This window comes from Salmo trutta, chromosome 4, assembly GCF_901001165.1.
Source record: "Salmo trutta chromosome 4, fSalTru1.1, whole genome shotgun sequence".
NCBI lineage: Eukaryota > Metazoa > Chordata > Actinopteri > Salmoniformes > Salmonidae > Salmo > Salmo trutta.
This window is the reverse complement of record NC_042960.1, coordinates 51,246,189-51,468,013: the sequence shown is the minus strand read 5'-3', so window position 1 is coordinate 51,468,013 and position 221,825 is coordinate 51,246,189. Positions and strand designations below refer to the sequence as shown.

General features: G+C 43.8%; 7 protein-coding genes across 20 annotated transcripts; 3 read left to right on the top strand and 4 right to left on the bottom strand.

The window, feature by feature from the left end:
* Positions 1 to 24,425: 24,425 nt before the first annotated feature.
* Positions 24,426 to 32,671, bottom strand: LOC115192558 (leupaxin). The gene is made up of 9 exons (XM_029751202.1): positions 32,580 to 32,671; positions 26,994 to 27,085; positions 26,823 to 26,890; positions 26,579 to 26,681; positions 25,883 to 26,164; positions 25,566 to 25,739; positions 25,348 to 25,429; positions 25,061 to 25,209; positions 24,426 to 24,862 (listed from the first exon to the last, which is right to left on the bottom strand). Exons 1-9 carry the CDS (start codon positions 32,590 to 32,592, stop codon positions 24,596 to 24,598), a joined length of 1,230 nt encoding a protein of 409 aa, XP_029607062.1. The 5' UTR covers positions 32,593 to 32,671; the 3' UTR covers positions 24,426 to 24,595.
* A 9,019-nt stretch (positions 32,672 to 41,690) lies between these two features.
* On the top strand, positions 41,691 to 80,964 carry LOC115192555 (F-BAR domain only protein 1). 6 transcript variants are annotated; one of them, XM_029751191.1, is made up of 27 exons: positions 41,691 to 41,828; positions 56,648 to 56,698; positions 65,729 to 65,820; positions 67,213 to 67,287; positions 67,851 to 67,992; positions 69,996 to 70,148; positions 70,744 to 70,848; positions 71,506 to 71,604; positions 71,804 to 71,900; positions 72,005 to 72,122; positions 72,356 to 72,380; positions 73,165 to 73,225; positions 73,593 to 73,759; positions 74,023 to 74,047; positions 74,169 to 74,225; positions 75,581 to 75,632; positions 75,875 to 76,002; positions 76,138 to 77,151; positions 77,338 to 77,444; positions 77,564 to 77,732; positions 77,839 to 77,953; positions 78,063 to 78,218; positions 78,718 to 78,850; positions 78,987 to 79,183; positions 79,379 to 79,443; positions 79,988 to 80,155; positions 80,283 to 80,964. In XM_029751191.1, exons 2-27 carry the CDS (start codon positions 56,672 to 56,674, stop codon positions 80,309 to 80,311), a joined length of 3,576 nt encoding a protein of 1,191 aa, XP_029607051.1. In that variant the 5' UTR covers positions 41,691 to 41,828; positions 56,648 to 56,671; the 3' UTR covers positions 80,312 to 80,964. The 6 variants fall into 6 exon arrangements, with proteins under 6 accessions (XP_029607051.1, XP_029607052.1, XP_029607048.1 ...); XM_029751192.1 differs by having other exon boundaries at positions 77,311 to 77,444; positions 77,564 to 77,678; XM_029751188.1 differs by having other exon boundaries at positions 77,311 to 77,444.
* A 4-nt stretch (positions 80,965 to 80,968) lies between these two features.
* LOC115192557 (DNA-binding protein RFX2) lies at positions 80,969 to 147,753 on the bottom strand. 7 transcript variants are annotated; one of them, XM_029751194.1, is made up of 18 exons: positions 147,625 to 147,753; positions 125,917 to 126,029; positions 118,920 to 119,009; positions 118,387 to 118,469; positions 98,110 to 98,377; positions 95,141 to 95,215; positions 93,622 to 93,803; positions 93,335 to 93,454; positions 92,866 to 93,050; positions 92,482 to 92,600; positions 89,513 to 89,625; positions 89,225 to 89,376; positions 89,025 to 89,122; positions 88,759 to 88,908; positions 88,389 to 88,597; positions 83,803 to 83,956; positions 83,555 to 83,597; positions 80,969 to 83,447 (listed from the first exon to the last, which is right to left on the bottom strand). In XM_029751194.1, the coding sequence occupies exons 2-18, from the start codon at positions 126,019 to 126,021 to the stop codon at positions 83,332 to 83,334; spliced, it is 2,262 nt and encodes a 753-aa protein (XP_029607054.1). In that variant the 5' UTR covers positions 126,022 to 126,029; positions 147,625 to 147,753; the 3' UTR covers positions 80,969 to 83,331. The 7 variants fall into 7 exon arrangements, with proteins under 7 accessions (XP_029607054.1, XP_029607055.1, XP_029607060.1 ...); XM_029751195.1 differs by having other exon boundaries at positions 92,866 to 92,987; positions 147,625 to 147,751; XM_029751200.1 differs by having other exon boundaries at positions 147,573 to 147,713.
* An 864-nt stretch (positions 147,754 to 148,617) lies between these two features.
* LOC115192554 (long-chain-fatty-acid--CoA ligase ACSBG2) lies at positions 148,618 to 188,438 on the top strand. Of its 3 annotated transcripts, none has more exons than XM_029751186.1 (15): positions 148,618 to 148,759; positions 166,016 to 166,148; positions 167,477 to 167,589; positions 173,790 to 174,058; positions 175,262 to 175,350; positions 180,286 to 180,406; positions 180,516 to 180,596; positions 180,746 to 180,895; positions 182,565 to 182,741; positions 183,416 to 183,597; positions 183,892 to 184,134; positions 184,348 to 184,565; positions 184,740 to 184,879; positions 186,113 to 186,359; positions 187,304 to 188,438. In XM_029751186.1, the coding sequence occupies exons 2-15, from the start codon at positions 166,039 to 166,041 to the stop codon at positions 187,420 to 187,422; spliced, it is 2,259 nt and encodes a 752-aa protein (XP_029607046.1). In that variant the 5' UTR covers positions 148,618 to 148,759; positions 166,016 to 166,038; the 3' UTR covers positions 187,423 to 188,438. The 3 variants fall into 3 exon arrangements, with proteins under 3 accessions (XP_029607046.1, XP_029607045.1, XP_029607047.1); XM_029751185.1 differs by lacking the exon at positions 148,618 to 148,759 and adding an exon at positions 159,798 to 159,938; XM_029751187.1 differs by lacking the exons at positions 148,618 to 148,759; positions 166,016 to 166,148; positions 167,477 to 167,589 and adding an exon at positions 168,301 to 168,324.
* Positions 188,439 to 193,798: 5,360 nt separating this feature from the next.
* Positions 193,799 to 211,066, bottom strand: LOC115192553 (protein ENL). The gene is made up of 12 exons (XM_029751184.1): positions 210,865 to 211,066; positions 208,226 to 208,406; positions 206,314 to 206,396; positions 205,395 to 205,538; positions 204,471 to 204,596; positions 202,113 to 202,431; positions 201,689 to 202,072; positions 201,330 to 201,438; positions 200,869 to 200,968; positions 198,359 to 198,427; positions 198,009 to 198,080; positions 193,799 to 197,870 (listed from the first exon to the last, which is right to left on the bottom strand). The coding sequence occupies exons 1-12, from the start codon at positions 210,874 to 210,876 to the stop codon at positions 197,742 to 197,744; spliced, it is 1,728 nt and encodes a 575-aa protein (XP_029607044.1). The 5' UTR covers positions 210,877 to 211,066; the 3' UTR covers positions 193,799 to 197,741.
* Positions 211,067 to 212,827: 1,761 nt separating this feature from the next.
* Positions 212,828 to 216,716, top strand: LOC115192552 (uncharacterized protein K02A2.6-like; the record flags this gene model as incomplete). The annotated part of the gene is made up of 1 exon (XM_029751182.1): positions 212,828 to 216,716. A coding segment is annotated over exon 1 (3,816 nt), but the record flags the coding sequence as incomplete, so codon positions are not given.
* Positions 216,717 to 218,459: 1,743 nt separating this feature from the next.
* LOC115193043 (alkaline ceramidase 1-like) lies at positions 218,460 to 221,472 on the bottom strand. The gene is made up of 7 exons (XM_029752030.1): positions 221,469 to 221,472; positions 220,476 to 220,544; positions 220,424 to 220,440; positions 220,139 to 220,248; positions 219,786 to 219,992; positions 219,283 to 219,387; positions 218,460 to 218,881 (listed from the first exon to the last, which is right to left on the bottom strand). Exons 1-7 carry the CDS (start codon positions 221,470 to 221,472, stop codon positions 218,704 to 218,706), a joined length of 690 nt encoding a protein of 229 aa, XP_029607890.1. The 3' UTR covers positions 218,460 to 218,703.
* Positions 221,473 to 221,825: the final 353 nt, after the last annotated feature.

The following is a 221,825-nucleotide window of genomic DNA, read 5'->3' as shown; positions in this document are numbered from 1 at the left end:
CTCCTGTCTCCTCTCCATTATCCACTTGTCTCTGGACGCCTGGTCTGTGTTTGACTTTGACTGTCCTCATAGTTCTACTGGAGCCTACACATGTAACACATTCTCTGTTTGTTCTGGGGTTGTTGGTTAAATGTCTTTCATCTCTTTCTATGTTCACATTGTGGACTCGTGATTGTTTCATCTAAGAGCTGGTCCCACATCAGTATACTATGGGTTTGATTTATGGTTCTGTTAACCTGACAGTATTGGTATGAAAACATTTTCAAAGTACAATAATTTCATGAATCATTGCATGTAGGTTGTTTATATACAGTGGGCTCCAAAAGTATTGGGACAGTGACAATTTTTGTTTCGTTTTGGCTCTGTACTCCAGCACTTTGAATTTGAAATGATACAATGACTATGAGGTTATTAAAGTGCAGACTGTCAGCTTTAATTTGAGGGTATTTTCATCCATATCAGGTGAACCATCTAGAAATTGCAGCACCTTTGTACATAGTCCCTAGTACCAAAAGTATTGGGACAAATTCATATGTGTATGAAAGTAGTCAAAGTGGAGTATTTGGTCCCATGTTCCTAGCACGCAATGATTACAGTGGTGTAAAGTATTTAAGTAAAAATACTTTAAAGTACTACTTAAGTCACTACTATTTATATTTTTGACGACTCTTACTTTTACTTCATTACATTCCGAATTAAAATAATACACTTTTTACTCCATACATTTTCCCTGACACCCAAAAGTGCTCCTTACATTTTGAATGCTTAGCAGAACAAGAAAATGGTCCAATTCATGCACTTACTGTATCAAGAGAACATCCCTGGTCATCCCTACTGCCTCTGATCACTAAACACACATGTTTCATTTGTAATTGATGTCTAAGTGTTGGTGTGCCCCTGGCTATCCATACAATTTCGTTTTTTAAATGGTGCCTTCTGGTTTGCTTAATATAAGGAATAAAAAATGATGATAATTAAGTATATTTTAGGAATTACATTTACTTTTGATACTTAAGTATATTTAAAACCAAATACTATTAGACTTTTACTCAAGTAGTATTTTACTGGGTTACTTTTACTTGAGCCATTTTCTATTGAGGTATCTTTACTTTTATTCAAATATGACAATTGGGTACTTTTTCCGCCACTGTGATTAGATCCAATTTGTGACTCTTTTACGCCCTAAAATTATTTTATTTTGTCAACAACAAAAAAATACGTTTGTGACTCTACAAACTTGATGGATGCATTTGCTGTTTGTTTTGGATGGGTTTCAGGTTATTTTGTGCTCAATAGAAATGAATGGTAAATAATGTATTGTGTCATTCTGGAGTCACCTTTATTGTAAATACGAGTAGAATATGTTTCTAAACACTTCTACATTCATGTGGATTCTACCATGACTCGTGAATATTGATGAGTGAGAAAGTTACAGGCATAAATATCACACCCCCTCCCCCCCAAAAAAACACACAAGACATGCTATCCTCTCACCATTTCAATAACAGGAGGAGTTAGCATTTTTGGGGGGGTTATGATATTTATGCCTGTAACTTTCTCACTCATCATTATTCAAGATTTATTCAGGATTTACCGTAATCATGGTAGCATCCACATGTATGTAGAAGTGTTTACAAACATATTCTATTCTTATTTACAATAAAAGTTACTCCAAAATGACATAGTATATAATTAAACTTTCATTTCTATTGGGCACAAAATAATCTGAAACACAACCAAAACAAAAGCAAATGCCTCCACCAAATTTGTAAAGTCAAAATGGGACCAAATACTAAACTTTTTACTACTTTAGTGCACACACTGTACATTATATGTGAATTTGTCCCAATATTATGTTGCAATGCAGACCCAGTTACCTGCTTCAACCACACATTGTGAAAGGCTTCTCTTTGAATGAGGCTGGTTGACATCCTTGGCTGGTTAGAGAAGGCTTATGAACGGCTGCATGCAGGAGATTCCTGGACAGGGACCAGGTGGACTTATAGCATATATAGACCAGATACAGGCAGCATAAGAAAATACTTAAAAGTTAATGTTCTGTTTGAAAACCACAGAAAGCGCTCACTGCTGAAAATAGATGTCTGGGGACGTGTTAGTAAGACACAGGCACAGAGAGAGGGAGGGAGAGAGAGAGGGTGAAGGAGAGAGCACAGGGTGGCAGCGGGCATAGAGAGAGAAAGTAAGTGAGACTGAACTCATATTCTGTGCATGTGCATATTGTTTCCATTCCATTCATAAGATATCTTTATAGTTTGGAAACTTATACAATAAGTCCATGATTGGACCTGTCATTGGTGATATGCACTTTCAATGTCAATTTTCTGACATTGATCACTTACTGCAGCATAATATCTTTCTATAACAAATAGGATGTGCATGAGTATGATGGACAAAGAGAAAGAGAGCACTAACACAGGTCCTGGTAATGTATCCAGGTATTGCCTGCTGGCCCACAGGTCTTGTGTACACATGTCCTTGTGGCTTCTTGACAGCCGGCCTGGTGTTCTGTAGAAGGCTATGGCCACAAAGCTGAGGTATTAGCTCTCAGTCGCTCTCTCTGCCTGTGCCTCTCTTTTGAATTGGTGAGTCATGAGAGAGTTACAGCCCCACCATATAAAATAGGACACTTTCATGTCCATTGTAACTGTTTTACAGTGTATGTTGGTGTTCATCATGTGAAGAGAGACCCCTAGTGGCAGGATATAGAAGAGAGGTGATACCGATCACACTATATTTACATTTTAGTCATTTAACAGATGCTAATATCCAGAGTGAATTATAGTAGTGAGTTCATACATTTTCAGTACAAGGTGTCCCCCCTCTTCTCTCTATGTTCAGCCTGCTGCAATATCTTCCTGCTTTGTGGACTAATATTGACTCTGAGTCGCTGATAAAACATTTTTATTGTGGTTTCGCTTTCTGGATGTCCTGGGGTAGCGGGGGGCAAAGGGCTTTGTTGTGGGGAAGTGGGGGAGGGGAGGTGTCATATGGAGGTCAGTTGATCCAGAGGAACTCTCCAACATACACTACCGTTAAAAAGTTTGGGGTCACTTATAAATGTCCTTGTTTTTGAAAGAAAATACAATTTTTTTATCCATTAAAATAACATCAAATTGATCAAAAATACAGTGTAGACATTGTCAATGTTGTAAATGACTATTGTAGCTGGAAACGGCTGATTTTTAATGGAACATCTACTTAGATGTTGAGACTGGTGTTTTGCGGGTACTATTTAATGAAGCTGCCATTTCAGGACTTGTGAAGCGTCTGTTTCTCAAACTAGACACTCTAATGTACTTGTCCTCTTGCTCAGTTGTGCAGTGGGGCCTCCCACTCCTCTTTCTATTCCGGTTAGAGCCAGTTTGCGCTGTTCTGTGAAGAGAGTAGTACACAGCGTTGTACGAGATCTTCAATTTCTCGCATGGAATAGCCTTCATTCCTCAGAACAAGAATAGACTGACGATTTTCAGAAGAAAGTTCTTTGTTTCTGGCCATTTTGAGCCTGTAATCGAACCCACAAATGCTGATGCTCCAGATACTCAACTAGTCTAAAGGAGGCCAGCTGTATTGCTTCTTTAATCAGGACAACAGTTTTCAGCTGTGCTAACATAATTGCAAAAGGGTTTTCTAATGATCAATTAGCCTTTTGAAATGATAAACTTGGATTAGCTAACACAGCGCACCATTGGAACACAGGAGTGATGGTTGCTGATAATGGGCTTCTGTACGCATATGTAGATATTCCATAACAAATCTGCCGTTTCCAGCTACAATTGTCATTTACAACGTCTACACTGTATTTTTGATCAATTTGATGTTATTGTAATGGACAAAACATGTGCTTTTCTTTCAAAAACAAGGACATTTCTAAGTGACCCCAAACTTTTGAAAGGTAGTGTATATAATGGTCTCCAGGCAGTGATGGATAATAGGGAGGAGCGATACAGTACTGTATAGAAACCGACTGTTATCCTATCTACCGCTAGATCTGTGTTCAATGTCTGTGTTCTTCCTGTCCCTATGACTGGTTCTGTGTTTGTGGAGCACAGAGACTGAAACAGTGTTTTGGACAACATAGTCAAGAGGAGGAGGTTAACTACTGTACATCCGGATGCTCAGGGGTAGTGTGTGTGTGTGTTTTCCATTGTTTCTGCTGCAGGGTCACCCCTGGCATGTAAACACATGCAGTAATGGTCTCTGATCTCTGAGCTATCTCTCAGAGATCAGAAGGAGTGAGAGGACAGAAAAGATTGGAGAGCGAGATAGAGGGATAGGGGTGACAGTCAGCGGTTGTTTTGCTGCTTGGAATCTGTTCTCTTGTCGTTTTGGATTATACAGATAGAGTAGAAAATTAGAATAATGTAAGTTTCCATTGTGGAAAATGAATAATGTTTATCTTACTCTCTATCTCTCACTCCCTCGCATGCTCTCTCTCTCACACACACAAACATATTGTCACGATCGTCGTTTAAATAACTAGACCAAGGCGCAGTGTGAGTAGAGTTCCACATCTTTTATTACTCGTGAAACTTCAAAAAACAACAAAGATCTAACGATCGTGCAAAACGTAGCGCACATAAGCACTCACACAAAACAATATCCCACAACGCAGGTGGGAAAAGGGACACACTAAGTATGATCCCCAATTAGAGGCAACGATATTCAGCTGCCTCCAATTGGGAACCATACTCACATACTAACATAGAACTATAATAACTAGAAACCCCCCCTAGTCACGCTCTGACCTATTACACCATAGAGAACCCCGAGGGCTCTCTATGGTCAGGGCGTGACACATATTAATATTCTCTTTACATGTATGGACCCCTGCGTTTGTCTTCTGAAGCACATTGAGCACTGACATCAAAGGACTGACTGGCTGGCATACTCACTCATTCTCTGATCCAATGATGTATTGTGTCTTCCCATTGATTCAAGGCCATGTGAGTTATTGTATGATGTATTTTCGGAGCCCCCTGCTAGCCTTCCCCTCCATACTCTGTACCCCTGAGAAGGCATGAGAGGAGGAGATGGGAATGACTGGAGTTTCTCCTGCTGATAAGTACATCTATCTGCATTTGAATTTTAAAAGAATCAGAGAAGGATAATGTAGGATTACAGCAGCCATTGTGACAGGACTGTAGAGCTCAGAGCCAGACAAAGGATGCTGTGGGTATCATAATATTATGTAAATAACAGGTATGGCATTGTTGCCAGTCAACAATCCATTCACATTTGCAATTCTAGTCCATCAGACAGCTTATCCTGGTTGGAGTGACTGTGAAACCAACCTGCCAAACCACTGCTTCAAGGTCATGGCTAGAAGGGATCCAGCTTTTGTCAAATTAAGTTGAAATGTTTTAGCTAACCCTAACCCTAACTCTTAGTCATAACCTTAACCTAATTATACTAACCTGCTATGTAAATGTTCCTAACCTGCTGCTTGAATTCTCCTAACCTGCTACGAAAAGTAAAATCTGATGTTAATTTGACCAAAGCTGGATCCCTTCTAACCCTGACCCTGCGTCAGGGCTCATAGAGAAACACACAAACACCCTGCACTATGATGTCATACAGGGTGGGTAATTATTAAATTGCAGTGGTAAATGCATTCCTTGGACTTTGTCGCCATGTTAAAACACTTTAAAATGAAAAAAACATGACAAACAATATTTGTTTTTATTGTATCTGTTATTTTATAAGAAATCATGTAAGTCCTTTAAACAGCAAATATATATTTGTAAGCATTATAAAAACTACTGGGGGCCAGCAAATTGGCTTGTCCCTCTGGTGATTTGTAGAGGTGTAGTGACATGTTATGGGCATGTAGAGATATATATGTATTATTTTGAATGCTAGACAGGGCCATTAAATGTACACAGGGAGCTAACATTAATGATGCACATGTCCATCTCTCATGGCTCAAAGTGGAGGAGAGATTGACTTCATCACTACTTGTGTAAGAAGTGTAGACAAACTGAACGCACCGAGCTGTCTGTTAAAACTACTAGCACACAGCTCGTACACCCATGCATACCCCACAAGACATGCCACCAGAAGTCTCTTCACAATCCTCAAGTCCAGAACAGACTATGGGAGGTGCACAGCATTACATAGAGCCATGACCACATGGAACTCTATTCCACATCAGGTAACTGATGCAAGCAGTAGAATCAGATTTAAAAAACAGATAAAAATACACCTTATGGAACAGCGGGGACTGTGAAGAGACACACACAAAGGTACAGACACACGCATACACACACAAATGCTAGCACACGCACTCTACACACACATACATTGTAAAATAGTTTTATGGTGGTATTATACATTTTGTATTGTAGGTATGTAGTGGTGTAATAATGTTATGTGATGTACTGTTTTATATTTTGTTTTATATGTAATGTAAGTGCCTTAATGTGTTTGGACCCCAGGAAGAGCAGCAGCAGCTAATGGGGATCCCTAATAAATACAAATACAAAAGTGGCAAACTGTTATCCGGGGAGGGGTCTACAGTATATTAAGGACAATTATTAGCTAATCAGACCCTATTAATAAGTCATACATTTGAGGATTCCATTGATACAGTAATTTGGTGTGTCTCAGTCCAAAGTGTCACTGGGTGTTAGTCAATTTAAATGAAGGGAGATAACATTGTGAGCAAAATTATGATTCATACTGTATCACTTTAGTAACTTATATTGAAAGGATTTATGAGCTTAGATTTGAGCATTTGTGGCCTCCATATCAGAAAATGTACCTAAAATTGGTCATACCTACTGGAGGCACAATGTTATTATAATGGTAAAAAAAAGATTTAAAGTCATTAAGCAAGCATATTGATTTAGAATGGCGAGATGTACCCAACTAGATTTAAATATAGATTTTCTTATAGGAACATGAAGTACGTTTTTCTCCAAATGCCATGCCAAAATGCCATCATAATTCAAGAACAACCCGGGTCCTACTGGTCCCCAGACCCCACTGCATACTGGTTGTAGGATCAGTCTTTCTTTAGACTCAGTCTTCTTTAGACTGGAGATCTGGACATGAACTTACTTTGAAGATTGCTATTTCATTTAGTTATTTTGAAGAAGATTAAATTGCAAGCAGCTTGTATTTTGTACTGTTGTACAAAATATGGATCAAAGTTGAATTCAGTAAGCATATGAACCAATAAGGATATTATCTTAATCAAAGAAATGGATTCTGTGGGCTCAAATGTGGGCTTGTTTCTTGGAGACGATACTCAGATATAGCTGGCCGTCCCATGTTGTACGGTGTTTTTGTGCTCTACCTTTTCCTTCTGTCTGTAGTGTGAGCAGACCAGGGACAGGAGCCATGAGTCCAGTGCTCTGCCCAGAGAAACAAAGCCTGTCCTGTGTTGGAGCTGCAGCAAGCTGTGTGTGGCTGCTAGTGTTTTCATCAGGGGTGAAACCTTAACCGTGTTTATCCTGCGTTCATCCACAGTTTATTTAGTATTTGTCTAGAACGTCTCAGACTGACTCACCGACTCTGGGGTGGTACTGTGGCTGTGCCTTATAACATCATTCAGAATATGACTTTATTCTATTATATGGGTGGTTGTGTGTCTGTTCTGAATACTCGTTGTTCATTATTATTGAATTAACACCCATCAATTATATCAATCATAGCTGTATGTCAACCTTGACCAGGACCAACTCTTTGTTGTCAGTTGCTGAACACCTCCTAGTTCAGGCTTTCAGTAGTTCATAGTCTGGACAAGTCAGTCTGTCATTACATTATAAGATGTTGGAGGAGGTCTGGTAATCGTCAGATCCCATCAAGACATCTATCCTTGAGTGCTGCCTGTCCAACCTGACCGACACTGTATGTCGCTGGGTCTTCCTGGACTGTAGCGCTGGGAGCAACATGCAGCCTGTAACCTTATACCAAACTAACTCACAACCCACCCAGATACAGGCAGAAGAGGGCAAACTTTTCAACTCTGCCACCTTGACTGATAGCGAGCGCAGTATGGAGGCTTCACAGATAACGCTCCTCAGTGATTAATAAGGTCTAGAGAAATGCAAGGATGGAGCGTGAGGCCGTGGGAGAGATTGACTAAGAAGTTTCTAGGGAAATTAATTTGAAAGGCCCTTGTCTATGTATGTCAAGTTGTTGCAGTAATGCAGAGCGACTTCTCTGTTTCCTTTCCATCATTATTTTTATGGTCTTCCCTCTTTTATTTTCCAAATCCCTCTCTTGTCTTGTTTTCCATTCCTTGATCAAAGCGAGGGACTCAGAGTGGCACAGACTCTGTGTCTGTCTCCCACAACCCAGAGGACCCTGGTCCATTTGTCATGGTAGTAAATCCCCTGAATGACATAACTAAATCCACTGATGGACTGAAAGAGAGGAGAAAATATGGAGGAAAGTAGGAGAGAACGAAAGGTGGAGGAAAGGAGGAAAGGTCTGCTCAGTGAAGCTGAGCCTGGCCCGGTCTCCCCAACCCCTCCTCATGTGTATAGTCAGCCTGCTTCCTTGTCCAGACTGCACGCCTCTCTGGTCGTCTCTACAGCCTCTCCTCACTCACACTTGACTTGTTCTCCTGCTTGACTTAGAGCAGAAGTACTGTCAACGGGGCCTGTCAGGAAGCCACCTCAGAGCAAACAGAGCAGAAACACATGAAACAGCCAGGCCTTTATGAGTGAACTGTAACATACACACACGCACAGAACAGAGAGGTCTTCCAGGAAAAGAGTAGAAGTCATTTTCTGCTTCTTCAGCTGATCCCAAACATGTGTCGAGGTTTACACTGTAATCTACTGTACCCATAAGAAAAGAAAATACACCTCGCTCTCCTTTCATTTTTGTATTTTTTATTGTCCTGTCAGGATCCATGTTTGTACTGCTGGATGTTGTGACTGTGTCTCTTTGGCCGTGTGTGTGTGTGTGTGTGTGTGTGTGTGTGTGTGTGTGTGTGTGTGTGTGTGTGTGTGTGTGTGAGTGTATGTGTGTATGTTTATATATACAGTATGCCTCTCATCTACTGGCACTGCACTGTATCTACAAGACTCACCAGGTGTACTCTAATACTGTATGTGTTGGGTAAGGACACTATATACTTCCTCAGCTCTATAGCTCAGTCCCTTGTGGCTCCAGCCTAGCACATCAATAATACTAATGCTGACAGCCCCTAGTCCCCACCAGGCCTCTTGACCTCCTCGTAGAAGATTAATGGTTGCTGATCTCGCAGGTATGTTCAACCTCGCCCCAAGCGGAGTCAGACCCAGACCAAACCCAGACCAGACCCAGACAGCGGGCATGGTGTGACGGTTAATGCCCCACCAGGGAAACCTATTAGTAGGAATGTGGCTCCTGTGGGTAGCAAAGCCAAGCTCCATCCATCACCTGACACCTGATGGACACACATCACCTCAATGCAATGCTGTAGAGAGGAAGAGAGGGCCGAGCCAACAGGCCAGCCGTGAGGTTCAGGTCCTGACCACTGTGAGTGGAGTGGAGTTTGTTGGAGTCTGGACTGCCTGTTGAGGTATACACAGGGTTTGTTTTAGTGGTGTGGGTGAGAGGGAAGGACCACGGAGGGTTAAAACACATATTACACGCCGGGAGGTTAAAAACTCAGCAGCAGCACGCACAGCAGGTCGCCGACTTGATTTATGAGTGAGGGCTGAGCACAGAACTACCTACTGCGGCGAGGAACTGGACCTTGATTGAAAATCACATCGGCTCCAATATTACAGCAACTCACTCACTGGAAACGCTTGGCGATGATTGTCACATTTTTACATTTCAGTTTTCATGTTGAAGCTGCCAAAATATTATTTCATGAGTAATTTCGGCACACGCCGCGATACAGAGCCCGCTGTCCAGCTGAATTGAATTTCTTCTATGTCAGTGAGTGGCGTGTCGAGTCCATAAAAGGTCCTTCACAAGGCCTACTGCTCCCACTCTCACTGCTCTAACTCGCTCTCCTATCATGATTCTAGAAGTGCAGCCATTTCAGTTCACCCGGGTTATATTGCGAAACCTCTGAGGATTGTGTTTGTGTTAGATGTGTTGTGGGCAACTGGGCATGTCAGAACTGGTATCAGTGGTTAGTTTGCAGTTGATCATGTATCTCCAAGGTCTAAATGAGGCATGGCTGGTTGACAGGCATGTGAGTACAGATAGATAGACAGTGGGCAGATAACACTGTGGGGATGCAGGCTGTGCTTTGACACCCACTCATAGTGTTCGCAGACCATATCATACCACCAACCCGCTCCAGATGTGTAAAACATGATCCCTGCTCAATTAGTGGTTAAAGAGCATTATCATTTAGTTGGCAAGACATTTCTGTAACTTTAATGGTAGATGGCTTATCTAAATGATAACAATGGCACACTTTGTTTATATCAAGGCCCTCCAGGTACCAACATCATGTGTAAAAGCACCGAAACATAAATTAGTAAGAGAAGTTGAAGGGGAAGATAGAGATAGCAGAACAAATATATTGTACACAGAGAGATAATACTTAAATTAGATTACCATAGTCGGTACAGCCACCTGGTTTCTTCACGCATCGCGCCGACAGAAACAAGCATCTCTCTGGTAAGAAGAAGGGTGGGGGTGTATGCCTTATGATTAACGACACGTGGTGTGATCATAACAACATACAGGAACTCAAGTTATTTTGTTCACCTGACTTAGAATTCCTCAAAATCAAATGCTGACCGCATTATCTACCAAGAGAATTCTCTTCAATTATAATCACAGTCGTGTATATCCCCCGCCAAGCAGACACATCGACGGCCCTGAAAGAACTTCATTTGACTCTATGTAAACTGGAAACCACATATCCTGAGGCTGCATATATTGTAGCCGGGGATTTTAACAAGGCTAATCTGAAAACAAGGCTCCCCAAATTCTATCAGCATATCGGTTGTGCTACCAGGGCGGGCAAAACCCTAGACCACTGTTATTCTAACTTCCGCAACACATATATGGCCCTCCGCGGCCCACCCTTTGGAAAAGCTGACCACGACTCCATTTTGTTGCTCCCAGCCTATAGACAGAAGCTACAACAGGAAGCTCCCGCCCTCAGGTCTGTTCAACGCTGGTCCGACCAATCGGATTCCACGCTTCAAGATTGCTTCGATCATGTGGACTGGGATATGTTCCGCATTGCTGCGAACAACAACATTGACGAACACGCTGACTCGGTGTGCGAGTTCATTAACAAGTGCATCGGTGATGTGGTACCAACAGCGTCTATTAAAACATTCCCCAACCAGAAACCGTGGATTGATGGCAGCATTCGCGCAAAACTGTACACGCGAACCACTGCTTTTAATCAGGGCAAAGTGACCGGAAACATGACCGAATACAAACAGTGTAGCTATTCCCTCCGCAAGGCAATCAAACAAGCTAAGCGTCAGTACAGAGACAAAGTGGAGTCGCAATTCAATGGCTCAGACACGAGAGGTATGTGGCAGGGTCTACAGTCAATCACGGACTACAAAAGAAAAATCAGCCCCGTCGCGGATCACGATGCCTTGCTCCCAGACAGACTAAACAAGTTTTTTGCTTGCTTTGAGGACAATACATTGCCACTAACACGGCCCGCTACCAAAACCTGCGGGCTCTCCTTCACTGCAGCCAACGTGAGTAAAACATTTAAACGTGTTAACCCTCGCCAAGCTGCAGGCCCAGACGGCATCCCCGGCCGCGTCCTCAGAGCATGCGCAGACCAGCTGGCTGGTGTGTTTACAGACATATTCAATCAGTCCTCATCCCAGTCTCCTGTCCCCACATGCTTCTCCAGAGGGTAGTGAGGTCTGCACAACTACCTGCTCTCCAGGACACCTACACCACCCGATGTCACATGAAGGCCAAAAAGATCAGCAAGGACAGCAACCACCCGAGCCACTGCCTGTTCACCCTGCTAACATCCAGAAGGCGAGGTCAATACAGCTGCATCAAAGCTGGGACCGAGAGACTGAAAAACAGCTTCTATCTCAAGGCTCAATGGGAAAATTTATGTAATCAATTTATCACTTGCCACTTTATATTATTTATATTAGATAATGTTTACATAACCTACATTATATCTCCTATGTATATACTGTACGCTATACCATCTACTGCATCTTGCCATCTTGATGTATTAGATGTATCACTAGCCACTTTAAACAATGCCACTTTATATAATGTTTTCATAACCTACATTACTCATCTCATATGTATATACTGTACTCTATGCCATCCTGATGTAATGTATCACTAGCCACCTTAAACAATGCCGCTTTATATGTTTTCATACCCTACAATACTCATCTCATATGTATATACTGTACTCCATACCATCTATTACATCTTGCCTACGCCGTTCGGCCATCACTCATTTATATATTTGTATGTACATATTCGTATTCATTCCTTTACACTTGTGTGTACAAGGTAGTTGTTGTGGAATTGGTAGATATTACTGCATGGTCGGAACTAGAAGCATAAGCATTTCGCTACACTTGCATTAACACCTGCTAACCATGTGTATGTAACAAATACATTTGATTTGATTTGCAGGTCGCTCTTGATTGAAGACACAGAGACAGTCGTGTGTCTCTGGTTTTCTCAGTACTATGCAAGTCTCTATTTGTTTGATAATGTCACAATGTTTACATACAGACAGACATAAATTCAATATATCTGCATTATTGGAGGAGATCTTTACAAATGTGGTTCTTATTTTCTGCTATTATCATTGGACATGTCCACACCACATGTCCACATTTTGTTTTGAAGACGCTGGATTCTGAGACTAAATGAGCCGCAGAGTCCGTCATTTGAGATTTAATCCACTTTAAGCCCCGACAGAGACTTCTCTGTTTGGTGGAAAAATTGCAGAGCCCAACCACCAGTTACCATCCAGGGAGAGAGGGAAAAAGATGGAGTGATGGTATCACGTTTCAGGAGAAGACCCAGATGCAGACAGTGTCGAAGTAACAAAAGTTGATTACTAGAACAGGGGGCAAGCAAAACAACAGGTCAAGGACAGGCAGAGGTCAGTAATCCAGATCAGAGTCCATAAGGTACAGAATGGCAGGTAGTCTCGAGGTCAGGATAGGCAGAATGGTCAAAATCGTGAAAACTAGAAAACAGGAACTAGAAAAAGACAGGAGCAAGGGGAAAAATGCTAGTAGGCTTGACGAACAAAACTAACTGGCAACCGACAAATAGAGAACACAGGTGTAAATACACTGGGGATAATGGGGAAGATGGGATGAAGGGGGGTGGAGACAAGAACAAAGACAGGTGAAACAGATCAGGGTGTGAGAAGATGGAGCCGACAGAGATGGTCGCCTCGCTTCGAGTTCTTAGGAAACTATGCAGTATTTAGTTTTTTAATGTATTATTTCTTACATTGCTACCCCAGGAAATATTAAGTCTTATTACATACAGCCGGGAAGAACCATTGGATATAAGAGCCACGTCAATTTACTAACATTACGACCAGGAATATGACTTTCTTGAAGCGGATCCTCATTTCAGACCACCACCCAAGACAATGGATCTAATCCTAGTAGCCGACCAAAAACAACGGCGCCGCAGAAGGGGCAGACGGAGCGGCCTCCTGGTCAGGCTCCATAGACATGCACATCACATCGCCCAACGCTCCCGAGTATACTACTTGCAAATGTCCAGTCTCATGACAACAAGGTAGACGCAATTCGAGCAAGGGTTGCCTTCCAGAGAGATATCAGAGATTGTAACATTCTCTGTTTCACGGAAACATGGCTCTCTCGGGATATGTTGTCGGAATCGGTTCAGCCACCGTGCTTCTCCATGCATCGAGCCGACAGAGATAAACACCTCTCTGGGAAGAGGAAGAGCGACGGTGTATGCTTTATGATTAACGACACATGGTGTAATCACAACAACATACAGAAACTCAAGACTAGTCAGAAACTACACTTGAGTCAGAAACTCAAGTTTACCTGACCTATAATTCCTTACAATCAAATGCCTTCCAAAAGACTTCTCGTCAGTTATAGTCACAGCTGTGTACATTCCCCCTCAAACAGACACCAAAACGGCCCTCAAGGAACTTCACTGGACTCTATGTAAACTGGAAACCATATATCCTGAGGCTGCATTTATTGTAGCTGGGGATTTTAACAAAGCAAATTTGAGAATAAGGCTACCTAAATTCTATCAGCATATTGATTGCACCACGCGCAGGGGTAATACTCTCGACCACTGCTACTCTAACTTCCACAATGCTTACAAAGCCCTCCCCCGCCCTCCCTTTTGCAAATCCGACCACAACGCCATCTTGCTCCTACCGTCTTATAGGCAGAGACTCAAACAAGATGTACCAGTGACGAGAACCATTCAACGTTGGTATGACCAATCGGAAGCCACGCTTCAAGATTGTTTTGATCTCGCGGACTGGAATATGTTCCGGTCAGCCTCAGAGAACAACATCGACCTATACGCTGGCTTGGTGAGTGAGTTTATAAAGAAGTGCATTGGAGATGTTGTACCCACTGTGACTATTAAAACCTACCCTAACCAGAAACCGTGGATGGATGGCGGCATTTGCGCAAAACTGAAAGAGCTCTCCACCGCATTTATCCATGGAAAGTGGTCTGGAAATATGGCTGAATATAAACAGTGTAGTTATTCCCTCCGCAAGGCAATCAAACAAGCGAAATGCCAGAACAGGTACAAGATGGAGTCGCAATTCAATGGCTCAGACACGAGACGTATGTGGCAGGGTGTGACAGATGGAGATTTAAAAAAAAATTACAACAATCCAAGAGTTCCTGCTTTTCTTGACTTTGTCTGTTGCTATGTTTCTGTCTGTCTGTCTGTCTGTCTGTCTGTCTGTCTGTCTGTCTGTCTGTCTGTCTGTCTGTCTGTCTGTCTGTCTGTCTGTCTGTCTGTCTGTCTGTCTGTCTGTCTGTCTGTCTGTCTGCCTGCCTGCCTGCCTGCCTGCCTGCCTGCCTGCCTGCCTGCCTGCCTGTCTGTCTGTCTGTCTGTCTGTCTGTCTGAAAGGATGGTAAGGATGGAACTGGATCTGGTGTCAGGCAAACAGTGTGTGAAGTTGAACTTAAGGTTGTGAAGCTCAATATGTGACTGCTTCGGTCTTTGGCAGTCTGCCGCAATTGTAACTTTGGGGGGAAAACAAGTAGATATGAAAGTATCTTATTTCGTTATGAAAGCCTTGAAATAGTTGAACAAATTATACAACATTTATACCATTATTTTTAGATAGCCATGTCTCTTCATCAGATCTTGGATCTGGAAAACTCTATGGGTCTATAGAAGAAGCACCATATATGAGCATGTTACATAAACATTACATAAATGTCTCTAATCTGTATAATTATAGTAATCAAAGAGGTCATCCTTGTGATGAAAGCTATGCATGGAGTTTTGAATTACAGTCCAGTAAATCACTATTATCCTTTAAAAAAAAAACTTGTCCTTCACCAGGTGCAGTTTTCCCACAGACAGACGGACAGGCAGGGCTATCTCACTGTAAGGAATATGAGGATTAGTGATTAGGAAAATCCCTTCCCAATAATTTTGTTTGGAAACATAGCTGAAGTGTCTTTCAGCACATTACTGTAAACCTGGATTGTCTCAGTGAAATCTAATGGGCGTTGGGTCAAACACAAGCTGAGGTGCTGGAAACGGGATGTCTGCTAATGAAATTACTGTAAGTATGTGGTGGGATATGTGTGTGTCTGTGTGTCTGTGTGTCTGTGTGTCTGTGTGTCTGTGTGTGTGTGCGTGCGTGCATGTGTGTGTGGTATAGCCTAGTGTTTTCTATGGCAGGCCTGCTAAAGGAAGGCTAACCCTGTGGTCTCCTCCTGCAGTGTCTGTGATTTATCACCCAGCCGCCCCTGTGCCTCGTTTGGCCTCCCCAAACCCAGGAGGCCATTCAACTCTCTGTCAGCAGGGTCGTTATGTGGTTAACCATCCCTCTTTAAAACAAATCTCATAATGATCTCGTCTCAACCCACTGCAGGGTCTATACCCTCCCTTAACAGCCGGTCCCAACCCCAGCTTCAACCCTAGCCCCAGCCCGAAGCCCCAACCCTGGCCCAGCCCCAGCCCGAAGCCCCAACCCTGGCCCAGCCCCAGAGCGAAGCCCCAACCCTAGCCCAGCTGCAGCCGCAGCCCCAACCCCAGACCCAGTCCGAATCCCCAACCCTGGCCCAACCCCCAACCCGAAGCCCCAGCCCTGGCCCCGCCGCAGCCCCAACCCCAGACCCAGTCCAAAGCCCCAACCCTGGCCCAGCCCCAACCCAAAGCCCCTGCCCTGGCCCAGTCCAAAGCCCCAACCCTGGCCCAGCTGCAGCCCCAACCCCAGACCTAGTCCAAAGTCCCAACCCTGGCCCAGCTCCAGCCGAAGCCCCAACCCTGGCTCTGGCCCATCCCCAGCCCGAAGCATCAACCCTGGCTCTGGCCCATCCCCAGCCCGAAGCACCATCCCTGGCCCAGCCGCAGCCCCAACCCCAGTCCCAGTCCGATGCCCAACCCTGGCCCCGCCCCAGTCCGAAGCCCCAACCCTGGCCCAGCCGCAGCCCTACACTACAGTAGCCTAACCCTACAGTAGCCTAGGTTATGGCTAGGGTTAGGGTTGAGTCGGGGAGGGAACATGAAGCTTAGGTTTGAGTTAGGGTAAGGGTTAGGGTTAGGGTTGAGCCGGGGTGTTAATCCTAGCTTCATTTACACATCCGGCTTAACCCTAACCCTAGCCCTGAACCTGACCTTAACCCTAACCTTAGCCCTAGCCTTATTTCCAACCCTATTTAAACCCTAGCCCCATCCTCATCTTTACTTGAGTCATAGCTTCAGCCTTTTCCCCAGTCATGATCCAAAACATACACAAGTATAGTTACACATACGTAGCAATATTCTCATAGAGTCCTCAAACCCACTCACATAAATGGTAAAAATAACTATTTATCTTCTTGACATTGAAAGCCATCAAACAGAAGTGGTTAATTGTTCTATAAATCTTTCTCATATCTCCTGATTTTAGTCAGTGTCTGTTCAATGTGGTCAGTCCTTGTTGGGCCTGGCATCGGACTCGGCAGCTCTCTCTTTCTCTCTCTCTCTCTCTCTCGCTCTCTCTCTCTCTCTCTCTCTCGCTCTCTCTCTCTCTCTCTCTCTCTCTCTCTCTCTCTCTCTCTCTCTCTCATTTCTCTCATGTTTTTTGGTCTCTCACTCTGTCGCTCTTTCACTCGCTCACTCTCATTGGGAGAGCCTGGGTGAAGGGGAACATGTTAAGACTTTTGGCAGCAGATGTGAGAGAGATGAGACCATGGTGGAAAAAGCATCCAATTGTCATGCTTGAGTAAAAGTAAAGATGCCTTAATAGAAAATGACGAAAGTGAAAGTGAAAGTCACCCAGAAAAATACTACTAGAGTAAAAGTCTAAAAGTATTTGGATTTAAATATACTTAAATATCGAAAGTAAATGTAATTGCAAAAATATATTAGCCAACGTACAATCATTGGATAACAAAATAGACGAGCTACGATCACGAATATCCTACCAATGGGACATTAAAAACTGTAATATCTTATGTTTCACCGAGTCGTGGCTGAACGACGACACGGATAACATACAGCTGGTGGGGTTTACGCTGCATCAGCAAGATAGAACAGCTGCCGCTGGTAAGACAAGGGGTGGTGGTCTGTGTATATTTGTAAACAACAGCTGGTGCACAAACTCTAATTGTAAGGAAGTCTCGAGGTTTTGCTCGCCTGAGGTAGAGTATCTCATGATAAGCTGTAGACCACACTATTTACCGAGAGAGTTTTCATCTATATTTTTCGTAGTTGTCTATTTACCACCACAAACCGATGCTGGCACTAAGACTGCACTCAATGAGCTGTATAAGGCCATAAGCAAACAGGATACGCTCATCCAGAGGCGGCGCTCCTAGTGGCCAGGGACTTTAATGCAGGGAAACTTAAATCCGTTTTACCTCATTTCTACCAGCATGTTAAATGTGCAACCAGAGGAAAATAAACTCTAGACCACCTCTACTCCACACACAGAGACGCGTACAAAGCTCTTCCTCGCCCTCCATTTGGCAAATCTGTCCATAATTCTATTCTCCTGATTCCCGCTTACAAGCAAAAACTGAAGTAGGAAGCACCAGTGACTCAGTCAATAAAGAAGTGGTCAGATGACGCAGATGCCAAGCTACAGGACTGTTTTGCTAGCACAGACTGGAATATGTTCCGGGATTCTTCCGATGGCATTGAGGAGTGCACCACATCAGTCACTGTCTTCATCAATAAGTGCATCAATGACGTCGTCCCCACAGTGACCATACGTACATACCCCAACCAGAAGCCATGGATTAGAGGCAACATCCACACTGAGCTAAAGGCTAGAACTGCCGCTTTCAAGGAGCGGGAAGCTAACCCGGATGCTTATAAGAAATCCCGCTATGCCCTCCGACGAACCATCAAACAGGCAAAGCGTCAATACAGGACTAAGATTGAATCGTACTAGACCGGGTCTGATGCTTGTCTGATGTGGCAGGGCTTGCAAACTATTACAGACTACAAAGGGAAGCACAGCCGTGAGCTGCCCAGTGACACGAGCCTACCAGGTGAGCTAAGTTACTTCTATGTCGCTTTGAGGCAAACAACACTGAAGCAGGCATGAGAGCATCAGCTGCTCCGGATGACTTTAGGGCCAGACGGATTATCAGGACGTGTACTCTGAGCATGCGCTGACCAACTGGCAAGTGTCTTCACTGACATTTTCAACCTCTCCCTGACTGAGTCTGTAATTCCAACATGTTTCAAGCAGACCACCATAACCTAAATGACTACTGACCCGTAGCACTCACGTCTGTAGCTGTGAAGTACTTTGAAAAGCTGGTCATGGCTCACATCAACACCATCTTCCCAGAAACCCTAGACCCACTACAATTTGCATACCATCCCAACAGATCCACAGATGATGCAATCTTTATTTCACTCCACACTGCACTTTCCCACCTGGACAAAAGGAACACCTACGTGAGAATGATATTCATTGACTACAGCTCAGCATTCAACGCCATATTGCCCTCAAAGCTCATCACTTAGCTAAGGACCCTGGGACCAAACACCTCCCTTTGCCACTGGATCCTGGACTTCCTGACGGGCCGCCCCCAGGTGGTAAGGGTAGGTAACAACACATCTCCCACGTTGATCCTAAACACGGTGGACCATCAGGGGTGCGTGCTCAGTCCCCTCCTGTACTCCCTGTTCACCCATGACTGCATGGCCAGGCACAACTCCAACACCATCTTTAAGTTTGCCGACGACACAACAGTGGTAGGCCTGATCACTGACAACGATGAGCCAGCCTATAGGGAGGAGGTTAGAGACCTGGCCGTGTGGTGCCAGGATAACAGCCTCTCCCTCAACGTGATCAAGACAGAGGAGATGATTGTGGACTACAGGAAAAGGAGGACAGAGCACACCCCCATTCTCATCGACGGGGCTGTAGTGGAGCAGGTTGAGAGCTTCAAGTTCCTTGGTGTCCACATCACCAACAAACTATCATGGTCCAAACACACCAAGACAGTCGTGAAGAGGGCACGACAATGCCTATTCCCCCTCAGGAGACTGAAAAGATTTGGCATGGGTCCTCAGACCCTCAAAAAGGTATACAGGTGCACAATCGAGAGCATTCTGACTGGTTGCATCACTGCCTGGTATGGTAACTGCTCGGCCTCCAACCGCAAGGCACTACAGAGGGTAGTGTGTACGGCCCAGTGCATAGCTGGGGCCAAGCATCCTGCCATCCAGGACTTCTTTAACAGGCGGTGTCAGAGGAAGAACCTAAAAATTGTCAAAGACTCCAGCAACCCTTTTCATAGACTGTTCTCTCTGCTACCGCACGGCAAGCTGTACCGGAGTGCCAAGTCTGAGTCCAAAAGGCTTCTTAACAGCTTCTACTCCCAAGCCATACGACTCCTGAACAGCTAGCCTAGGTAGCCTAATGGTTAGAGCGTTGGACTAGTAACCGAAAGGTTACAAGATTAAATGAGTGATCCGACAAGGTAAAAATCTCTCGTTCTACCCCTGAACAAGGCAGTTAACCCACTGTCCTAGACCGTCATTGAAAATAAGGACTTGTTCTTAACTGACTTGCCTATTTAAATAAAGATAAAAAAATAAAATGGCTATGCAGACTATTTGCATTGTCCCCACCCCCTCTTTTACGCCACTCTCTGTTTATTGTCTATGCATAGTCACTTTAACCTGTGTTCCCCCACATATTGACTCTGTACCAGTACCTCCTGTATATAGCCTCGCTACTGTTATTTTACTGCTCATCTTTAATAATTTGTTATTTTTCTTAAAACTGAACTTGTAAGTAAGCATTTCACTGTAAGGTGTTGTACTCCTGTTGTACTCGGCGCACATGAGAAATACATTATATTTTTTTGGGGTGTCGGAAAATGTATGAAGTAAAAAATACATTATTTTCTGTAGAAATGTATTGAAGTAAAAGTAGTCAAAAATATAAATAGTAAATTACAGATTCCCCAAAAAACTACTATGTACAACTCATTAACGAATGTTCAAAAAGTGTGTGTTCATATTTATTTGTGTGTATGCATGTGTGCACATGTGTTAGTGTGTGTATGCGTCAGTGTTTATGAGTATGTCAGCCTGCGTTTACTATTGGTGTTAGACAGTAAGAGCGGAGAGCAGGTCGAGGAGGCTCAGCCAAGGACAACAGGAAGTGCCTGAGGACAGAGGAGCCAGTCATTAATCAGGTGTGATACCTGCACCCTCCGCCAGCCCAGCCAGGGCAGCAGGACTGGGCCAAGTCAAACACAGCCAGCCCACAGCCCAGAGGGACCAGGACTGGACCGGCCCCAGCGTGAATACACTGGCCTAATTAACTTTTCTGCTCCTAAGTCACCGTCTGTGTTACTATGGAAGTAATTAGAGGGGTGTTAAAATTGTCAGTTTTCTCTCCACTTAAAAAACAAATCCATTCACACCTTCAGGAACACTGACCCCTCATATATGGACATATAGAGTCTGACGTATATATAGCACCAAGGAAGGACCACCTTGTAAACCAATATCCTCATTGCCTAACCTGGCTGTAGTCAAATTAAATTATTTTCCCAGTGTAAGATAATGTGAGGTAATGTTTTAACACTTAGGGACTTTGAAACAGACATGGACCATTGCGTCTCGTTAAAACAGCCCACGTTTGTTGAACTGAATATCTTTACAGGCTTTTTTCTCTGTTTGGTCAGTTAGAATAACAGATTACTCTGCATTGCCAGCGCCTAGTTTCAAGCTGAGCACTGAAGCTGTGCTAATTCGGTTATTTATGAAAGTCAGTGATGCTGACCAGTGAAACCATGGATACTAACCTATTTGTGGTGGAAAAGTGCACCAGGGTCATTATTGTAGTTGGCAACATATTTCTTTTTTTTTTTGCTCCCCAATTAATCATGACTGTCTCTCACTGCAGGCTACTAATTCCATAACAATGATGCTCACACAGACACACATAGAGGATCAATTGTGGTGAAAAAGCCTTAGTAAATTGAGGACTCGTCACTCGTCTTTGTGAGCCTGTCTTCCACCATTTTGTCGGTTTCAAATTTGCCTGCGTCCACAACCCTCATATGTTCATCAATACTTTGGGGCCTGGCAGAAGGGCATTTCTTCTGAATGTGGTGTATATTTCAGGTCTATAATGTGTTAATGAATGACCCTTGTATCTGTTTGGGTTCAGAGAGTTTGTTTTCTCTCGTTTTCTCAAGTGTGTTAATGTCTGTTGTGTCTGTCTCTCCACTCAGCTAAGCTCTCATCACCATAATGGACTCCTCTTTAATAAACAGAATGAAGCTGTCATCTACATCTGTGAATATCGGTCTGCTGGCTGTCAAACTGATTAACTGAGATGTATTAGACAGTTATTGGCTAAAACGTTGATTGAGGGTAGATATCAACTCTGGGTTTACGAGGTAGAAGGCCACCCTCGCCTGGTTGTGACCCACAGTGGGACTGTGCCTCTCTGCGTACCCCCTACCCCGAGTGGGGTGACACAGGGGCCACAGGCAGCTTGTGGCAAGGGTAGGGTTTCAGTGTCACACAGGGGTAACTCTCCATATTGCCCTCCTCCTCACCCTCTGGCCTTCTCCAGCCTCCAGCCCCGAGCTCATAGGCCTTTCCATGCCCCAATGCACTCCTTCTCCAGCCTCCAGCCCCGAGCTCATAGGCCTTTCCATGCCCCAATGCACTCCACGGGTCTCTGTTACCCTGTTACACAGCAGTAAATGTCACCTGAGTTACATTCCCCCCAGCACCCACAGACAGCCCTTTATTCACCGCCTTTTATAAGAGCCACAACTCACATTTCATGTTCGCTGGGTTTATTATGTGCCAAGAACCTTTTCCTCCCCTCAGTTGAATCACTCCCCTTGAAGTATGTAAAGTGCTTGTGTATTTTTGGCCTGTTTTGTTTTATATCTTGATTCGTTTTCTGTTTTAATGTGGTTTGAGACTGTCTTCATTGCTGTATGGTCAAGAAGACCTTACACACCACAGCCAGGATTAGTGTCAGTGTGTATGTCGGAGGTACTTCAAATTTAGGCTGACCAATATGAGCTTACAGCTACGAAAAGCTTTTATACAGGAAACAGTGTGTTAAACAAGGCTTAGAAATCATGTGAGAGAGCGGTACATTAACGAACAGAGCAGAGGGCTTGGCCAGGCAGAGTAGTATGTTGTGACACCAACCCACGTTAGTCCAGGGTAGGAGACCAGGAGACTTGATCTAATGTGCTGATGACAACATGATTTATCCCCTTCTCAATGTCCAGTCACACACAGCCTGCACACAGCCAGTAGTCCTATACATCAACAGAAAAGTGGCTACTTTGTAGGGCCCTAGTATTACACCACATTACAACCTTGCTGTGTGCCTACAGTTACCGTAAGTGGTATGGGTTGGTGCTCACTTCTGTTGTTAAAGCTTCTCCTGGAACCTTCACTATTTGTTTCAACACCCTACTCGATCTCTCATAGACTGCAATAGACGGGTCAATGTTGAGAATTGTTCTAAACCTGACACGTACAGTAACTTGGTTCCAGAGAGAATATGCCAATGTAAACTGTCAGAGCCATAGAGAAGTCTCTTGATGAACTACAGTTGGAAAGCAGTCTTGGCTCTGCCAGCATGGATCACCCCTCTGCCAACCCATGGCACTGAGGACATCTTTATGGAACCCATGGATTTTCCTCCAGGAAAAACTCAACTGGATTTGGTTGATTGCTGTTATTCTTTCTCCATCTTTAAATGCTTTGTGATCATGATGAATTCATTTAAACCCAATTTAGGCGATATTGATACACCTTAAGCGATCCAAAGTTCCAGATGTAGAATTTGATTTCATGTTTCAGACATTAGAAATAATCTTTTCATGATCTGCTCTATTATGTGGTTACATTTCAATGAGGCATTCAGATGGTAACTCTTTTCCTTGGTAAGCCTATTCCAAACAAACACTCCTGTTCATTCCCATGAATACGTGATTATACACTGAGTGTACAAAACATAATATTGAGTTGCACACCCTTTTCCCCACAGAACAGCCTCAATTTGTCGGGGCATGTACTCTACAAGGTGTCGAAAGCGTTCCTCAGGGATGCTGGCCCATGTTGACTCCAATGCTTACCACAGTTGTTGGATGTTGTTTGGTGGAAGACCATTCTTGATACACACGGGAAACTGTTGAGCGTGAAAAACCCAGCAGCATTGATGTTATTGACACAAACCAGTGCACCTGGCACCTTCTACCAGACCCTGTTCAAAAGGCACCTAAATATTGTTTCTTGCCCATTCACCCTCTGAATAGCACACATACACAATACATGTCTCAATTGTCTCAAGGCTTAAAAATCCTTCTTTAACCCATATCCTCCCCTTCATCTACACTGATTGAATTGGATTTAACAGGTGACTTCAATAAGGGATCATAGCTTTTACCTGAATTCACCTGGTCAGTCTATGTCATGGAAAGAGCAGAAGTTCTTAATGTTTTGTACACTCAGTGTATGTCCACATGCAACACAGGACACAAAAATATTTTTCAATTCTTATGCGGATATTGCCTTCATGATCTGTGTGGGATTTTCCACATACTTTGTAAGTATGACTTTTTTCAGGTTAATTGATTACCTTATATATGAACTGGGTACAATTAGGAGATTTGTATAATTTGTATAAACTGTTTCAATATTCAAATTCAATCTCCAGCTGTCCTATGAACGTGTCTGGAGACAGACAGGCAGGCAGCGTTTCTCAGCCAGTCGAAATCATGAATCAGCTTTGTGTCGGGACTATATCTAGATGAAATAGTATGAATAAATTTATCAATATACATTTTTTTATTAAAATATGTCAATCATTATTTGATTATGTTGGTAACCCATTGTATAAAAGTGACAATGCCCTCGAAGCATGGTTTGCCCGCACTCGAACCAGTGCCAATATATCCTCCAAACACTGGCATCTCGGACATTATCACTTGAATAAGTCTCACACAAACAGTTTGGTGTGGCAGGCTGAGCAGTAGGGTTTCCCTTCCTGCTCCTTGAACACCCCCTGGCTGAGTTTACGCAGACAGAAGGCACACACAAAGTGCTCAGGGTGGAACTTGCGCTCCAAAGCAGAGATGCAGCGGCCAGAGATGGGCTCTCCACAGCCCCCACACAGTGTACCCTGTCGGGAGTGGAAGTGCAGAGAGCACAGGGGACGACCATCCAGCTCCAGGAAACAACCATCGTTGAAGGGCTTCAGACAGTCCTGGAGGGATGGAGAGAAGGAGAAAGAGAGCACTTATTCTATCTACTTGATATAGTAGGCTTACTCTTTATTGGAGGTTGAGTAGGATTCTGATAATATCAGCACAATGTATTGTGGCTGTTGGCTGTTCAAAGTTTATTGTCTGAGAAATGGTAGAATTTTCTAAGCCATGTGTGTGATCTGTGGTGAGCGACTCACTGAGCAGACGAAGCAGTTGGGATGCCAGGTGCCGTTGGCTGCAGTCAGGTAGTTCTCTCTCACAGGGTCTCCACAACCAGTGCACTTTGGAGCAAAGAGATGGTAAAAGTCTCTGTGGCAGTATGGCTTCCCGTCATTCTCCAGAAAACCTATGGCACATCAAAGGACACACACGCAAAGAGAGGAGTGTTCTCAGTCACACTGTGGTCTAGATCATAGGTTACCCTATAGGGAACAGTAGTAGTTGTGGTGCCATCTGTCAGGCAGATAGATGTGTGCTCCTTCACCTTCAACCCCAAAGAGCTCCCCACAATGGGAACAGAAGAAGTGCTCAGGGTGCCAGGTGCGGTCCATCGCTGTCAGGATGTTCTGAGAGAGAGGACAAAGAGCCCAGCATGCAGTGAGGTAAACCCAACGACAACAGATCTATAGAGGTGATGAGTTGGTTTTGTGCAGTGTTAAATAATGGTGATAATACAGTCCAATCCAAAGAGAAGGAGTGTACCTGCAGAATGGGGCCCTTGCAGTAACCACAGCGAGGTGAGAAGAGATGCTGGTAGTCTTTCTCACAGTAGGCCTTCCCCTCCCTCTCAAAGAAGCCACTAGTCCCCAGCTCAGCCTGACACTCCACACATACAAAGTGTTCTGGGTGCCACACCTGGCCCAGGGCTTTGATCATCTGCCGAATAAAATAAAGTGGTAAGAAGAAAAATATACTTTGTTTCATGTACTGGCCATGGTACTTTTGACTGATCATCTTCGCCTATACTGTTATTTTGAAATCAAGCTTTTGTCTGGTTTTTGACAGCTCAAGCTGTTTACCTTTCCCACAATGACCTTGGCACAGGAAGCACAGTGGCCCTTCGCCACCGTTCGTACACCCATCTTCTCCATATCAGAGCTCAGGCCTCCCAGAAGGTCATCTATCGCGTCCGTTTTTTTCTGCGTTGATGCCTTGCGCTCCAGATCAGAAGTCTTAGGGCTGTCGGTGCTCTCCTGTTTCGCTTGTGTGTCCTCCTTTTCTTTCTTTTCTCCAACCTGGTTCTTTTTGACTGACTTCTGGACAAGTGGTGGTGGGGTTGAGGGAGGAGGAGGGTCTGGGAGCTAAAGATGAGAAAAAACTGTGTGTCCTCAAGACAGAATCTAAAACATGTTTTTAACAGTGGTATATCTCAAAATTCTATTCATTTTGGAGGCACTAGTAGTACTAAAGCTTCCAATATTTATTTAGTTTGCTAATACTGCCCTCTGCTGTCAGATCAAGTCAACTTCATTGAAAGACAGGGAATTGTATTTGCTTGATTCTACCCATCCTCTCTCCTTGCCTCCTTCTCAAAACCCATTGGATGAGAAGCCGTTGGATGGGAAGCTCAGAGGTCCCTCCCCTCTGACCTTCTCATACAATGGGTTTTGAGGGGGCGAGGAGAGAGGACACAAGGAATCAAGGAAATGCATTTGAGATTCTCCTACAGTCATCCTCTGCTCATGCTCTGACCGACATGATAGATGCTTCCTCACCCCCATCTCCAGGCCAAACAGCAAATCCTCCATTATGGAGTCCAGCTCTCTGGTAGCAGAGCAAGGACTCAGCAGACCGGCATCCACTGGAGCTGGTAACTCACTGACAAACACACAGAGAAAACCACAGATGAGCACTGCTATGCAATGGACAATGATACATCTCAGTCTCAGTACTATCTGTATGGTCTGACCCAGGGTCATAATGTATGGCTATCTGTGAGCAGACCTACCAGTGGCTCACCTGTATACATTGGTGCTATCTGTCTCATCTTTCTTTGGAGGGAGACCAACAGGACAAACCTTTGAGACCTGTGGGAAATTCCACATAAAGCATAGAGCTAAAAGACATATCCAGTTGTAATAGTCGGACAAAAGACTAAACAACAACTGCTAGAGGTGATTTTGTCATTACCTGTCCATATGTGTTGGCTGTATCACTTTCTTTCTCCTGAGGAGCTGACTCTGGACCAGCTAAGTTGAAAGATAGCTCTTCTAGGATAAGATCTATAAAACACATATATGCTGTGGTATGGTATGGTACTACAGTATCAACCAGAATAAGCACTTCTAACAGACTTCCTCTGAGATGAGTTACAATGCCTCACTTTGTTCTCCGTTTGCCTATTGCGAGGTGCACCCATTGACCTGATGTGGTTGTTTCCAGTGGTGTAAAGTACTTAATTAAAAATACTTTACTGTACCTCAAGTATTTTTGGGGGTATCTGTACTTTACGTTACTATTTTTGATTACTTTTACTTTTACACCACAACATTGCTAAAGAAAATAATGTACTTTTTACTCCATACATTTTCCCTGACACCTAAAAGTACTAGTTACATTTTGAATGCTTAGCAGGAAAGGAAAATGCTCCAATTGTCACACCCTGACCTTAGAGAGCCTTTTCATTTCTCTATTTGGTTAGGTCAGGGTGTGATTTGGGTGGGCATTCTAGTTTTTCTATTTCTATTTCTTTGTTGGCCGGGTATGGTTCCCAATCAGAGGCAGCTGTCTATCGTTGTCTCTGATTTTGGATCATACTTAGGCATCCTTTTTTCCCACCTTAGTTTGTGGGATCTTGTTTTTGGTACTGGGCTGTATGCCCTACTGAACGTTACGTTTTCGTTTGTATTTGTTTTGTTTTGTTTCGGTGTTCATTTAATACATTTAAAATGTACGCCTACCACGCTGCACCTTGGTCCAATCCTTCAATCAACGAACGTAACACCAATTCACACACTTATCAAGAGAACATCCCTGGTCATCTCTACTGCCTCTGATCTGGCGGAGTCACTAAACACAAAGACTTCGCTTGTAAATTATGTCTGAGTGTTTGAGTGGCTATCTGTAAATTAAAAGAACATGAAAAATGTGCCGTCTGATTTGCTTAACCAAATAGACTTTTACTCAAGTAGTATTTTACTGGGTCACTTTTCCTTGAGTTATTTTCTATTCTAAGGTATCTTTACTTTTACTCAAGTATGACAATTGGGGACTTTTACCACCACTGATTGTTTCATACAGTGCTGCTTCCTGAGGATATGATATAAGAGACGTTACAGACAAGATCCTCAAAGCAGAAGTGAAACTTTTGAAACTGATGCAGTCTATGACTAACAAACAGTCTTATTCTGACTTTTAACTCACATGCTGACGGTAGCCTATGAAAGGGAACATTTTATATAACTATTGTATTGTGCTCATTTTAAGAGGAAGTTTAACATAAGTCAGAAATACACTGGTGGAGATTTAGCACAAATCCATGATTTGTTTCTTTTTTCAAAGTAAAAATAAAACGTATATTAAGTACCTTCAGAAAGTATTCATGTATGGAATCGCCGCCAAAGGTGTTTCTACAAAGTATTGACTCAGGAGTGTGAATACCTATATAAATAAGTATTCAAGAGCATTGCACACCTGGATTGTACAATATTTGCCCATTATTGTTTTTTAAGTTGATTGTTGATCATTGCTAGACAGCCATTTTCAAGTCTTGCCTTAGATTTTCAAGCCGATTTAATTAAAAACTGTAACTGGGTCACTCAGGAACATTCTATGTCGTCTTGTTAAGCAATTCCAGTGTAGATTTGGCCTTGCGTTTCGATACACCATCCAAAGCCTAATTAATAACTTCACCATGCTCAAACGGATATTCAGTGTCTGCTTTTTTTATTTTTACACATCTACCAAACGGTGTCCTTCGTTGCTAGGCATTGAAAAACCTCCCTGGTCTTTGTGGTTGAATCTGTGCTTGAAATTCACTACTCAATTGAGGGACCTTACAGATAATTGTATGTGTGTGGTACAGAGATGGGGTAGTCATTCAAAAGTCTAGGCCCTGTCAAAGCCGGGGGGTTCTACTAAGTTATATGGAATTGTTTTAAGAAGGTCATACCAAGGATCATTTTGCTATTTGGTTTTGAATTTTAAGACACATTGCAATATGAAAAAAAGTTTTGGGGGCAAATTTTTTTTGGGGGGCCTTACTGCAATTAGCCCATACAAACGCATTGAACAACATATTCACTGCATGGAATAACATATAGTCACCCCCAAAAAATCTAAACTAAGTTTGTTCTGAAGTGCCCTATATCTGAGCAATTGGGAAACATTTTTTATTTTTTTTAACATGTATTTAACCCCTTATTTTTGGCACTAAACAGTCTCCACGTATACTTCCATTCATTTTTTCAACTGGTACTGGGGGACCTTTAGACGAGTCTTGTGAACACATGTACTGTCACGGTTGTCGTATGATGAAGAAGCGGACCAAAGCGCAGCGTGTGTATCGTTCCACATTTTCTTTATTAAACTGTGAAACTATGCAATACATACAAAATAAACTACAGAACAAAAACAACAAACCTTGACGAAGGGGTGAAACATACACTAATTCAAAAACAATCTCCCACAAACCCAGGTGGGAAAAACAACTACTTAAGTATGATCTCCAATTAGAGACAACGATGACCAGCTGCCTCTAATTGGAGATCATCCCAAAAAATCCCAACATAGAAATACAAAAACTAGAACATAACAACGTAGAAAATCTAAACTAGAAAAAAAACTGTCACGCCCTGACCTACTCTACCATAGACAATAACAGCTTTCTATGGTCAGGACGTGACATGTGCAGTTGAAGTCGGAAGTTTACATACACCTTAGCCAAATACATTTTCCACAATTCCTGACATTTAATCCCAGTAAAAATTCCCTGTTTTAGGTCAGTTAGGATCACCACTTTATTTTAAGAATGTGAAATGTCAGAGTAATAGTAGAGAGAATGATTTATTTCAGCTTTTATTTCTTTCATCACATTCCCAGTGGGTCAGAAGTTTACATACACTCAATTAGTATTTGGTAGCATTGCCTTTAAATTGTTTAATTTGGGTCAAACGTTTCGGGTAGACTTCCACAAGCTTCACACAATAAGTTGGGTGAATTTTGGCCCATTCCTCCTGACAGAGCTGGTGTATCTGAGTCAGGTTTGTAGGCCTCCTTGCTCGCACACGCTTTTTTAGTTCTGCCCACAAATTTTCTATAGGATTGAGGTCAGGGCTTTGTGATGGCCACTCCAATACCTTGACTTGTTGTCATTAAGCCATTTGCCACAACTTTGGAAGTATGCTTGGGGTCATTGTCCATTTGGAAAACCCGTTTGCGACCAAGCTTTAACTTCCTGACTGATGTCTTGAGATGTTGCTTCAATATACCCACATAATTTTCTCACCTTATGATGCCATCTATTTTGTGAAGTGCACCAGTCCCTCCTGCAGCAAAGCACCCCCACAACATGATGCTGCCACCCCCGTGCTTCACGGTTGGGATGGTGTTCTTCGGCTTGCAAGATTCCCCTTTTTTCCTCCAAATATAACGATGGTCATTATGGCCAAATAGTTCTATTTTTGTTTCATCAAACCAGAGGACATTTCACCAAAAAGTACAATCTTTGTCCCCATGTGCAATTGCAAACCATAGTCTGGCTCTTTTATGGTAGTTTTGGAGCAGTGGCTTCTTCCTTGCTGAGCGGCCTTTCAGGTTATGTCAATATAGGACTTGTTTTACATTTGCATTTTAGTCATTTAGCAGACGCTCTTATCCAGAGCGAGTTACAGTAGTGAATGCATACATTTGATACATTTCATGCATTTTTTATTATTTGTATTTTTTTTGTACTGGCCCCCCGTGGGAATCGAACCCACAACCCTGGCGTTGCACACACCATGCTCTACCAACTGAGCCACAGGGAAGGCCATGTTTTACTCTGGATATAGATACATTTGTACCTGTTTACTCCTGCATCTTCACAAGGTCCTTTGCTGTTGTTCTGGGATTGATTTGCACTTTTCGCACCGAAGTACGTTCATCTCTAGGAGACAGAATGCGTCTCCTTCCGGAGCAGTATGACGACTGCGTGGTCCCATGGTGTTTATACTATTGTTTGTACAGACGAACGTGGTACCTTCAGGCATTTTGGAAATTGCTCCCAAGGATGAACCAGACTTGTGGAGGGCTACAATTTTGTTTCTGAGGTCTTGGCTGATTTCTTTTGATTTTCCCATGATGTCAAGCAAAGAGGCACTGAGTTTGAAGGTTGGCCTTGAACTACATCCACAGGTACACTTCCAATTGACTCAAATGATGTCAATTAGCCTATCAGAAGCTTCTAAATCCATGACATCCTTTTCTGGAATTTTCCAACCTGTTTAATGGCACAGTCAACCGAGTGTATGTGAACTTATGAATTATAAGTGAAATAATCTGTCTGTAAACAATTGTTGGAAAAATTACTTGTGTCATGCACAAAGTAGATGTCCTAACCGACTTGCCAAAACAATAGTTTGTTAACAAGAAATTTGTGGAGTGGTTGAAAAACAAGTTTTAATGACTCCAACCTAAGTGTATGTAATCTTCTGACTTCAACTGTACGTGTTCGTGAGAGCCTGACCTTTCCACAGAGGGGTCATATTAGTGTGTAGCCCAAACTGTTCGGACGCTACAGACAGAAGTTGGCAGATCATCTGTACTGACTTCAGACAAGTTCCAAGACGCTTGTGGGGGGTCGTAGAGCAAATCGGAGAACACCATCGTGTTTTTCAGTCTCATCGTTCCATAGAGGGATCATAGTTTGCAAGCCAAACCGTTTGGACGCTACAGACAATTATGTGAGAAGACCGATTTTCAGGGTGTCTCATGATTTGACAAACAACGCTCTAGCTCTGTCACTTTTCACCACAGATGCAGAAGTGCGACATAGGCGGTGGATTGAGACACATCCTCTGCAAAAACAAATATGTTTTGTTTAAACTGATCGATTTACATGGGGAGTTTTGTATTGTGCTAATTAGATTTACCCGGAAGCGCAGACATTAACCTTAGGGTTAACCACTATTATTGTACACAGAATGAGTCTATGCAACTTATTATGCGATTTGTTAAGCACATTTTTACTCCTGAACTAATTTAGGCTCGCCATAACAAAGGGGTTGAATATTTATTGACTCAAGACAATTCAGGTTTACATTTTTTATTAATTTCAAAATCTCAATTGAATCAATTTTTAATTCAAGCTGTAAAACAACATGTGGAAAAAGTAAAGCGTTGTGAATACTTTGTGAAGCCACTGTATATCCCTATCCACTGGATTTCTCACTAATTGAATGTGGTTGGTACTAGGTGACTTCAGTCAACAACCTCAACAATCCATCTGTCTATCAACAGAGAACTTTCTTTGCGATTCCCCGTGAATTTACATCAACAGTCATGTCTACAACAATACATTTTATACAGATATGATATACACTATAATATCGATTAGCATGCCCAATGTAATACACGCTTCATTCACCACACACAACAAAACATGTACATTTTCATGAGTATATCATTTTTATATTTTATTCGTGCTCAAATCTATTGATGTGTGTATTTCCTTTATAGTTTGATCTATTGTTTTTTGTTTTATAACACAACAGCAGCAGAGGAAAAAAGTATACTCACCCAGCTCATCCATGCTTGCTCAATGTACTTATCAATGTGTATGAGCCTACATGTTCGGTTGTACGTGTGTGTGTGTGTGTGTGTGTTGGGTTACTGGCAGTTACTGTGGTAACCAGCCCACTTTAATCAGGTCAAAACTGTCATTTCCTTTTGTCAGTTTTTTTTGCAAACTTGAATTTCTCTTGGTGCACTGCTACCTTCCTGATGACACAGACTACATTCTAAGACATTTTCTACTCATATTCTTGAAACATATGATCTGGTGAATAGTTTAACACATTTCATTTGGTTTATTTGATGAGTTAAAAACATAATACAACCTCACAAGTGAATACAAATGTCACAAAAGGTGCCGTGTTGAATTGACCAAACTGCAGCGGGTATGTGGATACTCATTCTTTAATGGCAAAAAAGAAAAGCATCCACAGGAAAAACAGAACAATAAACAGTACTCACGACTAGACAGTGTAGCAGGCTCAATAAACGCAGTGCTCACAAACAATTACCCACAAACACACAGACAAACACACCCTACTAATATAGGACTCCCAATCAAAGGCAACTCAACACACCTGCCTTCAATTGGGAGTCCAATCCCAATTAACTCTACATAGAAAACCAACCTAGAACCTATACCCACAACTAACTAACTAAACCTAGAAATACATAAACACAGAGCAGTGCCCAAACCCCCAGGAATACATAAATAAAACAACCTACTACCTACACCACCACCCCAAACCATATAAAACAAATACCCTCTGCCACATCCTGACCAAACTCCAACAACAAATAACCCTTAACTGGTCAGGATGTGACAGCAAAGCACATGTTGTATGTACACAAATGTTTTATCAATAGCTATCTCCTAAACGCTGATAGTATATGGGTTAACGGGTCAACTATAAATCTGAAAGATTAGAGGGCATACTCGCCTCCAAAAAAAATGGGCTAGGGGTAGATTAAAAAGTTTATTTGACTTTTTTTCAAATAGGAAAGACCAGAGCCATGTACAGGGCACTCAAAAGTATTCAGACCCGTTGACTTTTTCCACATTTTTTTACGTAGCTGTCTTATTCTAAAATTGATTAAATTCAAATTTTTCAACCTACACACAATACCCCATAATGAGAAAGCGAAAACAGGTTTTTCAAAATTCTTGCAAATGTATTAAAAATAAAAAACAGAAATACCTTATTTACGTAAGTATTCAGACCCTTTGCTATGAGACTCGAAATTGAGCTCAGGTGCATCCTTTTCCCATTGATCATCCTTGAGCTGTTTCTACAACTGGATTGAAGTCCATCTGTGGTCAATTCAATTGGTTGGATATGATTTGGAAAGGCACACACCTATCTATACAAGGTCCCAAAATTGGCAGTGCATGTTAGAGCAAAAACCAAGCCATGAGGTCAAAGGAATTGTCCGTAGAGGTTCGAGACAGGATTGTGTTGAGGCACAGATTTGGGGAAGGGTACCAAAACATTTCTGCAGCATTGAAGGTCCCAAAGAACACAGTGGCCTCTATCATTCTTAAATGGAAGAAGTTTGGAACAACCAGGACTCTTCCTAGTGCTGGCCGCCTGGAAAAATTGAGCAATTCGGGGAGAAGGGCCTTGGTCAGGGAGGTGATCAAGAAACAGATGGTCACTCTGACAGAGCTCCAGAGTTCCTCTGTGGAGATGGGAGAACCTTCCAGAAGGACAACCATCTCTGCAGCACTCCCCCAATTAGGCCTTTATGGTAAAGTAGCCAGACGGAAGCCACTTCTCAGTAAAAGGCACATGACAGCCCGCTTGGAGTTTGCCAAAAAGCACCTACAGTGGGGGAAAAAAGTATTTGATCCCCTGCTGATTTTGAATGTTTGCCCACTTACAAAGAAATGATCAGTCTATAATTTTAATAGTAGGTTTATTTGAACAGTGAGAGACAGAATAACAACAAAGAAATCCAGAAAAACGCATGTCAAAAATGTTATAAAATGATTTGCATATGTAGTCATCAGACATTTCAGTTCACAGCTCTGCTGTGTTGTGTCTTGGGATCTTCTGTAATTTTGCTTAATAGCTCTGACTTTGCAGATGACTACTTTATTGATTAAAAGTGTACTCACTATGCCTGTGATAATATGTGGTTGTCCTACCTAGCTATCTTAAGATGAATGCACTAACTGTAAGTCACACTGGATAACAACAACTGCTAAATGAGAAAAATGTAAAAATGTAAATGTAGGTGTCAAAGGATGGGGGAAATCATTTAAACTGTCATATTTTGACACAAATAAATTATATGGTATTACAATAACTATAGTGGCCAGTGTAAAGTTAACATTGAGATATCTTGTATCATTGGCCTCTTTCCTGTTGTTCATGCCAGGGCTGGTGGACCAGAATAGTGACCCTCTGACCATGGCGTCGGCATCTACTCCAAAAGCCGTCGGATGACAGTGGCACATGGAGATAGACGCGCGGCGGAGAAAGTCTTGAGTGCATCTAGGGTCATGCCTGCAGACCTAGGGTCAGCTGAAGAACCTGGGCTTCTCTTTGCACTCTGAGCTCGTCCACTACCTACTGCTGAGGTAAGACCTCAGGCCAGACCTCAGACCAGACTGATGGTGGCACTGGTAACAAATGGCACACAATATTTATGGCTCATCTTTATTACACAACAATAACATTGGAGTAATGTTATGTTGGCTGTTATTAATTTTTGCTAAATTTCTTCCCCCTCTCTTCTCTTCAGCTATTTTTCTAAAGTGTTTGCCAAATGCTCAGGTAAAGAGATTTCCCCCATAACATACAGTTTACAGTTTCATTCATGTGAATATGTACTGTATGTGTAAGCCTGTTGTTTGAATGGTCCACTAGGAAGTATGAAAGGGGACATGGCTGCCTTGCTGACATCAAGAGAATCTCTGCATCACTACGTCCTATTGGTCCACACTCACCGGCAACAGTGCCCCTTCCCACACACCCTCCAGTCTGGCACTGCCATGGAGAAGTAGGCAGCTGGCACAGAGGCGAGCCAGTCAAAGGGAGAGGCAGTGAAGCAGAGAAAGGGCCCAAAGCACTTCCCACCTCTGGAGGAGTGCCTCTCCCCATGTACTCAGGGGAAGGAAATAAGAGAACCCTCGGATGTGTTAGAGGCAGAACTGTGTCTGGGAAGGAGGACATCGGCTCTCACGGCAACCTAGTCAGAGTGGCTGTGAATAAGAAGGGGTGACATGAGAGGGGGACGGAGGCAATGTGGAGGGAGATATTACCCCTTCAGGTTCAACTAATTCCTCCTTTGGCCATCTCTCCTTCCAGTTCTCTGCTGCCAATGACTAGAACGAACTACAAAAATCTCTGAAACTGGAAACACTTATCTCCCTCACTAGCTTTAAGCACCAGCTGTCAGAGCAGCTCACAGATCACTGCACCTGCACATAGCCCATCCATAATTTAGCCCAAACAACTACCTCTTCCCCTATTGTATTTATTTATTTTGCTCCTTTGCACCCCATTATTTCTATTTCTACTTTCTTCCACTACAAATCTACCATTCCAGTGTTTTACTTGCTATATTGTATTTACTTCGCCACCATGGCCTTTTTTGCCTTTACCACCCTTATCTTACCTCATTTGCTCACATTGTATATAGACTTATTTTTCTACTGTTTTATTGACTGTATGTTTGTTTTACTCCATGTGTAACTCTGTGTTGTTGTATGTGTCGAACGGCTTTGCTTTATCTTGGCCAGCTCACAATTTTAAATGAGAACTTGTTCTCAACTTGCCTACCTGGTTAAATAAAGGTGAAATACATTTTTTTTTTAAATTGGTTCAAAGGGAGGAGAGGAGTGAAGGAGCTCAAGAAGGAGAGCGTCACGGGGAGGCGTTGTCTTACTGTGAGGAGGACCAGGGGTTGTGATGGCGCAAGGCCCATGGTGACCCAAGAGGAGGCACAACAACCAGGATTTTTTGGGGACAATTTTGAAACACAATACAACCACACATGTGGATATAGTACAATGCCATTAAAATCATATAAGATGACACAAAAAAAGAAAGAATATGTATTTCCATTGTGGTCCTCATGAAATTACATGAAAACAAAATATACACAAGATTATAACATGAAAACAAAATACATCTCAAATACATCTCATCAGTAGGGAGGAAACCGTAAAATGAATCAAATAGATTACCATGTAATGTTCATTGAAAACAAGTATACTTTCTTTAAGCCTGTGCAGTTTTAAAGCATTTTGCCTATAAATCATTTCTTAAGGTTTATCTTAAAACTCCCTAGCGTAGGGGTGGCGAGGAGACGGTGGACCGGACAACCATCAACTCTGGAGAGAGCAACTCAACAGGTTCATTAATAAGAAATGTTATTGTCACGGCTCTCTCCGGAACTTTCATTACGTACACCTGGCCCCTATTCCCAGTGATTAGTAATTGTATAAGTGTGCCCTTGGTTTACCAGTGTCCTGTTGATTATTGTTCCAATGTCCGTTGGTGCGTGTGAGTACCTTTGCTGTGTTGTTTTGGCTTTCGTTCCATTGTGGATTGTGCAGATGATTACGGGTCTCGTCCCGTGTGATAATCATTGTGTGCTTGTTATTTATTCAAGGTTCTCCTCACTCTTTTGTTTTGGGTTTCTACCCTGTGTTTTGTATAGTGTTTGTTTGGTCTTCTATACAAATACTTTTTGAGATCAACTGAGACTAACCAAAGAGTTTATCAAATGAAACAACTCCTGTTTAATTTACGTTTTGAAAAAAAAGGGGGAAAAAAAGAAAATTTGGCAAATCAATGACTACTTTTGAAACTGTCGATGAAAACCTGAATGCTTTGTGAACAATGCTACATAGTTCTTTAGAAAAAAATAAAATAACAATACATTTCAAATGAAAATAAAAAGATAACCCTATAAGTAAAAAGTTGACTCTAAAAAGTGCCTTTACACGGCACGCTGTAATTTGGGTATAATAAAAAACCCTATTACACATTCCTGAACCTGTCTCCCGAATCATTCATACCGACGTGACAATTATCTAGAATTTCCTGATTAGTTCTGAAATGCCAGTGTTGAGTCAATACCACTATGTTGTTTGGTCATATCCAGGAAACGAGAATACACAGGAAGCTTCAGCGGCAGGAAGTGACACAATGCCAGCAGAGTCCTTGCAGTCATAGCAGGATTGGTAAAGTTGAATAGTTTGCTTCATGCACAACTCCTTGCATGTATTTGTTGTTCACCCTTCACCCAGCAGGTTTTAATGACACTATTTATTTAATCATCCAAGAAGGAAATAAAATGTGAATGAAAATGTTGAAAAAATGAATGACCACTTTGTTGCACTTCATAGTGATGTAACTGTAGTACAGTTGTGGCCAAAAGTTTTGAGAATGACACAAATATTAATTTCCACAAAGTTTGCTGCTTCAGTGTCTATAGATATTTTTGTCAGATGTTACTATGGAATACTGAAGTATAATTATAAGCATTTCATAAGTGTCAAAGGCTTTTATTGACAATGACATGAAGTTGATGCAAAGAGTCAGTATTTGCAGTGTTCACCCTTCTTTTTCAATACCTCTGCAATCCGCCCTGGCATGCCGTCAATTAACTTCTGGGCCGGATCCTGACTGATGGCAGACCATTCTTGCATAATCAATGCTTGGAGTTTGTCAGAATGTGTGGGTTTTTGTTTGTCCACCCGCCTCTTGAGGATTGACCACAAGTTCTCAATGGGATTAAGGTCTGGGGAGTTTCCTGGCCATGAACCCAAAATATTGATGTTTTGTTCCCCGAGCCACTTAGTTATCACGTTTGCCTTATGGCAAGGTGCTTCATCATGCTGGGAAATGCATTGTTCGTCACCAAACTGTTCCTGGATGGTTGGGAGAAGTTGTTCTCTGAGGATGTGTTGGTACCATTCTTTATTCATGGCTGTGTTCTAAGGCAAAATTGTGAGTGAGCCAGCTCCCTTGGCTGAGAAGCAACCCCACACATGAATGGTCTCAGGATACTTTACTGTTGGCATGACACAGGACTGATGGTAGCGCTCACCTTGTCTTCTCTGGACAAGCTTTTTTCCAGATGCCCCAAACAATCGGAAAGGGGATTCATCAGAGAAAATGACTTTACCCCAGTCCTCAGCAGTCCAATCCCTGTACCTTTTGCAGAATATCAGTCTGTCTCTGATGTTTTTCCTGGAGAGAAGTGGCTTCTTTGCTGCCCTTGACACCAGGCCATCCTCCAAAAGTTTTCACCTCACTGTGCGTGCAGATGCACTCACACCTGCCTGCTGCCATTCCTGAGCAAGCTCTGTACTGGTGGTGCCCCGAACCCGCAGCTGAATGAACTTTAGGAGATTGTCCTGGCGCTTGCTGGACTTTCTTGGGTGCCCTGAAGCCTTCTTCATAACAATTGAACTGCTCTCCTTGAAGTTCTTGATGATCCGATAAATGGTCGATTTAGGTGCAATCTTACTAGCAGCAATATCCTTGCCTGTGAAGCCCTTTTTGTGTAAAGCAGTGATGACGGCATGTGTTTCCTTGCAGGTAACCATGGTTTTCAGAGGAAGAACAATGATTCCAAGCACCACCGTCCATTTGAAGCTTCCAGTCTGTTATTCGAACTCAATCAGCATGAACTCAATCCAGCCTTGTCCTCATCAACACTCACACCTGTGTTAACGAGTGAATCACTGACATGATGTCAGCTGGTCCTTTTGTGGCAGGGCTGAAATGCAGTGGAAATGTTTTGGGGGGATTCAGTTAATTTGCATGGCAAAGAGGGACTTTGCAATTAATTGCAATTCATCTGATCACTCTTCATAACATTCTGGAGTATATGTAAATTGCCATCATACAAACTGAGGCAGCAGACTTTGTGAAAATGTATATTTGTGTCATTCTCAAAACTTTTGGCCACGACTGTACAAGGGAGAAGCATATGGGCATATGGGGGGGGGGCGGGGGGGCATAGGAAAGCAGTTCAGTCGAAGGCAGAGAGAGATACTGTAGGTCAGGGACAAGAAGGAGTTGGCTTTTGATAGCAACAGGTGGCTTTTGAAGGTGTTTTCTCACACTTCCTTGATTTTCCAGATTGGATTATTTGACAAAAAACATTAAATGGATTTTCAAGTCAAAGATGCTGGGATGAAAGTCATGAAAGTGAACATAGTTCAAAGGATTCCTATCAGCACACACTGTGCAATAAATGAAATTAATTTTCTTTCATTTGGTTTGGATTTTGTAGAGGAGCCAGCCGACAATGTTCCTCAGATTGTTAGCAAAAAAAGTTTTGTGCATTATCACTTAATTTATTTATATCTTTTTATTGTCCTCCTAATTTTATTTTACCATAAAAATATCACCAAAATCAACCTCGCCTTGTGAGTTTGACGGCTGTGGGAAAGTCTTCTCCTCTCGGCAGTACCTCAGTGTCCAGCAGCATAGCTGAAGATGACCACTCACTATCTACTTATTACAGTCATCGCAAGGTAAAATACACTAAACTCCATTCTAGCTTATCGCACCTTTCGTTCAGCATCATATGAAGTACCAGCACTTCCACCGGAGGACACTCACCTGTTCTTACACTCCCTGTAGGGCCCTGTGTTTCTTCAGTCACATGGTCAAGACGAACTCTGGCTTTTGTCTTGAGATCAGAGGGACATCTGTGAGTTCTGTGCCCAGGTGTTCCACACCAATAGTCGCTTTCTCATCCACTGCCGCAGAGAGAAGCCTGTTCAGTGAGTGTTCTCTGTCATAGCAACAGCACTCAAGGACTATTTTTCAGTTTCTTTTATACTGAAAGTATACTCTAAACTTGTTTGATATATGTGTTGTGGTCCTTATGAGTGCCCCTCTGTCTATCCCGTTGCCTCACCCCTCTTCCTCTCTCCCTCTCTACCAGGTGTGAGGTGTGTGGCTCCACCTGCTGTCAGAAGGCCTCACTTCAACTGGCACATGAAAAAGAACAACATTGACGACAGCTACAAGTTCCCCTGCAAGGTCTGTGGCCGGTACTTGGAGAAGAGTTACAACCTGACCGCTCACCACCGCAAGGTCTGTGGCCGGTACTTGGAGAAGAGTTACAACCTGACCGCTCACCACCGCAAGGTCTGTGGCCGGTACTTGGAGAAGAGTCACAACCGCAAAAGCCACCCTAACTCTGACTAGACCTTGAGCTTAACCATCACACCCCCGACACTGAATCACCCCTCACTGCTACCCTAGACCCAGCACAGCAGTGACACCACAGCCACAGCCAACTGATTTATCCTTGGAGTGACATGAAACAATGAGGCTGTATTTTGCTCCACTTTTACACCTGTAGATATGTGTGGCATGTCAGTGTCCCTTTATTGACTGTAAATAATAGTCCTTTGGTCTTTTGTGACCCAAGTGGCCAGCAGGTCAGTTTCTCTATGCTGTCCATGGACAATGTTCATACTGAAGTCAATCAGTCTCTTTCATTCTTATATGTGTTTTGGTAAAGAAGGGTAATGATTTTTATTTAAATAAGCAAGTCAGTTAAGAACAAAATCTTATTTTCAATGACAGTGGGTTGACTGCCTTGTTCAGAAGAACAGATTTTTACCTTGTAAGGTCAGGGATTTGATCTTCCAACCTTTTGGTTACTAGTCCAACTGTCTAACCACTAGGCTACCTGCCACCCCAGGAAGACTACCTTTTGGTTTTGCATTTGTATACATATTTTACTATGCAGCTTTATTTATGAGGAAAGTATGTCGAAGGGAGGGGGAAAATAAAATGTTTGTTACATTTTGTTCTATGACCTTGCACGACCTTGAAAGACAAATGACATTACACATTTTATCTATGAGGAAATGTGAATATATTATTATACACCCTTTAATCTGGCTTTCAATACGTCCGTTTTATTGATGGAAGCCCACGTTGGCCAACACAGCCGTGTACAAACAGGTGGGCGTTATGTTTAGAATAATATTTTTTTATCCAATTGGCGCATAGAAATTGTCGAGGACCCGCCTCCAAATGGTTGCTATGCCTACAACATCGCGCTCTAGGCTTGATTGACAAGTATGTCAACCAATAGGGACAGATGGGTGGGAATTTGCGCGCACACTGAAAACTGCCTAGAGATATTGTACCTCTGCCTACTATCAAATCACTTTGGGCATTATACAACTGTGGCTGGAGCTGGACAGGTGAATGACTGAAGATGGAAAATGTACTATAAAGGTTTTCCAGAAAAAAAATACAGGTAATGAACTATTATTTAGGCTGGGTCCTGTAAAATAGCTTGCTTTGTAACTAGCGCGGGGAACTGCATAATGCCTTGCCGTCTTCAGCAGCATGACAGAAGACAATGTAGAATTCAAGCTTGCACGCTATCAGTAGCAGACAACTGACAACGTTTTGACCTAAGCTTGCTGCCAACCTTTAGCTGGATATTGGTAATGTTATATTATTAAATGATCAGAAATATAGATTAAGGTGTACTTGTTATATTTGCTAAGTAGACCGTTTGATGGCTAATTATGGAAAACTACTCAGGGTTAAGTGCCATGCTCAAGGGCACATCGACAGATTCCGGTGACTGGCTCAACGCTCTTAACCGCTAGGCTAGGCTACTTGCCGCCTCATCAAATGTATTATATTTAAAGGTAGCGAAATTAGAGACTCGGCTAATCGAATGCTTTGACAATGTTTATTTTGATCATGAGAAACTTGTTTGATGATGTTGCTGGTTGGAAGAACTAAAAGTCACCTCTGACTGTCACTGTTTTGGTGTTTTTCAGGGGGGTTAACATTTTATTAGTATTTTTTTTACTGTGTGTGTGTGTGTGTGTGTGTGTGTGTGTGTGTGTGTGTGTGTGTGTGTGTGTGTGTGTGTGTGTGTGTGTGTGTGTGTGAGAGAGAGCGAGAGTATATCCCTTATATTCATCTTGGTAGAATCATATCCTCCTGGGATAGTCCAAAATTTCAACAGCAATCAATGACCTCAGAGAGACTTATCTAATGACCATGATGTTGATAAAAGGTCTATAAAGTTACTGTGACTTAAAAACTGTTACAGAAATTGCCAGGTTTTCTATTTAGCATTGTATGGAATACCCCGTGTAACATTTTTTATTTTAAATAATCAAGATAGTGGATGTAAAATTCCACATTGACACCTGTTCTCCAATTGTGTTTTAACCTTCTCAAAGTAATATATATATATATATATATATATATATATATATATATATATATATATATATATATATATATATAATGCCATTAGCTCTTATTCTAATGCAACTAGGCTTATATGAAAATGCTGTAGGAGAGGTTGATGAATGCACACTTGATGTTGTTTCTTTATTCAGATTGCAATCTACATGGTTTTCTAAACAGAGAAGAGACAAGTTTCTTGATCGGTGTTGAAAAAGTAATATAAGTACTGATATTGAGAGTAAAGTAATATAAGTACTGATATTGAGAGTAAAGTAATATAAGTACTGATATTGAGAGTAAAGTAATATAAGTACTGATATTGAGAGGTGAAGAAAAGCCTCCCTTATGTCTTGATCAAGTGAAGCCGTCTACTCTGCTGGTGCTGAGTGGTGAGAGAGCGTAGTGATTCATGGATGTGTGGGTGGGACTGGGAATGAAGACATGTGAGGTGGAGGAGTTTCAATTAGATTAAGAAATATATACCAACTTCATGGCCTCTTCCCAGTTGACTTCATGAGTAGTTGAGTATTTAGTTATGTATTCCGCAAAGCATTTTATCTTTCAAAAAAGCATGTTTATTTATGAGTTGCACTCTGAAAGCTTAACCTACCTTTCTGTCTCATCTCTATTAACTTTTCATTATGGAGAGGCAGATATTCACCTGATAATCATAGTGGGAAATATGGGTAGGTTGAGGTCCAGTTTCTAATCAGGTACCTATTGAAGCCAGCTCAACATCCCTTAACTCAGAACCTCTGCATCTGAAATCATAACCATCCAGTCGTTCTGGAGGGGTGAGCTGAGGTTGTGTGGTGCTTGCTGCTGCTGGTCCCAGTAGGTAGGCCCTTACTGCTGGAGATCACACTGAGCTTAACAGTGGAGGCTTTTACCCCCGCCAGGCCTGTTGATCTGGGGCCAGGCAGGCACCTTAGCAGCCTCTCTCTACCCGCTGCCATCATCAGGTCCCTGCTAGCTCTCCTCCCAGAACAGAGACACATCTGTAGCATGCCACAATTACAGCACATTTTTCACCGTCAGACACTATCCACATCACTCAGCCTTGCCTCGGCCCCTAAAAGGCTGCGATGTGGGGAGCTGCAAGGAGGGAGAGAAGAAAGGCAAGGCCAGGGGGAATAAGAGTCCTACTTTGCATTTAGATTAGAATTGACTGTCTCGCTCTGTATTTTGCTGTTGATTAGCCTAAAGCCTGATCAGAGCCTTCCTGCAGAGCCCGCCACCTCAGCCTGCGAGGAGAATACCATATCAATATAGGGGGGCTAACTCCGCTCTGCAATCAGAGCACTCAATTCAATCATTTTATGGCGCTGGGGAAAATAAGCTTATCACTTGATCCTTAACTAGAATCCTTAGTTGCTACATACATTTTAGAACTTATAAATTAATCATATATATACCCATTGATTCTTTAAGAATATAACTTCTAAATGCCTCATGAACTTTGTTCAACTGTCGTACCCCATCAGAACCCCAAAATGTAAGCTTGTTTTATGCCAATGTTTGTAAACAACGTAAATGTAAACAAACACTGTATAGCCTCAAAACATGGTGAAAATTATACATTTGATCAGTCCTTAGTATTTGGTATTTTATGAGGATCCCCATTAGCTGTTGCAATAGCAGCAGCTACTCTTTCTGGGGTCCATAGCTTTGTCTATGAATTTGAGAGTGGTTACATTTCCCCAACTCCTATCTTTTTAGTGAAATGGGGAGAACGCTTTATTGTTTCAATTAAGGATTCTAGCTTTAAGGATTTTCAGTCCTCATGATTTAGCTGGCTCCCTCTGCCCTCACAGCTGGCCCATACAGTATAGTATGGTGCTACTGTTGTTGGTGGTGAATTAATTATGGAGATCCCCTGCCTGTAATGTAAGCTACAGAGCTGCTGGCCGTGGACTCCCTGGATCTTGCCAAGCAGGGCAGTGCCTGAGCCTGTGTAGCCGGTGGCCATGCTACTAAGCATAGGGTCTCTAGCAGATGGATCTCTCTGGCCACGAGTATCCACCGTGGGGCTGGCTGCAGGAACAGACCTCTCTATGTTGGGTTACGGGTTCACTTCAAGCTGTGATAAGTGGAGCTCAATAATAGACTTTCCCAGGTCGAAATGCATCACAGGTTGTTGACATAGTGACTGACTACTGTGACGTTAGATCTATTTTGTGGAATTCCAAATAATATGGGATGTTTGTGTTGCAGTAGGAAAGGAGGAGATTTCGGATGTTGTTCAGCACCTTGTGTTACCATTCATGTTTCTAATCTGGGTCACTCAAAAGCACATGGTGACCCAAAAGGGAACCATGCTGAAGGAGATGAGATGGTGCCTCTTATTTTTTTTTTCTGGTCTCTGTTTTGTCATCTCAATTAGCAGCTGGACTATGGAAATGTATTCTTACCTAATCGATTTGTATGATGTTTTGAATGTTTTGTTATGCCATGTTCAGACATCCATTCTGAATGGACTGCCAGTGCTCACCATGCTGTCATGCTCTACTCAGTGCTGGGTCTGTGCTGGAAGTGATGCTTGGCAGGCTGGCTCCTTGTCATAGACTGTACTGTACTGGACTGCACCGTATGTTACAGGGAAAACAACACATTCAGCTCCAAACAATGAGGTGCATGGAGGAGAGCATACTCAGGTTCTGCCTGATTATTCTTCTGCTGCCTGGGTAGAGGAGGGAGAGAACATTTGACACTACCAGAGGTTTGTTCATATGTACAGCTTGATGGTGTTGACGTCCAAATTGATGCAGCAACAGCACATTACATCAAGCCAGTGAATAGGGAAATCAATGATTGCATGTAGGCTACGTTTAATTGCAATTCTGATGAACATGGGCCTTTGTGCTGAGACTGTTCTGATTAACATAGGCTTTGTTGAGAGTGCCATCCTGGCTTCATTAGGGAATGCATCGGCGACATTGTCCCCACAGTGACGGTTCGCTTCTTCCCAAATCAATCTGGATTAACACTGAGGTTGGCACTAAGCCAAAGGACAGGGCTACTGCACACAGGGCTAACCCAGACAACCCTTACGCAGGGGCCCCATCTAAATCAACGATGCTGCAGTGGAGCGGGTCGAGAGCTTCAAGTTCCTCTGTGTCTAAATCACGAAAGACTTGAAATGGTACACACACAAGTGCACAGTCGTGAAGAAGGTGCCTCCTCCCCTCAGGAGGTTGAAAAGGTTTGGTATGGGCCCTCCAAATCCTCAAAGTTCTACAGTTGCACCATTGAGACCATCTTGACTGGCTGCATCACTGCTTGGTATGGCAACAGCACCGCCCTCGATCGCATGGCGCTACAGAGGGTGGTGCAGACAGCCCAGTACATCACTGGGGCCGAGCTCCCTGCCATCCAGGACCTTTCATATCAGGCTGTTTTGAAAGAAGGCCCGGAAAATTGTTAGACTCCAGCCACCCAAGCCATAGACTGTTGTCTCTGCTTCCGCACGGCAAGCGATACTGACATCAGTCACTGGTTTCATCAATAAGTGCATCGATGACGTTGTCCCCACAGTGACCATACGTACATACCCCAACCAGAATCCATGGATTACATGCAACATCCGCACTGATCTAAAGGGTAGAGCTGCCGCTTTCAAGGAGCGGGACTCTAACCCTGAAGTTTATAAGAAATCCTGCTATGCCCTCCGACGAACCATCAAACAGGCAAAGAGTCAATACAGGACTAAGATTTGAATCGCAGTACACCTGCTGTGGCAGGGCTTGCAAACTGTTACAGACTACAAAGGGAAGCACAGCCGCGAGCTGCCCAGTGACGCAAGCCTACCAGACGAGCTAAATTACTTCTATACTCGCTTCAAGGCAAGTAACACTGAAGCATGCATGAGAGCATCAGCTGTTCCGGATGACTGTGTGATCACGCTCTCCATAGCCAATGTGAGTAAGACTTTTTAAACAGGTCAATATTGACAATGCCACAGGGCCAGATGTATTACCAGGACGTGTACTCTGAGCATGCGCTTACCTCATCACTAAGTTAAGGACCCTGGGACTAAACATCTCCCTCTGCAACTGGATCCTGGACTTCCTGACGGGCTGCCCCCAGGTGGTAAGGGTAGGTAACAACACATCCGCCATGCTGATCCTCAACACTGGGACCCCTCAGGTGCGTGATCAGTCCCCTCCTGTACTCCCTGTTCACTCACACCCAGACAGCCGGGGCACGACAAAGCCTATTCCCCCTGAGGAGACTGAAAAGATTTGTCATGGTTCTACAGCTGCACCATTAAGAGCATCCTGACTGGTTGCATCACTGCCTGGTGTATGGCAACTTCTCGGCCTCTGACCGCAAGGCACTACAGAGGGTAGTGCAAAAGGCCCAGTACGTAACTGGGGTCAAGCTTTGTGCCATCCAGGACATCTTACCAGGCGGTGTCAGAGGAAGAACCTAAAAATTGTCAGACTCCAGCCACACTAGTCATAGACTGTTCTCTCTGCTACCGCACAGCAAGCTGTACCGGAGCGCTCCCCTTAAGCTGCTGCTACTCCCTGTTTATTATCTATGCATAGTTACTTTAACTCTACCTACATGTCCATATTACCTTGACTAACCGGTGACCCTGCACATTGACTCTGTACTGGTACCCACTGTATATAGTAGAGGTCAACCGATTAATCAGAATGGCCAATTTAATTAGGGCCGATTTTCAAGTTTTCATAACAATCGGAAATCGGTATTTTTGGACGCCGACAATAATAATATTTTGTTTCACCTTTATTTAACTAGGCAAGTCAGTTAAGAACACATTCTTATTTTCAATGACGGCCTAGGAACGGTGGGTTAACTGCCTTGTTCAGGGGCAGAACGACAGATTTATACCTTGTCAGCTCAGGGATTCAATCTTGCAACCTTACGGTGACTAGTCCAACGCTCTAACCACCTGCTTTACATTGCACTCCACGAGGAGCCTGCCTGTTACGCGAATGCAGTAAGAAGCCAAGGTAAGTTGCTAGCTAGCATTAAACTTATCTTATAAAAAAACAATCAATCATAATCACTAGTTAACTACACATGATTGATGATATTACCAGTTTATCTTGCCTGTCCTGCGTTGCATATAATCGCTTAGGTACACGTTGCTCCAACCATAAACATCAATGCCTTTCTTAAAATCAATACACAAGTATATATTTCTAAACCTGCATATTTAGTTAATATTGCCTGCTAACATGAATTTATTTTAACTAGGAAAAATGTGTCACTTCTCTTGCAACAGAGTCAGGGTATATGCAGCAGTTTGGGCCGCCTGGCTCGTTGCGAACTGTGAAGACTATTTCTTCCTAACAAAGACAGCCGACTTCGCCAAACGGGAGATGATTTAACAAAAGCGCATTTGCGAAAAAAGCACAATCGTTGCACGACTGTACCTAACCATAAACATCAATGCCTTTCTTAAAATCAATACACAGAAGTATATATTTCTAAAATTTCTATATATTTCTAAAATAAATCCAGGTTAGCAGGCAATATTAACCAGGTGAAATTGTGTTACTTCTCTTGCTTTCATTGCACGCAGAGTCAGGGTGTATGCAACAGTTTGGGCCGCCTGGCTCGTTGCGAACTAATTAGCCAGAATTTTACGTAATTATGACATAACATTGAAGGTTGTGCAATGTAACAGGAATATTTAGACTTAGGGATGCCACCCGTTAGATAAAATTTCACTGAAAGGAAAAACGTTTTGTTTTCGAGATGATAGTTTCCGGATTCGACCATATTAATGACCTAAGGCTTGTATTTCTGTGTGTTTATTATATTATAATTAATTCTATGATTTGATAGAGCAGTCTGACTGAGTGGTGGTAGGCAGCAGTAGGCTCGTAAGCATTCATTCAAACAGCACTTTCGTGCGTTTTGCCAGCAGTTTTTCGCTGTGCTTCAAGCATTGCGCTGTTTATGACTTCAAGCCTATCAACTCCCAAGATTAGGCTGGTGTAACCGATGTGAATGGCTAGCTAGTTAGTGTAACAGTGTAGGTTCCGTCCCTCTCTTCGCCCCAACCTGGGCTCGAACCAGGGACCCTTGCACACATCAACAACTGACACCCCACAAAGCATCGTTACTCATCGCGCCACAAAAGCCGCGGCCCTTGCAACGCAAGGGGAAACCCTACTTCAAGTCTCAGAGCGAGTGGCGTCACTGATTGAAACGCTATTAGCGCGCACCACCGCTAACTAACTAGCCATTTCACATCGGTTACACTCACCCCCCCTTTGACCTCCTCCTTTTTTCCGCAGCAACCAATGATCCGGGTCAACAGCATCAATGTAATAGTGTAGGTTCCGTCCCTCTCTTCGCCCCAACCCGGGCTCGAACCAGGGACCCTTGCACACATCAACAACTGACACCCCACGAAGCATCGTTACCCATCGCGCCACAAAAGCCGCGGCCCTTGCAACGCAAGGGGAAACCCTACTTCAAGTCTCAGAGCGAGTGACGTCACTGATTGAAACGCTATTAGTGCGCACCACCGCTAACTAACTAGCCATTTCACATCGGTTACATTAGCGGGGTGTGCGCTAATAGCGTTTCAAACGTCATTCGCTCTGAGACTTGGAGTAGTTGTTCCCCTTGCTCTGCATGGGTAACGCTGCTTCGAGGGTGGCTGTTGTCGATGTGTTCCTGGTTCGAGCCCAGGTAGGAGTGAGGAGAGGGACGGAAGCTATACTGTTACACTGGCAATACTAAAGTGCCTATAAGAACATCCAATAGTCAAAGGAATATGAAATACAAATCGTATAGAGAAAAATAGTCCTATAATAACTACAACCTAAAACTTCTTACCTGGGAATATTGAAGACTCATGTTAAAAGGAACAACCAGCTTTCATATGTTATCATGTTCTGAGCAAGGAACTTAAACGTTAGCTTTCTTACATGGCACATATTGCACTTTTACTTTCTTCTCCAACACTTTTTTTTGTTGCAATATTTAAACCAAATTGAACATGTTTCATTATTTATTTGAGGCTAAATTGATTTTATTGATGTATTATATTAAGTTAAAATAAGTGTTCATTCAGTATGGTTGTAATTGTCATTATTACAAATAAATAAATAAAATCGTCCGATTAATCGGCATCGGCTTTTTTTGGTGTCCTCCAATAATCGGTATCGGTATCTGCGTTGAAAAATCATAATCGGTCGACCTCCAGTATATAGCTTCGCTATTGTTATTTTACTGCTGCTGTTTTAATTATTTGTTACTTTTCTATTTTTTGACTTAACCAACAATGCAGTTAAGAAAAATAAGCGTTAAGGGCTTGTAAGTAAGCATTTCACTAAGGTCTACACCTGTTGTATTCGACGCATGTGACAAATAAAAATGTGATTTGGTGCATCAAGTCTGACACCAACAGGCTCCTGAACAGCTTCTATCCCCAAGCCATGAGACTGCTAAATAGCTTAAGGAATGGCTACACAGACTGAGTTGACCCTGGTATTAAGTTTTTGTTTATTTTTGCACTGTCTCTATGCACACTCGCAGGACTCCACACACACATACACTTAATTTGCTCACACACATTTACATTTAAGTCATTTAGCAGACGCTCTTATCCAGAGCGACTTACAAATTGGTGCATTCACCTTATGATATCCAGATTGGTGCATTCACCTTATGATATCCTGATTGGTGCATTCACCTTATGATATCCAGATTGGTGCATTCACCTTATGATATCCAGATTGGTGCATTCACCTTATGATATCCAGTGCATAACATGCACACATTTATACTGACTCTATGCACACACACTCACATACAATCATCATATGCACTACTGCTACTTTGTTTATCATATATCCTAATAACTAGTCACCTTACCCCTATACATATCTACCTCTGTCACGCCAGTATCCCTGCACATTGTAAATATGGTACTGGAACTGACCATGTATGTAGTTTCTTACTTTCTTGTGTTCTTATGTTTATTTCTTGTGTGTTTTTACAGCCAGCTCCACGTGGCCAGATGTACCAGCCACTGTTGGGTGACTCACAGACATGGCTCTGGAAGCATCGTCATTGGCAGTTGGGCAGGGAGGGTAGTGGGTACTGCAAAATGGGTCTAACGGGGGAATTCTCTCCTCCTGTCCCTGCCAAATCAGGTTTGATGAAGGACAGAGCAACAGATTCTGCAGTGCAGTAGCTACTCTCCCTGTCGCTGTCCTTGGAAAACGCCTACAGCTGCGACAGTTTGGCAAAACGAATCATAGATGTGTTACACCTGAGATTGGGGATTTAGCTATAGGTCACTGCTTTTAGAGCTCTACTCCTACATCAGTCTGCCATTTAGTGTAGGAGAGTGTTGATTGGTGGTAGCACTTTTCTCATTTCTCTTCCATTTGTCTTGTTCCCCTCTTCTCAGTTTGTTCTGTCTAAAAGCCTTAGGCCTGTCTGTTCTTTTACATGTCTCGTTTCACTATCCACCCACCCTTTCTTTCTGTTCCTCTCCCACCTCACTGCCTCTGCCAGTGACAGATGGGACTGTTAATAGCCTAGCAGACCGTATTCACTCGATTCTTGGCCGAGTCAATACTTTGACCCATTTTCTCTCTTCTCCAAGATGGAGGAGGCGGATATCTGGGGTTGTCATTAAGTCAGTGAAGGTGGGAGTTGGACAATTTCCCCCCCAGCCTCATGCCTTAACAGAGATGAGCTGAAGGAGGGTGGTGTGGGGATATAAGGACCAGGCAGGGAGCTTCTGCTGAACTGTCAACCCAGAGAGAAGCATCTGCCAGTAGCCCCACTTCAATTCCCTCAACCACGGGGAAGAGAGAGGGAGGCTCAATATGGGTGTAGAGATGCCATTTATTTGCTGCCAAAACAAGAGGATGGGGACAGTTTATTGGGGGGGGGGACTGGAAGGGGCTTTTTTTTTTAAGCCCTCATTTTTTCTGGTAGTCCATCTGGTTCTTGACAGTATGTGTTTGTTGGCTCTTTCTATGGCATTAGCCTGCAGCCTGGGCTCTAGGTGCTGATGTTGTCTTCTCCACTGCTGTGTGCTGCTGATAGCGTAACGTTGCCCTGGCTGTGGTCTTCCACTGAGCCACCACTAGCCTGTCTGACACTCTCACAATCAGCAGGGGAAAGGGCAGGAGCCTAGCCTAGCCTAGCCAAGCCAAGCCCAGCCAAGCCCAGACCAGACCAGACCAGTCCAGGGTGGAGGCAGCACAATGTTTTACTGTTTCAAACTCACTAATGCTAATCTGGTGAGCCAGAAAGGAACTAGGCCTACTAGCCCTTATGTGCTATTTGAATTATTCCTTATCAGTCCACCCACCTCTGAGCTGTGTAACATGTAGAAGGCTGTTTGCTCGCTCTAACTCTCTCTCTGACCCTCTGTGTGAGACTCAGTGAGTCAGCTTGTACCAAGTGGTTCCACCACAGTACCTTCTACATCAGCCCACCATGCTCAGCTCCTGTGGAATATTAATTATCAGAGGAATCCCAATGCACAACACTGTTCTAATCTTTGTTTACCAAAAAAAAGAAAAGGCGATAAATACGATGTTGCCAGCCAAATTGACCAGGAGGGAAAAAAATACTGTAGGCAGGCTATTAGCATGTTCACCCACCACAATGTGAGCTGGAGGCAGTATGCGTTATGAAAACATACTTAATTGTTTGAAACCTGAGTGTTCTATTTCATATTATGAGGCACGACTTGCCTTGCTTGAAAATCCGACCATAGAAACATGGAGGCAATTCTGTTATAAAGACTAAATAGGAGGCGCATGAGTTTCAAGTTTGGGGAAGCATGCAATTTATCCTAACATTTCTAACCATCTGCATGCCAGTTGTATAAACTGCCTCAATTTTGCTGGACCCCAGGAAGAGTAATGGGGATCCATAATACATACAAATACAGTGCATTCTGAAAGTATTCAGACCCATTGACTTTTTCAACATTTTGTTATGTTACAGCCTTATTCTAAAATGTATTAAATTGTTTGTTTTTTCTTCATCAATCTACACACAATACCCCATAATAAATATTCAGACCCTTTGAAGCTTTGAAGCGCTTTTGGCAGCAATTACAGCCTTGAGTCATGGGTATGACGCTACAAGCTTGGCACACCTGTATTTGGGGAGTTTCTCCCATTCTTCTCTGCATATCCTCTCAAGCTCTGTCAGGTTGGATGGGGAGCATCGCTGCACAGCTATTTTCAGGTCTCTCCAGAGATGTTCCTTTGGGTTCAAGTCCGGGCTCTGGCTGGGCCACTCAAGGACATTCAAAGACTTGTCCCGAAGCCACTTCTGGATTGTCTTGGCTGTGTGCTTAGGGTCGTTGTCCTGTTGGAACGTGAACCTTCACCCCAGTCTGAGGTCCTGTGTGCTCTAGAGCAGGTTTTCATCAAGGATCTCCCTGTACTTTGCTTCATTCATGCTTCAATCCTGACTAGTCTCCCAGTCCATGCTCCTGAAAAACATCCCCACAGCATGATGCTGCCACCACCATGCTTCACCGTAGGGATGGTGCCAGGTTTCCTCCAGACGTGACGCTTGGCATTCAGGCCAAAGAGTTCAATCTTGGTTTTATCAGACCAGAGAATCTTGTTTCTCATGGTCTGAGAGTCCTTTAGGTGCCTTTTGGCAAACTCCAAGCGGGCTGTCATGTGCCTTTTACTGAGGAGTGGCTTCCGTCTGGCCACTCTACCATAAAGGCCTGATTGGTGGAGTGCTGCAGAGAGAGTTGTCTTTCTGGAAAGTTCTCCCATCTCTACAGAGGAACTCTAGAGCTATTTCAGAGTGACCATCAGGTTCTTGGTCACGTCGCTGACCAAGGCCCTTCTCCCCTGATTGCTCAGTTCGATTACAGGCTCAAAATGGCCAGAAACAAAGAACTTTCTTCTGAAACTCGTCAGTCTATTCTTGTTCTGAGAAATGAAGGCTATTCCATGCGAGGAATTGCCAAGAAGCTGAAGATCTCGTAAAACGCTGTGTACTACTCTTCACAGAACAGCGCAAACTGGCTCTAACCAGAATAGAAAGAGAAATTGGAGGCCCCGGTGCACAACTGAGCAAGAGGACAAGTACATTAGTGTCTAGGTTGAGAAACAGACACCTCAAGTCCTCAACTGGCAACTTCATTAAATAGTACCCGCAAAACACCAGTCTCAACGTCAACAGTGAAGAGACGACTCCGGGATGCTGACCTGCAGATCCTCCTCTGGTCGCTCTCAAAGCCACACTTTTTCTTTTCTAAAACATCCAATTTTGTTGTTTTCTAGGTCCACAATAATGCTTAAACCACAACAGGAGACCACTTTTGATGTCTGGGAAAAATGTAAGAAATGTTAATTTGTGAGTGTAGTTAGCCTTTAATTCTAGTGCACCTGCACCTAGCACTGTTTGATTAGTGTGTTTCTGTAACACATTTGCAAAACGAATACCCACTGGATTGATGCAAGTAATCATATCATTCTGGTAGGCATACGCTACTTTGTAGCTAGTTAACATTTAATTGAGTAGGTTTTTGAGAAAGCCTTTCCATCTACCAGAAAACGGTTATAGCCTGTCATATCTGGATGTTTTACTTCATATTATGAGACCTGCTTTAACTTGCTTCTAAGAAGCCAAGCCAAAATCCGACCATAGAAATGTTGAGGGAAATATTTATAAACACTCCTGTTCTATTGGTTTTCAAATCAACTTTATTTCATAGCCTTTTTTATTTTTTTTAAACCCCTTTTTCTCCCCAGTTTCGTGGTATCCAATTGGTAGTTAGTCTTGTCCCATCGCTGCAACTCCCGTACGGACTCGGGAGAGCCATGAGTCCTCCGAAACACGACCCTGCCAAGCCGCACTGCTTCTTGACACAATGCTCGCTTAACCCGGAAGCCAGCCGCACTAATGTGTCGGAGGAAACGGCGTACACCTGACGACCGTGTCAGTGAGCATTGCGGCACGCTGACACGTAAAATAAAAAAATATATTCCTGTGTATAGCCTCCACTACACCACTGATGATTCTAGCCCCACACCAATCTCTCCTCTCAGCAACTATGTGTGAAGCCTGGCACTTTATGCTTACCACTCACCACCACCAGCCAGTGATCCAGCTACACAGCCAAACAGATCCCTCTGTCTAACTGATTCCACCTCTCCTCTATCACCCTGGGTTAGTGTTGGAGAGCAGAGTGGGTACTTGGTAGCTGGCTGCTGTATCTCACTTTCAGCCCTAAGCTGTGCTGCCAAACGAGAACCCTCCAGGGGCCCCATGCTGAGTTAATTAATTGTGTGTGTGTGTGTGTGTGTGTGTACGCGTGCCCCCCTGTCCAACAGCAGGTTGTCCTGCCTGAGCTAGGGTCAGCCACTCCTCTGTGCCAGCAGAGAGAAAGCCCTGCCGTCAGCACAATGTAACACATCCAGGCAGGGACCATACCATCCCCTCTTACCCTCTCCTCGCAGCAAAATAACAGGGAACCTACAGCCTTCCCTGGAGAAACGCTGCAACTGCAGAGTCACACACTTTCTACACTCATACATCTTTGCTATGTGCTTGGAAGGCTACTATTATTCATGATGAGCAGATAGCTAGGAGCTAATTGAGCAGGAATGAAATCCCCCACAGTGGAAGGCAGTGTGGATGGGTGGAGAAACGCTCTAGGGGGTGAGGGGGTCAGGGGGTGTATGTTCAGCTGTTGCTATGTTTCCTCCTGCCTCCAGTCAATTGAAGTCTGCTCTGCCAGAACAGAAGCCCATGGTCACAAATCTCACTTCATAGTCAGAAAAGAGACCATGGTTCTTGTTGAGTCACTGTGTTGTAGAGGCTCTTTGCGTGTGTCATCACCTTAGTAGACCTGCTGCTGTCAATCGCTCCAGGCCCAGTCTGGGAGGTGACTCTGGGCGGGGAGGTGGTTGAATTTGAGGTATGGCTAGGCCCTCAGCTCTTTACTGCACACATGGCCAGAGTGAGTGAGCAGGAGAGATCTTTATTCATCTTGATCGGGAACACTCTCCTTGGTGGCTGTGTCAGATGAGTCTCTCTCCCCCTCCCTCCCCTGTGTCAGATGAGTCTCTCTCTCCCCCTCCCTCCCCTGTGTCAGATCAGTCTCTCTCCCCCTCCCTCCCCTGTGTCAGATCAGTCTCTCTCCCCCTCCCTCCCCTGAGTCAGATCAGTCTCTCTCCCCCTCCCTCCCCTGTGTCAGATCAGTCTCTCTCCCCTTCCCTCCCCTGTGTCAGATCAGTCTCTCTCTCTCCCCCTCCCTCCCCTGTGTCAGATCAGTCTCTCTCCCCCTCCCTCCCCTGAGTCAGATCAGTCTCTCTCCCCCTCCCTCCCCTGTGTCAGATCAGTCTCTCTCCCCTTCCCTCCCCTGTGTCAGATCAGTCTCTCTCTCTCCCCCTCCCTCCCCTGTGTCAGATCAGTCTCTCCACCTCTTTTGAAGTGAACTATTAAACAAACCCTGGCTGACCCCTCAGGACACTCTGGCCTTCATTAAACTAAAGGTGTCTATTGTCTACTTGCTTACGCCAGCTTGTTTTTAATAAGACCGCCTCAGAAGTTTCCACTTTATTCTTTGTACAGTAAAGTGTCACTGTGTCTGTTTTTGGGGCTGAGAGGTGGCTTTTCATGTAGCCCAATACATTGTTACAGTACCTGTACAAAGGGAGATTCAGCCCACAGCAAGAGCAAGAGATCCATAGCAATTCAGCACAGGGAAAACAACAATCCATTTGTAGAGGTGTGTCATTATTGGTGTGAATGTTGGTTCAGTGCCACTGGCTGACTCTGGTCACTGATAGGGGAGAGCAGGGGGCTGTAGCCTTGTTTCTGTCCCATCTGTAACGGTTTTTTTCTTCTCTCACTTTATTGCAGATCCCTATAAAACTCTGAGTGAAGATGGCATTCTTTAAAAACAACTTCTGGGTGAGTCTATTTGATGTATCATTATGTTCTATGAGGATCATTGGCAGCTCAACATGGAGAGGTGAAAACTGACAGTCAGATTGCATTATGCCGATTTGTTTTGGGGGGCATTATTCATGAATACACTAGACCCTTTTACTGCTCATTTCTATGCAGATTGCAGAAGCTAGTAAAAACCCAAACACTCACAGTCTGTATGTGACACTGACAGTAGAAATAATGGGCCTACCCTTCAGATAATGATGCACAACTCTTCTGTAGATGAAGGACACCGATGCATGTAGGTTGACTGGCCAATTCGGTCCGTTCCCTGATTCACACATGAGTCATGATGCCTTACTTTCAGAGTTAATATTCTGTGAATGATACTGAACCACCACCATACAGCACAACATGTTGCATTCTACCAATCTGTCTCCTGAGTGATCTATCTATCTGAATCATAGAGCGGAGGCTGCCTAGTCTCCTTGGTGATGGTGGGAGTAGGGGCACAGGGTTCATTCCTGACACACAGATCAACACAGATCACATCTTTACAATGCCTGGAAAAGGAACCGACAGGAACCACATCAATAAGTTATAGCAGTCCTATAACCTGTACAATAACGGTACATAATAAGCATGACAGCAATGTAACCATGACTGTAGCCCCGCTAGACTGATAGGAGAGACCGGAAAATACATTAGTCAGCTGCTCCAAGGGGGACTATGCCTGTGTTCTGCTCTGCTCTGCACACCTGGCTGAGCTATTTCAGGTGTGTCCTAGTTGTAATACACCACCACTGCCCGCTCACCGTGAAAGGGGAAGGATATTTTGGGAAGGACGCTGTGGCAAAAAGTAAAAGTAACAATTGAGTCAAAGAGGAAACTATACCAGCCATCCATTTAATTCAAGGAAATTAGGTTCCTATCCTTGGTGGAGGGTTTTTATAGGTCGCAACATTTTGAGACTCTAAAGTTGTTTGTGTTGTTGAGGGATATCTGATTATGAAAGTATGTGCTTGTTTGTGTGTGTACATGAAGCCTCTCTCTGTGGTGGATCCCCTCTGTCCTCATTTTGTGGAGTTGTTGTGTTACTGACTGTGACAGAGGCAGAGTTGAGTGTGTTGTTGTGAGGAGCAGAGCGTGCTGGGTTGTCTTGTCTGTTCTGCCTGCCTGCTGGCTGACCAGCAGCAAGTCATGTGATCCTGGCTGCCTTTGTGTGGCTGCAGGCAGCAGGGCCTCCATGCCTATGGAGGGGAGCGGAGACCTCCATTGTGTGGAACGAAGGTTGGTCAAAGGTGCTTCCCTCCAACTCAAACCAGGAGGGATGCAACTCTCTCTGACAGTCTAACACCATTCTGTGTCTACAGGCGGCACTGTGTGACTTCCATATTTTCCATGTAGATAATGATGTTGGCTTCTCTTCCTAGTCTTAATTAGTCAACAGAGGGAAGGATGAGGAACAGCCATCTGTTATGATTAGGTGCATTCTTAATGAAGTCCTTCCTCACTCCAAGTCCTCCCTCCTTTCAGATGGAAGAAGGATGTGTACAGTTTGGGTGTAATGCTCCGTTCAGTGTTTTCATCCCAACCAGTGGCGACCCGTCATTTAGGGCACCTGTTTTGAGCCCCACCTGTTTGGCATTAATACGTGTCACATATCAGTTTGCAAACAATGTAAAAAAACGAAAACATTTGAGTTAATAAAGCCACATACAAACATGGTCTCTTTGCTTTTTTGAGTAAGGCGGCTCCAAAATGCAGGTGTTTCAGCCTAGCTCAGTGCTTTCTGTGGTGGAGGGGCAGCCAGCGGAAATACAGAGCGTAGGGGTTGGTAATCTTCTCTAGTTGCGCTGCGATTGGCTCAGTGTTCTGTCACTCATGGGGACACTACATCACCGCAAAATCTACAGGGAGAGCTTGAAAGTTCAAGCCCCTTGGGTGCTGCCATAGATTTACATTAGATGTGCCCATCCAAGAAAGCTCAAGGTCATTGGCCACAGATAAAATGATGTCAAATCCCATATCTACCGTAGCTTTGATTGGACTGATCATGTCAACATCGTACTTTCAAAATCATAGCTTTCAAGCTAGACAAGCAGTCATGAATCACGTGGACAATCTACTGGCAAATCCTTGTCATATGAAGAGAAATTGTAGATAAAATGTATCGGTGCTTATCGGCCATTGAACATAAACATTACACAACAAGTTGGAAATTGCATATTCAACAATGAGTGGTTTGGAATCAGTAGTTAACTGCAAGCGTTGCAAAGCAATGGGGGGGGTGAGCGAGTTCCGACTGGGGAAAAATTAGTTTTGAACGGTCATCCAACTTGGAATTCCAAGTCGGGAACTCTGGCCTCTTTCTAGAGCTCCGACCTGAAGATCACTGACGTCATGATTCAACCTTGTTTTTTCCCAGAGTTCCCCAAGAAGGGCCGTAATACCACCTTCCTGTTCAAGGGAGCACAGCATAACTGAGTCCAAAAATGTCTTGTATACTGCTGCATAAATAATGTAATATGCCAGGGAGATATGTATACTGTCGCTAAGAAAGTAATACTAAGTGTATGTTGTGTAGTAAGCTGTTTGTAGCCCATGTGCCTCACCCTAATAATTTGGTCTCTTTCTCCCTCATAACTTAGCCTACTGTTCTGACTTGGTGGTGCACATGTAGCCTATAGCCTGTTTTAGACAATATTCAATGATGCGACATTTCTAAGAGCTTTTATTGTCTGCTTATATGCCCCTTTATTTATCCTACAGTTCTGACTTGGTGTACAGGGAGAATACTGTAGGAACGGCCCATGTTCGGAATTGTGTCGCTGTACATTTCAAAAGTGCTGAACAAATCGTTATATTGACTACGGCCTTCTTCGCTCGCTCATTGTCTTAATCGATATTACGGTTTGCCTCTTATGCGCTCATCGTTCCCTTATGCCATAGTTTGTACATCTCAATTGTCAGTAGAAACCACATTTTGTTTAAGCAAGTCAGCCATTTCAGCTATGTTTTTTTTAAAAGGCAGTAAATGAGTCTGAATGAACTGTTTTGCTGCCAGACAAGGCTCCGCTGATGGCCACGTGTAGCGGTGGTAAGGATTCACTGGCATGCATTAAAAAAATCAAAATAATAATTGAGTTTGCCCCACCAAGATTTACATGCTATAATTGCCACTGATCCCAATACAGGCATGTTAATGCCCCTGATATCTAATTCCCCTTTGAAATGGCTGAATGGGTGCTCTCGCATTGAACACCATGAATCCTCTAATTTCTCATTTTTACCGAAGAACGGTCAATTCAGTCCGTTGCTCCAGAGTCTAGACCACTAATGCACTACCATTAGGAATTCTAGCAGGATTGTGTGTTGGATGAATCATCCATGTCTTTTTATATAGTTCTCTGCTAGGCCTCATCAAGGCACACTGTCCATCTGTTCCAGGAAATGGGCCCTGCTCTCCTAGGTGAATTATACCCAACCAATCATTCATCAGCAGAATGAACCCAGTGTTGCCTCTGCTCTTCCCTCGTCAATTTGTGCCTGGCTGTGTCTCTGGGACTCACTGGGCTCTAAGGTCCGGAGCGGACGGATGTAAACCCAGTGGCTGTGACAGATGGGCAGGAATGTTACCAGAGGACCCACTATCTCTCTCGCTCTCTCTCTCTCTATATCTGGAACTGTTATTTGCTCTGCTAAATTAGACGAATGGCAGCAGGATAGTGGATTACTGTACTGTTACATAGAGACATTTCAGGGAATTTGCCTTCAGGTTCCCGAGGCCAGATGCAAATGTTCTGGTGATGGTAATAAAAGCATAAGTGTGGACTGCGGTGTGTTTGGGTGTGTGTGCATTGTGTTCAGTCTCTGTCATGGGTTAGTCCTGAGCTCCGGGTCTCACGTGTTCCACTGGGCTCAATTCCCTCACCTGCGGCCCAACGGGGCACTGAAGCCATTAATCAGTGTGGGGACAGGGACAGGGACCGGTGTGGGCGCTGTGATCTGATCTCAGCATTAAGTGATGTCCAGAGTAGTTCTACACAGGGATACTGCTGGTCTCTCCCAGGCGCTATTGACCAGGTATTAACTAGTGTAGGTGATGGGCTGTTATGTTGACTCAGTGAGCCAGTCCTTTAGATGTGGAAGTGGTGTGCTGAGATACTAGGGGGTGCTTCTGACACTCTTCCGTGGGATTGCCCGTAAGCACAAAACCTCAATGAGTCAGCTAGACGGTCTCTTTCCACGGATACTAACCTGGGTCTATCCAACTATGTTATCATTGTCATACCATATAGGCCTACTATGTCATGTCATTCCACATATTATATACAACTCTGAAAATAGGATAGGAAATGTATAGCACTTTCACATCGGCTGACGTAAAAAGGGCTTTATAAATACATTTGATTGATTTGAAATGTCCTTCACTAGCCAGGCCTGGTGGAGTTGTTGATCAATGGATTGGAAGGCAGGGTTGTTTATTCTGCTGACCTGTGAGAGAGGAACAGACTTTCTGTTCTGTTACTGTGTGCCAGGTTTCACATGTGCCCCCCCCCCCCCTCGCATCACAGTACAAGAATGTCCTGCGACACCGGATCCCCTCACTAAGACACTGCTACTCGCTGCTACTCTGGCCACAGAACCTGCTGCCCATAGTGCAGCGCTACACTGGTGTTCAACCACAACTCCTCTTGTAACTGGCCAAGGAGTGAACCATATTCCCATCCAGGTTACTGGTCAGGGACCGAATCCCAGGTCTCTACTGTAGCGAGCCCCCTCCATTCTCTCTGAGAGGTAACCACACTTACCTAATTAAGCCGGACACGCTCTAGCAGGGGGATCCAGAAACGGCTTCTTTATTTAACCACGCCAGTTCCCAATGATGCCTGATTTCCAGCACACCGTTTAAAGGAGCGTCCCAGGCCTCGTCTGTACAGTAATTAGCTTTGTTCATGCCTGAGGGGGAAAGCCAGGGATACTTCTAATTTGAATCAAGTGAGAGTCGTTAGCTGGCTGCGCTGCACAGTACAAAGATGAAATGGGGCAGCAAGTCTTGGTTGGCTAACTGCAGTGGGCAGGCAGGGAGGGAGAGGGGGGGGGGGGGGAGGCTGCTGGATGTGGGAGCACCGCTCACTGGGTGAGAGTTTAGGGTGTTATGGAAGGAGTGAGTGAGCAGACCCCCTCCCCCAACCCAAACCTCCCAAGGGGCACCGTGCTCCTCAGGAGAAACGGATGGGTCTGGGGAAGTGTTAAACAACGACTGTAGCTAATACCTGTAAAACATGAACCTGGGCATTACCTGACTGGACTGACAGACGATGCTGCTCTGTGTTGCGTGGAGTGCTAATGAATCTCAGCCATGGTGAGAAAGCTGAGTTGTCTGGTTGCCTCCACACAGACCCTCTGTCGCTCCTCTCGTCTCCCACAGATCACATTGTCATTGTAATGAGCTCTCTCTTGCAGGAGCAAAACTTTCTTAGGGGGGCTGCATAAATCAGACCGAAAAATAACTGTCAATGACCGCTGGTCATGGTGTGGAATATGAAACAGGTCTGTGTGATGAATGATCTCAGATGGAACATGATGGGTTCAGCTATAATTCATCATTCTAGTCATGGATTTAACTCTTAGGACATCTTTGGTTTATACGTTTCTTTTAGGGTGTGATACTGACACACCTCGAAACACACACACACACACACACACTAACAAAAACATCACACAAACAAACACGTCTGTCACATTAATGAAAGAGCTGTCATACTTCTCGCCCACTGTGTCTGTTACCTGAGGAACATGCCACTTCGATACAGCTACGACTTTGTCGTACCAGGGTGGGAGAATTAACAGCTGGTTACGAGAATTAGGTTAAGGTTAGAAAAAGGGTTAGGGTTAGCAAACATTTTCTCCTAACCTGCTTCAAAAAGTCACTTGTATTGTGTTTTTAGGGAGTCCTGATGTAGATAGCCTTTTTCTCCTTTCAGGAAACACAACGGCATTATAGGAGTTGTTCATAAAGCCTAGACACCATATTAAATGTACCTCTTGTTTTCATTAGCTGATAAAATAATGTTCATACTAATTTCTAAAGCACAAATGTGTCCATAATTGTCAGCTTCGACTGAGACCAGAGATGGGAATTAGGCCTCAATCTTTAGGCTATTTTGTTTCTGTGAAATAAGCCTTTATTGCCTAGCTGACGAAGGCCTTGGTGTGTTTTTAGCTCCTTTCACAGAGAAGTTATTTGGCACTTGAACCGACTTGAACAGTAGTAGCTTTATGTATAGTTTGTTTGGTTCCTTTTCTGAAATCCACCTGTCACTCATCATTACATTCACTGCATGGATAACTGCTTGGGACCTGGTGATTTGAATATCCTTGTTGCTTTGTTTTCAACTTTAATTTGGCTATTTGCTAATATGTTTTAATGATCACCAATGCCTTATATGATAATACTGTTGGCTATGTTTTAGATTTGTGTGTGGCATTCACATGGGGGACACAGCACCTAGTCAGAGAGGTTAGCATAGTGAAGGGAAATATATACCTGCTTTGTGTTTAGGGCTGAGCAGGGCAGGTCACCTTCCTCTGGGTGCAGATGGGAGAGAGGGGTGGACAAAGACTATGGCATAATTTCACTTCCATAGAGAAGGAACTGCATGTAGTGGTGGAAAAAGTACCCAATTGTCATACTTGAGTACAAGTATAGATACCTTTTTAATAGAAAGTTACTCAAGAAACAGTAAAATACTACTTGAGTAAAAGTCTATTTGGTTGTAAATATACTTCGGTATTAAAAGTACATGTAATTGCTAAAATATACTTAAGTATCAAAAGTAAAAGTATAAAGTATAAATCATTTCAAATTCCTTCTATTAAGCACAGCAGACGGCACCATTTCCTAGTTTTTTTTCATTTACGTATAGCCAGGGTCCCACTCCAACACTCAGACATAACTTACAAAAGATGCTGTTGTGTTTAGTGAGTCTGGCAGATCAGAGGCAGTAGGGATGACCACGTGTTCTCTTGATAACTGCATAAATTGGATAATTTTCCTGTCCTGCTAAGCATTCAACATGTAATGAGTACTTTTGGGTAAAAGGTACATTATTTTCTTTAGGAACGTAGTGAAGTAAAAGTGGTCAAAAATATGAATAGTAAAGTACAGATACCCCAAAAAAACGACTTAAGTATTTTTACTTAAGTACTTTACACCACTGACTGCATGTCTGTAGTTAACTAATCAAATGGGTTTCAACCAGGGATGAAAGTAGATGTAATTTCTTCCTGGTACGGGACCTCTATGTATTACATATAGAATCCATATTAATTCAATAGGATCTCTGTGGGCCTAGTCGTAAACATTTGAAATGTAACTTGTGGCATAAACACAACCAGTCATGACGTTTTCATCTGGTTTTATAAAACAATCACTTCAAAGGGCTCCTTTACTAGGCTACCCGTGCACGTTCATCCACTCACAACATATCTTCTAAACAGTGGTGAACAGAAACAGACATCTGTTACACAAAACACCAGGAAGTGTAATGACATTCAGCGATTGTCATTAGGCCAGAATTGAAGTGTCCATTACTGTCCGCACGCGTCTCTGTGTCGCCCACACTTCTCTGCCTTGGCAAAATGTCAGTGTTCTCGTCAAACCACATCCCATTTTGGAGCTCTACCACCTGTTTTTCATGCCTCTGACATGCGGTAATGATAAACAGTTGCGTAATAGCCCACCGTTTTCTTGACATTTTGTTTTAATTATTGTGATAGGTTCATGTTTTACGGGTACCGTGTACCTCCACTATTTATTTTGCTGGGACAGCGTACCAGACCGTACCGCCTAACATTTAACCCTTGATTTGAATCCAAATTCATTGAACCCTACTGAGGCCATCAGCCCATCACCACTCTCCTGCCTGAGTAGACCGACGTCTCAAAGCAACGATTGTGTTTGTCTGTTTGTTTGGTGTCTGTGTGTTTGGTGTTTGTGTGTGTTTGGTGTCTAACTGAGGGTGGTTGTGGTGTTGGCCTGCTCCTAGCTTCTCTCTGGGAACCTTGGCATTCCAGCCATTACCCTGCTACTTGGGAAAAGTGTGTCTCTCTAGCAGGGTATTTGTAGTGTTGAGGTGCAGCCGCCTGCCAGTCAGGACAGGCTACACAACGGCCCCGCTGTTGACATCAAAGTGGGGGCTTCAAGGAACAGGCTATTTTTAACGCTGCCTCTGTTAACTCTGCTGTTATGTGATGACTCTTTTGTTGTTGTATTGTCTGTAGGAAGGGAATCCTGATTTTAAACTTCTAGTTCACATTGCCTTCCTTATGCCAGTCTTGACAAAATCTGCACAAGGCTGCTAAGGTGCTTGAAGACAAAAGGAGAAAGCTTCTGCACACTTTGGGTCAATGCAAATTCTGATTTAATGCTATTATAGAACAATGGATCTGAAATTTGCATCGACCCTGTGGAAGGACTTCTCCAACCTATGAAAATGACATTTCTGAAGAACAACTCTGCTTGCAGTCGGCCTGTCTATGAAACATGTATTTTTGTTTCCTTAAACCAGTGTCATGATTGCTTGTGGTTCCCCACTGAGCGAAACAAGAAGACGGCCACAGTATTAAAGGTCATGGAAGAAAACAACATGAGTTGTGTTTGTCATCACCAGCTCCCAGGCATACTTCTGTTGGAGAGAGAAAGGCATTTCTGTTTTCTCCAACCCTATGTCAACCTTACTTCTGGTTGCTTAACAACAAGAGAAACATCCACATCCACAATATTTAAAGGTCATGATGAAAGAAAACAGTATTTGTTTTGTTTGTTCAGTGCCACTATGCTCCAAGGGTCCTCAATGAATAAGTAACAGAGAAGTGTTGAGTGAATTTAAATAAGAAAAACATCTATTTCCTGGGGTCATAGGTTTGTCTGACATCGCCTGCTATTTGTCACATCTTTCATATTGAGGAATCTATAAATCCCATAGAGATGCAGTACAATCTAATTCTGCGGCTCACCTAAGGTGTTGTCTGTGCTTTTTGCAGGGGGAGAAGAATGCAGGTTTTGACGTGTTGTACCACAACATGAAGCATGGCCAGATTGCTACCAAGGAGCTGGCAGAGTTTGTCCGTGAGAGGTGAGGTGGGGTTTGGGCTGGGATGTTTCAGAGAGGTGGGACATGAGTGACGTGGGAGTGATGTTTCTTAATCAGTTTATCTTTCAACTCATCCATCCATTTGAAAAAGTAATTTTTCTAAACGTTCATAAATGTTTTGAAGTTTGCCTTTTTAAAAAGACTGATTCCAATACTGGCTCCAGGGCCTTGTCGTTTCCTTTCATAGTCATGTCTTAGTGCAGAGGAACGAACCATCAGTCTCCCCTGCCTTCTAATATACATAACTGGGCTGTATTTCAACTCAGACCAGCACATGGGAGTGTTAAGAGACACACACACACACACACACACACACACACTCTCTCACGCAATACAAGACACGGCCCTCAAGACAAGGAGCTCCCTGTCTTACTATTCAAATATACATACACACACACACACACACACACACACACACACACACTTGCAGTAGCTGTGTTTTTGCCTGTTATCTGGGCACTCAGCTCTGGTAACATGTCAGTCTGAATAATCCTCCTCCTGGATTGTTTGCCCAGAAGTCGTCTGTCTTTATTCAGTCTGTTAATGAGTGAATTAGCTGGAAGTTGAACACTCATTGTAGTATTTAATCCTGGGCCTTACAGGGCTTTTCTCCCCAGAGGGGAAGACAACAACCTGCACTGTCAGACCAATGTCATAGTCTTGACTTTTATTCATAAGATCCGAACCACTGCACATTCCCCACAGAAGGGAGACAACAAAGTGTCAGTCAGGACATGAAACAAGACATTGCAGGGAAGCTGTGTTTCCCTCATGACAGACAGAGTAACCAACTCATTGAGCTGATTGATTCCCCAGTGCAGCTCTTTCTCAGTCTGGATGTTCTATGTATCTAAAAGTGAAATGTGATGTATTCTAATCCTTTAGGCCTAGCTACTCCTCTTCAAGGTGTACTACTGCTCCATAAAGAGATGTCTCTGTTGCCGGAGGCCTGTGAAACTGGGTGGGAGGGGGTTGTTACCCCCCAGATATACTGATCTACTTTCTTCTCCGTGGGTGCTACAGATGGTTATTACAGTTGTATGTTCCTCCTGCAGAAATGAGGCCATTTTATTATTTCCATTTGGGTCAGGGCAACATTTACAGAGTATTGAAGCTAAATATTTATTTTCACTTTGCCTGGTTGTTTATGCCTTTAGGTTTGTGCTTTATTATGCTCTGTACATGGTAATATGACATTATGCTAGTAAGATATGCCGTTGTTTTGTGTGAGGCGGAAGGGGACGAGTTTAGATTTATCTGTAGTTGGATGCAGGATTTCCAATGCTGAGACTGCATAGACCATCACTCTACCTGGTTTGTTACTTACCAGCCACGGGCTCATAAGGAATATCTGGATCTATCTGTGGTTCTCAGGGCTGCCATCGAGGAGACCTACTCCAAGTCCATGAGCAAACTGGCCAAAATGGCATGCAATGGAAGCCCACTAGGGTGAGTATAGTAGAAAACTCTTGCCATCAACATCTCAGTTTAAAATGAAATCAACTGTTTCATATGCTGGCAGGGTGCCTAGAGGATTTACAGTAGTTTGTCTGTATGGTTCGATTCTCTTGGCCAGGGTCTATGGTTTACTGGGTCATAGCAGGCCAGGGTCTATGGTTTACCGGGTCATAGCAGGCCAGGGTCTATGGTTTACCGGGTCATAGCAGGCCAGGGTCTATGGTTTACCGGGTCATAGCAGGCCAGGGTCTATGGTTTACCGGGTCATAGCAGGCCAGGGTCTATGGTTTACCGGGTCATAGCAGGCCAGGGTCTATGGTTTACCGGGTCATAGCAGGCCAGGGTCTATGGTTTACCGGGTCATAGCAGGCCAGGGTCTATGGTTTGTTTGACTCTAGAAATGCACCATAAAGATTAATTTTAATGTCATATTACCGTTCAAGCAAAATGTATGAAATCGCATCTGTTAATGTATGTGATTATTAGATTTTAAAAACACGATGTTGGTGTTAGGACCTTGTACTGTAGGTGACATATTGCTCTGTGTCCCTCAGGACGTTTGCTCCTATGTGGGACTTGTTCCGGGTGTCATCAGACAAGCTGGCTCTCTGCCACCTGGAGCTGATGCGTAAGATGAATGACCTCATCCGGGACATCAACAAGTATGGTGACGAGCAGGTCAAAGTTCACCGCAAGGTAACACTAATCACCATATCTTTCCATGATCACGACCCCGCTATCCCCCACATCATTCACTATATTATACACTGCTCAAAAAAATAAAGGGAACACTTAAACAACACAATGTAACTCCAAGTCAATCACACTTCTGTGAAATCAAACTGTCCACTTAGGAAGCAACACTGATTGACAATAAATTGCACATGCTGTTGTGCAAATGGAATAGACAACAGGTGGAAATTATAGGCAATTAGCAAGACACCCCCAATAAAGGAGTGGTTCTGCAGGTGGGGACCACAGACCACTTCTCAGTTCCTATGCTTCCTGGCTGATGTTTTGGTCACTTTTGAATGCTGGCGGTGCTTTCACTCTAGTGGTAGCATGAGACGGAGTCTACAACCCACACAAGTGGCTCAGGTAGTGCAGCTCATCCAGGATGGCACATCAATGCGAGCTGTGGCAAGAAGGTTTGCTGTGTCTGTCAGCGTAGTGTCCAGAGCATGGAGGCGCTACCAGGAGACAGGCCAGTACATCAGGAGACGTGGAGGAGGCCGTAGGAGGGCAACAACCCAGCAGCAGGACCGCTACCTCCGCCTTTGTGCAAGGAGGAGCAGGAGGAGCACTGCCAGAGCCCTGCAAAATGACCTCCAGCAGGCCACAAATGTGCATGTGTCTGTTTCTGACCGTTTGAGCAGACTCCATGAGGGTGGTATGGGGGCCCGATGTCCACAAGTGGGGGTTGTGCTTACAGCCCAACACCGTGCAGGACGTTTGGCATTTGCCAGAGAACACCAAGATTGGCAAATTCGCCACTGGCGCCCTGTGCTCTTCACAGATGAAAGAAGGTTCACACTGAGCATGTGACAGACGTGACATAGTCTGGAGACGCCGTGGAGAACGTTCTGCTGCCTGCAACATCCTCCGGCATGACCGGTTTGGCAGTGGGCCAGTCATGGTGTGGGGTGGAATTTCTTTGGGGGGCCGCACAGCCCTCCATGTGCTCGCCAGAGGTAGCCTGACTGCCATTAGGTACCGAGATGAGATCCTCAGACCCCTTGTGAGACCATATGCTGGTGCGGTTGGCCCTGGGTTCCTCCTAATGCAAGACAATGCTAGACCTCATGTGGCTGGAGTGTGTCAGCAGTTCCTGCAAGAGGAAGGCATTAATGCTATGGACTGGCCCGCCCGTTCCCCAGACCTGAATCTAATTGAGCACATCTGGGACATCATGTCTCGCTCCATCCACCAACGCCACGTTGCACCACAGACTGTCCAGGAGTTGGCGGATGCTTTAGTCCAGGTCTGGGAGGAGATCCCTCAGGCGACCATCCGCCACCTCATCAGGAGCATGCCCAGGCGTTGTAGGGAGGTCATACAGGCACGTGGAGGCCACACACACTACTGAGCCTCCTTTTGACTTGTTTTAAGGACATTACATCAAAGTTGGATCAGCCTGTAGTGTGGTTTTCCACTTTAATTTTGAGTGTGACTCCAAATCCAGACCTCCATGGGTTGATAAATTGGATTTCCATTGATTATTTTTGTGTGATTTTGTTGTCAGCACATTCAACTATGTAAAGAAAAAAGTATTTAATAAGATTATTTCATTCATTCAGATCTAGGATGTGTTATTTTAGTGTTCCCTTTATTTTTTTGAGCAGTATATTATAAACTGGGTAGTTTGAGCCCTGAATGAGGATTGGCTGAAAGCCATGGTATGTCAGACCGTATACAACGGGTATGAGAGAACATCCATTTTTTTCTGCTCTAATTATGTTGGTAACCAGTTTATAATAGCAATGAGGCACCTCAGGGGTTTGTGGTATATGGCCAATTTATTTACCACGGCTAAGGGCTGTATCCAGGCACTCCACGTTGCGTCGTGCAAAGAACTGCCCTTAGCCGTGGTATATTGGCAGTATACCACACCCACTCGGGCCTAATTGCTTAAATATATAATGATATATATCATATATAATGACCATTTTAATAATATGTGCATGGTGTGTTTCTCACAGACCAAGGAGGAGCAGGTGGGGACCCTGGAGGCTGTTCAGGCCGTCCAGGTGCAGAGTGGTCACCTCCAGAAGTCCAGGGAGGGATACCACGCCAAGTGTATTGAGCTGGACAGACTGAGGAAAGAGGGAGCTCCCCAGAAAGAACTGGAGAAGGTCTGTCACTAGGCATCAATGAACACATTCGGTATAATACAGTATAGCTGTATAGACTGCTATGTGAGCACAGGGTGCTTTACGGTGCTTTACGTTGCTTTACGCTGCTTTACGTTGCTTTATGTTGCTTTACGGTGCTTTACGTTGCTTTACGGTGCTTTACGTTGCTTTACGTTGCTTTACGTTGCTTTACGTTGCTTTACGGTGCTTTACGGTGCTTTACGTTGCTTTACGTTGCTTTACGTTGCTTTACGTTGCTTTACGGTGCTTTACGGTGCTTTACGGTGCTTTACGGTGCTTTACGTTGCTTTACGTTGCTTTACGTTGCTTTATGGTGCTTTACGGTGCTTTACGGTGCTTTACGGTGCTTTACGGTGCTTTACGTTGCTTTACGGTGCTTTACGGTGCTTTACGTTGCTTTACGGTGCTTTACGGTGCTTTACGAGTAGTTGCTGAAAGTACACTGACTAAGACAGTTGAACAAGGTTGTGATTATTCTAGCAGATAATTTGTTCTCAATGATGACTCACCAGGATGAATAAAGGTTCCAGTAATGACTGGAGGAAGTCTATAATCGGCCCCTCTCTCTCACTAGGCGGAGATGAAGTCTAAGAAATCTGCAGAGTCGTTTGCTGTGTGTATAGAGAAGTATAACCGCGTGGGAGGAGACTTCGAGCAGAAGATGAGCGAATCAGCCCAGGTCAGTCAGTCCACTGGGCCTGGGGCGGGTTACTTAGACTCACTGGAGGAACCAGACATGTTATATCACGGTGGCCCAATCCTGGGGTTCCCTTAAGTTAACAAACTGTTTTTGTTCACAATGAACACGTCTCCATGGCTACCTGCACAGTTTCCAAGGAAACCCTCAACAAACCCAATGAACGGTGCTATATTTGGTTTTTAAATGATGACTGGAATCCTGGTGACCAATTACCTGTTAATAGCTCCAATGGGAGATCTGTCCCTGATAATGAGTGAGGAGGAGAGAGCTCGGTGGGGTTTCATGAAGACTACAGCCCAGAGCATGATGGGGGAAATGACCTGTTCTTTCAAGCTATTACTCTAGCCCACATGCAGTGTTGTGATTAGTACCTGGGGTTATTACCTGGGATGGGACCTCTATTATACTCCACTGCTCTGGTCTGTACCTGGTTCTCTTCCTGTACAGTTTCCTCTGGTCTTTGTCTTTGGGTTCTTTTGGTTTATTTCTTACCACTTAACTGCACTTTGTGGTAGTTTGCGCTAGCATTTTGTGGGTATTTTGAGTAGCATTTTGTTATGCTTTGGGGTAGTTTGCTATAATTGGGACCCATCTTGGTGTCCGAACACCATCGTTGTGTTCTCGTCCTCTGTACAGAAGTTCCAGGACATTGAGGAGGCCCACCTGAGGCAGATGAAACAGCTGATCAAGGGATACTCCCACTCCATAGAGGACACCCACGTCCAGGTGGGACAGGTAGGTCACCCAGACACTGACCCAGGCCAGGAGAGCCTGTCTGGAGGGATTTAACTGACCTCTTTGAGGGGTCGTCTCCTGCTACACTCAAACTGAACCACAGTCAAACTCCACACACCGAGCACATCCACAACAAGCTCTCCAGTCCAAATCCCTATCTCTTCTCTGACTGCAACGAGCCCCTCTCTCCTCTGTTCAGGTCCATGAGGAGTTCAAACAGAACGTGGAGAACATCGGCATAGATAACCTCATCCAGAGGTTTGCAGAGCAGAAGGGCACAGGGAAGGACAAACCAGGTACACCACACAAACAGCATAAACAGATGGTTTGATCCCAGCATGTGTACGCGTGAGCGTGTGTCCCATTTGTCCTCACTGTGGTGTGTCCCTATATGTGGCAGCCCTGGTGGGGTTTGAGGAGTACATGACAGCTTTAGTACCGGAGGGGAGTAAGAAGAGTCGAGGAAAAGCCTTCAGGATTCCTGGACTGGGCAAGAGGGACAAAGAGCCAGACTCAACGTGAGCATACACACACACACACACACACACACAGACATGTGCGCGTACAACACAGACCGAGACAGAAACCAAGCTATTTTTACCAAGAAGCCGAGATAACAGGGAAATTACTGGAGCGATGTCGTCACGGACACGCAGATGATAAATCCCAATTACCCTCACTTTCTTTTGTCAGCTCCATCTGTGATACTATCTTGTCACTTAGCTACATTCACCTTTGTTTCTTTTTGCAGGGATTCAGCTGTGACGGAGACACCAGTGAGTATATGCTAATTCACAGTGGCTCAACAACCATCAAATCAATTACCGTTCTTCCATTATCAGTTGTACATCCCTGGTGGTGGTGAATTAAACAGCATATCAATGTGCCCCGCTGCCAACTTAGTGTACAGACACATCAATGCTGTGTGTGTCTGTACTGTCTGTGTGTGTCTGTACAGTCTGTGTGTCTGTACAGTGTGTGTGTGTGTGTCTGTACAGTATGTGTGTGTGTCTGTACAGTATGTGTGTGTGTCTGTACAGTGTGTGTGTGTGTCTGTACAGTATGTGTGTGTGTGTCTGTACAGTATGTGTGTGTCTGTACAGTCTGTGTGTCTGTACAGTATGTGCGTGTGTATGAGCAAGGGAGAGTAATCATGTGTGACGATGGCATGTTTGGTTGTCTATTTTTATTATTTTGACCAGTGGAGGAAAAAGTCCCCAATTGTCATACTTGAGTAAAAGTAAAGATACCTTAATAGAAAATGATTCAAGTAAAAATACAGTAAAATACTATTTGAGTAAAAGTATTTGGTTTTAAATATACTTAAGTATCAAAGGTAAAAGTAGACATCATTTTAAACTCCTCACATTAAGCAAACCAGTAAACTGAGACCCACCATTTATCCAGGTCCTAGTTTTCACACTGTTCCTAAAGTGATCTAACACTCCCAATGACAACATCACAGGGTGAAGAGTTGTTTTGGCACTTTAAGCTTATCAAACACTAGGAGAAAGTATTTATGTTTGTATCCAACATGGGTATTCTCTATTCTGCAAACAGAACTCTCCCCTAGAGGTGGATGAGGAGGGGTTTGTAATCCGAGCAGACGTCAATCAGAATGATATCCTTTGCAGTAACACTGACTATCAGACGAGAGGCTGTCTACTGTATTGTAGTAATAATTCCCTTGGACAGACCTCTTTATCTTCATAATGAAAACAAGGCTTCCTGCCACTGTGTAAGTGAGTATTCTATCTTTATAAAGCAGTCTAGACGGTCTCTTATGAGATGAGTAGAACATTAAGTCTCCCTGTCCCCTGAGAGACATTTAAATAGACTGAAATGCTCTGAGTCCATTATCAGTGAATGAGGCTGGACAAATGAAACCCTGACACTCCCAAAGTTGTCCAAGGCTCTTCCCCGTCCATTTTAGTCAGTCCACTGTCCACCCTCCGTCAGGCCACTTTTCCTTGACTCTCTGTCCGCACGCTGCTCGATGGAGGACAACTTCTACTCCAGCGACTCTGACTTTGACGACGAGGAGCCCAAGAAGTTCCACATCCAGATCCGTCCGGTGGGCAGCAGCAACTCTGCTGCTACAGAGATGGAGCTGAAGGCCACCGTGGGGGCCCTCACACTGCCCCCCAACAGAGGGGTATGACGGGGGGAAGGAGTGGGTACAGGACCAGAGGGGAGGAATGGGATGAAATATGTTGTGGATTTTCACATGGTGTGGTATCAAGTCTTGAGCATTTCTGAGCTTCCCTTTTCATAAATCTTATCTGTTTATTAAGCCATGTTTTTTTCCCCTGCTATTGTCTCTCCAAGTTGTTGCAATAACAGCAGGATGTAAACATTCTAAATTGTTTAGATATTGCCAGACGGTGTAATTAACAACTCTGCTCTCTCTTGTTCCAGGTGTCAATCAAACGTCATCTCTCCAGTAAGTTCCATTAAAACCGGCTTCTTGTTAAAAATAGCTGGGTTTCTGTCTGTCTCTGTCTGTATGTTTTACGCATTTCTCTGTGTGTGTGGTCCTCTGACTCCTCTTGTCCTCTCCACAGGAAACAGCAGTACTACAGGACGTTCAGAGGGGGAGGGAGAGGGCGCCACCCACAGGGGTAAGTAGTTAGCACTCTCCACTGTTTCTGCAGCATCAGTAGTACACTCTCCACTGTTTCTGCAGCATCAGTAGTACTCTCTCCACTGTTTCTGCAGCATCAGTAGTACTCTCTCCACTGTTTCTGCAGCATCAGTAGTACACTCTCCACTGTTTCTGCAGCATCAGTAGTACTCTCTCCACTGTTTCTGCAGCATCAGTAGTACTCTCTCCACTGTTTCTGCAGCATCAGTAGTACTCTCTCCACTGTTTCTGCAGCATCAGTAGTACTCTCTCCACTGTTTCTGCAGCATCAGTAGTACTCTCTCCACTGTTTCTGCAGCATCAGTAGTACTCTCTCCACTGTTTCTGCAGCATCAGTAGTACTCTCTCCACTGTTTCTGCAGCATCAGTAGTACTCTCTCCACTGTTTCTGCAGCATCAGTAGTACTCTCTCCACTGTTTCTGCAGCATCAGTAGTACTCTCTCCACTGTTTCTGCAGCATCAGTAGTACACTCTCCACTGTTTCTGCAGCATCAGTAGTACTCTCTCCACTGTTTCTGCAGCATCAGTAGTACTCTCTCCACTGTTTCTGCAGCATCAGTAGTACTCTCTCCACTGTTTCTGCAGCATCAGTAGTACACTCTCCACTGCCCCTTACCATGTACTTTATCATTTCCCTATATTCTATCAGTGGTAGGTCATAACTGTTTGTTTCATATGGTATTCATGCATAGCATACTATTACTCCACCTTTAATGTTAGTGATACAGCCTCTTTCATCCAGGCTGGATCACAACCGGCCGTGATCGGGAGTCCCACAGGGCGGCGCACAATGGGCCCAGCGTCGTCCGGGTTTGGCCGGGCTAGGCCGTTATTGTAAATAAGAATTTGTTCTTAACTGACTTGCCTAGTTAAATAAAAGAAATAAAAATGTTACTCCCAGTCTGAAGTGATGTGAATGTGATTTACCGTGTTGCTTCTGGATAGGCTTAACAGTGCGTATCCGTCCCGCGATAAATGGTCGAGGTGGCTGACCTTGGCTGAATGACACTGTCTATTTGTCACGCTCAGGTCTGTCTGGAGCATGGTTTATTAGTGAGGGAGTAGCAGCCTGGGATGCTACAGTAGGAGGCTATTTGTGGGGGAAATGAGTAGACTGGATTAATGATGAGTCTTGATTAAAACCGTAGCATAAAGCGCTGGGCTGATGTTGCTTAGAGAAGCCAGGCTAATGGCTGGTGTTTATCTTTATGGAAGGTAATGGGTATTCCCTTACGGCTGCTCTCCATCAGCACTCTAGCTAATCACATCTCTCCCTGATTGGGGAGCAGTCCCAAATTAAACTTCAGTGTGTGTGTGTGTGTGTGTTGCAGAGGGAGAGCAGGACGGCCTATGCAGATCCACCTCCAGTCCAGATCCCAGTAGGTGAGTGATTGTCAGTCACTCTCCAGTCCTCCTCTCTCTGTCGTACGTAGCTGTGAGGTGGAGAGATGCTGTGGGAGAAGAAGACAGCAGGAGATCTGATGACAGTACTGCATCACCTGACATTATCTCTGGCTATGCTTTTTATTCGCTCCTGGTAATGTATTATCTCCCTCTCTTGCTCCCTCGCTCCCTCACTGTCTCTTTCCCTTTCTCATTTCATCTGTCTCTCACCCACTCTCTAGGTTGAGTTCTACTGCGTCAGGCTCGGACAGTCTCTTTGGACCTCCTCTGGAGTCGGCCTTCAAGTCAAAAAGCTTTGCTGGCAGAGATCAGCTACAGAGAGCAGAGAGTGTCTTTGGTGCTTCTGAATGTAAATACGGTTTAAAGTATTATGATGTATAAGTGATAGGGAAAGAAGTTTTTCCAGTCAGTAAAACTCCTGATCTTATGTGTGATACATACTGTTTTAGGTAGTAGAATGATCGTCTCCCCTTGTTCCCTCCAGATGCTGCATTCTCCTCTGACTCCTCCTCTCCAGAGAACATAGAGGACTCAGGGCTGGACTCACCTTCCCATCAGCCCCTGGGCCCCTCCCCTGAGCCGGCTGGTTGGGCAGCGTGGTCGTCAGCAAGTCAGAGTAAAGAACCAGCAGGACTGGGCAGGCCAGAAGACCCCTTCCTCACTGTCTTTAGAGACCCCTCCCCGGAACGCAGCCCCCACCCCCAGGACAACCCTGCCAGTATCTGGGCAGCTGCTCCACGATCCTCTCGCCCCCCTCCAGACATGGACCCCTCAGCCCTCTGCTTCCCGGCCTTCTCCCAGTCTCTGGCCCCTCCAGAGCTGGACCCGGCCCTGTGGAGCTGTAAACACATCCCTCCTGAAGACCCCTTCCTGGCTGCCTTCGAGAGGACCGTCACCCAGGAGACCCTGCCCCCCCCTGACGCCTGGGCCCCCCCACGCCCGCGCCCCTCCAGAGATGGAAGGGGGATAGAGGTACAGGGCGACCCCTTTTCCAGCTCCCTCAGTGACAGTAAAACCCTCCCCACCCCCTCCTCCTGCTCTCGCAAGGACAGGGACAGGAAACGGGACCGTAGTGCCCCGCCCCCAGAATCACCTGACGACCCATTCGCCATCACTATGATTGGCAGCCCCACCCACCAGTCAGCCCTAGCTGCCGCGACAGGAATCCTGACCCACATCGTCAGCAGTAGTAGGCTGACCCTCAACTCCAACTCCCTCCCCTTATCCCATCCTAAGAAGGAGCTGGTGCACTGGAACTCTGTCCACAACCCCTTCAGTGAGGGGACCTCGGCTGGGTCTCTGGCCCTGGGTGGAGTGGTCCGGGAGGGAGGGAGGAAGCACCGTGAGTCGCGCAGCGAAAGCGAGCCACGCAGGAGCGGCCTGCCTCTCACACGGCATTCTGGGCCACAGGAGGACCTGTGTTTTTCTACTGATAAAGACCAGAACTGCCTGGACCTGAACACATCACAGCCGCCCTGCAACATGGCCTCACACAAGGGTATGAATGTTTCTCACTACACTATTGGCCTCAGATGTCTATGCACTAGCTATATTTTGAGACTGGATTTTCTAAATATATTTTCCCAAATGTACAACTATATTTCAGTCTATTCAAAACCCCACGCTGTCTTTTAGACAACTTCCTCTTGTCTTGCAGGTTGTAATATTGGTAATGTTCCTCTAGGTTCGAAGCATAGCTTCAGGCAGGACAGTGCAGAGCTGCTGGTGGCAGCCCCTCCCAGACCAGCCAGAGCCAAGAGGTCCTCAGGCAGACTGAGTGGCTGTGAGAGAGTGAGTGTCTTCAGGAAAATCAACCGGACTACAGAAGCTCTGGTCTGGTCTCCCAGACCTGTGCATTTTACAGCTGTAAGCCTGTAGACAACTACTTACTTTTTCCTGTGTGTCTTCAGTCCAGGTCAGTGTGCTCGTCTCCTCAGCCGGACCCCAGCCCAGACCTCACCTCGTCCTCCTCCTCCAGCCCCAGTGAGTGGGGGGCACAGACACGCGCCCCGAGCCCTGCTAGAGGTGGGCAGCCCTCACCCCTCTCCCATCTGCACCAAGACCATGCGCCCCTACACAGTTAGTCTGAACACAACACTTTTTAAGATACTCAATAGCATAAAGCTCTTATGAATAAGGACATTGTGCCTTGAACTTGTCATAGACATAGCTATTCTTCCCACAGTGCATCTGTCTCGCGGACCGAGCCCGATCTCCCTGAGCACCCAAGAATTATGGCCTGTGGCTGCAGCCATCACAGAATACATCAATGCTTACTTCAAAGGTGGACAACACAACCGGTCAGCATACATAAGCCCTCTGTACACCAGGTCCAATGTTATTACCTATTATACACAGGCCTGCTGAAAGCTAAGTGTGTGTGTGTGTGTGTGTGTTTCTCTTCCCCAGCTGTCTGGTGAAGATCACAGGAGATCTCACCATGTCTTTTCCTGCTGGAATCACTCGTATCTTCACCGCTAACCCAAACGCCCCGGTCCTCAGCTTTCGATTGGTCAACATCTCCCGGGTTAACCACTTTCTGCCCAATCAGAAGCTGCTTTACAGGTAGCTTAATATGAGCTATGGGATTGGTTGTGAGGTTACGATATATATAGGCAGGTTGTGTGACAGTGTCACACAAATTATGCGCGCACATTGCAAGGGTAGAAGGCTGTGTTATGATTCTGAGTGATCCAATAGCTAGCAACAATGACAAGACGCTGCCATGTGGGGAATCATAGGTGGCTTGTTTCAGATAGTTTATCTGCTTCTCGATACCATGTCTTGTTTTGAGGTGTTTTGGCTTTAACCAGATCTGACAATACGGCTATAATTTGCTAACTAACAACTGTAACAAAGTGCTTATTGTGCAAATGTGTTTTCAATTAACATTTAGAGAAATATAGTTTACATGTCAATAATCCTATGATTCGAAGCCAACCCAGTCTGTTTTGCCCCGAAGATGCACACGCATTGGTTTTGTTGCTAAACAACACACCTGTCTACAGATTGCTGAAATGGTAAGACAGATGTCTCATTCTCCGGTTTGTGTTATTCTCCACAGTGACCCCTCTCAGAGTGACCCAGACACCAGGGACTTCTGGTTCAACATGCAGGCACTGAACCTTTACCTGCAGAGAGAGGCTGAGCTCAACCCCCTGGCCTCCTACTATAACGTGGCCCTACTCAAATACCAGGTGACTGATGAAGTACAGTGGTACTCTCTTACTCTCTATCATCTGAAGTTACACAAAAGTATTCTTCAAGATACACATTTTCCTCCGTCTTCCAAATGACAGCATCAACAAACTCTCCCAACTCTGTTCCTCTCAGGTGTCGTCCCAAGACCCTGGTCGTGCTCCCCTCCTGCTGTCAGCAGAGTGCCAGCGTAGTGGCACGGTGACCCGTGTAGCGCTGGACTACCACTGCTGCCCGGCCACCGCCCCCTCCACCCAGCTCACTGCTGTGCAGGTGCTGCTGCCCCTCGACCACACCGCCACAGACCTGCAATGCCAGCCCCCAGCCGCCTGGTGAGTTAGGGTGGGAGTGGGAGGAGGGAATGAAAGGGGGGATGTATGGTGGGCGGAGGGATAGAGTTAGTGACGGTAGGAGAAAGGACGGACTGAAGGTCAGGGAGAAGGTGAGGACAGACTGGGAAAGAGGGGGAGAAAGAGAGAAGAGTGGGAACTGGGTTGGCCCCACTGACCCTTTGTCTGCCTTCCCAGGAATGCTGAGGAACGACAGCTACTGTGGAAACTACCCAACCTCTCTCCTACCAACCACAGCAAAGGTTACTTGTCTGTCTACAGTACATCCACACCCATCTCACTCAATGGCCACATATCAGTCCTATTCTAGCTATATCAATTATAGTTAAGGAAATATAAATGCAGTATAACGTTCTTTATTCCAAGTCTGGCCCTTGACTACATAATTGCATTGAGTGCCACCCACTTCTCTATTTTAATATGCAGCCTCTTATGAAGGTATCATTATCTTAAATATCAAGATTAGCATATGAAAGCTGAGCGTGAGTGGAAGATGGGTCAGTGATAAAATAAAGGCGAATTGGCAGGGATTATCTTTTTTTATTTTTTTTTATTTTAGTCATTAAGCAGACGCTCTTATCCAGAGCAACTTATAATTAGTGCATTCATTAAGATGGCTAGGTGAGACAACACATCACAATCGTATAAAGTAGATTTTCCCTCAAAGTATTTCTGTCAGTGCAGGTGGGAAAAGACAAGTGCCTTTTTTTAAATAAGCCAGTGTTATTAACTTGCTCCTGTTAGTGGAGGGGAACTGAAGAATGTGTAAATTATTGGTTGTTCCAGGCTCTGGCACGCTGTGTGCCAGCTGGCAGTGCCTGGAGGTTCCTCGTGGACCTCCCCCCAGCCTGGCAGTCCAGTTTGTGGGCTCCGGGGCCTCTCTGTCGGGCATGGATGTGGAGCTGGTGGGCAGTCGCTACCGTATGTCCCTGGTCAAGAAGAGATTTGCCACAGGTACAGTAACACCATATGTTACTAAGCCTGGCCAATAAGATAGTGTGTGGGCCTTGGAGTTTCACAAAAGATTGTATGGAAAAAAATGAATAATGGGTTTCACCACATGTTTGTGTCTCCTTGGCAGGGAAGTACATGGCAGGCTGCTCCTTGTGAGGAGCAGTAGGAGTGCCCAGGCCATCGATAGGAGTTCCTGGAGTACACATTGCACTTTTAGCCCTCTGGGCCATACTGACCTCCTTCCCCAGGAGGTAGAGGACAGACAGACTGGGATGGGTTTGACATTGGGACCAGACACCGTGCTCACTCATTCTCCTGGCTTTGGAGGAGAATGTGCACTTAACATGTGTATGCTGACCTTGCTGCTAAAAAGGATCAAGCTCGTTTTCAGAACTAGCCTTTTCTTTTTCAGCTCTGCGTTGTATACGCAATCCTTGCCCTTTCCCAGGGGAGTGTACCCTTCTTTTTTTCTTGTATTGAATCTTGTTTGTTGTGTTTGCATTGTGTTCTGTGTGCCTTTTTATATCAGGAGTTTGAAAACTGGATGTAAGAAGTTGGTTTTATTGAAGAGAAAGAATTGTGTGTATGAATATAAACATACTACGTACATGTCTTGAACAGAATTTCCATGGAAACTTGAATTTAATGTAAATATATAAGGAATATTTCTGCACATATAGACTGAATCATTGTGAGTGGTTACAGTATTAACACTTCATTGGCCAGGAAGACTCATTTGAAAAAGCTGTTTTTCCAAAATATACACATTTCATTTGACTTTCTAATTAATAAATGAACGTGGCCAAAAACAGATGGTTTCCACCAATTTATTACACACTATGCAGTTTGTTACAGACTGTATGCCCTTAAGCTAGGTAAAGTGTAGTCAAGAATGTTTAAAAATACATAAAAATAAGGGTTCAATATACTTGTAAGAAGAACCAGATTTAGTTCAATAAAAAATAATCCTCAGCCAAAAGTCTAAACAGCATTACAAAAAACATAGAAATTAATTTCCAAAGCACTTAAAAGGCAAAGTACTGTGACAGGCACGAGTTACAAAGAGCTCAGGATTCTCAAGCTACTACAAACTCTGAGGGGGGAAAGTAAAATTCAACCAAAAGTGTTTAGAAAAAAAAGTTCATGTCAATCAGTAATTAAATCAGTTATATTTATTCATAAATAGAAATGGAGATTCTCTCAATATGGACACGTGACTGACGTTTCATAGGTTAATTGGGCACTTACACCCCAAATATCAACATTGTTACAGTTAAATATTGTTGTGTTGACCATAAGACATAGAAAATGATCAAAACAAGACAAAACGTCTGCGTCACACACACACATCAGTCCCAGCCACTAAATAATCAAAGCAAGGAGGACATCCCCTTTTAAAAGCACAAACAGTACAGTATGGGAAGATAGAAATGATTGGGGAAAGACCAAGTGCTGGATTCAATCTGTATTGCGGGAGATCCGCGTTTAAAAATGTAAAGGTCATTTCCGTTTACCATGAATGCAGTCTTTGAACGTTGCCTTTCAATTTCAATCTTCCACGATACATGTGTGATCCAGCCCCATGTGAACCCAAAGGCCATTGATAAACACTTTCTACATCATATTAAGAAATATATTTATGTATGAATGTTTAACAGTTTGTTGGTTTTGCACAATCAGTCCTCCTACAGTACAATTGTACGGCTATAAAATATGTAATCATCTTTAGAGAAACCGGCTCGAGCCGTTTTACACTTTCATATATCGAGCAATAAACTAAACATGGATCAGGATATTCTGAATATTTCCCTCTCCAATCAAAATGGAACGAGTCCATTTGAGTAACGGTACCATTAAGGGGGTGAGTCACAGTATCTGAACTCAGAGCATCAGTTGAACTGAACAGATGCAATTAGGAGTTTCCTTTTAAGGGTTTTGCTTCGGAGGTCCAACGCTCTTTCACGTTTTGGTAAATACATACTATTTTACATCCCTTAAGAAATTCGACATGGCCCAGTTTGGGCCAGACATACGGCTCCACAAAATGGATGCCAGACAGCTCCAGTTAACCCAGAAGGTAGATCATTATATATATATATATGTGTATACAATCTGGTGGTTTCCTGAACAGTCTACCACTCTCCTTTCTGTCCTTAAAACATCAATCTAAAGGTCTCATCAATATAGATGCAACTGGCTTGTCCTAGACTCTGGGGTGTGACATCTAGAAACACCCCCAAAGTTCTAGAGTCATGGATCAATGAGACCAGCATTGTGTGCATCCTGAAATTGAGTACAATTTGGAGATATATATATATATATATACACACACACACACATGGAGAAGGATACTTGAGAATGGGGGAGTTGGTAGAGTTAACAGTGGCTACTCTTTTATAGTTGCCTCATAAGAACAGAGCAGAGCATAGAAAAGGAGGAGGTAACTAATCATCTCATACGGCCAGGGTGTTAGAGGTCCCTGCCATCCCATCAACTATGAGACTAGGGTCTTTTTTTCTGCATCAGGCAGAGCCACGGGACAGAGCCACGGGAGTGGCCGCGCTGGTGGGAGAGGGACAAGTCCTTTGGGTCAGTTGGTTGCATCAATGTGCGTTGAGGCAACACGTATAGAATAATCCTATTACACCTACAGGTTTAAAGGTGCTTTAGAATGTCTGAGGTTCTGAAACAATACATTCATACTGCGGTAGAGGCACAGCTGAGGGAGGAGATAGACATCTGTAGTAGTGGTGGTTAAAGAGTTAGCATCTAAGGCACTGGAATTACACTATGGCACAGCTAATAAAGGATAAACACACCACTCATACAAAGTTACATGTATCCATGGGTACATGGGTACTGCACAAAGTCATCCTTATTCACAGTTGCAAAACAGGAAAAAAAACAAAGACATTTGAACTGTATACCCCTGTCAGGTCAAACCAGACCCCCTTGGTGAGCATTCATTGTTTTCCCTGGGATAAAGAGTCCCCCTTTAAATACACTAACTAAGAGGAGTGGTTGGGTAGGAGCTGAGCCTGCTGCTCTTCTCTATATACACTGAACACACTCGCTGTGTAGCAGGCTGGGCTAGCGGCTCTTAGTGTGCTGACAGGACCAGGAGAGCCCAGAGCTCAGCAGGGCTCCTGAGAGAGGGTTACGGGCCTCATCTGGTCTCAGATCTCCTGCAGCGAGTGGTTGATTTCGATCCTCTCCCTTTTCACGGCCGGCTCGTTGGGCCCCCGGCCCTCGTCACTGCCCATGTCACTCATGTCGTCTGAGAAGGACGGGTCTGAGATAGGAACAGAGGTTAACAAAAAGGTAAGGTCTAGATTTATACCACATTGAGACATATGGGACAACAAGTCAAACACTAGGAGCCAGGGAGAGTAGACCAACCTTTATCCATGAGCATGGGTAGCATCGAGTTTAGGTCACTGAACTGTGTTTCAGAAGAAAGGAGAAATTGTATTAGTAATGGGCTAATACAGATTTACATGCTGTCAACAGGCCATTTACCTCATAACCAGAAACTCTCACCATACAACCTGGTGTGCGATAAAATATGCATAATTATTTCACAAAATTTTGCAGGAGTTCCACAGGATAGCTCAAGGAAACTGGTACATGAAAGGCTGCCCACTCACCTCTCCCATGACAGCGATGGGTGTCTCTCCGGTTGCCTGGGCGACGCGGTGCTCCACCAGGTAGAACATGTACTCGTCGTAGAGCAGCCTGATGAGATGGAAGGAACCGAAACTAGCGGCACTACGCAGGGTCAGGTCCCTGATCACCATGGAGCTGGGGGAAAGGAGGAGGGGAGAGAGGGAGGAGGCAATCAGAGAGAAATTACATTAACACAGACCCACTGAGCTTCAATCTGCCAAAGCCACATGAAGCTAACCACCACAATTCATCAGCCTGAAAATACTACCACACCTTAGTGACGCCAACATAAAGTGTCTTAATAGGGCATTAGGACACCACGAGCCAGAACAGCTTCAATGCACCCTGGCATAGATTTTACAAGTGCTGGAACTCAATTGGAGGGATGCGACAATTCTTCCACGAGAAATACCATCATTTGGTGTATTGTTGATGGAAAACGCTGTCTCAGGCACCACTACAGTGTTAAGTGTTCAATTGGGTTGAGATCTGGTGACTGAGACACAGACCCTTTAAATCCCCTATGCTCATTTGAGACCCCTCTTTCAAAGTCTCTGAGATTTCTTCTAGCCATGCTAGCCAAAATACTTTTTGTACATGACCCTAAGCATGATGGGATGTGCATTGCTTAATTAACTTAGAACCACAACTGTGTGGAAACAACTGCTTTCAAAAATACTTATTTTGGCAGTTACACACACAGAGAGACTGCCTACGGAAAGTATTAAGACCCCTTGACTTTACATATTTGTTACGTTAAATACATTAAAATTATGGATTAAATAAAATATTTTCCTCAGCAATCTACACACAATACCCTTTAATGACAAAGTGAAAAGCTTGGCCCTTTGCGATGAGACTCGAAATTGAGCTCAGATACATCCTGTTTCCATTGAGCATCCATCTACAACTTGATTGGAGTCCACCTGTGGTAAATTCAATTGATTGGACATGATTTGGAAAGGCACACACCTGTGTGTAAGGTCCCACAGTTGACAATGCATGTCAGAGCAAAAACCAAGCCATGAGGTCAAAGGAATTGTTCGTAGAGCTCCGAGACAGGATAGTGTTGAGGCACAGATCTGGGCAAGGGTACCAAAAAATGTCTGCAGCATTGAAGGTCCCCAAGAACACAGTGGCCTCCATCATTCTAAAATGGAAGACGTTTGGAACCACCAAGACTCTTCCTTGAGCTAGCCGCCTGGACAAACTGAGCAATCGGGGGAGAAGGGCCTTGGTCAAGGAGGTCACCAAGAACCCGATGGTCACTCTGACAGAGCTCCAGAGTTCCTCTGTGGAGATGGGAGAACCTTCCAGAAGGACAACCATCTCTCCAACAATCAGGCCTTAATGTTAGAGTGCCCAGATGGAAGCAACTCCTCAGTAAAAAGGCACATAACAGCCTGCTTGGAGTTTGCCAAAGGGCACCTAAAGACTCTCAGACCATGAGAAACAATATTCACTGGTCTGATGAAACCAAGATTTGACTCTTTGGCCTCAATACCAAGTGTCATGTCTGGAGGAAACCTGGCACCATCCCTACGGTGAAGCATGGTGGTGGCAGCATTATGCCGTGAGGATGTTTTTCAGAGGCAGGGACTGGGAGACTAGTCAGGATCGAGGGAAAGATGAACGGAGCAAAGTACAGAGATCTTTGATGAAACCCTGCTCCAGAGTGCTCAGGACCTCAGACGGGGGTGAAGGTTCACCTTCCAACAGGCCAAATACCTTAAGCACACAGCCAAGACAACGCAGGTGTAGCTTCGGGACAAGTCTCTAAAAGTCCTTGAGTAGCCCAGCCAGAGCCCGGACTTGAACTTGATCGAACATCTCTTGAGAGACCTGAAAATAGTTGTGCAGCGACACTCTCCATCCAATTTGTCAGAGCTTGAGAGGATCTGCAGAGAAGAATGGGAGAAACTCCCCAAATACAGGTGTGCCAAGGTGTGAAAAGACTCAATGCTGTAATCGCTGCGAAAGGTGCTTCAACAAAATACTGAGTAAAGGGTCTGAATACTTATGTAAATGTAATACTTCAGTTTTTATTTTTTATAAATGAGCAAAAATGTCTAAACCTGTTTTTGATTTGTCATTATGGGGTATGGTGTGTAGATTGAGGGGGAAAAGACAATTTAATCAATTGTAGAATAAGGAAGTAACGTAGGCACACAGTGGCCTCATACATACAGTACCAGTATTATTCTACATTGTAGAATAATAGTGAAGACATCAAAACTATGAAATAATACACATGGAATCATGTAGTAACCAAAAAAAGTGTTAAACAAATCAAAACATATTTTATATTTGAGATTCTATAAAGTAGCCACCCCTTTTCGCCATGATGACAGCTTTGCACACTCTTGACATTCTCTCAACCAGCTTTATGAGGTAGTCACCTGGAATGCATTTCAATTAACAGGTATGCCTTGTTAAAAGTTAATTTGTGGAATTTCTTTCCTTAATGAAATCAGTTGTGTTGTGACAAGGTAGGGGTGGTATACAGAAGATAGACCTATTTGGTAAAAGACCAAATACTTTAAGACATGAAGGTCAGTCAATCAGGAATATTTGAAGGACTTTGAAAATGTCTTACAGCGCAGTTACAAAATCCATCAACCACTATGATGAAATTGGCTCTCATGAGGACTACCACAGGAAAAGAAGACCCAGAGTAACTTCTGCTGCAGAGGACAAGTTCATTAGAGTTAACTGCACCTTAGATTACAGCCTAAATAAATGCTTCACAGAGTTCAAGTAACAGACACATCTCAACATCAACTGTTCAGAGGAGACTGTGTGAATCAGGCCTTCATGGTCAAATTGCTGCAAAGAAACCATTACTAAAGGACATCAATAAGAAGGAGAGATTTGCTTGGTCCAAGAAACACGAGCAATAGACATTAGACCGGTGAAAATCTGTCCTTTGGTCTGATGAGTCCAAATGTGAGATTTTTTGTTCCAACCACCGTGTCTTTGTGAGACGCACGGGTAAACAGATGATCTCCACATGTGTGGTTCCCACCGTGAAGCATGTACAAGGTGTGGTGGAGTGGGGGTGCTTTGCTGGTGACACTGATTTATTTAGAATTCAAGGCACACTTAACCAGCATGGCTACCACAGAAATCTGCAGCAATACACCATCTCAGACTGGTTTGCGCTTAGTGGGACAATAATTTGTTTTTCAATAGGACAATCACCCGAAAACACACCTCTAGGCTGTGTAAGGGCTATTTGACCATGAAGAATAGTGATGGAGTGCTGCATCAGATGACTTGGCCTCCACAATCACACAACCTCAACCCAATTGAGATGTTTTGGGATGAGTTGGACTGCAGAGTGAAGAAAAAGCAGCCAAGTGCTCAGCATATGTGGGAACACCTTCAAGACTGTTGAAAAGCATTTCAGGTGAAGAAAGCATTTCTGGTTGAGAATGCCAAAAGTGTGCAAAGCTGTCATCAAGGCAAAGGGTGGCTACTTTGAAGAATCTAAAATATATTTTGATTTGTTTAACACTTTTTTGGTTACATGTGATTCCATATGTGTTATTTCATAGTTTTGATGTCTTCACTATTATTCTATAATGTAGAAAATAGTAAAAATAAAGAAAAACCCTTGAATGACTAGGTGTCCAAACTTTTGACTGGTACTGTCACACACACACACACACACACACACACACACACACACACACACACACACACACACACACACACACACACACACACACAGTGGATTCGGCTATTTCAGCCACACCCGTTGCTGACAGGTGTATAAAATCGAGCACACAGCCATGCAATCTCCAAAGACAAACATTGGCAGTAGAATGGCATTACTGAAGAGCTCAGTGACTTTCAACGTGGCACCGTCATAGGATACCACCTTTCCAACAAGTTAGTTTGTCAAATTTCTGCCCTGATAGAGCTGCCCCGGTCAACTACGTGCTGTTATTGTGAAGTGGAAACAGCTCAGCCGCAAAGTGGTAAGCCACACAAGCTCACAGAACAGGACCCAGCATACAATTACATTCTAGACGATTCTGTGCTTCCAATTTTGTGGCAACAGTTTGGGGAAGGTCCTTTCCTGTTTCAGCATGACAATGCCCCTGTGCACAAAGCGAGGTCCATACAGAAATGGTTTGTTGAGATTGGTGTGGAAGAACTTGACTGGTCTGCAGAGCCCTGACCTAAACCCCAACGAACACCTTTGGGATGAATTGGAACGCAAACTGCGAGCCAGGCCTAATCGCCCAACATCAGTGCCCGACCTCACTAATGCTCTTGTGGCTGAATGGAAGCAAGTCCCCGCAGCAATGTTCCAACATCTAGTGGAAAGCCTTCCCAGAAGAGTGGAGGCTGTTAAAGCAGCTAAAAGGGAGGACCAACTCCATATTAATGCCCATGATTTTGGAATGAGATACACTACTTTTGGTCATGTAGTGTATCTCTCTTTAGAGATCAATCCATCTATCAACATTATCTATCTACCGAGGTCTGTCTGTCTATCGAGGTCTGTCTGTCTATCGAGGTCTGTCTGTCTGTCTGTCTGTCTAGATAGGGTCCATACCTGTAGAAGGACCACTTCAGCAGGAACTGTCTTGCAGCCCTGGGGAAGCTGGTGCTGCCCTCGTGGGGCTTGAGGACCTGGTTGACCACGTTGTCCAGCCAGGCGGCCCACTGGTCCAGAGAGCTCTGCTGTTGCAGGGTCACCTTGAAGTCCTGCTCCAGCCGCTGGACCACAGTCTCGTCACACTGGCATACCCACGACGCCTGCTCCTGTAGACCAACAGCACACACACCCCAGGTCTGAGAGGATTTACAAGGTACAAGTACAAACAGAAATGCATGCACACACATGGACACACACACATGCACAGTGGGAAGAAAACACTTCCAACAAAGATGTACCCAAGGAATGATTAGTTCCATGGTCCTACCTGTACGTTGGCGAAGTCGACGCGGTTGAGGTCGCTGAGCATCTGATTGATCTGGGAGGTGTTCTGCAGCACGGCGCGGGCCGCCTGGGCCAGGTGGTTCAGAGAGGTGTACCGACGCAAGGTCTGAGCAAATGCACTCACCACCGCCGCCTACAGCACATACAAGAGATGGTTAACTTCACCTGGGAATGTATCGCGTGTAATGTATACATGCGAGTTCAGCTGTCTGCAGAAAGACTACGAGGGTGTTGGAAGGTGTTTTGTACCTTGGTGCGTACAATCTCATTGGGAAAGTCGCTCATGGCTGTGGTCAGCCAGCCCTCCAGACTCTTGGCAAAGTTGCGAATGGCCTGAGTGAGAGTACCTGCAATTAAAAAAATCAGCTGGGATAAATACAATACATTGAGTGTGATAATGATAATGTCATTATAATGTAGTAATGCTGAAGTTAGGCAGGTGTACTGACTGGGGACAGGGCGTAGCACGTCAGGGATGAGGATCTCCACCAGGGCCTGGTACAGGATATGGTCACAGCTCCTCATCCACAGCTTGATAGGCTCATACTTGCACAGAGCCATCAGCTTCTCCCTGGGGATCACCCCCTCCATGTCCTCATCACTGTACACACACACACACAAATCACTAAAAGCACAGTTTTCAATCACAGAAAACATACATGCATATAAAGCCTGAAAGCAAATATTACATTTTTTTGTAATTCAAATATTACTTTCTCAATCCTCTGTTGTCTGACCTGTTGGGGATGGTGGTGGTTACGTCACTAGATGGCGCTGTTGAATACCAGAAGGTCTGCCACAGCTTCTCAATGTAGTGGAACTGGAGGTTCATCACCACATCCAGAGTAGCCTACGGGGTAGAGGAGGAGGAGGGGAGACGGGAAGGACAAAACACAGAGCTGAGCCATGGCAACCAGACACACAACAAAGTTTCTCTGCAGCAGCCTCCCGACTGGTTAGAGGCTGAGTCCAAGCTAAACGCTGCCTTCCTTCCAACCCATTGATCCCAAATCAGAACAGATAATATTTGAGTGATATTTACTAGAAATTCAACTGTAACATGGCTTTAACGCCAACTCTAGTGTGTGCTGGTGGTGTGTAGCTCCCTGATCCCTGTAATATTGGGCAGCCTCAACTCCACACGGCTTCCTCATTCCTGTTTCAACTCTCACATACTGAGTTCTGAGCATGTGCTACCCACTATAATCAACACGCCAATCAAATCTCCACATGACAGATTTACTATACTAAAGATTTACCAACTCACTATACAATTTTCCAGTAACATTATGGGTTAAAAAAAGACAACTTCACTTTGACAATGTCAAAAATAATTGAAATGGTCACAGATAAAGCCTAAGGTATGTTTAAATATGACATAATATAGACAGTGAAGACACAGTCAACCCTCAGTAACAGAGCAGCAGTGAACCTCCTGTATGTCCTGTCTATCAGTGCTCTGTGATTAGTGGTAGTGTCTCTATTCACTCTTCACACCATGCCCAGAGATTCTCCTTTGGCAGGACATGCTCCCAATCTCCAGTTACAGCCCAGCACAGTATAGGCTTTCCTTCAATCACATGATATGTTTTTGCTTCCTCTCCAAGGATCACTATGGTAACCTTGTTTACCATTGCCCTGGGCAACAGCTTAAACACTAAACTCCAAAACAAAAAGAAGAATTCCCCTGCCCCTACAAACAAGCGTTTTGCCTCCCCAGTTTCGACACACAGGAAAAACAGCATGCTTTAGAAACTATGGCTAGAGCGAGAGAGAAAAGGGAGAGGGAGAGAAAAGAATGACAGAGACTGAGGTTCCTTAACGCTGCCCCCACACACATACACTTCTTTATGTGGTTTTACCTTATTTATTCACTTCCTTCCACGCTGGAGTTTTTATTGCTCATTTTATCATTCAACTCAACAAAAGCATGCTTAATTGGCGTGTCTGATAGCAGGATATTTGGTTCTTATCAATAACTTTGACCTATAATAATAAATGCATGTATGGGCGCCAAAGTTAATGAATATGAATGTGTATAGAGGTAATTAATGCATTGCTTGTATGCAAGAAAATGTTCCGACTATAAGGCGCTACAGAGGGTAGTGAGTACGGCCCAGTACATCACTGGGGCCAAGAGTCCTGCCATCCAGGACCTACAGTGCCTTCAGAAAGTATTCAGACCCTTTGACTTTTTCCACATTTTGTTACATTACAGCCTTATTCTAAAATTGCTTAAATAAAAAAAATATCCTCAGCAATCTACACACAATACTCCATAATGACAAAGCGAAAACAGGTTTATAAATGTTTGCTTATTTCTTTTTAAAAAACATTTCAAAAATACCAAATAAGTTGTAGAAACATCTCAAAGATGATCAATGGAAACAGGATGCACCGGAGCTCAATTTCAAGTCTCATAGCAAAAGGCCTAAATACCTATGTAAATGAGGTATTTCTGTTTTTTTTTTATTATACATTTGCAAAAATGTATAAAAACCTGTTTTCACTTTGTCATTATGGGGTATTGTGTGTGTGGATTTCTGATGATTTTGTTTTATTTAATGCATTTTAGAATAAGGCTGTAACGTAACAAAATCTGGAAAAAGTCCAGGGTTCTGAATACTTTCCGAAGGCACTGTACATGTACAAATTACCTCGACTAACCTGTACCCCCACACATTGACTTGGTATCGGTACCCCGTGTATATAGCCTTTTTTACTTTTGTTTATTTAGTAAATGTGTTCTTAACTCTTAGCTTTCTTGAACTGCATAGTTGGTTAAGGGCTTGTAAGTAAGCATTTCACAGTAAGGTCTACACCTGTCTACATCGGCGCATGTGACATAAAATGTGATTTAATTTGAAACAGAAAATCTACAGCTATATTTCCACTAAAAGCAGGGTGAGGAATAAGTTCTTCCTGGACCTACACCTTGATTTGTCCTTTGTACGCTTGTTACCTTTATTTTAAATAGTACATTTCATTTACCATTTACCAATAATCCTCCTAGTATAAAGTTAACAGATGGTTGTTTGCTCACAAAGAGAAAAGCGCATAAACATTAAACACACAGAAACACACAGAGAGCTGTGAGAGTGACAGAAATGCGCCAGCCAGACAAAGGCAGGAGCCCATGTGCCTGTCCAATGACAAGGCAACACAAAGGCCCACGGGGAGGCAAGCACAAAAAGACACCAAGATGTCCACCCAGCGTGCCGAAAGGTTAATTGGCATGTCTTGAAAGCTGAGCTGAGATGAAAGGAGGCTGGAACAAAAGGAGCGTGGTGTGGCTGGACAGAGGAAGGCCACGGATAATATGATAAACCCACGGCTTCAGTGCTTTAATTAAGCTTTTCAGGGCACCTCTCCCTTTCTGTCTCTCCTTCTCTCTCTATAGCTTGGAAAGTCCCCCAAAAATGTACATTAAACATTTCACCCCCTCCCTCATCACTGTATCCCATCCAGGGAGTTGGTATTCTCTTTGGTCACATTCAACAGTAACTAAGGATGTGTTCTAGCACCAGCTCTGAAATGTCGCTTCCCCCATACATCATTTCATCAAATTTGCAGTGCCGTCAACTAGGACAGGACACTTGTTGAGGGCTGCAGTCTATCGCTCTCGCTGGCAGCGCCTGTTGCACCAGACCAGACCACACCAGAGCAGTGCAGAGTTTGCAGCTAGTTGGTGCTGCGTCGCACATACCTCACAGTGGTCCCTGTACAGGTTCTGCAGCTTCTTCACATCATTCATGTTGATACGCTCGGGGAGGGGCTGGGTACCCAGGTCAGGGGTGGGGAACGGGGGCAGGACATGTGACACATCTGAGGACACGATGACACACGGTCAAATCCCAAACAACAACAAAGAGGTGTTTAATAATAATGTGAAGTGACACAATTAAATCTTGCATCCAGTGATTAAACTGGGCGGGCCCTACCCTAGGCTACCATGCAAGCAGTCTAAAAGCCTTTTATCATTACTATTGTATCCTCAGTGTTCACAAACTATGGAATTAATGCGAGCTGTTTTGGTACAGGGGACCTGATGGTCTCTCAGTGTTACAGTGTGGCCAGCGGAGCTCCTTACCAATGTACTGCTGGTGGTGCTGGCTCTGGGCTGCCACAGACTGCTCTGGGGTGCTGGCTGAGTGCTGGGAGCCTCCTGACAGGCTGTCTCCCATGCCATCCACCTTCTGGAGGGGCTTGAACCTGCGGAAAGGGGAGAGGGCAGCACAGCTATGTTGGGTGGGGCTGGGAAGAACTAAAGGATGACTGGGAGAGGAGAGGAAGCACAAACGAAGAGAGGAGAGAGTGGAGAATAAAGGCAGGTGTGAGGTTAAATAAACCATGTATCTGAAATGAGGACGAGTGCACCACTTCACTCCATTGCAGAGAAGCATTTCAAAATCCACAAAAGTCATTTGGGCAGAGGCAGGGGACATGAAGTCAAATGTTAAAAAAATATCAAAAGGAACTGGATTAAAGCTTTGGCAGACAGTATGGACAGATGAGAGAGAAAGAGAGAAGAGGTGGAGGATGTGAGCGGGAGGGTTCACCTCTGTTTCTGGTGCATGGGTTGCTGCCTCATGGCCATGTACTGAGAGTCCTCTTGCAGTCTGTTGAGTGGTGAGTCTGGCTTCAGTCTGATACCATAGTAGTGGTACTTGGAGTTGCCCCTGGAACAAACAGGAACATGGGGGGTTAATAAGGAAATTGTAATCAGCTTTGTAATCGGTCTTATCATCATCAGAATAAATCCTCACTATCAGCATCATCAATCAATCTTTCTAATCTATCATTAACATTATCCTACACCTGCTCTTCATCACCATCATGGTCATACCTAGTGCCGAGGCGGCGGGTCCTGAGGCCCATGAAGACGGAGCGGATGAGTTTCCCGAAGGAGGCAGCGTTGACCGGGTCCAGTTTCTGCTCCTGACAATGGCGCAGGTAGTGGTTGTAGAGGGAGCTCCGGGGCAGGCTCACCCCCTCCGCTGTCTCATAGTTATCCAGCAGCCACTGCAGCTAGACACACACACACAGCACAGAGACACACCGTCAGTCACCTACTGCTGCACTCTGATCCTTACAGTACCTCAGAGGAGGCTGGTGGGAGGAGCTATAGGAGGACGGCTCATTGTAATAGCTGGAATGGAATAAATGTAACGGTATCAAACATCAAAAATATTGAAACCACTCGTTTGCCTCCGTTCCATGATTTCCATTCCAGCTATTACAGTAAGCCCGTCCTCCTATAGCTCCTCCCACCAGCCTCCTCTGCAGTACCTCCATCCTGCAGCTGTCTGCCCAAGGAGAGGGAGAGCACTGCCTTCTATTATCACATCAAAGGACAGCAGAAACACACACACACACGCGCACGCACACACACACACACACACACACACACACACACACACACACACACACACACACACACACACACACACACACACACACACACACACACACACACACACACATTTAGTGAGTTTAAACATGAGGGTGAGAATTTAGATTTTGGCTTAAAACTGTCAGGAGGGGGGGGGTGAATTAGTGTATTTGATGTGATAATTGCTCATTCATTGCCTCATCAGAAGACCACATATTATACCTGTCCACTAGAGCAATATAGAACTCTGCTCACCCCTATTCTCCAATAGAGAGGACTTCCCTGTCTGTGTGGATGGTGAATGGTGGAGCGGTAAAGGGAAGATGATCGCCAGTTGGAATATAAATAAATACAAGCTGTGGGGATGGATATTTATCTCCATTAACAGGTTGGCCAGACTGAGTGTGGCAGACACAGCATGAAGTGGACTAGAGACTTGATGACAATAATATGACTGTCAGGAGCTGCTTGATAATATAGAGATTCTAGATAGGTGACCGAGGGTTAGGAGCGGGAATGGAGAAGAACCCCCTAGCGTCCAATGAAATAGCTGGTTTGAATGGCAGCTCTGGTAAAGTAGTGGTTGAAAAGGAGGGAGGGCGTTGTGTGGCTATAACAATCACATAGCGGTCATCATGTGGAGGATGGGGAATCTGAAAACGCAAGAGGTTAAATATGCATAGCTTTTCTCAAGACATGGCCAAGGCAAGCCCAGCCAGCAGCAAGTCCCACAATCAACAAGTTGTGGTTGAGCAACAAGCGACAGCAGATGCAAGGAAAGTCTATGGTCAGACGACAATGTAGTGTTTTATGCCACAGCACCGTGAGGCTAGCATTAGCAGAAGTCTGTCAGTATGTTCTCTTCAGCAGTAAGAGAAGAGATCTCAGTGACAAGTGGTAGTGTAGCCCACAGCCAGGGAGACAAAGGCGGGCCTTTCTAGTCCTTTTCAAAGAAAGTTCCTGTTTGACTTACATGGCTGTTGAGCAGGCTGCTTTTGTGAGTTGCAATCCCTTCAGACTTTTGGAGGTTTTCAATCGCCATTTCAAGCTAAAGAAAAAAAAGGAGCATGCAAAAAATAATTAAAACGGGAGGAAGCAAAAAAGGAGGGAAACGAAAAAGAGAGGGAGAGAGGAGTTGAGGTTAAGGGGGTAGACAGGGAAAACAAAATCACAAAACAGAAAGGAAATAAGAAGGTTAGCTGCAGCCAGATCTCTGCATTTCTATTACACTCAGTCAGTCTTGCGACCAAATTCATTATTGGCTGACAAAAGCATGCAAATGAGGGGGACTCAAGGGGTTAAGCTGCTGACTGAAGGCCTTCCTGGTTTGACGCTATGCAAATGACTCCGCAAACAGGGCCACGTTACACCATGCACAGTGACAATGAGTCGACAAATTCCACCTTTCCCCCAAAATAATCATCACACAATGCAAAACATGATCAGTTATATGGAATGGTCGGTCACTGTTGCAACCGATTCAAGACAAGGACTGACTGGCCTAATACAAACACATCTTACAGGAGATATAGATTTCCATATCATCCCCCTCTTTTCTTTCCGTTTGTTATCCCAAAAGAACCATTTCAATGAATTTACCAGATCATTTAGATATTTTTCTGCGGTATCATGGACTAGAGAAAATAGAGAGAAGTTAGTCTAGCGGGCATAGCGAATGATAAAACCTGGGACTGAGCTTGCTTTAAAGAGGGGGGGAGAAAAGACACCCACAGAAAGATGCGTGGTACAGTGGCCAAACCTGAGAAGAAAAAGAGCAGGCATCGTTCCAAGGCCTTAAAAAGTCTCCCAAGGGCTGTTGGCCAAATGGTAATGAGGCTGAGGGGTTGCTTTGTTTCGCAGGGTGCTCAAGTGCCTGTGAAAAACTCTAAAACAAGGCAGCACTGAATTATTTAAGCCAGCCTGCACCCGGCTTCCCCTGTCCTGCTCTTCCCGTAACGCCATGGGGCACTGGGGAGGTTGAGGCCCACCCCATACTCAGGTTTCCCTGAGGCTCAGCAGATTGGCCAGGCAAGCAGGTGTGATGACTGTCACGCCAGCGTGCGTCACAGCCACGGCAGCGTAAGGCAGGGCAATTTGTTTGTTATTATTATTTAGACACGCTTCATATACTGTAGGATACTTTAATCCGTACACGGCTTAAAAAGCTGTTTAGTAAAGGCAACCATAAACTATCCCTCGTGTATGTAATAATTTGGAATTACTGACTCTCAGACATGGGCATTCATTTCTCAATTGTTGGTGCCTCTACTACAGTTGAAGTTGGAAGTTTACATACACTTTGGTTGGAGTCATTAAAACTCGTTTTTCAACCACTCCACAAATTTCTTGTTAACAAACTATAGTTTTGACAAGTCGGTTAGGACATCTACTTTGTGCATGACAAGTAATTTGTCCAACAATTGTTTACAGACAGATTATTTCACTTATAATTCACTGTATCACAATTCCAGTGGGTCAGAAGTTTACATACACTAAGTTGACTGTGCCTTTAAACAGCTTGGAAAATTCCAGAAAATTATGTCATGGCTTTAAAAGCTTCTGATAGGCTAATTGACATCATTTGAGTCAGTTGGAGGTGTACCTGTGGATGTATTTCAAGGCCTACCTTCAAACTCAGTGCCTCTTTGCTTGACATAATGGGAAAATAAAAATAAATCAGCCAAGACCTCAGAAAAAAAATGTAGACCTCCACAAGTCTGGTTCATCCTTGGGAGCAATTTCCAAACGCCTGAAGGTACCACGTTCATCTGTACAAACAATAGTACGCAAGTACAGCAAAGGACCTAGTACAGCAAAGGACCTTGTGAAGATGCTGGAGGAAGCAGGTACAAAAGTATCTATATCCACAGTAAAACAAGTCCTATATCGACAACCTGAAAGGCCGCTCAACAAGGAAGAAGCCACTGCTCCAAAACCGCCATAAAAAAGCCAGACTACGGTTTGCGACTGCACATGGGGACAAAGATCGTACTTTTTGGAAAAATGTCCTCTGGTCTGATGAAACAAAAATAGAACTGTTTGGCCATAATGACCATCGTTATGTTTGGAGAAAAAAGGGGGAGGCTTGCAAGCCGAAGAACACCATCCCAACCGTGAAGCACGGGGGTGGCAGCATCATGTTGTGGGGGTGCTTTCCTGCAGGAGGAACTGGTGCACTTCACAAAATAGATGGCATCATGAGGAAGGAAAATATGTGGATATATTGAAGCAACATCTCAAGACATCAGTCAGGAAATTAAAGCTTGGTCGCAAATGGGTCTTCCAAATGGACAATGACCCCAAGCATACTTCCAAAGGACAACAAAGTCAAGGTATTGTAGTGGCCATCACAAAGCCCTGACCTCAATCCCATAGAAAATTTGTGGGCAGAACTGAAAAAGCGTGTGTGAGCAAGGAGGCCTACAAACCTGACTCAGTTACACCAGCTCTGTCAGGAAGAATGGGCCAAAATTCACCCAACTTATTGTGGGAAGCTTGTGGAAGGCTACCCGAAACATTTGACCCAAGTTAAACAATTTAAAGGCAATGCTACCAAATACTAATTGAGTGTATGTAAACTTCTGACCCACTGGCAATGTGATGAAAGAAATAAAAGCTGAAATAAATCATTCTCTACTATTATTCTGACATTTCACATTCTTAAAATAAAGAGGTGATCCTAACTGACCTAAAACAGGGAACTTTTACTGGGATTAAATGTCAGGAATTGTGAAAAAATGAGTTTAAATGTATTTGGCTAAGGTGTACGTAAACTTCCGACTTCAACTGTATACCATAATGTTTGATGGACTTACGTAGTCATATCACAATCATTTCACTGACAAACCTACTGGACTGGAAACATTATTCACCCTACTAAATTCCTAAGTCCTAACAAACGGACAGAGGACAGAGTATATGTAACCCATCCAAGGTGCTCACCATAGCAGAGGAGGAGCGGGAAGAGTGTGAGGCGTGGTGGCGACCCCCATCCATGCCCCCGCCGTGGATCAGGTAGGTGCCGCCACCGGAGATGACCTGACTACCACCCACATCCATGGCGATGCCCACCATACCGTGGGGCGGCCCGCCGCCGGCCGAGGAGACCACCGTGGTGACCTGGGCACCCCCACCCTGAGAGTCAAAGTAGGCTCCTCCACTACCTTGCCCATACAGCTGGGCCTCAGGGTTATAGGAGTAGGCTGTCCGGCTGGGGAGAGAGGTGCTATAAGGTAAAGGTATGACCTCAGATCTATACAGAGTGAAATATGAAGCACATACTATAACATTGCATCACTTAGCTTATGTTCCTATTATAGTATTACCCATAGGGTTGCAAAGAGAGGGTACAGTGCTTTGACTTTTTCAACATTTTATTGTGTTAGACAGAAAATTAAATGGCTTAAATTTAGATTTTTGGGGTCACTGGTCTACATACAATACCCTATAATATCAAAGTGGAATGATGTTTTTCGATTATTTTCTTTAACAAATGAATTAAAAATGAAAATCTGAAATGTCTTGAGTCAATAAGTATTCAAGCCCTTTGTTATGGCAAGCCTAAATAAGTTCAGGAGTAAAAATGTGCTTAACATGACACGTAAGTTGCATGGACTCTGTGTGCAATCATAGAGTTTAACATGATTTTAGAATGACTACCTCATCTCTGTACCCCACACATACAATTATCTGTAAGGTAACTCAGTCAAGTGGTGAATTTCAAAACACAGATTCATCAAAGACCAGGGAGGTTTTCCAATGCCTCACAAAGAAGGGCACCTATTGGTAGATGGGTATAAAAAAAGCAGACATTGAATATCTCTTTAAGCATGGTGAAGTTATTAATTACATTTTGGATTGTGTATCAATACACCCCGTCACTACAAAGATACAGGCGTCCTTCCTAACTCAGTTGCCGGAGAGGCAGGTAACCGCTCAGGGATTTCAACATGAGGCCAATGGTGACGTTAAAACAGTTAAAGTGTTTAATGGTTGGGATAGGAGAAAAGTGAGGCTGGATCAACAACATTGTAGTTACTCCACAACACTAACTTATCTGACAGAGTGAAAAGAAGGAAGCCTGTACAGAATAAAAATATTTAAAAACATGCATCCTATTTGCAACAAGGCACTAAAGTAATACTGCAAAAAATTGTTGTCTTGGCTGTGTGCTTAGGGTCGTTGTCCTGTTGGAAGGTGTACGTTCGCCCCAGTCTGATGTACTGAGCAGGGGTCTCTCTGTACTTTGCTCCGTTCATCTTTTCCTCGATCCTGACTAGTCTCCCAGTCCCTGCCACTGAAAAACATCCCCACAGCATGATGCTGCAACCACCATGCTTCACCGTAGGGATGGTGCAAGGTTTCCTCCAGACGTGACGTTTGGCATTCACCTCCCTGACCAAGGCCCTACTCCCCCGATTGCTCAGTTTGGCCAGGCAGCCAGCTCTAGGAAGAGTATTGGTGGTTCCAAACATCTTCCATTTAAGAATGATTTTTTTGGTACTCTTCCCCAGATCTGTGCCTCGACAGAGTCGTACCTTGGAGGTCTACGGACAATTCCTTCGACCTCATGGCTTCTACCTCATGCACTGTCAACTGTGGGACCTTATATACAGTCGTGGCCAAAGGTTTTGAGAATGACACATATATTAATTTTCACAAAGTCCGCTGCCTCAGTTTGTATGATGGTAATTTGCATATGCTCCAGAATGTTATGTAGAGTGATCAGATGGATTGCAATTAATTGCAAAGTCCCTCTTTGCCATGCAAATGAACTGAATCCCCAAAAAACATTTCCACTGCATTTCAGCCCTGCCACAAAAGGACCAGCTGACATCATGTCAGTCATTCTCTCGTTAACACAGGTGTGATTGTTGACGAGGACAAGGCTGGAGATCACTCTGTCATGCTGATTGAGTTCGAAAAACAGACTGGAAGCTTCAAAAGGAGGGTGGTGCTTGGAATCATTGTTCTTCCTCTGTCAACCATGGTTACCTGCAAGGAAACATGTGCCGTCATCATTGCTTTGCACAAAAAGGACTTCACTGGCAAGGATATTGCTGCCAGTAAGATTGCACCTAAATCAACCCTTTATCGGATCATCAAGAACTTCAAGGAGAGCAGTTCAATTGTTATGAAGAAGGCTTCAGGTCGCCCAAGAAAGTCCAGCAAGCGCCAGGACCATCTCCTAAAGTTTATTCAGCTGCGGGATCGGGGCACCACCAGTACAGAGCTTGCTCAGGAATGGCAGCAGGCAGGTGTGAGTGCATCTGCACGCACAGTGAGGCGAAGACTTTTGGAGGATGGCCTGGTGTCAAGAAGGGCAGCAAAGAAGCCACTTCTCTCCAGGAAAAACATCAGGGACAGCATGATATTCTGCAAAAGGTACAGGGATTGGACTGTTGAGGACTGGGATAAAGTCATTTTCTCTGATGAATCCCCTTCCCGATTGTTTGGGGCATCAGGAAAAAAGCTTGTCCGGAGAAGACAAGGTGAGCGCTACCATCAGTCCTGTGTCATGCCAACAGTAAAGCATCCTGAGACCATTCATGTGTGGGGTTGCTTCTCAGCCAAGGGAGTGGGCTCACTCACAATTTTGCTTAAGAACACAGACATAAATAAAGAATGGTACCAACACATCCTCCGAGAGCAACTTCTCCCAACCATCCAGGAACAGTTTGGTGACGAACAATGCCTTTTCCAGCATGATGGAGCACCTTGCCATAAGGCAAAAGTGATAACTAAGTGGCTCGGGGAACCAAACATCAATATTTTGGGTCCATGGCCAGGAAACTCCCCAGACCTTAATCCCATTGAGAACTTGTGATCAATCCTCAAGAGGCGGGTGGACAAACAAAAGCCCACACATTCTGACAAACTCCAAGCATTGATTATTCAAGAATGGGCTGCCATCAGTCAGGATGTGGCCCAGAAATTAACTGACAGCATGCCAGGGCGGATTGCAGAGGTCTTGAAAAAGAAGGGTCAACACTGCAAATATTGACTCTTTGCATCAACTTCATGTAATTGTCAATAAAAGCCTTTGACAGTTATGAAATGCTTGTAATTATACTTCAGTATTCCATAGTAACATCTGACAAAAATATCTAAAGACACTGAAGCAGCAAACTTTGTGAAAATTAATATTTGCATCATTCTCCAAAACTTTTGGCCATGACTGTAGACAGGTGTGTGCCATTACAAATCATGTCCAATCAATTGAATTTACCAAAGGTGGACTCAATTAAGTTGTAAAAACATCAAGGATGATCAATAGAAACAGGATGCACCTGAGCTCAATTTCAAGTGTCCTAGCAAAGGGTCTGAATACTTATGTAAATAACCTGTTTTTGCTTTGTCATTATGTGTGTAGATTGATGAGGGAAAAAACGATTTAATCCATTTTTGAATAAGGCTGTAACGTAACAAAATGTGCAAAAAGTCAAGGGGTCTGAATACTTTCCGAAGGAACTGTATGCGTCAGCCTACTAATTATACAAATAGGCCCTACTTTATTTCAAAATTAAAATGAAATTCGCTAACCTACTTTGTAGGCCGCATGTGCTGCCCCAGAATCGCATGTTCTCTTCTGCTTTCATGGTTTGAACGATGTGCGTAATTCCAGTCCATATAATACAGTACAATACAGAAATACAGTTCACACTCAAAAATATTAGTCTACAGGAACTAGATTAATTTATTTACCCAAGTGTCACGTCCTGACCATATACTTAGGTAATTTTGTATTATATTTGGTCAGGACGTGGCAGAGTTATGTTTGATTATGGTATAGTGGGGTTGTGAGTGTTGGGTTAGGTTCTAGGTTAGGTTTTCTATGTGTAGGTGTATGTCTATGTTTGGTTAATTGGGGTTGGGACTCTCAGTTGAAGGCAGGTGTTGTCTATCTGCCTTTGATTGAGAGTCCCATATAGTGGGGTGTGTTTGTGTTTGGTATTTGTTGGGTAATTGTATTTTGCACTGGGTTTCGTTTCTCCTGTGAAACTGTCACCTTTCGCCTTTGCGTGTTTATTTTGTTTTGTCGTTTCCATCTCTAATAAATATGATGTGGAACAGTCAACCTGATGCGTATTGGTCATCAAGTGATTTCGACATATCTTCCGATGAGGGAGAATACGAGGAACATGACAGAATTACCCACCAACAACGGACCAAGCAGCAGAGGAAGGAGCAGCACAAGGAGAGGCACCAGGAGAAAAGCTATCTGGAGTCATGGACTTGGGAGGAAATCCTGGATGGGAAAGGACCATGGGCTCAAGCTGGGGATTATCGCCGCCCGCAGTGGGAGATCGAGGCGGCGAGAGCTGAGAGGCGCTGGTATGAGGAGAGGGAGCGCAACGGACACGGGAGGCAGCCCCACACTTTTTTTGGGGGGGGGGGGCACACGGGGAGATTGGCGGAGTCAGGTGGTAGACCTAAGCTAACTACCCGTGCTTACCGGAAGCAGCGTGGTACTGGTAAGACACCGTGTTATGCTGTGGAGCGCACGGTGTCCCCAGTGCGCGTTCAAAGCCCGGTGCGCTACATACCAGCCCCCCGCAAGTGCTATGCGAGTGCAGGCATCGAGCCAGGGCGGATGGTGCCAGCTCAGCGCGTCTGGTCTCCAGTGCGCCTCCTCGGTCCAGGTTATCCTGCGCCGGCGTTGCGCACTGTGTCTCCAGAGCGCTGGGAGGGTCCAGTTCGCCCAATGCCTGCTCTCCGCCCGTGCCGGGCCAAAGTGGGCATTCAGCCTGGAGTGTGGGTAAAGAGTGTCCGTACCAGAACTCCAGTGCTCCCCCACAGCCCGGTTTATCCTGTGCCTCCTCCTCGGACCAGGCCTCCAGTGGGTCTCCCCATCCTGGTCCATCCTGTGCCACCTCCCAGGACCAGGCCTTCAGTGGGTCTCCCCATCCTGGTCCGTCCTGTGCCACCTCCCAGGACCAGGCCTCCAGTGGGTCTCCCCATCCTGGTCCGTCCTGTGCCACCTCCCAGGACTAGGCCTCCGGTGGGTCTCGCCAGTCAACAGTCGTCAGAGCTGCCCGCCAGTCAACAGTCGCTAGAGAGGTCAGACTGCGCTGAACTGCCGGAGTGGCCAGACTGCCCTGAACTGCCAGAGTGGCCAGACTGCCCTGAACTGCCAGAGTGGCCAGACTGCCCTGAACTGCCAGAGTGGCCAGGGACGCCCACCAGCCTGGTGAGTCCTGTGCCTGTGCCCAGGGCCAGGCATCCATCATGTCTCCCCAGCCTGGTGAATCCTGGGTCAGGGCCGTCGGAGTATCCGACACCGGTGTACGGCCCAGAGGATCCGACACCGGGGAGCGACCCAGAGGATCCGACACCGGGGTGCGACCCAGAGGATCCGACACCGGGGTGCGGCCCAGAGGATCCGACACCGGGGTGCGGCCCAGAGGATCCGACACCGGGGTGCGGACCAGAGTATCCGACACCGGGGTGCGGCCCAGAGGATCCGACACCGGGGTGCGGCCCAGAGGATCCGACACCGGTGTACGGCCCAGAGGATCCGACACCGGGGTGCGGACCAGAGGATCCGACACCGGGGTGCGGCCCAGAGGATCCGACACCGGGGTGCTGCCCAGAGGATCCGACACCGGGGTGCGGACCAGAGGATCCGACACCGGGGTGCGGCCCAGAGGATCCGACACCGGGGTGCGGCCCAGAGGATCCGACACCGGGGTGCGACCCAGAGGATCCGACACCGGGGTGCGGCCCAGAGGATCCGACACCGGGGTGCGACCCAGAGGATCCGACACCGGGGTGCAGACCAGAGGATCCGACACCGGGGTGTGACCCAGAGGATCCGACACCGGGGTGCGACCCAGAGGATCCGACACCGGGGTGCAGACCAGAGGATCCGACACCGGGGTGTGACCCAGAGGATCCGACACCGGGGTGTGACCCAGAGGATCCGACACCGGGGTGCGGACCAGAGTATCCGACAACAGCTTGCGACCCGGGACTGAGGGGAGCTGCCTGTGACCCAGAACCGGGTGAGTCTGGTCACAATTCTAAAGTAAAGTTGATTAACTATGACTGTGATGATTCTGCCTACAACCCAGAACCGAAGGAGTCTGCTTACAGCCTGGGACCGAAGGAGTCGGCCCACGAACCAGAACCAAAGAAGTCTGCCTACTGTCCTAAGCCCAACAGGTCTGTCTACGGTCTGTTGGACAGTAGGCCAGAACCGGAGCCACCTCCAATATAGGTGGGTTGGGGAGGGGGGGTGTAGCACTGTGCCGTCGTTGACGGCAGCCACCCTCCCTTCCCTCCCTTTAGTTAGGGGGTTAATTGTGTGTTTTTTTCTTCTTTTTTTTCTGTTGGTTTGGTGCATTCAGTGTATGCACCTTTAGGGGGGGGTAATGTCACGTCCTGACCATATACTTAGGTAATTTTGTATTATATTTGGTCAGGACGTGGCAGAGTTATGTTTGATTATGGTATAGTGGGGTTGTGAGTGTTGGGTTAGGTTCTAGGTTAGGTTTTCTATGTGTAGGTGTATGTCTATGTTTGGTTAATTGGGGTTGGGACTCTCAGTTGAAGGCAGGTGTTGTCTATCTGCCTTTGATTGAGAGTCCCATATAGTGGGGTGTGTTTGTGTTTGGTATTTGTTGGGTAATTGTATTTTGCACTGGGTTTCGTTTCTCCTGTGAAACTGTCACCTTTCGCCTTTGCGTGTTTATTTTGTTTTGTCGTTTCCATCTCTAATAAATATGATGTGGAACAGTCAACCTGATGCGTATTGGTCATCAAGTGATTTCGACATATCTTCCGATGAGGGAGAATACGAGGAACATGACAGAATTACCCACCAACAACGGACCAAGCAGCAGAGGAAGGAGCAGCACAAGGAGAGGCACCAGGAGAAAATCTATCTGGAGTCATGGACTTGGGAGGAAATCCTGGATGGGAAAGGACCATGGGCTCAAGCTGGGGATTATCGCCGCCCGCAGTGGGAGATCGAGGCGGCGAGAGCTGAGAGGCGCTGGTATGAGGAGAGGGAGCGCAACGGACACGGGAGGCAGCCCCACACTTTTTTTTGGGGGGGGGGCACACGGGGAGATTGGCGGAGTCAGGTGGTAGACCTAAGCTAACTCCCCGTGCTTACCGGAAGCAGCGTGGTACTGGTAAGACACCGTGTTATGCTGTGGAGCGCACGGTGTCCCCAGTGCGCGTTCAAAGCCCGGTGCGCTACATACCAGCCCCCCGCAAGTGCTATGCGAGTGCAGGCATCGAGCCAGGGTGGATGGTGCCAGCTCAGCGCGTCTGGTCTCCAGTGCGCCTCCTCGGTCCAGGTTATCCTGCGCCGGCGTTGCGCACTGTGTCTCCAGAGCGCTGGGAGGGTCCAGTTCGCCCAATGCCTGCTCTCCGCCCGTGCCGGGCCAAAGTGGGCATTCAGCCTGGAGTGTGGGTAAAGAGTGTCCGTACCAGAACTCCAGTGCTCCCCCACAGCCCGGTTTATCCTGTGCCTCCTCCTCGGACCAGGCCTCCAGTGGGTCTCCCCATCCTGGTCCATCCTGTGCCACCTCCCAGGACCAGGCCTTCAGTGGGTCTCCCCATCCTGGTCCGTCCTGTGCCACCTCCCAGGACTAGGCCTCCGGTGGGTCTCGCCAGTCAACAGTCGTCAGAGCTGCCCGCCAGTCAACAGTCGTCAGAGCTGCCCGCCAGTCAACAGTCGTCAGAGCTGCCCGCCAGTCAACAGTCGCCAGAGAGGTCAGACTGCGCTGAACTGCCGGAGTGGCCAGACTGCCCTGAACTGCCAGAGTGGCCAGACTGCCCTGAACTGCCAGAGTGGCCAGACTGCCCTGAACTGCCAGAGTGGCCAGGGACGCCCACCAGCCTGGTGAGTCCTGTGCCTGTGCCCAGGGCCAGGCATCCATCATGTCTCCCCAGCCTGGTGAATCCTGGGTCAGGGCCGTCGGAGTATCCGACACCGGTGTACGGCCCAGAGGATCCGACACCGGGGAGCGACCCAGAGGATCCGACACCGGGGTGCGACCCAGAGGATCCGACACCGGGGTGCGGCCCAGAGGATCCGACACCGGGGTGCGGACCAGAGTATCCGACACCGGGGTGCGGCCCAGAGGATCCGACACCGGGGTGCGGCCCAGAGGATCCGACACCGGTGTACGGCCCAGAGGATCCGACACCGGGGTGCGGACCAGAGGATCCGACACCGGGGTGCGGCCCAGAGGATCCGACACCGGGGTGCTGCCCAGAGGATCCGACACCGGGGTGCGGACCAGAGGATCCGACACCGGGGTGCGACCCAGAGGATCCGACACCGGGGTGCGGCCCAGAGGATCCGACACCGGGGTGCGACCCAGAGGATCCGACACCGGGGTGCGGCCCAGAGGATCCGACACCGGGGTGCGGCCCAGAGGATCCGACACCGGGGTGCGACCCAGAGGATCCGACACCGGGGTGCAGACCAGAGGATCCGACACCGGGGTGTGACCCAGAGGATCCGACACCGGGGTGTGACCCAGAGGATCCGACACCGGGGTGCGGACCAGAGTATCCGACAACAGCTTGCGACCCGGGACTGAGGGGAGCTGCCTGTGACCCAGAACCGGGTGAGTCTGGTCACAATTCTAAAGTAAAGTTGATTAACTATGACTGTGATGATTCTGCCTACAACCCAGAACCGAAGGAGTCTGCTTACAGCCTGGGACCGAAGGAGTCGGCCCACGAACCAGAACCAAAGAAGTCTGCCTACTGTCCTAAGCCCAACAGGTCTGTCTACGGTCTGTTGGACAGTAGGCCAGAACCGGAGCCACCTCCAATATAGGTGGGTTGGGGAGGGGGGGTGTAGCACTGTGCCGTCGTTGACGGCAGCCACCCTCCCTTCCCTCCCTTTAGTTAGGGGGTTAATTGTGTGTTTTTTTCTTCTTTTTTTTCTGTTGGTTTGGTGCATTCAGTGTATGCACCTTTAGGGGGGGGTAATGTCACGTCCTGACCATATACTTAGGTAATTTTGTATTATATTTGGTCAGGACGTGGCAGAGTTATGTTTGATTATGGTATAGTGGGGTTGTGAGTGTTGGGTTAGGTTCTAGGTTAGGTTTTCTATGTGTAGGTGTATGTCTATGTTTGGTTAATTGGGGTTGGGACTCTCAGTTGAAGGCAGGTGTTGTCTATCTGCCTTTGATTGAGAGTCCCATATAGTGGGGTGTGTTTGTGTTTGGTATTTGTTGGGTAATTGTATTTTGCACTGGGTTTCGTTTCTCCTGTGAAACTGTCACCTTTCGCCTTTGCGTGTTTATTTTGTTTTGTCGTTTCCATCTCTAATAAATATGATGTGGAACAGTCAACCTGATGCGTATTGGTCATCAAGTGATTTCGACATATCTTCCGATGAGGGAGAATACGAGGAACATGACAGAATTACCCACCAACAACGGACCAAGCAGCAGAGGAAGGAGCAGCACAAGGAGAGGCACCAGGAGAAAATCTATCTGGAGTCATGGACTTGGGAGGAAATCCTGGATGGGAAAGGACCATGGGCTCAAGCTGGGGATTATCGCCGCCCGCAGTGGGAGATCGAGGCGGCGAGAGCTGAGAGGCGCTGGTATGAGGAGAGGGAGCGCAACGGACACGGGAGGCAGCCCCACACTTTTTTTTGGGGGGGGGGCACACGGGGAGATTGGCGGAGTCAGGTGGTAGACCTAAGCTAACTCCCCGTGCTTACCGGAAGCAGCGTGGTACTGGTAAGACACCGTGTTATGCTGTGGAGCGCACGGTGTCCCCAGTGCGCGTTCAAAGCCCGGTGCGCTACATACCAGCCCCCCGCAAGTGCTATGCGAGTGCAGGCATCGAGCCAGGGTGGATGGTGCCAGCTCAGCGCGTCTGGTCTCCAGTGCGCCTCCTCGGTCCAGGTTATCCTGCGCCGGCGTTGCGCACTGTGTCTCCAGAGCGCTGGGAGGGTCCAGTTCGCCCAATGCCTGCTCTCCGCCCGTGCCGGGCCAAAGTGGGCATTCAGCCTGGAGTGTGGGTAAAGAGTGTCCGTACCAGAACTCCAGTGCTCCCCCACAGCCCGGTTTATCCTGTGCCTCCTCCTCGGACCAGGCCTCCAGTGGGTCTCCCCATCCTGGTCCATCCTGTGCCACCTCCCAGGACCAGGCCTTCAGTGGGTCTCCCCATCCTGGTCCGTCCTGTGCCACCTCCCAGGACTAGGCCTCCGGTGGGTCTCGCCAGTCAACAGTCGTCAGAGCTGCCCGCCAGTCAACAGTCGTCAGAGCTGCCCGCCAGTCAACAGTCGTCAGAGCTGCCCGCCAGTCAACAGTCGCCAGAGAGGTCAGACTGCGCTGAACTGCCGGAGTGGCCAGACTGCCCTGAACTGCCAGAGTGGCCAGACTGCCCTGAACTGCCAGAGTGGCCAGACTGCCCTGAACTGCCAGAGTGGCCAGGGACGCCCACCAGCCTGGTGAGTCCTGTGCCTGTGCCCAGGGCCAGGCATCCATCATGTCTCCCCAGCCTGGTGAATCCTGGGTCAGGGCCGTCGGAGTATCCGACACCGGTGTACGGCCCAGAGGATCCGACACCGGGGAGCGACCCAGAGGATCCGACACCGGGGTGCGACCCAGAGGATCCGACACCGGGGTGCGGCCCAGAGGATCCGACACCGGGGTGCGGACCAGAGTATCCGACACCGGGGTGCGGCCCAGAGGATCCGACACCGGGGTGCGGCCCAGAGGATCCGACACCGGTGTACGGCCCAGAGGATCCGACACCGGGGTGCGGACCAGAGGATCCGACACCGGGGTGCGGCCCAGAGGATCCGACACCGGGGTGCTGCCCAGAGGATCCGACACCGGGGTGCGGACCAGAGGATCCGACACCGGGGTGCGACCCAGAGGATCCGACACCGGGGTGCGGCCCAGAGGATCCGACACCGGGGTGCGACCCAGAGGATCCGACACCGGGGTGCGGCCCAGAGGATCCGACACCGGGGTGCGGCCCAGAGGATCCGACACCGGGGTGCGACCCAGAGGATCCGACACCGGGGTGCAGACCAGAGGATCCGACACCGGGGTGTGACCCAGAGGATCCGACACCGGGGTGTGACCCAGAGGATCCGACACCGGGGTGCGGACCAGAGTATCCGACAACAGCTTGCGACCCGGGACTGAGGGGAGCTGCCTGTGACCCAGAACCGGGTGAGTCTGGTCACAATTCTAAAGTAAAGTTGATTAACTATGACTGTGATGATTCTGCCTACAACCCAGAACCGAAGGAGTCTGCTTACAGCCTGGGACCGAAGGAGTCGGCCCACGAACCAGAACCAAAGAAGTCTGCCTACTGTCCTAAGCCCAACAGGTCTGTCTACGGTCTGTTGGACAGTAGGCCAGAACCGGAGCCACCTCCAATATAGGTGGGTTGGGGAGGGGGGGTGTAGCACTGTGCCGTCGTTGACGGCAGCCACCCTCCCTTCCCTCCCTTTAGTTAGGGGGTTAATTGTGTGTTTTTTTCTTCTTTTTTTTCTGTTGGTTTGGTGCATTCAGTGTATGCACCTTTAGGGGGGGGTAATGTCACGTCCTGACCATATACTTAGGTAATTTTGTATTATATTTGGTCAGGACGTGGCAGAGTTATGTTTGATTATGGTATAGTGGGGTTGTGAGTGTTGGGTTAGGTTCTAGGTTAGGTTTTCTATGTGTAGGTGTATGTCTATGTTTGGTTAATTGGGGTTGGGACTCTCAGTTGAAGGCAGGTGTTGTCTATCTGCCTTTGATTGAGAGTCCCATATAGTGGGGTGTGTTTGTGTTTGGTATTTGTTGGGTAATTGTATTTTGCACTGGGTTTCGTTTCTCCTGTGAAACAGTCACCTTTCGTCTTTGCGTGTTTATTTTGTTTTGTCGTTTCCATCTCTAATAAATATGATGTGGAACAGTCAACCTGCTGCGTATTGGTCATCAAGTGATTTCGACATATCTTCCGATGAGGGAGAATACGAGGAACATGACACCAAGCTACATCTATGGTTTTTCTGTTTTTCTGTTATCCATAATGTGCAGTAGCCTAAATCATATACACTACCGTTCAAATGTTTGGGGTCAAAAACAAATGTCCTTGTTTTTGAAAGAAAAGCAATTTTTTTGTCCATTAAAATAACATCAAATTGATCAGAAATACAGTGTAGACATTGTTAATGTTGTAAATGACTATTGTAGCTGGAAACAGAAGATTTTTTATGGAATATCTACATAGGCGTACAGAGGCCCATTATCAGCAACCATCACTCCTGTATTCCAATGGGATGTGGTGTTAGCTAATCCAAGTTAATCATTTTAAAAAGGCTAATTGATCATTAGAAAACCCTTTTGCAATTATTTTAGCACAACTGAAAACTGTTTTTCTGATTAAAGAAGCAATAAAACTGGCCTTCTTTAGACTAGTTGAGTATCTGAAGCGTCAGCATTTGTGGGTTCGATTACAGGCTCAAAATGACAGGAAACAAATAACTTTCTTCTGAAACTTGTCAGTCTATTCTTGTTTTGAGAAATGAAAGCTATTCCATGCGAGAAATTGCCAAGAAACTGAAGATCTCGTACAACACTGTGTACTACTCCCTTCACAGAACAGCGCAAACTGGCTCTAACCAGAAAAGAAAAGAAGAGTGGGAGGCCCTGGTGCACAACTGAGCAAGAGTGTCACGATTGTCGTAATGACTGGACCAAGGCGCAGCGTACGTAGCGTTCCACATCTTTATTATAAAGTGAAACTTCAGCAAATACAAAACAATAAACGAACAAACGAAACGTGACGTTCTGGAGTGCTCACAGGCAACTACACAAAAACAAAACAAGATCCCACAAAACACAGTGGAGAAATGGCTGCCTAAATATGATCCCCAATCAGAGACAACGATAAACAGCTGCCTATGATTGGGAACCATACCAGGCCAACATAGAAATAGAACAACCTAGATTACCCACCCTAGTTACACCCCAACCTAACCAACATAGAGAATAAAAGGCTCTCTATGGTCAGGGTGTGACAAAGAGGACAAGTACATTAGAGTGTCTAGTTTGAGAAACAGACGCCTCACAAGTCCTCAAATGGCAGCTTCATTAAATAGTACCCGCAAAACACCAGTCTCAACATCAACAGTGAAGAGACGACTCCGGAATGCGGAGTCGCTGTATTTGAAGTTATTTTAAAATGGAAAAAAAAAAGAAGCTTTTCTTTCAAAAACAAGGACATTTCTAAGTGATGCCAAACTTTTGAACGGTAGTGTGTGTATTGGGTAAGTGCACAATCAGTTGGGCTTTTTTGGGTTTGGGCTCAATAAATGATGTTAATGTAGGGCTCATAAAATGTATTTAATATATGGCTCATCAGGCTCAGGTAGCATCAGGTTTGAATGTTCATGCTGAACAAACCTCTAATCAAAGACATCCAGACATATTTAAATGCTTTATTATGCTTTTGAATAACACTTCCGGTTTTGGCGTAAAATACCATGTACCCGGGAGAAAAGTAATGTATTCTCAGGATGGAAAATCTGTAAAATACTGGGAAAATATTCAACCCTTGGGTTCCCAAGTGGCGCAGCGGGCTGTATCACAACCGGCCATGATCGGGAATCCTATAGGGCGGCGCACAATTGGCCCAGCGTCGTCCGGGTTAGGGGAGGGTTTGGCCGGGCTAGGCCGTCATTGTAAAATAAGAATTTGTTCTTAACTGACTAGCCTAGTTAAATAAAATGTTAAATAAAAAAAAAATACATATATATATATATATAAAAAAAAATGTCATTAAAACCACTTCAGCCTACTCTGATGTTTTTATCCTGCACTGTATCCAATGATTTATGAAAACTTTCTTGATAGGTTGATTTCCTCATTGTGGTTTTACAGATGTGTTTAATACATTTTATGTACATACTTTATTCGAATATTTATGAAATGCACATTGCTATATTTGGTAACACATTTTTATTTGTCCTTGACTCCAACTGCATTCAATGCCCTGAACGGATGTGGGTGGAGCAATGTCCACATAAGGATGCAAATTACAAACACTGCCAAAAGCAGTGACTGAAACGTAAGGCTTAATAAAGAACAGTGATACTAGCAAAGCAGTGTGCAGTTTTCTATTTTCTTTTATGTAAGCTTACCTTAGAATGACACATAATTCACAGAGAGTTATATAAATAGCACTTCCGGTTCGAACGGGAATATAGGGAAGCCTGGTAATTTCTTGCACTTTAGAAAATAATAACGTGGAAAGGTTGCAGAAACCAGGTGTGGAAAACTCTTAGAGACTTACCCAGAAAGACTCTGTAATTTGTAGAAGCCAAAGGTGCTTCTACAAAGTATTAACTCAGGGGTGTAAATCATTATGTAAAATAGTTATTTAGACAATTACATTTTTAAAAAATTGTAACATTTTGTAAAAACATGTTATCATTATGGGGTATTGTATATAGATGGGTGAGAAAAAAATATATTTAATCCATTTTGAATTCAGGTTGTAACACAACATAATGTGGAATAAGGGGTATGAATACTCTCTGAAGGCACTTTGAACGTTACTGGAAAATTTAGAAGTTTACCAGCAAACTACCAGAATTTTGTATCTTTTAAGGATTTTATGTAATCTATCATAAGATATCTAGTGGCCCTTTTGGGTACTTCAGATTATCACAGGTGTCTGTAATTATCTCTGGCCCTCTGTGTGGCCTTATCACATGTAAAATATATGAAATAATTACGTAAGATGATTTAAAAATAAAAAATGTAATGACAACGCTTTAAAACATTATCCTAAATACAAACCATCAACTTAGGGAATACCATTGTTTTTTTTACTTTTATTTTACAATGTCAATATGTATTCGTTGTCAATGTTTTGGTGTCAAACTAGTGGCGGTTATGAAAAAAGTCAGTCGTTGGAAGAGTTGCATTATTTTCAATTAACTATGCCATTGTTGATTAGATTCTCTTGAACCATATGGCATATCTACTAGAAACTCATAGACACATTGATATCATAAATGTTTTAAAGTTATTTAAGTATAAATGACCAAAGTTACGATAGATTTCCATAGATTTTCTGTTAACCTTTTACTGCAGTGGGCTAAATCAAGGTCACACACAGTGTTTCTTGGTAGTCTTAAACAAATCTACTTTGAATCAAAAGTACACACTTCACACACACATGTATGGTCTTAAAAAAAGAAGGAACCTGTACCATGTCTACACAGAGCTGAAATGTATTACATTTTGATTTTGCATCCCGATATTACACTTTATATACATCACAGAAGACTGAAATAAACAAAACCATTTTGTATTTATAAGGGCTCCCCATTACACTCCCTGGGGTCCAAACACATTAAGGCACTTAGAAAAGATAAAAACAGTACATCATATATTATTCAATACAAAATACCACCATACAACGTTATTTCAATCTACATGTGTGTAAAGTGCTAGCGTTTGTGTGCGTATGCATGTGCCTGTACCTGTGTCTGTGTCTCTTCAGTCCCCGCTGTTCGACAAGGTGGATTTTTAGGAGTTTTTTTTCAATCTGATACTACTGCTTGCGTCAGTTACCTGATGTGCAATAGAGTTCCATGTAGTCAAAGCTCTATGTAATGCTGTGCACCTCCCATAGTCTGTTCTGGACTTGGGGATTGTGAAGAGACCTCTGGCAGCATGTCTTGTGAAGTATGTATGGGTGCATTCAATGTAAATTTTCCAGTGGCGATTTTTATGAATTGTTCAGCAGTAATGGCTTGGGGGTAGAAGCTGTTGAGGAGCCTTTTGGTCCTAGCCTTGGCAAGATATACTTGGATGTGTAGTGTAAGCATTTGTTGCAGGCATGTCATGCCTAAATTTGCTAATCTTGCCAATGCAAAAAATAATTAAAGTAGTTGGCAATATCAGTGGGTTTTGTGATGAGTCATCTGATTCAATGAACGATGGAGTGGAGTTTGCCTTTTTGGCCAAAATTTAACAAAAGCTTTTTACTATCATTCTATATATACTGCTCAAAAAAATTAAGTGAACACTTAAACAACACATCCTAGATCTGAATGAAATAAATAATCTTTCAAGTCAAAATGAGGCTCAGTAGTGTGTGTGGCCTCCACGTGCCTGTATGACCTCCCTACAACGCCTGGGCATGCTCCTGATGAGGTGGCGGATGGTCGCCTGAGGGATCTCCTCCCAGACCTGGACTAAATCATCCGCCAACTCCTGGACAGTCTGTGGTGCAACGTGGCGTTGGTGGATGGAGCGAGACATGATGTCCCAGATGTGCTCAATTGGATTCAGGTCTGGGGAACGGGCGGGCCAGTCCATAGCATCAATGCCTTCCTCTTGCAGGAACTGATGACACACTCCAGCCACATGAGGTCTAGCATTGTCTTAGATTAGGAGGAACCCAGGGCCAACCGCACCAGCATATGGTCTCACAAGGGGTCTGAGGATCTCATCTCGGTACCTAATGGCAGTCAGGCTACCTCTGGTGAGCACATGGAGGGCTGTGCGGTCCCCCAAAGAAATGCCACCCCACACCATGACTGACCCACCGCCAAACCGGTCATGCTGGAGGATGTTGCAGGCAGCAGAACGTTCTCCACGGCGTCTCCAGACTCTGTCACGTCTGTCACGTGCTCAGTGTGAACCTGCTTTCATCTGTGAAGAGCACAGGGCGCCAGTGGCGAATTTGCCAATCTTGGTGTTCTCTGGCAAATGCCAAACGTCCTGCACGGTGTTGGGCTGTAAGCACAACCCCCACCTGTGGACGTCGGGCCCTCATACCACCTTCATGGAATCTGTTTCTGACCGTTTGAGCAGACACATGCAGATTTGTGGCCTGCTGGAGGTCATTTTGCAGGGCTCTGGCAGTGCTTCTCCTGCTCCTCCTTGCACAAAGGCGGCGGTAGCAGTCCTGCTGCTGGGTTGTTGCCCTCCTACGGCCACCTCCACGTCTCCTGATGTACTGGCCTGTCTCCTGGTAGCGCCTCCATGCTCTGGACACTACGCTGACAGGCACAGCAAACCTTCTTGCCACAGCTCGCATTGATGTGCCATCCTGGATGAGCTGCACTACCTGAGCCACTTGTGTGGGTTGTAGACTCCGTCTCATGCTACCACTAGAGTGAAAGCACCGCCAGCATTCAAAAGTGACCAAAACATCAGCCAGGAAGCATAGGAACTGAGAAGTGGTCTGTGGTCCCCACCTGCAGAACCACTCCTTTATTGGGGGTGTCTTGCTAATTGCCTATATTTTCCACCTGTTGTCTATTCCATTTGCACAACAGCATGTGAAATTTATTGTCAATCAGTGTTGCTTCCTAAGTGGACAGTTTGATTTCACAGAAGTGTGATTGACTTGGAGTTACATTGTGTTGTTTAAGTGTTCCCTTTATTTTTTTGAGCAGTGTATAATTTCTCTTTGTTTCATAGTATAGTTTCTTCTTTTTATTCAGTTTAGTCATATGATTTCTCAATTTGCTGTACTTTTTTCAATCGACTTATTTCACATAGAAACACCGGATTTTCGGCAGGTTTATTGAAATAATGTTTCATAATTATGAAAATATTAATAACATTCCACCCATGAAGCCACTAGAGGGCGATTTGGTCATTTGACTGCAGGAAATGGTTTTACTTACCAGAATTACTGAAGATTCCAGTAACTTTGGTAAATTACCGGTATCTTTGCAACCCTAATTACACAAATATGATGGTGATGTAGAGGTTAATCCAGGCCCTGCAGTGCCTAGCTCCACTCCTATTCCCCAGGTGCTCTCATTTGTTGACTTCTGTAACCGTAATAGCCTTGGTTTCATGCATGTTAACATTAGAAGCCTCCTCCCTAAGTTTGTTTTATTCACTGCTTTAGCACACTCTGCCAACCCGGATGTCCTAGTCATGTCTGAATCCTGGCTTAGGAAGACCACCAAAAACCCTGAAATTTCCTTCCCTAACTAAAATATTTTCCGACAAGATAGAACTGCCAAAGGGGGCGAAGTTGCAATCTACTGCAGAGATAGCCTGCAGAGTTCTGTCTTTCTATCCAGGTCTGTACCCAAACAATTCGAGCTTCTACTTTTAAAAATCCACCTTTCCAGAAACAAGTTTCTCACCATTGCCGCTTGCTATAGACCACCCTCTGCCCTCAGCTGTGCCCTGGACACCATATGTGAATTGATTGCCCCCCATCTATCTTCAGAGCTCGTGCTGCTAGGTGACCTAAACTGGGACATGCTTAACACCCCAGCCATCCTACAATCTAAGTTTGATGCCCTCAATCTCACACAAATTATCAATGAACCTGCCAGGTACAACCCCAAATCCGTAAACACGGGCACCCACATAGATATCATCCTAACCAACTTGCCCTCCAAATACACCTCTGCTGTTTTCAACCAAGATCTCAGCGATCACTGCCTCATTGCCTGCATCCGTAATGGGTCTGCAGTCAAACGACCACCCCTCATCACAGTCAAACGCTCCCTAAAACACTTCAGCGAGCAGGTCGATTGGGTCTCCTGGAAGGATATTGACCTCATCCCATCAGTAGAGGATGCCTGGTTATTCTTTAAAAGTGCCTTCCTCATCATTTTAAATAAGCATGCCCCATTCAAAAAAAGTTGAACTAAGATCAGATATAGCCCTTGGTTCACTCCAGACCTGACTGCCCTTGACCAGCAAAAAAACATCCTGTGGCGTACTGCATTAGCATCGAATAGCCCCCGTGATATGCAACTTTTCAGGGAAATTAGGAACCAATATACACAGGCAGTTAGTAAAGCTAAGGCTAGCTTTTTCAAACAGAAATGTGCATCCTGTAGCACAAACTCAAAAAAGTTCTGGGACACTGTAAAGTCCATGGAGAATAAGAGCACCTCCTCCCAGCTGCCCATTGCACTGAGGCTAGGAAACATTGTCACCACCGATAAATCCACTATAATTGAGAATTTCAATAAGCATTTTCCTACGGCTGGCCATTCTTTCCGCCTGGCTACCCCTAACCCGGTCAACTGCCCTGCACCCCCCACAGCAACTCGCCCAAGCCTCCCCATTTCTCCTTCTCCCAAATCCAGATAACTGATGTTCTGAAAGATCTGGAACCCTACAAATCAGCCGGGCTAGACAATCTGGACCCTCTCTTTCTAAAATTATCTGCCGTAATTGTTGCAACCCCTATTACAGCCTGTTCAACCTCTCTTTCTTATCGTCTGTGATTCCCAAAGATTGGAAAGCTGCCGCAATCGCCCCCCTCTTCAAAGGGGGAGACACTCTAGACCCAAACTGCTACAGACCTACATCTATCCTACCCTGCCTTTCTAAGGTCTTCGAAAGAGAAGTTAACAAACAAATTACCGACCATTTTGAATCCCACCGTACCTTCTCCGCTATGCAATCTGGTTTCAGAGCTGGTCATGGGTGCACCTCAGTCATGCTCAAGGTCCTAAACGATATCATAACCACCATCAATAAGAGACATTACTGTGCAGCCGTATTCTTCGACCTGGCCAAGGCTTTCGACTCTGTCAATCACCACGTTCTTATCGGCAGACTCTACAGCCTTGGTTTCTCAAATGACTGCCTCGCCTGGTTCACCAACTACTTCTCTGATAGTTCAGTGTGTCAAATCGGAGGGCCTGTTGTCCGAACCTCTGCCAGTCTCTATGGGGGTGCCACAGGGTTCAATTCTCGGGCCGACTCTCTTCTCTGTATACATCAATGATGTCGCTCTTGTTGCTGGTGATTCTCTGATCCACATCTACGCAGACGACACCATTCTGTATACTTCTGGCCCTTCTTTGGACACTGTGTTAACTAACATTCAGACGAGCTTCAATGCCATACAACTCTCCTTCCATGGCCTCCAACTGCTCTTAAATGCAAGTAAAACTAAATGCATGCTCTTCAACCGATCGCTGCCCGCACCTGCCCGACCGTCTAGCATCACTACTCTGGACGGTTCTGACTTAGAATATGTGGACAACTACAGCTCCCTTATCTTACCTCATTTGCACACACTGTATATATACTTTTTCTACTGTATTATTGCCTGTATGTTTGTTTATTCCATGTGTAACTTTGTGTTGATGTATGTGTCGAACTGCTTCGCTTTATCTTGGCCAGGTCTATTAGCTTTAATGGTTTTCTATTTAGAATCATTTTAAAGGCGCCTGGAACACGTTCCTTTGCCTTAAACGAAGAGCACCGCAGTACTTACATGGTTCCATTAGTGTAAACTGCATCTCCCCCCTCTCCTACATATTGAACCTGGGAGGGGTAAACATGCTGGACCTGCTGAACCTATGGAGAGAGAGAAACCCATGAATCAACCTTTGAGCACTATTATCAAGAGAGTATCCACCTCTAGGCTGTTTCTCATTCCTTGACATTAGATAGGATATCTATGCTTGTTATGAATCAATGTAACTCATGTCTTCCATAATCATATCTTAATGCAGTGCTGTCAGTAGGTGGCAGTGAGTCCAAAGTGGCAAACTGAGAAAAAATAAAATCCCTGCTGAGCAATTGAAGCACATAGAATTGCTGTTAGATCTCAATTATATCAGTTAGAAACCCATACCGTTCCAAAGCAAGAAAGCTTACAATACAGTGGAGAATGTAATCTGTATCTATATGTCTGATGCTACTGTGAATGGAGCCATGGTCTGTGCATATGGCTAAAGCTAGACTGACTGAGTGTCATGTGGGCTGGGGAGAAGGAATAAGGGGTGATGAGGAGACAGTGTGTACCTGCTGAGGGACCTGTTGCACCCGAGGGACTGACAGCTGCTGCACCTGCGCTCCCTTCTGGGCTGAACCTGTGGCCTGAACCAGCACCCTCTGGAGGGAGAGAAAACACACAATTATTGGTAAGCACATAAAATGCCCATACGCAGGCACACACTATATCTACTTACACACAAAAAATAAAACTACAATCCCTAAGCCCTTAAAGAACACCAGAGAATCACAGAACAGGGGATTTGACTGGATTTTCTACATTACTTTTGGTATAATATCCTTCCTTATGTGCATTGTGGCTTGTGCTTTTCTTCTGTCAACTTCAACACAAATATGAAGTGATTGCTGGTGAGAAAGACGATGCTATTCAGCAGCAGTGCAGCTTACCAGCCAACACATTTTTGTGTTGGTCCATTCTAGGCTTTTAGTAATTACAGGCAACCTACAATGTAGGTTTATTTGGGCCAGCGTTTTTCTTTGGCGGTCGCAGATGACTACTCCTGGTTTCCCTCTTTAGGGGAGTGTTAAGGGAGATGTGTTCATGACAACAAAAATAAATTTCATTTGTTTTCTCTAAAAGCCTGAGATGTGTCAGAGGTGGTGTAGTACAGGCCTTAAATTCAGAACTGTCTTTTCTCAAGCATAGCCAGCTGTCAAGGCAAATATGATGCCCTATCCAAAAATATTAACATAAGGATATTTAACTGCTTGGTTTCTATGGATTCTCTCGTCAACCAATGTCCTTTTCCCAGAATTTTGAACAGCTGTGGCAATACAAGGTTATAGGTCCTACTTGCACTAATCAGAAACTCCTGCCTGATCACACACAACAACATGATATCAAATGATTTATGATTCCTTTATCCACATGTAGGCTAATGCTTGTTGATACATTTACAGTGCCTTCAGAAAGTATTCACACCTCTTGACTTTTTCCACATTTTGTTGTGTTACAAAGAAGTGGGATTAAAATGTATTTAATTGTCATTTTTGGTCAATGACCTACACAAAATACTCTGTCAAAGTAGAAGAAAAATTATAATATTAACTCAAATGAATGAAAAATAAAACACTAATATATCTTGATTAGATAAGTATTCATACCCCTGAGCCAATACATGTTAGAAACACTTTTGGCAACGATTACAGCTGTGGGTCTTATTGGGTAAGTCTCTAAAAGCTTTGCACACCTGGATTGTACAATATTTGCATACACCTAATATGTTCCCCCTGTTGATGATGTTCATTATATATTAATAAGGTTGAACCAAAAGATTACATGTAACAAAAATGAAATACAAAATTATTATGTGAAATTGAATGATACAATAATGTATGTTGATGCTAATATGATGTACTATGTTCTATTATGTTTCTATACGATAACAACAGCATAATGTTTAATATGCTATATAATATTTTTAACAGTTTCACAAATTCATTTGAATTAACTTAATCATTATGACACACCCCTCACTACTGTCATTGGTTACACTAATTGCACTGTGTGTCTACATAACCTGGTTCAAGTATTCATGACATCACCCTGAAGAAAGCAGTGATGCCAAAACGTTGGTAAATACCCATTAAATTGCTGGGAGATTACACATGGAGTGTGCGACTTCCTTTATTTTGATAGTTTATGGTTTATTCGCCATTAGTCAGCACCTCCACACACACTATTATTCTGGGTGTGTGCCTGCTCATGTTTTTTTTATCTACTATCATCTCTCACTGACAGCACCCTAATCAATCAACTCCCTAGCCAACATGGGAACTGAACCTAATTCAAACGATACCCAACAGAGCCTTTTTGAATACAGCCAACAACAACGAGTCAACATTTTAGTAACAGAGTCTCTATTTGACCGGCCAGAAGGCACCTGGGAAAATCTTTGTAAAGAATTCCAAGACTGTTCATTCAAGAAAACTAGAACACCTGCACATCGTAACTTTAAGTGAGTATGTTGGAAATGGAGTTATCCCACGCGGACTACGTTGGCAAAAAGAGCCTTCACTTGGCCAACGCACTGAAGAGTTTTGTGAACGATGGTGTGCTATACTAAATAAATGTTCATTGGACCTGATGACTCTGATCATTGAACAACTTAAAAAGGATATTATCGAGATCTCAACCTCAGTTGAAAATTCACAGCAAGCTCTACGAGACGAGCTTAATGACCCTATTAAACTGGATGATCTCATTAAGAGTAACGCTGACCTTCAGACTAAGATTACGACCGAACTGAAGGAGAGGAAAATTAAGAAGTATAAACGCGATTTGGAAGATAAGAACATCTGACTAATATATCTCTGGCGAGACTCTAAGCCCAAGAAACCAAAAAAACGGAAGAGACAAGCCGATGACTGACGCCGAGTGCCTCTGTCAGACCGACTATCCAAAGAACAGACTAACTCTGGCTCCTCTACCAACGTTGAGCGTTTTATCTACAACAGAGGGCGGGGACACCGTCGAGGCCAACACCCCCAGCACGTAAGAGGGTTCGACGCATATGTCGGGGGAAGAAGAAATCCACTACCACCCCGCAACACCTATCAATTGAGACCCAGGACGGGCCCCCAGTCCAACAGGCACTAAATGTCTTCAGCTAATCAAGTAAGACGCTGACATCTGCTTACCTCAGTGTTTTCAGTAAGGGGTTAACATTTGTACCCACTGCATACATTAATGACTTTGATGTCCAGATAGATCTATTCAAGTTTTTCCGTAATATGAGATTGAGTGAGTTCTTTGATAAGAGTGAAACTTACATGACTCCCCTTGAAATGTCATCCTCAGTGAGATGTATACATAGGTCTACCACGCTAATGAATAGACTTACCTGTCCTACTGTGAGTCAAGGAGGAGATGGAGCTATTAACCCAGCTGAGGTACCTGAGAACTCTGAGAGAACTACATTTGGAACAAAAAGTAAATTTATACCTCCCCCCAGACGCAATGCCTCCATAAAAACCTTCTGTTGGATTGTTGAAAATTATGTAGGTGACTTACTGAAAGACAAACAGAAACACAAATCCTATGATAACCTAAGTAGAGACGAGAGAATGGCTCTTAAGGACTTAAAGTCAGATCCTTCGATTATTATAAACAAATGTGAAAGGAGGAGGAATTTGTATACAAAACAAATGTGACTATGTGAATGAATGTCGCCGACAACTATTTAAAGGTGACTTCTATCGCAAACTGAATTGTGACCCTACCCTGGAATTCCAGCATAAGATCTCATCCACAGTGGAAAGCTGTTTGGAATCAGGACAAATCACTAAAAAAGCAGTTGAATTTATATGTGTGAAATTTCCCAAGATACCAACTTTCTACACAGTCGCTAAATTACACAAACAAGTGTCTCCTCCACCAGGTAGACCCATTGTAGCAGCAATCGACTCTAACATCCAACATTTCTACATTTGTGGATTACCACATTAAACCGATAGTTGAGAATCTCCCATTTTATGTCAAAGATACTAGTCACATGATCTCATTGAGAGGGCTTAGGAAGGATACCAGAGGGCACCCTGCTGACCACTTTTGATGTGGAGAGCTTGTACACTAACATCCCACACACTGGAGGTTTGCAGGCGCTACAACACTTCCTTCAGCAGAGAGACTACCCTTGCTCCATCCAATGATTCCATCTTACAACTTACTGAACTGGCATTATCCCATAACTACTTTGTCTTTGAGTCAGACTTTTTCCTTCAAATTCGGGATGTAGCCATGGGCTCCCCTTTTCCCCCCCAACTATGCAAACCTGTATTTGGGACAATTTGAAGAAGCATTCCTTTTTAAAAACAGAGACACACACCCTACTGTCTAAAATTATTCTAAAGAAAAGACACCTCTTGACTTTTTCCACATTTTGTTGTGTTACAAAGAAGTGGGATTAAAATTGATTTAATTGTCATTTTTGGTCAATGACCTACACAAAATACTCTGTCAAAGTGGGAAAAAAATTATAATATTTACTCAAATTAATGAAAAATAAAACACTAATATATCCTGATTAGATAAGTATTCATACCCCTGAGCCAATACATGTTAGAAACACTTTTGGCAACGATTACAGCTGTGAGACTTATTGGGTAAGTCTCTAAAAGCTTTGCATACCTGGATTGTACAATATTTACCCATTAGTCTTAAAACAATTATTCAACTCCAGTGTAGATTTGGCCTTGTGTTTTAGGTTATTGTCCTGCTGAAAGTTGAATTCGTCTCCCAGTGTCTGTTGGAAAGATGACTGAACCCGGTTTTCCTCTAGGATTTTGCCTGTGCTTAGCTGTATTCTGTTTTTTTTTATCAACAACAAAAAACTCCCTAGTCCTTGCCAATGACAAGCATACCCATAACATGATGCAGCCACCACCATGCTTTAAAATTTGCCCCAAACATAACGCTTTGTATTCAGGACAAAAAGCTAATTTCTTTGCCACATTTTTTGCAGTATTAAGTGCCTTGAAGCAAACCGGATGCATGTTTTGGAATATTTTTTATTCTGTACAGGCTTCCTTCTTTTCACTCTGTCATTTAGGTTAGTATTGTGGAGTAACTACAATGTTGTTGACCAATCCTCAGTTCACATATCACATCCGTTAAACTCTGCAACTGTTTTAACATCACCATTGGCCTCCTGGTAAAAATCCCTGAGCAGTTTCCTTCCTCTCCAGCAACTGAGTTAGGAAGGACGCTTGTATCTTTGTGGTGACTGGGTGTATTGATACACCATCCAAAGCCTACTTACCATACTCAAAGGGATATTCAGCGTCTGCTTTTTTTTCTCCTTATTAAATCGCTGGGTGCCCTCCTTTGCAAGGCATTGAAAAACCTCCCTGGTCTTTGTGGTTGAATCTGTGCTTGAAATTCACTACTCTACATGATTAAAAAACAATGTTAACCACTATTATTGAACACAGAACAAGGCAATGCAACTTAGTATGCGATTTGTTAAACACATTTTTACTTCTGAACTTATTTAGGCATGCCATAACAAAGGAGTTGAATACTTATTAACTCAAGACATTTCAGCTTTTCATTTTGTATCGTTTTGAAAAGTTTCTACAAACAACATTCCACTTTGGCATTATGGGGTGTTGTGTGTGTGTAGATCAGTGACCCAAAATCTCAATTTAATACATTTTAACATCAGGATGTAACAACAAAATGTGAATACTTTCTGTAGGCACTGTATGTGGTGCTTAACTTCTTATGGATGGGTGGCAGTATTGAGTAGCTTGGATGAAGAAGGTGCCCAGAGTAAACTGCCTGCTACTTAGGCCCAGAAGCTAAGATATGCATATTATTAGTAGATTTGGATAGAAAACACTCTGAAGTTTCTAAAACTGTTTGAATGATGTCTGAGTATAACGGAACTCATATGGCAGGCAAAAACCTGAGAAAATATCCAACCAGGAAGTGTGGAAATCTGAGGTTTGTAGTTTTTCAAGTGATTGCCTATCCAGTATACAGTGTCTGTGGGGTCATTTTGCACTTCCTAAGGCTTCCACTAGATGTCAACAGTCTTTAGAACGTTGTTTCATGCTTCTACTGTGAATGGGGAGAGAATAAGAGCATATGGAGTCAGATGACTGAGAAAATGACATGAGCTCAATCGCGTGCGCTCCCGTGAGAGTTAGGTGTGTTCCTTTTCATTTCTGAAGACAAAGGAATCGTCCGGTTGGAATATTATGGAAGATTTATGATAAAAACATCCTAAAGATTGATTCTATACATCGTTTGACATGTTTCTACGAACTGTAATATAACTTTTTTGACTTTGTCTGAACTTACTGTGCAAGCACAGTGCATTTGGGATTACTCGACTGAACGCGCAAACAAAAAGGAGGTATTTGGACATAAAGGATGGACTTTATCGAACAAAACAAAAATGTACTGTGGAACTGGGATGCCTGGGAGTGCATTCTGATGAAGATCATCAAAGGTAAGTGAATATTTATAATGTTATTTGTGACTTCTCTTGACTCCAAAATGGCAGGTATCTGTATGGCTTGTTTTGATGTCTGAGCGCTGTACTCGGATTATTGCAAAGTTTGCTTTCGCCATAAAGCTTTCTTGAAATCTGACACAGCGGTTGCATTAAGGAGAAGTTTATCTAAAGTTCCATGCATAACACTTGTATTTTCATCAACATTTATAATGAGTATTTCTGTAAATTGATGTGGCTCTCTGCAAAATCACCGGACGTTTTGGAGGCAAAACATTACTGAACATAACACGCCAATGTAAACTGAGATTTTTGGATATAAATATGAACTTTATCGAACAAAATATACATGTATTGTGTAACATGAAGTCCTATGAGTGTCATCTGATGAAGATCATCAAAGGTTAGTGATTAATTTTATCTCTATTTCTGCTTTTTGTGACTCCTCTCTTTGGTTGGAAAATGGCTGTATGTTTTTTTGTGACTAGTTGCTCACCTAACATAATTGTTTGGTGTGCTTTCGCTGTAAAGCCTTTTTGAAATCGGACACTGTGGTTGGATTAATGAGAATCTTATCTTTAAAATGGTGTATAATACTTGTATGTTTGAGGAATTTTAATTATGAGATTTTTGCTGTTTTGAATTTGGCGCTCTGCACTTTCACTGGCTGTTGTCATATCGATCCCGTTAACGGGATTTCATCCATAAAAGTTAATATACAGGAAATACATTCACATTAAAGGATTGCTCTGAAGTGTAATAAATATGGTATCTGTCATGATAAATTATTAATGAAATCAACAGGTTTTTGAGAATTCTGCTGCTCTTCCCCAGTGCATGGTGTGAGAGGGGTTTGGCTCCCATGGGGAAAATATCATGTTTGTGAGAGAGTACTCTGATGTAGAGTTCTGTGTTTGAGAGAGACCATGATGTGAAGTGTTGCTGGTAGTGGGGGAAGAGTGCTGTGAGGAAGAGTGTTGTGGTTGAGTGAGAGAGACCACTGCGCTGCATGCGAGGGAGTGCAGCCTGGTTTTGTAGTAGTGTACCTGTTGTGAGGCTGGTACGGGCTGTACCACGGGGGCCTGGGTGGAGGTGGACGTACGCAGCGTCACACTGGACGGCGATTCGGACCCTCCATCTGAACTCTGCATGCTGGGACCTTACAGGGGAGAGCGGGATGAGGGGAGGAGAGAGGAGTGGGATTATTATAATTTGTATTTTTGTTTGCCTTCATTTAACTAGGCAAGTCAGTTAAGAACAAATTCTTATTTACAATGACAGCCTACCCCGGCTAAACCCTAACCCGGACAACGCTGCGCTGCTCTATGGGACTCCCAATCACAGCCGGTTGTGATACAGCCTGGAATCGAACCAGGGTCTGTAGTGACACCTCTAGCACTGAGATGCGGCAGGTAGCCTAGTGGTTAGAGCGTTGGGCCAGTAACCGAAAGGTTGCTGGATTGAATCCCCGAGCTGACAAAGTAAAAATCTGTCTTTCCGCCCCTGAACAAGGCAGTTAACCCACTGTTCACCAGTAGCCCGTCATTGTAAATAAGAATTTGTTCTTAACTGACTTGCCTAGTTAAATAAAAAAACAATTAAAAAAAATGCAGTGCCTTAAACCACTGCGCCACTTGGGATTGAGAGCAAGGACATACAAGACAAGAGTCAACACGCGCAGCCCTGCTAGACAAGACAGAACAGTCAGAATGCATCCCTACTCAGAGCCAGGCCTGCACATGTACTGCCATACCAAACAAATGGGCTTTTCACAGCATGCCACAGAGAGTGGCCATTGCTTTCATATTGCCTAGGTGGAGGTCCAGGCACCAGGCCCTACTGAGTCACCTCCTCTCTGGCCTTTAACAACACTGGTAAAGCCAGCAGCAAACTGCTACTTAGTATTAGTCCAGCTGCTAGGAAGGAAGCAGGTGTAAAAGTTGTGGTGAAAACCATTGTTGTGAGTATTGTCAGGACTCAGGAGGCCCTTACTGGTACCCCAAACTCTGACTAGCATTGGGTGAAAATGTGCACCGCATGGCAAAAGGGAGTGAGGAGAGCTAAAAATGGAGTGACACAAAGGCTCTCTCTTTCATAGAGAGAAAGATAGGGAGGGGTTGTAGGGAAGAATGGAACTGCAAGGGGGATAGGGAAGAAAAAAAAAGACATCCACAGCTTCTCCAAAATAGGAAGAAAGAAAAAAAGGAAATGCCAGTGGGGCTCCTAGCCCAGCCAGGGTCCTGATGATATCCAGCATTTGTTTCAAATGAGAGCCGTTCTCTGGGGCTCCAATAATCCAGCTGATATGAGGAAATTCTTTAATGCTTTGTAAACGTTTGCCAGTTGCTATGGTGAGGAATCCATGACGACCACCCCCAACCCTTGCCCCACTCTTCTCCCTCCCTGCTGCTCCCTCCTTTCTCTTTTCTTTTTAAAGCTCATGCACAGAAATTTTCGAGTGTGGCCACAGAGCAAGGGGGGAGGGGAAGGAAAGGGGAGAGAGAGAAGGGGGTTGGGTGTCTTTGCAGGGGGAGGGAGGAGGCAGCACATCTCTAGCAGATCAGCAGCTAAACAAATGAGGCCTAATCAGTCAGCAGACATGGACAAGCAACTTCCGTTACTTATTCATCCTCAATCAGTGTCCAGGAGGAGCAGCTATAAAGGGGCAATATGCGATTGCTACATCCATTTGTGGACTTCTAAATTAATGATATATACTTATTGATTCTTGAATAATAAAATATATAAATGCCTCATGAGCTTAGTTCATCTGTCGTACTCCATCAGAACCAAAATATAATTGTGTTTTAATTCCATTGTTTGTAAACAGTGTAAATGTAAACAAATACTGTGTAGCTTTAAAACGTGGTTAAAACTATCATTTGGATCTCATGGGTGAGCAGTCCTTGCATCCATAGCCCTGCCTATGAATTTGAGAGTGGTTACACTATTTATTTTTTATTTCACCTTTATTCCACCAGGTAGGCTAGTTGAGAACAAGTTCTCATTTACAACTGCGACCTGGCCAAGATAAAGCAAAGCAGTGTGACAAAAACAACAGAGTTACACATAAACAAACGTACAGTCAATAACACAATACAAAAAAATATGTACAGTGTGTGTAAATGTGGAAGAGTAGGGAGGTAAGGCAATAAATATGGCCATAGAGGCGAAATAATTACAATTCAGTACTAACACTGGAGTGATCGATGTGCAGATGATGATAGATTTATCTAGCCCCATTGCTCAACTTTTTACCAAAACAGTGTCAGGGTGCCCCGTTGTTGTTGTTTGAACTGCAGATTTCCCTTTTAAACAAGGCCACCATACCAGACACGGGCTCAACAAGGAAATAATTTACTGACTGATAACCACTCCCTATATATACACACAATTACTGCTATAAAAGCCACATCATTACACAGGATAATAATACACAAAGCTTTATCACATCTACCATAATCAAAGCAGATATGTAAACAGTAACACTGCTTGCTTGCTGCCTGTTAGATCAGTACTACACTGCCTGAAGCACGAATAGCTTAGTGTCCATTAACAGGCTGCTTTTAATACTGTTTGATTAGACAGTCATTAATCATTAGAGTCAAGCTAGTGGGTGGGCAACAGGTGCTGTTCAGCTCTGCTCAAACACCCCCAGCACTTTAAATTTCAGTATTTTTTCAAATCTGTTTTGACACAGAGAGTAGAGTTAGAGAGTGAGTGAATGAATGTAAAATGCATTGTGATTGCTTAGATTCTGGTGTCAAATTTCTTCAGAGCTACACACTAAATTAAAGACAGATGACAAATAATAAAATATTAACTATTAGGGCATGAGGACAATTAGTTGTGAGCAACACCATAACTAGGCTTATTAAAGGAAATTGTGAAACATGATTGTGAAGTACTATTTTTCACAACAATGGACATGAACCAGGATTTCCATTAGCAGGTAAAAGCCTTGCCTGATCTTTTTTTTTTTTTGAAAAGCCGATATATAAAAATGGTGCAGGCCAATTGTCCGGGAGAAGAACAAAAAATCCCATTGCGAATTAATGTTTTTTAGCCTATGTACAGTACCAGTCAGAAGTTTGGACACACCTACTCTTTAAAGGGTTTTTCTTTATTTTTTACTATATTCTATATTGTAGAATAATAGTGAAGACATCAAAACAATGAAATAACACATATGGAATTATGTAGTAACCAAAAAAGTGTTAAACAAATCAAAATATATTTTATATTTGAGATTCTTCAAAGTAGCCACCCTTTGCCTTGACAGCTTTGCACAGCAAAAAACACGAGCAATGGACATTAGACTGGTGGAAATCTGTCCATTGGTCTGATGTGTACAAATTTGACTTTTGGTTCCAACCGCTGTGTCTTTGTGAGATGCAGAGTAGGTGAACGGATGATCTCCGCATGTGTGGTTCCCACTGTGAACCATGGAGGAGGTGTGATGGTGTGGGGGTGCTTTGCTGGTGACACAGTCAGTGATTTATTTAGAATTCAAGGCACACTTAACCAGCATGGCTACCACAGCATTCTGCAGAGATACACCATCCCATCTGGTTTACGCTTAGTGGGACAATCATTTGTTTTTCAACAGGACAATGACCCAAAACACACCTGCAGAGTGAAGGAAAAGCAGCCAACAAGAGCTCGGCATATGTGGGAACTCTTTCAAGACTGTTGGAAAAGCATTCCTCATGAAGCTGGTTGAGAGAATGCCAAGAGTGTGCAAAGCTGTCATCAAGGCAAAGGGTGGCTACTTTGAAGAATCTAAAATATATAATATATTTTGATTTGTTATAACACTTTTTTGGTTACTACATGATTCCATATGTGTTATTTCATAGTTTTGATGTCTTAACTGCTACAGCATCTCAAACAGCAAATGCATAGGCAACGGAAGGCAGGCTTCATCAGCACATCACATGCCACTTTGCAATGAGCTGGAAGAAGTATGCATTTTGAAAACATATACTTAACTGTTTGAAACCTGAACATTTTACTACATATTATGAGGCATGTCTAACATGGCTTCAAAATAGCTTAACCAAAATCCGACCATGTCCGTGGAAGCAATTATTTTACATAAACTTTCTTTCATTGCCCAGTAGCCAATACTAACCATATTAGCAACCCAAGCTAGTTATTGCATATTAGATCTCCCCTCCTACATTTCTAATGGATATGTGGAACATATAATGGAACATTCACACGTAGCCTACTGCCTTGTGCGTATTGCTGCGCACTTATAATGCGAAGAAATAATAGTTCAACATTTTAAGCTAAAAGTTCTGGTCTGTTGCATCAGACACATTGCTTTGAAAAATAATAATAATGCAGCCTAGGCCTACTTGTTGTAGGAATATGGGATCTATTGTCCCACAACGGTCTCAGAGTCTAGTCTGCATGGAATAAGCTATTTCTTTCTCAACAGGCTGACCAATAGAATAGCTACACTTTCTACTATGGGGGATAGTAGATAGGCATAGGCTAGTGATTTTGCTGTTCCTTACTCGTTAGCTGAGGAAAAGTAAATGTGGACAGTTATTCTAACATCTTCAAAGTGTGCGACAGAATTGGGTAATCGTTGTTGCATCCTCAACTTGCATGTTCTGTTAACGTGAATTACCATAATCTAAATGTGATTTCTGTCATTCTGAGCACCGTGGGTGGACGCCCTAATCAGGTTACGCACCCAATGCATATGGGTCCGGTAAATTTCTCAAATGTCTGGTAAATTAAAACGCCACCGGTCAAATGTCCGGCACCACATTTTCCTAACAGAAACCCTGGCATGGATTACCACAGCGCTGGTGTGCCACTGACATTTTCCACACAGGAGGATTCCAAAGACACTCCTGTCTAGATAAGTAATAAATAGCCTTATAGCCAAGTGGTGTCGATAATGTTGAAATTCTTCTGTTACTTTAGGCTGGCATTTGTCAATCATTGTCTAAGCATTAATCACATAGGAACTCACGCAATATAAAGCTGTTTGAGGACACTGCCAAGTCCAGTCCTTCCCTGTGTAACCTCTTGAAACAGTCACAAACAGCCTCTGTCACTTTCAGCCACCTCTAGTCCCTCTCATATGTATTTGTCAGACAGGAGGCAAAATTAGCACCAGTCTGTAAGGGTCCAGAGTAGAATATAGACATACAATCCTCCATTATTTGTCTATTCCTTGCATTATTCCTTGTGGCAAACTTGTAATACAAAAGCAAATAATCGCAGTACTCATTTAGCATTTTCTGAAAGAAGTTAAAGTGATGGTCCTGAGCTTTTGTATAAATTCAGCCATTTGTTTTAAAAGTAGTGCTCATGAGCCAAAACAGGTCTCCGAAAAATTGTGCACAATTGTATACAAAGTCATCCATTTTGTATGATATGCTACATCCTACAAAAAAAAGTATTACATTTTATAATTTTTTTGTAAAATGTGTATGATATGTTAAGAATTTTTAAGTGTTTAAGATCCCGGACTGCATCTTTAAAAATGATTTTTTTAATTTATTTAAAGCTCCAGCGGCCAGATGTTTCAAAAGGAAGGAATTTGTCCATGGGGTGTCAGTTGAGTTATAAATACACTGATAACAATCCCTGCAGTTATCTTTGGACTTCTTTCCTTAGCGTGGTTATTATGCACTGAAGGGGGGAGAGGGAGCAGTGGAGTGGGGTGGTGCAGGGACTCATAAACCTAGGCTTTGTCCTTTTAAGTTTTCATGCTTAAAGCTCAATTAAGTGGGTGCTTTGGAAGTACGCCATGCGCTGGACTAGAGGAGGGAGGGAGTGCAGGCAGGCAGGCTGGTTAGATGGCTTTCTCGCCCAGCCACATTGAGTTGAGCCCCCCCGTGAGGGTTAAAAGCCACACAAATTCCCCATCGACTGCTATGAGCGGCAGAAACACTGCGGGAGCCCCGGCAAACCACTGCAGAACCCAACTGTGAATGGGCTGCACTTTTTAACATAGACTTTCTCTCACAACCCTGACACAACTTCACACACAAACCTTGAAAACATTATCCCGTCTTCACTCAAGCAACTCACAAATTAGCAACTTAGACAATTGTGTGAGCGAACCAATTTCCCTCTGTTAAAGATACCCTATGCAGAAATCACTCCGCCATTTTCTGGTTACTAAAATTCAAATAGTTTGCTTAATTTCAGTTTATGTGACAAAACAAGCAATTATAGTGTAGAGAATCATTGTACCGTCTAAACCAAAAATATTGTATTTTCAGCTGGTGTACAAAACCGAAAGTAAAAAACACAAAAACTAAACATAAGAACGGAACCATAGAAATAGTGCACATAGAACAGATCTACCGCTTCTTAGACTTGCTTTCGATGAGAATGACAGTTCTATAACACACATTTCTATGTGAATTTGGTAGACCTCTTCAAAGGTAAGCGTGCAGTACTATAAACTTATACCTGCTATTTGGTATGAAAATCTGGACAAGATTTAAACATCTGTCACTGACAAATCTAACTTAAACAGCGCTCAATCAGAGAAAAACACATACAGATGTTCAATTAAAAACAGGAGCCCACAGTCTTGGCTCTTGTTTGCACTGGCCCACATTGTTTGCAGAGCAACAACGGTTGCTAGTGGCAACACCGTCCACTCCCGTTTCCAGGGGCCTGTTGCTATGCAACCAACAGAATACTTCCCAAACCAAACAATGCCATCCCCCCAACTGATCCCTCTATCTCACACTAAGCAGAAACTTACAACAATAAATACGTAAGCTATTAATTTCAGACACCGGGGTGGAGACAGAGGGCAGACTCATTCCTGTGCCATGGAGAAGAAAGATTATATAAAAATGTTAAAAACGCCATGCTGGTTTCAACTGTTCTCTCTCTTTTATGCACTCAGTGGTCAAATGAAGGAGGAATGTTTAAATCATCAGAAAGGGAACAGCCAATCCTCGAAGCTTGGCTTACACCTCCCCATTCCAAAAACAACAATTACTTTGAAAATCAAGCACAGATTACTTTTCCAACATGTATAATCCATGCAGCAGGAAGGAGACATAAGCACTTTGAGGAGAGCACTGCAACAGACTAGTCCGACTCAAGGGACTTTTACTGCACATCGGAAGTTGAAACAACCAGGCAATAAAGCATGGACACTTGTCATTAAACTCCTGTCTATGGGGGACATTTGTGCACCACTTCTTTGTTCACCATATCCTGCCCCCACATCCAATTCCTAGCCTATTCCTTCAGTTATATAACAGATAAATGTACTTCAAAAGAGAAGCCACATGCTTTCCATAAGACTTTCTACTCTGAAAATAGTTAAATCAATGTAATCTATATTGGGTAACCAATCTAATAGCCATCCCCATTGTAAGAAACCCAGGTTGGCTTCTTCTTGATTCTATAAAAAAAACATAACGATAGCACAGATATGCACTCACAAAAAGCTAATTAAGATATGATAAGAGATTTCCACGATAGAGGCTGTTCTTCAAGCCTGTCTCGTGAATTCATGGCTAATCCAATCAAAGCAGCTCTTGGGATCTGCAGATGGCGACGCTGGAGGGAGAGGAGGGGATGTGGCCAGCTATTAGATGAGAGGTGCCATTCAAGGGGCCGCTAAACCAGCCACTGATCCTGGATCCACTCTCTCCCCGATTCCACCTCTGGTCACAGCCCGTCGACACAGAGATGCCATCCGTTACCATGTGGAGCGCAGGCCTGACAGCCGGAGAATTATCAAACGGTTGCCAAGGAGACTGTGTTAACCCATACACCTCCCCCACCCCCACCTCTATAACCCTTTGCAGATTTCCTCCACCACCTCCCATCCCCATTCTACATCCACTCCTAAGATGAATAACACTGTGTTAGAGAATAAGAAAGTACAGTTGTGAGGAGCAGTCACCCTGCTGGAAAACAAAGCAGATGGGCAGGGATGAATTAAGTGTCCTGAAGTTAATCTGTTGCATGTGGTTGTCTCTCTTTAATTATCATTTATCTCCTGTTTTTCCAGCGGGGGTGATGACAGAGTGGAGGAGGGAACATCAGTCTTTGTTGTCATGCCACCTTGTTGCCCATAGAGATAGAAAAACTGTTTGTGAAATGCAACTAAACTGTTCCAACGTGGCAGCTAGCATGGAGACGGTTTTATGTTTCACATCGATCACATCTGAAGGTGGCGATACAGCCTAGACAAAAGCAAATTGAAACATCACTAAATGATGCTCAATGTATATTTACCAAGTCAATGTCCGCAAGAAATACTGATTCTAATCATTTAGAATTTCCCATAAAATCCTTGCATGGCACCATGGACTTGGTGCTTTTATCAGAACAGACAAATGAAACCACAACCTAAGGCATTCCTATAATAATTAACTTATAATGCAAACATTAAAAGAAATAAACTGCTTTGTAGCTCCCCATGTTGCCTATATTATATAGAGTTTGACAATGTTGAATATTTTACAAAATATCAAGACATTGTCTAGACCTACATAGTTTGACTCTACTGGGAATGGGTGAAGTATGCACTGTAGACACACTCTTTTCAAGCATTCCAGAAAATACATACCATCTGAGTGTCAAAGCAGAGGATGTCGGAACATCATGTTAAAATAATTATACACAGCAAGATTCAAAGCCCGTGGCAAAGTAAACTCCTAAAGCTACTCTGTCATGCAAAATGTTCTCTGCATTACGTGTGCTTTCTGTTAGAAATCTTTCTCAAATTTTTTACTACACTTGCTGGGCAGCTTTCCCTTTGTGTTTTAACACAAGGTTGTTTTTCTAGGTTTGAGTTTCAACTGCTAGGAAAAAGAAGACAACTTCCACTAGGCAGACTCAATCTCACAGCCACAAACATGACTCGAATTGTGCTTCCACAGCAACCTCCCACCCTTAAAGGGGAAGGTGCACATTTTTGTCTCATCTGTGATATTAGGCCACCCAAAATGAAATATTAGCATCCCAAAAATATTTTCGCTGATAAAAAAATCTGAGTGGCTGGTAGATTTTTTTAACTATCTTCTACTAAGCTAACATATGGAATTGTTTAACCTGTTGGGGATAGGGGGCAGTATTTGCACAGCCGGATAAAAAACGTACCCGATTTAATCTGGTTACTACTCCTGCCCAGTAACTAGAATATGCATAATTGTTTGATTTGGATAGAAAACACCCTAAAGTTTCAAAAACTGTTTGAATGGTGTCTGTGAGTATAACAGAACTAATTTGGCAGGCCAAAACATGAGAAGATTCCAGACAGGAAGCGCTCTCTCTGACTATTTCTTGGCCTTCTTGATCATCTCTAACCAAGACAGGGGATCTCTGGCATAACGTGACATTTTCTAACGCTCCCATAGGCTCTCAGAAGGCGCCAGAACGATGAATGGTGGCTTTGCAGGCCATGGCTGAAAAACATTAGCGCATTTGGTAAGTGGTCGACCTGAGGACAATGAGACTGGAGGCGCGTGCACGAGCCGACACCATGTTAACTTTCTCTCTCTTTGAACGAAAACAACGACTCCCGGTCGGAATATTATCGCTTTTTTACGAGAAAAATAGCATAAAAATTGATTTTAAACAGCGGTTGACATACTTCGAAGTACGGTAATGGAATATTTTGACATTTTTTGTCACGAAACGCGTCGGGCGCGTCACCCTTCTTTACCCTTCGGATAGTGTCTTGAACGCACGAACAAAACACCGCTATTTGGATATAACTATGGATTATTTGGAAACAAACCAACATTTGTTATTGAAGTAGAAGTCCTGGGAGTGCATTCTGACGAAGAACAGCAAAGGTAATCAAACTTTTCTAATAGTAAATCGGAGTTTGGTGAGTACCACACTTGGTGGGTGTCAAAATAGCTAGCCTGTGATGGCCGGGCTATCTACTCAGAATATTGCAAAATGTGCTTTCACCGAAAAGCTATTTTAAAATCGGACATAGCGAGTGCATAAAGGAGTTCTGTATCTATAATTCTTAAAATAATTGTTATGTTTTTTGTGAACGTTTATCGTGAGTAATTTAGTAAATTCACCGGAAGTGTTCGGTGGGAATGCTAGTCACATGCTAGTCACATGCTAATGTAAAAAGCTGTTTTTTGATATAAATATGAACTTGATTGAACAAAACATGCATGTATTGTATAACATAATGTCCTAGGATTGTCATCTGATGAAGATCATCAAAGGTTAGTGCTGCATTTAGCTGTGGTTTGGGTTTATGTGACATTATATGCTAGCTTCAAAAATGGGTGTCTGATTATTTCTGGCTGGGTACTCTGCTGACATAATCTAATGTTTTGCTTTCGTTGTAAAGCCTTTTTGAAATCGGACAGTGTGGTTAGATTAATGAGAGTCTTGTCTTTAAAATGGTGTAAAATAGTCATATGTTTGAGAAATTGAAGTAATAGCATTTCTAAGGTATTTGAATATCGCGCCACGGGATTACACTGGCTGTTGAGTAGGTGGGACGCTGGCCCAGAGAGGTTAAAGATGGTTATATCATGGACCATTTAAGCTATTCAATTTTAAATTTTAGGACCCCTTTAGGTATAGAATTATATACACAAAATATTATTTGGTAAAATATAGAATTTGCCCCTTTACTACTATAGAAACACATTGAATAACACATTAATAAATGGCAAGAAAGAAAGTAAAAAAATATAGAATAAGGTTTTAAAGTGTCTCTTATATCTAGGAGATATAAGCAAGCTCAGCAAATATTTTTGGACACATATTTAACCCCTTATTTTTGTTGGCACAAAACTACCTCCATACTTCCATTAATTTGTATGGGTTACCTTCAGATGAGTCCCGTGACACTAGTGGGGGTCGTAGAGCACACCATCGTGTTTGTGAGTCTCACATTTCCATAGAGTGGTCATAATAGTTAGTAGGCCAAACCATTCAGACGCTACAGACATTTTTGTGAGAAGACCGATTTTCGGGATGTCTCCTGGTGTGACAAACTTTCCATCGGAGATGTTGAAGAGTAACATAGGCGGATGCGGGGGACTGAGACGCAGCCCATGCAAAAAAAATATATCTCTAGCTTAAATTGACAGATTTTTATGTGGATGTTTTGTATTATGTTCATTAGGTTGATGCATGGGTGCGTCAATAGACTCTTAAGGATTAAGATTAATTACAATACTCTAAATGTGATTTTGAGCACCGTGGGTGGACGCCCTAATGCATTACACACCCAATGTTACACACCCAATTCATATAGATGTCTGGTACATTTCTCAAATGTCCGTTAAATTAAAATCTTGCCGGTCACGTTGACCAGTGCCAAAACAGAAACCCTGGTTTGGACTAAAGCTAAGCCCAATGAGCCTTAACCCACTTCATGTTCTTAGTCATCGATTGTTTTGGTTAAATATGATCCGTCTATGACGATACCATGCAACAGGTCATGTTTTTATTTTTAAAACACAAGGACAGTCTCACTTCAGTAGTCTTTCATTTTAAGTAAATTAAACCAACTTTTATGCCTGTGCGCAGCGCTTCTAAAAATGAATAATTCACTGGTCGTGTCTACTCGACACTTACAGTACTAGTCAAAAGTTTGGATACACCTACTCATTCAAGGGTTTTACTTTATTTTTTACATTGTAGAATAATAGTGAAGACATCAAAACTATGAAATAACACAGATGGAATCATATAATAGGAGGCAATATGTTCCTAGCGTGTGAGGAACGTGTTTGCTGGCCTCATAAATGCTAGCCAGCAAGCTAATATTTAGAAAGCATAACTCTAGCCAAACCGAAAAATAATCTAAGTCATTTGCAATCCCTTTATCGTTGCTTGCTGGCTAACAACAGAGGATAGCTGGCTACTTTGCTACAGAAGTTAGCTACTGCCATCAGCTGTTGTGTCATCATATTCCACCATTTCTAGAATGCCTACTGGCATTTGAATATAGCGCGTGAACGGACACAATGTGGACATGGTGCACACATTTAAATGTAAATGTAGACGCGTGACATGTTTGGAATTCTATGATCAGAACTCCATTATCAGAATACAAATGTTGCATGAACTGTCAAGTCTAGACACGGCCACTCAGCTCTTCACGTGTGCACAGCCCCCAGCCAGGCAGTGTTGCAGCGCGAGGTAGAATAGGCTATATAGGATTCATAGTTCTTTGACTTTGTGCGATTCAATTTACCAGCTATGAAACAAACCGGCGGATATACTTCGAAAACAGCTACTGCAGTATTTGTTTTACTATAAATGTGATCATACGTGACTATTTTTATTCACAAATGCAAGTGAAATGTTCGCAATGTGGAACCCTGACCACTCGCCAATGTGGCTGGTGAAATAGACAACATCTTACCCGCCAATGCCAAAATCTACCCGCATTTGGCAGGCGGGGGGTGTTAATTTTAGACCATGTGTGTGATATACGTGGCTTATTGATAACAACTCTGTTTCCTACTATAGGCAGTTGGCTGCCTAGTGATTGCAACATTGTAACTTGCTGATGTGAATAGTTGCCAACGATATTTCGTTTCCAAGTGCTACTGAACAAGCTCAACTGAAATGCACCAATTGCGCATGATACACATCATTACTCTACTCTAGTCTATCGATCTATTCCAAATCTTTATACTATATATGACACAGGGGTGGCATACGTTGATCTTGCCTAGGGCGGCAGCAGAACTGCTTGAACCCGGGACTGACTAACACAATAATTTGCCTCTAATTTACTAGACCTTGTACCACTCAAAGTAAGCAGCTGCTGTTAGGAGGTCAAACCTGTCCAACTCCTTGGAGCAGCTTGCGAATCGCATCAGTCTTGTTACTTTGTCCTCAAGAAGGCGTGATCTTGAGGCTGTTTTGGAGAAAGAATCCCCTCTCGACGGGCACACTGGAATCGTGGATAATCAACACAATCGTCGCCAATTTTGTCTAGTCGGGGTACTTAGCTGAAGTCCCTTATGAGGAACATTTGCGTGAGTAAAAGTAGAAACACACTCACCTCACACTAATTTCCAAGCAGCTTGAGGATTTATTAACATATAAAGTATATTTGCCTTTGAAGTCGGAGCACATTGACTGGTACTTCCATCAGTGAATTAAAAGCATTATTTTGCCATGGATTTTCACCGCCCAAACAATTTGGTCGGCAACAAATTTAGCGTCTTTTCAATTATTATTTTTTTTGGGGGGGGGGGGGCAAAGCCAGCATATACTGGCTAACGGAAACCCTGGTCCAGACTTTCACTAAACTGTAGGAGGAACTGCTTTAGCATCCAAAATCATGCTCTGGACTCACTAACGTGTTAACCTGGTCCTGAAATCCAAGCCCATATCCATAGGCTGATTAATCTTGCAGCTGTAATTTGAGAAAATATTTAATTCAAGGGTTTATGGATAACTCATAATGAACATCAGGCTCAGAGAAATTCAGTGTCTCTGCTGCTTTGCAAGTTCGCTATCACAGTAAGCCATGGACTATGACTTTTCATAATCACATCCCGGGCATATCTAAATATAAACCCACATTAGCTCCCGGTCGAGATGTGCGTATTATCTTTTCATTTTCAAACACTAAAGTGTGCAAGCGGTAACTGCCTGTAGAAGAAAGGCTGAGAGCAGTCAAACAGACAAAGCGTATTTCAGATCTCTTTTCAGTTGCTCTTGTGCAGGGGTGAATAATTTTTTCCAGACAGAGAGATACCGGAGAGATGACCTCAGTAGATGGCAGAGGTAGTGCTCCAGCTATCATCCTGGCCTCTGAACCAAAGTAGCAGGTTTTATCTCACAAGAGGAATCTGCATTTCCTTGGCAGGGGATTCACTCCATGAAGACATGACACACAGCAATTGATCATACGATTTCACAAGCAATACATTAAACAAACCAATGAGTCACCCAGTAAATTGTTTCCCCATTAAAACGTAGAAATGGTTTATCATGCAATCGATAGTATGCTGACCACTTCTACTAGCTGACAGATAGGACTCAACCAATCTGTTTTATTATTACAATACAACATCACAAGGTCACCATCTCTGTGACTGCTAAGTGGCAGCAAGGTTCAAGATAATCTATTAATTCAGCTAACACGCCAAGATCTAACAGCAATATGATGGGTCTCTTTCTGAGTTGATATTAAGAGCTTATTAGTAGTACATTTACGTCATTTAGCAGACGCTCTTATCCAGAAGATATTACAGATGGGTGTTGGTTACTACATCTCCATGACAACATGATTGTATCTGACATCAGTCAATGTCAATTTCTCAATAAATAAAGCATTTCAAATAGTTAACGTAGTCTTACTGGCTGTTGTGTCAGAGGGTAAAGGAACTTTTTGGATGGCTTGTCAAGGTAATGTGATTTATGGGTTCATGTTGAATTGAGGAAGAAAAATGCTACAATGTGTCTGGTGGACAATTTGAGGTGTGCTTTCAGCTAGGGCTGTTACGGTGACCGTATTACCGCCACACCGGCAGTCACAGGTCATGATGGCAGTCAAATTCCACGTGACCGTTTAGTCACGGTAATTAGGCTACTCCTAACTGTTGCTGCTGATGGTCATTAGTAACCTACCAAACTTGCTAACTGCCTGGTACTCAGCACTCTATTGTCCCGCTAATCACTCTGACATCAATGCAAATATAATCGAAAATCTAATCAAACACTTCATGAGAGCCCATGAGCTAATGTTGTGCAACATTTCTATAGGCTATGCAATTGCGTGAGAAAACAACGTTTTGATGGCCTTTATTAAAAAGAGGAGGATCCCATCAGCTTTCTATTGGCTAGGCCTACTATATTTATTTCTCAACTTTCCCAATATTAAACATGTTGCTTCTCTTCACAACAGGAGTATAGCCTACCTGGTTGGCATGAAAATGAACCATGGGAAAAGCGTCCTCCATTCGCTATTTAAGTGCATAGATGACAATAGATTATATTTATTTCCCATCCCCCTGTTTCGAGACAGGTGCATGATAATGGTCCATTCTAAATCCAAACAAATTTCACACATCTATTATTTAGTATATTTAAAGACAAAATTAAATCATGATTAGTCTGATGGGTGACAATATTAGCCTATCATTTTGAATGACATTATCACTTGTGAATGATGCCCAGCTTGTATGCAGTACACCTCATGTAGCCTAGCCCATAGGCCTATATGTTTTGTATCACAACTAAAGTGGCAAAATAACTTCTTAAAATTAAGCACATTAATCCGCTTTACAACAGATGTAGAACCAAACTGGCATACATACTAGCATGAGTTCCAAGTTTGGGGAAGATCCTTTTCACCATAAAAAAAAAATGCTCCTTTGTAATAAAAGCCTCACATGCATAAAAGCATTTTCGGTCACTTTTGAGAATGGTGTTTTCCCGCTAATTGATTGCATTTTGGAACATTTGCACTTATAGCCTACAGCCATGTGTGCACTGCTGCGCTTATAATGTGAAGAAATAGCCTAATAGTTTATCAACATTTTAAGATAAACGTTCTGATCGGTTGAGTCAGCCTCATTGCTTTTAAACGTTTTTTTGATCCGAATGGTATTAATTTGGGATCTATCGCATCCCACAACTGTTCCAGACTATGTTTGGAATATTTATCTTGCACAGAATAGGTCAACCTTTGTACTATGGGGGATAGTAGATTGACATAGGCTAGTGCTTTTGCTGTTCGTTAGGCTTACTCATCTTGTTGGCTGACAAAAAGTAAATGTGGACAGTTCTTCCAACATCTTCAATAGGCGCCTAAGAATTCGATAAGGACGTGCGCAGTTGCGTCCCCGATGTGTCCGTCTTCACTTGTAGCCTGTGAGAAGGACCCGATCACGTGACGGGCATTGGCTAATAAGAATTGAGCTATCTGAGAGAGCCATGTGAGTGAGAGGTGATTCAGAACATGCAGCCGGGAGAAGAGAATTATAATTATTATATTCAGCCCAAGGGCACAACGGCCACTGGTTGCAAAAGGCATGGATTTTTTTAGGGGGCATTACGGCCACACAAAGGGGATGCTGCCGGGAAATTCGGGGCATTATCAAGTGCTTGTCAAAATGTGAATGAGAGACTGATACAGAGAGAGACCGTGCAGCCCGCGCAAAAAAAAAACAAAGCAGAGCTCATGCCTTTCATGCAAAAAAAATATAAAAATCATTAGTGGCATCATGCAGCCTTAGAATGTATTAAAAGTCAAAACATATAGCCCAGCGTTTGTATCACAACTAAAGTTGCATAAATAACTCTAAATTAAGCAAACAGAACCTGTTTCTTTGTTAACCGTTCATCACAGAATAGCCGCATGTGCGCACTCCCTCAAATAATTTGGGGAAAATATATTTTCTATTTTATTCAGCTTTGTTCTATTGTATTCTTCATACAATAAAATATTGCAATGCAATTCTAAGCTAAATGAACTAATGTAGCCCACAGCCATTTGGCATAGCCAGATCAGGGCCTAACATAAGGACAACTCAGAGTATGCTATTCTGTTCTTCTGAAATAGACAACATTTTATTCAAATCATGTTTCTTTCGACGTGTATAAAATAAATAATTTATTGTGATGGTGTAGGCTATATTAAATGGATATATTGGACTTTTTTAAATGTAGATGTTCCATCAGTGGCTTGTAGGCTATAGGTGGAAGCCAGGAGATGCTAAATGTGTTTATGTTAATTAACGGTCAATTACCGTGACACCGGAAGTTATTTGCTTGACAATCACCGTCTGACAAAATTTCATGACCACCACAGCCCACTTTCAGCCCTAAACCCAGGAAGCCTTACACCTGCAAGCCTCCTCTGCCCCTGTTCCTTGTCAAATCATCTTATTAAATGGCTTCTGAAGTGCAGCCCTGCAGACAAACGCAGACCTCAAAGAAACAGTAAGTAGCCTGCTCACAAATCTAAGAAAATCTCTTCTCAATGGACAGTTATTATTTTAAAGCAAGTTCATGGTTATACTTGTTATAATATATGCCAATTATCAGACCCATTTATCTAAACGCGATGTACAGTAATGCGTGCATACTTGTTGCTTTTTTAACATGAGAAATTAAAACATCGACATAAAAATAAATATTTTGACTAAGGAAAATTTCACAAAAGAAAAGAACTAGAGAGAGAAAGTGGAGAGGGTTGGGGAGGTCTACTGTCTCACGCTAAAAAAAGTTGAGGGGGGGCCATCATTGTGATGCAAATGTGAGAACCCCGTCTGCTGTTTGTGGCAGTTGTGTAGCTATGATACAAACCAGGTGGAATGTAAAGAATGCCCCTGGTGACCTGAGTGAAAACAACTGAAAAACATTTCATTTCACAACAAGTTTTAACCTGTTGCTACTGAGAGCCAATCATGGGCAACTTTTTTTGTACCTGGTGAGACTTTCTCAGTAGCTTGGAGACAAAAGCCTACTTTGTGATTTCCAAACTGCACAACCTGTGTCGACAACTTAACACTGTCTGCAAGACAAAACAGATTTACTGCACATGGACACTTGAGATTAAAGAATTTCCCTTGTTGGTTTTTTTAACCAGTGGTGGCTGAGTTAACAGAGTTAACTGTAATAACAGAGGAAAAACTGCCCCTTTCTTATGTAGAAAACCGCCACACTATTACTTCCCATGTACACATTAACAACTCCCAAAAGGTATTCATCTTCTGTGTGCCTCTGCTCTGTTCAGTGAATTCATGACATTTCTGACTGGAGGTTTGGCAAATCTCATTAAAATTAGAGTTAATGTCAGATAATCAAATGTACAGAGACCAGATGGCTCAGTAAGCACAGCAAGGACGAATTCCAATTTTAAATTCTCTTGGATCTTAACACCATAACTGTAAAAACAACAGTGATGACATCTACATAAATTAGGCACACTGCTGCTAGTGCGCCAAATATTGGCTTTTAAAATAGGATGCGAATCAAATGTTACAAAAATAATTGAATGGCTGATAACTCCAGTGTCCAAAAAATGGGCCATCAGCACCACACATTGATTGAGTTCTGGCAAATGCTCCAGCAGTGAACCATTGCCTGCAATCGAGATTAGCCTACTCTGTCGTGATGACAATTCTTTGAAAAAATTCTGTTCTTATGTTAACGTTGTTAATTTGCGACATGCAGAATTGCTTCTATAAAGTGGTCTGAGTTTGTGCAGACTCTCAATAACCGGGTATTAGACTGAGCGCCTCTCCTCGGGGCTGGACCTCATCCAGATTAGCTAAATACAGCATGAACACATACACAGTGGACATTTGACCCCCCCCACCCACAGGGACCAATGCAGCTGTCCATTTGAGAGCTGCATTGTACCAGGGACTCGTCCCTTAAAACCTCAATATGGTATAGGGTTACTGTGGACACTGCTAAAACAATCACAAAAGCAATGCCAAAGTGGATACTTAGGACAGGGGTCCATAGGAAGAGTACAGACAGGACTAAACCTGGACCACAGGCAGCAGTGGTGAATCACAGGTCACAGTGGCATTCATCGCTGGGAGGCACCGAAGCATGACCACAATCACAGGCTGCAGGCTGTGTCAATAATGAAGCCACTGGCAGACCAAAAGAAAATATATGTTGAAAGTTATCCAGTAAACTCAAACAGCATGTATTCTTTCAACTGATCCAAACGTTTTTTGTTGTTGCTTGAGCATGCCTTAAAAAGGTTTTTGATGTTTGTTGATTAAGAAGGCAACTCAAGAGGAAACATATCATTTTCAGTGGCGCACAAGAAAGACCCACTTCCCAAAACACAATCAGTACAAAACCTCAGAATGGGTTTAACTAGTCAGTACCAGCTTCTTTCCATTCCATATTACTCTCCTCTATTGAGCACCTTTTCCACTTGACCTGCCTCTGCAAGCCAAAACTACGTACGCCCGCCACATCCAGGGAGATGAAAATAACCTGATTAAAAACACTGACTTTTAAAAGAATAACACGTTACCCCTTGGCCCACCCCATCCACTCTCTTTCCATGACTTTGGGTGTATTTATATATCAAGTTGCCATGTAAACATAACAGCAGCATGATCAGATTCTGGCTGCATGGACGTTCAGGGACATTATTTCTTTGTAGACCAATCAAAGCTAGATTCTTTCAGAAGTAGGCTACTTTGTCAAAACAAGTGCAGTAATCCCTTAAACATTGATTTTATCCTTACTCAAGATCAGGGTGTATTAGTAAAATAAGGATTAGACTGCAAGAAACTTCATTTTGAAGGAAACTTTATGAGCACAGTCCCTATAGGCCTATTTAGTGGAGTAGCAGGCTAACAACCTTCAACAAAAGACCCATTAACAGATGGCACTCAAAAAGCCACCATCAACCTAACTCTCATAAATATACTGGCTGGCTAATGAAAATACACAAAATATACTCCCCATTTCAGATAAAAGGAAACAGGTATTGGGCTTCATCAATAATACATCTCAACATGAATCATTCAGTTCTCTGCCTGGGGAGAGGCATCCTATGTGGAAGTGCACCTGTGATGGTGTATTCCATTACCAGAAAACAGATATTTTAATTAAAATAGTTAATTAAAAGAGTGCATTTTTATGCCACAAAGATTATTAAGAACTGTTGCCACTACAGCAAACAAGTCTCACAAAGGAGTGTCTGACAGCTGTCATTAGATCAGGATGAATTCAGTGGGGACTAAAAACCCCAAAAACAAATAATTGAAAGGCACTGCATATAAATTGTCTGTGGAGACAAATTATTAGACAAGAAATGAATGCAATATCAGAGAAGAGAGAAGGGCTTCGCTGTAGTCATTGCATTAACGACTTCCGTGCCTATTATCCTCATGGTTTTCACTGGTATGGGCATTCGGCTCTAAAGATAATTATATAGTGCAGCACACCTAATGAGAACTGACACCTGGACAATATTTTTTTTATTTAACTAGACAAGTCAGTTAAGAACAAATTCTTATTTACAATGACGACCTTGTTCAGGGGCAGAAAGACAGATTGGGGATTCAATCCAGCAACCTTTCGGTTACTGGCCCAACGCTCTAACCACTAGGCTACCTGCCGCCCCAAAATGTCACTATCTTGGATAGAACTCAACTGCCCTGGCTCTGTTGAACAAGTGTAACATCACCGTGGTGAATGGTGATGAACTGTTCCTAGAAAATTGGACTGAGGTCAAACAAGCAGAGTCAAGCTGGTAAAGTCAATGTCTCCTGAAGTCCATCTGATTTTGTACGTTTTTTTTTTTTTATCTGGGGCACAGTTTAGGGTTCCACATTCAGCTGAATGGTATAATAAATAATATGTCTATTTGTTTCAAAGGTGTGATAATGTCTCAAATTTCACATGGGATAACTATATTAAACCACTCAAAATAATTAGCCACTATTTAGAAAAGAACCACTGAGGAGGAATAACTATCATAGCACCACCTAGCTGTAACATCTTTTTGGTAATCGTAGGTGTAGAAAATAGGGAAATATGTGTAGTTAGCTAAGAATATGATTAGGTAATTGCATTACTATTGGTTATTAACGTGTTATAGCAGAATTACTATTTGCCTTGGCTTAGCCTACTTACAGCTGTCCAATCAGCTTTTACACAGCCTCCTACTAAAACAAAAAAGCATGCCAAATAAACTGTTCCATCAATGCACCCCTTTCCCAAAACGAGATCGACACGACAGTGGCACCCTGAATTTGATGTAACCAGTAAGCTGGCAAGCTTTCCGTTTGTTGTTGTGTAACAGGATAGGTAATAAACATAGCCAGCAAATAACGACTACTCACCGTTAGTGAGCTATTGGAGATGAGCTCGCGCCACTGTTCCATGTTTAAAAAGTAGAACGAGTAACGACTGATTATTTAATTCAGCTAACACGTCGAAATTTAACAGCACTATTATGGGTCTCTTCATGAGTTAATATTAATAACGTATATCAAAGTTAGTAATCAGATATTAGAGATGGGTTTTAGTAATAACACAATAATTGTCCACCCAATTTTGGAATAGCTAGGCTTAGCTATTTAAGGTAGACTAATGCTTATGTTACCTGACCCAGCTGGCAGCTAGCTAATGTTGGCTAACTCGGTTGGCTGTGCGATAAACAGTTGGTACAGTAGGTGAATGAATTTGGTGTGTACCATGAATAATCGAACTAACTTAGCTAAATTGAGTTAGGCAACATTTCAGCAAGTTGTCAGTCACATCCACAAAGTAAAATTCTACAAAATATTAATGTTATGAGCTCTTTTAGCTAACGTTAGCTAGCTACTGTACAACTTGTAGCTAACTAGCTTGGCAGCTTCAGAGCAGGCATATGATAGCAGAATAAACCGACAATTACATTCTGCTCACAACCTGGCACAAGGTTTAAACCCGTGTATAAAAATTGAAAAATGTGTACAAATATGGAACTAACTTAGCTAAATAGTTAGCAATACGATAGTTCACTTTCTGGTAAACTTATAGAAATGGCAGACAAGCAATCGCGTTGAATGGAGTAAACGACGTTAGCTTAGCTAACTGGCTAGTTAACGTTAGGTAGCTGCTTGACAGAAGATTCGTGGGGTGGATGTGACGAAGGGAAAGTAACGTTATCTACTAGGGTATGAAAGAGAGATTGGTGTGCATTCAATACCACAGTATCATTATCCCAAATTAGAATTAATGTATCGTCTCAACTCCGTAAAGATATATTCACCTTTGCCTTGTATAAGTTCTGCCCTGGCTGTGCTCTCTTTCCCCTCTCTCACTTGCTCGTTGAGTTCCAGTTGCTTCTGCTGCTGCTGTTGCTGAGTGTTGCACCCGTTGGTAAGTAACTGTCTCCACGGCTACAGTCACTATGGCGTGCGGGGGTCTCGAGGCAACTGTTGCTACCCTCTCCTTCATACGTCAGTGGCAAAAAAAATGAGGGTTGGAATAGTGCATTGACTCCGCCCACTAAGGCAATCGACCACTAGATGGCGCTCTGACCTTATTAATCTCTGGTAAAGCCACAAACGTTTACATTTGGTCACGAATTTGAGATGTATGTGTGAAAGATCCAACAAACTGCAGATTTGTGCCATTTGTTTCTTGCAACAATTCACATAATTTATAAAACATGTATGGTAATTCATTCATTGGGTAATGCCAGAGCTAGAGAGTAGAAGTGTATACCACAAGAAAGTTAATGTGCAGCTATTGATGTCAAATCAAATTGTATTGGTCACATTAGCAGATGTTGACGCGAGTGTAGCGAAATGTTTGTGCTTCTAGTTCCAACAGTGCAGTAATATCTAACAAGTAATCTAACAATTCCCCAACAACTACCTAATATACACAAATCTAAAGCGATGAATGAGTATATGTACATATAAGTATATGGATGAGCGAATGATGTCAATGAATTCTGAAGAAAAAAGCATATATTGCTTAAAGGCACCACAAAAAAAGAATAATCAATAATGCTGTTATCAGTAATGTGTGTAATAAATATTTTAACCTTGTCAGCTCGGGTACTTTAGAAGTAATTTCAAGATAATATAACAAATATAATAAAACACATTTGGAACACGTGTATCAATATTATGAGCACAACGTCATCCCCTGGGTGTGGTGGATGTAAAAGGTTTCATCACCACTATTCATTTTTCTACTAATAGGGAAATTATTTCAAATGATAAATTGATCTTTTAAGTCAGATTACAAATCTTTCAGTTTCAAATGACATGACCAAATGAAACTCCGCCACGTCACATTCTCCTCACAAAGAATCAGTACGCGCACACTTGAAGCTCAGGGCAAGTGAAGTTCACGTGTCTGTATTCCCTAATCAACAACTTCAGCGCCAAAGATTGCAACGCTGAAGTTACCAGCAGGAAAAAGGTTGATTGTTTTGTATTGACGGTAAGGGCTAACATTATCAATTTTTTTTTTTTTGAAAAACAAGTTAACTAACGATATCGGTGTTGAACGCGTGATACTGACTCAGAAATTGTGTAGCGAACGTTACTATATCTGGCTAGTTTACCAGGCGGTAGTTACAGATAGAGAGGAGCTATAGTTTTTGTTCACGATGATGCTCTTAATTGAAATGGAATATCTTAATTGAAACGGGGATATTTAAACTTTGAAGCTAATTTGGTTAACCTTAGTTACAATTAGCCATTGCTCTAGGTGACGTTACTTTTGTTTTCACGCGACGGCTGGCTTGACAGCCTTTGCTAACGCTAGCTAATCAGCTAGGTACCGGCAGAAGAGATATTCCAGGAATTTCTATTCTGTCTTTGCCGGTAGTTCGGCCAGTTAACCAACAGCGAGTAGATGCGTGTCATTCTATGTCGAACTCAGTGTTGGGAAGCTACTCTGAAAATGTATAGTTGACCAAGCAATCGATTACTTCACACTGGAAGTTAAGCTTCATTAAAGCTACCCTTAACAAAACTATAGTTTACTTAACTAAAGTTACTTTGAAAGTAGTTCACTACACCCAAACAACTTCGTGAGAAATGATCATATCCAAGTCTGAAATATAATAGATTGCATGAATTGAACACTCTGGAATCGTATGTTAACCGAAGTAAAAAGTAATTAACTACTGAAAACTCTACCAAGAGTTGAATTTAGGTCAACTACCACCAAGCTACTGTGAAATGTAGTTACATTTCTAGTTGGATCTAAATGTAGTTCACTCAACACTGCAAACTAGTTGCTTTCAGTTTATAAAACCTAACATTTTTTATCCAGGGCCAGTGTAATAGGTGGGCATTAGGGGGCCTGGCCTCCCCTACCGTATTTAAATATTGGTCATTTATTTACATGACGGAGAAGGGCACAGACAGAAAGAATCATCAATCGCACATAATGCATCTGAGCGATCGAAACAGCGCCCCTCTGTCTCAGTATGTGTAGGCCATGTGTGATGCTGTCTGGCCAAAACGAGTGGCATGTCGTACTCTTGGTCATCAGATACATGGGCTACATATAGTATAGGGCTTTCCAACCCTGTTCTTGGAGAGCTACTGTCCTGTAGGTTTTCACTCCAACCCCACTCTAGCGCACCTGACTAATTAGCTGGGTTTAAGCTGAATCAGGTTAATTACAACAGGGGTTTGAGTGAACCTTCAGGAGGGTCACATTAACAGGTAATACATTTTTACTGTTAAATTACATGTATTTACTATAAAATGCATTTAAATGTGTGCGCGCAATTGCGTGGCGGTTTCAGGGCTGGCGCACCTTGCAAAACCAAAAGTCCCAGTAAGCAAAATTATGTTGAAAAGGTGTTTTTAAAATACATTTTCCCACTCGTTGAAAATAAGTATTTTCCGGATTTACTGAGGTGCAGCCCCATCTATAAGCCTACCGTTTGTAAGACACCAAAAAAAGGTGTTTTACAATATGTTTTTAGAATGTTTTAACATGACAGCGCATTTATTTTGAGCTCCAGTTAGGTTAGGCTATTTGATCATAGAAACCTGCATGATGTAAAAAGTGTCCGTCTCATTACATTGTCATACATTTTCATCTCCAACCTGTAGGCTACAGAGAAGGCCACATACTCGTTCTACCATAACCTATATCTGCTACATGATTATTATTTTTTTTTTTAAGTAAAAATAGGTAATGTTGGTGGAGCACCGCAGCGATGCGTATTCAACAGCAGCCTGGAGAGGCATGCTGGGAATGGAGAAGCAAAATGTTTTTTCACCCCTGCCTTTGACCAAGTTGGCACTGCTTATCACAGGGCGGCATCAGCACTCACAAAAAGCCTGTATGCCACTGGTCGAGAGATTGTCATTGTTTTTGGGCAGAATTGAGGTTTTATATGTTGTTGTTGGAGGTGCGTCTTGGTCAGTTTAGCAATAGGCGGCCGCCTAATCTTTCCCAATGAGTGGGCCGGGCCGTGAGCATCTTCATTCTCCTGTGACTGATTGTTCGTCCCTCAAAGTAGGGTGCACATACAGTAGTCCTAGCAGGCTGTCACCTTGCACAGTTCTATGTAAATTAGGGCTGACCCCATGTAGTTGATTGTTTGGTCGATAGGCTGTTTGCTCTCCCTTTCGATAACCACTCTGCGTGAAAGGGTTAAAATGTCATGCTCTGATCCTGGAAGCGTCGTAAAATACCTGATTTCTACTTATCCTTTGCACAAATAGCCTACAGCTGTGTCGGTCCCAAACCCACTGAAAACAGGCTGCAATGTTTTTATTTGTTGGCTTTATGTAGGCAATTTTTACATAGATGCCAATAGAAGTTACTTTTAGATTTGTATAATGTTCATTTAGAAAGAATTTAGATACAGACTATTATAAATGAAATGTTCCATGAAAATGTTCATATGAAATTTACAGATCAGCATAAATCGTAAGATAAATTGCCGACCCCTGTTGTAGCCTATTACCAGCAACTTCAGGAGCGTAACTGCAGAATCTGCGAAGGCCAGCTGGAGGAGGAGGGTCGGAAACAGTTTTTTATTTTTATTTTTCTGGTTAGGCTATCTTGAGTCCTTTGTGTCTTACATATTTAATCAAACAGTGTGCTTAAAGCATCAGCCAAGCTCAGTACATATATAGTTGATTTTATTAAAGTAAATGGTGGATGTGTGTGTGTGTGTGTGTGTGTGTGTGTGTGTGTGTGTGTGTGTGTGTGTGTGTGTGTGTGTGTGTGTGTGTGTGTGTGTGTGTGTGTGTGTGTGTGTGTGTGTGTGTGTGTACACACACACACAGAGAGAGCGCATACCAACACATGAAAATCAGATTTCAACCTGCCAGGCGCAACACAAAAGTCAGAGATGACGATTTAATTCATGCCTTACCTTTGAAGAACTTCTTCTGTTGGCACTCCAATATGTCCCATAAACATCAGAAATGGTCCTTTTGTTCGATTAATTCTGTCGTTATATCTCAAATGTCAATTTATTTGGCGCGTTTAATTCAGAAAAACACCGGTTCCAACTCGCCCAGCATGACTACAAAATATCTAATACGTTACCTGTAACGCTGTCCCAACATTTGAAACAACTTTCCTAATACAACTTTAGGTATTTTTTAACGTAAATAATCGATACAATTTAAGACGTGATAAACCGAGTTCAATACCGGATAAAAACAACGTGAAGCGCGTGACCTGGAGCGTGCATCAAAACATTAGTGCACTCGGCTGGACCCTCGTTCTGAACTGCGGTTCTTCTTCATTTCTCAAAAGAAAAACATCAACCAATTTCTGAAGAATGTTGACATCCAGTGGAAGCGATAAGAACTGCAAGCAAGTGCCTTATAAATCTAGATACACATAGAAATCCCATTGAAAACATTCACCTCAACAACAAAAAAATCCTGGATGGTTTGTCCTCGGGGTTTCGCCTGCCAAATAAGTTCTGTTATACTCAGACATCATTTTAACAGTTTTGAAAATTATTATTAGCACATTTTAGACAGTTAACTTAATAGTTATAAGATATCTAGCTGGAAAACATTTAGTTGTGAATTCCATAGGGTAATTAGGTGACCTGGCGCATGCTGCACGACAGTGAGTGACTCAAGGCTCCGGTCTTGTTGTTTTGTGCTTGTAAACAAACATGTGACTGGGGATTACCGTATGCTACATAATGTGATCGGTGAAATGAAGAACGCAATGTTCTTTATCTCCTAACGTACTGCACAAGTTGACTGCAGGTATTCACTTAAAGTAGCTACAGATATTCATATTTATTAAACTTCAATTAGTTTCAAAGATGACTGTATTGAAAAACCATCCCTTTGCCTTTTCCAAATACCCTGGTATATGGTACACCGCCCAAGCCTAGTAGCTGAGTTTGTCTGGATCAAGTGCCATTCTGTGACTTTGGTTTTATAATGCCTTTTTTGCAGTGGTATTGAAGTCAATTCTGTTATTGAAAAAACACTAGCACTAACCCTCTATGCAAAATTAATTTATTCAAACAGTCAACTACCACATGAACCACATCCTCTGTGCTTTAAGTCTGAGTTCAATAGTTCCAAAACAATTGGGTTTTACTTTCCTTGGTCATTCAGTTTGAAAGGAAAGTGGGGTACTTCCCTGTTTCCTTTTTGTATTGTGAACTTCCCTAGGAGGGGGATTCCCGCTAAGACTTCATTTTAGGTTGAGGAAATTTGTTTATCTCAAATTAATAGTACAATCCACAATCCAGAGTCAGTGTTTCAGCTCAAAGGCAGCACTGTCTGGAACCGAATGGGTGAACTACATTGATGTTTTGTACTTCATCTTGTTGCCATGGGATATAACTTACAAATTGACTTACAAACATCGCTGCTTGTCATTTTTCTTTAGAGTAGGTTACTTTGACTGAGTTATGTGACTGAGGGATGGTAGTTTCAAAGCAAAGTGGGTCTCTAACCTATTCAAGCCACGGAACTGGCTAGACCTTCCACTTTGGTGCAAATTCAGGCTATTTACTGCAGAGGAGAATTGTGAATGTCTACTAAAACATTTCTGCACTACTTTCTCTTCCACCATAGACTAACATCCTCTGGAGGAAAACATTCTCTTTTTGATTTTCAGTACTATCAGGCCTGCGAACTAGAAATACAGGAATGAGCTGCCAAGCAGAATTGATTGTCCTGAGTCATTACCCATAATTTTAGCATCCATGTGTAAAACTAACTCGGGTTTGAGTACTTTTTGTGGCCTGCTTGTAGGCTTTAAATATTTTGGGGCATATTCAGAGGTGGAAACTCTGTGGAAATTAATGGGAATATATGCAAACTCATATTAATACCATTTAAATGTATTTTTTTTTGCATTGGATATATTTACCATATCATATGGAGACCAAAAAAAATATTTTACCTTATAATAAGTAGACATAATTGCAAATGATTAAATCCTTCCAATAGAATAAAAAATATATAGTTATGAATTGAACTTTTAATTGAGTTGACTCTTCACATGGGATGATTTCACTGAACAACAAAAAGGGAATATTGAATGATCCACAATGATCCATCGCATCTCCCAAAAATGTTTTTCAACATGCATCAGTAAAATGATAGTCTAGAAACTAAAGCTTTGGTTGTCTTCCGCTTAGGCTTCCATGTCTTCTCCCTGGACCTCCTCAATGTCCACCTCTTGAACATCAGACTCTGAGGCCTCATCTTTACTGTCACTTTCCAACCTTGTTGAGGATAGCTCGCTGTCAGCCTCAAAAAGCCTCAAATTTGCCCAGAAGGCCGCCAATTTTTCAACCCTTGTATTGATCAGCCTGTTGCGTGCTTTGGTGTGTGTTCCCAAACAAGGACCAGTTGCACTCTGAGGCGGCTGATGTTTTTGGGATTTGGAGGATCATGGAGGCAACAGGGGAAAGAGCCTCAGATCCACCAGGTGGCTGATGAGATATGTTGGTACGACTACCATACTGCATCTCCATCCCAAAGCCCTTGCTTGGAAGTATACCTTGCCAGACTGCCAAGAACCATGCCCTCATCCAGGCCAAGAACCATGCCCTCATCCTGGTCAAGGTGGCGAGACACGGTGGTGATGACACCATAGGCCTTGTTGATCTCTGCACAAGACAGGATTCTCTTGCCAGCATACTTGGGGTCCAACATGTATGCTGGGGCGTGTATGGGCTTCAGGCAGAAGTCTTCAGGCTTTTTGATGCATTTCAGAACTGCATTTTCCTCAGCTTGGAGCAACAGTGAAGTGGGCAGGGCAGTAGGGATTTCTTGTCTTACATCTGCAAGTAGAGTCTGAACATCAGACAGGATGGCATTGTCTCCCTCAATCTGTGCAATGGTAAATGCTATAGGTTTCAGGCTGCTTACCTCTCCCAAAATGCATCATCCAGGAGGATCCTCTTGATGGTGCTGTTCATATCAGCAGACTGGGATATGGCCATTTCTTGGAGAGACTCCTTCCCCTCCAGGAGACTGTCAAACATGACAACACCACCCAACGGGTGTTGCTGGGCAGCTTCAATGTGGTGCTCTTATTCTTCTCACTTTGCTTGGTGAGATAGATTTCTTTTAACTTGATGACCCTTCACGTACCTAACCATTTTCTTGGCTCTCTTGTAGAGTGTATCCATTGTTTTCAGTGCCATGATGTCCTTGAGGAGCAGATTCAATGTATGAGCAGCACAGCCCAATGGGTGTGACATGACCAAGCAGCCTTCATGACCAGGCAGCATTCTGTCACCAGTGCAAATACCTTCTGTCGTCCAAGGTCAATGATGACTGCCTTCAGCTCATCTGCAATGTGTATATATAGACCGCTGTGTCTGTTCTCTTGTAGAATACTGGTTGAGGGGTGGAGATGTAGTTAATTATTCCTTGCCCACGAACATTTGACACCCATCAGAGATGATTGCAGTAGTCTGCTTTCTCTATGATTTGCTTGACCTTTACTTGAACTCTGTATCCAGCAAATGAGTAGATAAAGCATGTCTGGTTGGAGGGGTGTATGCTAGGTGAAGAACTTTCAGAAATCTCTTCCAATACACATTGCCTGTGAGCATCAGAGGTGAACAAGTTGCATACACAGCTCTAGCATGACATTCATCAGCATTTCTCTGACTACGTTCCTCCACTGAGTCAAAAACAACTTCTGATTCCAGGAGGACCATGAGCTGATGATTTAAAATGAAACATGTATGGAAACGGGTGAATTTAACACTCCTCAGTCAGCAGGCTCAAGCAAGCTAAAACTAACTAGCATAAATTGTTAACAAGTTGGAAATGATTTAAACACATTTTGCTGTAGGCTACTATTTACTAATTAACAAAAAATGACAGACATCATTAGCAATGGAATAATAAGGACCGACAAAGTAGGCCTACTAAACTACGCGAAGTAGACAGACAAATATAAGAATATGGCTTCAGCAAAGTCGACAGGAAATAACTAGATTGAACAACAATGACTAGCTACAGATTCGGATTCCTACACGATGTTTGGAGAAGGGGAGACTTAGACACGTGCCACTCGGACACGTCTGGGGAAAAGAGAGCAAAGAAGAGCGGCTTGTTTTAATGCAATCGTTGTAGCAGGCTCAAACAATACCCCGCCCATTCCTTTACAGACAGAATAACTAGCCAATAGTTGCTTAGCGCACACAGCTCTTCACACTGAGTGACAGATGCGGATTACTGTTTTCCCATCACGGATAATTACAAAAAATACTGGTCATAATCGTATTTAATCATATACATTACGATGCTGGTTTTGTCCGAGTACTCGGCACACCCGTCGTCTAGAAGATTTGTAAGGGGCCGGACAGACAGATTTTGTATCCTTCAAAAACAAATAGGCCAATGTTTTTTTTCAATGGAGTTCATACGTTGACAATGGAGAGCCTCCATAGTTTTGTCCTTAGTTTTATGTATGAAACTCTCCTGACTTTTTACTGTCAATAGTTTGTATTAACTTTGAGGGGACAAAATGGTTTGACATAATTTTGTCTGTTTGCAACCGTCTGTCTGACCTAACTCTTCGCCTGCAGCAGTGATTACAAAGTTGTCTAATTCTCCTGTAATCATTTTTCTGTTTGCACCTATTCTGTTAAATTTGAGTGAATTCACTCCTGAGACTCATTCTAGTGTATTGGGCCTTAAACATTTGTTTTTTTGTGTGGTGAATGAGTTATTATTGGGTGGATTCTTTTTAACTACAAGTAATATAAAAGTATATGTAACTGATGAAAGACCAGAAGCGCCAGTAGTTCTGGTTAATTATTTGATGAAGCAACCGTAACTAAACTCATCAAAAAAAGAAACGTCCTCTCACTGTCAACTGCTTTTATTTTCAGAAAACCTAACGTGTAAATATTTGTATGAACATAACAAGATTCAACAACTGAGACATAAACTGAACAAGTTCCACAGACGTGACTAATAGAAATGGAATAACGTGTCCCTGAACAAAGGGGGGGGGGTCAAAAGTAACAGTCTATCTGGTGTGGCCACCAGCTGCATTAAGCACTGCAGTGCATCTCCTCCTCATGGACTGCACCAGATTTGCCAGTTCTTGCTGTGAGATGTTATCCCCAGTCTGCCTCCAAGGCACCTGCAAGTTCCCAGACATTTCTGAGGGGAATGGCCCTAGCCCTCACCCTCCGATCCAACAGGTCCCAGACGTGCTTAATGAGATTGAGATCCGGGCTCTTCGCTGGCCATGGCAAAACACTGACATTCCTGTCTTTTAGGAAATCACAAACAGAACTAGTATTATGGCTTGGGGCATTGTCATGCTGGAGGGTCATGTCAGGATGAGCCTGCAGGAAGGGTACCACATGAGGGAGGAGGATGTCTTCCTTGTAATGCACAGCGTTGATTGCCTGCAATGACGACAAGCTCAGTCCGATGATGCTGTGACACCGCCCCAGACCATGACGGACCCGCCACCTCCAAATCGATCCCCCTCCAGAGTACAGGCCTCTGTGTAACGCTCATTCCTTCTACGATAAACGTGAATCCGACCATCACCCCTGGTGAGACAAAACCACGACTCGTCAGTGAAGAGCACTTTTTGCCAGTCCTGTCTGGTCCAGTGACGGTGGGTTTGTGCCCATAGGCGACGTTGTTGCCGGTGATGTCTGGTGAGGACCTGCCTTACAACAGGCCTACAAGCCCTCAGTCCAGCCTCTCTCAGCCTATTGCGGACAGTCTGAGCACTGGTGGAGGGATTGTGCATTCCTGGTGTAACTCGGGCAGTTGTTGCCATCCCGCAGATGTACCGATCCTGTGCAGGTGTTACACGTGGTCTGCCACTGCGAGGACGATCAGCTGTCCGTCCTGTCTCCCTGTAGCGCTTCTTAGGCGTCTCACAGTATGGACATTGCAGTTTATTTCCCTGGCCACATCTGCAGTCCTCATGCCTCCTTGCAGCATCTCTAAGGCACGTTCACACAGATGAGCAGGGACCCTGGGCATCCTTTGGTGTTTTTTAGAGTCTGTAGAACAGCATCCTTAGGATCCTAAGTTTTCATAACTGTGACCTTAATTGCCTACCGTCTGTAAGCTGTTAGTGTCTTAACGACCATTCCACAAGTTCATGTATATTAATTGTTTATGTTTCATTGAACAAGCATGGGAAACAGTGTTTAAACCCTTTGCAATGAAGATCGGTGAAGTTATTTGGATTTTTACGAATTATCTTTGAAAGACAGGGTCCTGAAAAAGGGACGTTTAGGTCAGCAGGATAAGGATGTCCTCCTGGCAATGTTATTTGGTCACCACCTACTTAGAGTTCAGTGTGTTAAATCGGAGGGCCTGTTGTCCGAACCTCTGGCAGTCTCTATTGGGGTCCCACAGGGTTCAATTCTCAGGCCGACTCTTTTCTCTGTATATATCAATGATGTCGCTCTTGCTGCTGGTGATTCTCTGATCTACCTCTACACGGACGACACCATTCTGTATACATCTGGCCCTTCTTTGGACACTTAACAAAACTCCAAATGAGCTTCATTGCCATACAACACTCCTTCCATGGCCTCCAACTGCTCTTAAATGCAAGTAAAACTAAATGCATGCTCTTCAACCAATTGCTGCCTGCCCGACTAGCATCACTACTCTGGACGGTTCTGACTTAGAATATGTGGACAATTACAAATGCCTAGGTGTCTGGTTAGACTGCAAACTCTACTTCGACTCACATTAAGCATCTCCAATCCAAAATTAAATCTAGAATCAGCTTCCTATTTCGCAACAAAGCCTCCTTCACTTATGCTGCCAAACACACCCTCGTAAAACTGACTATCCTACCGATCCTTCACTTCAGCGACGTCATCTACAAAACAGCCTCCAACACTCTACTCAGCAAACTGGATGTAGTCTGTCACCGTGCCATCTGTTTTGTCACCAAAGCCACATATACTACCCACCACTGCGACCTGTATGCTCTCGTTGGCTGGCCCTCGCTTCATACTCGTCGCCAAACCCTCTGGCTCCAGGTCATACGTTTTTGCTAGGTAAGCCCTGCCTTATCTCAGCTCACTGGTCACCATAGCAACACCAATCCGTAGCACGTGCTCCAGCAGGTATATTTCACTGGTCAACCCCAAAGCCAACACTTACTTTGGCCGCCTTTCCTTCCAGTTCTCTGCTGCCAATGACTGGAACGAATTGCAAAAATCACTGAAGATGGAGACTTATATCTCCCTCTCTAACTTTAAGCATCAGCTGTTAGAGCAGCTTACCGATCACTGTAAATAGCATACCCAACTACCTCATCCCCATATTGTTATTTATCCTCTTGTGCTTTTGCACCCACGTATATCCACTTGCACATCTATAAGTTGTGTTAATGCTAAATTGTAATTATTTTGCCTCTATGGCCTATTTATTGCCTTACCTTCCTAATCTTCTATGCACGCACTACATAGATTGTTCTATTGTGTTATTGACTGTACGTTTGTTTGTAACTCTGTTGTTTTTGTCGTACTGCTTTGCTTCATATTTGCCAGGTTGCAGTTGTAAATGAGAACTTGTTCTTAACCTTGCCTACCTGGTTAAATAAATATGAAATAAATAAAAATTATCCATTTAGTCTCTGGAAAGTCAAAGCTCAGCTAGCACAGCTGCTGGATCGCTATAGCAACCTGGCCTGATAACCAGATTAATCCCCCTTCCTTGTCCTGTAGTAACCCCCGCCGGCATATCTGCATTGTGTGTGTGTGTGTGTGTGTGTGTGTGTGTGTGTGTTGGGGGGGCGCTCACAGCATCATCCAAGAGAAGCGAGAGGAAAGGGAATTTCACCGACTGCAGACCCATTCCCCTCCCCCTTGCATTCATTTGGCTGACGTGACCCTATATGTGGGACGAGTCTTGTGGTGTGAGCCCTTTCAGCCAATGAGATGGGCTGTAGTGTTGGAATACTAGTGGGGGAAGTGTGTAAGGATGTCTGCAGGAAAGAAGCTAGTGCTGTGAGGGTGGGGTTTTGGAGGAGGGACAAACTCTGAGTTTGAAAATGAATGATGTGTTACAGAGTAGACCGAGTGGCCAGCATATTTTGTGTCTAGCGGCTGACAGAATACAAAGCACGCTTACGCAGTCCAGAGAACCGGCAACCAGAACTGAAACAAGAAGTTTGCCTACTAGGATGCACTGTAAGTCCTTCTACATGATTTAGAATATGTTCATCCCTTTCACTTAAATCTGACAGGCAACCGCTTATGTCAATTGACGCTTGTTATCTTTATATCAATCTTCTGGTTTTGGCTTCTGGGAAGGCATTTCTCTAGTGTCATTGGGCTCTTTAAAGGTGTGACTGATGGTTTGTGTACCATCAGTATTTACATTTGAGTCCCTCTGTGTTCGTTTGAATTGTCCTTCGTATGGTTTAGTTCGTAGATTAATATTACGTTATTGAGTTCAAAACAACTCATGTACTACAGCTATGAATGCTGATATGTGGTACTGGTTCATCCACCTCACTAGCCCATGTGGTCAGCAGGTATGTGTGCCTGCTTGCTGGCTGGGATGGAGCATCCAGCCCTCCATGTAAAGCTAATATGACAGGGTAGGGCGAGGCAGAAAGAAAGAATCCCCAGCATTACTGGGACTCCTCGCCAGGCTGCTGCTCCCAGAAACAGCAGTTGGGTGGATGGATTGATGGAAACTTGATTCACCCCCAGTGTTTGAGCATCCTTGGAAACAGGTCCAGGCAGAAGGGTGAGCTGGCCATCTGGGAGAGGCAGTTAGAGCGAGAGAAGGAAAGGCGAGGGATTTGAATAATGTACCAAGTGCTTTCTTTGCATCTGAATTTCTCTAAATGTTGGGTATTTAAGTGCTGTGTGGGTGGGGAGAGGGCTTGTTTGTTGGGAAACCCTGCTTGGTTTTGGAGACGCCCAGTTTTGGGGAGGATTTGTTGTAGTTAATGCTGGTTTCTGAAAATATATTTGATGTGGCTTTTTAAAGAAAGGCCTCTACTCAAATTAGCCAAACAGTCTATGGTTGCAATCAGTTTTTGAATGGACATCATGTGGCAATTGTGTACTGGACATACTGTTTGGGACCTAATCCTCTCCTAATTGACTGCAATGAGGCAGTCATTTGCTATTGTGAGGAAACTGCGCAATGTAAGTCTGCACGATATGGGCAAAAATGTAATTGCTACTTTTCTTTCTTTTTTTACCAAATATTGCGATTTGACATGCAATATAGGTCAAAACAGTTGGGTGAACTGTTGGAATCATATAAATACAATGATTTATATTAAGCAGCATTGTTTGCAACAATCTGACTGCATTTAACCTAACAGAACAGCATGTAAACTTATAGTGAATCCAACAGCAAGGGAGGCTGTATGTGTGGGGGGGAGGGAATCAGCCCCAAGAGGAGAGGACAAAGTAAACTATAAAAACGGACTCTGCGTTTCAAAATATTGCATTCAATCTAGATCTTTGGCGATATGGATATTGCACACGTTAATATTGCGATTCTGATGTAATTCCGATTAATTCTACAGCCCTAGCCCAATGCTAAATCCATCTGAGCCGTACCTAGTGAGCATTGAGGGAATCTCCCTGGCAGGTCATCAGCAGGGTTGTGCAACATCATTCAGGCATTATAATGAACTGCTCCTTTTGGGCCTGGTGGGTCGGGTGCTGACCCACTCATTCAAATTGAGGACCACAAACCTCATCTAACAGCAATGTAGTTTCATTAGTCAGGGCTACATCAACAGGACAGAAGGAAATGGGTTTCTATCATGTAACGAGGAAGTGCCTCAATTTATTTTTCCCCTGGTCTTGTATTGGTCTTCAGATTGTGAAGGTAAATAATACAGCCTTGGTCGACAGCTGGTGGGGATGAGAATCAAACTGTCATTGCACGTGACACTAGCTCCATCACATCCGAACATAAATTGGTCTTATAGGGCTGCTGCGTGAGACTTGTCACGTGACATGACCTCATCAAAAGAGTGGGTGAGGAATGGAACAATCATTCCAGCCTGAGGATTATCCCAAAGGCAGCATTCAGAATGATCAAGAATGCCATCTACCTCTTCTCTTGTTAAATAGTTGGGGCGTGTGAGTGATCTTTTTCTGATCTGTAGGCTATAGCACCCACTAGGACTGCACAATATGGGCAAAAAATGTAATCACAATTTCTGTAGCAAATATTACGGTTTTACTTGCGATTATAGTTCAAAATGCTTGACTGAACTGTCGTAATCATAGAAAGGGAATAATTACAGTGGGCACTTGGAATGCAGTTTTGTTTGGCATGACGATGACGATGAATGGAAAAGTAAGGGAGGAGATGGTTGTGACAGTAGTAACCAAAGTGTTGGTCTGTGTTTTCCATGGGACCCTGATTGGATTTAAATAGATGGGTACGTTCAGACAGATTTTAGAATATTCTTTGCATTTTCCTCAAGAATGAGCTATTTTGTTAGATTACTTGTTAGATATTACAGCATGGTTGGAACTAGAAGCACAAGCATTTCGCTACACTCGCATTAACATCTGCTAACCATGTGTATGTGACAAATAACATTTGATTTGCACAAACAATGCTGATATACTCCACCACTGGTAACGGCCTGTATTATAGGGCAAACCTTGTTAGCAAACGTTTTCTATCTCGGTGCTAGCTAGCGATTAGCATTAGGGGCTTTTTTTATGCACATTTACAACTTGCTTAGACCAACTAACTAGTGTTTTGCAGAGAGCAAGTTACACATGAATAGTATAATATAGAAAACGTGGAAGCAAAGTGGAAAGCTTTTTTGTTCTTGTTTGGTCAATGCATGTATTTTAGAGTAAATCTTGAGCATGAGGAACTGCCTGCTTGAGTGATGTGTGATTGAGAAGTGGCCAAACGAGAACTTGAGCAATACATTCAAAGTTAAAAAAGACAGTGGTGTTTCAAATATTGTAGCACCAACCCCTGTTGTGGCAGACACAAGCCCATAACATTGAGACTGGAGACCCAGCCAAAGGGGCTCATCCCAGACAGAGGGCTCAATGCAGGCATGTCGACCCCCGAAGGACCACAACACAACTCCCACACTATAATACATTACAGCCATGCAACGTGAACCCTGGCCACAGCTGTGTCTGAGTGTGTGACCATGGGGAATCTGCAGCTGCTCTGTTACTGGTGGAAGGAAGAAGAGTACAATGGCAGCTATTGTAGGGGTTGTGTCGGGTGCAAGCAGTGAGCTCACTCCATGGCATTTGCCTCCTTGGCTGAGCCAGGCTCTGCAGGAGTGGGTAATGTTCTGAAGTCTGTCAAGGTTAACGGCAGTGTCAGAGGGAACGGGGAGGTAGAATCTATTGATTTGCTGAGCTACAGCCCATAAACCATGAATCACATTGGTTTTAGTTACATTTGTACCTTTCTCAAAAAATGTACAACCAACCACTCAACACCAAGTTATGAAATTGGCTGGGCTTTAAGGGTTTGCTGCCGCCTTTCCCTGGCTCAGGAAAATGTTTCTGCTTTGTGACCTCCCCATGGAGGTTCTTTCCTCCTGCTTAATTGTACTCTGCTTGTATGTTTTCAATGCCCAGAGAGCCAGTCCTAGATAAACAGGACCTCAGCCGGTGTTGGCTCCAACAAGAGGACAGAGTCGATAATGGAGAGTGGGCCGGGGTGACGTGGTTATTGTTCTACAGCGCTGACGTGTTTCCTGTACCGTGTTGGTGACAGAAATGGGACGTGCACTCTGCTCAGCTCTCCCCCCCTCTTGGGTAACTTCCCACAATGGAACAAACGGCTCATAAACGGGACCAAACTGTGCTCTGTTTGAGTCTCTTTCACACAGATGGAGCCATTGAATTTCAATAACCAGAGGATGAACAAGCCAGCCAAATGAGTCCATCTTCTGCAACCTCTGCTGTCCCGCTGTTGTCATGTGTTCACATTGCTTTATATCTCTGAAAGGGGGTTTCATAACACGATTAGGCCTAAATGTTAATTGAGGCTTCTGCTGATTTTAGGAAAGGACCACATTGAATAAACATGGTTTGTTTGTTTTGGCTAATCTGGAGGTGAAAAACCCATACCTGTTTAGGCGAGGTGCTGGCTAGTGGAGTAGAACACTTAAAAGAAAAATAGAGCCGCACACTCAAGGAGCTCAAATGCAATAATTTCATAACCTAATAACCAATGTTTCGACAGACAAGCTACCTTCATCAGGGTATCATTTTTGGGCTGAAAGTAATTACTTAAAAGGAAGCCTCATTGTTTTAAAAAAACACAAAAAAAAAACACAGTTCAGTCTACAGTAGCTGTTTTTGTAGTGGCACCTGTTGTCTGTCTCTTGGATCAGTACCCATTTGAATTTTGTCGACACTTACTGTTGTAAAATACCGTTGTTAAAGATGTCCATAAAAGCATTTGGTGATAAACTAAATAGTTTTTCTGAGTGATCTCCAAGCAGTGTAATGACTGAGACCGTGTGTAATGTTTATCCAGAGACCAGAGCATGACCCTGTGACGCGCAGCTCAGTGGTGGGAGCTGTTTGGCAGTCACATGCTACAGCGGGTTCTATTCTAAGGCAGTGGTTTCCAAACTGTGGCGCATGCAAAATTGCACAAGGGTACAATTTCAAATTGTGTCATCAGTTTTCCTCTTGTCATGTCAGTCATTGCATACGTTAAAGCAGTGATCACCAACCTTTTCTGACCTAAGATCACATTGGCAGTCAAAAAGCAGAGAACTACTGCACATACATTTGAAGTCATGTTTTGACTTTTTTTTTTTTTTTTTTTTTACATTAACCTGATTTTTAAAAACAGTTCTGTAGGAATGAGGTAAGTGCAGTAGGCCTAATGCATTATCACAGCATATTGGCTATATGCCTGGCCTGCCAATATTGTTCTTCTCAGACCATATTCTATTTCAAAACACAAGCTTCGATAACAAAATAGATAAGTTGGTGTGGCACTTGCGAGGCATAGCTGAGCATAAATTAAAATTGTACTTTCATGGTACTTTCAAAATAACTGAACTCTTGACAAAATCTAAGTCAAATTATGAAGTCGGTGGACTTCAAGTCGGAAAGTTGGAGCTCTAGAAAGATGCCCAAGTTTCCGAGTTGGATGACCGTTCAAAAGTCGAAAGTCTGACATTTCAGGGTTTCCAGTTGTTTTGAACACTGCATTAGTCTCAGCAGAGGGGGAGAGAGTGCAGCAGAGATGGTCCGCCTCTCACGGTCCCTGCTCGTTCCTTCCTTTCCTCTGGTGAGGCTGACCAGAGAGGACACAGTCTTTGACCAGATGGCAAAACTCGAGTCGCATCGCATCTGCCTCTGGGGAAAAAGATGAATGTTGTTTGTATAACCAGAGAAATTGAAATATTCCTCTATTAACATAGACATGACGAGCTGCTAATAATAAAAATGCAGGGCTATCGATACACTTGGCTACTCATTTATTGCAACTGCAGCGTGATTGGAAGTACAGATAGCCGTGTTTTGTAATAGTGTTGACAATACTGAATTAAACTTAGACGTACTCACTCATAAAAACAGCAGCTCTTGGCTGTATTCTTTGAGTCTCTCTGGTCATGGTTTTAAAAGTTATGAAATCTCACGTAGGCTAGTATCAAACTTTGCTGTGGTTGTGGAAGCTGTAGGTAGGCATGGTGATTTGAGCTATACGATTGGCCAGCGCTGTAGGCGTACTCGATTTTAGCCAGAGATCTTCTGGTCCGCCGGGTTGGCGGAATTGTCTTTTCAGATAAATAAAATGGTTAAAAATGGGAACACTTTGCCTACTGGCGCGCAGAGCTTCTGAATCAAGTGCACCTACCGCCAACAGCGTAACACAGGATGAAAGAGGACCGCAAGCCTTTGTGCCTTCAGCAAAATTCGCTGCACCAAATGACAATGTGTAGAACTGCAGGAAATGAGCTTTAAACCTGCTACATTTTTCTCTCCACCAACAAGAGGGGTGTGAAGTTTTTGTCATGAACGGTGCTTGTGTCCATAGAAATAGACTGCGTGTGGGATGTTCCCCAATGCTGGTTGGGGGGCCTGAGTGAAAAAGTTTAGGAACCCCTGTTCTAAGGAAGGACTAACGCTCATTTTGTCACTCTCGTGCCTGACAACTTCAGACACTTACAGCTGGGGAAACTCGGTCCCTGAGATTTGTGTGGGTCATGTGTGAATGAGTCATATGCTGTGTCTTATGCTGTGTCTTACCCTGTCCCCATTTCCCCCCCTTGCAGTGACTGTGTGTGAGCCTACTGCCATGTCCACAGCCATGGACCCCCCCAGGGAAGTCAGCTACCTGCAGTCATCCTGTGGCACTGGGGACAGCGTCGCCTCACTGGATGACATCGCTGTGGATTTCATAGCCAAGTATGTACCTAGACTGAAACCGTTATCTGGTCCGATTGCGTGACTCCTGTTTGGACTTGATCGAAAGGCTCTCGTCACATGGGAATGATGCGATCTGATAGGAAACGATGACCTGCACCCTGTCACTGTCTTAACAGTAAACTGGTTTCGAAACTATTTGCTGTCAGTTAACAAGACCCATGCTGTGTTTGAATACTCATACTAACTGCACTGACTATTTGTGTCGTGAATTGAGTATAAAGAATGCTTGTTGGTCATAGTTAGTATGCCAAAAGTTCCCGGATGACGTACTAAATTCGCCAAAATACGAAGTATACATGCAGTGGACACCATTTCTGTGCTTTTATGTCCCATAATGCAATTCTTCATAAAATGGGCGTGGCTTCATAACTTTTCAGCTTTGAAGAAAATGGCGGAAAATATGCAGCCAAAGTCCGAGAGCGGATACAAATTCATTGCTTTGAAACTAATTATGGCAAATGTTAAGACATTTTTTAAATGTAATACATTTTCAAATAAGTTACGTGTTATGTTGGCTGACAACCGCATAGGTGCATACTGCTGTAATGCTAACGTTAGTTGGCTACTAATACATCAAACTTGCCAGGCAGTATATTAACTAACTACCCAACGTTGATTGACTTGATTATTTACATCATTCTTAGTTGTGCGATTCAAAGGCTATACCACTTATCTACTCTGATTTCAGAGCACCCTCGCGCAGAATACCTGATGAATTTATGAACGCTCAACACCCGTTGAATATGGCCGTGTCAGTAAACATCTCTGCAAAAACATTAGTCATTTAAATTGTTACCTGCAGCACAGTTAGTCACCAACCTCTGGATAACATGAAAACAGCCTAACCAGCTCTGCTATGGCACGTAAAATGGTCAGTGAGGTGTTCTCATTTGTCACGCTCTGAATTTACAAACGGACAATCTGACAATGCTCTGGATTAACGAACGCCCAGAGCACACTCTGGCACTCCAGATTGAATTTACGAACACACCTGAAATCGTAAAATGTTGAGCTAGGGATTTGTTAAACTAACAAACTAGCAAGAGGTTGCATAGCAACAGCATCAACTTCCGGTAGACAGGCGACACTCTAGTATGCTCAACTGAAAGGATGGCGTTTGTTTCCAGTATACTAAAATGAACTAATAGTATGTAGTATACAGTATGTTAGTGTGGGTATTCGAGCACAGCTAGATTCTTTATCTTCTGACACTGAAAAGCTTCCTCCATCTTTAGACATGACAGTGGAATACAGTAGAACAGGACTGGAAATCCACTTAACATTGTTTATAACGGCTTTCCCCTCAGTGAGTCGTCAGAGGAGTCAGCCGGTGAGCGGGAAGAGGAGATTGGGGCGAACACTGAGCTCACCAACAACCTCACAGACATCCTTACTGAACAGCCCACACACACAGAGACTGGTGAGCGCATATATATATATATATATATATATATATATATATATATATATATATATATATATATATATATATATATATATATATAATATATATATATATATTAATTACACACATTTACATGGCAAACGCCACAAGGAGAACATTTTAGAAAGGACACAAATAAATGTAGGAAACTGGCTTACAACTGTTAGCGCGTACACAAACTGGTTCACACACACTCTTGAGGTTGGCACTTGGGTACAGAAGGTATACCAGTACATTGATTTTGAGGTTGACCAAATGAATTGTCCCCTTTTTGAATTTTGAGGAAATGGGCCAAAGGGAAGTGAGGTCCCAAACTTCCCTTTCCTGTCTCTGGCCAAGAACATTCAGTCATCAACATTCCTAATGCCCTAAGTATGAAAACTATATTTATTAGGTGTACTCTGGCATTTAGAATACCTTCAGGATGGGGTTTTCACAAACTTCAAATGAATAAATAAATTTACATTTCAAAGTGTTGAGATTTGTCAGTTGGTCAGTAAACACTCTGTTGCTCTTAAATCAGTGGGGCTTTCTCTTCCATCCACCTGAAGTGCAGTACAGCAGTACCATGAGGATCTGGCTGAGGCTGGTATCATGGCCATGCGGGGCTATTGACTAAAGAAGTATTTGGTCATAAACAGTCCCCACTGAACTCCCAGAAGGTTCCACCGACAGCTCTGTGCTGTTGACCGTAGACAACACAGCGCTCTGGTAAGCCTAACACCAGGCCACATGATCCTACGCTTCTGTTGCTATTTCAGTTTTATACTTCTTTGAAAGGCTTCAAAATATTGGCAGGGAATATAGTTTGTCTTGTCATGGTGACCTTTCAATTGTTTTTATTAAGACCAAAACGCTAATAGTACTAGGTGAGTTATAGATTCTGTTTGTCTCTGGCTAACCTAGCGTAGCAGGCGTAAAATAAATACTTTAGGCAATGCAGTGTTTCATATATGTGGACACCCCTTCAAATTAGTGGTTTCAGCTATTTCAGCCACACCCGTTGCTGACAGGTGTGTAAAATCGAGCACACAGCCATGCAATCGCCATAGACAAACATTGGCAGTAGAATGGCCCCTACTGAAGAGCAAATACTTTCAACGTGGCACAGTCATAGGATGCCACCTTGCCAAGTGCTGAAGCGCGTTGAGCATAAAAATAATCTGTCCTCTGTAACACTCACTACTGATTTCCAAACTGCCTCGGGAAGTAACGTCAGCACAATAACTCTTCGTCAGGAGCTTCATGAAATGGGTCTCCATGGCCGAGCAGCCGCACACAAGCCTAAGATCACCATGCGCAATGCCAAGTGTCGGCTGGAGTGGTGTAAAGTTCACTGCTATTGGACTCTGGAGCGGTGGAAACGTGTTCTCTGGAGTGATAAATCATGCTTCACCATCTGGCAGTCCAACAGACGAATCTGGGTTTGGCAGATGCCAGGAGAACGTTACCTGCCCGAATACATACTGCCAACTGTAAAGTTTGGTGGAGGAGGAATGATGGTCTGGGGATGTTTTTCATGGTTTGGGCTAGGGCCCTTATTTCTAGTGAAGGGGAATTTTTAACGCTACAGCATACAATGATATTCTAGACAATTCTGTGCTTCCAACTTCTTGGCAACAGTTTGGAGAAGGCCTTTTCCTGTTTCAGCATGACAAAGTGAGGTCCATACAGAAATGATTTGTCAAGATCGGAGTGGAAGAACTTGAATGGCCTGCATAGAGCCCTGACCTCAACCACATCGAACACCTTTGGGATGAATTGGACCGCCGACTGCATTCAAGGCCTAATCACCCAACATCAGTGCCCAACCTCATGAATGGAAGCAAATGCCTGCCGCAATGGTCCAACATCTAGTGGAAAGCCTTCCCAGAAGAGTGGAGGCCGTAGCAGCAAATGGGGGACCAACGCCATATTAATGTCCAATGATTTTGGAATGAGATGTGTTTTGGTAATGTAGTATACTGAACAAAAATATAAATGCTACAATTTTAAAGATTTTAGAGTTCATTTAAGGAAATCAGTCAATTGAAATAAATGAATTAGGCCCTAATCAATGGATTTCACATGACTGGGAATACGGATATGCATCTGTTGGTAACAGATGCTGTTAAAAAATAAATGTAGGGGTGTGGATCAGAACCAGTTAGTATCTGGTGTGACCACCATTTGCATCATGCAGCGTGATACATCTCCTTCGCTTAGTTGATCAGGCTGTGGAGTGTTGTCCCACTATAATTAAATGGTTGTGCAAAGTTGCTGGATGTTGGCGGGAACTAGAACACGATGTCATACACTACCATTCAAAAGCGGGTCCTTGTTTTCCATGAAGACATACATGAAATGAGTTGAATAGGAATGAATAGGAAATATAGTCAAGACATTGACAAGGTTATAAACAATGATTTTTAATTGAAATAATTGTCAAACTTTGCTTTCGTCAAAGAATCCTCCATTTGCAGCAATTACAGCCTTGCAGACCTTTGGCATTCTAGTTGTCAATTTGTTGAGGTAATCTGAAGAGATTTCACCCCATGCTTTCTGAAGCCCCTCCCACAAGTTGGATTGGCTTGATGGGCACTTCTTGCGTATCATACGGTCAAGCTGCTCCCACAACACCTCAATAGGGTTGAGATCCGGTGACTGTGCTGGCCACTCCATTATAGACCGAATACCAGCTGGCTGCTTCTTCCCTAAATAGTTCTTGCATAGTTTGGAGCTGTGCTTTGGGTCATTGTCCTGTTGTAGGAGGAAATTGGCTACAAGTTAAGCACCATCCACAGGGTATGGCGTTGCAAAATGGAGTGATAGCCTTCCTTCTTCAAGATCCCTTTTACCCTGTACAAATCTCCCACTTTACCACCACCAAAGCACCCCCAGACCATCACATTGCCTCCACCATGCTTGACGGATGGCGCGGGCATCTTCATTTTTTTATCCGTCTCACAAATGTTCTTCTTTGTGATCTGAACACCTCAATCTTAGATTTGTCTGTCCATAACACATTTTTCCAATCTTCCTCTGTCCAGTGTCTGTGTTCTTTTGCCCATCTCAATCTTGTATTTTTGTTGGCCAGTCTGAGAGATGGCTTTTTCTTTGCAACTCTGCCTAGGAGGCCAGTATGCTGGAGTCGCCTCTTCACTGTTGATGTTGAGACTGGTGTTTTGCGGGTACTATTTAATGAAGCTGCCATTTGAGGACTGGTGAGGCGTCTGTTTCTCAAACGAGAGACACTAATGTACTTGTCCTCTTGCTCAGTTGTGCACCGGGGCCTCCCACTCTTTCTATTCTGGTTAGATTCAGTTTGCGCTGTTCTGTGAAGGGAGTAGTACACAGCGTTGTACAAGATCTTCAGTTTCTTGGCAATTTCTCGCATGGAATAGCCTTCATTTCTCAGAACAATTATAGACTGACGAGTTTCAGAAGGTTATTTGTTTCTGGCCATCAGCCTGTAATCGAACCCACAAATGCTCCTCTTTAATTACTTGTTACTTTAATCTCTTATTCTAATCCCATATTTTTTTTTTTAACTGCACTGTCGTTTTAGGGGCTCGTATGTAAGCATTTCACTAAGGTCTACTACACCTGTTGTGTTCGGCGCATGTGACTAATAAAATTTGATGCTCCAGATACTGAAGTAGTCTAAAGAAAGACATTTTTAGTGCTTCTTTAATCAGAAAAACAGTTTTTAGCTGTGCTAACGTAATTGCAAAAGGGTTTTCTAATGATCAATTAGCCTTTTAAAATGATAAACTTGGATTAGCTAACACAATGTGCCATTGGATCACAGGGGGTGATGGTTGCTGATAATGATCGCCCCTAGCTATTCCATTAAAAAGCAGCCATTTCCAGCTACAATAGTCATTTACAACATTAACAATGTCTACACTGTATTTTTTATCAATTTGGTGTTCTTTTCATGGACACAATGTGCTTTTCTAAAACAAGGACATTCCTAGGTGACCCCAAACTTTTGAACGGTAGTGTACACGTCGATCCAGAGCATCCCAAACATGCACAATGAGTGACATGTCTGAGTATGCATAGCATTCCAGGAATTGTGTACAGGTCCTTACGACATGGATGTGTACAGGTCCTTACGACGTGGAGCCATGCATTATCATGCTGAACAAATGAGACGATGGCGGCGGATGAATGGCACAACAATGGGCCTCAGGATCTCATCGTATCTGTGCACTCAAAATACCATCAATAAAATGCATTTAAGTTAGTTGTCCGTAGCTTATGCCTGCCCATATCATAACCCCACCTCCACCATTGGGCACTGTTCACAACGAAAGACGTCAGGAAACCTCACGCCCATATGACACCATACACGTGGTCTGCGATTGTGAGACCGGTTGGATGTGCTGCCAAATTCTCTAAAACCACTTTGGAGGTCGCTTATAGTAGAGAAATTAACATTCAGTTCTTTGGCAACAGCTCTTATGGACATTCCTGCAGTCAGCATGCCAATTGCACGCTCCCTCCAGACGTCTGTGCTGTTGTGGCAAAACTGCTTATTTTAGTGGTATTGTCCCCAGCACAAGGTGCACATGTGTAAGGATCATGCTGTTTTAAGCTTCTTGAGATGCCACACCTGTCATGTGGGTGGATTGTCTTGCCAAAGGAGAAGTGATCACTAACAGGGATGTAAAGAAATTTGTTCACAAAATTTGAGAAATAAGCTTGTGAGTATGGAACATTTCTGGGATTTATTTCAGCTCATGAAACATTGGCCCAACACTTTACATGTTTTGTTCATACTTTTGTTAAGTGTAGATCCCCCTACAAGAAGAGAACTGTCGGAATGTTCTCTTCTGCAATGTTCAACCAATCCAGTAAATGTGGAGGAGTTGAGATGGCGCATCATCTTGTTAACATCCAAAAGCGGAAGTCATGTGACGAGTCCATTTCCCCTGAAAACCGGAATATCCGTTGAGGACTCTGCAGAGGCTAGTTTCTGGCTAATGGGCCCCCATTTAAAAGAAATAACCGACTATAATATTGTTTTACAGAATTAATTATTGAACAGGACCGTCTAACTAGCTCTGAGGTTCACAGTTCAGTCTCCTGCCCTGTTAGTTCCTGCTGTATTGTTAGCTCCTACTAGTGGGAGCTCTCCTTGTGCGGCCTGTGTGCCTGGACTCTGTATGGGCTGCCAATGCGGCTTTTGGGATCCCCTGTCTGGCCTTCCCTTATTTTGTCTGGTGTTGGGCAGATTGGCGTCTCATACTGGGCCTGGTGTGTGTGTGTGTGTGTGTGTGTTTACTGGCAGAGACTGGGGGCCAGGCCAGGGTCAGCACAACCCACTGCCTCTGGCTCTCCACCAACACTGCAGCAACACCAACAGTGGAGGGAACACGAGGACAAACGACTACTGGGATTTAAGACCAGAAGTCAAAGCAGCCTCATGTCCCTAAAGCTAATTTCTGTGATTGTCTGTGTAAGCAGCAGGCACGCCATTCAAAGTGATTGGTTGGACTTCCTCATAGGGTTTGGGAGCCGTTTGACAGAGTGATTTGCCTGCGTGTGCAGACTGGGCATTTATGCCCATCACCAATGTTCTCTCTAAGCTGCGAGTGCTCACAAAACGTGTACATTTTCTAGCCATCTTTGAAAAGTGAGTCTGGTGAAGAGCTTTTGTCTTAAAATGGGGCAGTGTTTTATTTTGGGAAAGGCTTGAATAAGCTAAGCTGCCAATTGCAGGGGGTAGCACACATTTTTGTCTGCATCTCGGTAATAATGCTTTTTATTTTGTAAAGCAGTTTCTTCCATCCAACACAATACATTGTCTGTCACCATCTTATCTGAGTGGCTAAACAGGTTCATGTCAAGCCCTGCATTTTTTCAAATGCCTACATTATCATCAAATAGCCACGGTAGCCTACTTTGCCACTGTTAATTTTAACTTAGTCGGTACAGCCTCAGTGTTCACTGTAAACGTGTGCCAGAAGTTGCACAGAATTTTCACATCTCAAGTTTGCATTCAGCAGACCTGAAATTTGCTCAGTTGCCCATCACTAAACTGTCCGTAAAGGGAGATGTCCCTCTTTTCTGAGGTGCAATCAAACGTGAGTCTAGACAAAGCTTTCAAATCAAACACGCCTTTCATTTGCCTTCTCAGTTGATTTGCCTTGGTAAAAAAAACTAAACCCCGCTCCTCTCTCCCTCAGTGAGTGCCCAGCGACCAGACTCCCTGTCCCTGGCGATGGCTGAGCCAGAGCGGTGGACGTCCAGGGGTGATGGGGAGGTGACGCTGCGGATGGGGGAGTCGGGCTTTGCAGCTGAGCCCCCACTCACTGTAGACCAGATGTTTAAAACTGCAGTGGAGAGGTTTGGCAGCTACACCGCCCTGGGCTGGAAGGAGGGAGAACAGACGAAGACCATGAACTACCAGGAGTACTACCAGGCTTGCCGCACCGCTGCCAAGAGCTTCCTCAAGGTGGGACTAAACACACAGACCAACTGTACTTATGGAAATCAGACCATAACTGACACTTTACTGCTATAAATGTGGATGTCAGAACAAAGTTGCAATAGAATGCGGTAAGATAATGGTAGGAGTTGAGGGTTCCACACCGATAAGAGCTGTGAAGTATTATTATAAAACATTCTATTGGTGTAAGTGTCTCCTAGATTTCCAGTCATAACAAAGGCTTATAAACATCAGTTCCTAAAGTGAAACAAAGTATGAGAACAAGTTCTGTTGGCAAGGCAACAATGTATCCTCAAACCAAATATGAAGCCAAAGCAAAAGAGAACCACTGGAGGATGTGTGTCCTTTTTAAGGAGGCTTTTGATAACTTCCCCTCTCACTGATCATAGTCCACTATCCTGACTTCAGATCAGTGTGTGTTTAACCTCGTGGTGGCTGCGTCACTGTCACCAGCATGCGTAGGGTGAGATGAAATGTAGGAGGTAGAGACAATGTGCTGCTGGGGGCAACATCTAGATGCAGGCCACACTAGAGTGGGACGATATGGAGAAAAATCCATATCACGATCAATTACCTGAATTAATGAGGTAAAGATGAATAGAACGATACATTTATAATGTGCACTACCATTTGTTTTATTTATTATCCTTTAAACTACTACTAGTTTGTTAATGGGACAATTGATGGCTACAAACATCAAACTTATTTTATGTCAAAATTCACATTTCTCTAGTATAGGCTACTTATCATGGTGAACGATATCAGCGAAATGCCTGAGATAAGTGATCGATGTCGATCATTTTCGGTTTATCGTCCCAGCTCTAGGCCACGCTACTGTTTATTGTGAAACTCCACACTGTACACGAGTGAGGATTAGGACTGGCTCAGGCCCAGGGGAAGCCACACATCCCCACATCTGAACCTGACTGCCTCCTACTTGGAGGGAGAGGGGGAGAGTTGTGCTACTCTGCATTGGCAAGCAGCTGTACATTTCTTGTATCACGATGGTGTATTTTATTACTACTCTTGTTATAAAATACCCTCTGTAGTCTGTATTTGGCTTTGCTTCACCTTCCCCTTTTATCTGAACTCTTATCCATAGAAAAATGAATATTAACAGGCATTGTATCTGTTATGTTCCTCTTTTTAGGGGCAATTTGAGCTCTGTGTAAGTCTTTTCTCATGCTGTGTGTGTGTGTGTGTCCACAGCTTGGCTTGGAGCGCTACCATGGGGTTGGCATTCTGGGCTTCAACTCTGCTGAGTGGTTCATATCTGACATTGCTGCCATTATGGCTGGGTGAGTCTCTACACTTCTGTTCACTAGGGGGTCTGACACGCTCCCTGTCATGTGAGGGTGTGATGTACAGAATGTTCCCTTCTCACTAATCTACAGTAGCCCAGTCTCTTGTGTAGCTAAGTGACTTATGTGACTGTAACCAAAGACCTGAGATCAAAATCAAATCCAAAGTTCTTCGTTACATGCTTCGTAAACAGGTATGGACTATCGGTGAAATGCTTACTTACGGGACCTTCCCAATGATGCAAAGAAAATAGAGAAATATTTAAAACGCTTAATAGTAGTGTGTGTGTGTGTGTGTGTGTGTGTGTGTGTGTATATATATATATACAGTTGAAGTCAGAAGTTTACATACACTTTGGTTGGAGTCATTAAAACTCGTTTTACAACCACTCCACAAATTTCTTGTTCACAAACTATAGTTTTGGCAATTCGGTTAGGACATCTACTTTGCATGACACAAGTAATTTTTCCAACAATTGTTTACAGACAGATTATTTCACTTATAATTCAGTGCATCTCAATTCCAGTGGGTCAGAAGTTTACATACACTAAGTTGACTGTGCCTTTAAACAGCTTGGAAAATTCCAGAAAATGTCATGGCTTTAGAAGCTTCTGATAGGCTAATTGACATCATTTGAGTCAGTTGGTGTACCTGTGGATGTATTTCAAGGCCTACCTTCAAACTCAGTGCCTTTTTGCTTGACATCATGGGAAAATCAAAAGAAATCAGCCAAGACCTCAAACAAAATTGTAGACCTCCACAAGTCTGGTTCATCCTTGGGAGCAATGTCCAAACGCCTGAAGGTACCACTAGCATCTGTACAAACAATAGTACGCAAGTATAAACACCATGGGACCACGCAGCCGTCATACCGCTCAGGAAGGAGACGTGTTCTGTCTCCTAGAGATGAACGTACTTTGGTGCGAAAAGTGCAAATCAATACCAGAACAACAGCAAAGGACCTTGTGAAGATGCTGGAGGAAACGGGTACAAAAGTATCTATATCCAAAGTAAAACGAGTCCTATATCGACATAACCTGAAAGGCCTCTCAGCAAGGAAGAAGCCACTGCCCCAAAACCGCCATAAAGCCAGACTATGGTTTGCAACTGCACATGGGGACAAAGATCGTACTTTTTGGAGTAATGTCCTCTGGTCTGATGAAACAAAAATAGAACTGTTTGGCCATAATGACCATCTTTATGTTTGGAGGGAAAAGGGGGAGGCTTGCAAACCGACGAACACCATTCCAACCGTGAAGTGTGGGGGTCTTCCAAATGTACAATGACCCCAAGCATACTTCCAAACATCACACCTGCGGGACAGGTACAGGCTGATCGTCCTCGCGGTGGCAGACCATGTGTAACAACACCTGCACAGGATTAGTACATCCAAACATCGCACCTGCGGGACAGGTACAGGATGGCAACAACTGCCCGAGTTACACCAGGAACACACAATCCCTCCGTCAGTGCTCAGACTGTCCGCAATAGGCTGGACTGAGGGCTTGTTGTAAGGCAGGTCCTCACCAGACATCACCGGCAACAACGTCACCTATGGGCACAAACCCACCGTTGCTGGACCAGTCAGGACTGGCAAAGTGATCTTTGACGAGTCGCGGTTTTGTCTCATCAGGGGTTTTGGTCGGATTCGCATTTATCGTCGAGGGGGATCGATTTGGAGGTGAAGGGTCCGTCATGGTCTGGGGCGGTGTCACAGCATCATCGGACTGAGCTTGTCATTGCCTGCAATCTCAACGCTGTGCGTTACAGGGAAGACATCCTCCCTCGTGGTACTCTTCTTGCAGGCTCAGACCTTTTGGATCTAGGGCCATTACCCCCCAGAAATGCCTGGGAACTTGCAGGTGCCTTGATGGAAGAGTGGGGTAACATCTCACAGCAAGAACTGGCAAATCTGGTGCAGTCCATGAGGAGGAGATGCACTGCAGTACTTTATGCAGCTGGTGGCCACACCAGATACTGACTTTTGATTTTGACCCCCCCCCCCCCCTTTGTTCAGGGACACACTATTCCATTTATTTAGTCACATGTCTGTGGAACGTGTTCAGTTTGTCTCAGCTGTTGAATCTTGTTATGTTCATACAAATATTTACACGTTAGGTTTGCTAAAAATATACGCAGTTGACAGTGAGAGGACGTTTCTTTTTTTGATGAGTTTATAACCAGCATCGAGCTGTAGGCATAAGAGCACGTCCCATTTAGTCTTAATGCCGTAACTTACTTAGGCCTATGATTGATACAGTAGCATATAAATCATTTTCGTTTTAAAATTAAATAATTAGTAATTAGTTGAATAATTAGTCTAAACAATAAATAAACCGCAATTCAAATGAATGCAACTGATTTTAGTCTGCTATAATAAAGGCTTTTTCTTTCGTTAGAACAGACACTCTGGAATGTTTATTTAGTGATTACATTGTTCCAAATGGTCAGAAAAAAATATTGTAATCAAACAGCAACTGTTTGGCACACATTTTATAGTCACACAGCGCTTGCTCCTTTTTCTTGACCTCCAGTAGTTTCCAAAACTAAGTCAAATGTCTTCCACAGATCTGACTTCCCCTTTCCCTCCTGAGCAACCAGCAAACATTCGCCTGTTTTGCGTTTCTTTTTGACATCCTGCACGTCATTTTGTTGTTACTGTGTTCGGAGTTTGTTATAACTAATTTATTTATGTGATTAAAATAAGCAGGGGTTGAGGGAGTAGGGAATGTTTTTCCTAAACAATTAGATTTTGGTAACAGAACATTAAGTCAAAAACAGAAAGTAAATGGCTGACAAGATGTTGCAGCTTCAGCACGGACAGCGCAATAAACACTTGCTGTGGTGCCTTTTTTCGCTGCAGCTGGGAACTGTACTGAACAACAAATATAAACGCAACATGCAACCATTTCTTAGATTTTACTTGAGTTACAGTTCATATAAGGAAATCAGTCAATTTAAATAAATGAGGCCCTAATCGATAGATTTCACATGACTGGGAATACAGATATGCATCTGGTCACATACCTTTTTAAAAGAAAATGGAACTCACGATGGGCCTCAGGATCTCATCACGGTATCTCTGTGCATTCAAATTGCCATCGATAAAATGCAATTGTGTTCATGGTCCGTAGCTTATGCCTTCCCATACCATAACCCCACAGCCACCATTGACATCAGCAAACTGCTTGCCCACACAACGCCATACAAGTGGTCTGCGGTTGTGAGGCCGGTTGGATGTACTGCCAAATTCTCTAAAATGACGGAGGCGGCTTATGGTAGAGAAATTAACATTACATTTCCTGGTAACAGCTCTGGTGGACAGTCCTGCAGTCAGCATGCCAATTGCACGCTCCCTCAACTTGAGACATCTGTGGCATTGTGTTGACAAAACTGCAGATTTTCGTGGCCTTTATTTTTCCCTGCCCATGGTGCACTTGTGTAATGACTATGTTGTTTAATCAGCTTCTTGATATGCCACACCAGTCAGGTGGATGGATTATTTTGGCTAAGAAGAAATGCTCACTAAAAGGGATTTAAACAAATGTGTGCACAACATTTTAGAGAAGGAGCTTTTATTTCAGATTATGAAACATGGGACCAATACTTGTTGCGTTTTTGTTCAGTGTAGTTCTGTACGATGGCATGGTGGGCTTAGACCAATATTGGAGGATAATGTATCATCGTTGAAATCTCCAGTTTGGGAACATTTTTGCTTCCCGGTAGATTACAATGGTCACAGTTGTGGATAATTTTTTTATTTATTTAGCCTTTATTTAACTAGACAAGTCTTAAGAACAAATTCTTATTTACAATGACGGCCAAACCCGGACGACGCTGGGCCAGTTGTGTGCCGCCCTATGGGACTCCCAATCACGGTCAGATCTGATACAGCCTGGATTTGAACCAGGGACTGTAATGACACCTCTTGCACTGAGATGCAGTGCCTTAGACCACTGCGATAAATGTTGCCGCACTCAACGAGAATCATGCAGCTGCCAACGCCTCATATGTTCACACATTTACGCCAACATCAACCAGGTATACCGGAGCAAGACTGAAACGCATGTTACAAACTTCCCTCTTGCACCCGTTTCAGCAAATGGGTAGTACCTGCTCTATATAAGCAAACCAATTCCGAAGTTTGCAATGAATTGTCCAATGCACCCTGTAGCGCTTACTTAACTGTGACGGCCCATCACATTACCTCAGATTTGGAGATGTCCCGTGTGACACACACCCCCTTTGAGAGTCTCACACATGCATTTGGCACTGAAGAAGGCAGTGTCATGGTGCCATCGTAACCAAATGGGAATTTACCACATACGACTGGGAAAAATCCACTTGAACGGCCCTCAAACTGGGGGAAACTAGTCTATCATCTTGAACACCCACTACTCTCACATGGTGACCTCTGTCACCTACTAAGGAAATGGCCCCTCTAACAGATTTTTCGGCAGTTAAACGCAACAATGTTTTGAACACTCTATAATTTGTTTACAAGCATGATGGCTGTACTTTTAGTTTATGCTTGACACTGCTTGTTGGAAATTAGCACTCGGCATTTCTCAACGAGTTCAAATCCCATGAATGCATCCAACTGGTATTTACGACTTCACAACTAGTAAATTCCCACCTCCCACACAGTTCCAAACGTAGCATCAGCCGTAACAATCGGGTTAACAGACAATGCAATGTACATTGTGAATGGCATTTTACTTTTCTAAAAAGAACGCAATCCATACCAAACCGCGGGTTTGGTGAACCGTAACACCCCTAGTACAGACTGTTCTTGGATTGTTCTTTCATGATGAGCATAACTTTATGAAATACATACTTACCTAGCAGAGTTGCCAAACCTGTCTGTGGGAAAGGAATCTTGAGTTTCATGGACCATGAATCAACATGACTCACTGTTGTCTTGTTGCCAGTGGGTTTGCAGTGGGTATCTACACCACCAACTCCCCAGAGGCGTGCCAGTACTTAGCAGAGAACTGCAAGGCCAACATCATCGTGGTGGAGAACCACAAACAGCTACAGAAGATCCTACAGGTAAGCACAGAGGATGGAGAGCTTTAGATTTGCTTAGATTTATCAATACATCAGGGATACCTTCATCCTTTTTTTAACCTTAATCAGTGTATTCCTCTTTTTCCTTCAGGTTCAGGACAAGCTGCCACACCTGAAAGCCATTATCCAGTACAAAGATGCACTTAAAGAGAAGAGACCAAACCTCTACACGGTATGCATGTCAAACTATTTCAATTTCATTTGAACATTAGAAGCTGGATCAATGCCTTCTGTGTCTTTAGAAGTGTTCATAACGCACTACAGTTCCTGCTGGTTTGTTTCCCCCCACTGTATCCTGACTATCTTGTATTCTCTACACAGTGGGTAGAGTTTATGGAGCTGGGCCGTGATGAGTCCAACTCTCAGCTGGATGACATCATCGCTACCCAGAAACCCAACCAGTGCTGCACACTGATCTACACATCAGGGACCACGGGCCAGCCCAAAGGAGTGATGCTCAGCCATGACAATGTGAGTGACACCCACCAGTAATATTAAACTGCCAGGCGGTGAAGGTGGGCAACAGCACCTCCGCTACGCTGATCCTCAGCACGGTGTCCCACAAGGGTATGTGCTTAGCCCCCTCCTATACTCCCTGTTCCCCCATGACTGCGTGGCCACGCATGTCTCCAACTCAACCATCAAGTTTGCAGACAACACAAGTAGTGGTAAGCCTGACTACCAACAACTACGAGACTGCCTACAGGAAGGTGGTGAGGGCCCTGGCGGAGTGGTGCCAGGAAAATAACGTCAACAAAACGAAGGAGCTGATTGTAGACTTCAGGAGACAGCTAAAGGAACACTTCCCCATCCGCATCGACTGGGCCGCAATGGAGAGGGCAAAAAGATTGAAGTTCCTTGGCGGCACATTACTGACAAGCTGAAATGGTCCACAGTGTGTTTTATTTCTTCCTTTATTTTTGTACCCCTTTTTCTCCCCAATTTCGTGGTATCCAATTGGTAGTTAGTCTTGTCTCATCGCTGCAACTCACGTACAGACTCGGGAGAGAAGGTCGAGAGCCGTGCGTCCTCCGAAACACAACCCAAGCTGCACTGCTTCTTGATACAATGCCCACTTAACCCGGAAGCCAGCCGCACAAATGTGTCAGAGGAAACACCGTACACCTGGTGACGGTGTCAGCGTGCATTGTGCCCGGCCCACCACAGGAGTTGCTAGAGCGCGATAGGACAAGGACATTCCTGCTGGCCAGACCCTCCCCTAATCCGGACGACGCTGGGCCAATTGTGCGCCGCCCCATGGGTCTCACTGTCACGGCCGGCTGTGACAGAGCCTGGACTCGAACCCAGAATCTCTAGTGGCACAGCTAGCACTGCGATGCAGTGCCTTAGACCACTGCACCACTCGGTTGGCCCCATACAGTGTTGTGAATGCGCAACAGTGCCTCTTCAACCACAGGAGGCTGAAGATATTCTACAGATGTACCATTGAGAGCATCCTGTTGGGCTTTTTCACCGCCTGGTACGGCACCTGCACCGTCCACAACTGCTGGGCTTTCCAGATGGTGGTGCAGTCATCCCAACGCATTACCGGGGGCGCACTGCCTGCCCTCCAGGACATCTACAGCACCCGGTGTCACAGGAAAGCCAGTAAGATCATCAAGGACCTTGGCCACCTTAGCCACGGCCTCTTCACCTTAGCCACGGCACCTTAGACTGCTGCCCTATGTAAATAGTCATTGACCTCTGGTCTCTTTTTAATAATGTTTATACAGTTTTACACACTTTATGTATATACTGTATTCTAGTCAGGGTTCATCTTATACAATTACTGCTGTACACACCTTTTCTATTTATATACTGTCCATAATATCAATACACCCATATATTTCAGACTCTGACATTGCTTATTCTAATATTTCTAATTGCTTTAGAATTTTTTTTATTTGCATGTATTGTTAGGCGTTACTGCACTAGTTAGTTTAGTTACACCCACAATAACATCTGCAAAATGTTTACGCGACCAATAAAATGGCTGCACATTAGGTTCCATTGTAAAGATCTATGAGAGTGATGCACTATCAGTGTCATGATGTAAAAATGTAGCCCCCTATCTATTCAAAATCCACCTTTGCTCCGAGTTTACTTGTGAATGACTGTCTCCTTCGCTCTCTCTTTGTAGCTGACATGGACAGCATTCGCCGTAGGCCGCCATGTCCGGCTGACAGAAGCCACCAAGTCTCAGGAGATAGTTGTCAGCTACCTGCCTCTCAGTCACATCGCTGCTCAGATGGTGGACATCTGGGTCACCATGAAGGTCGGAGGGGCAACCTACTTCGCCCAGCCAGACGCACTGAAGGTGATGGTCTATTCTCATTTAGAAGAGGACCTTTTCCACATTCTCAATGTGACAGAGAAGATTGTCGTGCACTCTGTTACTCCCACTTGTCCTCCCCTTCATTTTAGATTAAACCTAGTGTATAATCCAGTTAAGGGAGGCAGATTAAGTTAAATTGATTTCCTGAGGGGGAACCTACTCACACAAGACAACTCTTTGTTTTGCAATTGATCAGTTCATTAGTGCAGTGTTTTCCAACTCTGGTCCTCGAGTAACCCCAAAAGCACACCTTTTTGTTGTTGCCCCGGACAAAAACACCTGATTCAACTTGTCAAGGGTTTGATGATTAGTTGACATTTTGAATCAGGAGAGCTTGTCTGGGATCACAACAAAAAATATGTGCGGTTGGGGGTACGGGAAACACTGCGTTAGTGTTGGGGGTACGGGAAACACTGCATTAGTGTTGGGGGTACGGGAAACACTGCGTTAGTGGATCTGCTCTCTGTGAAAAGGTTGTTCTTCCCAAAATAAGCGTCAGCTTTACTAAATGCACTACGTTGCAAATGCTTTTGAACAGTTATCCTCAGGAGCTGAACTGTCTTTCTCAATGTGCTAGTGTCCGTATTACTCCGCTCACACACACATACTTTGATTACCAACCCCTTCAGTGTGTGTGCCTCCCTGTCTGTTCTCAGGGCTCCCTGGTCAACACGATGAGAGAGGTGCGTCCCACAGCCTTTATGGGCGTACCACGCGTCTGGGAGAAGATGCAGGAGAAGATGAAGTCCGTCGGGGCCAAGTCGTCCACTGTGCGCAGGAAGGTGGCAGTCTGGGCCAAAGGAGTGGGGCTGAAGACTAACCTCAGCAAGATGAATCAGTATGTATACCAGTATGAACCGGTATGTAGCCTATTGAATAGGGCGAGGGGAATCTGTGTTCTAATTTACCTGTTGCACCACCTGTGGTTCTGACTTCTTAGTTATTTTTTAATTTTATTTTTTAAGGCCAATACTACTATCACAAACATGACAGAACAGGATGAGTAGTTATCATCCCCACGCACAGTATAATATTGCTAGCACAGTATGTACAGTATTGAACTACAGCCTGAGGTATAAAGATATAGTAGAGATGTTGTATTAAACTCCTGCTTCCGCTCCTGCCTGCTCAGGAATGGAGCTATGGCAAGGACGCCCGTCAACTACCGCCTAGCCAAGAAGCTGGTGTTCAGAAAGGTCCGTAAGGCCCTGGGTCTGGACCGCTGCACCAAGTGTTACACAGGTGCTGCCCCCATCACCAAGGATACCCTGGAGTTCTTCCTCAGCCTGGACATCCCAGTGTACGAGCTGTACGGAATGAGTGAGAGCACTGGGCCCCACACCATCTCTCTGCCCAACGCATTCCGCCTCACCAGGTATCTTACAGCAGATACTCTCCACATTCCCCTGAACACACAATGCCTGACATTACATATTTCCATGCTCACTCAATACAAATTCATTCATTACAACAGGCCCAAGCGCATGCATACCTTGGCTTTTACCAAGTGTATTTGCTGTCGATTTACTGTATATTCTTCATGTATGTGATTTAAGAACTGCAAAGTTAAAGTGTTTTGTCTCCCAAGCGTTGGGAAGTTGATCCCTGGCTGTGAGACTAAGATCCACAGTCCTGACCAGGAGGGCAATGGGGAGATCTGCTTCTGGGGGCGCCACGTCTTCATGGGCTACCTCAACCAGGCTGACAAGACAGAGGACGCCCTGGACGCTGAGGGCTGGCTGCACTCTGGAGACCTGGGCAAACACGACGACAACGGCTTCCTGTTCATCACTGGACGCATCAAAGGTACGCAGTCTCCTCTACATACTATAACCCCATCTGCAAAAGAACCCCAGGCCAATCATCAGAACCCAGCTTTAAACGGAACCGACTGAAGTTAGTTGAAAGCCTGTTAGTTGATGGAAGACTCCAAGTTAGAATTATCCTCATTAAAACATCCGTTTCAATGTGTGTTTCTAGAGCTGATCATCACAGCGGGTGGAGAGAACATCCCTCCAGTGCCCATTGAAGATGCTGTGAAGGAGGCTGTGTCGCTGGTTAGCAACGCCATGCTCATTGGAGACAAGAGGAAGTTCCTCGCCATGCTGCTCACCATTAAGGTATGACCAGTTAGCTACAGCACTGTTGGTGTAAAACCAAATCCCCATCCCAACTCATACCCCGTTTAACTCAAAGGTCATCTTCTAAGTTCTGACAACCATTTCTATTTAGAACAAGGATGTTATACAGTTTAGATTGTGTAACATCCTTTAGATGGCCATCTATTGCAGCCACTTCAGGAGTATCTGATAGTTGATAAATACCATGTGTAATCAGATGCACCCTCTGAGATTGCACAGTGCTGTGTAAACTCCTTATCATGTAATCATAGAATGAGGCAAGACTGTCATAGTGGATTCTAATATTTTAGCCAAAATCCCAACTTCTGCTCGACCACTGTCACCTGGTGGACATTTTGTACACTGCCATTCTTTATGCTATCTGTTAAGTTCATGTTTTAAGTATCCCAATATTTCTGTTATTACGGTGCTATCACTGTTGTTATTAGTACGCCTGCGTGGTAGTCTCACTGGTGATGGACCTAGCCTGAGTGCAATGGCAACCATGAATTGTGGAAATACGGTTTAGTAAATGTTAAACTGGAACCAAACCGTTGTCATTTTATGTTAACAGTATCATTGTCAGTTAACCCTTGGCCTACAATGGTCGCACCCCCATGGAAACAATTAACATAATATAACAATCGGTCAGTTTAAGCTAGATGTTTTTTGCATGGGCTGCGTCTCAATCCTCCGATATCTCCCTTCCGCATCTGTGGTGGAAGGTGATAGAGCTAAAGCATTGTTTGTCAGACCAGGAGACATCCCGAAAATCGGTCTTCTCACAAAAATGTCTGTAGCGTCTTCTCGGTTTGGCCTACTAACTATTATGACCACTCTATGGAAAGGTGAGACTCTCACAAACACGATAGGACAGACACTTCAGAACAAACTTCCTTTAGATTTTTTGGGGGGGACTATCTGTTCCATTTGGTGAATCTGTTAGTCAAGGTGTTTCTATTGGCTAATAGCAATGCCAAATTGAATGTTTCATCCAATAATTGTGTTTTTTGATACCTTAAGGGGTCTTAAAATTCAAAATCAAATAGCTTAATGATCCATCTTAAAACAATTCTTTGTTATCCCCCATTAACCCGGCTTAGACTCTAGGGTTAATGGCATTGATTAATGAAACATAAAAAATTATCCATGCACAAGACAGCCTTCTAAGAAAAATGCATATGTCTTTTATCTCCTTCACTGACTAAAACTTCATTTCTCTTTACCCCTCAGTGCCAGGTGAATGGAGACACTGGTGCTCCTGAGGATGAGTTGACGCCAGAGGCCGTAGAGCTGTGCCGAAAGCTGGGCAGCAATGCCACGCGAGTCTCAGAGATTGCCGGCGGACGTGACCGGGTCATCCATGCCGCTATCCAGGAGGGCATCAACCGCGTGAACGAGAACGCCACCTCCAACGCCCAGCGCATCCAGAAGTGGATCATCCTAGACCAGGACTTCTCCATCACTGGGGGAGAGCTGGGTGAGGGGGGGGTGGGACAGTGTGCATGTTGGTTTAGTGCCATGTTCTTAACTGCAGTATGTTGTTTTTCCAGGTCATTACATAGGCTGGACTCTAGTTTCCATGATGTATATGGCCAATTTCAATAGAGTTTTTGTTGCCCTTTTCTCAGTCTATTGCAGACCATGTCATCACTAGTTTTTCCCACCTATCCAGTGGTGGCTGTCAATGAGCATAACAGCAGGATATACACTGAGTGTACAAAACATTAGGAATACCTACTCTTTCCTTGACAGACTGACCAGGTGAAGGCTATGATCCCTTATTGATGTCACTTGTTAAATCCCCTTACATTTACATTTTAGTCATTTAGCAGACGCTCTTATCCAGAGCGACTTACAGTAGTGAATGCATACATTTCATTTCATGCATATTTTTTTTTTGTACTGGCCCGCCGTGGGAATCGAACCCACAACCCTGGCGTTGCACACACCAATCTGGCGTTGCAAACGCCATGCTCTACCAACTGAGCCACAGGGAAGATGAAGGGGAGGTGTCAGGTTAGAGAAAGATTAAGCCTTGAGACATGGATTGTGTGTGTGCGCCATTCAGAGTGAGTGGGCAAGACAACATTTTTAAGTGCCTTTTGAAAGGGGTATGGTAGTAGGTGCCAGGCGCACCAGTTTGGGTGTGTAACGTTGCTTGGTTTTTCCACGCTCAAGTTTCCCTGTGTATCAAGGATGGTCCACCACCCGAAGGACATCCAGCCAACTTGATACAACTGTGGGAAGCATTGGAGTCAACATGAGCCACCATCCTTATGGAATGCTTTCAACACCTTGTAGAGTCCATGCCCTGATGAATTGAGGCTGTTCTGAGGGCAAAGGTGCAACTGAATATAAGGAAGGTGTTCCTAATGTTTTGTACACTGTGTATAGCTGATGCAGTCTCTTTTTCTCCCTCAGGCCCCACTATGAAGCTGAAGAGACCAGTGGTCATGAAGATGTACAAAGAGCAAGTAGAGCATTTCTACAAAGAGGTGGTGACCCCAAGTACCCCTGACAACTCCCTTCCCCCCAAATAGGCCTGGGATAAAGGCCCTTGCAGAGCGATTCATAGAACCGCAACAAAAGACCTGCAGCCAGAAGTCTCTCACACATACGACACACACGTACACCACCTCATACAGACCACCACTCCCTGTGCAGTTCCCGTTTACTCCTGTGAAAATGTTTTGTTAGTTTCCTGCTTTGGTTATTGGGTTTTTGTACACATGTGTGGGTGGTCTAAAGAAAAACTAAGGAAGAACATCCATGAGAAGGCGTTGTAAATCTTTGATTTTTGAAGATGAGTTATTGATGAGCTTATTTCAACTATTTATTTGTTTTGTGATGAACAATAATACATGATAGATGAAGTAGTTGAATGTGATGAGGCATGGTTAATGTGCTTTGATACTTGAGACTAAATGGCATAGTATCCAACATTTCCAATTTTGGCCTACATTTTGAAAAAGCGTTACTCACAATTATTTATTTTTCTTTTGCCAAAGTCAATACTTACTTGGACCAAAGACACATTGGATGTGAAAGAATTATCCAGCTGAAAACTTCCATCTGTAGTCTTTCTTCACATCCAGTGTTCGCTCGTAAAAAAAACGTTTCCTATTTATTATTATTGTTTTGCTCTGTCTGCATTGGTCTGGTTTCAGAGTTTTGATGGAAGTATATCATTGTTGTAGCACGGTCCTAAATCATATATGCAGTTCTGCAATAAGACAAGTCCAGGGATGGCCAATGACAAATGAAGTTGTAGATTTAGTTAAAGCCTTGTTGCCATAAGCAAATAGCTCAATGTTGAACTTCTGCACCTACCTTGTCCTACAGAGGGCATCCAAGTCATTTTTTTCAACGCGATGGAACCATATCATTCAAGCCATATTATTATTTTTTTTGTATCCAATGTGTTATGTATTTCGACATTGTCATACTATCTGTGGAATTGCCTGGTCTTGTTGGAATGTTTTATAACGATTCTGTGTAAAATTGTTGTGACCATTTGTTAAATACTGTAAATATATTTTGCCTACATTGCCTCTTTCCTCTGGTCTTTATTTAAACCATTTTATTACGGTAAATGTTTTTAAAAGAACTGTCTTCAGCTCATCAGTCTTGTCAAGCAGTGTGACGTTCTTTATACTTGCGCCACTGAACTGAGTTTGTCTTTCTGAAAAGTGGTTCATTACATGTTCTCTCCCGAGTTACCTTAATCTAAAACAAGAGAATACAAGGGTACATAGAGGAAATGTGATAGCGTATCATTCATCCTGAAACCTACATCCAATAATACCCAGGACTGGGGTTTGATCTTATTACACTGCACATACTCTCCCTTCATGTATATGAATATGCTGTGTGGAATGTCTCTCTGTAACCTACTGTGCATGTTCTGGTCCTTGTAATTCTGAGTGTTTAATTATTGTGGGTTTATTTTGTCAACTTTGTCAGTACAAATGATACTCCTTGGACAGTGGAATAGGAAGAAATCTGATTCTTGATTCTGGCTTCCAGCACTTTTGACCATTTGTCTTTGAAATACTTGAATTTTTTAAAGTAATCTAATGCAATCCACAGATCCCTTTTGTAAACTACTATTCCATTGTCTGTGGAAAGTGAAAATGCCAAGGCCCTTGCCGTTTAGATATGTTAGAAGGGCTTCCACATGCAGCAGAGAGAAGCTCAACAGTTGGTGACCCATATTGTTTCAAGAAGACTAGCTTGTAGTGTTTGTTGAATGAAGTTGTATATGGAATGAAAAATATTATTTTCAAAAGTGGAGGAAATGAAGGTATCTGTATTTTGTTCTTTTCCCAACTGATGTCATAGCTTTCTGTTGATGCTTGTACTGACATACACACTGAAGGTCTGGAGCTCCATACCAAAGTCCAGTGTAATTGCACTCAACTTAATTACACCTTTTGAGTTGACAGGCCTGTCACTTTTTTTACAAGCAGAGCAATCAATCTCTTCAATGAATGGCATGACTGCCATCTACAGACAGAATACCGGTTTTACCTGACCCTCAACACTTAAGAGTTTTGAAAGTGTTTCTTGTATCAGGTGGGGAAGAAAGTGTGTCACTGGGTGTCTAGAGTTGATGAGCAGTACCATCTTTAAACTAGCAGCTGCTGAGGAAAGAAACCTTCATGTATGTGATCTAGCTGGAAAATAAAGGTTATTTATTCTGAAATATCGAGCCGTTTCATTTCCTGTTGCAAAATCTTAAATTTGGCGGTAGCTATTTTTCAGATTATTTTGAGATTAAAAGTGGCAACCTGGTATATTTCAAAGTAACTGCCCAGTGAAAATATCAACTACTATCCAAAGTATAGCTGCGAGAAACAATGAACGGTGTTCGTTGGATAACAAAGCAAGCATTATCATGTAGGAACTATCTTCCTTTATATGCAAACATTGTATTATGATTATTTAGGTTAGCAGTCACCCGGAGAGCTGAACGAACCTGGAGTCAATCTGACATGGTTCATGGGAAGATTATTTTTAGCATTAGTTACATATACAAAGAATGGTTAAGAGTTTCCTTGTTTTTTGAGATATCAAATTACACAAGGCTCATTTTAGGGATATCCATGATTTCAAATTGACAGGACACTGTGGAGTTGATTTATAGTGGTGTAAATAGACATGTAAAATCAGATTGTTTATTTATAAACTCTGCCATCTTTCCACTGGGATTCTCTGCCTCTAACCCTATTACAGGGGCTGAGTCACTGACTTACTGGTGTTCTTCCATGCCGTCCATGGGAGGGGTGCGTCACTTGAGTGGGTTGAGTCACTGACGTGGTCTTCCTGTCTGGGTTGGCGCCCCCCCCTTGGGTTGTGCCATGGCGGAGATCTTTGTGGGCTATACTCGGCCTTGTCTTCGGACGGTAAGTTGGTGGTTGTAGACATCCCTCTAGTGGTGTAGGGGCTGTGCTTTGGCAAAGTGGGTGGGGTTATATCCTGCCTGTTTGGCCCTGTCCGGGGGTATCATCGGATAGGGCCACAGTGTCTTCTGATCCCTCCTGTCTCAGCCTCCAGTATTTATGCTGCAGTAGTTTATGTGTCGGGGGGCTAGGGTCAGTCTGTTACATCAGGAGTATTCTCTTGTCTTATCCGGTGTCCTGTGCGAATTTAAATATGTTCTCTCTAATTCTCTCTTTCTTTCTTTCTTTCTCTCGGAGGACCTGAGCCCTAGGACCATGCCTCGGGACTACCTGGCATGATGACTCCTTGCTGTCCCCAGTCCACCTGGCCATGCTGCTGCTCCAGTTTCAACTGTTCTGCCTGCGGCTACGGAACCCTGACCTGTTCACCGGACGTGCTTGTTGCACCCTCGACAACTACTATGATTATTATTATTTGACCATGCTGGTCATTTATGAGCATTTTAACATCTTGACCATGTTCTGTTATAATATCCACCCGGCACAGCCAGAAGAGGACTGGCCACCCCTCATAGCCTGGTTCCTCTCTAGGTTTCTTCCTAGGTTTTTGGCCTTTCTAGGGAGTTTTTCCTAGGGAGTTTTTCCTAGCCACCGTGCTTCTTTCACATGCATTGCTTGCTGTTTGGGGTTTTAGGCTGGGTTTCTGTACAGCACTTTGAGATTTCAGCTGATATACGAAGGGCTATATAAATACATTTGATTTGATTTGACAACAGCTTAGCTTTCAACACCATAGTGCCCACAAAGCTCATCACTAAGCTAAGGATCCTGGGACTAAACACCTCCCTCTGCAGCTGGATCCTGGACTTCCTGACGGGCCACCCCCAGGTGGTAAGGGTAGGCAACAACACATCTGCCACACTGATCCTCAACACTGGGGCCCCTCAGGAGTGCGTGCTTAGTCTGCTCCTGTACTCCCTGTTCACCCATACCTGCGTGGCCAAACACGACTCCAACACCATCATTAAGTTTGCTGATGACACAACAGTGGTAGGCCTGATCACCAACGACGATGAGACCACCTATAGGAAGGAGGTCAGAGACCTGGCTATGTGGTGCCAGGACCACAACCTCTCCCACAACGTGAGCAAGACAAAAGAGATGATCGTGGACTACAGGAAAAGGAGGGCCAAACAAGCCCCCATTCACATCGATAGGGGCTGTAGTGGAGAGAGTCAAGAGTTAAGTTCCTTGGTGTCCACATAACCAAAACTATCATGGTCCAAACACACCAAGAAAGTTGAAGAGGGCACGACGATGCCTTTTCCCCCTCAGGAGACTGGAAATATTTGGCATGGGTCCCCAGATCCTCAAAAAGTTCAACCACTGCACCATCGAGAGCATCCTGACCGGGTGCATCACCACCTGGTATGGCAACTGCTCAGCATCCGACCGTAAAGACGCTACATAGGGTAGTGCATACAGCCCAGTACATAACTGGGGCCAAGCTTCCTGCCTTCCAGGACCTATATACTAGGCGGTGTCAGATGAAGGCCCAAACAAATGGTCTAACACTCCAGTCACCCAAGTCATAGACTCTTCTGTCTCTTACCGCACTGCAAGCAGTACTGGAGTGCCAAGTCTAGGTCCAAAAGGCTCCTTAACAGCTTCTACCCCCAAGCCATAAGACTACTGAACAATTAATCAAATGCCCACCCGGACTATTTAGATTGACACCCCTTCCCCCCTTTGTTTTTACACCTCTGCTGCTCGCTGTTTATCTATGCATAGTAACTTTACCCCTATCTACATGTAAATATTACCTCGACTAACCTGTAGCCCCACACATTGACTCGGCACCGGTATCCCCTGTATATAGTCTTGTCATTGTTATATTATTGTGTTACTTTTTATTTTTGACTTTAGTTTATTTAGTAAATATTTTCTTAACTCTATTTATTGAACTGCATTGTTGGTTAAGGGCTTGTAAGTAAACATTTCACGGTAACCTGTTGTATTCGGCGCATGTGACAAATAAAATTGGATTTGAATTGCACACTCCCTCAAAACTTGAGACATCTGTGGTATTGTGTTATGAGACAAAACTGCACATTTTAGAGTGGCTTTTATTGTCCCCAGCACCAGGTCGACCCGTGTAATGATCATGCTTTTTGATATGCCACACCTGGCAGGTGGATGGATTATTTTAGCAAAGGAGAAATGCTCACTAACAGGGATGTAAACACATTTGTGCACAAAATTTGAGAGAAATAAGGTTTTTGTGCATATGATCATTTCTGGGATCTTTTGTTTCAGCTCATGAAACATGACACCAACACTTTATATTTTTGTTCAATGTAGGTATTACAGACTGGGTCAGGGAGAGGTTTAAAATGTTATATGTCAAAAAATATATGTTTTGACATATACACCCACAGCATACTATTGTTGGGGTAAGCCCACACCATTCCAACACAGCTTTTTAAAAGAATGAATTACCATTTTCTGGAAGGAAAACTATTTCACTCATATTGTAAGTAATGATAGGTCATGGAAGCACTAGGCAGTTACTTTAAAAGGGATGAAAACATAACTCGATATTAATTGGAAAAAACAAACATGCTTTTAACTGCAAAATAAAAAATACAAAAGCATCGTCATAGCACTTAGAAAACCATTTTATTTATAAAGGTGCTTTCAAGGCAACTGGGAACTCTGGGGGAAAAAATGAGGTCCAATCATGTCGTCAGTGTTCTTCAGTTCGAAAAGTCAGAGCTCCAGAACAGTGGTTCCTAAAATGTGGGGCGTGCCGCTTGGGGGGGGGGGGGGGGGGGGGGGGGTTATTACTCAGTCCGGCTTTAAACTTACTCTTGAAAGATGTAATAGTAGAATGCACAAAAAACTATTTCTAAATTTGGGAGTGCATCGTCAGTTCCTCTTGTCATGTTAGTCATTGCATACCAGAGAGAGCGATTTATAACTTGTCAGAAATGTCCAGATCCACTAGCAGATATCAGCTAACATTTGGATTTATTTCGGTTTTTGTAGACAATAGATTTTGTTGTAATTTTTTTGGTCACTCAAGTATGACATGAATAAACATTAGACATGGCAAAATGTATAGAAATGCATATAAATTAGCTTCAAAACGGCAACATTCTCTTTGTGCACATAGACGTGAGGATGTAAAAAAAAGTTTGGGAACCCCTGCTCTTGAAATTGTTTACGACTTGGAATTCCAAATTGGATGACCTTCCAAAACGTCTGAGCTATTTTTTCCGAGTTCTCAGTTGTAATGAACGCACAGAAGTCGGATATTTCCGAGTTCCCAGTTGTTTTGAATGCGGCATATACCTTGTCAGCATAACCGTTTTAACTCTGCAGTGCCCGATTCACCACACAATCTGTTTAACATGAAATGATCCCCATGTGACCTATATAATTCACCCCTTCAAATGGAGTCCATCCAGAGTTCAGAAGTTGAAACACTGGTCATCTAAGAGCCACAACGACAGACAGTACTCAATGACTTTATTAATAATATATGATTTCAAAATAAAAAATAACATTAAAATAACATTTTTGTACTTAACACAACTTGCATTGTATGGCCACATGGTGGCATCGTATGCCAAGTTTAAAATACCAAATCGTGTTGTTCTGCCGTTCAGCCCATGGTAGCACTTCATCACCCCTTCCCGTCAGCAAACCCTGCCTTGATAAATAAAGCTAACACGTTCCCTGTCATAAACCAGGTTTCCATCCAATTGGCGACAGATTTTCATGCGAATATTCTAAAATCCGCATAAAACAACATTTCATTTTCCCACCAGAGATGCGTTACCATCAAATTGACTCGTTGCAAATAAAAGGCTGTGCATGATGACGTATGGCACGTTCAAATAAATACATGTTGCGGTTAAATTCCCATGTACCGAATAAAAAAATACTATTAAAGTTTCCATCGCATTTTTTTACTCTACTGATGGTTCTAACAAAGCATTTTGCGTTATATAGTGAGTGTGCCCAATCTGGTATTGACACCTGAGGTCTAGCCGAGGGTTTCTCAAACTCGGTGTGTTGTTTCTGTTGTGGCCCAGGACAAGCAAACTTGATACTACTTGTCAACTAATCATTAAGTCCTTGACAAATTGAATCAGGTGTTTTTGTCCGGGGATACAATACAATTGTGTGACGTTGGGGGCACTGGAGGACAGGAGTTGGGAAACACTGGCCTGAGATTATTAAATTACAGATTAAATGATTAATTATAAACGGCATGCTTTCCCGACGAATCGAAGAGGGAGAACCACACGTCATCGCGTGACTCCAGATGTATTTATCAATATTTGCGCATAAATCAGTTTCCAGATACATTTCGTTCGTAATTCATTTTACCTGCACACAAATATCCCACCTTGTCCAGAGTATTGTTTTGTCGACATGTGTAAAGTTTACCGAAAAAGGTTCTGTTTCCATTAGGCCGGTCATGATATTTTTTTATCCGACATGTACTTTACTCGCATAAAAAGGTTGGATGTAAACCTGGTTAGAGACACGTGTAATAACCAGTGATACAGAAAACGGCCCTCTGCCCATGCCACCTCACATTCCTAAATTCGATGCTTAAAAAAAAAATCCTGTTAAAATCCAGAGTAGATAGTCTACCTTTCCTTATCATACATTTAAATACATAGACTATATAATATAGTTTGAATTGGCATGGTATCTTTTCCTATGGTGTTCTTATTTAAGAGTTTAAGGGATCGAAATTGGATAAAATACAGAGAAATTTTGAAGGGGGGGGGGTGACAGTTTATGCCTGGGCTTCGTAACCATACCTCATAGAGTACGGACAAATAGAACGCTGCCTCACTTTGAGTTAAAAACACTCAAATTATAATAGGACATACACATAGAAATACTTATTCTCACTGAAAAGTCCACCTTTTCCTGCTTGATATAATTATACTGGATGATATCGACATGGTTAGCTCATACATCAAACATATTCCCAACACCTGTTCCATGGTGTTCAACTGCAACAACTATGATCCACAATACAACATTTAGGGAAGTTTTCCTTGACGCAACACTAGAATTAACAGAACTGACAGCATGTTTCTGTATGTATAATGACAAAACATGCCAATACAAATAAAAACTATTAAATAAGAATTTTAAAAAACGTTGGCAAAAAATCTATTTGTATTGCATGTAAATATTGTATAAAATTCTTAAAAATACAGTTTAGATAATTACTTAAGTCACCACAGCCAAAAGTGCAGAGGTACATAAATAAAAGATTGACTGTTCGTAGATGGTAGATGGGGTTCTCTCTGGGAGAGCTGCACAGAGCTCCCTGCCACTCAACCCTTCAGGGCCCTTCCCCACCCCCCACACCCTTCACCTTCGTGCCTCAACTCCATGACAAGGGAAAAACTGAGCGCCCCCGGTCAAGGGGTAGAGTTCATGAACTAGGACTTGGGAGTTAAAAGTTCACACACAAGAGGAAAGCAACGTTCTCTTTTTCCACTCGCTTGACACACACAATGTATCACACTCACAGATGCAAATTCATCTTAAAAATCACTTGCGGGGACTTGTGTTGACATAGGCACACCCAGACAAATAAAAGGGTGGTGGACAGAGCAGAGTGGATGCTGAGAGGAACATAAGGCGGTTGTTTCACTCTAGAACAGAACCACACATTCAGAGTCCTCAACACCACAGCACCCTCACAGAGGAGAAGGGCCAGAGAGGTGAGTGTGCACTTTGCAGAGGCAGGCAACAGAATGGACATAACTATTAAAGCTATTAGCATTAGAATAAATACAACTGTTCACGAGGTGAAACAGAAAGAAAAGTGAGGGGGGAATGAAGCAGGGAGGGGGATCACCCAAAGGGAGAAGAGACAGCCCATTAGTCTACGTGTGAAACCACAGTGGATGTGAAGGCTAGAGGGGCCACAGTAAGAGGAACATGTCTAACAGATTGACTGAGTGATAGGCCTGGTCTGGCACGGTCCCTTTCCATAATGGTATGCCTGGTCTGGCACGGTCCCTTTCCATAGAAAACTACACCTCAGACAACAGAACATGAGCTATACAACCATTCATATCACGATCTGGAAAGAAAAGGCAATCATTTGGAGAAGACGCCTGAACTTCCCTAAAGGACCACTGTTAATGCACAGTTTCTTAGGATTTCTGGAAGGCTTATGTTCCTTATAACAGCAGAGATAGATCCCTGGAAGAAGCTTCAAATCTGCAGCCAAACCGCACGAGGAGCATCAACTGATTTCAAGAGGGCACTGTTAAGACAAAACTGGAGTTTCAGGCTTCCCAATTAACATTTAGTCAGAGGAAGGACTTTGCTCTTTAACCAGTGTCAGTGGATAGACATAAAAGGCACTAAGATAGTAGGTTTGTTGCTAGCCCTAGAAAATGAACAGGAATACATTCATAGCTCACAGGTATCTGAACCGCAATCCAAAAATACTCCAAATGTATCAGTACAAAAATTAAATGTAAAAAAGCGTGGCCCCTTTTTTTTCTTGGATCTGGGAGACTATGGCTACTTGTCACGGCTTTTCACCCCCCACCACTAAAAAGGCAATTCAGAAGTGATCCTTTCCCCAAAAGTTGAGCCCTTTCATGCACATCAAGATAGAAGAGGGGAGGGGGTGTCAAGGTTCAGCTTTCAAAGAGGGAGTGAAAGGAAACTGAACAGACAAGAGATGAACCCCATCTAAAACACACTACCACCAACAAGCACGTACACAACTTAGTACCTGCATGTGTGAAGACACTCTGGAATGGGACCCAAATGCTTCTCACAGTGTGTGTGTGTTTAAGGGCTGTTGCTTGTGCTCAAGCTTAAAAAGAGTCACTAACCAAAAATATAATCCCGCTAAAGCCTCTGAAATGCACGCTCGCCCAGACACACGCTCACCCAGACAGGAAAATTCCTACAGAGATATGAACCCCAGCTGAGAGGAGGGGGAGGGGAGGAGTGTTGTGTCGACTAAGGGAGTGTGAGTGGGGAGAGAGGAGATAGAGGGGGGAAGTATTGAGTTTGCAAAGGCTAGAAGTGAGGGGGGAGGGCAGGGGGGGGGGGAGGGAGAGTAGAGTGGTCGCATTTCACAGTTCTGCACACAGGCTGCTGTGCTGTTCTCCACAAGAAACATATATAATACGTCTCCTGCCAGACCCAGTCCAGACAGGCCAGCTCCTAGTCCTGTCCTCCAGTCCAGTCCAGGTTAGAGGGACAGTGGCATAGCTGCTCTCTCTTACTCTGACCTCCTCTCTCCTCCCCTCCCCCTGTTCCTCTGTTCTTCTCCAGCGACAAGTGAAAGTGTGTGTTCTGTTGTTGTTCTGTGGTTTAGCTCTGTCTGGTGTGTGGCTGTTACTACTCCCCCCCAGTGGGGGTCCAGGGACTGCGCTACGGGCTTGCTGTCACGTGGCTGTGTCCTCCAGGTAGCTCTGTAGTTTGCGGACGGTCGTCTCGTCCAGAGAGAACAGGTCAAAGTCAAAGGTGGTGTTGGTCACGTTGAAGTGGCCCGTCTCCTCGATAAGATTCACTATCTAAGGAGAGGAGAGGACTTAGATGACTACAATATCACATTGATGATAACACAATAGCGTGGCCTGATAGTGTGATGGGAAAATATGTTTTGTAACACGTCCACCTGACCACACACACGGCTAGTTACAGATCCATACCTGCTGTAGGACGTTGCGCTCCCTCAGAGCCATCAGTCTGCGGTGGAGATCCACCAGCTCCTCTGTGTAGGCCTGGAGAACAGGAAGAGAAGGGAGTTTGTGGTTAGTGGTGCAGTCCTTGAGTCTACTATTAGGTATATGATTACTGATTAACCAGTGTTTTCTACTGCAGTTTTACACCAGGAATACGTGGAGTGGTGAGCTTGTAGTGATATCTCTATAATAGCGGTGATAGAGCAGTATCGTAGAATTTGAACACTACACTGGTAATATAACCACTTAAAACAGATGTTTGAACACAAAAATAAGAAACAAAGGTAATGTAAACTGTGATTATTTACCCTTCCTACCTTCTCGTATCCTTTCTTTAGCACCTTCTCTGGGCGGCTGCAGATGTCTGGGCTCTTCCTGCCCAAGACCTGCTCAGAGAGAGACGGAACACAGAGACAGAGAGATGGAGGAAAGAATGGAAAGCAGATAAACAGAGATCAGAATGGGAAGGATGGTGCTTTAGGAGAGCAAATCTTAACACACACCACCAGTCTCCTGTTGTGGTGCTAGGAATACTGACAGGTGTGGCTGCTTTGCGTGTTATATTGTTCTCTTTACCTTCTAGCCCTTTGTGCTGTTGTCTGTGCCCAATAATGTTACCCTGTTTTGTGCTGCTACCATGTTGTGCTGCTGCCATGTTGTATTGCTGCCATGCTGTGTTGACATGTGTTACTGCCATGCTGTTGTCTTAGGTCTCTTTATGTAGTGTTGTGTCTCTTCTTGTGTGTTTTGTTCAAATGTTGTATTTCATTTATTTTAATCCCAGGCCCCGTCCCCGCAGGAGGCCTTTTGCCTTTAGGTAGGCCGTCATTGTAAATAAGAATTTGTTCTTAACTGACTTGCCTAGTTAAATAAAGGTTAAATAAATAAGTAAATATATATTAGCTCAGCAAAAAAAGAAACGTTCCTTTTTCAGGACCCTGTCTTCCAAAGATAATTCATAAAAATCCATATAACTTCACAAATCTTCATTGTAAAGGGTTTAAACACTGTTTCCCGTGTTTGTTCACTGAACCATAAACAATTAATGAACATGCACCTGTGGAACGGTCGTTAAGACACTAACAGCTTACAGACTGTGGGCAATTAAGGTCACAGTTATGAAAACTTAGGACACTAGAGGCCTTTTTACTGACTGAAAAACACCAAAAGAAAGATGCCCAGGGTCCCTGCTCATCTGCGTGAACGTGCCTTAGGCATGCTGCAAGGAGGCATGAGGACTGCAGATGTGGCCCAGGCAATAAATTGCAATGTCCGTACTGTGAGAAGCCTAAGAAGCGCTACAGGGAGACAGGACGGACAGCTGATCGTCCTCGCAGTGGCAAACCACATGTAACACCTGCACAGGATCGGTACATCCGAACATCATACCTACGGGACAGGTACAGGATGGCAACAACAACTGCCCAAGTTACACCAGGAACGTACAATACCTCCATCAGTGCTCAGACTGTCTGCAATAGGCTGAGAGAGGCTGGACTGAGGGCTTGTAGGCCTGTTGTAAGGCAGGTCCTCACCAGACATCACCGGCAACAACGTCGCCTATGGGCACAAACCCACCGTCGCTGGACCAGATAGGACTGGCAAAAAGTGCTCTTCACTGACGAGTCGCGGTTCATCGTTGAAGGAATGAGTGTTACAAAGAGGCCTGTACTCTGGAGGGGGATCGATTTGGAGGTGGAAGGTCCTTCATGGTCTGGGGCGGTGTGTCACAGCATCATCGGACTGAGCTTGTTGTCATTGCAGGCAATTTCAACGCTGTGCATTAAAGAGAAGACATCCTCCTCCCTCATCTGGTACCTTACCTGCAGGCTCATCCTGACATGACCCTCCAGCATGACAATGCCACCAGCCATACTGCTCGTTCTGTTTGTGATTTCCTGCAAGACAGGAATGTCAGTGTTCTGCCTTGGCCAGCGAAGAGCCCGGATCTCAATCCCATTGAGCACGTCTGGGACCTGTTGGATCAGAGGGTGAGGGCTTGGGCCATTCCCCCCAGAAATGTCCGGGAACTTGCAGGTGCCTTGGTGGAAGAGTGGGGTAGCATCTCACAGCAAGAACTGGAAAATCTGGTGCAGTCCATGAGGAGGAGATGCACTGCAGTACTTAATGCAGCTGGTGGCCACACCAGATACTGACTGTTACTTTTGATTTTGATCCTCCCTTTGTTTAGGGAGACATTATTCCATTTCTGTTAGTCACATGTCTGTGGAACTTGTTCAGTTTATGTCTCAGTTGTTGAATCTTATGTTCATACAAATATTTACACATGTTAAGTTTGCTGAAAATAAACGCAGCTGACAGTGAGAGGGCGTTTCTTTTTTGCTGAGTTTATATATTTTTTTTAAATACCGGTTTGAAGGAGAAACTATATAATTAAAGGTGCTACACATAGAACTTATAACTGAATTTCTACATTGTAACTTCTGACAATGTCCATATTATAGCTGGCGTTAATAGTGGAATGATAGTGTTTCACATTATTACTTACCCACCAGTGTTGTGATTGGCTGTGAAATTTGCCAATTGATTTCTCCCGCCGGAGCGGCATCCACTACTAGTGGCAGATATATTATGAATATTTTCTGAAATTACAATGCAAAAATTCTCTAAAATCCAATTTATAACGTTAGCACCTTTAATGATGGGGATTTTGTCAAAGGAGAAACAATAGAATTAGAAATCTGGAGCGACAATGGAGACGGAGAAAACAGTCCAGTCCTGGGAGAGATTAGAGGAGCCGTGCTTTACCTCGTTACTGCGGGGGAGCCGTGCTTTACCTCGTTACTGCGGGGGAGCCGTGCTTTACCTTGTTATTGGAGGAGCTGTGTTTCTGTGGAGGTGGCACCGGGTCTCGACTGGGGCGGTGCGAGCCGTCACTGCTGTCACTCTCGCTGTCCAGGCTCAGTCTGACAGGGAACAGAGGCAGAAAGCTCTCATTGTGCCCTATTTAGCACAGGGAGCCTGTGTACATAGGTGATGGGTGGGCACACGTTTTGCAAAAGGATTAAGAAGTCCAATCGGTGTTTGCAGCTCAAATTATTAAAATCTTTAAAGTAACACCTATAAAGAACAGCTAACACGTGCTTATTTGCTAGAGACATACAGACACACTGTGTTTCATAATGCCACAAACATTAACAGTCAAACAATGCTAATTTCTTAAGGAAATGACTAACTGGTGAAAATGACCTAACTACAGAAGCATCAGAGGCCTATGACACAGTAACGTAAAGAGTGAGATATGGAGAGAAATTGAGAGAGACTTACCGTGAGTCACGGTTGGGCGGGTTGGTCTTGACAGGCGTCCCTTCCTCAGAGCTGCTGTCATCATCTGACTCCTCTGACTGTAGGTCCTCCACCATAGAGCGCAGTGGGCCTAGAGTACGCACACACCGTTAACAGAGAACATTTGCTAAATGCACATATTTGACGCAACACAACCATCAATTAAACATCTGAATAGCTCAGCCTAAAAGTGGGATATTAAAAAAATATTATAATTAGCGACAGTACCATTCCTACATTAAAGCACAAACCATGCCCCCTAAAGACAACCAATGTGTCAGAATGTCCTCTCCAGTGGATGTGTAAATCCCATGTTATCTGTCTAGAGAATGATAGCTTACCTTGGCCTTGTTTCTGTCCAGGCTCAAAGTCAGATTCTGAGCTGGAATCAGAGCTGGAGCTTGAGTTAGAGGGACTGGAGGGGGCTGACTGCTCTGATTTGGATGAGGCTTCATCCTCAGAGTTGGAGTCGTCAGACTCAGGCAGTTTCTTGGGCTCCTTGACCTCCTGAGTGTCGGCCTTGCTGCCCTTGGGCCAACGACCCTTCTCCTTGGGGGGTTTCTTTTCTGGGTAGCCAGGGGCGGCTGCAGACGATGAGGAGACCCGGGGAGAGGCTCCGGTGAAGGGCCCTGCAGCTGCCCCTTTAGATCCCTCTGAGCTGCTCTTCTTCTGCTTCTTGGCACTGGGTTTGGGAGATTCCACAGTGGAGGGCCGCTTCCCGGGGCCTTTGGACTCCAGCGGGGCCCCCCCTCCTCCTCCCCCCACCGCCCCCTCCCCCCCCTCCTTTGGGGGACATGCCCTCCATCTTGGCCTCCTTCAGGGTGAGTTTGGGCTCTTTGAAGGCAGCCTTGGGAAGGACCTTGCCCTCATCTTTGACTTTGATCTCTGCTGGCTTCTTGGACGAGGAAGAGGAGGGCTCGCGGGCACTCTTGCTGCTGCCCCCTCCTCCCCCGTCGCGGTCGCTGTCACCCTTGGACCCAGCCTTGCTCTCAGAGTCTTTGCGGGGCCGTTCACGGTGCTCCTTGGTCAGCTTGTGGGGCTTGGGCCCTTTATTGCTGCCTCCACTGCCCTCTTTACTGGGCTCCTAAAGACAGGGACAAGTACACATGATTTCAAACTCACATCCCTATTCAATTAGGTGCTGGGCTGTAAATATATATAATAAAGGTAAGTATGGGCCATTCACACAGGTGCTCCGCCACATATTTCTTGATTGTCAGCAAAGAAAGATCTGAGTGAGAGCATCATACTTGAGCAGATCCATCACTATGATAATCACTCTACTGTCAATGCACTTAGCCAAAGGCCCACTGAAGGACTAACATTGTATGTGAGCAGAGCAGAGTGAGGAGCGTCCCCAATTTGACTGGAGTGCGGCGCAATATTCCTAAATGCTGGAGCAATACTCCTAAATGCTGGAGCAATATTCCTAAATGCTGGAGCAATATTCCTAAATGCTGGAGCATCGGCCTTCCCGCCCGCTCCAATTTCATTTCAAAAGAGTTCACTTCACGAGCTCAGGGCCTGTCCGGCCCAGAATGCATTTGTAGTCTACTGGTGTGCTGCTATAGCCCCTTGCTTTAGCTACCGTCATGGAGTTCGCAAAAAATATTTTCATAAAGAAACTGATCAAACACACAGGTGCAAAATCAAGATGACCAAAAGCAAGAGAGGGAATGCGGTGATGTAATGTCCACAACTAAAGAATCATTGTGGATTTCTGAAAAGACACATAACCCGAAAGCATGATGGTGTACTTACTATGTGCACATGCTAAAAGAAAGGAACAAGGTGGGTAGCTAATTAAGTGTGTCATTGTAGCAAAGTATTTATAAACAAAAAATGTAATCTCTTAAAAGTTTCCTTTATTGTTGTTCTATTATCTACACAATAGGCCATAATTGATTTTGGTGCAATTGGCCTGGCATATTCCAACTTTCAATTAGCTTTCTGTTTTGATTGGGTTGTTTTAACTAAAAACCTTTACCTATAGAAAATAACAACTCTGCATCTCTGCCCAGCCTGGCAAGAGTGGCCAATAGGGTGTTTAGCATCACCAGTGGCTCTGCAAGTGAGGAGAGGATATTCTTCGCTGCTGGCCTGCTCTCCAGGCACCATCACATGAGCCTGAAGCCACAGACGGGCCAAACTCGTGTTTCGAAAAATGAATTAAAAGAGGCGCTGTAGACTGAGCCTAATAAAGCATTTTTTGTTTAATTTGTATTTAATTCTAAGTCACAGCCTATATGTACAATTTATAGACTATAATGATTTAATACAACTAAATGTTGTTTAAATGCTGAGTGCTGAATGTCCTTGACTCCTTACCTGCCTAGTGTGTCGCACTCGCAAATGCTTAACAATGTATTTCTTTGTAGGCTATAGCCTTGAGATAATTTAAATACAGCCTAAATAATACATTTCCATTCCTTCTCAGACTCCCTGTCTGGCTCCTGACCTATTTAGAGTGTTTATACGCTGTTTAATATGACACGTAGCCTATTTGAAATGATGATCGCTTCTTACATTCATCATTTCCTGTTAATTAAAATACTTTTCATTCAAATCATATGGCTTGGTTACAATACTTCAAAACCAAATGGTAGGTCCAGGTAGTCACAAAAATAGATGGGTGTTGATTAAATTGTGATTTTAATGAATGGAGCAAATTTGGAGCGGCAGTTCTTCTTCTGTGAGTGCGGAGCTGTTTTTAGCGGAGCGGTTGGAGAGGACGTGGATTTCCAACCGCTCAACCCTGATCACATACTCGGCACAACATGCATGCACATATGCATACGCAGAACATCGTCCATGTTGTACTATGATGATTCAACAGGGTGGTAAATGCTAAACCAGGAAAGGATGTTTGTAATCATGCAGGTTTATTTGGGATCAACTGTGACCTAGAGTAGGCAGCGAAGTCCAGCTGAATTAATGAAAGGATCCCATTATACGATTAAAGGCTTGGGAAACAAAGACACACAGGTTTGCCGTCCCTTATCGCAACTGTAGTCTACTCTCCTATTCTCCCTACCCTCTGCTGTATTGACTGGTTGAGCAATCCTATACACATTCCTACGCCTTCTTTCTTATCAGTGTACTAGGCTAGGAAGTGCTGCTCACCTTTGATCCATGGGAGGTCTTGGTCTTCTTGGGGTCTGAGAAGGCAGACAGTGGGATGGTGGGGAGCATGGGGTAGTCTGGACTGGGCCTCGACACCGCCTCCGCCCCTTCTGGCACCACCATGACCTGAGAGACAAACAAATAGGGAGAAGAGTGAGAACAAACAGGCCAGGGTTGGGGTCAATTCTGAATTGAGTTGCAATTTGCTCTTTTATTCCAATTCAATTCAACTGGCCACACCCCACAGAAAGCTGAATTTAATTTGAATTCAAAGGAAGTAGAATTTAATTCAAGGAAATTCAAATGTTTGTTTATTCTACACATCACCATATAAATGTTTATTTTGACATCATGTTTGGTTATCAGTACCATGTAGTATAAGTTTGAAGCATAAGGTTTCATTTTTAAAACTCATGGTCCTAAAACAATTTTAAATAATTAAAGTGGTCTGAAAATATTTTAAGATCATGTTGTGGGTTGTCTATAAATCATTCATAATTCCCTTAATGTTTTTCAATATCAGAATACATTTCCCAGAAAGCATTAGGTCAAACACTGCAGTATGGAAGTGAACAATCTAACATCTCATGACAAAGAAAATACAGTTTGACATCTTTTCCTTCTACTCAAACTAATATGTGAAATGGTATGTGTGTATTCTTTGCATTAATAAGTGGCATTTCCTTTTGATAAAATATTTGTCAAATGAATGAGACTTTCATGTTCTAGTTCAATTGGTTTGAATTAAATTCTACTTCCTTCAATTCAAATTCTGCAGGGTGTGACCAATTCCAATTAAATCCCAATTCATTGTTTGAATTCAATTCAACCCTGAAACACGCCAACTACATTCCCTCTTGCCATTCCACTTCCCACTTATTCTAACCCATCCCACATCCACCCTGTACCCCATCCCCAGCTCACCCCTCCAGCCTTGACCAGCTTGCGTCTGAACTCCCGGGTGGGGTTGTTAAAGGTGAGCTTCTCACAGCGCAGGTGATTGACAGGGGGGTTCCCCTCCAGGTTCAGGAAGAGGTCATAGTTGAAGCACACCTTCTTGGGCTCCTCCTGTAAGTAATAATGAACATATCTAATTAGCCCCGCCAAGCCCTTATCAGAATATTATCAGCTAACAGTAAGAATAAGCGATTCCACGACCAAGTCAATAAGAGGCATACCTGGAGTGCACACACTGATAAGAACTAACATTCCCCAATGGGAGAGAACTTCAGCAAACAGTAGAACATTTTGGTAAACAAATGGATTCTTTCTGATCACCCGCCACTTTCAGAGCATGCCAGGAGTCATAGGGTTACTGATACAGGACACAGTAAAAACATTCACGGCAGATAAACTGAAGGCCTTTTAAAACAGGCGCTACAGTGACATGAAGAGGAGTTGCAGCCAGACAGACAGCTGACAAGACACCAGCCACACCAGCAACCAAAGGCCCACTACTAGCATGACCAGTGTCACCACACACAGCCCCAGTATGACTGGCACCTAAACCTGGTGTCTACACACACACAAATACGTCACATGACAGACTAAAAGCAGCACATGAACCATTGAGGAAATTAAACAGACACATGAAATACCAACCAAATGACATGAATATTGACCAACGACCCACAGAAAAACACCCATCTTATTCAGATGGTGCCGGTTAATATAAACAAGCCATTGCAGGAGAACTACGTCAGATTTGATTTCAGGAGAAGGCCTAGAGCACCAGAGGAACTCTAATCCATTAGGAATCACATGTAACAGTGGCCCATATCCCGAGGGATTGATTGACACTGTTAACATAGTACCATTACAGAGGCTCTGACGGAGCTCTCACCTTGTTCTTGAAGTAGACCTCGATGGGCATGAGGAACCCAGCATAGCCCGACTCCTCCACTTTGTATGGTGGCTCCTTGCATACTGCAGAAACAACGACAGCACATCAACATACATTCAGGAGGATAACATCAATGGCCATTGCGAGAAGGCTAATGGCGAACTAGTGCCAGCCTCCCATTGAGAGTCAGTCATTACAACCTGAAGCTAAAAGCTTATGGGAGCAATAATGTGCAATAACCATAATGACTGTGGACAACGACCCAAAGCTCTGCAGTGACTTAATGAGACGAGATGTGCCTGGTCTGGAGAACACATCATGTTTATTGAAGTTCAGCACAAATGGACAAAATCTGACCAAGCAACATGCATGCTTGACGTAGTAGGCAACGCTCTGAAGGCCTTCTGTGTGTTTGCACTTCACACTACCGTAGAATACGTTTTTCAATTTTGATTTAAAATTGTTGTCAAGGTGAATTCTAGGGATGTGTATCTTTCCCTTTCAAGACGATTTGATACATGGGCTCCGATACGTTTTAGTTTGAAACTAAAATCGGTGCAATTTGGTTTGATTAGAGAACGAATAGATGCACTAACAATTGTTGCATAAACACATTCATTTTCCATTCTAAATACAAATCTGCTGCTGATGGAGCTCATGAGCTGGGCCTCTGAGCTGGATCTGTACGAGATCACTTCTGTGTCTGTGTTAATGTCTATGGTGTATGTACTATGCAGGCACCAGAGATAAGCCATAAGGCATCTACCACCCCACTACCAGATTAGGGGGGGACAATGTAGCCTGTTTTTTGTCCCCCCCACTTTGGTTCTGAAATCACCATCACCCACTAATTAACTAGTATTTTTTGCAGATGAAGTGTGACCTAGTAATGTATCAATATACCGTATATCGTTTACAAATTAGCAATGACATAGCAAATGAATACATAGCTAGCACAACGTTGGATTTCAGCCTCCATCTCAAAATCAAATGGGTTTGACCGTTTGGACGTGTTTAACGGCGAGATCTTCTCTTCTGGCGTCGGCCATGCAGTGCGCCTTGCAAAAGTGATTATTGTCGTTATGAAATTATCAAATTTATCCTGTATATTTAAAAATGACCATATACACGGATTGTTTAAAGCAAAACTACCAAAACTATTACTGATGATGAACAATCAAAATAAACGATATTGTAAGCCAGGGTCAGCAGGTAGGCTATAGTCAGATGACAGTTGTCTCCGGTAGCTTACTTTTATTCTGGTAAAACGTCATTTTCAACAGCACATAGATGATAACAATAACCTAGCAAATTACATAGGTTGTCACTCAACTGATAAAGAGTAATATCACGCAAGCCATTTTATTATTTGAAAGCTGAAGGTGCTGCGCCGATGTGCAAGATCAGGAACAGGCCGCCTACCTCGCGTTGGTCAGCGTGCAAAGCTGGGCACAGAGCACAGTTGGACTAGGCTACTGATACTGACTGGGGTTGTTCGGAATCCAAAATGATTTGTAGATCAATGACTGTCAACACAGTTACATGCAGTTCGACCCTGAAGAAGGGGACGCATCAGTTGTCAGAAAAGATTAGGTATTTTCGGAAGGTAGAAAAAAATGTAACGAAGAAAAAAAAAAGTGAACTGGTGATTCATAACGTTTTAATCGATTTTCTGACCTATGCATGCTACATTTGGATCGGTTTGGGGTCCATGGACCGATGCACTTGTATCTTAAACATTTGAATCGGGGACCAAAGTGCATCAGTGAATTGTTACATCCATAGTGAAACCCCTCTCCCCTACCCAGACAAAAACAAACAAAGTAGTCACAGAACCAGTTTCAGCCAGGTACGTATGTGTGTTTGCACACGAGCAAGTGCTGTTGTTGTGAGTGTGTTTTGTCTGACCCACCTCTCTTGGGTTTGGGGAAGCTCTCGTGCAGCCTGAAGACGACCTTCTCCACAAAGTGTTGTATGTCCCCCGTCTCAGGCCCTCGCACAAACACCATCCAGTCATGGGTGAAGCCCTCCGAGGTCACCTTCTTCCTCAGCTGGGCTCGATGTCCTAGCTCCAGCTTCACCTGCACTGTGCACTGCAGACACAAGGTCAGACAAACAAAAACAACTATTAGCATCTGAAATTGATCACTCATCGCAAGTTAGTAGCTTAGATAGGAAACAGTTTAGTTTATGGAAATTTAAATTATTTGATACTACAATTGAGAAAACAAAGTTGGTTTTTATGAGATGGTCACATCAGAAACTACAGACTGTGATTCGTTACCGAGAACAATGATAGTAGTTGAACGGACATCCAAATGACATGCTGCAGCGATCGGGACAGCTACTAAAGAGGGATTGGGAAGAGAGAGGGACGAGGGGACAGAAAAGTCACTTTATGTCCTGGCCTGAAGAATGTGGGGATTTGGCACCTTCTCTCCACAGTGCTCATGTGCTGTGACTGAGTGGAGGGATTAGGGGACAGGATTGAGATGAGCTGGTCTGGGACTCTGAGCCCCCCCCCCCCCCCCCCCCCCCCCGGCGTCTCACCCAGCCATTCTGTGGCGGTAATGCCCTTAAACTCCAGTCACTACCACACCCTGGGCCAGTACAGCAGCCATTGAGCCCATCCCCATCAACCAACCAGCTCCCCAGGATCACTGGCATCACCAAAACCAGCTCAGAGATCACCAACCATTCATACACCGAGATCACCACAAACAAAATAGGTCCGAGATGGTTGGCATTGACTGGAGGAAAAAGACCAGAGCACCGTCTACCCTGATGCTCATGCGATAAAGATTCTTGATTCATTTGAAACATTTATGGAAACAGTATGACGTTCAGTAACTTCCTTTGGTTCACTTCCCTGCCACAACAGAGAGATAACAAAATACACTGAGCCGCCATTATTGTTGCAAGTGACCCTCCCCCGATCTAAAATGGATATTCTGAAGGGGAATGCCCTATTTGGCAGACAAGCAGACTCTCACAACAATGAACCCCCACGTGCCATGAAAAGAACACCCCTCATAACCAAGTTAACCTCCACTAGGGGAAAAATCATATGAAAGACTCCTTTGATGATGCACACAGAAGAAGAAAAAAATTGGCAAATGTTGCTGCGCACCCTCTGAAAAGAACCTGCTTCTCCGCTGCTGGAAGACAGCAGACTACTCTATCAACAGACCACAACAGGACACACCTGCAGCACCTTGAGCTCTGTACAGGTGGGCAGGCCCACCAGACACCACAGCCCTTACAGAGCTCACACTCCAGTCTACTCCAACTATAAAACACGTCACTATACCACCATTTATCTGGTATGACCCTGTCCATCTCTGGTGCGTTATTGTGAATTGAGATTTCATATGGCACAAATCATACAACGATAGAGTACAGACTAGACGTCATGATGCACAACAAGGCACATTAGCATTCTTTATCACATTTCCAGAAATAAGGCACGTAGCCAGTGGGCAATTTAGCAAAAAACAAATTTGTGATGGTCTAGATTTCAGACATACGATTATTTATAAAAAGTCTACATCCCATACAAACAAACCTTGAAATGTACAAAAATTCAATTCCTATGTTAAGTGTTTCATGGCTGTTGATGGTGTACAGTTTTATATTGTTTGCCACTTTGAGTAATCACGGTAAACCGGCCAAAACGATTAGTCCTTCCTTGTCGTCACGGAATTCCACTGTTAGCATGCTTCAAAGGGGTAACACCGGACAGTGACATGTTCCCACAGGTGGATTCCATGAGTCAATTCGATATGGAAATAGAGTTTGCATTATCACGATGAGCATGAAAACTCCTACCTAGCTTAGTAACAGCGGGTCAGAGTTACCGACATGATATTTCGAAAAATAAGATGGCCTACTAATGTCTCTCTATGGAAGTCAATGTGGACATGCATGGACGTTCCTCTATAAGTTTTCCCCCAACAAACCAGTGTCCCGCTAGCTGTTATACAATTTGTATCTCGAGGATTTTCAAATATCTTCATTAGTGCACAATCTGCCTTTAAACTGGTTGTGTAATTCCCGCTTTTCAATTCCAATTCGTCGCCGCTAGATACACACCCCTCCTTCCCTCCCCTCCACCCAGACCTGGAAAGAGCAATCCTTTCCACCGGCGTCTTGTAGCAGCTATTTACGTAGCTAGCGAAGGGCCGAGAACCCTAGCAGGTAGTAGCTCGTAAATTAGGTTAGGAGCTGGGTAAGGAGTAAGTTATACATCCTACTTTCTCAATATATACGTCCATAACACAAAGGTAGGCAAGAAATCCCTTTGTGTGCCCGTCTGATTATGTGGCTAGCTAGCAATGCTGAGTTAAGCTAACGTTAGCCAGCTCGCTATGTCAAATACCGATGTACGCGATTGAGTGTGTGGCTAGCTAGCATAGCTCGTGAGCCAACTATGAGTTCGATTAGCAGGATTTTTTCGAGCACCAGGCATTCATTCCTGTCCCGGGCACAGCCTTCTAGTATTTTTTTCGTTAAAGGTTCAGGACTCACAAGGGGACACAAAAGTCACTTTACCTGATTCTCCATGATTCTGTGGCTTCAGTGATTCTTCTAACGTTATTTATTTACAGCGGCGTTTCGCGAGGTTATTCCCTGCTCCTCATTGTGTGTCAATTTCAGCCTAAACCGGAAGTCATACAGCACCCCTCCCCTTTCAGACGGCTACTGGCACGCAACCAAAACAGAAAGCTTTCTCACCCAATCAGGTAGGCAAAAATGTAAGCCATTTGTATTGCACCAACCGCAGTACTTCAGAGGGGGGACTTCTCACGATCGACAAATACAATTCAAGTATTTTACGTACCGTCTACGAGTGGGCAAGTTCGTTTTACCTGGCCCGGAGCCCCGGGTAAGCAGGGTTTGGATTTGTGTAACATTCCATTGGTCCTTAAGTGAAATCTCTACTCAACCGGCGCACCGGGCCATGCAAAACGAATTCAACCACTGACAGGGCGCTTGTCAGAATGTGTAAAGCAGTAAAGATGTTGGTCCAAATGTGGAATGCATATATTTGAATAGAAGTTACATTAATTTATCCTATAGTAACAGCGTATTGCCTCACAATTGAAAATCATATTCCCAAAGGAGTTCCTGTCCTTAATTGTATGTATAATTCAAACTGGAACATAATTGACATTTAACATTGAAATTGTAATCCAACACACTCATTGGTGACATTGACATTAGTCATATAACTTAAGTACATTGCTTTCTACTAATGGGTGACATTTAAAAACGACTTTGATTTTGCTGATGGTAAATTCTATCATATTTTTCTTTGACGTAATTACGTCAATTTGATGTGTGATATTGGACAGAGTGTCAGAGTTCTCTCTCAGCCCTGGCCTCTGTGTCACTCACACTGATCCAGTCTTTGAGGCATGAATCAGGCTTTTTGAAACACCCACCTGGCTGTCAAAGTCATATAAACGTCACTTAGTCAATATCTATTTTGCTTCTCCACTATTGAAGTGGTCGCCACGTTTGATTTAAGCCATCGCTGAAAGGGTTTTCAATGAAATTGTATAAAATGTACAAACACACGCACACACACACATAGATCATTCATAAGGGTTGTTGTTACCCAGTATGTAAGTCATACATAAAGTCGATGGTTGTTACATATTTACAACTTTACAGGGCTTACAAAATAAATAAATACATATTCTAATCTGTACACTAGATGTCACTGTTGCTGCTGACAGTTAACGGTGACATGTATCATGTTCATGCCCCAATTTCTTTGTGTCAGAAATCTATTGTATCTTTCAGGTAGGAACATGCTTTGAAAAAATGTCTACAATGTATCAAATTATTTTACGTTTCTAGTTTATACTCCATTTATTTTCTTTCGGGGGGATTTCTGGTGGGTTTTCATTTTCCAGATATTTGTTCTTTTAGCAATGATCCTGAAACAAAACACTGTAGAGGTAGCAAAAATATAAAAGGTTTCAACCTTCTAGATTAATTTCTTTGCATTATGTCTAATGCTTAATAGATTGTTCAAAACACCTTCCTGAGTTCCAATTCATATAAGGAAATCAGTCAATTGAAATAAATTCATTCGGCCTTAATCTATGGATTTCACTTGACTGGGCAGGGGCGCAGCTGGGGAGTCAGGCCCAGCCAATCAGAATCAGTTTTTCCCCACAAAAGGGCTTTATAACAGACAGAAATAGTCCTCCATTTCATCGGCTGTCCGGCCCTTGGTCTCAGATGATCCCGCAGGTGAAGAAGACTGTTATAGTGTGGACACTATATAAATAATTACATGGTTATTATTGGCATTAACCTTGACCTTTCCCCTTTGATGATGTCATCACCAAGAGTGAGTTCTGTGCAATGTGATTCTACCACCGACTGAGTGGGCTATATAGTTCTGTTATATTTGTACCGTTTGTACCTGGCAATACACCTTTAGGTTTGGGTTGAAAGTAAAGGAAAGTAATATCGAAATGCGTGTGGCCATTCCTTGTCAAGTTACTACACCTTTTTGGCGACGAGGATAAAACTTTATCAACTTGTACAGGGCGAGTTAGCTAGCTAGCTTAATGAGCGACGGAGAGCAGGTGCCACTGGACGGAAACGCCGACGGGGACAATCAGCAGCAAGTGCAAATCGCTAACGAGGATCAAGGACAGGTTGGCGTTATAATGGCAATGTTTGGGACTATCACTGAGTTTGTGGAAGAGAACGAAGACTGGACGGAATATGTGGAAAGGTTGGGACACTTTTTCTTGGCAAATGGAATCATAGATGAGGCTAAACAGCGCTCTATTCTCTTGAGTGTGTGTGGGGCTAAAACCTACAAGCTAATGAGGAATTTGGCTACACCACGGAGACCGGGAGAAATTCCTTTTGGGGATCTAGTTGCTCTCGTTCAGACTCACCACAATCCAAAGCCTTCAGTGATTGTCCAGAGGTTCAAGTTTAACGGCCATTTTCGGAAAACAGGTCAGTCTGTTGCTAACTTTGTTGCTGAATTACGGGAACTCTCTGAACATTGTGAGTTTGGGGCTATGTTAGAGGACATGCTCCGTGACAGATTAGTCTGTGGCATTAATGAGGACAGCATACAGCGCCGGTTGCTTGGGGAAGCCACACTGACTTTCAAGAGGGCATTGGAACTATCTCAAGGGATGGAGATGGCCGCTAGTAATGTGAAAATTATTCAAAAGGCCAATAGTGAAAGTTGTGCAGTGCATCAGGTGACAAAAGAGGCGGCAGGAAAAAGGGGAAAAGCAGTGGAATGTTTCAGATGTGGAGGGACACATTATGGTAACAACTGTAAGTTCATGGAGACTGTCTGTCACAATTGCAACAAAAAGGGACATTTAGCAAAAAAATGCAGGGGTCCTAGGAGCAAGCCAGAGGGTGGGCGGACTGGGCTGGGCAAGTTCACAGCACCAAAGCCTCAGTCAGCAGCGCACCACCTAGAGAGCACAGAGGAGGAGGACGAGCATTGTTCCTACAACATGTTTAATGTGAGGGAGCCGCGCGCAGAGCCTATTTATGCTACAGTGGAGGTAGATGGAAAGCAGATGAGGATGGAGGTTGACACGGGGGCCTCTGCCTCTGTCATAAGTGAGGAGACCTACAAACAAAAATGGGGCTCAAGACAGGTTTCTGCCCTCACACCGGCAGGGATCAGACTGCGTACGTACACCGGGGAGACCATACCATTGCTTGGGGCTCTAGAAGTGAACATTGCATACAACAGCCAGGAAGCGAGAGCACGGCTCCTGGTGGTGAAAGGGAATGGGCCTAGTTTACTAGGGCGTGACTGGCTAAACAAAATACAACTGAGCTGGGGTGAGATAAAACACACCCGAGTGACTGAGGATGTCATTCAAAAATACCCAGAGATTTTCAAAGAGGAACTGGGCACACTGCAGGGCACTACAGTTAAGCTGTTCGTGGATCCTCAGGCCGAGCCTCGCTTTTTCAAGCCCAGGACAGTGCCTTACGCCATGAAAAAGAAAGTGGAAGATGAGTTGGAGCGGCTGCAGGAAGCAAACGTCATTACTCCCGTTCAGTTCTCCCGCTGGGCAGCTCCTATCGTTCCCGTTCTGAAAAGTGACGGCACGGTGCGTATATGTGGGGACTACAAACTCACCATCAACAGGGCCTCTAAGCTAGACGCTTACCCGCTGCCACGGGTGGAGGACTTGTTCGCGACACTGGCAGGAGGCAAGACGTTCTCAAAGCTTGACATGAGTCACGCCTACCAACAGCTCCTCCTGGACGAGGACTCAAAAGAGTATGTCACAGTCAACACGCACAAAGGCTTGTTCAGGTACAACCGCTTGGTTTTCGGAGTGGCGTCCAGCCCAGCCATTTTCCAGAGGACAATGGACAATCTGCTGCAGGGGATCCCTCATGTAGCAGTGTACCTGGATGACATCCTGGTTACAGGGGAGACGGAGGAGGAGCACCTCCACCATCTGGACCAGGTGTTAAAGAGATTCTCTGAGGCAGGGCTGCGCCTGAAGCGTAGCAAGTGCACATTCCAAGCACAGAGTGTGACATACCTAGGTCACAAGATCACAGCGCAGGGTCTGTGTCCTGTGGAGGACAAAGTCAGGGCAATCAAGGATGCTCCAAACCCCAAGAATGGGTCAGAGCTCAGGTCGTTCCTGGGCATGGTGAACTACTATGGGAAGTTCCTCCCTGAGCTGTCAACAGTGTTGGCTCCACTTTATCAGTTGCTCCACAAAGACTGTAAATGGAAGTGGGGGCCAGCACAAGAGAAAGCTTTCAAGGAAGTGAAAGCACTACTACAATCAGCACAACTTCTGGTTCATTTTGACCAAGACAAAGAGATCATCCTGTCATGTGACGCCTCACCCTATGGCGTCGGGGCAGTACTCTCTCATCAGATGGAGGACGGGTCAGAGAGACCCATTGGATTTGCATCACGTACGCTGACGAGTGCTGAGAAGGGTTATTCACAGTTAGACAAGGAAGGTCTGGCCATAGTCTTTGCTGTGAAACGCTTCCATCAGTACCTCTACGGTAGTCATTTCACCATATGCACTGACCACAAACCACTGATGAGCCTTTTTAGTGAATCAAGATGCATTCCGCCCATGGCTTCAGCAAGGTTACAGCGTTGGGCCCTGACACTGTCGGCTTACCAGTATACGATAGTGTATAGAGCGGGGAAGGACAATGCAAATGCAGACGCGCTCAGCCGTCTCCCGCTACCAGAGATGCCTGCCACAACTGTGGTGCCTCCCGAGACAATTTTCCTAATGGAGAGATTGTCAAACTCACCTGTGAATGCCAATCAGATCAAACAGTGGACAGACCGGGATCCTATCCTGTCCCAAGTGAAAAGATTCCTGATGCAGGGTTGGCCTCCTGTCATAGAGGATGATGGACTAGGACCTTACGCAAAGCGCAAAACGGAGCTGAGTGTGCAGGATGGCTGCATACTCTGGGGGTCCAGAGTGGTTGTTCCACCCCCTGGCCGTGCACAAGTCATGGATGAGGTCCATGAGGCTCACCCGGGTGCCTCCCGGATGAAAAGTTTAGCCAGATCTTACATCTGGTGGCCTAACATGGATCAGGAGGTAGAAGACAAAGTTAAATCATGTTCTGAGTGCCAGATCAACCAGAAGATGGCGCCGCCCGCGCCACTACATCTGTGGGAGTGGCCTGACCACCCATGGTCTAGGCTGCATATAGATTTTGCAGGCCCTTTCATGGGTCACATGTTCCTTGTCATGGTGGACGCACACTCCAAGTGGCTGGAGGCGCACATCATGAGCAACATCACAGCGACCACAACCATCGAAAAGCTTCGGCAGGTGTTTTCAACCCATGGTCTGCCGGACTCTCTGGTGTCCGACAACGCAACAACGTTTACCTGTGATTTGTTCCAAGAATTCATGCGGAGAAACGGGATCCGCCATGTCCGCAGCGCCCCGTTTCACCCGGCCTCAAACGGCTTAGCGGAGCGGGCTGTGCAGACACTGAAAGAGGGGCTCAAAAGGATGACTGGGGGAACCATCACTACTAAGCTCTCTCGGTTCTTGTTCCAGTACCGCATCACGCCACAAACAACAACAGGACAGGCTCCAGCGGTGATGTTAATGGGCAGAAGGCCAAAAGCTCACCTGGATCTACTGCGTCCGAACATCAGAGCACGAGTGGAACGGAAGCAGGAGAAACAAAAAGAGAGACATGACCACCACGCAAGGGAGAGACAGTTAAAACCCAATGACACTGTCTACATCCGCAACTTCACAAGCAGCCAACGCTGGTTGCCAGGTATCATTCTGAGTCAGAGTGGTCCCGTCTCCTTTGTGGTCAAACTGACTGATGGTCGAGTCATGCGCAGACACCAGGACCATCTCCGCCTGCGCTATGACAAAGACAAGACCATGTTTTCAGACGGAACAGCTGTGGGTGGTAGTATACAAGTTGAAATCCCACAGGAAACAGCATCTGAGGAACAGGGGCATTCAGTGGTTCCAGCAGAGGGTGATGGACATTCTCTCACAAACACCCAACCCGCTCCTGTGCCCTCAGACCCAGCTCCACTGGGACATGCCTTACCTGTGTCTCGTAGCACACCAGGAGTACTGCGCAGATCACAGCGTAGTCACAAGCCTCCTGAAAAACTAACTCTGTAGTTGAGACTGAGAGACTCGTGGTGTTAGTGTTTGTTTGGAGCAGCAGACCTAGTTGAAAAGAAATAAGGACTGTCATTTTATTGTTGTTGTTTTGGTTACATTTACCGTAACACCAGCAGAAGTTCTACAGTGTGGTGTAGTAAGGAGAAGAAAACACTAATGTGGTTTACTTGTTAACTTTATGTTTTCCTTACAGGGGGGGGATTTAAATTGAGGGGGGAGAAGTGTTATAGTGTGGACACTATATAAATAATTACATGGTTATTATTGGCATTAACCTTGACCTTTCCCCTTTGATGATGTCATCACCAAGAGTGAGTTCTGTGCAATGTGATTCTACCACCGACTGAGTGGGCTATATAGTTCTGTTATATTTGTACCGTTTGTACCTGGCAATACACCTTTAGGTTTGGGTTGAAAGTAAAGGAAAGTAATATCGAAATGCGTGTGGCCATTCCTTGTCAAGTTACTACAAAGACGCATGCCCTGGGCTGGCGTGGTTACATCTGGTTACATGTGGTCTGTGGTTGTGAAGTCGGTTGGACTTACTGCCAAATTCTCAAAAATGACATTGGTGGCTCATGGTGGAGAAATTAACATTAAATTCTCTGGCAACAGCTCTGGAGGACATTCCTGCAGTCGGCATGCCAATTGCACGCTCCCTCAAAACTTGAGGTATCTGTGGAATTGTGCTGTGTGACAAAACTGCATATTTTAGAGTGGCCTTTTATTGCCCCCAGCACAAGGTGCACCTGAGTAATGGTCATGCTGTTTAATCAGCTTCTTGATATGCCACACTATTTCAGTTCATGAAACATGGAACCAACACTTTACATGTTGGGTTTATATATTTTTTCAGTATATTTAGAAACGTCTCAAATTCATCAATGCATTTAAATCAGTAACCGTTAATCTTATTCATATACACATTTAATTGATTTCAAAGATGTAGAATCCTACACATAACAAACCTTGACATGGTCCTTACATTTTCTGTAATAGCATCATAACAAACTTTGAGAAACCTCAGAGAGATAACCAATACTTAAATTAATACATCTTAAGATCTCTGAACCAAGACAAACATTTGTTTATGTGGTTGTATAAAATGTCTTAAACTTAGTTTAGTTCAGATCACACATAATATGATATTATCCCTGAAAAGGATGACAAATGTAAAGTTGTAGGTTATATAAACGAACTCTACAAGCCCTTTACCCCTAAAATGCTGTGGTTGTGATTCAGCCCTACATCTAATGAAAGCTGTATTTTTGGGGTTGAAATAATCTCCATTCTCATCACTACAAAGACAATCACGTTATTATACCAAAACACAGATATATACAAAAATGTTTCATAAAACATGATGTGCAGAGAATATCCATGCATATATGGACGCAAATAACAGATGAGTGCATTGATCAATTCACACAAAATGCATGTAAAAACATACACACATTAATTCTTGTTTAATTCTTTAACACGTGCACACCAAACATAATATGCAAACCTCGAACTTGATGACCTGAGTGGCATTGATTCTGCTATCATATCAAATAAGAAGCAATCTTATGATTTGCAACCATTTCTCAAAACGGAGTCCCTGCTAAGTAAAAAGAAAGACACTGCATTTTACACTTTTCCTTGCATGGCACGAAATAGCACATTTCATCACCAAGCCATCAAGTTGTCTCTTGTAGAAGTTGAACATTCTCTAACATCTTTTCTGAGTCTTGATGGTTCCTTTCAGGACGATGTAAGGCAAGCCCAGGACACAGTTGTCACTGGGCCAGTACTGAAGGCCTGGCAGGGAGTAAGGTATCTCATAGTTGGCATCCAAGTAGGCTATCAGGGTGCTTGCGTAGGCTACAGCGATCACAATCAGAATGTGCCTAGAGGGTGAATAGACACATGTCAGTCTGTTCATGATTATTCACAACATCAAATAGAGAATATTATATCTAACTTCTGTTCACATCCTATCCCCTACTTTTATCAGATGCCATGCAGGTAGCAGAAGTTGAGCTTTTGCCAGAGGATGCATCCGAAACAGTCACTGATCCAGTAGATGATTGCCATCCCCCACAGGCCAACACCAGACCATCATCACCGTAGCACCTATTGGTCAGTACAGCTGTGAGTGGGGAAAATAAAGCAGAGCGATAAACACAGAGAGAGTGAGAGCATGAGCAAGAGAGGAACAGAAAGCAGTTATCAGACAGTGAACTGATGGAGTGATAGAATGTGCACTGGACAGTAATGTACAGTACAATAATGAGAGGTATTGCCTTACATCCTCATCTCCAGACCCAATGAGTAGGTGATGTAGAGGGCAAGGCAGTTGAGGAAGTAGGCGTTGGCAGTGGGTTTGACAAAGGAGCACAGGGTGGGCCCTTTTTATAGTTCAATTGGGATTATGTTCACACTCTCATTAATATTGCATTCATCTTTTCCCACCCTTTACTTTAATATTAACACAGTGTTAATGGGAGAGTCATTCAGAAAGCTAGGAAGCCCCTCTCTCCGACTGGCTGGTGAATATAGCATACTGCAGGCTGCTCCTGGCCTGGTTGTCAGGCTCCTGGCTTAGCATGGCTTCTGTTTCAACCTGGCGTGCCCCATAAAAATATCCTGTCATTGTCTCCTGCCTTATTAACAGCCTACAGTACGTACTGCTGTTTGGTCCATACAGAGAGAACAACCGCATGATCCTGTAGCAGGGAGATCTGAACACACGGACGCTGCCCCATGGTTACATTGAATAGAGACAGGAAGGTGAAACACCGTATATCCTACTTCCAGTATTCACAGATAATGTTTTGGCTGCAGAAACCTTGAGCAGGTGTTATGGTGGCCAACCTGTCGTTGATGAAGCATGGGAATACCCTGAGTGAGAACCAAAGGGCGTAGCAGAGCCCCAGCACCCACAGAATGGACTGCTCATCCAGCATCTGGCCCATGAAGCTCAGGGTCATGTGGAAGTAGGCAGAGAAGAGACCTGTAGGGAGGGGACACACATTGATACCCAGTTCCTAAATGGCCCCTAGCCCCGGCCCTACCCAGTATCTAAAGCAGACCGATGAGGGCACCTTGGGAGTGAAGTTATAACTTAATGAAGGTTGGCCTGATGTTTAGAGAGAAGAGTGGACATCATCATCATGATCCAGACCAGGTGTACAGCCAGGTTCCTCTCCCTGGCGTAGGGGTGCAGCAGGTACAGCATGATGGGGGAGATCACGAAGAAGATCAGACTGCTCATCTGGAGAAACAGAAAGGAGTGTTCTAAAAGAGGGATTCACAATGTAATGCAGTGAGTGATGTACCTGTCCACCTCATCCATCATCATTGTGGCCATAAAGGATGGTCCTCCTCAAACAAATAAAATACAACAATACATTAGACAAGTGCACAGCAATGGAGTTTTAAAAAGGCACAGTAGTGTATATCTCAGCTGGATATTGTAAGAAATAAATCATGTTCACTTACAGTGTACTTCAGAGTGCCTGTAGTTCGCCTCACACCAGTCCAAATCTGAGCTTTCATAGGAGAACACATCTTCTCACTAGGGGAGAAAGAAAGAATAGAGGAAGACCATTCAGGCCATTATTTTCTGTTACTTTCAGAGTTTCCAGCATACACCACAGTGTGACTAACAATGCTGATCCACTTTTTGAAGACTTCATAACAGGGACTGGCTCAAGTGAAATGTCTGTTGTCTATTTGTCCCCCGTTGAAAATATAAGCAAATATCCAGGTGTGGGTGCCTTGTCATGGGCTTCTTAAACCACAGTCACCAAAATGGATGCTTCAGTGTTGCTCTTGTTGTTCTGAATGTCACAATCCAATTATAATAAAGATAAATTATATTAGCTATTGTTGTTCAAAGATTATATTATAAATAGATGACAAACAGAGTAGGAAGGACTGTCAATGCACACTGTTCTGCTTCAACCATCCATACAGCAATCATGTGATGCTCTACAATTAGGTTTGACCCAAAGCAAATATCACCTTATCACCATGTATGCAAGTAGGTTGCAAGTAGATTGATTGTAAGTAGATTGCAAAAGACCTTGCATCGACAGAGTCAATAATACAAGTCATCATCATGAAATTGTCATCAACAAAACACTTGTCACCTCTGGTTATAAATTATATTGACAACAAAACAGCACGTGATATATGGAATTGTATATGACCACCATCTCAGATGACTAGATAAAATCGATATAGAGCTTACCTCCAATTTTGTAATCCAAACACAACTACTTTCTTCTCCAAGTGGCAGGTGGATTTTAATAGGGGACAGAATTCTCCCGATCCAGTTGCACTAGTCTTGACTGTGACTTCACGCCCTGGTCTGGCAAGAAATAATATTGTTAAATTGACACATCCCGGTGCCTTTGCTATATTACAACCTGTCAGTTCAATTTAGGCTTTAAATTGAATGGAAACCAAATGCGCATGGGTAAGCTTTACTCATGAACGTAAAACCTGATATCCAAACTTCGCAACAGGCAACGCGCTGTGATAAAATAAATATATTACTAAAACCTACAATATTAAAGCATTAAGTCATTCCTTATTGGGCATCGTTTGAAATTATAGTAAATACACATATATGCGTAAATGGCAAAAGCTGCGGCTATTCATATTCTCAATGGGCCAGGTGTACCCGCGGGGATGGCACAAGCGCATGAGTGTGCTACATTGGTCCGATGTTGTCATGCCCTTTGCTTTTGACGGACGGCATAGGTAGCAAATCGTTCGTTACCCGCGTGTTTGCCATTGTATTATTAATTTATTCTAGAAGCAAGAAGATTCCTGACAATGTTG

Excerpts from the sequence above, each read along its gene's own strand:
- LOC115192558 (XM_029751202.1), bottom strand. Across the intron at positions 26,165-26,578 it reads TGTTTGGCCTGGAGATGGGG|CTCCCAGACCCTCCTCCTCC; the intron begins GTGAGGAAGCAT and ends TCTCATCTTTAG. Across the intron at positions 25,430-25,565 it reads GCAAGGGCCCCATTCTGCAG|AACATCCTGACAGCGATGGA; the intron begins GTACACTCCTTC and ends CCTCTCTCTCAG.
- LOC115192555 (XM_029751188.1), top strand. The coding sequence starts at position 56,672 with ATGGCATTCTTTAAAAACAACTTCTGG. Across the intron at positions 67,288-67,850 it reads TGCAATGGAAGCCCACTAGG|GACGTTTGCTCCTATGTGGG; the intron begins GTGAGTATAGTA and ends TGTGTCCCTCAG. Across the intron at positions 75,633-75,874 it reads TCCAGTCCAGATCCCAGTAG|GTTGAGTTCTACTGCGTCAG; the intron begins GTGAGTGATTGT and ends CCCACTCTCTAG.
- LOC115192557 (XM_029751198.1), bottom strand. Across the intron at positions 89,377-89,512 it reads ACCACCACCATCCCCAACAG|TGATGAGGACATGGAGGGGG; the intron begins GTCAGACAACAG and ends GTGTGTGTACAG. Across the intron at positions 83,448-83,554 it reads ACCCATGCTCATGGATAAAG|ACCCGTCCTTCTCAGACGAC; the intron begins GTTGGTCTACTC and ends TTCCTATCTCAG.
- LOC115192554 (XM_029751185.1), top strand. The coding sequence starts at position 159,800 with ATGAATGATGTGTTACAGAGTAGACCGAGTGGCCAGCATATTTTGTGT. Across the intron at positions 167,590-173,789 it reads GCCCACACACACAGAGACTG|TGAGTGCCCAGCGACCAGAC; the intron begins GTGAGCGCATAT and ends TCTCTCCCTCAG. Across the intron at positions 180,896-182,564 it reads TGATGCTCAGCCATGACAAT|CTGACATGGACAGCATTCGC; the intron begins GTGAGTGACACC and ends CTCTCTTTGTAG.
- LOC115192553 (XM_029751184.1), bottom strand. Across the intron at positions 204,597-205,394 it reads AGCTGGTCAAGGCTGGAGGG|GTCATGGTGGTGCCAGAAGG; the intron begins GTGAGCTGGGGA and ends TTTGTCTCTCAG. Across the intron at positions 197,871-198,008 it reads AGCGCAACGTCCTACAGCAG|ATAGTGAATCTTATCGAGGA; the intron begins GTATGGATCTGT and ends TCCTCTCCTTAG.
- LOC115193043 (XM_029752030.1), bottom strand. Across the intron at positions 219,388-219,785 it reads ATTATCTGTGAATACTGGAA|AAAAGGGCCCACCCTGTGCT; the intron begins GTAGGATATACG and ends AATTGAACTATA. Across the intron at positions 218,882-219,282 it reads TTGGGTCTGGAGATGAGGAT|GCACATTCTGATTGTGATCG; the intron begins GTAAGGCAATAC and ends TTCACCCTCTAG.